Here is a 272,210-nt window from a genome sequence, read left to right on the forward strand (position 1 = left end):
ACCTTCGACACAAAATCCTCCTTGCTTGCCGCCCTGGTTTTACGGTACCGAACAAGCTACAAGTTCTTTTCCGAGACGCTGATGCAATTCGAGATCATTCATATTTTATTAAAAACCCCACCGCCACGCCACGCAAGGGGGTTGGGCGACTCATTGCTGCTACCGAAAACCTGCCGAAAACTAATTAAACATCCAAAAGGGACTTAAAAATGAGGGAGAATTTAAATGTATCATTTAGACGATTCATAAACATGCTCGCAGGCCAACCAACCAACCAACACACCCCTTTACGCTTCCAATTTACATGATGCGATAGGCACCAGTGAAAATTTTGGCCAACTTTTGCGGCTAAATCCGGCAAATGAAACACAAAACGGCGTGCTACAATATATCTGCAGAAATGTTGCTCCTGTTACAACAACAGGTTTCATATCTTTGCATTTTTTTACGGCTAATTGCCTCTAAAAGTACATTTATTTTAACAACCTTTTTGTAAGGGGGGATCTGTAAGTGTAGTACTTATATATAACTAGTAACGGCACTTAAAATAGTGTTCAGTTCATTGTACAATGCTGAAGCTGAAATGACTCGTGCTGTAAGTAAAACGCAAAAATATTACCAATTAACTATGGTGCAATTATCCGGAACCCAAAACAATAATCTAGTGGAGCGCGAATACGCAACGCAAGAAGCGGTATCAAACGAGATCATGATCATTCGCTTCCAACCCAAGAAAGGTGATCAACCCCGGTCCCCGATGCGCAAACGTAGTCCACTACGCAGCCCTTGCAAACGCGCCCGGTCAAATCATTAAGAACCAGGCGCCAATGGTTTCGGTTTCCGAATTCGTTCTGTTTACGCCTAATCCAAGATCAAACGCACGCACACACACACACAAAACTACAAAGCAAGATCGAAATGGACTTGCCTGTCGCCTTCTCACCTCTTCACCTGTCTGCCCAATCCTGCAAACATCATCTTCATCTCGGGAGATGTAAACGCAGCACCGGCCGCGTAAAAAAACGGCAGTACCCATTCGGCACGATCGGCACACGATGGCGCAAGGAGGCAGCAAAAGGGTTTGCTTTCATCTAGGAAGTAGTAACTGTAAAGCGCTCAACAAACATACAAAACCATCCACCATCTACCCGCTCGCTCGCGTTCGCCGTGTGATTACAGACAAATTGGTGTTTTTTATTCACTTATTTCACCCTTTTACTGTCATAATAAAGGAAAAAGTTCAATCACTATATGATATGCATAAATCATTCTGTGTGTTTCGCGCTTCGCGCCTTTTGTCGGCGTAACAATAGATAATAGACAATCGAAACCTCGAAAGCAGAAGACGACGGCCTTTAGTCGTTGAGAAAGGAACTCCCCCCGTACACAATACGATTGTACATACATTTCGGCGCATTAAGCGCATATAGGAAAACGTCACGCGCGCGCGGTTACTATGGCTACAGACAGGTTTGGGGGGTACATTTCGGGCTAAGGTGAACAACGGGAGAAAAGGTATGAAAAAACGGCCTAATCATTTACTGATGGATGTGTGTATACACCTTCACTCCTCGGTGCCTCTCCACGCCCCCCTTCCGCGATTGGTTGAAGATGCCGGACAAGCCGATCGGGGATAGCATAATTCTATAACGCCCGCGTCCAATAGTTGCTGAAGCCCCTTTTGTTCGTCTTTCTTTTTTAGCTTTTGTCTTTCAAAATAAATACATTTTCCGTTGTTTGCCAGCCTTCCAGCCAGCCTTCCTGCCTTCCTCGTATTATTTGTCTATTTACCTTATGAATCACACACACCCGCTAGAGCTACTAGCGGTGTGTCTCGGAGTGCCCCAAAGCAACACGGTTCATTCGATTCATTCATTCGATTTTCCACCTCCGCTCCATGCCTCCGGGCCGTCGCTAATGGTCGGAATCGGAAAAACTCACTCTGCCGGAGCAGGCATCGTGGCGTAGGGAAATGGACGCGGCCTTTTGTAGCCCCCCCTCTAATCGAGGTGTGCTCTTCGCCGTTGTCTGGTGTTTGTGTGCGTTTGTGTCGTTATGCTCCCGCTCCCGCTGTGTTAGTTGCGCCGTCAGTTAGTTCTATAGATCTCGCTAACGTTTTAAGCCGAGTCATGTACACACACACACAAGTACATGCAAGAAACCCCTTTCGGTTATAAAGCGTCTCCGCTTTTATCTCAATCGCAGCGGTACGATAAAAGGGCGCTTACTTTTAATGCATAACTAGTTTCTCGAAATTGCCGATGATGATGATCGTCAGTTCTGTTGTATTCCGATTGATTTGATTGATGTTTATTGTTGAATCAATTATATTATATCATTATTAATTCCATATGTATTTATTACGCACGCAGCGACTTGAGTGACAGAAGTATCCCTCGCACGCCGCCGCCGCCGCCCCGTAGCAACCCATAGCAACGAACGAAGGAGCCTAAGGAGAGTGAGTTGGAGGAAGGTTGTGAAGTGTGTGAAGGATGAGCTTCGCCTGGTGGCTCTTACAAGTTACGATGCTGTTAAAGCCTTTTCAGCCCAGTGTTGCTGCAGTTTAAAAATGATACAGCTATTCTCTCAACAACAACAACAACAACAACAATACAATTGAATGTATGAATTCACTTCTGTCCATACAGTTCCTCATACAGTTCGTAATGTGCCCGTAACCGTGACCGCTGATTTCGATCTTCCAGCGTATCGCATTGTTTAGGTGCATGTGTATTAGAGAGTTAGCAGCACTCTTGCGATCAATTCTTGCGATCGGCAGCATCAAAGGCAGCATGAAACAACACATTTTCAGGATGCGGATTCGATCCCGGGTGGATCGATGATTGACACCCGATTTGCCTTTGAATCGGGAGGGATAAGGGGGGACTCATACTCATAAAGTCAGGCTCTCAACTCCGTTCAGCGCCAAGGAAGCCACTGAAGATGAACTCATCTTAACCGAGGACACTGTGTCTGTCCTGTGTGTGTGTTTGTGTACAATAAAGACAGAAAAACGATAATAAAACAGTCACCACCCATGGTACCGTAAATCCAACTGCATCCGACTGCTATTGTAGGCGTAAGGTAGATAAATATGCTCTTAGCATATTGGATATTCATTTTTTATGAACGACCTAATTTAAACCACAAATTTTGGTGCTCTCTCGCACCTCGGTCCCTGCTGCCACATTACTCATGCCATTTTGAGACCTAATTCTATTGCTATTGCCTCCGAAACACATTAACCGAAACTGTTGAACACCTGACACAATAATGGAGCGACTGCTGCTAGGAACAACACACAAAAAAAACCCGCTGGAACATGGGGAGTGAGCATTAATGTAATCTCTTCAACAGGAATATTTAATTCCCACGAAAATATAAATTTAATAATTTTAGCACTTGTCACTCTCTCTCTCTCCCGTGTCTCGTGTCTCGTGTCTTCGGGGCTCTCCGCACTTCCCAAAAAATAGATACGAAACATCACCGGCTCCCTCTTAAATCCGGCTGGCGACACACAACACACACAGTGCCGCCGCCGCCCTTACTGTTGTTTTGCTTTCAGCACTTCATCGTTCTCGTTTCCTCCCCGTTTCGGGGCCGCGGGAATGTAGCTACATTTGTAATTTGATTTTCAGTACTTTCGGTACTTTCTCAACATCACAGCTACGCGTGTTTCCTTGATGTAAAAACTGGAATGGAAGCATTTATTTCAATTACCACGAACATCATGTGCAAACTGTTGCAATGACTGTTATTTCAACAACAAAAAAACCGAAGAATGATCCAAAGTTGTTCAGTTTTATGCGTCTATGGCCATTTAAAATGGTCCAAATGGTTTCGTTGGCACACTCCACACGGTGAATGGATGGCTATTTATGTTCCAAAAACTTTGCTTTGTCCACATCCCGTCTGACAATAACACTGGAAATGGTAGTCAATGTCATCATTCATAAATGCGGCCAACGTAATAAAATCACTTATCTTTTGCGCCAAGGCCTACTACTACTGCTATATGAAAACAATTGTGTCAGATGCCCCTCCCAATAATGAACGAACACCAAAAGGAAAATTCAATTGTAATTAAAGGAGTAAGACTTAATCACAATTATAAGTCCGCTCACCGCTACCTTTGTACTTCGAAGTAGGCGGCTGGAGGAACACCACGCCCGAGCGCAACACCGAAAAACCTTTGATGACGCAGAAGAAGCTCTACGCAAAGGAGGGATATTTTTCAAAGTTCATTAAACTTTTTGCGGAAGTAATTATATCTTATTTCAAGCGTAGAGCCAGCAAATGCTCACCCGGTCCCAGGGTCCTTTAACCACCCAGGAATCCCAGGGATATTGCTGGATGCTTCGTTCGTTCGTTGCCACATTTTTCCAATTCCAGCTGTTAATCAAATACATTCATTAGTATCCGCTTTCATCATTCTATTCCTTGCAAGGCAGCACGGCAAAACGACGGCGGCCCTTCTAATAGTAGTAGCGGGGGGGGGGAAGCATTTTTGCCCAATTCTTTGCAGGACTAGCCCAGCTTGGAGGAAAAACTCGTGTCAGAAGCAACAAATAAACAATGTACAGTGTTGCGCGCCGTGCTAAAACACGTTGATCGATCTTAGCTGCTTCAAGCTGCTTCAATAATGGAGGGAAATGTTTTACAAACATTGAGACTGTGTCCTCGGAAAAGGGGTCCTGTGAGTTGTTTTTTATCACTATACCCACAAGCATCAATAGTTGTACTTTGTAGGATGGAATGGGGAAGCATAAAAGGGAATGCAATCGCATACTCTGTGTATGCCCCAGGCGCCAAATATAAGAAAATAATTTCAATACATCATGCATCGCTGAGAAAACACATCCCCTTTCCTTCTACGGTTCTTGGATTTTACTTACAGTTCGGGCCAAAGTACCTTTTTTTTTGTTTTTTTTTTGTTGTTTTTCTAACATCGTAACGTCCAGCATAACGTTTGCAACGCTTGCTTGGACGGTAACTCAATTCCAACTGGATATTTCGGCTGCGCTATATGGCCCCGGAAGCGGCTACAGGGGAAACCCCTTTTGCTCCCCACGGCAGCTAATACCAGAAAATGCTCTTACAGATAGAGGCCAGGAGAGAAGAAAAAAGCCAGTCAGTCGTGTAATATGGATATGAAACTGTCCCGTTTATGATTGTTTGCACTCTTGAACCGACAGGGAAAAATCATTTCATCCCCCTTACTGTGCCGAGGGAAACTGTGTGTCCCTTACACTCTCTCGAATCAGCATACACACTGGGCTACCGCAACTCGTTTGCGGGCAAAAACGCACAAAAGGCACTGCGGGGAGATGTTGCTTGATAATAAAAATAATAAAAAAAAATATTTCCTTTATCGAGCCGTGCACACCCAACCAACCCACCCACCCGCAATGGGCATGGGATGGATGCAAAAAGAAGAAGAAGAAAAAATGCGACGCCTACTTTTATTCGACTGGCCACTTTTACCATTATGTATCTTATTATATTTCCATTATTCTTCAGCAGCGCTCATGCCCCATTCATCCTAGCAGCCCGGGAGGGGGAATTTCCTATGCAAGGAAAAATCAAATGTTTTCCACTGCGAAAGCAAAGAATTCGATACCCGATTAGTGCGCTATCGGCGTATGCAGACATCATCTCGTTCCTGCTCCCTCGAAAAGCCAAATGTAGGGCAAGTTATTGTCCGCCTCATTGAATATTTGTATTCCCAAATGGGCAAAGATTATGTTTTTTTTTTTTGTAATCCATTTGATGTAAATGTCATTGTATTCTTTCGCAAAATAGTAATAGTTTTAACGTTTTTTTATTTATTTACCTATTTCCCTGCATTGTGGAACCTCTGCACTATAATGAACAAGTGACATATAGTGCTGAGGCACCCTTTTTCCAGTTAATTGTTCAGTTCGCGTGAACACTAACGGCTACGGCTGCTCAACAAGTGTATGGAGAAACGGAACCGAGTTGTAGCTCACAAACCACTCCACTCCACACATTACACCATCGACCATCCCATTCGTCACTCTCCCACGCATTCAACGCACATCGAGTGCTGGTACCTCCCTTCCCGTAGCACAGTAAACGCCGTCCCCCTTTGCAGCAGGGACCGACAGACACAGCGCACAGGAAGAGCAGCAACATATTGGCCCGTGGGCCCCGTGCCACATCGGGCGTGGAAAAACAGGGGGGGTCGCTTTTTCGCCGAGACCAAACCGAACCGAACCGAAACCACGCCAAAAACCTTTTGCAATCAAAAAGGCAAACGAAATAAATATTGAAAGCGGAACTGACGAGGGATAAATGTTGTGTGAACTTCCTCCACCTCTCACAGCTCACTCCCCCCGCAGTGTGGATGTGTCTTTCCTCACGCACACGCACGCACACACACGCTAGAGCACTTCCGATTGAATTTTATTGCCTTTAAATTAATTGTGCGTACTTAGAGTGCGGATACAAACACGCATATTTACATATACGGACACAGGGGGTGGCGGATACCTTCCTCCTCCTCCCCCACCAGGAAAACGGACACCGGCCACCGGCCACCGGTGGCAAATTGCATGCGGAGTAGGAAAAATGGTTGCGAATTAAACGAGCTTCGGCTTTGGATTGTGTGCTGCTGCTGCTGCTCTGCTGTGTCCAGTGCTTGACATGCTTAAGCTCGCGTGAGATTGATTGCAAATCACGGACACAATACATCAAACTGCCAACCAGCCAGCCGCCCTCCGAACCCCGAACGGCTATATCTTCTTCTCCAATGCTCGATCAATCTATGTTTTTGGGCCGACCGGGTTGTGTCTATCCGATCTAAGTACGCTGTGGCGGTGCAAACACTATGCACGCACAGCCCGAAATGAACAACATCGGACATTTCGAGGGGGGGCTAAATTCTTAACAGAGAAACAAATGCAACGACAATGGCTGGCCAGCATGAAAGGCATCCGAGCTCCGACTCCGAAAATTAAAGTATGTTTTTGAATGATTTATCCAAAGAACAACCTGAAACATGCAAAATTTCGGAGCATCCACCCGAGAGCCACCAGGTTTTTGTTAAAGAACATAAATATCGCGTGTAAACATTCGGAATCGTAGCAAACCTTTGGTTGCCATGCACGCGCAGCATATAGAGCCGTGCCGCGCAGCATAGCTTTTCGCTGGCTTTCTTCTGTGATGCACAACTGCACACATTCCGGGTTGCATGACCGTCAAGCATGATTCGCGCCACGAACAAATGTTGGCAGTTGATCTTTCCACTTCTTTGAGGCCCGCTGTGGCCCGAATGTGATGTCGGAAAAATATGCGTGTGTGCTACCATCACCCTCATTCCACGACAAGGGGTGTACGTACCGGTTCCTTCCACCACCAACGGCTCACGGTTTGCCTCCCCCCCTCCCTTGTGCGAACCGGTGTTTGCTAACACGCGCGCGTCTCCCTTTCCGTTCGCGTGTGTGTGTGTTGGTGCGCCAGTTCGTTGCTGAACGCGCAAATCGAAAAAGAACACATCGATTAAAAATGCACTTATAATGCACAATATCGGCCCGGGTTGCAAGTAAGTCCCTTAAATGTTCATTTCCTACCATCAATTTGCCATATGACACCAAAAGTGCACAGCCAATCTTTATTGCACCGCCGTAAAAAGGCGTTAAATAAACGGGCAAACATCGACCATGACGACGCACACACGTACACACACGTACTGCACTCACAGTAACAACAGCAAACCACAACAGGTCCGCTAGGGGGCCGCTAGTAGCTCCCATCCCTGCTCATTTACATTTGCGCTTGTCGTAGGTGCACACACACACACACAAATGCACACAAATGCACACAACTGCTCCTTGGCCGCTTCCGAGTGCATAAGCCCTTCATAGTTCGATAGATTGAAAGCAATTATTCCCATCTGCATACTAATTGTGCAATTGCCGTGTTTGCACCCGCCAACACCCTCTACCCTTTCGGTTGTTGTGATCGGTCGGTCTTTCTTTCGGCATTTGTACCTGCATTCATGAAATTGCACCAAATGCATCGATCTAAATGCTGTGCACCGTATAAAATGAGCCCATATTGTCTAGAATTCGAATTTGCACCCCTTTTTCGAACTCTCGGTGCGATTTTGCACCATGCAGTTAGTAATGCATTATCTTCTAAGCACATGTCACATGCTGCCGAAGTTGCTGCGCTTACGCACCACCGCGTGATACGCATGTGGGGGGCACTGCTAGTAAATTTAAATTTGCTGTCTACTGGCTGACTTTATTGCACTCGTTACAAGATGTTGACATTTTTTTCTTTTTTTTTTCATTTTGTTCTCGCATGACGTGACGGATGATTAAGCTTATCGCGTAGTCGCTGAGGTCGATCTAGTACTGTGCGCGCACAAGTAGCGGAGGTTCGGGCTGCGTAGACGGAGCAGAACTCGCAGCAAGCGAGTAATTATTTTAATTGCATCCAAGCAAGCACTGCTTTCTGCATTAAATATTTATGTGTACGATCGAGTCGCACACCGATTTAACCGATTTGTTCGAAACGGAATCGATCGGCAGAGCGCACAGGATTGCTTTTGCGTTGCAAACCGGCCGCTTTGCCCGACGACAGGCCTCGGTGTAGCAGAAAAGCTATGAGTGACCAACCGTTGGCTCCTGGGTATTGTATGCTCATTATATATTCACTTTAGTTGATCATAAAAGACGTCGCTGGCATAATGTAGATTCTCAATTTTCGCAAGTAAAATGCAACACACCGTCTGACGAAAGACGAGAAGTTTCATTGATAAATTGGTTTTTTATTATAATATATAAATATAAAAAACGAAGCGGAAGGGCACCCATTCCCCATAATTATACACTTGGTCCCCCCGCTTGACTCCTACGGCTCCTGCCGACCAAGCGGATTGCAAACGTTGGGCACCTTTTAGCGTGGCAGCACCCGTCCCGTCGCATCGAACGACATCGAAACGGAGCATAAATTGTGCACAAAAACTAATTATCAACTTACCTTCCTTTTTTTCTTTCTAAACTATGCAATACTTTCATTAATTATCATTATAAATGATCGATTAAACGCCACGGCTATTTGCATTTTAAAACGTGATTTTCTTGGTTTTCTGTGTTTGCCGTTGCAATTTTGCTCGCAAACAAGCCCGATCAGCAGCCCGATCAGCAAGCTCGACCGCGCGATCGTTTGCAGTCTCAGATGTTTCGATCAAACGCACAGCTTACTGTGTTTCTTGGGCACTTTGTAATACTACGCAGTGGTGGTGGTTGAAAAATTGATACACTCCACATCCTTCGGTACGAGATCGCATGGGCAATAATGATTCCTCTAGTAGTACAGGGCCACAAATCGCCTCTCTACTGTGTACCACTGCGATCCTGGAACCTGGACCTTTGGACGTGTTTTTTGCTTCCTTCCTTTCTTCCTCAAAAGCATCGACACAAAATCAAGGCTTCAAGGTTTTGGATTGGTCCCGGAAAACCGGCCGGCAACGGCCGGTATAAATTTGTGTGCCCAGCGACCGGACCGCCGACCCCCGACACATATGTATGGATGTGCTCAACGCAATGATTATTAAAGCTGGCTGACGTTAATGTATATTACTTTTGGAAAAACAGCTCTGTTTTACGCCGCTCCACCGCGAAGGGCAATGGTAAATCAATTTTGTATCATTTTGTATTTTCGCCTCACTCGCAGAAAGCCCCTGTTTCTCTCTTCGCTTTATTACAACCTTTTGCTACTCGACCTTTTGTTACTCGATGGTGCTGCTGCTACCAACATAAAACAGGATTTCGTGGCTTTTTTGTTGTTGTTTGTTACATTGATGTGTCTATAGAGCGTGGTGGTGAGTAATGGCGTTGTGCTTTGGCGTATGCAGTTTTGTATGTTCTTTGCTGCCCAGCGTGTCGATATTCGAATGTCATTCACATGATTGAGCCCAGCCCAGAGCGGAATATGCACAACGTGCTGTATTGATAAGCACAAGTGATTACAAAAGAGATTCTAACCTCTCCTCACCATTCCATTGGTCAAAGTGAGAATAATGCATATTTGCTAGACATTTCTTCACTGCCCCTCAAAAAGCCCGTGTGTGTTTCTCCTGCGTCGTGAGATTATTATGATGAGTGACAAACCTTTCCTTCGATCAACAAAGGCGTAGTAGGCGCTCCATAGTGTGTATGCATATATAACACCAGCTGGGGGGGTGCAGATTAGTAGGAAGGAAGTGGGATGGCTTACGCTACCGGGGTAGGCTTCTAATTGAAATCCTTTGAATAGGAAATGAGCGTTTTATCGTCTGATGACACAAGATGATGAATAGCAAACAAGAAACTACACCGTACAACCGCATACATGACAAATTGAGCACCAAAGGCTGGCTTCTTGCTTCTTGCTCTTCGGCACCGGTGCTGCAGTCAGCATTCAGCCAAGGCTGTGTGATTCTTGCACCGGATTCTTGCACATTCCGTTTGATGTTTTCCAGCTTATCAGTGCAAAACAATTAATTGCAAAGCTGTATTCAAAGCGCTAGGTGACAACTGTTCACACTTACTGCAGTACTTTGTGTTTTTTTGAATGGCAGTTTGAAGCTGAACCTGAGAGTACTGCGATATTATTGCACCCACTTGCTTTGCGTTATCAATCAGCAAAGGTTATAACACCTCCTGGGGGGAAGCAGAAGGAAATGCTATCCTGTTCTTGCTTTTTATCAAAGTGATATATCATGTGGATCGTGTATATATCAGGTGGGCTTATGGTGTTCTTTCTCACCAATACAACACACAATTTGACGGTTTGTTCAATAACAAAATCTAGTATGCCTTGAAGTTTAAAAGAAATCTCACAGAAATTTTATGTGGTTTTGCTCAGGCGTAGCACGAAGAAAAAAGCCAAAAAAACTTACGTGGCAGCCAGTTCTTGGATTAAAACGAAGATTTGAAGGCTATAGATTAAATAAAAAACATTTCCTTCGCCAAATCTGATATATAGGCAACAATTATTGAATCCTTTCTGCCAGTAAGCAAGGAGCAGTGTACCAACCGAACTAAATATGATTTTATACTGAAAGTGAGTAGTTTATCAGAGCATACATTCTTTGGTTCTGTTCAACAGACCACCGATTGATCTCAAATTTCGAGTAAAATTGTGAAAGTTTTGGATAGCGTTAGGAGTGAGTCCATAGAAAAATCATCAAAGCATCCAGTTTGCTATGGATCTAACTGTCAAACTAGGTGTTCTTCCCATTTTTGTTTTTAGACGTCAAATTGCACTGGATAAGCCCACCTGATATATCAACTCACTTTACTTTTTATCTAGCGCACACACAGTAGTAGGCTTTGAGCTGAGGCAGCAGACAACGTTCGTATGAGTATTGAACATCTTCAAGGGAGAACAAACAACACCAACACATAAAACAAAACAAAAACAAAAATAAGTATCAATATTAAAACCAACATTTCACAAAACACGCTTTAGTACAAGCAAAGCAATAATTTTATTATCCTTTTTTTGCACGTCCCTTTTTCTAGACACAGTTCATAGCACACACACACACGTGAACCACAGAAAGATGGTTTCGCTGCCTTTATTCCTGTGTGAACACACTTAAGTGAAAATATTTAACCTTTTTCTACACTTTAGCTTCAGCACTTTGTGTAAAATTATTACTGAGAATAAGCGACAACTCCGGGCCGGGCCGTTCGTCTCCATCTCGATTTCGGTGTCGAAAAATGCCAACCAACGGTATGTACTCGCAAGTCGTTCTCCGTCATCTATATTTCATACCCTCTCTCTCTCCCGTCCTAGGGTTACAAAGAAAGTTGAAAATTAAAGAAAAACAGGTGGATTATATTTTGATTTCGAATGCTATACACCATCAGCCATCGGTAGCGGTGGAAGAATTCGGGGTACATACACATTAGTGATTGCGATGGGTTTTGAACATGTACATCACCACCGTATGTCTTGCCCACTGTGTGATATCTGGCCACTAAGCACCAAGTGCATCCTGCAAATTATTAGTATATTATATTTTTGGTTTCGGCAAACGCGCGGCCCAATGTGTCTCCGATGTGCCTCGGTGGCCTGCGTGGCCTTCTGTTTGTTTACCTAATGGACGGGCAGGGCCCGGGCGGGCTTCGGCAAACTTCGGCCGTATCGGCATGCGCCGAGTATAGGCGGAGTCAACGCCAATCTGCCAGATCTGCTGTGCCGTTGAGAAGTAGTAGCGCAATAGGGGGCGCTTCTTTTGGTGTACTTTTTTCTTCTTCTTCGGCTTGCTCGGTTGCTAAACATACGCCGCTAAACTTCCTTTGCAATTTTCAAAGCTCAAATAAAAGTGCATACAATATCGTCTTGCACACGCGGTTCGTGCGGAATGTGCGCGACAAAAACGCGATCGTCTCTATACATAAGCAGTCACTACGAAGCCATCGGCACACTATTGCACTTATTGCGCGAAAGTTGCTTTCTTTGGGAAGATTGCCGCAAAACGCTAGGTATATAGCATGTGCCATAAATTGCAAATTGTATTCCATTCTTGATTATTTCCTTTCCACAAATTAATCTTCTAAAGCAGCAAACGATAAAAAATTTAAGCATATGAAATGGTGCTATATCTTCCGTTGCACAGTTATTCATATGGTACTGGTTTAATCTCAAATGCCTTTATACTTGCTTTTATGTGGTTGTGTTGTGGTGGATGGAATTATTCTTCCAAATCTGCATGTCAGTGTATAATTTATTCACGCCAAATTCACATTACTTATGAAACCCTGTCTTTAGAGACACACTTGTTTTTCGGGGGGTACGATCTATTCATTACAATTTAATCTATAATCTATGATCTAACATTGAGAAAGACGTAAAACAACTGGTTTCCGCTGGAAAGCATAACCCATACACATTTTATATAAAATAACATTGTTATCTTGAACGATACAGCACACAAACTATGATCGAAACGTTGAATATTGATCGATTTATAATTTCTCTTTATACAAAAAATAGTTTTGTTAACAATTTAAAACTATAAACTATACATATTTTTATCATAAGTTCCTCTCGATCATAAGGGTATTTCCTTATTACGCCTTTTGTACGTCTTTTGACTGTGAAATCCATTTTTTTTTTAATATTTTCGTCAACTTGTGCTTCTTTGCATCACCCTGTTGTACTGTCTTTTTCGAAATGCAACCATAAACGTCAAAACTGCTGCAAGCAACTGAATCTGGACGAAAGATGGACGACATTTAACGAAGAGTAGCTGTCAAACATATCCCAAATGACGTACCAGTCGATCTAGCGTTTTCAGAAATGTTTCCCGTCTGTTGTTCAATTGTTTGCACTTGCTGTAAACAAACCATAAGCTGTTGGTTTGTGTTTTTCATTAAATTTGACTTAAATATCTATATTTGCGTTGCTCAAACCATTAAATATTGGTTCCAACTGCTACAAAACATTTATTTGACTGATAAAACAACCATTTGTATAACCTCCGAGTCTAAACGGCTCGGCACGCGATAATCACAACCAGCCTGAAAATGGACGCTATGGATGCGAAGGAAATTCTCAACCATTTGAACCATTTGGGCTATCGCAACATTACTGCAGCACAGTTGAAAGAATTTCAAAAAGGTAATCTGCAAGCAACACACTCCATTCCAGAAGCAGAATCAGTTTTTAAAAAACCTATCCTTTAAAACCGTAGATTTGAAAAAGCTTATCCGGTACGATGCGAAGCCGTACAGCCAGATGGACAGAGAAAATGTGGAAAATAATACAGAACAAGGCAGCGTATTCGAACGATTGCATGCTGAAACAACTGCAAGCTATCAGGCCAAAATGGCTAAATCTTCAAAGCATAGTCAGCGTGCTGCACCTATAGATAAGGAAAATCATTCCCCAAACCCTAGAACTGTTTCTACAGCAGTGAAGGACAACAGTGAAACTGTCTGTAAGATGTGTAAGTACCATCAACCAGTTGATTGGTTGATTTCTATATCTAACCTAATTGTTGTATTCCCCTTTCCCAGGGATAAGACCAAAAAGTTCTCATTCAACCAAGCGAAGTGACCCAGTCGAACTGTACCATTCGTACAAAAAAGAGTGGAATAAATTCAAACAGAACCTACCGGGCGAAAACGATCATTCCGAACTACGTTGGAGGATCAGGAACAAGTTACTGGGGGAGTAAACAAAACGCTTCAACTGCTGCTACATACAATACTCGACGACGAAATAAAAATGCTTTATTTTTATGATTATTAATTGCTATGCACTGGTTTGGGAGCTTTATTTGTCATACTTAAATTTGCACATTTGTGCACGCGCATCGTTGCGATTCAGGTGCTCCAGCAATTTGCTCTCAACGCTTCGAACCGCATCTTCGGTTAAGACGACGGTGTTGTGTTTCAGCATCGAGTACACGTTCAAGCCGTACGTCGGCATCAAGTTGATGTGGTCAATGTTCTCCGCACTGATTGATATATTTCGGGACAGAACATCGGTCGCGTCTACGAACAACACCGAAGGCCCCCACTGCCGTGCTGCAACCAAATCCTGCAGGTACTGTGGATCATCCGTTGGGATTTCCAAATTTTTCACTACGTGCAAATCATCCTGAGCCAGCTTTATCGACAGCGTGGAGACTAGTCCCAAGACTCGATTGAAGAAGGGCAGCATGTAGAAGTGTGTGGTCGGCGATCTTGGACCGTGTGCAATACCACCGCCCCTCCACAGCGGGGATCTGATTGAACCGTGGCGAGCCCTTCCCAGACCCTTTTGAGGCCACGGTTTCCTTCCGCCACCACGCACTTCATTTCTAGTTTTGGTGTGTGCAAAGCTAACGAATCGATACTTCCTCTGCCATTCGATGTTCTGATGCACGATATCAATTCGCGGCGATGCACCGAATACTGCATTGTCCAGTTCCACGATTCCCGAATGAGCCGGTTCTACCGTGTCCATGTTTTCCAACCACACTGCCCGGGACGGTCGCCATTCGGCTTGTGCTGCGGTGGCAACGGCCGGGTAAGAGTTGAACCGAACGAACCCATTAAGACCGGTTATTTTCAACAAATTCCCCAACTTTAACATTCCGAATGCTTTGTTTCGTAACGCGACTCCCGGAAGTAAACAAACATTTGCCCACTGACAAATGTGCGAGCTATCAAAATTTCCATGACGTTCATTCGATATGTCACAACAAAGATACGGATTTCGATATGTATTCTTTTATTTTCCGTATTTCAAACGCATTTGGCGTTTGTTTAGAGATTTGCATAGAATCTGAGAAAACAGTTTTACCAATTGCCACGTTTTTGTGCACGATTCTTTGTTTGGAAAAGGGAGAAAAGCATGATTTTTATGTTGTACTATGGGTATGCAATGCAAGACAGATGGCTATAAAAAACTATGGGTTAATACAACCAGGGCCATAATTTGATACACTCAACTCCCAACATGCGTGATAGCACATGTTTATATTTTGTTGGAAATGAATACTTACCGCTCCACGTACCTTTGCCGAATGGTTTTTATCTTTTTTATTATATTACCTCGCACAACTATGCAAATATGTAAACTAAGATAAAGTCAAGTTTTAGATCCTCATCAGTACCCAAAATTCCTGCACTACATGAAGCAAAACTAGAGTACGCACTGTATATGCTGCTGGTTCATACGATTCCGTCATGTTTGACGAAGTATGCTTCACACTCACACACCAATGCTCATACATAGATTTTGGTTGGTTGCGCGAGGTTGTGTTGCGTGTGCTCTCTCCAGATAAAGTTAATTATTTCTTGTGTGTTGACGTCGTTCGTGTGAGATTCTAGCAACTTTATACGTCCATTACGATCGTAACGAACGGAAGCCCATCGTGGTTGTATTTCATAAAATCTTGACGCCCCAACGTACGCCATTTTATGACATTAATCACTATTCACATTCCACACCCGCGAAACAATTGCTTCAATTAGAGTCGCTAGTGAAACGCGTAGAAGTTTCGTAGAAGAATAAAGCTTATTGTGAAAAAATGCATCCAACGCGGGGATCGGCAATGAATAACGTTTCGATTACAGATTCTAGTGGTCAGCCTATGTCTGATAAAAAGGATTACTGTGACAGTGCAAATACTGATTCCGGGTTTCTTTCCGGGCATAACCTCAACTCGTCTGAGGATATTGTCTCGGAGGAACAACACCGTGCGGTAGAAAATAATCAAAATATCGCTGGATCGCAAACCATTGGTGCAAGTGAAAAACAGCCCATCGAGACGGAAACCGACCTAGACTCCGGGATGATTCCAGACGAGGAGCTAGAGTCCGGCAATCTGGGCCTGATGGACATCTGCGAACGTTTCGACCGTTTGATGAAGCGCGACTGGATGAAAACGTTTCAGCAGGATGAATTTGGCGAAACGTAAGTTCGATGATGCTACCAGCAGCCCCCTAGCTTACCACATTCGTGTTCCTGGTTTCTGGAGAGTGGCGTAAACATGAATGTTTTCTTTGTTTCTGTGTGTTTTGCAGTCAACTGCACTTGGCAGTCTACGAAAGGAATGAAGACCTTATTTCCAAGCTGGTCGCAAACGTTCCACAGCAGTTTCTGAACATTCAGAACGATGCCGCGCAAACGGCACTGCATTTGGCTGTCCTCACGGAACAGCCAAAGGTGGTGCGTCGATTGCTGGTCGGTGGTATCAATCAAAGCATCCGGGATATGGATGGTAACACTGCGCTTCATTTGGCCTGTAGTTTGGGGCGCGCACAAATTGCCAAAGAACTGCTAACTCCATCGTCGTGTTCCGAGCTTTCGCAAGGCGTAACATACACAAAGCTGCCCCAGGATCTGGAACAGTGGAATTACGACGGTAAGTAGACGCACACATTTATCACCCCCAAAAAACACGGTCCCTGCACTATTCCCTTTTATGGTCAAAGCGTCGCGTTTCTTTAATAATAAACCCGGCTGCGAATCTGCTGCATCAGAGCAGGACAGCTATGAATATGGAACGAAAATAGATGGCCGCATCCAGTGGGGGCATCATGGGGTTCGGACGATCTAATTATAAAAAGAAGGGCGCTAAAAATACTAAACGTAGCGCGCGATCAAGTCATCTGCGCAAAATCGTGTTTATTTTGGTGTCTTTAAACAGTTTAAGAATGAAAATGAATCATGTAACTAGTATGCGACTCTCAGCAAAGGGGTCACAGCACACAGAAGCATCCAAGCAAGCCACCCATCCCGAAATCCAAAACCCGACATTAACGTTACCGTTTGTCAAGTCTGGTTTTGGAGCGTCTGGAAAACCCAAACTTTCTACGTCGTGTCCGTGCCCCGTGTGTGTGTTTCCCACCTTTACAGAAATCCCATCTTACCCATCCCACTGGGAAATACGGGGCTCTTGAATTGCAATAGCACAGTCGAACCACCACACACGTTATGTGTTGGGTTTTTCCCACTGTTTTGTGTGAAACGTCATGCCAGTACGGGTGTACACACCACTACCATGAAAGGGAGAGCGCGTGGACGGGCCATTGGTATTTGTGCAAGCACACACTCAAACAAATCGCAATGTTGTCCACCTGTACGACTTTTTCAAGCGTTTCTCGGTGGGGTTGGTTTTATTTGTTGCTTTTACACATATACAACACAACCCAACCGAGCGTTTGGCTCAATGATCTTGCCGTTGCCCTTCCCACACTATTCTGTTCCCAAATATATTGAAGTTAATTGATGATGTGAGGGTTTTTTCAAGCTTTTTTGCTAATAACGTTCCGTTTAATCGCCCGATTTTAGGAAGGAAAATCTGGCATGTCCGCTCTACACATCAGCATTGAAAAGGGCAACGAAGCATTGGCTAACTTTTTGCTGGATGAGTGCCCACTCTTGAGCTTAGAGGCTGTTACCTATGCTGGCATGACGGCTTATCAGCTTGCACTTATCCAAGACAAGCGGATCTTGATTGGTGACCTCACAAAACGCGGAGCAGAGCAAATTTCCCTTCCCGCGAGCGACTCCGAGTCCGACTCTGAAGATGAAATGGTAAGCTAAAATGTGTGTAGCCTATATATGGTAGTAGAACCATTGTTCAAACGCTGTAGTAGAAAGATTAGATACAATTGCTTCCAATATTTCGTACAGAGATCTAACATAATGTACACATTGTACATGTTTGTGTTACAGTGTGAGCTAAGGAGATATTATTATTATTACAGCGCGTTTGCTTAAGGAGAAATAAAACAAAAACAAAAGCGTAGTTGGTACAAAACTCGTCCCCCCGAGCAGCGGTTTGATGCTGTTCGTGGAGAGGCTAGAGGCGCCCCACAAATCCCCTTTTTTAATTTGTTTTAAATTCTATGCTTCAACAAAATTACCCACTATATGCAGAGCAATACCCATATTGCCTGTGTTATCAGTGTAGCTCTCTACTTTGATTTTAATACCTATGGTTTCACATTCCACAGATCAGTAACTACTACGGAGCGAGTGCGTTCTCGGCAACTTTCTCGGGATTATCGGCAATCAATGTGTCGTAGAGAGCCCACTGATGTTTGTCATCATTAACCCTAACGGCTGCGCTTTAACAATCATACGTACAAAGCTTTTTAGAGCGCGAATTGATAAGCACACTTGCACAGAACTTGAACGAAAGCTGTAATGTAAAATAAATGTGACGATTCTTTCCTTCTAATAAGTGCCTTATGTAAATTGAACAGGATAGATACACACCTGCAAAGGCTTGTGATGGACTTTGCATAGCTGTAACGAACTATGATTTGTTCATCTGTTATGAAACAGCAGTAGCGCAATTATTGTAATATACAGGTCACACAATATCGAATGTAAAACTGCGAGAGACAAAAAAAAACTGTAAACCTTCCTCATTCATCCCGTTGGCAGCGGCCCGTTCCTGACCAAATCGATATAAAAAAGTGACACGTGTTTAGGAATTATCACCTAAAACCTTCACACACACATACACAGAGCCATTTTAAAGCCTTCACCTAATAAAAACAAAATCTTACTGACGTAGAGAACAGCATAGACATAGACCAGTATACATATATTATTTATATGGTTTAAAATTAACTTGTAAGAAAATAATGTACATGCCATGATTAATGTGGAGCAAACGGACGGAATAAAAACAACGCTAATCAATCCCCGTGTCATCGATCTTATCGGACAATTTATTGCAGTGCTAAGGGAGCAAAATGTTCGCCGGATGTTTGTTGGATGCGATTTTAATGGTTTATTTCAAAACAATCTTCCCCGACATTCACTACCAACAACAGCATTTTATTCATAAAATAACATGTGCCGTATAACGTTCGACTGTGTGTTTTGAACATATAAGAGAAAAAGGAATAACAAAATCATCCAATTCACGTTTCTGATGCACTAAGAGCTAACTAAATCCCCATTTTGTGTGAGTGTGTGTGTATGTTAATATAATATGTGTGTTAGTGTTATGGTGTGTCGGTGGTTAGTTATATTGATGGCACCCTAGAAAAGAGTATATTGCAGGCTCAAATCGCAAAGCTAACTTATGCAACCTTCTTTAGATAGTCATTACGGGAGTATAATTCTCTATAATTCCGATCCGATGGTTGGTAGCGTGGTGCGTGAAACGGCAGTGGCGCAAACTTGGTTGACTATTTTACCGTTTTCCTTTTTAGCGCTCTACTTTGCAACGCCCGGGTTGGGCAGCTTTTCCCAGCTCGGTTCGATGCCCCAGATTTGTCGCGCATACTCGGCGATGGTGCGATCGCTCGAGAACTTGCCGCTCGTTGCAATGTTGTTGATGGACATCTCCAACCATTTCGGTTGATCCTGTCAGAAAATATGCAAGTTTTATGTTTAGTTTTGTGTAGTTTTCACCCAAATGCACACAACATGTATGGTACGCATCACTCACCTGATAGACGGCCGATACGCGATCTTGCGTTTTAATGTAGGAATCGAAATCAGCAAACAAATAGTAACGGTCATACTTCAGCAGCACATTGGCGATATCTTGGAACTCATGGGGATTACCCGGGCTGAAGAATCCGCCCTGAATCTGATCGACGCACTGCTTGATATCGGGGTTGGAATTGTAGTAGTCATAGGCGTTGTACCCACGGCACTTAAGATCCTCCACCTCCTCCACGGTCATACCGAAGATGAAGATGTTCTCATTGCCCATCTCCTCGGCCATCTCTACGTTGGCGCCATCCAGCGTGCCGATCGTAAGGGCACCATTGAGCTGGAACTTCATATTGCCCGTGCCCGATGCTTCCGTGCCAGCGGTAGAAATCTGCTCGGACAGATCGGCTGCCGGCATAATCTTTTCGGCCAACGTTACTCGATAGTTTTCGAGGAAAATGACCTTCAGCTTGTCGCCAACGATCGGATCATTGTTCACCACATTACCGACCGCGCAGATGAGCTTGATGATTTGCTTTGCAATGTAGTAGCCAGGGGCCGCCTTGCCGCCAATCATGATCGTACGCGGCGTAAAGTTGGCCGTTGGATCTCGCTTGATGCGATTGTACAGCGTGATGATGTGCAGACAGTTCAGCAACTGCCGTTTGTACTCGTGAATGCGCTTGACCTGAATATCAAACATCGAGGCCGGATTCACTTTCACACCATAGTCCCGCTCTAAAAGCTGCGCCAGCTTCAGCTTGTTCTCCTGCTTCACACGTGCTACGGCCCGCTGGAATGTAGGATCCTTGGCCCATTTCTTCAGCTGCTGCAGCTGCTCCAGATGCACCGGCCACTGGTCGCCGATCTTCTCCGCGATCAGATCCGACAGACCGGGGTTGCACAGCAGCAACCAACGGCGCGGCGTGATGCCGTTCGTTTTGTTCTGGAACTTTTCCGGCGTCATCTCGTAGAAGCTTTTGAAGATGTCCTTCTTAATAATCTCGGAATGGATCGCCGCCACACCGTTCACAGCGTGCGAACCGACAATGGACAGGTTTGCCATGTTGATACGCTTCTCGCCATCCTCCTCCACCAGCGACAGGGCCCGCATGCGCCCGAAATCGCCCGGGAACCGTTTTTCAACTTCTTGTAAATGCAAAAAGTTTATATGATAAATGATCTCCAAATGACGTGGTAGAATGGACTGCAGCATCGAAACCGGCCAGCGTTCCAGTGCCTCCGGCAGCACGGTGTGATTCGTGTAGGCGCAAGTGCGCACCACAATGTCCCACGCCTTCTCCCAGCTTAATTTTTCATCATCAATCAGAATGCGCATCAACTCCGGAATTGCCAACGAGGGATGCGTATCGTTCAATTGAATGGCCACCTTGTTAGGGAAGTCATCGAACGACGTTCGGACGGCATCGCGCGACCCAAACTTGGACGCCTTGTAGCGACGCACAATGTCCTGCAGCGTGGCAGCGCACATAAAGTATTCCTGTTTCAGGCGCAGCTCCTTGCCCTCGAAGAAGTTGTCATTGGGATACAGCACACGCGAGATGTTTTCTGCCAAGTTACGATCCAGCACCGCTTGAATATAATCACCATCGTTGACTGTAGGAAAAGAAGAAAAAGAAAAAAAGGGATTCATTCGAGTGCTCGCATATAATGGCAGCAGTTCAATCATAAACAACGATGGCAGGCTTTCAACAAACATCGAATGAAAAGGCCCCTTTGTATCTATACTTACAGAACTTCAGGTTGAAATCAATCGGCGACTTGGCAGACCACAGACGCAGAGTATTGACCACATTGTTTCCATACCCAGGCACCGGATTATCGTACGGCATAGCGAACACGGTCTGCGTGTCGACCCACTTCTTGCCCTCCGGTGTGTCGATCACGCGGCCATAGAAATGGATGGGGATCATGTACTCGGGGCGAGCCTTCTCCCACGGATTGCCATAGCGCAGCCAATCGTCGGGCTCCTCCACCTGTTCGCCGTTGCGAATCTTTTGTGCAAAAATACCATACTCATAACGAATGCCTGTAATTTGGAAATATTACAAGAAAAAAATGAATGTTACTATTATTACCATCGTACATAAATGCTGCCGTAACAATCGTCCTACCGTAGCCGTAGGCGGGCATTCCAAGCGTGGCCATGGAATCAAGGAAGCAGGCAGCCAGCCGGCCCAAACCACCGTTACCCAGGCCGGCATCTTCCTCCAGCTCCTCCAGCTCCTCAATGTCCAGCCCAAGCTGGTACATGGCTTCATCGCAGGACGTTTGAATGCCAAGATTTATCATGGTGTTTTGCAATGATCGTCCCATGTAGTATTCCAAGGACAAATAGTACACGCGCTGTTGAAGAAAAAAAAAAAAAAACAGTGGAAAAACAATACATTTTAATCGTTGTCGGTAAAAGTTGATTTAATTTACTACACGGAGGGTTTATAATCAAATACAACGCCGCGATCCGCTAGGAAACGGGTTTGTTTTAGCGATCGCGATTGTAAGACATAATAATTGGGTCATTGTTATCGCATGCACCAGTCAACTGTGCCATCGATTCCTATCACTATCACGCTAACTAGTGATAGTGGCCGCAAATAGAACAAAACAATCTCTTATCATGGTAGACACACACATATGATTCTGATTATCTTATTGGCAACCGGGCTAAAGGTTCTTGCCGAGGCGCCCCCTACGTCCTTGTGGAAGAGGAAGAGTTGTATTGCCCTATTTGTTCATTTAACGGTGGTCATTTTAATGATGATGATGGAACGATAAACAATGTTCCAACTGTAGATTAATCTTAAATATTGCACAATTAGTCATCCCGTTGTAGGAAAATTGGTAAAGCTTTGAAAAAACGATGGGTCATTGTTCACAATTAAAATGAAAAGTGGTACTAAATCAGAATAAAGTCCTCGTGATCACCACCACCACCATTCGTTATACAGGTTGCCATTGAGGCACTCGGCACACCGCCGATACCCACCCTTCTTCCTCCCCTTCACCTGTTCGCCGCCACCCCTTCTGTGTTCTATTCTATTCACTGACAACTAGAGGTCAAATATCGAGTTCATGGAGCACGACAAGATCGTTCGTGTTTGGTCGTCGTCGACTCGTAGGGCTTATCCGTACAGGAATTATGGCAACGAGAAGGAAGTGTGCAGGTACGAATTTCCTTACCTTGGGATCCTTCTCGTAATAGTACTGCTGGGTTCTGATCCATCTTGAAACCAGATGATCCTTCACCGTGTGAGCCAGCGCAAAGTAATAATCACGCACGGTGGCTACATTTCTATCCTTTACCAGCGTGTAGTGAAGATGCCGATTGAAATCCTTCTTGATCTCGTTCACATCCTCCAGCTGGGCGATGCCGCGCACACTGATTTGTTTCCTTTTATCGACGTCCGATTGTGGCTTCGACATTTTGCAGGAAGTTGGAGGATCTTGGACTTGGAAATATCTTTGCAAGCTACCGTTATGGGAAACCGAGACACTCACACACACACTCCACACGAACACGAATCACCAGAGGAATTGGAAGTCCGACCGCGGACCACTCTTCGAGATTAGTGTTCAGAAAATGGGATTCAGGCTGGTTTCGCTACATCTTCGGTCACCTTGGTGAAGGTCAAACATGCGCTGTGTTGTTTTTGTAGCTGTCAATACAAGAACCTTACAACAGCGCAAGAGAGTGTTTGCATTTGTAGTGTTCGATTCGGTGCGACAGCTGCTGTGTGTTGAAATTGATTTGATTATATCACATTTTGATTGCTAACGATCTTCAGCATGATGGTTGCTTTTGAAATTCTTAAAATGTTTGCATTTTTTATGTATTTCTACGTGCTTTCCCTTTGTAGATTATGATTTTTTTTTAAATATATAGCTGCTTTTATATACATACTAACGTAGCTGGAAAAGGGGTTACAATTATTGTAGCCTGGCTCGAGGAGACTTTCTTTCTTCTAGTGTACATTTTATATAACACTTTTCCCAAAATGAGGAACGGGAACTATTACCAAAATGAGGAACTATTATTACGTGATGGGTTAACCGATGGAGCAATCGAATAATTGGTTCTTTCATTTCCAAGCCCTTGAACACATTAACCCCCATATCCCAATGGCAACGGCTACACGGTATGAAAGGGATTGTTATTAAGATAGAAAGGTCTGTAGTTTTATTTTCTAGCTATGGCGAAACATTTACTGTAATGCAGATTATTTTATCCATATTTGAGATTTGTTATATTGATTTTTGTTTCCGATGTTTCTATACTTTAATTTAAGCATGTGCTGTAAATTCTACATGAAGTGTTGTATCGACCTCCTATAGCTTTTGCTCCTTTTTCTTCTGCAATCAAATCTGTCTGTCGTTACGGAAGGCAAGCGAAATTTTAAAAACATAATAATAAAACAACGACGATTTGTCAAAGTTTCGCGAACAACGTAATGATGGTGAGGAGTTTAACCAAAACCATGACATTAAGGCCGTGCCAATAAAGCATACGTAACGCTCAATTTCATTACAATCACACGCAATTTCAAGGTATGTTATATTTTCTTATGAGAGTAACACTATTTCTTACGCCAAGAATGCGAACCACATAATCTCAATGACGACTCTATTCGCGCACGCGACACATCCATAGACTTCTTGCCCCGACTTCCGCTTTTGTTCGTGTTCCATTTAAGAACTGCATTATTAGTGTTTTGTTCGGAAGTCTACGGTAATTTTAAATTTTGATTTTCACCTCTTGTAGTAAAACTCGTTCGATGATGGCATTACAAAGCAGATTCAAACAAAATAGGTGGCATAAAACTTCAAAAGCAAAGTACAAACAACAGCAAGTATTCGAATGCTAATAATATCTTTTTTAGCAACTTTTTCATTGATGACTCTTGTTGTGTCTGTCTGTGTGTGAGTGTGTGTGCCTTCAAACACGACGGCTACTTGGTTTTACTTAGTTTTCTCGGTTTCAGTTTTCTTGCCCAGTGGGACAGCTGCCTTCACTCTGCAAAGAAAAAACAGCAAATAATTGTTACGTATGTTCCAACTATACTATATTAAGGGTTTCATCTTACTTTTCTGTGATTTCCTGAATTTTGCTTCGAACCATCTCTAAATGGGTGTCAATGGACTGTTTGTTATTTTCGTAAACTTTTGGCAAGGTGAACAGAGCCACAAATCCTAGAATGATTATTGCAAATAGGACAATGTTAACACATTTGTTGTTTAATTAAAATCATACCGGTTTCAGGCGTTGGATGAGGAGCTCCAAGCAAATGCACTTACCGATCATAACGCATGTCATTCCATTGAACAGTGCTCCAACGTATGTCAACCAGTACAGCAAAACTCCAAATTTGATCGAATCTACGAGATCCTCTACCAAAAATAGGCGCCTTAATCCGGTCACTAAAGCGTTCACGTGAGCCACGGCAACGGTAGCCAGCTGTTGTACCTTCTCCTGCGACAAGGTAAGATCCAGTTCCAAGTAGTCCCTGTAAAAAAGGCAGTGTTTAAGCAACGCCTATTCTTATCTTACATGTGTACACATGCACTTGAACAATTGGCTTATTAATTACTTGAATGGGTGACCCTCGGAGGTTTTCTGCACGGCCTGCAGAACGTTCTTATAGATCCGGAATGAGATAGTTCCGAACAGTAGCAGCAAGGATAGGTACGAAAATACGCTGATCAGCGAGAACAGCGACATGGCCAGCAGGATGGCAAGGCCCCCTCCGAATACCACCGCCGATTTCTTTACATCACGCCAATAGATAAGAGATTCCACTGCAAAAGAAAGATAATAAAAGACAAATAATTGTGATGTCCACTGCTAACCTTCGCCAATTGCAGTAATGGTTTATGCACGGATGATTGACCAAACACACGTTTAGCTTATCAGCGCGGGCCCGGGGGCCCATATTGACACGTTGCCACTTGCTCGCTCGCTTGCTCTATCCTTTCTCGATCGACCAGCAAAAACGTCCTTTTTTACAGTTTTTAACCTGTATTTACCTGGACCGCGGGGCGGCAAATCTAGACGATTGTAATGGCCATTTCCATTGGAAACACGCGAATTTTGTCGTTTAACCATTTTGATTTCAGTTCTACTTCCACCGCGAATGTGTCGACGAATGCGAGTAACGAAAGACCAACTTCCAACTCAACACTTAATCCATCCTTCGTGCTTGATCTTCAAGCTTGGAGCAGTGTTCCCAAACTCTGCAACTGCTTTCATTTTACAGGTAGCAGGTGTCAAACGTGAAGCATACGTCTGGCATAAACCAAACAGCCAGCCTATGCTGCACCTATTCAGGTAGGCGCTGAAAGCTATTGTTGACCAAACACACACACATTTTGCCTGGCGGATTAATCTCACCAGTGGAAACGGATGCCCTTTTCCACTGGTGCAACACAAAACTATAAATAGTGTGTTTGTTTAATCGCACATTTATATTACAACCAAACGGGACACATATATCGTCTATCTAACCCTGTAATGTCTGTGGCGCGTGCTTTTACATAATTTTTTTTTAGTCTGTACTTATGGAATGAGTACCATTGCTTACATCCATCTTTGGTGAAATCAGAAGCTTCTAAAACCAGATATTCTGCTAAAACATTTTTCGCCATAGTTTCACTTTTCGGTAAGTTTGCTTTTTGTTGACAAAATATATGATTCACCACGGCGTTGTGCCGGTTGTGTGAAGCACGGCAAATTAAATTTGCGTTCAAAGAACTCTCCCTGCGGTTGTCACTTTGCGGAAAATTACTGCCCGGACCGCGTTAGAACTTTAAATGTGTTGCCGCAGGGTTCCGTTCAATGAAAGGAGAACGTTTATTTATAGCTTTACTCTTTTTAACTATATGTTAGTCACTGTTTTATTTTTACAGATCTTGGCTTTGCTGCATGATATCTGAAACGTTCGGGCGGGTAGGATCGTGTAGGCACACTTTGACAATCGGCATAATGGAAGATTTCAGCAATCTTTCGTAATACAGTGAACGCTCGATTTTCCCGCACTGTAACAATCGAATTCATTTTCATTACTTGATGTGATTCTAAGTACAGTTTTGTACTTTTTTGAATGATATTTTGAAATTCAGTCAAAAGCAATTTTTTTTACATTCGACAATTGATGTGTTAAATTAGTTCAATTAACTCGAGGAACTGTCAAATTTAGAAAACTGCGTATTCATGATTCCACCCTATAAGAGGTACTGCGTATCTCGGGGACTACCCGTAGGGTTTAAATTCACTGAATTATTAATGAACAATTGAAGCATTAAATTTGAAAAGCGGATTTTGCATCTTGACAAAATTTTTACTTGGTTAGCCTGTACGTCTCCACAGTTTTGTTGTAATATGTTAGTTAAAAGTTGTATTGACAAATAATTTAAATTGATACTTTTCGAACACCTAATTCCACAAAGCGATGGACTTAGGTTGACCCTTAGTTGCTTTCAATAAGCGTTAATTAAAAATGTCAAAAAAAGTGAATATGTACCAGGTTCTATGAACCAATATCAACAACAATCAATAGCAATCTTCAGCACATGCCCAACACTCGATTTAAAAAAATGACGTATTTATGTATTATTTGTGCATGCCCTCGGTTTAGAAAAAAGTGCTTACCTTTAGGGTGTAGTCTCGCCGGATTGAACCACGTATCTGTAACAATACAAGTAACAAAGACTGTTATTGGTTTGATTCAAATTAATTATTCGATATGTCATGATGTGATAGTTATTAACAATTTTAAGCTATCATTACGTACATGGATTCATCACACTGCAAATAAAAAGGGCTTTAGAAGATTGACTGCTTTCTTCCATTTGCTTGCTTATGCGTGAATGGCAAAATTCAATTTTACGTTTCGAAGTGCTTAATTCAGATGAGTCACACTTGATATCAAGGACAACTGCAGACACAAGTTTCGGTCAACTTAACCTAGCAAATAGTTATTTTATCACTTTTAGAGCGTGTGTCTCTCTATGCAATAATTTTAATCAAATATCGATTTTTACATTTCCCTTTGTGTGCATGCGAAATAAAACTCATCCGCCCGTTCACTGTTGCACAAATACTACTGACCGAATCTAGGATACGTTTTCCATGAATGCTTTGCAAAAGATAATGCGCAATCACCAGCACTGCGCATGCCCGAACTGTAGGCTCGAGCTTTTTCCCACGGTACCGGCATGCTAGTGTTAGAAGACGCATGATGTGTGTGGTTTTTTTTTTTTGCTAAATTTTTCTATTACTCACCCAGCCCGTAATCCTTAAACATTTGTTCAATCTTTATGCATTCCTCGGAAGATGTTGCGCAAGTAACGGTGGCTGCTACTGGCTCAGTAGTGTTGTTTTCTGTAGTACCATTCTTTTCTTCAAGTGGTGGTTTCATCTCTGGAACTGGAACTTCATCCGAAGACGGTGCAGAAGGAGCAACAGTAGCAGCTGACTCCTCGAACAAGGATGGTTTTTCTTCTATCTGCGGTCGTATGCTTGCATACGGATTCATGTAGTCACTTTCAACCTCATCCATGAGGTCAGCATTCGATGACTCATTGGCCGCCTTTCGCGGAGGTGCCGAAATTTGATCCACTACCGAAAATGGTTCGTCCTTATCATTTAACATTTCATCTTTGTATGTACTCTGGATCATAGGCATACACTCATCGAAAACATCACCATCTTTTGCTTTAACTTCTGGTTCGGTGTTACTGGAAAACATGATTTCCTCACGATTCTCTTCCATGCCAAATTTGTTGTTCAATGTACTCTCTGTGCCAAGAGTGGAACCAATATTTTCGAAGCTCAAATCTAGTAGAGAATTGTCACTCTTATCCTGGAAATTATCCATGGTTAAACTTTGCATATTTCTTGCTACCGTGTTCGATTCCAACTGTTCGTTCGTTCAGCAAGTAGCTCTGCTGGCTCAGGATACCAATTTTGCAAAGCTTCTCGGGGTGGAGGTGGAGCATGCGTATTACGATACTTTCAGGTGTTTCAGTTGTCAAATAAATGAAGGAAGCATGAAGCTTTGTCCGTTTTGAATGTTCATCATAACAAATAGCATGTAGCAAAAGAGGTGCTGAAAAATTGTAACAATTTAACTTTCTATAATAACTGCGAGTTAATTGAAAGAAAACGGTTTTTCAAGAGTTCGTGTTATCTTGAAAAAAAAACCGTTATCGATATAGGACTGCCTAATCTCTTTGCCTTGCATATGCATGGCTCGGCCCAAAACAGCTTGAAACCAGCAGCGTGGAGTCAGAATAACGTATGACTTGAAGAGTTGTTTCACACCGGACGAACATGGCAGAGTGTTCGTGTCTTTTTCATAAGATTGAGCTACAGCTGGACTGAGCTACGTTCGTCGAGCGCGTGCACTGTCAAGCTCGTCCAGTGTGAAACGGCTCGAGCGATTTTGTTGATCCAAGGAATGGTCCGACCTGACTACGCACTCTTTTTATTTGTTTGTGTGTATGTGTTTTCGGCGAACAACCAACCTGATACAGGGTTAGAAACTTAGTTGATATTATGCGATCAATCCATTATAATCACCATTTAATTGCGTTTTTCATTCATTTGCTAGTTCAGTTTATGTGTCAGTACGTTCAGTGTAACACAAATTTAAATTTACTAGAATATTATAAACCACTGTTCTACCTAGGAAAGGAATTACATACGGTTTAGTGTAGAGTAAAACATGCTTACAAACCCTGCATTACGAACCACGCACTAATACTAACACACAACGACACATTCGCAATATGAAAGAGCCGAGATTACAGAGATATTGGTCGCACCACCGTGTTTGACATTTTATAATTCAGTTCAGGTGCCGTGCGGTAAAAGTTAAGTTCGTGTTTGAAACGCGTCGTACAGGCGAATTATCGTTCTGTTATCTATTATGACTACCATAAATGGCAAACGGAACGGCGACATAATCCATCCAATGCGGACGCATGGCCATACTGGACCAAATGGAACCAGAAAACTGCATGTAAGTGTGGTATGAATCACTGTGCCGGATCCTTATCGTAACTAAAAACTTTCTATCGTCGCAGTACAATGGGCTAAACCAACAAATGACGAGCCATGAACAGCCCAAATCATCGTACGAGCAAGTTCCGCTTCATACTGCCTGTTTTACCTATCTTGGATTCTATCTGCTAATGATACTGGGTATGAACACACCTTAAATTAACCAGCCGAAATGTTGCGAAATTGCTTTGTATATAACATGCTTTCTTTTACACACGCAACACGCAGGATACATAAACCAACTGTTCTTCACACCGAAAGTAGCTACCGAAAAGCACAGGGATGTAAGTAAAGCGCTTCGACGATATTGTATTTTGTTCCATCAAAACGAAAGATTAACCAATGTTCTCTTCTTTTACGTAGGGCTACGTGCCGCTCTACGATGCGTTCGAGAAGTTCTATCTTCGCTATGTTTATAGACGTGTGAAAGATTGCTGGAATAGGCCCATTTGCAGCGTTCCCGGCTCCGAAGTCGTTCTGAAGGATAGAATTACGAAGGATTATGGCTGGTCTTTTGAGTGCGTTCTTTAGCTACTAGCCGCACCGAGTGAAGCACCGAGTGGAAAGAATGCATTTAAACGTTATGATTCACGCATTATTTCAGATTTACGGGCACGGAAACAAAATGTTTGAACCTAGGTTCATACAATTATCTAGGATTTGCCCAAAATGAAGGCCCCTGCGCTGATGATTCAGAGGAGTGCATTCGTACGTACGGTTTGGCAGCCTGTAGCCCGCGTAGAGAGCTCGGTAAGTAGTGATGATCTACAAAATTGCAATGTAATCCAAATATATACCTGTACACGTTATTGCTTTTTTTTTTTGTACAATGCAGGAACAAATCCGCTGCACACTGAACTGGAGTCTCTGACGGCAAAGTTTTTGGGCGTTGAAGACGCGATCGTTTTTGGTATGGGCTTTGCAACCAACTCGTTGAACATTCCTACATTAATTACGCCAGGCTGCTTGGTTGTTAGTGATGAGAAAAACCACGCTTCAATCATATTGGGATTACGACTATCGGGAGCCACGCCCAAGGTCTTCAAACACAACAATATGAACGATCTGGAGCGTGTACTGCGAGAATCAATTATTGCGGGGCAGCCTGGCAGCGGGAAGCCCTGGAAAAAGATTCTCATCATAGTGGAAGGTGTTTTCAGCATGGAGGGGTCCATCGTAAAGCTTCCGGAAATCATTGCTTTAAAAAAGAAGTACAAAGCCTACGTTTACCTTGATGAAGCTCACAGCATTGGAGCTACCGGACCGTCAGGCCGTGGTATTTTAGAGTATTATGGTGTAGATCCTAACGATATTGACATTTTAATGGGCACGTTTACAAAAAGCTTCGGTTCTGCGGGAGGATACATTGCGGGCAATAAGGTAAGTTCCATTCGCACAGTTGTGGCAAACGACAAATCTTCAAAACCCCTCTGTGTCAATCCCTTTCTTTTTTTCAGAAACTGATCAACTTTCTAAGAGTACACAGTCACGCTCATTGCTATGCAAGTTCCATGTCTCCTCCGGTAACGCAGCAAATATTAACTTCCATGAAAATAATTCTTGGGCTCGACGGATCATCGGAAGGCCAGAATCGCATTTCGCAATTGGCTAGAAATACGCGCTACTTCAGAAAACGCTTGGCACAAATTGGCGTCATTACCTATGGTCACGAGGATTCTCCTGTCGTCCCAATGCTTGTGTATCTGTTTTCTAAAATTGGGTAATTATGAGCACCTCACACACTCGATAATGCAAACTACTAATGCCTTATTTCTCTGTTACGTTTTGCAGAGCCGTGGTTCGAACATTGACCTCCAAGAATATTGCAGTGGTCGGCGTTGGCTTCCCTGCGACCCCAATCATGGAAGGACGAATTCGCTTTTGCCTATCGGCTGCGCACACAAAGGAACAGTTGGACTACGCACTCGCCGTCATCGATGATATCAGCAATACGCTGGGCTTAAAGTATTCCCGTAAAGCTAAGGACTTAAATCCCATTCCGTATTAACTGGACCATTTCAGAAAAAAATATGTTGTTTTTATTCATTTAATGTTCTATGCAAGTAACATATTTGCAAATAAATGCATGGTAGTAGCTTTGAATTCCTTTGAATTGCCTTCAACAACAACACCAAACTGAACAACTGGAAAGAAATTGATCAGCATTCTCAGTTAGGGCGCATGAACGAACATTCAGACGTTTTGTGGAATGTTTCATAATATAAAATGATGGGTGTTTTCATAAATAAGGAGAAAGACAAGAAATATCAAACCGATCAGAAGAATTGACACCTTTTTCTGTGTATTCGAAAACAAAACACAGTGAAAGCTCTTACGCCTTTTGCAGGATATGCTAAATAAAATGAAGAAAAGCTAGTTTTCACTGAATACACCGATTTTCTATTGTTTTTAATATGCTCTTTCTGAAATACATTAAATATATTAAAACACATTCCATTTAGCCCATATATTTTAGATGGCAAAAGTCCACGAGCATCTAAAATTTGCAAATTTTACTCCCCAAAACTGTTATACTGAATTTTCGAACCAGTACAGCTCGCGCTTTGACGTTCTGCATGTTGTCAAGAATTGCGTACGCATGCAGGTTTGAAATGCGCATGTACTTAATTTACAATCTTTTCTGATATGCATCGATTTTCTCATTCATGTTCAATAGCTACCATCTTGAGGATGTGAAAATTTTGCTCTTTCAAGTTTTCCAAGTTCCAAGTGAATGGTACTTACACTGCTGAAGTGAAAAGAACTATTTCTTTCCCGTGATAGTAGTACGATGATAGCTTAAGCGTGCAACAGTGAAAGAGTGAAGCGTTAGCAAGTAACAAACGGGCAAGTTTGAAGGTAAATTTCAGTGCAATTGGGGTTTTGTTAAGGGCTCCCCCCCTTTCCTACTGGATTAATTGTTTTAACAATGGTGGTCGTGAAAATTTGATGTTCTAGAAACTGTAAACGATATGAGCAATTCACGCGTTTTCAAACAGTGCTGTGACTAGGAGAAGCTTTTCATGAAGTGATTAATGGGTGCGTTAATTTCAGGAAAAGCTAAAAATGGCTCCCAATTCTCGTTTGTGGAAGAGAGAGGCCGAGGTGGAGTCTGATGCGGCAAAGCTTGCGGATGTAGCCAGTACACTAGCTACAAAAATATTCGGACACAAGCAAAAGCACCACACGACCACTACGGAGTCTGAGCTTGACGCTGGTAAGTTTGGGGACGTTGGGGTTTAATCTTCTGCACATTTACCAAAAGCCGTTTATTGCTGTCTTATATAACGACAACGTTTCAAAATTAATCTCAATCAAAAGTTTTCTTATGAAACGGTCGTGCATTTAAAAGCTGTGTGTCGAAATCGACATGTATATACATATGTATTACATTTTTTTCTTGTTTTGTGCGCTTAATAGTTAACATGTGATGAGTGCGAAAAGAAGCTTCATTCAATTCATGTCATTGATTTTATGTTAATATGGATCAATACTTAGTGTAGAATAATATCTTAACAAATATATGTACATGTATATACTTTTTTCCACTTAAGCAGAGAGGTTGCTGGACGGGAATCTCTTCGCTACTGTTTCTTATAATTTTCCATTTAGTATTGCACTCTGATGGGCATCTTTTATATACCTTTTTGGTTTAAATTATTATTTAGAGAGCAAATAGTGCACGCTGTACGAAGGCACGGCAAATAATTGTGCTGCTTTTTGGCATTTTTTGCCCATTTTGCGTACGCTCGTTTCAGAGGAAAATGAGGATTTCAGCACGGCAACGCCAACCAAAGGCGAGGCGGAAAAGCTGGGAGACAAGGCGGCCGAGATGACGGAGGCGTTAGCCCACGAGATGGGCATCCCGACGTGGGGGCTCGTGTCTATCATCATCGTCGTAGTACTGATAATTTTGGGCATTTGCGGTTTCTGCATCCGTCGCTGCTTCCGAAAGAGACGATCCAAAGATGGCAAGAAGGGCATGAAAGGCGTTGATTTGAAATCGGTACAATTATTAGGTTCAGCATACAAAGAAAAGGTATTCAGTAGAATCTCATTCATTTAAGTGTCAGTGTACAGGTGCATTGTAATCGTGTATTCTCACTAAAAATGTTGTATCGTTGTAAAACCCTCTTTAAGGCTGAACCAACTTTAGATGAATGTTAATGTTAGAATTGTGTTGTAATGTAGCTCATATCTGCTCAACGGCACAATGGCCCATTCTAACATGTGATTTCTTCTTTTTTCCTTTACGTTTTGCTTCCTCCCTTCTACTATTCGTGTATCCTCCACACTCCTCGTTGAACTCGTTTAAAGGTACAACCTGATATGGAAGAGCTTACCGAAAATGCCGAAGAAGGAGATGAAGGTGAAAGCAAACAGAGCGAGCAAAAGTTAGGCAAGCTGCAGTACAAGGTACACCGTGGATGCAAAAAACCCGAATGAAGCTTCCTTCCATTTGTTCCCTTCAATCTGCAATGATTATGTGTTCTAATCTTGTACACTTTCAGTTGGAATATGATTTCAACTCGAATGCTCTCACCGTAACCGTCATACAAGCGGAGGAACTTCCCGCCCTGGATATGGGAGGTACTTCTGATCCTTACGTCAAAGTGTACCTATTACCTGACAAAAAGAAGAAATTCGAAACGAAAGTTCACCGTAAAACGCTGAATCCAGTGTTTAACGAATCATTTACCTTCAAGGTAAGTAAACCACTATTGAAGTCTTCAATCAATATACTAGCCTCTCAACAAGAAGAGATGGTGGTAATATTATAATCTGTATCCTTTAAAAACCCAAAACAACTTACACCAACCCAACACATGGTGGCGCCTACTATGCCTTCCAAGAAACACAAAGTCAAAAACACTGCACGCATTCACTACTGCTGTGCGCGTGTTACGTCAAAACTATAATGTAATGTAGCAAGGCAAACATGAAGAAGTACATCAAAGTAAACTATGCAATCTAACATTTTTGTAGCTCCACTCTACTCTACTTGCTGCCAGTTACTAGTTGTATTTATTCACACAAACCATTAAACCGAATATACGTGTATCTCTCTATATGTTGTATTATTGTAGTAAGTATTCCGGTGTCCGGTAAGCAATGTAAATAATATGTTCTTTGTCTTTGTGTTCTTTCTTTCAATAGAGTCTCCCATATGCAGAAGCAATGAACAAGACGCTGGTGTTTGCCATTTTTGACTTTGATCGCTTTTCCAAACATGACCAAATAGGAGAGGTAAAGGTACCGCTTTGCCAGATTGATTTGGCACAAACGATTGAAGAATGGAGAGAATTGCAGAGCGTTGAGGGTGAAGGTGGACAGGTACGTACACGTTACCAAACAGCATTTGTTCTTTGTTAGGAAGATGCGTTGCTCAATAATACCTTTTGGACAACAGCTTTGCAAATGGCTCAGAGAGATGTTAAGGGAGAGATATCTAAAAAAAAATATCAAAAAATTGCCATTACTAACAGTGGATGTGGACTCTGACCAACGCTCCATTGTAACTATACAAATTGTTCGCGAACAGCGAAACACTACTCTTGCGGGATTATTTATGTACTGGTTTGGGGGAGAGCTTATGAGGGTTTTTTTCTTCCCCAGTCGTTCTTTGCGTATTGTCGAAAGTATGTTTTCTTTCTTTTTTCTATTTCTAAAACCTACACCCAGTTCAAATCCTACTCATTTGAAATGATCAAAAACCCTGATAAATAGACAACAATAGAAATCATATAATATTATTGATTTGAATTAATTTGAATTACATTTCTTCATTCCTCATATATTGCTTACATGTTAGCATAATTTTTCTATTTGACGTGATATGCATACTATAAAACTATGAATTATTCTTTTTCTTCATTTTTCAATCTTCAACAGCTTCATACTTAAACATTTATTGTTCTGAGAGCTGTATTCAACACTTTACACATGATTTTTTATGTCAATCGATACACACTCAATTCAATTCATTTGAACAATCCAAAGAAGCATTGAGTTATTAAAAAAAACGAATTCAAACGAAGGCAACGGACGCGGCGCTTAGTACTACTACTACTACTATTACTACTACTACTCCTACTACTACTACCACTACTTAGAAGTTGTTGAAATGAGTTGAATGAAAACACTGTTTGAGATAGTTTTAAGTTTTTCTATCGTGGTCCGATTGATTGATTTTTGAAAACTAATTTAATTGACGTAAATCGTTTTTTTCTTTTTCCTCAAATTTTCTCTGCTGTGCTTACGCCTGTGAATGGTTGTGTCTACATCAAAAAAAAAAAACAATATATCTAACATATTTTATATGCATGTAACTGCTTCAAAATATATAAACTCGATAAAAAAAACCATTACACGTAAGTATTGTTTCCATCAAGAAATATTCAATACCACCTTACCCAAAGTTAAAGTGCTGCTGTATATTGTTTGATCGTATTGGCTTTTGTATAGCTTTGTGTAATGTAAAACATGTGTGTTTAATGATGATTCCCAACCAAAATATTAAAAAAAATCCCCACCATAATGGAAGAGGAACTAATTCTCTTTTGCTTAGCGTTTGCGCATCAAGTCGGACTAATCGATTTCATGATGTTGCACTGCCTAGCATCGGTTCTGTAACATGCCACTGGTTTTTTTTTGTTGTTGTTTTGTTTTGATCTATCTAAGTGAATTGATCTGGGATCAGGCAGCAATTCTCTAACACGCATATAACACGTTTTTCCTCCCCCTCGTACTATGGCAGTCTCGTACGGCCATCAGTGGATAGTTTCGAGTTAACGAAATCTACTCAATGCCAACGAAAGCGATCATAATGTAGAGAGAAAAAAAAACCATCTACTTCTACTGTATGGTACCATACATCCTTTTCCAAATGCTTCACTAGCCACTTTCATTATGTGTATTGCATGAAGAAGATGCATTACCTAACCTCTCAAGACGCTTGTTTTTGTTTTGTGTTTGTTTTTCTTTTTAATGCTAGCCTTTTCTCTTACCTTTGAGCCATTGTAAAAAATGTGTATCCGTTTTATAACATGTAGTGGTGTTGCTTTAGCGTAGTGTTGATAATTCTCTGCCACATATGTAGTAGTGTTTTTTTTTTTTTGTTACTGTGTTTTTTTTTGTTTTGTTTTACAAGAAACTGTAGAAACCATCATAATCATCATCATTTCATGCATATTTCATAAAGTTATATATCTTCTTCCTCTTCTTCAGTCGCTCAATTGATAATACAGTAGATCTTGGTTCTATTTTTATCCAGTTTCAAGATTCAAGGATATATTATTATACCGATGGTTAAAATACGATACTCTACTCTCTTTTTTTCCTACTCTCTCATTGCATAACAACGTTGCGGAATGCTTTGTGAACTATCTAATTTAATTTATACACATACTTTAAGCTTTCATCATGCATATTGACCCCTTTCCCCCCCATCGATGCTTTTTATGTTAAAATTTCACATAATACAAATCAAAACTTAATTTAATCATTTTATTTGAGCTGGGTGTCTTCCTGAAAGTATGTTTTTTTATGTTTTATTTTTGAAGATATTTGAGTACATATTTTTGCAATACCACTTTTTCCAATACCCCAAACCCACCCCGGCCCCGCCCCGCCCCGCCCCCAGTCCGTGTTTGTCTTCTTATTATAATCGTACGATATACACTCTAAACATAGAAAACATGGAATGCAATTGAAGGCATACCGTGTATATTTTCCCCCCCCACGTCTCAGTCCCACGTTTGAGACACACGTTTGTTGGCGATATTGGCGTATCGGCTAGCTACACCGAACTCAAGAAATATCAGAATAGCAGTGCTACTAGAATCGCCCATACCAATAGATATATTCCCTTATTAGCGTAGTACATTTGTCCAATAGTTACAACAACAACAATATTATAAAAAACAAACACCATAAGATGCTGTAAAAAGCTGAATTTTATGAAGCCATCCGTAGAACATGGAGTTTTATAGCATTGTATGCCCCTTTTAACAACCATATATAAGTAAGCAGTATTTAAATCCTTTTGTTAAAATTTTCATTTTGTACATCGTCGTATAATTTGATATGCGTTTGAAAAGGGCCCAAAAGCATAATGTGTAATACATATGAGACGTCGTGTTTGTCGATATTTTTTTTTTTGTAAGGCGAAATGGCTTGAATCTGAAACCAATAGGATTTTAAAGCCAATATAAATTTCAGCATGTTGATAGTAGCGCTTTAATAATGATTGCGGGTTGATTTAGAATTATTGAAATAAAACAGAGAGAGAGAGAGAGGTACCGATGTTACTTGTTGCGAAACATGTATGTTTCGATAAACGATAAAATAGATTTTTTAAACGAATTACAATCAAATACTTCACATTAACAAACTGAAGCGAATGTGCGTTGCGTGTTTTTTGTACCGCATTTTGTACAAAGCTTCAGAAAAGATATATAAACTATAGCAGTAGATAGACATACTTTTACTCGAAAAAGTATGCAGAGGCGGTTCTGAAGGAATTTTACTTACTTGAAATTAATTTTGCTTGGTCGTCTAAGTTGTAATAAATTGCTCCGAAGAGACCGCTCATAATCATGCAATACTGCCAAAGCAAGTACAGTGAACGTGCACTTAATCAAAGATAAATAAGCAGAATAACTATAGCCATACCAACAACAACACCAACAGTACCTGAAATCAATAATATACGCTCATTTGTTTGCAACATATTGTATAGATTTGCATCCGCCTTATGATATATATATAGAGAGAGAGAAAGACTTTTTACAACGCATAAAAAAAGCCCTGATTAATATCGTTTGAGTCAAGTATTGCTGAGTGAAACATTTAAAATGTAAATGCTAAAACTTAGAAGCACGTAGTGATAAAGTATCCCAATTATTACTTAAATTTGCCGCTGGTTTTAATAGATCAAAAAAGCATGATATCCTAAAGATGTCTTTTTTGGTTGATTTTATATAACTGTGCCGCTAGAATAACGTTCGCCATATATATATATACATATATAACATTGTGCTAATACAACAATAGACCAAAATTTTTACAATCGGTTTCGTTTCGTTTATTTACTCTGTTCTTTTGCAGGAAAATAAGTTGGGAGACATTTGCTTCTCATTGCGCTATGTACCCACTGCAGGTAAATTAACTGTCGTTATCTTGGAAGCGAAAAATCTCAAAAAGATGGATGTTGGCGGTTTATCAGGTGGGCTATTCTATAACAACATATCGCAATATTTCATATATATATACATTGTGCTCTTAACAAATATAGGCTTTTTGTTTGTTTGTTGTTGAATGTGTTCCACATTCCACTGGCAAAAATGGTGCATTAGCAAGTAAATTATTAACTATTTTCTCTCTCTTCTAGATCCATACGTCAAGATAGCCCTGATGCAGAATGGAAAGCGTTTGAAAAAGAAAAAGACTAGTATCAAAAAATGTACACTAAACCCCTACTACAATGAGTCGTTCTCATTTGAAGTTCCTTTCGAACAAATACAAGTATGCGAGAATGTATTCTACTATCATATAAAATTCTGTGTTGTGTTGTATTTATATATTGTATATATCTACGCATCAAGCCAAAACCATAGAAACCTCTATCAGACCTTTTGTTTTGTTTTGTTCCGTGGACAACCACGGTATTGTGATATTGTACAGTATTCCTTGCAAACTTTGTTTTGTGTATCTAACCGCATGATCCTTATGAACCAATGTCTCTTCTTTCTTTCTACGCACCTAATACTCTTGTTAGGTGCGTATGCTTCGGTATCAGTGGCAACGTATGTGTTCTTTTGTATTACTGAGGGATAATATGATAATATGAGTGTGATAGTTGTTAGCATTTACTTTTATGCGGATGTTTTATAATACAGTATTGAAATTTTAGTAATAATACAAAATGTTTTGTTTATTTATCAATTAAATCGTATTTCATCATGTGATCTTCTGTTGTTCCACTGCATTCAAGTCCTAATTGATGTAAAGGGTTCACAAACCCCCGAATCCCACAGTGTTTGTTTGTTGGTGTGATAAAATAAAAAAAAAGATTTATCTAATTTTGGTTTAATATTTGAGGGTTTCATAATATTTTACAGTATTTTTTAATTACATTTGGAGAACAAAAACAAAGCGAAAAGTACAAAACAACACATACGTGGTAGCAATGTCCCCTTTGTCCTAAACCTTTCCTTAACCTCTGAACTATCTCTCCAGTATCCAGTAATTTGTTATTAGTATGGCAATGTTTGTGAGTAACCGATAATATATACACTAGACTTTCTGTGTGTAGAAATGAACAGTTTTATTGTTTTGAAACAATCCAAAAAAACACGATTCGGTGCTACAATTCCTAATACTGAAAACAAACAAAAAAAAAATACTTTTACAATACACTGTAACAAAACAAATATAAATACACACTTCATACATGCATAGCGAAAAAAAAGAAATAAAGGAAAACAGAACGAACTCCGCCGCAGACAATTTTAAAATCTCCTAAAGTCAAGATTCGTTTGTTCTGGGCCTTTCAGCGAAACGATTATCCCCCACCCAAATCCCCACCCCCACCCCCTAAGACACCCTTTTGATAAGAAGCTAAAATGTAGCTTAACCTGTCGTTTCGTGCTTGAATGGACGGTCTTGCAGAGGAAAGATTTTAAAGTTCGTGTGTCCTCATAAGCGTTACATTTTTTAGACACTGCTTTTGTCTGACTTCAAACAACAAAACAGATCAACATTGTCTAATAACACCTCGGGATCTATTATCATTACAACAACAACCAAAAAAATGATACACGGCACGAACAGCAGCAAAGGCATACTAAACCTCCATTTTGCTAACATTTTGACCTGTATATGCTGATCGAAAGTCTTACTGATTCTTGCGCACTACGCAGATCCATTAGGGGACTACTGATACTACTACTACCCCTTTGGTACTGCGATATTAAAGCAAACAAGCAAACAAAAGAAATGGTTGTCAGAAGATTAAATGCAACACACAATCTAATTCACCTCACATAAGCATATTGCAAACAGCAAAGAAACACAGTTTTGATCGAGTATTATACATTTCCGTGTACCAGTATTTAATATATACACACACACCTTACGAATCAAGTAGGACTTTACGTAGGCAAATATGTCTCTCTCTCTCTCAGTACAAATATACCCAACTACAGCAGAAAAAATGCGTTTGCAGCAAAACATTTAAACTTGCGTTGAACTTGAGTTGCTAATTTTGATTTTTTTAAGTTTCCCGTTCGTTTTAGGACTACTGGAAAAAAGACACCACATACTCTCTTTAGCAACACTTACACACTTATCCCTTTGTCTGATATTTAATTTTCTTATTTTTTTCTTTTTTGTTACTTTATTATGTATTGAATATCTTCTTCTTCTTCTTTGGCACAACAACCGTTGTCGGTCAAGGCCTACTTTTGTACCCACACTCTAGTGAAGTGAGCTTGGCTTTCAGTGACTTATTGTTACCATAGCAGGATAGTCAGTCCTACGTATATGGGGGCACGGTCTATTCGGAGCTTGAACCCATGACGGGCATGTTATTATTTCGTACGAGTTGACGACTGTACCCATTTTATTGAATATACATACAATAAACATATCTTACTAAACATTTGTGAGCAGTAACTACAGTAATAACCGCAATAACACCTCAGTATACTATTACTACTACTACTACCACTACTACTACTACTACTACTACTACTACTACTACAAACTATTCGCAACGCAACTCAACTTCAATTCATGCAAACATTTTTTTTCTCTACAACCGTCCCCCCCACCCCACCGACACCACCACAAAGCCTATGTAAAAAACTCTACTGTACAACTAACTAATCTATTGCATGGCAGAAAACGGTCAAATACTATGGGACAATGTCCATTACGATAGCGCAATGAACACCGCGCGCTTGCCGCCATAGTAGTTGACCATTCAATTGCAAAACTAATACTCAATTCTCTGTTCACCCTTACAAGTAATGTGTGTGTTCAGTGTGTAAATGGCCAGGACCGGGAGGGTGTTTGGCAGACCAGCTTTAATAACCATCACTTCTTATCTGATTCAACAGAAAGTAAATCTTGTCGTAACCGTAGTGGATTATGATCGCATCGGCACCTCCGAACCGATTGGAAAGGTTGTTCTAGGCTACAATGCAAGCGGCACGGAGCTACGTCACTGGTCGGACATGCTGGCCTCCCCCAGGCGTCCGATAGCGCAGTGGCACACGCTGAAAGATCCGGACGATGACAAGAAGGATTAAGCCGGCTACTAATCAACGAGCAACTAAGGATGATGATCCCGGACGAGGACGGTGCGGCGCGGTATTATTATCAGTTGGGGATTATAACACCCAAATCGGAAGGAAAGGTTGGCAACCCGGGCATGTTGCACATGTTCCATCACATGTTACAACCAGTTGCGCTGTAAAATAACCTTTCCAAAGAGTCGACAAGAGAGAGGTATTCCATTTTGCACAATTTTGGCTCTGTGTTAACTTTCGAACATAAACTATTCCTATACACATATTGCACACCCCTTTCTTTCTTGCGTTTTTGACGATACCGAGGAGCAGGGAGAGGTCATTGAGTAATGTAATGTGAGGCTATTTTACAACGGATGATTCGTAGAAAGAGTATTATATATATACATACATATATTGTGTAGTATTGTCAAACTGACTGCACACGCACCTATTTATGTATATTTTTGTTTCCCTCCGCTACTCATACTACTCATAATATCTCATCCCTACTGTCTCACCCCAAAAGCGAACTAATCAAGTAATGGATGGCGCAGCAATCAATCATTCTAGCAAGAAGTCTTTTTGATTTGCCATGATAGTAAGACGAAATGAGCATGCTGGCCCCGTGGTCAGCAGTAAAACAATAGGTAGATAAATTGCAAAGCTAAATGAAACTGGACGTCTTGTTTTAATCAATATACACTTCAACCACCAACCAACCAAAAACCTTTCATTTCAGTGATCAGAAAACCAGTTCAATTAATTTCAATACAATCTTGTGTCCCTTAAACTTAAACTAAAAAACAAATAATTTGCATAATACTTGTTATGCAGTTTAGTTTTCGCCGTTTTTTACGACTTTATCTTGTTTGATCATCATAATCTAAAATCATATACGTTTTCTGTTTAGTTAATCTATCTAACTCATTTAACGTATCTAAAAACATATGCACAGCGCAGAAGAGCAGTGCATTTATTATGAGCATTAAAAAAAATACATACGTTAACGAATATCTGAAAAGACGTAAGAAAGAAGACAATGCAAAAGTAGATTGCAAAAGCAAACTAAACAAAAAAACACAAACACACACACACACACATAGTTTCATCGCATCCAAATAAGATGGAAAACGAAATAGATTAATGTCAGTCGCGAAGACAGGGGAAGAAGGAAAGGTACCGTCTGTATTTCTTGTTGAATAATATAAAGCTATTGACCTATTTATTGTTAAATAAATAATCTAACTAAACATATATTAGGCATATATAACCATTAAAAAGTTGATAATATCTGAGCAAACATAAGCAGGCAAAGGCAAGGCAAGGCAAAGCAAAGCAAAGGGCAGTATTTGTACAAGAATAATATCAGTTCAGATTGTACGGCAGTATAGTATTTGCATAAATTAATATACCATTCCATGTAGGCGGCAGCGTAAATGTGTACGAAGAAATGCAAGTTTTATTAAACATTTCCATAGTATTTTTCCGTTTGTTTGTTTCGGTTTTATTTACTGTTGACAGTTGTTAGTTCTTCTTTTGTCTCTGCGTCACAGAGATAGAGACACGACGAAGATTTCCTATATCTGTGTAACCACCACCATCTAACTGAACGTTTTAAAAAGCATTTAAAGATTGTAGCGCGTTTCATCCCATCATCTGATGATGGTTGAAACCCGATAGGAAGCTAGAAGATTATTGCGTGTTCAATACTACGGCTATTGTAAGCGAGGGGGTGGGTGATGAAAAGAAAGAATATTTAAATGAATATTATTGGTTTTCGGCGTTCTGATTACATTACTAAGATTCGAAAGCAAGAGCAGAAGAGCAGCAGAAAACATTATTAAAAAAGGGATCCAATTTCCAACCACTAACAACACACAGCAGTTTATGAATAATAGCGAGGCTCTTATAGTGCGAGCAGAAGATAGAAAGCGGCTTTTACCAACATAAATACCGATAAAAAACAAAGAAAACAAAACAAACATCTGAAAAACACTAAACAAGTTGAACGAAAGTAAGCAGATCTTTAAAAATATAACAATAATTAGACATGTATAAGATAACCTTTACCTATCAAGAACGCATTGCGAGAGTATGTATATTAAGATATTGTAAATCAAACGCTAATAAAGTATTGAAGTGTAAATTACCAGATTAGTCCTCTAAGTGTACCGTCGTTTTCAACAATCACCATCGTATTGTTTTGCAATTTTGCTTTTTTTTGTACTTTGGAGTTATACTTTTAAAGTTATGTTATGTTTTCTACGACCTCCTGGGATACTTTTGTGGCAGATTTCGGACCAAACTCATACACCAAACTTTACACACAAGATAAAAATACGACTAACGACTGGCATAACAATTTTATTGGTATTCCATTCAAACGGCACAGAAGGGCAATTTATTTGATAAATTTACTATACTTTGTTATGGCGCTTTTCCCACCAGCTTCTAAAAAAAAGGTAAAGTTAATCATAACGTTCAGTGTATGAGCGGTGGAACGGGCATAGCTCGGGCAAAGGTATAATAATACAGACCTATGGTGCGTCTCAGCAAATAGAGAAAAAATGCTATTACAAGATTCATAATGATGGATTTGGTAGAAAACGATGCGGTAGGGTGTCTAACTTTTCGGTCCATCATTTTATCCTTGGTAATTTTATCGTCCTTCTTCATTCTGCTGCCGCTAAACGATTCGGGCGGATAATGGTTGATGATGAGTTGGAAACAGTTGGACCCTATGTGGTTTCCCAGCTTGACATTTAAGTCAAGTTTTAACAGAGAATCCTGCAAAATCCGGAAAGAGGGAGAACACAGAAACACGCACAAGAATGCAGTTAATATTCAATCACTAACGCTTAACACCAAGCTTACCACACCACTTACCACCATCGTCATGCGTTCCATCATTTTTGGCGAAGTTTGTGATCTTAGGGTTCGGTTGGTTGGTAGTGCTAGATAGTGCCACAGAAAGTTCTATGAAGGTGCGTGTGCGTGCACGCGTGATATATTACTTTTGATTCGCTGGTATGAAAGCCATGTCCCAAAAATCACCAACAAACCAAACGTTTTTGCGTCAGTTTAGATTCAGAATTCAAATAAATTGTATGACTGTTTTGTCTTTTGACAAATCATCACCAGTTTGTTGGGCAGCCGTAAAAGTACGTATAGAACATAATAACAAATGACCGTTTAAACTACATTTCTGGCTGATAGAAGCCTTCGTATACGAGATACAGTAGCAGAAGTAGAAAAATTAGGATCAAAAAGGTAGTCATCAAATTTCTAGTTTCGCTCATTGTACACAAAGTACTTGGTGTTAGGTCCCCGGGTGGTTTTGCTTTGTTCACAACTGAAAACAATGTGTGCGCAGGAGAGGGGGGAGGGTTAGATGAAGATAATAATGTTTGATTCAAACATAATTCCGTTCGCGCTGACCCGTTGAAATTATGAATACTTACGTGCGCTACGCAAACGCGCCTGTTCGGTGCGTTCCAGGCAGAGGGAAAATCAATACTGACAACAGTCGGAATGGAAAAGATAAAATTTCTAAAAATACCAGCGCGTTTTGCCTGCAGCAAATGTGTGTTTTTTTGAACATGTGTGCACAGGAAGCATCAGAGCTGGTCACGCTAAAAATACTAATATCACAATTTATTGTATTCCTATCCATCCAAACACACCCGTTATACCTCTATCGGTCACAACCGTGTCGATGTTTAAAATTGTGTAAAAGTGAACAAGAACAACAACAAAAAACAGGAATAGAAATGGGTGAGCAACATGCACATTCACATACTGAAGACGCACTTTTGATATACTGCTCTGCGAGCAGATTCAAACACTTCACGTCTTCTCACACGGCTAAGCTCATTGAACGAGGATGATGATGGTACAGCATTAGACCAATAATGTCCACAAGCAAATTTCTATAACAAATCATAAAACAACAACAGCAACAGCAACGGTAATATTGAAAGAAATAATTAATAAAGGACAGTACTCTAATAACAGCAACACAGCAACACTCACATAGTACGAAAATTGATCTCGTTTGCATTTGTTGCACCACTCTCTCTCTCTCTCTATTATGGTTTAATATGTGATCAACTATATTAACATTATTAAAATATTTAATTATATACGGCTACTGTAACTTGACCTACAGAGAACGTGGTTACATAAACGTAACGTGTCTCACCGAACAGAACGATATATCTGATGGGCTGAAAGAAGAATCGCTGTATTGATCAAGATCAGCGAGCTAATTCGGCATATCTTTCTTATTCTTTTTCAAATGAGTTATTTTTGATTATCGATCGCACAAATATTATGATCGAATGGCATACGGAAGGAAGCTAAGCTAAACGGATGTTCGATCCAATCTGTGTCTAGAAGATCATTTACACGTATCGCATTAGCTCTTTACCATTTAAGCGATCGAGAATCGTGTAACCTTGAAGTGTGGCGATTACTAATACTCCAATAGTGTATTGATACACTACACACTGCCTTTCTGCGTCACTGCGCACCGACATTAAAGCAATGTGTATAGTTTATGGAAATGTATTTCTGATACATTTTAAAACAACTAATACATGTGTTCTCGTTCTGTTTTTTTGAATGCTACTACTAGTATCTTGACTATATGTGTTTAATAACAACAAAAAAACACTGTTGATTTGTAATATGCTTAAAGCGCCAGGAGTGTCAAACTCAATTCATGTGTGGACTGAATATTTCTATTGCATACTCTAAAATTCTGCCAACAACCGAAAATTATACTCAGTTCTGTGTAAGTATCATACTTCAAAGATGTTTTAAATAAAATATCACGACAAAAAGCCAGTTTTAAATACAAAATTAAATATGTAGCTTAATTCATTACCAAACTTAACTTCCACATGCAATGTGTAGCTACTTTCCTCACTCGCATTTTATAATTAATGATCATGATAAAACGGATGTGTGTACATGATACATATGAACACTAGTGTATGATAAGATATAGTATGGTATATATGGTATGAATGAACATAGTGTTTCAATTCAAGTTCAATTGTGATAGCACCACTCAACGAAACGGTGTAAATTCAATACTCATACAAAACATGTAGAGACGATATTTTTGTTTTATTCTTCATGAAGATTATCCTTTTCCTCTACATCAACTATTCCCAGAATGTGATACATGCAGCCCTTTCTTCCCTATCAATAAATGACATGCAAATCCATAGCTTCATCCACTCGTTCTATTGAACCATCCATTTAGCTTTGTTGGAAAGGATAGAGACCCAGTGACACTATTACATTGTCAACTTATTCCAGGAAAAATGGGTTTGGTTTCTTGAGGGAGGGATATGGCGTTTACTTACTATTTTCTTCGTTACCCGTTCATTGATTCGAGCGAATCGATTTGAGAGCACCATTTGACGCATGAATCAACGTGATTCCTTTGCACCACGGCGCATGTATCATGAGGATTCTACTACGACATATGTATCATCCGGATCCCTTTTACGGTGTACGTTTCATCTGGATTGATGGTGGACGCTGATGGTTTGCTGTAACGAAAAGTAATTAAATAATTTGGTTTACTTTTCTTAGCAAAGGTTTAGAGTTCCAACTTATTCGTAAAAAATAGTCAGATAATTCGTTTGGATTTTAATCAAATATATTCAGGTGAAACACGGATTACTAACATCATGTAAATGGGATAGCCAGCCACTGTTGTACTGAATGGTGTTTACTTACCATTTACTTCGTTGGTCCGTTCATTGAGTAGAAAGCGCCATTTGACGCATGAATCATCGGAATTCCTTTGCACCATGGCGCAAGTCTCATCTGGATTCCTTTGACATCACGCTGTATGGTTCATAAGGATCTCATCCGGAACGGGCATCCTGTAACAAAAAGCAATGCAATGATTAAGATTACTTTGGCAAAACATTTTAGTGTCCTCTTTACTTCTATAAAATGGTCAGATAAATCGTTTGGATTTTAATCAAATATATTCAGGTGAAACACGGATTACTAACATCATGCAAATGGGATATTCAGCTACTGTTGGATTAGATGGTGTTTTTGCTTACCATTTTCTTCGTTGGTCCGTTCATTGAGCAGAATGAACCGATGTGAGGATAGCGCCATTTTACTTGATTCTTTCACACCATGGCGTATGTTTCAGTTTGATTCCTTCTACACCATGGCGTATGTTTCATCTGGATCGCATTAGGAACAACAGGATACTGTTGCATCCTGTAACAAAGAGCAATTCATTGATTAATTTATCTGTTCTCATCAAACGTATAGTGTACTATTTTATCCTAGGAAGTAGTCAGATAAATCGTTTGGATTTTAATCAAATATATTCAGGTGAAACACGGATTACTAACATCATGTTAATGGAATATCATATAATGTATGTTCCAATCGTGTTTACTTACCATTTTCCCGACTATTACAATGAGTAGAATTATTCATCTTTCAGGCAACCGTTTACAGCAGCCACATGTTTTATCTCCATTCAACTGAACCCTGCTGGTATTGCATTCATTTCGATGCATCCTGAAATATGACGTGAAGCGAACGATGTTAATAACTTTGTTTGCGCTTACGCAGATGTAAATCTATAAATTTCACTTTAAAACAAATGTTGGATTCTTCTGACTTTCGCCCTTACAATTATTGTGCGAATGAAAGAAATTCTTTAAATGTTCGATTTAGGTCACGTACCTTGACTATTCGCCGTCTCAAAGGAAATGGAAATGAACAAATGATGCACGTGCATTTGCCGTCAACAGCGTCAACATAGTTTGACACCTGAGATCGGTGTAATTTGACAGCGCTATCTTGAATATAAAACCCACATCAGAATTTTCGCGTATTCACAAATTGATTGGCACACTATGAACCAGCCTTATGGTTTTCTACTACATTTTAACACCAAATTTGGTTGTGTTTTGTGTAATAATTACACTCCTGATATGCTATTGAAATTTAAATACAATTTTAGGACATAGATATTTTTTTTTGTTTCTTCTTATGCTTACTAATTTCTCGGAAGTGTATTAGAAGCGTATCTCGAACACGTACTGTACGTCAAATTATTGAGAATTTGGTGCGTGTTTTGATCGATTTCCTAAAGTTTATTGTTTACTGCTCTACGAAAACCATAAATGTACCCTACAGAAAGTGAAAGTATTGCAAAAAAAAACAATAGAACATAAGAAATCAACCATTTCTTCTACGGTTCAATAGCTGGTGCTTCTGCGTCAACAAACAGTGTGTATTCGCGAAGAAGAATATAAATACCGAGTATGTGCGCGCATGTAAGAGCAGACCTACGAAAGAAAGCTTGACTGAAGCTTCGCTGTGAGTGCTGAACAAGTGGCGTCTAATATCGAAAGGTTTAATTGCTGTTAAGTGCCAGAGACTGTGTATTTGGTTGCGAAACACTACGAGTGAGCCATCGTAAAACATCACTCATTGTGCAGAATTCTGTAGCAAACGTATCAAAATCGTGAAAAATGAAATCTATTTCGGCAAATTGTGCTACGGGTGCCTCCGTCCCCGCGATTGCAAGTGGTCGTGTACGTCAACGCTATCGGGAGTGCGAAAATGATCCAGAAATACAAGTGTATCTAACAAAACTGAAGGATTTGGTACCTTTTATGGCGAAGGATCGCAAAATGTCGAAGCTTGAAGTGATCCGGAACGCTATTGATTACATATGCGAGCTTCAAAATACGCTGGCCGATGCAGACGTACAACAACAAGCGGGCAAGATGCAAGAGTCATTGATTTGAAGAAGAACATAAAACCAACTTTGAATAGGAATGAAGCTGCCGGAGTGTACCAGTACACGGTAAGGAACCTTATTTTAAACAATCTTTCTAACATTGAAGCGTTCGATGTTTCAGTTTACTAATGTTTGCATTATTACTTGTTACAGATCGCAGTCTGAATTGCTCCTTAATTGTGCAATAGAGAAACATATATGGAAGGATTAATAGATCTCAACATGAAGTCGAATTGGCCAACATGCCTACTTCAAGAAGGCAGACGGGGAGGAGTAGCAGAGTTTCGAATATTGCGTTTGATAGATGTTTGATTTAACGGAACAATTTATGTACAAAGGAATCTGTACGATGCAAGGAATGTGATTGGATCCAATTAATATTGAAGCAGCTGAAGCAGGATGAAATTATCAATGCAGCAACACATTTGTTTTAATCATCTGCATACATCTGTGATGTGATCAGTAGGAATATGTATTGTCCATTTCTTGTATTTATTACGAAAATAGTTTAAACAAAAACACCGATAATAGTAGAAAACAACCATATATATGCTATGGGATGCGTATTCAGGAAAAATAAATTAATACATTTATATTTTGCGCATAATATGTTGATAATACTACTACTTAGTACCATGATAGTGATTCCTGGCTAGAGAATACTTCTGTGAGAGGAAAGTTAATGCACCAGATGTTACTCAGATCATTGCAGCTATCTCTTATCTAATGTTTTATCATACGTCTTTCCCGTGTGCTATTTTTATCATACATAAACTATAAAGTGGAATATTAAAAGACAGGTAAAGAAACTAAGCGAAACCCTAGGAAAAGTAAGGAGTGCGAGCGTCAAAAAGTGGAAATTTATTAAGTAAAAACAGTTTTTAATTAATGAAATATAACCATTTAAGAAACAACTTCCTCATTGATTTGTAACTCATTTCTTCCTTTATGTTTACATATTACACTGCTTTACAACTGGAACGAAATAAGATCCAATTTGTGAGACGAACACTCTTTTCGTACATGGATGGTTGTAAAGTACAAAAAATAATTCTCGAGTAATAGAAATTGAGTTACATTATTCCGATAAAACTCAAATAAAAAGCGATGATTTCATAATTGATCGTCGTAAAGTTGTTTATACTACAAAAATACCTTAATTAAAAAGATATTAAAAAAACATTTAAAGTTTTGAATAATTTGTTTTGAAATAATAATCAAAGAATTAGACAAAATTTAAGTATCGTGTAATATTTATATTGTGCAGATATGAAACAAGTATTCCTGCACTGTACTCATCTTTCAGGGAGATATGCTTTAAGGCTGTATGACGTATTCCAGATGTACGGGAGTGCACTTGCTCGGTTTAAATGTAATTATCATTATTATTTGTTTTTTTGCCCCGATTTGCGACCGACAAAATGTGTCGATAAAAGCCACGCTCTATCACGGAACAGAAAAAAAAACTCCAATCAATTAATCACCGCCTAGGAGCTATAAATTTTCTTTCGCGTAGTACGGAATGTAGCACCGGGTCGACCAGGTGTGTGATACAACGCATGCTTTTTTCTGCCATCACGGAGGTCGATTTAGGATAACAATGAAATTGGTACGCGTGCACTTGAGGGTGACATAGGAAGCGCTATGGTGACATGTGTGGTTGCTTATCAGACATTATCGATGTTCGGTTCAGTGCAAGAGTACCGGTCCAACATTACCAACAATCCGTCCAATTAATACCAGTAAGCCCTCACTTGAATCTTGATTGTGGAATTGTCATGGACTCATCGGCACGTACTAAAGAATGAAGGGGCGATAACGGGCGACACCCTGCTTGATGACCTAGGCTGTGGGGACACCTGGATGCACCTGGTATAGCGAAAAATTGTCCCCGATAGATAGTGACGCGCACTGGTGATGCTTATCGGGACTCATTTCATGCGTTTGCTAGAGTTCTTATTATTTAGGATTTTTCAAATACTTTAAAGTGCGAAAAGTAACGCGTATTTACAATTTTTAAAGATATTTTATGTGTTTAACCTGTTTCAATGTTTATAAGGCCCTACATTTCGTTTAAGTTTAAGTATATATCTCGTTCCATAGGGTCGTACAGTAAAGTAGTAGAAAATCTCCACAAACGATAGCAGACTGGCCCCGACAAACAATCCTGTAGTACCACCAACAGATACTAGAGATTACGAAACAGAGATAGATGAAATGATAGCACCGTCAAACAAACCCTGCAAATGTTATCAACTGCATTACACTTACCCACTAAATCGAGCCTTCCGCGTACTACATTTCTTTTGTAGCGTTCCGTTGGTAGTGCGGAAAGCTGAATTTCAATTGTCGAGTAGCGACGATCGGAATCAAATATGCTTTCGCGTGAATCATGCACAATTCCTATGTCCACCTCTGTACATGAGGGCAAACAATCACACACAACTCCTCTTCGTCCAACCGACCATTTAGGGATAACGATCGTAAGATCTTCATAATGCTCATTGAGACAAATTAGTCCAGACATATTGCATTTCAAGTGAGGTTCTGTGTGTAAGAGAGAGAGCGAGCATTATTCTCCAATACTAAGAAATGAAAAGTGTTATAATGTTACCTGTATTGGGCATTAGATGACTTGTGCAGTTGCATATTTTGATTTGCTTGTCCTTTCGGCATTGCACAGAGCACGCACTGTAGCTGTAAAACCGGTGAACGTTGAGATTGTTTTCGTCCGGAAAGCGACACTTGCGCTGGGACACGCTCACTTGCTTCGCTTCCGGGTCATTCTCAATATCCTTGATAGAGATGTGCCTCTTGTAAGCGATGTAATGATCGACGAGCAGAACGTCCGATTTGGGAGTAATCAAATTGGGCACCTCTTCCTCACCAATCGTATAGACGTAAGCTTCGGTAAGTACGGTGATAGTTAGCTTGCCCGGCCCGGTATGCTTGTTCGAAATCATGTTCAGTTTGATCGGAACTTTTGCACTTGTTTGTAATGAATTGACCGCATAGCACAGTCCCAGTTCGGTTTCCATCGGTTGAAAGTATCGACAGCAGTCGAACGGTTTATCATTCCAGTAACAATCCTCCAGCGTCTCCATGCATGTACTGCGCACTAGTTCAGCGTATGCCGTAAAGTTGTCGAAAAAACAGTTTTCGGCCATATCTTCTCCCGCACACTCATTCACTGTGTGATACGATTCGCCACGGAAGTATCCAATCTCGTTTAAAACTTCTTCCATCGCAAAGTCATGATCTTCGCCCCACAGCCTACCGAGAAAGTTGGAGCAAAAAATCGGCTACAAATTATGATGATAAATCTCCCCTCCATACGCTTACCTATCAGCGATGGCTTGGATTCGTTCCATGTTTCGCATCTCACACACGACAATCGAGGGAAAACGAGTGTTCCAATCGCGGTAGCTCGTTTCTACCACGAATGATATGGCACTGGTTTGAAAAGCTTCGAGTGAGGCATCGATCAGAAAGGCAGAACCAACCCAGGAAATGATAACACACACTATCCAAAATATGCTTTAACGAAAAAGTAGTGCATACGTTATGCATCATTATAGTGTACGATCACATTTAAGACATGCAGCAGGTAGTAGTACCGTTCTGTTACGTGATATGAATCATCTGCAATAAATTTCACACCATGGAAAGTGGAATTAACCAAATATTCTTTTACAATTTCAGTGAATCGCATATTTGGTGCTACGTGCAGAACTAACTCGAACATGAACAACCTTAGAACTAACGCATTTTTCCACTATTCATAAAGCTACTACCGAAAGTCACACACACACACACACACACACACACACACACACACACACACACACACACACACACACACACAGTCTAATTATCCTGATCAGTATCTCTCACCTGAGCCACACGCGACTATTGTATAGATTGCAGTCAAGCAAGATACTATCGTGATTTATTGATTGTTGCATGTAGCGATAGCATAACGATGTATCGATTGGGCGGTTCAAATACACGCACTTGGTTTTTTTAAACACTACTTCAAAGATTCAACCAATTCTTCCAGCATTTCGGTCATTCTATTCCGATAGTTGGTGTCTTGCTCGAAGTATCGTAAGCAGATGTGGAGTTTTCCATTGCCACGTAAGAAATTATCAAAATTTTCCGAACAATTTAACATATCTTTGGCAGCTTGCTTCGGTAGCAGTGTAAGATGGCTGAAGAGCAAAGACTCGATAAGTCCAGCCAATGCAAAACTGTCACACGAGGCACTATATTCGTTGCGTGATATTATCTGTTCAATATTCATATTGCTATTCGATAGTAAAAGATCACCTAAAGTTTGATAATAAGAATCCAACAAAGCTGTTAAATGTTGCTGTCGAAACGCGCGCGTACTGCAAAGCATAATCAGTGTCCAAACATCCAAGACAGGAGGAGCAAATCGGGCCAACTGGAAGTCAACAAGTTTCGCCTCTACTGGAATACGCCTCCTGGATTCGTGGTTTGCTAAAATATATAGATACTAACATTAAAATAGTCGGCAGAAACCACAAATAATAATAGCGTTTAAATTGAGTATTATTTTGGCACGTTAGCACGATGCACGCACTATCCGACTTGCAGAATGTATTGATCAACCAAATCCGACAGCAGGTCCGTCATGAATGTTCGGTATTCTTCGTACTGTGACCAGGCTTCTAGACAGATGTCCCTTTTCACATTCTCGGACTGGCTGCCTACTGTTCCCGGTAATCGGTGCTCTTCGCGACATCGAGCCACCAGCTCCATCGGTAGCATCGTAACGTGCCGATAAAGGATGCTGTCGATGAGTCCAGCGAGTTGATACTGATCGCAGGAGTGCCGATATGATTGAAAGCCGTCCAAAAACACTTCCCGCACATCCCGGTGAAACCAATCTAGTTCACATTGCAATGCTTCATAGTAGATATCTAGCAGCTCTTCAAGGTACTGTTTCCGAAATTCCCGCGTCGTCGTCGATGTGAGAAACGAGAAAATATCGTACGCTGGCGGTGCGTAGCGCGCAATTTGGAAGTCGATCAGTATGCAACTCGAAGGACGAGAAGCTCCCGGTGCGGACCAGTTGCCTAAATTTAACACTTCGCAAGGATTTGGTTTTTTAATAGACGAACGCTTCCGGCCACGGCGCTCACCGTTGGTGACGAACAGAGCGCTGTTTGAAACGTCTGCGTCTTTTCCGGTTTCGGCTTGATCCTCACGGTCCGATGTCACTTTGCGTCCTTCAGGTAGGTGCCCTTATCATGCGATATGTAATGAAAAAGCAAACAAAGTGTGTGTGTGTGTAATTTAGCCTGGTCGGTAACAGGTTTACACAGTAGCGCGCGCTGTAAATTATCTCACCCTTTCCTTCCTACCTTCAGTATTGATGCAACTACTGTCCACGCTCGTTGGTATCATTTCGTATCGAAACATTACGTTGTTACACCACAGATCACCATGATTTAACACGTTGCGGAAGACTGTCGACGGCTTGGAAAAGTCATATATCTTGCGTATTACATCGGGCACTTTAAGCAATATTTCATCTAATTTCTCTGAGCTGGCGTATTTCTCAATTCGCTTGATCATCTCACACAGCACTTGTATCGCATTCTCCAGATTTATCTTGCGTACATGGTCATCATCATCTACGTATGCGTTCTCATTCAGATAGCCAACAAAAAGCTTCGGAATTGGCGTTTTGGAACGTTCTTCCAGAATGAGAGACGATGCATGTAGCTTAGCAACGGCCTGCAGCGCCACTTTCAGATGTTCGAAGTCAAGCAGATGTTTTGTATGCTCCACTATGCTGTAGCCTTCCGAAGTCAAATTTTCAAACACAATCATTCTATCACCCTTTGTGAAGTATGCGGTAGAAACAAATGGCCGTGTGCCAATCATAACGTCCTGGAGCCGCGGAATAACGTGCTTGTATAGCAATATTTCCTTCCGAAAGCAACCCATTTCCTTGATGTAATCGGCCAGCTTTGGTACGTTATCCGGGATAACTTTCACGAAGAAGCTAATATACTCTTCTTCTGCGTACTTTTCTTCCTCTTCCGGTGAATAGTGGACCATTTTTTCGCGCAAATTTACATCCAACAAATAGTGATCGCCCAAATAACCGACTGGTTCTTCACTCAGCCGTCTCACTTGGTAAGAAACAAGTCTAAATTTTCCATTTACTCGATTTCGTTTGTCCTGAATGTAACACTTCACCGATTCAGCTATATCACTCTCAACTAATCCTATCGTTTGTGGGTCCATCGTACCGGTTTCTCTTAACACAAATCACTTAAAATGACGATCTGCATAGCCTTACAGCTATTCTTTTATAGGGCACGTACGGTGTTTGAAACACAACAGAGATATAAGAGATAAGCAAAACAAATACAGTACCCCACACAAATCGCATGAATTTTACATACGTAATAACTAGATCTATGCAGTAGATCTAGGCATCTTAAGCATATCAACAGCAACTAATCATACGGTACTCTCTTCGTAAAAACTCGTACAGAAAACCTTCCTTGTGGGTTGGTCAAACTATTTTTAAAACGAGATAAAAAAAACGCTCGTATTATTGTATTTTGCTTTGTTTTTATTGTATGTTTTATCCTCTTTATTTTGGACCAGCAAACACAGACAAATGGCTGTATTGTTTTGCAACAAACCCCATATCATCTTAAGTTACTAAGCATAATTTATTCGTTCAAAAAAACAATATTCTCGTTGCAGATGAGGTTAACACCACCGGCTTCAATGTTTTCCAAAATGATGGGATTGGAATTGATTTGATAGCATATTTCATTCAATATTTCCTCGTTTACTGCTTTATCTCCGAAATCAGGTTGCAGCAAATTGCCAGTGTCTGCTGCAGTAGCTATTTTATTACCAGATTGTACTTCTTCATTTGAATGGTGTTTATTCACGTGCGTTTGAAGCCGAGATCGCGATGTGTAAGCCAAATTACAATACGCGCATCGAAAAGGTTTGCCTACGTGTTGATAAGCATGTACTTTAAGCTGCTGCTTTTGACGAAAACTTCTACCACAATCGCTACATTTGTGTGGCTTTTTGTCGCTATGAATTAGCACGTGGTCATTCAGATGACTCACTGTGGTGAACTTTTTGGAGCAAACTGTGCAGGCATACTTTCGTTTGCTATCAGGCATCTCATGCTCCTGGAGATGTTTTCGCAAAAAGCTGCCTTTTGCGAACGATTTGCTGCACAGTTTACAGCGAAATTTTTTCCCTACATGCAATGCCATATGCGTGTTTAATGAATCTTCCCTGCCGAATGTACGATTACATATCTGACAACAGTGTTGCTTCACACCAGCGTGCAGTATCAGCTTATGATCTTTCAAGGAAGATTTCCTAGTAAATCTGTTGCCACAGAGTTCACACTGGAACTGTTTTTGTTCGATAAGCGGTTCTGATTCTTCGTGGTATTTCGATTTTTTATGCGGGTCAAGTTTGGTGAGTTTTCTTTTGCTAACAGAAGATAGCGAATTTTCCCTTTTAGCATTCTTTTTTTCTTCGTTCGGTTTTAACAGCTTCCTGTGTACTCTGAGCTCATGATTATAGCAGGACACCTTTGCTGCAAACGACATTTCGCAGTACTGGCAATGGTAGTTTTTTTGCGCTGAATGAATCTCGGCGTGCCTTTTCAACAGCTTGCGTTGCTTAAATCTTTTCGAGCAAATGCTACAACCAAACATTCCATCGCCATTAATAGACGAACTTTCACAGTGCTCGATTTTCGGCACGGTTTGTGGATATTCTTCTTTGGGATAGTCAGCTGCTCCAACTGCTCCGTCGATATTAAGCTCCAAATTATTTATAATTTTGGCAATGTTTGCTTTCGTCTGCAGTTCTTCACGGGTTTTTAGTGCTGTCATCCGAAACATGTAGAATTCCTTAAGCATTCCAACACATCGCGTACAAATGTTGTCACACATTAATTGGTTCGCTCTTGATGGTATTTCTAACGTTGCAGGAAGCTGTGTAAATTGTGTGTAAAGTTCGCCCAACTCCATGGTTTTAACAGGCTGATTTATTTCACAGCATTCTTCCGCTCTAAATTCACATCTTGTTGTAATTTTGTACGTAGGGGTTGTTTCGGCTAAACAGCACAAGCAAATTATTTCCATTGCTTGCTAACTGGGTGTAGGATAGTTGTTTACTTGCAGCAGAAATTCTGTAATTTCTGTAGAATCCTTCCTGGTTTTGATGCCGTGTGTTAGTATGTTTATTTACATTACATTACAACCTTACAGTCTGTTTCCGAGTTACGCGGATTCGGAGATACGCTGTTTTCTACATTTGACAAATCAAACTTCAAATCAATATAATTGAAGAATAATTGAGAATTGTGAAATGCAGTATAAATTCCATGTTAGTAAATTTAATCGACTTAATAGCTAAAAATATCAAAATGTTTGGCCCGAATCGTATCAAAGAAGTGATAAAGTGTATAAAAGTACTAAATTAATAAAAAATTACCGAATTACGCGGATTCCTCGGGAACGCATAAACCGCATAACTCGGGAGCAGACTGTACATTAAATGTCACTTTCTGCAAAACAAAGAAGCACTGTTTACACTGTCACGTTTAAAACTCGATCGCCGTTTTTGTTTTCCAAACATTGGCCAAATTTCAATTTTAAATGCAACAAATTAAATAATCACTTATTGTGAATAATGTATTATTATCATTGATACACTAGATGGTATCTTGCATTCCCTAATTAATACTCAAGTGAACTATTTCATAAAAGAGAGCAATTTCCACAATTATTCGGTTTTGTAGGATTACAACAAATCCAAATGTATCCAAGGACTGTTTACTGATTTTTCATTTACCACTTTAATTAAGAAGTCCGATAAAATGAGGTACATTATTGTCAACCGCTTATACTCATTGCACTATGAATTATCATTGTTTACATTATTCTTTTGCTAAATTTTTGATACACATTATCAGTATTGTATTTATCAAAGAGAACCAAAAAGTTTTATCATTATTTCTATGCATACCTGCCAACCGATTATTACTTTATTTTCAACTCGCACTATAGAGCTCTATTCTAAGCATACAAAACAATTGATTGATCAAACTCATGCAGCAGCATTGATGTAAATTAACCATTTTTAACGATAACGGAAGGGAACAAAACATCTTATTGTTCTAACACATATTTGTCAACAATTTGCGTAATCATATCACTTATACGTGTGCGATACGATTCATACTTTTCAAACCCTCGTATACTGGCCCTTACAAACACGGCGGTATTTGTTTGACAATCAAAATCATCCTCCACAGTATCGTCACGTTCGTAGCAATCCGGTTCCGGTGGCCAGTGAAAGTACATACAGCTTTCAATTAATCCGGCTAGATGATAGTGTGTGCAGGATTCAAGGAAAATTGATCTCGGTAGAATGACTTCCAAATCCAATCCATTTACCGCTACATACGATGACAAGCTATCATAGTACAGATGTTTCCATTGTTCTAAAAGTGGATCTCTAAATTCGCTTAACGTTGATATCATAATGAGCGCCATCACATCATATGCTGGTGGTGCGATGCGTGAAAACTGAAAGTCCACCAATTTTGCATCAACAGGATGTGCTGCAAAGGATAAATAAGTGTATGCATTGAATTAGAAAATCGAATTATATTGAGCAAAATTTTAATTCATTTCATCATTACTCAATATTTACCTTTATTTGAACTATTGAGTTTTGTGTCATATTTAAATAAAATATTATTACACCATAAATCTCCATGGTTTAAGACGTTCCGGAACACGTTTGATGGTTTCGCCAAATCATAAATACGGCGCACTGTCAATGGAATACTTTTAAGAATGTATTCCAATTGCTCCGAATTTTTGTATTTATCAATTCGTTTGGCAACTTCACACATAACCTGGATGCAGTTTTCTAGATTTGTGGTACGCACGTACGATTCACTATTTATATACACGTTTTCCTCCAGCATACATGTGCTTTTCCCAGACAGATTTACTGATAAATCAAGTAACGATGTTTTGGTTCGTTCTTCGTATATCAACGACATCGCGTGCAATTTTGCAATCGTTTTTAGAGCCATTTCTATGTGAGCTTGGTTCAATAAACTTGTTCCTCCATCAATCATGCCGTAGCCTTGCTGTTTTAAATCATCAAAAATGATCACTTTTCCTTGTTTCGTTAGATAGGTGTTAGCTACAACGTCTCCAATGCCCTGACAACTATCAGCTAGTTCGGGAATTAGCTTACTGTATATGAATATTTCTTTATCGAAGCAGCTCATCTCTGTTATATACTCTGCCAGCTTAAGGTTTGTTTCAGGTAACATCTTGATGAAGAACGAAACATTTTGAGTGCTGCTCGTTGAAGAGGCGGAAGTGTCATCATCTTGTTGTCCTGTATCCTTTTGCGCAGGACTTTCCTCTAGCTCAACGGATAGAATAAGATGATCGGCCAAATATCCGATAGGTTCTTCGCTTATTCGTTTAAAACGGTAAGATTTCACTTTTGAAGATGCCCGTTTACTCCTTTCCACAACCAACTGCACGTCCTCCTTAGTGATGATTTGCACCGTGGGGGCATCCATTATCTCCATGTAATTGCCAGTATGGAATCTACGCTTGAAACTGTACTTCACGGACGTTGGACACGAATTAACAAATCACTCGTGCGGACTCCCTCATTGGCCTGAACCAAAGCGTTCTTTCTCGCTCTGTGACGTAATCAAGTCCACGAACTTGCTGAATCACGGGGAAAACTTTCAACCGTTCCAGTGCTTGAAATATCACGCGTATCTCGTTGTAAACTAACACACAAATTTGAGTGGTGGCAAGTGGTTCAACCATGGATTAATCGTGCCTGCACCTGCTGCACCATGCACCTAAAGAATGCACTTCAGTTTAATGCGGTGGCCGCCGATAACGATGTGTGTAATATGTAAGCCCTGTTGCACGAACTGTGCGTGCCGACACTTTAACAGTTTTCAATACACTTCTAGTTAGTTAACAATTCTAACTTTTGGAATCACAGACTTTGCTAGTTTTTTGGAAACATAATGAAAATACAACACACGAGTTCCAACTTGATTGCTGATATCAAATATCTTGTCTTTCTGAGAAATGCTTTTGACAGCTGCTATAAAGCCCTATCAGCTGATTCTGCTGTTTTGTTTCCCATGTAACAAATTATTTAGAAGGCGTATTGCAGGGTTAGCTACTTTATTTCGAGAAAACAAATCCCTGTCTCAAATACAGGTAGTGCCTAAGATACGCGGTACCTCTTCTACATGGATTTGGAGATGCACGGTTTTCTACTGTTCAGCACGTTTTGTACTGATTTGACATATCAATTATCAAATGCAAAATATTTTACAAATGTATTAAATTCTAAAAATCATTCTATAAATTACTTCTTCTTCTTCTTCTTTGGCTCAACAACCGATGTCGGTCAAGGCCTGCCTGTACCCACTTGTGGGCTTAGCTTTCAATGACTAATTGATTTCCCCCCATAGCAGGATAGTCAGTCCTACGTATGGCGGCGCGGTCTATTTGGGGATTGAACCCATGACGGGCATGTTGTTAAGTCGTACGAGTTGACGACTGTACTACGAGACCGGCCAAGTCCGGTCTATAAATTACTAGTTTTGTAAAATTTTCGTTCAAAATAACTTAATGAATGTAGTGGCTATTAACCTATTTGAAATTATTAGTTTGCAAATTATAAATTAATTGGTTTAGATGACAAATTCGATCCCTTTACTTATAAATGAAATTATCATTATATCTGGGGATTATTATTAAAGAATAACATTAATACTTAATTCTTAATTCTAACACACTTGAACATAACCGGACTTGTTCATAGAAGAAATAAAAACAAGCTCCAGTTTTGTACATGTTTTGTTAGTAAAGTTTTCGTGCTTAGGGCTGTTTGAAGAACAGAGCTAAATGCTAATGCAAATAGTTAACCATAAAATACGCATGTTATCATAACAGGATACGGTTGGCACAGTCCCAGATAATACCAGACGCTATGGATACTCGCTATATGTTCATTTTATCATTTGGTTCAAAGCAGAGTGCGAACTGATGTCTTGGTAATTGAGATAATTGAGTTAAGCAAATAAAGATCGCTAGCAGGAGATGCTAGCGAACATTCTCAATGGATTTCAGTCTTGATCGTGACATTGCCAAGGAAAAAGTTTCTTAAATCTTCTGATCAAGCTCGTTCCTCTAAAGAAAATGGATTTTTCCATTGCTGATTGTAATATGATTATCAAGAGTGATTATAAGACATGTGGCGACTTTTTTAAAGTGATCAAGTTTGAAATGGAACATATTTCAGGCCAACCCGGATATTTAGGAGAGTATTATTATTTGAACATCACGTATGAAACGGTAAGACCCATACTAGTTTTAACGCACGTAGAAACTTTTCCCCAACCTAATTGTTTCATCATTTTAAACAGCTGGATGGAGATATAAAGGCGGGCAAATATTTCATGAAATCGCTTCCATACCACGACGCAGTATTGACGGAAGCGGTGGAAAGTTGGGGCATATTTCGTAAGGAAGCTGAATTATACAGTCTTCTTTTCAATAAGTATGAAAGAGATCCGAAGAAAGTGACCAAGTGGGCTCCTGATTGTTTTGTTGCACGAAGCAACATGCTTGTAATGGAAGATCTTACAAGTACAGGATATCAAACAACTTCATTCCAAACAACGCTAAATGAACAACACATGAAAGCAGTGTTCGACCGTTTAGCCCAAATGCATGCCTCTTCTATCCATTTTGAGATTAACCAGCTGGGCGGAAAATCGATTGGAGCTATCTATAATGAAGATGTTTTGTTTGAAACCACATTCACTTCAACAAGCGGATGGTTTGTGGCTGGATTAAAGGTAATATCAACTTACAGTGCATTATTGTGTTTCAAAATATGTAACTATTTGTTTGTTTCTTCCTTTCAGGGAATTCAAAAGATCGCTTCAGAGAGGAATCGTTACTCACATGATCCACGAAAAAAATCAATCATTGAAAGTCAGTTGTGGAGCAGTTTGGAACGAATTTATACACTCGCCGAAGATACGGAAGAATTTTGTTCAGTCGTAGTTCATCGTGACCTATGGATCAACAATATCATGTTCAAGTACGATCAAACAGACGATTTGCGCGAAAAACCGACCGACTGCTTACTGATCGATTTTCAGTTGGCGCGATATTTGCCACCATGTGTGGATTTTGTATGCGCTTTATATCTTTTAACTAATGCTGAACATCGGTCACAGTACGCTGACCGGTACGTTGAGTATTATTACAATTCATTACAAAACAAACTAGCAATTCTAGGCCTGAATGGCCCATCTATTCTCTCAAGAGAACAATTCGAAAAAAGCCTTGATCATTATCGGCTTCTTGGTCTCGTTTGGACGGGCGTACTGCACGGATTTGTGAACTTTCCCAAAGGTATGTTGGCTCAATTGCACCAAGAAGACCCTGAAACATATACAAGAATGTCGATGGAGAATCGAGACGATTTTATCTTGAAGTATTATGATAGTGATAGTTTCTTTCACGATCGGTTAGATGACATTGTTACCGAGCTGTTAGAGCACTTGTTTGATTTTAAATAGCTCTATGAGAATAATTAAGATTCACTTCATAATATGTGGGCGCTGTAGTTAAGTCACAAAAAACAAACAAAATTAAACAAAGTTTAATGTTTAAAAAAAAGTGTGCAAGCGGAAAATGAGCAATATTTTAAGCAATTAAATTGCTAAAAACAAGAATGGAACGAAAAGAAAAATAAATAATATCAAGTCAAATTCTACGAAAAAAAGGATATTTAGTAAACGCTTTGATTGGCCAGGTGACGATTTTTTAAAGCTTTTGGTAATAGTTTACATTTATATTATTTCTATATATTCATCCGCTATGAGCGTTTCGGATACTATGTAAACAATAATTACATCGCAACACGGTTGTTCTTAATACATAATAAAGGTTATTGTCACATAAGCTATGATATTATCGAGCGTTCATCAACTGCTGAACTGGAATGATTGCTGATTTTCACAAAACTTCTACAATATCTTTTATAATTCCCGTCATTCTTTCGCGATAATTCACATTATTCTGGAACACTTCCAAACACAGTTTAATCTTTTCCGCTCCGCTAAACCGTCCAAAACACTCGGGGGAAGAAAATATATCATCGATGTAGCTACGTGGCAATAGTGTAACATGATTCATTAGGAAGTTTTCAATCAGTCCAGATGTTTTGTACACCTCACAAGACGCTAAGAACGTTTCCTGTGGGTATAACGTCTCGGGGTTTGCACACAGTTTTGAATGCGTTTCCAGTTCTGCTTTTAAGCATTGATAGTAGAAGTGTGTTAGCTTAACATAATGCTGACGCCGAAATTCCCCAGTGGTATTGAGCGTGATTAGCATGTTTACATCGTACGCTGGTGGCGCATAACGCATAAACTGGAAGTCAACTAACAGGCACTCTAGTGGCGTTCGGGGTTCATTATTTTGATAGCGAAACATCATATTGCTAGCCCAGAGATCACCATGGCATGCGACGTTTTTAAACTTGCTGGAAGGCTTAACAAGCTCGTAGATCTGCATTACAAACGAGGGTAGTTTTTGCAGTATCGTTATCAACCGTGGGTTGTCATTTTCGATGATTCGCACAAATGCGAGCAAAATATCGACGGCAATGTTGAGTTCCTCTATTCTTGGATTATTATCCCTTCTAATCCAAGCATTTTCTTCCAACAACCCCGGAAATTGCAGCGGTACACTTGTTCCCGTCTCTTTTTCCAACAGAATGGTTGCCGAATGGAATCTTGCCAAGGCAGCAAGTGCGCACTTTATATGCTCTTCATCAAACGTTCTTGTAGCGTCACTGGGAATAGTTTCGAATCCTTGTGTTTTTAAGTTTTCCAGCACCAACACAATACCCTTGCCTCTATCGGAAAAGTAACAATTCGGTGCAAAGCGCGAATAGATTCTGAGCTTCGGGAATAGTTCGCCATACACTCTTGACTCCTTGCGAGATGTGCCTATTGCTTGCAAGTAACGAGTAAGGGCCGGTATAGACGATGGTGCAGCTTTTAAAAACAATGCTAAACGAGTATCGCATTGTTCAGTTGACAATTCGAGTATGAAATGGTCTCCAAGATATCCGGCCCGATTTGTTGTGAATTGTCGTAGTTGGGCCGTAACTTTAGCAACTGGGAACACATGTTCGGCTTGTGCTTTTTTGTTGCTTTCAAACGACCAGTAATTGTTCCAAATTACGCTTAAATCATCTTGCGAAAAGCACAATTTCTCAGATTCCAGACGTAATTCACTTTCTCCGACCATACTGATACAGATACACTTTCGAACTGAAAGCCAATCATCGCAGACCATCAATTCCATCAACAAGCTCCCTCTTCCTATCGGTGAAGCTGGAGCCCTTACGTCACCTAGCAACATTTCAATGTATTTGTGTTGTTGCGTACTATGTGTGCGTACAGAAGCCTCCAGTCGTCCAGGCGGAACAGATAAGAGCAATAGCGACAAGGCGAAGGAAGAATAGCAACGTTTTGCATTCAAAACAAAATTACAAGCAATATAAGATTTAGTAAAGAAGCAGCTTTTAAAGTCTAGATTACTTAAATTTGCATTGCATTTGTATAAAAAAAAAGAAATTTTAACTCAATAATTGAAGGCCTCTGCATGAAAGGAATCATTTTAGCGTGATCAAATCAACGGCGCAAATATGTGATAACGTTTATCGTCAGATTGTAAAATAAAAGCAATTATTATTGTACCATGACCGTTGTACACTCTCTCTCTTTCTCTCTTTGTTGCAGATTTTCGCCACATTTTTATTGATTATTGTTTTAGAAATATAACATCATTTATATGTATAAAAGCAAACATCGCCGCTAAGTGACGTAGAAACATATTACAAAAAGGCCATATCCAATGATTCATTCAGTAATTTTCTAAGCTTTGTTTCTTCCGCTCCTGCGATGTCAGTTTGTTTCTTGCTGTCCATCATCCGATTAATAACCGTATGAGCAACATTGCGAGAGGACTTACTGGCTTTCCGCCGAACACTATTGTCGTCTTCATTCATCGTGTTTTCCTCATCGCTTTCATGCCTATCATGTTTAGCATCTGCAATCGAATCGCTGTCATTATCAGTTACCGCTGTTGTTGTACCTGCCACAACCAGCGTCCTTTGATTCGTCGACTGAGTGGCGGTCGGCTGAGTACGGCGCTCTTCCGCGATAAGCAACGAACGGAGAAAGTCCTTGCACAATAGGCTTATTGGTGCCATGGTGTGAGAAGATGACGAAATGATCTATATAAAAATTGTACAATTATAGAATCGTTAGCATTATTTGTGTACATCTAAACAAAACAAAAATACCCACAAAATACTAAATTTTAGATATGACACAATAGTGACGCTACAGTCACCGTAAAATTTGTAGTTCAACTAAGTTAAATAATTTTTAGGATTTAAAAATATTTCTGTTTACGGCCATTTTTATCACTATAGCATCTAATGCGTTAATGCGTAAAGCATGCATCCCTTAAACAACATTTACATTTATGGTATAGAATTGAGCAGAGATTGGTGAAATGCATGCAATGGACAGCTGGCAACGGATCATGCACAGCAGTAGTTCCATTTATTGTATATCTCTTTCTGCACGTTTATCGTTTCGCTGAGCACTGAGATTTATCCCTGAGATAGATAGGACTATATAAGCCAAATTGAATTACAATAAGGTATCAATTTGCAACAAACAGTCTAGCAGTGTGCACAACACCCATTCAATATTGCTGCAGTTTATTCAAGCTATATTTTGCAGCGTATAAATCGCTCATTAAAATTTCGAATTCGTTACCCAAATAGATGTTCAGTACGACTGTGGTGCTTGTGGTGTAAAATAATCTCACGTAAATAAACGTGAAAACGTATACGAATTGTGGTAATATCAAAAATATTCCCTTCTTTTTGTGGAATATGAGACTGTGCGGGTTTATCGCTTCTGTACTGATTATGATCTGCGCATTCAGGGCATGTACGGTAACAGGTTGGCCTGTTACCAATCCAGAGGTGGTGGACAGTCTGATTTTTGCTGATCCGGAAGAGGTACGTAATTTGAACACGGTTAAAAACTTATTCTCTATCTATTTCAGCATAGAGATGAGTTTGTTTAAGGACTGTTTGCACAGTCAGTCATATCAATTTTCCTCCATCCTTTCACTCCAATTCACAGGCTGCACTATCAATGAAGGAGATACCTCAATGGCATTGCTTGCGATACTTTAAGCATGACATTCATCTCATGCGTCGTTGTAGAAACTATAGAATGCACATGTTGCGAAGACCTACTGATATGATGTAAAGTAATACGGAACGAACCATGAACCATCTATATTAGTTTATCAATTCCCTAAGCGACGCACATATGTACGCACAATAATGCCTATATATATAGTTTCAAAACCTTCAATCAGTTTCAAACATCAGTTTGAATTGTTAATAACTGATGCACGCTAACAACACTAAACAACATCTTAGATGGAATTTTAAATTACTAATAACGAAAGAAACAGTAAGGGATATGTGTTTTGTGTATATTATCAAATCATCAAAGATGGTAGTGAAATATAAGATTTTTAAATAGAAAAGTAGGAACATACGATAGCAGAACCCTGTAGGTTATTACAATATTAAATCTGATTTTTCGTGATACACAAGTCCCAGTGAGGTTTAGTTTTCTTAACGACGTGCCTGGCAGTATTTCAACTTCCAATCAATACTATGAGCTTGCAGTAAATTCATTGAACTATTATAGTGCCACAATGTGTACATTACAATCCAACAGCGTTACAACCAATAAAAACAAAGCCAAATGTATTTTAGAAAGAAACGAAGAAAAATCTATCGCTCGAACCAGTACATGCATTCCCTTATTTGATGTTTCTACATGTTTGCTTTTTTGTATACAGAGCGATCAAGAGAAGAGCACACTAAGTTGAATTTTTGAACAATATACGTGTACCACTCACAACACATTAGTACAACAATTATTAAGGCGGCAAGAGTTTTCGGCATCGGTTCTATCGGTTAATGATACAGTAACATCATCAATTGTTCCCTCAGTTTCTAATTTATGCATTCTTCTAATCTTTCTCCTTATGCATTTCTTTGGCAACATGTATCTTTGTGGATACCCACGCACCAGACTATCTTTGTATATTATCGAATTATCGAATGTATATTAATGTCTCAGGGGTAATAGAAACATTACTACCCATGTAAAACCGACTCCCTAATCTGATTTTGGTCATTTTTGACCTAAAAGGGGGTCGTTATACACGCAAAAATACTGTATGCCATCACATTGTTCACATTGCCATCACAAAATAAATAAATAAATATCTTTTAAGAATACTTACATCCTTTACAGCAGATTTGGTTGTCAAATCAAACAATGTTCCTGGCTGTGGTAGGTCGGTGTATGGTAGCGCATTATTTCCACTCGAGTGTTTATTCAGCATTGCAGCAAAAGGGGTATTTGCACTGATTGGAGACTCGTTCATGCATACCACGGGACCTAGTGACTCCTCGTCGCTATCTGAGACCAGTTGAAGCAGTTCCTACATTGAAACGCACAATAAACAAGACAATAGAACATGGAATTAGACTATTGAACCTTCCTTTCGAAAGCATTCCCAGCATTGCATTTTACGTACTTGTTTTTCATTCAAGAAAAATAGTTGCGAAGTTGCCTGCCAGTCTACATTGAACGACTGTGATCGAGGGTAACGACGAGGGATCCATGCTGCGCCAAATACTTTTGGCATATTGGTCCGATGATAGAGCGGCATAGGAATATTAGGAAGAAACACGTACACTGAAAATAATGAAGCGCAACATTAGAAAAATAAATAAGTGATGGGAATTGCTTCAATTCCAAAACTGATTCTGATTCAGGAGCCAATTCTGATTCCAATTCCGGCATCTGAACCCGCAAATAGGCAGCTGAATCGATTCACCACTACAGGAATTCCAACAACTGTTAATGCCCATGGACATCATTCGGCAGCAACTCACCTTCATTGGTTTTTGTAAATGTTGCGATCAAATTAGTGAAGGGATCCAGTGCTAGTTGGTCGATGGTAAGCAGTACAGATACTTGAATTTTTAACGAAAGTAGATTCCAAATGATCAACCGATTCTCGGTACAAATAAGCAGAAGGTGCGAAAACTGCCCATAGCAGAAATGCACATTCTTAATTTGCGCAAAACTTTTCACTGGACCGTCTTTGTTTTTAATGCCCGATGTAATAGCGTTTTCAGAGGTTCCGTTTGTGTTAGTCATGCTTTTTCGGTCTGGATTCACGGCGGTCATAAACACATTTTCAATATCTTTATCATTGATTGAAGGCATTTTACGACGCTCAAAATTGCGCATCCTCCGATAGCTTTTGAACAAAGTCTGTTTATCCATGTTTTCAACTATCTTCTCTAAAGATTTGTTAATTTTTCGAGAAGATCGTCGGGAGGTTAGGATTTTTTGTTGAATGATCTTTCGAGAATCATCAGTTGTTCGACAAGTGATTGCTAGCGTGTGAAACATTTCAGCTCTCTGTGCCATGTTCAGTTGTACGTTGCCTGCAGATTTTTGTACAATCATTTTTTTTAGTTCCTGAGATAGGCTGTTGATGTTATCGCTTGCAGTGTTTTTCCTGGTGCGAATAATTCTTTGGCACTTGTTGCGATTGGTGTTCATTTTTTCCAACACAACACTTCTTTCTTTTCCATTCATTAGAGCAATCATTTCGGTGGTGATCTCTTCGCGCATATCGTCATATGTCTTTTCCATTGTACTATTCTTTGCCGATTTCTTTACGTTTGCTGTTGCTGGTATCATAATTAGCGCCCGGTTGACGCAACCATCATAGCTGCTCGGCGTAGAAAGGGCACATTTCAATTGCAAAGTTTCGGTGTTCCACGTACACAATATGTTTCCGAACCCTCCAGCCAGAAGGGAGGCGTCTTGCGAAAATGATATCGACTTCACGGGAAGGTTGCGGTGCTGTACGCTTCCAACGCAGGTCCATACAAGCTTCTCAGTTCCATCACTCAATTCTACCGAGTCTAACGCCCACACTTTTATGCGCCGGTCTTCTCCAGCGGTAGCGCACTGTAAATCGCGCTCTCTAGTGCTGCTGGAAAAGGCGATATCATTCACTCCACCGTGGTGAACGTTTTCTAGATTAGTGTTCAGTGAATATGTTTGGTGCGATTCATCATACTTCCAGAATTTTAGACGCGTTTCCATTGAATATTGATTATCGCTCCAGTTTTCTACGGTGGCCAACCAATAGGCATTAATAGCGATGTTTGTCACCACTGTGTTGTGAATAACCACTTTTTCCTCCATGGTGTTGTAATTGCGATTTGTTATATCCAGCGTGTAAAGCAAATTTTTGGAGTAGGTTGAAAAAAATTGAATACATCCTACTCTTCCGTTAAGAACAATCGCTTGAGTTCTGGGGTTTACACGCAATCCGGCAGGGAACAGCTGCTTCTCCGTAATGACGCTGGAAGTCTTTGAAAAGCTCTGCACTATTGCTGTTTGTTTGTGGAGTGCGTTCAATATTTGGATACCGTTATCAGCGGTACATAGCACCAGTTTCAGATTTTCTGGCCCCACAACGATGTGTAGAATCGTATCGGACAGTCGGGGAATGAGCGATCCTTTATCGTGCTGTCCCACATTCCATTTGACCACGACACGTTCCTGACCTCCTGAGTAAAAATGTGTACCGCTGCTGCCGAACGCCAATGTTTTCACTGGTAGCGAATGCCAATGGTATGTCTCAGGAATAGGACGACCTTGGTCAAGAAAGTTGCGATACAGTACCACGCGTCCTATACTGTCGCCTACAGCAACGATCGGTTCCGTAGGATGGCAAACAATCACACGCGGCATCACACCACTGCAGTGAGGACGACTGTTCACGTACACTGAAGGCTTTAGGCGGCACCAGTACCACCTTTCTAGAGCAATGTACGCGAAATAATTCAGCCCATCACCGCCTGGCGCTGCCAACATGTGAGTATTTTTGGCGTGGTTATGATCAAGGTCTCCTTCCTTGGTCTGCAACTTCGCATTTACCACTTGCAATATTTTCTTTTTCTGCGGACAGTATTGAATAAACATTTTTTTAGATGATGTACCGGCTATTAGAAACGAACCAACGCCATTTTCATCATACATCATATGCAATGACTCGACCAAAAGTTTGGTATTTTTCAGCACTTCCATCTTTCCACTCAATGTACCGGAATCGATTTTCCACGAGATGATTAGCCCATCATTGGTACAGCCGTATATATACTTGCTGTTCGTTCGGTCGATCACCATACCAATCAGAAAGCTACCATTTACCGAATTCTCATAATTATGAACCAGCTCTCCCGTTGTTATACTAAATGCTTGAATGCAATTTTCGTAGATAATAAACAGTAAGCTGTAAGGACACGAAACGTTACACCGGCTATCTAATTTAGTGATTTTCAAATGATCGTTTCTTACTTTCCGTCCGGAGAGAACAGCGGTGGGTATTGCACCAAACATCCGCCGGCAACCCGTCTTATACGAAGGTCCTCTTCGACCTCCGATGAAACAGCTGGTTCTTCAAACTTTTCTCTCGACTGTTGACCCCGCTCTTTGGACGGCATTTTGGATTGAAACATCGTGTCTATGCACATTATGAATATATTTCACAAGACACAATATTAACAATTTTCCTCTTCGATACCAACTGGCGGATGGTGTGTGTTATTCCGAGCACATCACAATGCAGATGTAAACAGTGCAGGTTTTAGGTTATCTGTCATTAGCACATGGATTTTGACATCGCTCTAGCCCTTCACACTGTAGTTTTGTGGACAACTCGCATGACAGTCATCTAAGCATATTTTTAAATTAGATTAGACACATTTTTTTAGATCTATTTGACCGTTATGATAAAAAAGCCGAGGCTCTACAATGGATGGAATAGTATGAATGCATCAACTCGTGCATTATGAAAATCCGTGAAACAAAATCCGAAAAACATTATTCATCTGCATATTTTATCAAACCTACAGTGGTAAGCACCGAAATGCACAAGATTGATGGCAAAGATCGTCTTCAACCACACGCATGTAGTTACAGCTCATTTGAGTTCTTAAAATGAGTGTCTTATTCATAGTAAATCAATGTGCACATAATCTTTCATCAAACAACGTGTTTGTTTGTGCACAGCACGTGATCAAGAGCAGTTGTGTTGACTGCTTGTTTGCGTGGAAAGTAAAAGATCTATTCATGTGCATTTCATAGTTTGCACTCGATGCGGAGTTTGCACTACACGTGGTTTGTGATTGTTCACAGCCACAGTCCCAGTTCGCGGAAATACGTGGTTTTCTAAATTTAACAGTTCAGGTGTGAAACCAGTACCCATTAATTATCTATAAATTTTGGCTGATAATTGCAATATTCGACATACGCGCAAATTTCTTCTCGGTCCGCATTAATAGCATATCTCGGGGACAACCTGTAGAGTAGTAATAACAATGGCTATTCGGCAAGGACTGACTATCCAGTTGCGTGGCTGCGTACGCACAAGAAGTATGTAAAGACAAGCATGACCACGTAGGTCGTTACGCCAAAGAAGAAGAATAACAGGGATTAAAAACAACTAATGTATCGAGAGAATAACAACGAAAGCAACAACGAAAAACAACAGTTATCCGCTACGGACTGTTCCAACCGGTTATTGAGGTTCGTTCCTGTTACTTTGCACAAATCATTTGTTCTATTGGCTGCGTTTGGTTTGCTCTGATATGGAAATTCATTCTAGGACATAGTAATCTGCAATATTGTTAAATTTGTTATGTGATGTAAGTTGTTTAGTGCTCCTGAAAAAAAATGTAAGTATAAGTGCCACTAAAAGAATGTAGGAGGTATAGGATATTTTATTTAAAATAACGCGATAGCGTGACTAGAGATGAATTGTGCATGTTTTCAAGTTCAAGGTGACGACCGTAAATTCGATGTAAATGCAAATTGCAATACCGCTTAGCCGTTCTAACTAGTTAACTATATATGCTCTCATTATGTAGCACAACTATCCCAAGCTTTATTTATTTATTTATTAATGTTTTATTCAGTAGTGACGGCCCAACCGTATTATTTATCCTAAACTATATTTGCAGTTACATAAGATACATATGTTTTATACCAGGTTTTATACGGGTTGATATAGAACTTTTTAAAATGCTTGAAAATATTACATCATCATTCATTGTCCTTATTGTCCTTATAACATCAAGAATCCTGAAAGAAACATTATAAAATTGTATACTTTTGCAGATTGACGCTGTCTGTTTGGCGGATTTTGCAATACTTATCTGTGAAACTATTAATGAGGTGGTATACGACGTTTAGAATGCAGACACGCTGTGCAAAAATGATACATTTTATGGTGGTCGTACTGGTGATAATTATCTGTGATGTAAAAAATGCATCGACTGCCACAATTCGGGTTTCCGAAAGGATGAACAATGAAAGGGAATCTTTATCTGAATCCATAACTGGCATAGACAACAAACCACAGCCATCACTAACGGCGTACGATCAGCGCCAAAGTGGGAAGTACAATCTACGTGTTCACATAAAGGATGTAAAAATAATAGCTGTAAATGGAGATGGATTGGAAGACAGTTTGGATGACGACACCATCTACGATTATGGTGATTATGATTACGATCCTGCTCATCTCACTGTAAGCCCTCTTCCCTTGTTTGGAATAGGATCGGTGTCTATAACCTCCAGCAAACCACCTAAATTGACGACAAATAGCAAACCGCAATCATCTACAAGCCCTTCCACGGTATCTGCCCCATTTCAATCCACAACGGAATTGAATGCACTTCCCCAGGAAGTGTCCTCGGTGTCATTGCCTTCAGAACCAACTGTTTCGACAACTGCTAAGACTACCACAACATTTAAACCTTCCCACATTAGTAGTAATGCTGTGTTAAAACCAATCCAAGCACCTGGACAATATGACTATCAGGAAATACCAGTGCAAGTTATAGTCGAACGCAAACACTAAATTTGCTAAATACTCTTCGTTTACTTTTGTGATTGAGCAAAACGGCCACTTTTTCCATAAAACAAACTAGCACCGAATTGCTTGTCAATACTGAACTATGTAACTAGTAGTACAACGACTCGAGGAAATCCTTTAGGCTAATCTTAAAATAACTGATCATTAATCGAGTCATTTCGATTGAATTGAAATATACAATTTTACTTTGAAATTTAACGACTTTTTCCCTCGTCAATAATGTAAACTATTTCCAGAATAGTTGGTGTAAGCAGTGGCGGATTTAGAGTTTACAGGGGGTAGACAAGTGTAGAGCGGAGGGAGGGTACTGGGCTGTCCCAAATCGACGGGCGGTCGCCCTGCCTGTTTACCGTAAAGCCCGCCATTGTGTGTAAGTGTTATTTATTTGTTTACGTTACATGGCTGTGTGGTAGAAGTCTTTTAGATTGGCAGGATGCACATTAAGTAAGGAAAAACTTATATTACCTACCATCAAACAATGGAAGCCTTTCTTTCAGAAATACACTCTCAGCTGTAATGTATTTTTAATGTATTGGAGAGTGTCTTTACTTAAGTTTGTGCTATAATAGTGAACCTTACATGCGCTTTGCATGACAATTTACGACCTTTTAAACAATTCCCCTAAACCGCACAAAATTTGTTAATAACTAAACGTTTAATTTACCCTTTTAAAGCTATTCAACTGCTTTGCCTAACGTATTGCAGTAAGTACCAAGGTTGAGGAACCGAAAAAAAATAAAATAAAATAAAATACCACACAGAAACTTTAAAGAAAGCGTAGGAACAAAAGTCTGTCCCCATTTACAACCTAACAAATCACAGCCTACACAAGCAAAATAACAAAGGTATAAAAGCACCGATAGCAATGAACACAGGTAACATTATGGAGGAATCGTCCAGCGAATACGGATTCGGTTGCTTTGGACCGCTTGTTTTTCGCTGCTTTGACGAGGTTTTTGCTGTATCTTCTGAGGATGTGCTAAAAAAGTCGTCCATTATGTTATCCTCCCCTCCTTCCAGCATATGACCATCATCGTCAGATAGGAAATCTGAATGGGGATGGAGTTGCTCGATGCTATTGTCCATATTTGTAGCTCCTGCTGTTTGATGTTGATTCGCCAGGGGCGGCAAACGGGGTAGAAGGGATGCATCGTAATCCTTAATCAGTAGAATTGCATTAATCTTCGGGTTGTCTTTGTAACCCTTCACGAACTCCAACTTTAGTTTACTTCCCCGGATTTCCGACTGTTTGTCTTTCAAATACAGCCGGCCCCGAGATACGGAAAAGAATACAAGCTCGTCGTGCGCTGTACCCTTGCCCACCAGCGAATATATATCCAAGTCCGATATGATTAGATGATGATCCAGAAGCACATCGAACACCTTCATGTTTGGGCCATTGAAATACACTTCGCAGAATTTAAGTATGAGCACGTACTGACCATCACCCGAGACAGGCAGGTCGTAGGCGAAGGTATCGTGATGATAGCGCTCAGTTTGATACAGAATTTCGTCCTGCTTGCTGACTCTATTGATTGAAAGTAGCTGTCTTCCGTAGTCCGACTCTGTTCCAACCTTCCCCTTCAGCGGATCACGAGAATAGTGTATTCCATTCGAATCAGTAACTTCATCGCCGCCAGCATTGATCGCATAGATTACATTGTGTGCACTACTCCCCGTCGACGCTTTAACAGCGTAAAATAATAACGCCAATATGCTGAATATCCTGATTCTGCCGAGCCGATGCTTGAACATTGTTTATAGATGCGCGGATGTTGGACTACGACGGCTTACCCAATGTGGATTAATTCGGTCTAAAAATTGTGCAAAAGAACGAATAGCATCACAATTAAAGGGATGTAAGAAAAATCAATAATCTGCATCAACAGCAAATTACCTAACAAATAAGTGCATAGTGAGTGACATTTACCGTTGCGTTATCCGCTACCATGTATTTTGGCCAAAGGCTTGTTTTTGTACGGGCTAATCCAGTAGCTCACGGCAGCCGAATTGGTTTGCTAAACACGCTAAAATTATCTCAATCGCCGGCAACATTACGTGGCATTTCACGATTGACTAGTGCAGCTGCATTATTCAGGCGAGTGTTTAGCATCCCTTCTTTTAGGTTTCCGAATGGCACCGCCGTACTTTGCCGTCAGTAGTTAAAACGAAAGCTCGCACAAAGTGTATAATTACAGCACAACAAATGTTTCGTTTTCGCTAACTTTGAACACAATGAATCTCCTTAGAAAATCGCATAGCACACTTCTCCAAACAAGTTATGTTGACGTTTCCTGTTGACATATTATTTTGTTTTTTTTTTCACATTACGTTTACTTCTTCGAGTTGAGAGTTTACTCTTGTGATCGCGAAACAAATGATCCGTTGACTGCATTGCATACAAAAATTACACAATTTTAAAAATATTCAGATTCAGGATGTGAGGAAACGTTTTTCATGTTACCCCATAACGACCTACGCGGTGTCATTTGGCCAGTAACTGTATATAGCCTCCACAGAGTAAGACGGTGTTTTGGTACTAGGCTACCGCCCAGATTGGAATAGAACACCGTCTGTCTTTGTTGCAGCTGAAGCGTTTATTCAAAAGACATCCGCGTTCTTAATGATTATAGATATATTTTACATGCCTGGTCAGCGAAGTTCCTTTGGTGTTACGTTTCATTTAACTGAACAAGAAACAAGAATTACAATTTCGACATATTTATCCAGCGCTTACACACTGAATTAAGACAAAATGTTCTGTTAATTAAGACACATCTCTGTCGACAGCACACCATTTGCATTCGAGAATAGATCATTGAATCCAAATGTGGATTCCATGTTTAATGTTTGAAAGTTCGTACTTTCATGTTTTGAATACCCTCCTCCCTGCTCGCCCCGGCATAAAAAAATGTAAATATTTAAAATCAATTTACATATCTAATCAGAAGATTCCACACTGTTCTCGTAACGTACATTTGTTCTACTTAGTTTAAAATCACATTCCGTTCAGCTAACATGTGCAAAACAAGTCGTTTGCTTTGGATCCTAACTGCATTTGTGCTAATTCTTGGTGTTAAACAGTGTGCAAATACACAGCTAAATAGTGCAACTCAAGGAAATAATAGAAAATCATCACAATCTATTCATCATGAGGAATACAGCGCGGATCTACATCTAGAGATGTTGTTGTTGGAATTAGCTGCAAAAATGGACTATGGCCACTGTTATGTTGTGCTGTTTGATGAGGTGTATGAAAGCGTGTTGAATGCAGCATTCTTTCGCCAAATCCATCGTGCTGCTCGGTACATCGTAAAAATCGAACAAGACGAAGACACCTTCAATCCCCGGCCATCCTTGAAATGCATTCTAGAGAGCACTAAAAAAGCTGGCTGCGGGGGTTACATATTACTAATGGCGAATGGAATTCAAATGGCCCGTCTGCTAAGGTTTGGCGATGATACGCGCATCATTGATACGCGCGCCCGATACATCATGATGCACAACTATCGACTATTTGTACCGCAGCTGCACTACATTTGGAAGCGCATTGTAAATGTCCTGTTTGTACGCCAGCTAAGGGACAGGCGAGCTCGTTTGTACAAATCGGGCAATGACAAGTTTGCGCCAGTTTACGAACTAAGCACCGTCCCGTTTCCTATGCAAATCAAGGGAGTTTTTTACTCGAAAATTTTAAACTTTTGGCAAGGAGGGAAATTTCGACTAGCAAACAGTACGTTTTTTGATGATAAAACCAAAGATCTTCGTCGCCAAGAAATGCGCGTGGTTGTGTTGGAACATACGCCAGCGGTTTTCAAATCAGCCACGACGTCCGTTGCCATACCAAGTTCGCATACAAATGATTCCGACTTTTCAAACAATGCTTCTGCGCATCAGCTAACCCTATCCCGCACTCAATCGAGAAGTAACTACTATGGTCTTGAAATAGAACTCTTGAAAGCAATATCAAATGCTATGCACTTTCAAATGGTTTTTTACGAAACGTCCGATGCTGACACGGAGCGCTGGGGCAGACTCGGTGGAAATGGAACACTTACGGGAATCATTAAGGAGATGCAAGAGGGTAAAGCAGATTTTGCCCTTGCGGATTTGCATCATACGGAGTATAACCTCGGTTTTATGGATCTCAGCGTTCCCTACAACACAGAATGTCTAACGTTTCTTACGCCCGAAGCTTTGAGCGACAACTCTTGGAAAACACTCATACTTCCGTTCAATGGAGAAATGTGGGCCGGTGTGCTGCTGTCCTTGTTCGCAGTCGGGTTTGTGTTTTATGCATTTTCGAACACATTGATGTACATTCATCAGCATGAGAGAGGTTATCGGCCCGAGCACGATTTACTTCAACGGCACCGAAACCGAAAGGGGAAAGAAAAACGGAACTTTTGGACAAGATTTCGCAAGAATCGTGATAGAACCAACACGCCACGTAAATCAAAACTGATAGGTAGGTTAAAATGGTTGAGGCATAAAAAACCAAAGACCAACATGAGTAAGTCGTCGGCTTATGATCGAAATAAACTGAAGAAATTACGAATGATTCCATTCAAGCGACAGCCAGAGCCATGGCATGATCCTCTACCCGCAAATGATATGTTTGACACGTTTTCGGATTGCATCATTTACACGTACAGTATGTTATTGCTGGTATCTCTACCCCGCATTCCAGAAAAGTGGCCACTTCGTATGTTGACTGGCTGGTATTGGGTGTATTGTGTGCTGGTGGTAGTCGCCTACCGGGCCTCATTCACAGCTATACTTGCCAACCCTATACCTCGGGTGACGATTGATACGCTGCAGGATTTGGCCGAAAGCTCCGTCCGATGTGGAGCTTGGGGCGAACAAAATAGACTATTCTTTCAAATGGCACAGGACCAATATTCACAAACTATAGGGGCTAAGCTAGAGCATGCACCCAACCACAATGAAGCCGTCGAAAAGGTTAGCGAGGGCCTGTACGCTTACTACGAAAACATATACTCGTTGCGGCAGCTTCGATCGACTAGGAAATCCGAAAAAGCTCGCCAAACCCTACACATTATGCAGGAATGCGCAGTGCACATGCCTATATCGATCGGATTGGGTAAAAATTCGCCCTTAAAGCATCAAGTTGATCTATATGTACGAGCACTAATTGAGGGTGGGCTCACCAGAAAGTGGCTCTCGGATGCGATCGAACAGTTTCAATCGAACGTGGAAATACCTCCACAAGAAGCTATAATAGATTTGAAGAAAATGTATGCCGGCATTGTGGCTCTTTGCTTTGGTTACGTGATAGCTTTGTTTGCCTTTGTCGTAGAAAAAATATACTGGAGATATTACATTGAAAACAACCCAGCTTTCGATAAATATTTGCATGGCATTGTATTCCGTGGCCGACGATGAATTTTATAATTTATTCCAATATACTTTAGGACAAATGTTTATCCTAAGACGGTTTAGGATACTCTTATATTTCAGAATAGCATGTTTAGGATACACTTATATTTCATGTTTTATTATTTGCAGATTTCATGTTTTATCACCCTCTAAACGACCTTATTAAAATTACATTAGTTTGTAAAATTCATGAAGTCATTTAATTGTTAAGTTTTAGTAACATGCAACTTTCTCATTTGTCCAGCCTTTATTCAACCACTCGGTAGTGTAAGCCAAGGTCCGACGTATGAACCATGGTGGTTTTACTCTTTCCGTCTATTTAATATCAACTCGACTATGACCTGTAATGACTCAATTTTTCGAATGAATGCATTGAATCAATATCGAACTGCTTACTGTTAATGTGCATTACAGAGCGCCCAGCTGTAGCCCTGGATGGACCTTGGATGGAAATAAAATCTAGCTTTTCACTCTCATTAACGAAATAAAACAAAAATGATTTAAATAACCATCCGAATACTGTATATTCTAGTTGGTTTGTTGATAATTGATTCACTCATCAGACAAACTTTGCAATCACAGAAAGCTGCACTGACAATTACTAGCCGTGAGAGAAGATAGTATACAACTAGTAAAAACTAGCACGCTTCGTTCAAAGCCCTAAATTTGAGGCATTCTTCATGCAAGTACAAATTGATGTTCAGAGACTGTGATGTTTATCTCCAATTAATACACAAATTGGCTTTATTCTATATCATTCTGATTTATACATTGAAGCATTACAAAATCCTGGTTTCCTTTTCCCAGCATTTTAAAAGGCAACTCATCTGAACGCAAAAAAAAACTGTTCATGTTGATGTTGCCACCACTATCTGGAAAAATAATAAGTGTTGGTCAAAGCTTGTTTTTTTGCAAGTTATACGTAACGTTTCTTTATGTTAGACGACAATACTTTCCGACTACGAGTTAAACCATAAATATCGGATAAGCAGACAGTGTAGGACTCCTATCAAATCAAAAGCAATAATGATACAGTAGAAAGACATAGTAAAAAGAAAAAAATAGTATTACAACCTCACTTTCTGCACTGATCTGCACATTATCAAAATAAAACGTTTTCTCAATTCGTACGGCTCACACAACCAGTGTTGCGAACGGTGACGTTCATCGACATAAAATTGTAAACATTCATTCGATTTGAAGCTTCCCATTCCCATCTCTCTCTGTCATTTGACATTCCCGTCAAAAAATGTCATTTGACATGAAGACATTTTCAAGATACATTCATTTGACATTCGCCAATCTGTATGAATCGTGAACTGTGTCGTATTGCAAACGGCCGTATTCATGTCAAACTACAACAGAGCGTGCGGTGCAAAGGCTTTCATTTCACTAGTTTTTGCTATTTCACTAGAATTCAGCGACGATACACTTCATAATCCTCCGATCGTATCGATTTGTGTTGTTCAAAAAATGTCAAATGACATTCAGACTACATTGTTTACATTTCATGTCATTGCATCAGCCCTGACGGTAGCGACACGAATGAATTTCGTTTAATGACAGTCGTGTCGTGGAAGCATTGAATGTCATCAGCCAAAAATTATTTTGACCGGCTGTTTACGGTGACTGTCATGAAAAATGTCAACAGTTAACAACACTGCACACAACAATTGTAATGGTAATTTGTTTTTCCTAGCGTCAGTACGTTAAAAATTTAGAAACTCTGTAAACAAAGAAAATTAAGATAAGCATGAGGACATAATGATTTACATACCATACAGGAATATACGATACAGGGAAGAGCCTGCGTAAAGACTAAACAAAAGAATAACAATATAATTATCGACATACCAGAAAGAATATATTTAGAATTCTTTAATTGATCTTCTAATGAGATCGAGTCCGCTACTTCATCTCAGTCATAACGTACTAAATCATTGCTAGGATTATATTGGGGTTCCCTGCCTTATGCTTATTTTCGGAAGCATGTTTGCTCTCTTATTTAAAGGTAGGTTCTAAACTGCGTCTGCGTTTAGTTTACTTCATTCTATGGTATCCCTAACGACTATCTTAATATAAACGAATGAAATAGTTTCAGAAAGCTGGTCTCTTCCACTGAAGAATACTCATACAAAACTCATAAGTATAAATTGATTTTATGATGGCAAACACCTGTACTGATTATACTTTATTGCGTAGAATATGTTTGAGATGTCCCTATACTCATGGAAAGAACAAAACGGAATCTATGTTTTTGTATTCATTCCTCATGAGCATTTTTTATTTCTCTGTACTGACATAGAGGGTGAGGGGGGGGGGAAGGGAGGGGGAGGATCCTTTCGTTAATTATTTGCTAGTTATCAGCAGCTTTACTTACTTTAATTAGGAATCGTAGCTATTGACCGGTGTTCTTTTAATCTTGTTTTACTACTTTCGCAAATAAAATTTAGCATTTTAAGTCATGATGTTCAATTTCGGTTCATTTTGATTGAATGCAGAAGAGCTGTAATTTCACTCATGCTGAATTTTGTCCAAAGCTGATAGAAAACTAATTTGCTGAAAACTTGTTCAATAATGCAAAAACTAAGTTGTTAAAAGAAGTGGTTGAAATGAATGTAATTTTGTTGAAAATACTTTTGAATTTATAGGATGCTTGCCAAACCGGGTTGTAAGTTAAATGTATTTGCACGATCTTATTTAATTCCACTGATGCGTTGTGACGACGTCGTGGAATCATCAAAATTCAGCAGTGATAGCGTTGGGGGAGTTTGAGAACATCATTCATTTCTTACCGAACGCAGCCAATAATCTCATTGCACTGCAAACCGCCAATGCACCGTCAATTTTTATTGTTGATTAATGAGTCAGCCTATTATGTGTGTGTTTGCTTTGCGAAGTACATTGTAGAGTTGATTTTGTCGTTACGGATAGATTCATAAATTAGTATCAATTGCGCATAAAACCTACACACAAATCCGAAATGAAATCACGTAGCGTATCTGAAAATTATATGCAAATCATTAGTGAAAATCCACAACGCTGGTATAAATGTTTTTGAACATTTTCCTATCATAAACATACTGCATCTTTCTACCCTTTTTTTCTCTGACTTATGTATAACTGAATCAATGTTTCTTCATACTTTTGGACAACGATACGAACAGTAAATATCAATCAATTATCAATTAATCTCAGAAATCATAAAAGGCATGCATTCGACTCTATACAGGTATTCACATTATAGGCCAGACGTTAAGATCTACACCTAGCACGTAGACGGTTGAACTACTCCTACTAAACGGGGACATTTTTCTTCTTCTATTTGGCGTAACGTCCTACGCGGACATGCCGGCCTTTACAGGCTTTCAAGATTCAACAGGAAACGAGGATATTATATAGAACTAATATCCATCGGTATGATGCTTGCTGTTGTTACAATAATTACACATAGTTCTAACAGTTTCAAAAAAAAAGGTCACTTACCGCTTTGTCCACAAGCGAGCGATTCTGTCGTGCTCTTCTCTGTTTTGCAAATATTGAGTTGCAATACTTCCCACAAGTGGATCAGCTACATTGAAAAAGCATAAAGTTTTAATCACTGTCATTAGTATCTCCTAACAATGATTGTTTTTTTTTACTTACCTGGATTACAGTCTGTTAGGAGGGAGCAAATGGATAGTAAAACTTTCGATATAGTCAATGCAGGTGACCAATTGTCTTTCAATATATCCAAACAGATCACTCCTTGACTGTTAATGTTGCAATGATATATCCTGGTCCGGAAGGTTACCTACAGAAAGTGTGATTAATCAGTGTTTGCTGCACATTCACTGTACGTATTCAATGCATACAATGCGCACTTACCTTCGGTGGTTTGAACGGATATTCGGGTGAAAAATGTATATCCAAAAAGAATACACCCCCTTCATACACGGAACCGGGAGGACCGAGAATAGTTGAAACCCATTCGTAAAGGTTATCACCCTTTGGTCCAGCGCTGCAATTTGGTGGAGGGTCAAGGGTAATTTCTGCCAGCTCTTTTTGGATTCGCTTAGCCGAAGTTCCTAGGGCTTTCGATATTTTTGGGTTGGATTTTGATTCCTTTGTTTCAGGCTTCGGCACCGTGGTTTCGGACCCAGTAGCTGCTCCGCTGCCATTCCCATTACGACGCCCACCAGCACTGTTGTTTCCATCACTATTGCTGCTGCTGCCACCACTTCCACCGCCACCGTTACCAGTGCTGCTCGAACCGGCACTTGTAGACATTTCGTAGGTATTCCTCAGATTATACTAAAAGAAAAAAGCTGCCAAACAAATACCCTTTTATGAATATCTAGAAAGATTGAGTTTAGCTTTTAAGGTAATTTTTCATATTTTCCGAAGTTTTTTTTCCATCGATCCCCATGCTAATTATTGCACAGGTAAAGAGGACCTTCACGATGTAACTGATCGGGCATATCGAAATACAGATAAATTCCTTGAAAGCACACTTTATAGGCTCCACGCTCAATAACAACTCAATAACAAAATGTAACTCTTCTTTGATGTGCATTTATAGAAACAAACGTTCTTGTTACTGTCTCGTAGGAGCGGCCATTTTGGCTATATTACGGAGCTTGTGACTTTTTTCTCTTTTCAATTGATGCTAAAACCCCACGGCTTGGTTATTAACTGCCATATTTACACATCAGGCAAGCAAAATGTACACTTCTAGTAAATAACAGTACTTAATATAATCCAATTCACGAAACAAGCACAGCACGAACGCGTCTTTTTTACACTGTGCCGGATCGATCGAGGAAACCCATGAACCGGGCAATGTCATTTACTCTTTAGCTTCTTTGCTATTACACCACGAACACCACGGAACCAAAGTTCTTCTACCATGTTACGATTTGTGCGGCGCACTACCGTTCCTTCTATGTTCTCTTACGACGTCCAATGTGAGAAAAGGCTCTTTTTCATTTAACATCCAATTGATCAAATGATAGCCCAACTCTTTTCAATGCTGTTTTATCACAGATATAGCTTAATTTTCATGGAGGCTAACCATTTGGATTTCTTCCCCGGTAGTCGACCTTTCTACACCGATTCTTCCTCCTTTATGACCAGACACAAAGCGGTCATTGCTATTTGGCACACCACATTAAACACTCCTTTTTGCAGATTAAGAACCCCCGCGGTAATATCTGTTCCAAACGAATTATTTCTTGGTTTATGTATGAAATTAACCACCATCAAGATTTACCTTTTTGACCTTTTCTAACTCAGAAAATGCGATGGCTTTGTTCACCACCGCTTGCTTAATGTGGTGCCATGGCCAAACGTATCAAAAGTCGTACAAGACCAAGATTAATACATTGTCATGTTAAATTCGATGTGACGTTTTTACGATTGAATTTCGATACAATTTTTGGAAGATAAAAACTCACATGATCAGGATATAGTTCAAACCAGTTTTTATTATTAAATCAATTGCTATCTGAAGAGAAAGTTCGGAAAGATTTTAAAGAATGCTGTGAGAGCAAAAGCCCCAGGAAAGCCGTTATGAAAAAACATGAAAATGTAGCGATAGTTATGAGATAAGACTAGTTTGTGCTAATTTGTGTAATCGATTATTAATTTCTTAGAAAGTAGGTTAGACTGGCAATAAACAAATTTTGTTTCATGGGTTTGCAACGAAATCTTCATAGCTCTAAGTATCTTGATTCTTCATCTGGCCTTGGCTTACGCTGATGTCAGTTTTGACATTTTTGTTAAGTTTATACTATCGCATTCAACATCGGCTGCTTCATGTTTTATTTTCTTTTGTTCTTTTTATTTTTAATATGAAGCTGGATGTAGAATGATTGTTTTATTGAAAGTGAAATAATGGGCGCAAGATACACGCATCAATAGTTCAATATAAACGATTTAATCTGGAAGTACATCGTTTAACGGTCTGTGCCTGTGACAAATGTGACAAATCTTAGTCCTTCTTTGGCTTAGAATTCCAATTTTCAGATCGACACTTAAGAAAAATCTTCATTTGTGTAACCGCTGAACCAAATCAAATCCGTATCCTAGGTAAAGGATGCATATTCTCTTGAAATGGAACTTTCATTTTGCGCATTAACACACCCCCCCCCATTCCGCTTAACACTTCTTTCGTTTTTACTTCTTTTAAGTTACGAGTTTTAACCTACCGAAAACTACCGAAAAATGTTGATGCGCCTACCGAAAACCGCCAAAATAATCTGGCCACACTGCAGATGATCACAATTGCTGTGGCATTTTGAGATGTCATAATATTTCTATTGTTGATCCCAAAGTCTGCCAGAGGCGTGGAAAATGGCATCCAAAGGAAAAATTAGCGTGAAAATCGAGGAAGACATCAGAATATCAATCCACAGACAAATAGACTTGTTTCTCCAGGACGAAACGCAAGTTGAGTTTGATTTCCCGGTACATTTAACAAATCAACATCGCGCATACATTCACGAGTATGTGAGGAACAAACGCCTGAAGTCCAGGTCTCATGGAAAAGGTAAGCAGCTTCCGGGTTACGCTTTGTTATCATTTTGGTTATTTTATGTTATGTTTGTTATTTTTACAGGCACCAACAGATACTTAACGATATACAAAACAAGTTTATCGGATATTACCCATGGCGATGCTGTGCTAGACTTAACACCCGAGTCGAATGATATTCTAAACGAAATACAGAAGGAATGCGGCATGTTTTGCAAACCCGGCACAAGTTCGACAAAAAGCCACCCTATTCGATTGCATTCCATCAATGTTACTTCATTTCCGCCTTCAGTACCTCCATTTCCGACCAGCTCTGGGGAAATACTGGCAGTGCGTAAAAGTTTACCTATTGCCCAGTTCCACGAGATCATTTTAAAATGCATGCAGCATAATCAAGTGATTATAATATCGGGAAACACAGGATCCGGCAAAACAACGCAAGTTCCTCAGTTTATCTTGGAAGAAGCTGCGCAACAAAATCTACCTTGCCGAATTATCTGCACACAGCCTAGACGCATCAGTGCTGTGACCGTGTCGGAACGAGTTTGCGTTGAGCGGAACGAGCAGTTGGGAGACACGGTGGGCTATCAAATACGTTTGGAAAGTCGTGTTAAATCAACCACCAATGCATTATTCTGCACCAACGGTGTATTGCTTCGCTGCTTGATGGGAAAGCATAGTTCTAAATTTCTGAAGAACGTCACACACATAATCATCGATGAAGTTCACGAGAGAGATCAATATTCGGATTTTCTACTGATAGCGTTGAAAGATAAATTGTCCAAAAATGCCCACCTGAAAATTATCCTAATGTCTGCCACCATAGAGTCGGACACGTTTTCGAAATATTTTAACAACTGTCCAGTCATTGAGATACCGGGCAGATTGTTTCCCATAGAAACGTTTTTCCTTGAGGATATTTTGATAAACGTCGACACATCCAACCACAATGTTAAAGATATTCGAAAAAAGATGATGAAAAGTTTCGAAGCGCAAGCCGTAGAGAGGACAAAACCGATAACTGTAAATATGGACGATGAAACCATATTACTGATGAATGATATACTGGAAGTTTGCTGGATCGAAAACAATCCCGACGATTTTCGTAACTTTTTTACGCTAATCGAAGAAGAAAACATTTCCATAGACTTTCAACACACGGAAACCAAAATGACTGCATTGATGATCGCAGCGGCGAAAGGTAATGGGTACATTTATCTGTTTATGTGACATGTATCGGTGTGGGCTAAACTTTTCTTTTCATTGTTTACAGGTTACATTGCAATCGTGCAAAAGCTGTTGGAGATGGGAGCTGACCCTAGCATACAGGAGAAGCATAATTACAACGCATTCGACTGGGCTTGCTTCGTGCATGGTAGCAGCACGTGTTCCGATATTCTTAAACAAGCCATTAACAAATCGGGTTTATCAGTTCCACGCACTATGCCATTGACGCCGCACAGCACAAAACAAATACTGGACGCATATCATACCTCAGTCGGAGACGATAGGATCGACCATAACTTGATTATTGATGTAATTCTACATATATGCAGGAAACATCCGGAAGGAGGCATACTAGTGTTTCTGCCCGGCTTCGAAGATATACAAGAACAATACGGGCTGTTAAACAGCAAAGTATCGAACCTCCATTGCATAAGAATGTTCATGTTGCACAGTAAAATGCAAACAGCAGACCAGCATTCCGTGTTCAAGCCTGTGCCTTCGGGGGTGCGCAAAATAATCCTTTCTACAAATATTGCCGAAACATCAATCACGATGGATGATGTGGTATACGTGATAGATAGTGGAAAGGTGAAACAGAAATACTACGACTCGCTTACATCTACCAGTTCGCTAGCTGCCACGTGGATCTCGCAAGCGTGCGCCACACAACGCGCCGGTCGGGCAGGACGCACCAGACCCGGCACTTGCTTCCGATTGTATAGTCGAATGCGACACAGTGAAATGGATCAGTACACACTGCCGGAAATAATGCGAGTCCCGCTTACGGAAATATGTCTGCAAACTGCTTTGATTATAAAAGACGAGTCAATACAGGAGTTTCTAAACAAAGCAATAACAGCACCGTCAACAACCAGTATCAAACAAAGCATAAAATACCTTCAAAAGGTGGGCGCTTTGGATGATGAGGAGAGCGTAACGGACCTTGGTTACACGCTAGCAGAGCTACCGGTAGATGCGAGGCTGGGGAAAATGCTGCTTTACGGGATACTGCTGAAATGCTACGAGCCCGTCCTGCTGGTTGTTTGTATATTGAGCATCAACGATCTCTTCGTGATACCTCCCTTTCCAGGCGATAAAGAAAGGGCAAAAAAAGTGCGGCAAGATTTGGCGGAGAATTCGTACAGCGATTGCTACTGTTTGCTTCGTGCTTACCAACGATGGTTAGACGCTCGGTCTGTTCAAAAGCGCAAAGAATTGTGCAATCGACTGTTCTTAAACCACGGCAAGCTAACGATGGTAAGTGAGTTGCGCAACAAGCTTCATGCACATTTATGTTCCATCGGAGTCGTGAAATCGTACGGACCGGGAAGTGTGAAAGACTTGAACGAGTTTGCCAACAACTGGAGCCTCGTAAAAGGGATATTGCTTGTGGGGCTGTATCCTAACGTGAGTTATCTGGAAAAGTATTCCAAAACAATGAAAACACGGTTCGAAAAGAAGATTTTTATCCATCCGTCTTCGGTGGTCGGTGGCAAAGCTTCCAAAAAACAAAAAACTACGGACAATGCCCTTTGCTTGCCGAGTGAATGGATAACGTTTGAGGAAAAATGTAAATCGGGTAGAGGGTCCATGATACGATGCAATACAGTGATATCACCAATAACGATCGCTATCTTTGCCGGACCTTTGTCGTTGGATGATACGGAATGTATAACTAAGAGTGACGCTATGGAGCAAGATCACTGCCGTATAGCAGTAGATGATTGGATAAATTTAATGGCAAAAGAATCTGTGGCTAAATCAGTGCTGCACACCCGCAGGATGGTGCACGGGTTGTTTCTTAAGTTTATCGAAAATCCTAGAATCCATCAATCCGACTCGAACGAACGCAAGCTGTTGGATGCGTTGGGCAAAGTTCTAGCAATAGAGGATCATACAATTGATGTAACGAACCAGTTAGAGTATTTCACAAAAAATGATAAGCAAAAAGAACAACAACACCATCGACATTACAGAAGAAGAGAACATTACAACAGGTTTTAAACCCAATTTACATCATGTTACTTTACATTTATCCAATAAAATTCATTTCAGCCAGTGCTTGATAGTTTATAATCGATTGAGTTTTGAAAATAGAAACATATTGAAACTAACTAGCTTGATTGATCCATTTTTTGCTTACAGGGTTTCGAATCATATAATGGACTACTTGATCCACTCGGTGGAATGTTTGATATGGTAAGGGGATGTTTGCAACGTTGCTATGGAGGTTTGCATGCATATAGGGGAATCTGTCAAACACTTAGGAGAAGTGTGCAAAACAGCTATGGAGTGTTGCATCCAGCTATGGAGCGCTCGGTTGTAACGCTGTAGAAATTTATTCAAAAAAAAATTTAAAAGCACCGCGTGATGATTTAAATGTTTGGGTGATTAAACACATGTTTTAGGATCATCAGAACAAAATAGTGGTTAATCCGTAATAATATTTATTCGGACTAATTTTTTACTACGTCCTATTCGATTCAACACCCAATTCTACTATTTTTTTACATCATCAACATTTTCATACGTATTTAACAATGATGATTCTTGAGGGTACTATCAAAGTTTTGCAAGAAATCGTTTGACATAGTCTTTACTATTTTCTGGAATTTCATGCTGGTTCTTAGTGGGTTCTAAATTTAACGCGGGTGATTAAAGAATGGGGGTAATTTGATTACTAGGTAGGAGAACTATGATGCACATTATTGAAATATTGAAACATCATGTTTAACTATGAGGAAAAATGTTGCCGCAAAGAAGAAATAGTAGAGTAGAGAATGTAACAAAGAATATTGTTTAAATAGCAAATTCAATTTTCAATTTAATTATTATATTGCATGACAATACCAGAAACATATGTTTAATCACCCCAAACATTTAAATCATCACGCAGTGCTTTTAAAAATTTTTTTGGATGAATTTCTACAGCGCTACAACCGAGCGCTCCATAGCTGGATGCAAAACTCCATAGCTGTTTTGTACACTTCTCCTAAGCATTTGACATATTCCCCTATATGCTTGCAAACCTCCATAGCAACGTTGCAAACATCCCCTTACCATTTCAAACATTCCACCGAGTGGATCAAGTAGTCCATTATATGATTCGAAACCCTGTATATTATCGGTTTCTGAACCGGGATAGGTTAACGTTCCGTTGCGGATTCGGAACAGGACCAGGAACAGTTTCCTAGTTTTAGAAGGAATATATTCAAGGACCGATGTGAGTTCCTTATCAACTCCAAAGCGGGTATTTGTTCATGATTGGTTACAGGACCGGTATTGGTTCACTGCCAGTTCCAAAACCGGTATGGGTTTGCGATCGTGTTGCGGACAGATATAGGTTTAGTGTTAGTTCCAGGATCGGTATGGGTTCGTGTTCGGTTCGTGAACCTGTTTGGGTTCAGTGTCAGTCCTAGGACCGTTGTAAGTCCAGTATCAGTTATAGGTAAGTTAATGGCTCGTTATAAGTTCTTGATTTGAATTCGGTGTTCCGGAGCTGTTTCTTTGGCATACGCCTCAAATTAAAGGAGATCCATTGCTAGCCCTGCAACCGGGCCAAATCAACGGGCAAATCAAAATGTGTTAAAATAGTGCCAACACCATGTTCGAAACCCCTTCATTTTCGAACGTTCTGTCAGAATGCGTTTAGATTGCACCGGGTTGAGTTTGGTACTTCACATTTTTCGTCGCCATTTTTGTCGTGGCGGTGCTCGTGCTGTTGTGAAAAGTTTTCAGCAAATTTTACCCACCACCTGTCGTTCTACACCCATCGGTGGCTTTAGTAGATATTTCGGCATTCGTGTTTCCAAATTTGCATTCTCTCCGTGCCGTCTGCCCTCCCGAAAAGTGCCCTTGGCTCTGTGAGCTCTTGCCATACCACCCGACACTATCGCTGCGTATATTCGTGTTCGTGCGAAAGGAAGATAAAAAGAACAAGCAGCAACGAGACCCCCGGGCGGTCGAAAAAGTCACGGAAATCGACGTAAGCGTACAATCGCCGTATAAAAAGCCACATACACAGACACACCCGTGCCTCCAAAGCGCATCTCTTGCGAGAGCTGCTTTGCCTCTTCGCTGTACAGCGTCAGCTGTTTGCTTGCATTTCCGTCGTTTTCTCCCACCGACCAGAAGAAGAAGTATTTCTTCCAGATTTTTTTGAGGGGTGACCAACATGGCCTATTAGAAGAAAAAACAATGATGCCGCAACGTAAGGAACTAGTTTCACTTCCCGTCGCCGCCGCCGCCGCAGCCGTCGTCGTCGCTAGCGCCAGCACCCACCGTCGCAGCTGTTGCGCTGCCACCACCACCACCGCTACCCATACCCCCGTTCAGGTCCCTCGAGAAGCGAAGGGCTTAGTGTGCGTAAACGAAGAAGCTTTCGAATTGTCCTACTTGCAAGCTGTAGAGTCAGCCACTTTCCTCCATGGAGAAGAATCGCTACACCAGTCAGAATCTGTCCAAGGGGCAGATTTCTGAGACGAAGAAAGGTCAAGGTCAGTGTGGTTGTTGTTGTTGCGATGCCATATGGGTTGGACGGGTTTATTTACACTTCTTTCCGTTTCCGTTTTAGATGTTTCTGTTAAGTGGCCCCGACAGTCTAAGCGTCGTGGCGAACAGTCGGATAGTGCAAATAATCATCGCAACGGTGCAAGCACCGGTAAAGTACCCAACTCAAACAAGAACCGTAATCAAAGCAACTACAACTACGATGCTAGGCAACGGTCGCAGCGTGTTGGCCGGCCGGCAGATCAGCTTGCGCTCAGCGCTGACGGCGGCGACATCGGGACCGGTGCCCTGGCCGAAGAGCAACCGGCCGCTAGCGGAACCGCCGGACTAGTGCCACCGGCACGGCCGAACACGACGCCCACCGGCGCTCGTGGTGAACTACACTCAGTTTTTACACCAGGCTCGAAAAAGCAAAGCCTGAACCACTTGCTGAACTATCATTACGCACCGCGCGAACGCGACCAGCCGGTACGTTTCACGCGCACGGGCAACTTGCGCAAGCTGACGAACCAATCGCACGGCAGCTATAACAAGGAGCAGTTCCTGCAGGCCAACTGTCAGTTTGTGGTGCGCGCCGGGGAAGACTACGAACCGTTACTGTCCGCACCGGATCAGCTGGTGGACTGGGGCAAGGTGGAACAGATCCACGTGCTCAGCTCGGAGGAACCCCAGTGTCCGATCTGTCTGTACCCGCCGGTGGCGGCTAAGATGACCAAATGTGGCCACGTGTACTGCTGGCCGTGCATCCTGCACTATCTGGCACTGTCGGACAAGAGCTGGCGCAAGTGCCCCATCTGCTACGAAGCGATCCATCTGCCGGACCTAAGGTCGGCCGTTTCGAAACCGTTCCACGCGTACGGTACGGGAGAGTACGTAACGCTGCAGCTGATGCGTCGCGAGAAGGGCACCATGAAGGTGGTGGAGGTCAGCGATGAGCTGCCGATGGTGGCGGCCAATCACCGGGTGTTGATTCCGCACTTCGACGCGACCGCAGGGAACAGCATCCTGACGAAGCTGCTGCTAACCGACACCGAGCAGATGTTGAAAATTATGGAGCGCGAGCAGACGGAGCTACAGAATCAGCTCGTAACGGACGGTGCCGATGAGCCGGAGAATATGTTCGTCCAGCAGGCGCTGGAGTTGCTCGCGGAAAAGCGCACCAATTTAAAAGCGGCAAAAGCGATCGTTTTTCCCGTGGCGATGGAAAAGATCGTCCGTGGGACGTCCGTCTCGTCGAGTGGATCGGAAGAGGTCGGCGAGCAGCAACCGCAAGAAAGCGAGGAAGATAAGGAAGGATCCGTTGAAGGGTCGGCCTCCGCTGCACCGGGTAGTGGAGAAGGTTCACCGGACTTTGTGATTGACGAGGAAAGTAATTTCACCGTCGGGGATATCGACATCGTCCCGACGGCTCAGTGTGCGGGCGAGCATTTTTACTTCTACCAGTCCGTGGACGGGCAGCCACTGTTTCTGCACTCCATCAACAGCCGCATGCTGCAGACCATGTACGGCAGTCTGGACCGTAGCCCGCACCGCATCACGGGCCGCGTGGTGCAGAAGGATTCCTGCTCGATGGATGAGAATTTGCGCCGCCGGTTGAAGTACCTGGAGCATTTGCCCGTCTGCACGCAGTTCGATGTGGTTGAGCTGGACTTCGGGCCGGCTTCGGGTGGACTCGTGTCGGAGGAGGTACTGGGTCTGTTCCACGACGAGCTGTCCATGCGCCAACGCACCCGACAGAAGCGTGCCAAGGCGGAGCAGAAGCGTGAGAAGCAAATTTTTGAATTTAACGAACGTCAGCTCGGCAAGGCGATGGCACGATCCGCGCGCATATCGATTGATTCGACCAAACAGTTTCCTTCGGTAAGAGTGGATGGTAATTGATTGATTTGGACTGCTTTTTTAATGCTATCTTTGCTTGATCGTAGTGTGGATTTTCCGACTCTTACCTGGACGATCCATCACCGTTCGGTAGCAGCCCAGTTGCAAGCGATATCTCGAGCTCTCCTGGCTCCAGCGGGTCCGCGATGTCATCCTGGTCAAAAGTAAGTCAACAAGAAGCTGTCCTGAACCTTCTACAGCTTATACAATTTTTACCTTAACTCTCCTCTCTTTTAGATGGTGTCCACCCAACCCTCCTCCGGCCAACGTTGGCCCACCCTTGGTGGAGGAGGAGGAGGAGCAGGAGCGACGTCGTCAAACGCTCCGCCACCGAAGCTGGTACAGGTCACGGGGAGTCGCATGACCGCCTCAACCAGTAGCGCTTTCCGCACCGGTTGGCGCAACCCAGCAGCATCGTCCGACATCGAGGAAGATGAAACGGACGAAGAGCTCATTGCTGCCCGTGCACCACGATTCAACAACAATCTTGGCCGCGCGATCGAAGCAGCACTGGAGAAGAAAATTTCCCATCCAAACCAATCTAACGCCGGCGCTGCTGCTGCCGCTGCCGGTGCTTCGGGTTCGGGTGCTGCGGGAAAGCGTAAGAAAAATAAGAAAACTCTTCTCTTCGCCTCGGGCATGAATCTTAACTGATTTGTTTGCCCTCCCTCCCGCTCAGTTGGGTTTAGGTTGTTGCTATGGCAGTCAATGTTTCGCTTGTACGCGCGCATCGTTTTATTTGTTTTCCCTTTGTTTGTGTGTGTGTACAGCCTCTTGTGTTAAGTTTTCTTCAATTCCACACATATAAAGAATTATTTCTTGATAATTGGTTATCACTCCTGTATGTTATTTTTCGGTAAAACTTTCGGTAAACGTTCTAAATATTTTTTCTCTTTACAAAAAATATGTAATGTGTTAATGTATCGTCCTAATTCGTTTCAATAATAAGAGCGAGAGAGAAAGGGAGAGAGATAAAAAATGTTAATGGACGACAGTTTAATGCAAAACACTAATATTTAAATAACCGCCGCATGGTGTACGTTCGGAATAAAATTCCACTACACGCCCGTATAGGAATTTAGAAGTAACGCAAATATACCTTTCACGAATAGCAAACAAACAATAAAGAACGGATGTGAACAAAAAAAAACAAACAAAAGTTAACTTTCTTTCGGCACCGAATTCATACATATATCACACAAACGAATTTCCGTCATTTTCCACTGATAATTCCATTTAAAACAATGAATCGCGTTTATTTTTAATAATTTCATTAATCGTGCGAGTGACAGAGAGTGGAGGGGACGAGATACATTGCACTACGAGTTCGTCTTCAGTCGCTCCCTCATTTCCGTTTCCGTCCTTATCCAGTGCCTAAGTGCAGATGATTATTCAATGTGTGTGTTTTTTCTTCATTAAATCGATCTTTCGTTTTGGCAAACATCCGGCGGCCCTTAACCCTTAAATTGGCTGTCGCCATTGCAAAGCCTGCCTGCAAACGCGCGTGTCATGATGTTGTCGGGAAGGGAACTACTATAAAGTACTAAATTACGAAAGTTCATGCTCAAGAAGTTCAGTCAAGTGTGTACCTACTATTACTACTACAGTACGCACGTGGTACACTGCCGCGGGGGCATCCATAAACATTAACATTTAAAATGTGTGAAGATTTACACGAGTATCCGTCGCCTTACTATCTTACTTTGCTAGCGTGTAAGTGTGTGCAAGTATTGTTCGTTTTTTTTTCAATAGAATACGTGTTGACACTTTTTTTTTTCTTAATACAATTACATGCTAACAGGATTGTATGTTCGGTCGAATTCGGCCCTCTTTCCTTCTGCCTGGCTGCCGAGAACATTCGTGCCGAAGGAAGAAGATACAATTCGTCTCAAATCTCATGCCTCAGTCGTCAGAGACGGAGCTGCAGCAGCGTACGAGGAAATCACGTACGAAATAATATAAATTAGTATATGCTGTGTGTCACACGTGTCCTTTTCTGGTGGGGAAGGCGGCTGTTATTAGCACCCGGGTATTCCCCTACTTCTTATGCCGAATCCCCTCCCCCACCAGCCGAATCTCATTCTTCCTGCGAAGGAATTTCACTTCCTTCTTCTTCCTCGTCCGCTTCGTCGTACTCTTCCTCCTCCTGGTCGTTCGCCTCGTCACGCTCATCCGTATCCTCTCCCGTGCTGCGATTGGTCTTCTTGCCGCCGGCATCCGATCGCGAACGATTCCTACCGCCGTTCGATCGATCACTGCCCTGGCTCGAATCGCTCGACTTGCCATACTGCTCCATGTACTTCTGGTACTCTTCCTTCGCCCTGATCTCGGTCGCTTCCACATCGATGATCTGTACGCGCAACTGTTTCGTCTGTTCGATGCAGCGCACCTTCACCTCCATATACTCATCGGCCCGTTTATCCTCCCAGCAGGAATACTGTTGTGGAGAGAGAGATACAAGCGTGTTAACAATATAGATCAGGGGTCTCCAAACTACGGCCCGCGGGCCGCATGCGGCCCTCAAGAGCTTATAATGCGGCCCACGATGACTTTGCCAGAGTTAATATAAATATTACGTTATTATGACTTATTCAAATAAAAATGTATTTTTTTACTTTTCTTAGACAAAAATCAATCTTTAGTAACACGAAACTGTATTAGTATCGTTAGTATTTTGTTGTAAAAACGAGATTTAAACGTTCACTCATCATTTAAAGGAAGCTTCAAATGGCCCTCAATATAGTTATTTTTGAAGCAATGCGGCCCGCGAGCTGAAAAGTTTGGAGGCCCCTGATATAGATTACTAAGTCACACCCAAAAACACACTCTTACCACCATCGAGGAGGTGAACTGTGGCGTGTTTGCGTCGACCGATTTATCTCGAAAGTATTTCTGCAGCAAGCTGGAACCGTCCCGACGCCACAGACACACCTTCAGATTGTCCCGTATGCCTTCCTCCAGGTCCGCCCGGCTAACGAACAGCTTCAGGTAGCCGCTCTTGTCCGGAAAACTGCTCGCCGTATTGACGACCTTGCGCTGGATCGGTCTTACCGACTGCTCCGAGCTGGGACTCTGCTTCATCCGTCCCATCGAGCCCCCCTTCGATGTGGACGGTGATGTCTTGCTGCTGCTTTTGCCTTTGCGCCCGTACACACGCTGCGGTGTGGCGCCGGACTTTCGACCCCGTTTCGGTACCGGTGGAGTGGAGCTGCCACTACCCTCACTATCGAACCGACTATCATCATCATCGTCATCGTCATCATCGTCATCGTCGTCGTCGTCATCATCGTAGTCTTCGGAGTTGCGTTTTCTTCCAGCGCCACGGCCCTTGGCGGCGGGTTTGCGGCCCCGCTTGCTACTATTACTGCGACCGCCACGCTTTCCACTGACCATGCCGGTCAGTATGTCGCGCGTTTTGCGCTTCATCGCTTTCGGATCACCCTTTTCCGGTCGCCAGTCTTCCTCGGAGTCTTCGAAATCCGTCTCCTCGTCAAAATCGGAACCCTCCAGGGTTGTGGTCACCATTTCCGTTCTGCTACGCATCTTGGCTCGGTATTACGGAAGCACACAGTGAGAAGTTTCTTTTCTACAAAGTTTAAAAATTGAATTAAACACTGCATTAAAACACTTGCCAAACCGGTTAGCAATCTGTACCCGTAACCCGTACCCAAGGGGACAGTGGAGGAATGCAAGCAAATTCCTGTATTCCCGTTCTGGATTACGCTGCCCTATTTCTGTCGCACCGATGCTGCCGTGAGAACCGTCGAACAGCAGTTCAGATGAATGATGGACGGCACAAATATTCTTACTTTACAAGGAAGAATTGTTTAACAACCAGCTTTACATTGAGATTGTTCTCATACGCTCGGTTCGGGAAGCAATATTGCACAAAGATATACAAATACGGGAGCGTTTTCACGGATTTTTTTGTTTCATGTTTTTCAACGCAATTTTTTTATATTTATGGCATTTTGATGCCGTTTTTTTCAGTTTGACAGTTGATTAGCCCGTTCGAACCGGTTCGATTACAAGTTCAACCGGTAGAATAGAAATGAAATTGAAATACGATAAGAATAAGATTTAAATAAGGTTTTGTATTGATTTTGTTGCTGATATATGAATTGCGCACAATATTATCAATAACATGAACTTGTTTTAATGAAATAAAAGCAAAGTTGTTGGTTTAACAATGAACCGGTTTGAATGTATGCGTATCTCGGGTACTGACTGTATAGCGTAAATAGCTGACAGGTCAAAGACGCTCGTTTGTTTACATACCAACAAACTACAGTATTGTTGTTGTTCCGCTCGCTTTCCCACAAAGCCTTAACTAATCCTTTTCAACATAAACCTCCATGGAATCGTTCGAAATTTGCCGAGTTTGCATGGAAGAAGTTAAACACGTTTGGCCATTGTTTGAGCACTGCGGCAAGATCCCACCGGAGCTAACGCCAGCGACGCTAATCAGCGAATGCGCGGGTATTGCAATCGACCCAAACGATGGACTGCCCGACTTGGTGTGCGATAGTTGTCTTGAAGCGATGGCGATAGCTTACACTATCAGGCAGAAATGTATTTCCTCGGACAGAAAGCTCCGGAAAATACTGCTCCGCAGTAACGCTTGCAGTGTGCCACAAGAGGTGAAACAGCAGGAACATTCGACAGACGAAACCGTGGAAAGTGATCGAGAGACCGAATCATGCGAGGCAAACGCAGTCAGTGAAAGTTTGGCGAATGAAAAGGAGTCTAGTGGGGCGGACGAGGACTCAACATCAGAAAACGCTATCGAAATTGCGTTAAAGGAAGAATTATCTCCTGCGTACTTTGACGAGGAATACCTAATCGAAGCTACTTACACAGAGCAGCCCGAAGATGGTGACGGTGCAGAGCAACAAATCGCGGAAGATGAATCTAATGATGAGAAGCTTGAATTAGCAGATCTCGAACAATATCCACAGCACGGTGTGGAGAAACTGTTTACCTGCGAAGTTTGCGAGAAGCGTTTCACGACCAAGGGCAATATGAAAGCTCATGCGCTGCTGCACAGCAACCACAAACCGTTTAGCTGTGAGCTGTGCGGGGCAACGTTTGCCAAAAAGCATAACTACAACATGCACACGATGCGTCACGCCGGCAATCGAACCCACCCGTGTCCGGTGTGTGAAAAGTCGTTCGTGTGTGCGGTGAATTTGAAGAACCACATGCGCATACACTGGAGCGTAAAGCCGTTTCAGTGTGATTACTGTAGCAGAGAGTTTTGTCACCGAACGGATAAGGCACGCCATGAAGTTTCGCACACCGGCGAATATCCTTATGGGTGTGAGAAATGCCAGCGCAAGTTTTCCCGAAATACGAGCCTTACCAAACATCTGGTAAAATGCAACGGATCGAAATCGAAACATCCCAATTGGAAAAGAAAGTCAAAAATAGAACAACATACCGAATAATAAAAAGAAAACAAATACGTTTAGTATCGTATCATGAACGATCATCAATTAATTTTGAAGGGAAAATATCACAAGCAACAGAAAAATCGCTGTTAATTCTTCAACAATTGAGGGGCTAATTGAACGCAAATGCTGCAGTCTGCGCACTATCCAAGCTGTCACTATCGATTCGATGAATTTTCCATGCGATGTTTTTTCCCCCACCTCCTGTCAAACGCATAATACGGTCTGCGCCGTCCAACCGTTTTACCGAGCCGAAGGGAAAATAATAACATTCAAACCGTTAAGCTGAAAGGACGTGTCTGTTCGTTCGGTGCACTCATTGTGTTTTTATTGTGTGTCTATTGTTATTAAACGTTATCATTTTTAACTAAACCTGTGTGTTAGGTACGCACCACCCAGAAGAAAAAAAAAAGTTGACTGCACAAAGTGTATGCAAGATTTCCGTAAAGTTGAGTTCATTGTTCTCCATTTGCCGAAAGCTGCTCAGCGTAGCATGCGGTGTACGGTAGAGAAGTGAAAAGCAAACAACACGAAACATCTGCATCAGCTGGGTCATCATTTTGCAAACAGACACGCGTAACCAAACGCTTAGAGCACGTTTCTTGTGGAATGTAACCAAAGATTCGGTTGGAGATTGGTGAATTTTAAGTTATCGTTGCTAATTGTTTAAACAAATTATAAATCGCTGTCGTAGATTTGCGTGCGTGAGTGAGTGCGTGAGTGTGATAGATTTCCTGCAGTACGCTTTACGTAGCGCTGTTTCTATTTTTACTTTTCGTGAAGTAAAGAAAAGGGCTAGAAGAAAACCATTCAACACCTTTCGAACCGGTACCGAGAACGGGCGACGCAACGCGACGCTAGTGACGTCTTGGCTGAGCGGATTTTTATTTGAAACACACACACACATACCCGCGTCGGTGGGCCTGGTGCTGCGCTGTTACCACCGAATCGAAATCTCGCATCCCGTTATCAGCGAGGTTGGACGGCATCGACCGAAAGGCGCGCGCGCGCAAGACCGGCCAGTACCCACAAAGTCCAAAAATCATCCCCCACGTCCAGAGGGGTGCCTGCTTATCAGCGTGCGCCAGAAAGGTACCGAATCACCCATCCGAACATCCGAACTTCGGGCTTAGTGGTGTGACATTTTTGGTGCACATACGGTGATTAGTAGCTCATCCGGCACGCAGTGAAAGATTCTACGCGAAGCAGCAGCACAGCAGAGATATAGCAGCAACATGAATAACCTGATTGCGAAGGTAAGTGATGTGTAGTTTGGAGTGCCATTTTGATTCTCTCCCTCTCAACAGGTAGGCCATGATAGAAGAGCAGGAGTGTGTGTGCGTATGGTGGTGGCGTGATCGTGACAACCGATCGATTACGGCTACATGAGAGAGAAAGCCCTCTAAAAACGGCCCGCGGCTGTGTGGGACACTTTCTGGTGGTCCACACGATGGAACACTCATTATACTTGTGGTTAACCAGATGTTCATGATTTCATGGCACGACACGAAGTAATGCGTCTCGACGCTTTGCGTGCGTCATACCATCTGAATATCATTAAAAACATGCGTTTTTTTAAAGAAGGACAGACATTTAATTTTAGGGGCCTGTGAATCATGACGTAGATAGGTTTTCCACAACAACTTCAAAAACAAACACAGAATTCCTCAGACAGGGGATTAGCAACGAAAACAAATGAGTCACTCACGAGACGCGCAAGAAAAACAAATCTGAACGATAGCTTCGGTGGCTCGCCGCCAATGCGGGGAATGCGTTTTGCAGACTTTCTATCAACGGATGGTGTGTGTTGGGGTTAAATACGGCGTAGATCGACACAACAAATCGGCTCCCCCCCACACTACAGTCTGTCCTTCGAGCTATGGCCCCGTCGCGCAGCTGATGACCTCTCTGGAAGAAGAAGACAAACCAGCGGTTACGTGCGCCACCGTGTGCCACGCGTCTCTTGGTTCGCCTTTTATCGATCGTATCGTGTCCGTGAAGATCACAGAATAATGTAAAAAAGGGGAATGAGCGCTGTAGAATCATCTCGAAATGATTAATCAATGCATTCGCTAGTTGTTTGTCGCTCTGTGCAATGGTCCTAGTTCGATGACATTACGACAAGACATGAAATTGGTGCAAAGCGACTTTACAGAACCGGCTCCCGTACCGATCGATCCACTCGTGCGCGGTTGCAAAATGTCACGACGCATGACTAATCAGATCGGTTGATATGGCTTTGTTAGCAGTTTGTTGTTCCATTTCACACTCACCGGCACCGTGAAAGGAAACGGCTGAGCAGGTGCTAGGGAAGTTATTTCACTCCGCCGTTGTCTCCCATGGCTCCGGAAGTGTTTCCCTTGTTGGAACGGGGCAACGTCGGTCGATCGGTCAATGTTTGTGGCTCTTTTTTTCGGGGAGCTCTCTTCTGAGCTTATCAACGCTTCTTAATCGCTTACTAACCCCTTTTCGCTGGTGAACGATTCAACTAAGTGGAATGCAATTTTTAAACAGTAGGTAACGCATTCACAATCATTCCATTTGCAATTCCTTCCCGATCAAGGCCGGCAGGAAATGACGCGTAAGGAAAGTCAAGTTTAAGCAAACAATTGCCTTCGAGATTATGCATGTGTTTCCTCTTACCAGTCTGTTGCCCTCTTCGCCTAAAGTGCGACCGGGGGACGGTGGTGGGTGGGTCTCGGCCGGCTCTTATCAGTAGAATAGTTGCGGCGTAAATATTAGAAATACAAGTGCCCGATGCGTTTCTTCATAAAACAATTCGTGGAGCGAGCGGCCGTGGTTTGCTTAGCGGTTCCCCGACAAAGGGCAAGGGATCGACGCCGTAATGAAAAATTCGTCTTGATATGAATGTCGTTTTTACTGTGCAACAAAGTGTAGGTACACACTTATCTTTCTGCTTTGTGTTTGACCAATTTAGTACTCCGCCCCTTCAATCATTTGTATCGAGCGAAGCGGTAACTTTCCTCCGGCTTTCGTATGGAGCTGTTGGCTATGGTTTCACTCTCTCAGTATTCCCCATCCCACCGTCCAAAACGTGTACTGCATTAATGACATTTAGAAGATTTTTATTCCACGTGGAAAGATTTACGCCGTGACGGATTGTGCGAACAGTCATCATCAGACATCATTTCACGGTCACGTTCCAGACATACCGTGCCGTGTGACTTTGGCTATCGTTACGCAGCCCCCTCGTATACCTCGTGATCCGGCATCTAATTACAATCGAATGTGTTTTGTGTGGATTACAATAGTTTTGGTTTCTTTTTTCTCTATCTCACCTCTCTCTCCTCGCCCCTCCCGTTCTAGCAGAAGCGTCCCGATCCCGTGGCGGAATCACTGAAGCAGTTATTGAAGGTGAAGTGTGACGGTCGCTAAAAAAAATGTCAACCTTTCTTTATTTGCGCATTTCCCCGCACGTCGGATTTTTTTCCCTCAGCTCCTCTACACTTTTGCTTGCACACACAACAAATTATTCGGCACCGCTTGCTTGGTTGGGGTATTGCGTTTGAGCAGTAGACGGCACACTAGAGCTCTACACATCAGCTGCCTTTGGCTCTACGCCAGAGATCACGTTGCACATTGCACTTTGGGCAGATTGAGATCTTTTTTATGATGCAAATTGTACGAAAACCCCATTTTGGCGCGAATCGCATTAATAATTGCATTCATTACCACGCTTGTGTACCTGCTTTTTTGCGGTAATCACTTACTTACTCATATGCGCGCACAGGCAAGCTGCTTGGCAGCTATTTTTACTACTATTTGCATGACACTAAACCGCGCCATTCAATTGCTATAGGTGTGCAAAAATCCCGCGAGAGACACAAAACACGACATTGTGGTTGGGATCGACACAGATAGTTCCCACATTTTCATCTTCTTTTGAATGTTTCGTTTTAGAGAACAAAAAACGCTATACAATACAGGCTAAATTTCGCCCCCACTTCCCTATCGTAAGGGTTTACCCCGGCCCGGTTTGCCTTCTATCTATGCATATGACGGTCAATGACGGTTGGATCAATAATGGACAAAACGAATGCACCGGTACGGAGGATACAAAAAAAAAAACACACAAACGGCCGGAGAGTACCGGAGCCATGTTTTAGCGATTCACCAAGGCACAGCTGAAGGTTAGCGCGCCTCTACACGGACGAATCTAGTGTGCAGTGCTTAATGCATATCGGTCCATGCTGCCACTGTTGGAGTGTGCTGTACACGTCGATATACAGACGGTGGCGCTTATACATTTGCACGTGTAGATCGGGCGGCCGGTGTAATGGGTCCGTTATAACGGTCATAATGGTACATAATTTTAGCTTATCCTACAGCAAAAATTGTTGGTAGCCGTGTACGTACACTCGGGGCGGGCGGGGTGGCAAATTGCTGCCAGCATGTCGCATGTCGAACCCTTTGCCCGCGAGGTGTGTTAAATGTGCTCAGTTCCCTTGTATGACGATGAGCAAGTGGAACAGTAGGAGTAAAAGAAAATCAATAGTAGAATAATTTAAAGCAGAAAATTGTAGCCAGTTTGATGGGTCCAGCGCAGTTGATTTGCAATCAAAAGAGACAGGGAACAGATAGTTCATTGTAAATTAGACAGCTTTTATTTTGAATTTACATTTCAAAAAGATTAAAGGAAAAGTGAGATAAATATTGATATAATTTGAAATCATCCCGCTTTTCATTGTGTGCCGTAAAGGCACCCTATAATGGTTGCATTCAACATTGTTAGGACCATACGCCGAATCGCATCTTAATGATATTGAACAAAAGCAAACCCGCCATGCCTACTTTGTTTGTTTGCACCCTTTGATTGAATCAATAAACATCCCAAAAAAGCCCATTGCCGTGGCGAATCTTGCAGTCATTTTATTGATCCGCTTTCGCTGGGTGCCACGTGTTTTTGTTTACTTTCCTCACTTGGCCACCTGTCGGGTGACGGCGCGCGCTACGCTCCTATTCCGGCTTCGTTGCAGGCCCAGAAACGCTACGTCATGTATTACGATACGCCGCGAATCCTTTTGCTGCTGCCATGGCTGTGTTAGTATGTGTGTGTGTGTGTGTTAGTCTGTTGTTCCACCAGCGGACTGCGGAGAGGATCGCAGTTTCAGACAGCTGTTGTTTACACGGACTCCGAGCCCTTTAAGCGACCTGGTGGCGATGATGAAACCGGACGGCACGGAATGGCCAACAACAACCAAACACACACACACTCGGCTGCCTGCCAGCCCGCACGCAACGCAACCTTTTTGGCAGGCAAAACGCAAAGGAACAACAGCGCAAGCAGGTTGATCGGCTCGACCGACCGATACCCGACGGCGGTGCTCGTCTACCCGAACCTGCCTTGCCACGAACGGGCACGCATGCGTCGACGGGGTTTCTTCGGGGTCGAATGGCAATAGTGTGTTTGCGGTGCATCGTAACCTATCCACCCCGGAGGTGTCTCGGTTGAAAGGTGTCTAGAATCCATGTTTGTTTTCCGAACACACACAGTCAGGCCTGATAAAGTGTAAAGTGACTTGCAGTTGTTAGGATTAGCATAGAAATATGTCAAGGAGATACACGATTGATTAGGTGTTCAGGAGCGGCTCAGTTTCCGGATACTTTGCCAAAGCAATCATCACCATCTGAAGGATTTATAAAGTGTGTTTGAGCTTTTACTTATCTCTGCTAGCGCTACTCTCAACAACAACTAATCCACGACAGCGTCAGCGCAATACTTTTCCGCATGGCCGCCGTTTGCCAAAGATAGAGCCTTGCGATCGATTTTTGCCAAATATTCACCTTTTTGCTGCGACAGACAGAGGTACTGCGGTGTATGTGACACGCTCGGCAGTTCTTTCTACACCATTGGATCGAATATATCGTAACTGCGTTCACTGTTTAATCAAGGAGGAAACAAATCATTAGCGTTTCACTATACCAGCCAATATACTGATACTGAAGGACACCCCGGACACCCACTGCTGTAACCTTAGAAAAAAAACACCTACGTGACCGTGTGTGAATCCCCACCGAGACACCAACACACGGCAATTACACACACGCGTAGTACAAAGCTTTTGCAAATTGCGGATTGGGTGTGACTCGCCAGCAGCAAACCACACACACTGATTCCTTCGCTAAACCTTAAGCTTAGCTTCCTCTTAAGTTGTCTCATTTGTAGTACGGCTACGGTAGGTTTCATAATAGCAGCCGCCATCGGTATTCCCCTCGCTCGCTCCGTATATTTTTCCCCACAAAACCACTCAAACGTTCCATACTAATGATAGTTGTCTGTGTGTCTGTGTGTATGTTCTCTTTCCCTTCACCATCGCAGGCCAACTCTCCCACGGAGATGCGGGACATTGCGGCTCGTATCTGTCGGGACTATCTGACCGGTGCCTGGAAGACGATATCGGCCGACGAGCTGCAGCTGAAGCGCATCAGCGGTGGACTCTCCAACTTCCTCTACTACGTCAGCCTGCCGGAGCATCATTATTACGGCAACAACAACAACAACAATGGTGGCAAGAAATCGCATCCAAACTCACGGCGAGGCTCGTTCGCAACGGATCACCATACCGTGACAAAGACGGCAACAAAGGCACGAAATGGAAGCAAGCGGGCACGAAAGGATAGTGGCGCCAGTTTGCTAGAACCGAAGGAGGTAAGCCACGAGACACGATGAGCGAAAGGATACGCCGGGTACAGTTGCAGGCACCGCAGAGGGGAAGGATGCACAACAGCCTCGCGTATTAGAAATTCCTTTTCTTTTCTGGCTCCTTCCATCATGTGCCTAGGAAGTTACGTATTAATTATTATCTTTACTACTGTCGCGCCATTGTGTCGGCGGGGGCAGGCATTGGCCGATCTTTATCGATGATCAAATTACTGACGATGCTGCAGGAGGGCGCGAATCAGAATTATCATGCGACACACAGGCCTTTAACTCTGGCCATTGTACTGACAACGGTGTGTCTTCGCAACAGTGTGTCTGCTCGTTACGAAGCAGCAGTTCAGGGCTGTGGTAATGCCAATTTACAGCCGATTACCAACGAATAGATAAGATAGGGCAAATATCTATTACGTTTCGCATCGGTGGCAAAACGGTTCCCAAGGTCTTCATTTGCAAAGGAGTGGAAAAGAATTTTTAAAATCTTGATATAATTTCGATTTAATTTGATGAAATGAACGCATTCTTTAACGTGCCCTTTTTCAACCTCACGTGTTGTAGGTGCTGCTAAGAATTTACGGTCAAACGCACGGGGAACATGCGCTGGAAACGATGCTCACCGAATCGGTCGTGTTTACGCTGCTGAGCGAGCGCAAGCTTGGCCCGAAACTGCACGGCATCTTTCCGGGCGGCCGCATCGAACAGTACATACCGGCCCGGGCCCTGCTGACGGCGGAGCTGAGCGATGCAAAGATATCGCTAAAGGTAGCGGAAAAGATGGCCGCCATCCACAGTATGGACATACCGGTGTCGAAGGAACCGGACTGGATCTGGAACACGATGGCCCGGTGGCTGAAGGGCATTGCCGGAACGCTGGAAACGATGGAGCGCGATCGGGCGAACGGCAACGTGAAGAAGGCCGGTGGTATCGGGGATCAGTCGGGGGAAGAAGCAAACATCATTACCACGATGGATCTGGCGGGTGAGGTCGAGTGGTTGCGATCGGTAATTGAGAGCGAAGACTTTCCGGTCGTCTTTTGTCACAACGATTTGCAGGAGGGCAACATACTGCTGCGACAGGATTATCCCACAGTGAGCGAACCTAGCTTCCGCGAATGGTAAGCTAAGCTAAAGGATGTGCTGGATTTCCGCGACACAAACATTGATGTATCTGTTCTGTTTGGCTTTCCTTTAGCACAACTTTGGACAATTTCGATGAATCGGCCCAGCTCGATTCACACTTCAGCAGCATCCTAATATCGAACGGCGGTGTGGTTTCTAGCAATGAATCGGTATCTCCATCCGATGGCAACATTGGTCTCAATCGCAGCTCGAGGTATGCAGGGGAAAGTCTTTTGTTTCCATCGCATCCATTCTTAAAGAACCTTGCCTTACATCGCTCTATTCCATTTCAGAAAGCGATCGCTGGATCACGATTCGATGGAGAACGATCTGGACAATACGCGCGATTCGGTGCTAAGTGGCAACTCGCAAGCCCTGTCGGACGCAAACTCTTCCACGGACGGCGAGCCGGAACTGATGATCATTGACTTCGAGTACTGTGCCTACAACTATCGCGGGTTCGATCTGGCCAACCACTTCCTCGAGTGGACGTTCGACTACACCAACACGCAGTCGCCCTACTTCTACCACAAGCTGGACCAGTACCCTACCGCCGAACAGCAGGTAAGGAACGGCCTCCAGCCTCGGAGACACCACAATAGGCGGCGCAAGCCCACCATCATCAGCGCACTCGAGCTCGGCTCGGCAGGTGGTCAGGTAACCGGCCGAATCGTGCTGCGCGCCCTCCGTGCTTTTTGCTCTCTTTTTTGCGTTCTTCTATTGTTTTTCTCTTCAGTTCTCGTTCTCGTCCACCACACTGGTGCGTGGTGCGTGTGCGGGTTGAGTGAAGGCCTACCGGGCACTTCCACCATGCCGCCACACGAGCACAAATGCCTAGAGAGCGCCAAGTCGCGTACCGGAACCAAAAGAAACTCAAAACTCATTAAAACAGGATAAAGTATTTCTCTGGTCCAGCAGCAGCAGCGCGTCATCTCGTCCTCGTCGTCGCGCGGTACCTCTCTCTAGTCGTACCGCCATCGAGCATCAGTAATGGTTTCTTTCGTTTTAGAAAGGGGCCCGGAATGCCGGAGCCGATTTCTGCGTGCGCGCGCTCTCTCTCTCTCTGTAAATGTGCGAGCGCGTGCGGCGGGTGTGTGTTTTGCATCTGCGGTGTACCAGTGACTAGGAAGTAGGGTTCTGGGCAGCGGCAGCAAACCAAGCAAAAACACACAGACACACACTCACACCGCGAGCAGCTGAGCCCGGCTGATCGTCCGTCCGCTCATCCTTCACCGATTTGTACCAAAAGCGAATCTACCAAAGTAGAGTTTGTGTGTCAAACCCATTTATCATTTTTCATGTTTTCCCCCCCGTTTCATTCATCCGCGCACCTCTTGTGTGTTGTGAGTGTTGTAATTGTACTTTCTCGTGGCGTTTATAGTCGTTCTTACGGCCCCCCCCATATTGTATTTCAATCCTATGTTCACTCACAAATCTTCATCCCCACGATGTTGTTCACAAATAATTTAAAGAAATAGAAACACACACACTCACACAATGAAAAGTCGAATGAATGAAAAACTTGTTGTGCAACTTTTATAAACTGTAGCCTCTACTTCTCAAGCCTTTGGTTTTTGTGTTACCCTCTTGTGACGATCACTAACGTATTTGCTGTGGTTTACTTTCAATTTTTACTCTCTTCCTCTAACGAACGAACGCCAAAAACAGGAAAAGTTCATCACGCAGTACCTGAGCCACTTGTCGCCACCGATGGAGGATGGGCTGGAGATTGGCGACCGTGATGATTCGGCCGAAGAGGAGGAACGCTCCAAGTACGGTTCGCTGACGGGCAGCGTTTCGGAGGAAGAGGTCGAGCAGGTGCGCCGGGAAGTGCAGTGCTTCACCATGGCGTCCCATCTGTTCTGGAGCCTGTGGGCCATCGTGAACGTGTATCAAGAGATCGAGTTTGGCTACATGGTAAGCGGTTCGTCGCTGTTCAACGTTGACACACACCTTTCTAAAAATGGTTTGTTCTGTCGCTTTCCCCTCCACAGGAGTACGCCGTTTGCCGACTAAAGCAGTACCAACAGGCCAAACAGTGCTACATCGAAACGACGATGCCCAACGGCGGGAACGGTTGTCCGGGCGAGCAGACACCACCGGTCGATCCGGAGAAATGAGCTGCTGGTCCAAACCCTGCGTAGCCTGGTACATATGCCGGAAGGGTGATGTGGTGGGGTCTCCGTTTTGAAACTGAGACTGAAACTGAATCTCATACCCCGGTCAGTTACTGCAACCGTTTGTGAAGAGGCTGCAAAATCAAAGAATGTCGGAACAACTTTCCCTTCCACGGGGGAGGTGGTTGTGTGTCTGTCGGAACTCATTGGCTGTACAAGACTCTCTCGGATCCTATTAACCAGTAAGCGGGCGTGCGATCGAAGCCGTGCGCACACATACAAGAAACCCAATCTGATCCAGTCTATAAATTATGAATGGGCGAACTTTATATCGTTCCGGCTCCGTTTTCCGCTTTTTGTGTCAAACGACATTTCTAACCGCGTCAAATACCAAGCACACACACACACCCACACAGCCTAACTTGCTGCTGCTCATTAACGGTAACGGGCGCGGAACAGAGAGTTAAACGTGATTTCGATTTTAAGCAACGCACGCGTGACCAGTTGTTATAGGAAGTAGAGTTAGAGGAAGCGTTTGTTGCCAACCATTTTGTGGAAAGGGTTTTGCGCGGGTTGTGCAGTAGGCTAGGTTAAGGAGCGTCCAGAGAATGCCCAGTCCAGTTGCGTATGATAAGGTCGTCATTTTAGGTGAAAACAGTATTAGTTGCCCATAGCGCGCGATGCTAACGAGCTGTGGTGGTGTATTGTTGCTAGACAGACGTGTGTACGACGTACGTGTACGGTGTTATCCTGTAGGGTATATTGATTCACTCCACAACGAAGCTGTTTCTATTATGACTATTTATTTGAGGTTGTTTTGTCTTACGTATACTTTAGAGTCGGATGTGTACAAACGACACTCTCCCTGTCTGGCGCGCTGGCCCCACCGTTTTCAATGGCGCAAAATGGCGTCGTTTGTGACGTTCGGTTTTGCGCAAAGAGTGAGAGAGAGACATATTCTATCTTTACTACTACTACTACTACTACTATTCCTTCACTCACATCCTTTTGGAATGGGACGAACAGAAAAGACTAGGAAAGAAGGTGTGATATGACGAATTTATACCGATAGTAGTAACTTGTCTAACTTAGAGCTGCTGTGTAATGTCGTTCTTAAAGAAACCGGGGGGAGATTTTTTATAAGTTTTATTTTCTTTCGCAATAAATGTGTAACATTTTGAGTTTTATGTTTTTTACTATTTTCTTATTTTGGGACACACTATAGTTGACCATATATAGTAGATCCTAGCGAAACCCGTGTGATGTGTATAAATGTACTCGCGTGTAGTGATGTATGATGTCTGAAAGGAATGTAGTAGAACCGACCTAACGACTGAGATGTTTTTGGGTAGAGACCGATGGCAAAGGTTTGATGAAACATAGAGAAAACGGTATGTTAAAAGCGTAGCAAAAGGCAGCGGAATGTTCCGGAGGAAAAAGAAAACTCACTTTAAAAAAGCGCCTAAAAATGCACACACCACGTTGTGTAGAAATTCCCAAGCATAATCGAAACCCATACACGAGCTATACTGAATGTCACATACAAAATCAAACTTCTTTTCGTTATTCAAAGCTATACGTAATTACATATATGCTGTTTAGGTGGAGTGTGAGAAATAGGAAGAGAGCAAGTTGAACGTGTTTGGCCAAGTGTATTCGACGAACCGGTAAAACAGACAAATGAAATTCAAATTCAAATGCAATGTTATCGTATGCTCGCATCCTGTTAAGATCACACCGCATACAAAACAGGGCCTAATGTGTAGCACGTTCAGCGATCGTTCAAATTTAGGGCCGTTTATTACGTAGCTAGCGCTAGAATTAAACTTTTTGCACCATATTTAGGAGACCGCGCCATGTTTTAACTGGTAACGATCGTCTTAAAACGCCAAGTGAGAAGAAACACCCTTATGCATCGCGTCGTAATGTAAACGGATTTTAGTAATGTAATTAGAGAGAATCTACTCACGCTCCTTTATCGCTATATACAAATAAAATCACCTTTTCAGTACACCTTACACACCGATGGATTTGGAGGAAAGATTTTCGACTTTTATCGCGCTTGTTGCGGCTTCTATCGTTCCCCCGCATGGGGAGGAGGGTCTTTATCGCTTCCACAGTGTCGTGTGTTCCCTTCCCACATCGGTGTTGTGAATCGCCGATGAATCTTTGACCCGTCATACTGGGGCGGGTTAGCTGGGGGTATAAGCATTCATTAAAAGCTCTACACCATTCAGTGTTCTTTCTTAATTCGTGGTGACAGCACGCTTCTAACGTTCTGGAAGTTCGCTTAAAGTACAACACCGTTTTGTACACCGTTTCTAGTAAGATTGAGTTTGAAGAAATCCGTATAAGAAAAGGGTAGGGCAATATTCATATTTTTCTTATTGGTTGAGGCTTGTTCTTTCTGTCTGATTAGAACTTGTTTGCAAGTTCTTACAATTCGCGCACTTGTTCAGAAAAAAACAGGAAAATTCCAAAGTTGTGAAATAGTTATCAGAGGGCAATAACAAACTTTACAACGATCGTGCACAGAGTTCGAAGTGCATCAACTCTACGCACCGAGTTTAAAGTCATGCTTTTAGCGCGCACACACACACTGACACAATCATCAACACTGCACGCTAGTGACGTACTGCGCTAGTAGTGGTGATGATGTAAAATTGCGTTCGCGTTTTACATCTCAGTGGCCTGCCTCGGCCCACTTTGCTTTCATTCATTGCGTAGCGAGGTTGTTGCGCCGAGTGGTCCGCTGGTGCGCCCGCAATCTTTTTGCCAGGGTTTACACTGTGTGTGTTTGTGTTTGTTTGTGTGTTCCGTTTAGTGTAGTAGTATGGTTACAGCGCATTTCGTCTACCGATGATTTGCAAAAGATTATCACCTATTGCTGCCAGCTATCGGGCCGTATTTTTGGATGGTGGGGTTGATAAGAGCATCGCACGCAACCAAAGCATCAACAGCAACAAAAGTGTGCTGCCATTGTTTTACATTCGTCGTGAACTATGTTTTTCTTCTGTGTGTGTTTCACCAGCTGTCAAAGTCGCACGTAAACAAACGGCACAGCGAGACTACTGCCAACTGGTACAACCGGCAAGTGGCAACGAAAAGCCGGCAAATATGAGCGAATTCAACACAATTGCACGGTAAGTGTTTCATTTTGTTATTTAATGCAAAACGAGCTTTGGAAATATGTGCTTACTTGAGCAAGAAATTCTAAATATCCAACGGAAACAATGACCAGCAGCCTAAAATATCGCACAATTGGTCTATGCGATGTTTTAAGGGTGCTTTCTATTCGGACGGGTTGTTTCAAATTCAAATTTTAATAGCACGTGCACGTGTACTCAAACTGACCGTTATGTATTCTTCCAGTCCTTCGGCGCACGGACAACTGTTGGACAATAAAACCCTGTTTCCTGATCCACCTGCACGTGGCCCACTGACCCGGTACCGGAAGCAAGCTTCCATCGATTGGCGCAAACTCAAGCTTTCCTTTCACGATGAACCGTCCCTCAAGCTGCAGCACCGGGTGTGGGAGTTTGCCAGCAAGCACCCACTGTTCGCGCACCCGACCGGCACGCTAACGATGGACGAGGAACGCCACCTAGCCACCAAGCGCATGTACGTGGTACAGAATGAGAAAATGTTCACCATGGTCGACTATCTCGAGCGACCCGATCTGGCCACCATTTACCACCAGGCGTGGATTGCGTACGAACCGAGCATGGCCGTGAAGTACTCGCTCGGGTTCGGCATGTTCCCGTCCGTCATACGCACGCTCGATGTGGGCCGGCTGGACGAGATCGTGGAGGGCAACGAAACGGGCAAATATTTGGGTGCGTTCGGATTGACCGAAATAGCGCACGGTACCAACGCGAAGGGTATGCGCACGACCGCTACGTACGATCCGACGGCCGGGGAGTACGTACTGAACACGCCCGACTTCGAGGCGGCTAAATGTTGGATCGGAAATCTAGGCAAAACCTGCACGCATGTGATCGTGTACGCTCAGCTGTACACTGCCGACGGTAAGCACCACGGGCTGAACGCATTCGTCGTACCGGTGCGAGATCCGACCACACTACAAGCCTACCCGGGCGTAACGGTCGGTGATCTAGGAGCGAAGGCGGGACTTCAGGGCGTGGACAATGGATTCGTAATGTTCCGCCAGTACCGTATTCCGCGGGATAATCTGCTCGCGCGCACGGGAGACGTGAACGAGCAGGGCGAGTTCGTATCGCCGTTTAAAGATCCGGCCAAACGGTTCGGCGCTTCGCTGGGTGCCCTCTCCGGCGGGCGCATCGGCATCTGTGGCATTGCGAACGTTTACCTCACGAAAGCGATCACGATCGCACTGCGCTACTCGGCCAGCCGCAAACAGTTCGGACCGGACGACAGCGAGGAAGAGTGGCCGGTGCTCGAGTATCAGTCGCAACAGTTCCGACTGTTCCCGCACCTTGCCAGCAACACTGTGATACGCGTGTTTAACCTTTGGTTCGCGAAGGCGTACGGGGACATGCAGCTGAAGATGTTGGGGGGAGAGAACATTGGCGCGACCGGGATGGAGGTGCACGCGCTTTCATCCGCTGCCAAGCCGGTGTGCACGTGGGCCGCCCGGGACGGTGTGCAGGAGTGTCGGGAAGCGTGCGGTGGCCACGGATACCTGAAGCTGTCGACGATTGGCGATTTGCGCGGCAATAACGATCCCAACTGTACGTACGAGGGTGAAAACAATGTGCTGATCCAGCAAGCATCGAACTGGTTGCTAAGCGTCCGGGCGAAGGGTTGGGACAAGTTTGCCGAAGTATCCCCGCTCGGTTCGGCCCAGTTTCTTGCGCAGTATGCTGTGCTCAGCAGTAAAAGGGCCACCTGGGCTGGTCCGTCGGATGCGGCATCGATTGCAAGTAAGTGATTGGGAAAGATGTTGGGCAAAGAGCTTGGAGAGAATAAGAGATATGATTCAATATGTTGCAACAGATCAACTTGAGGCACTCGACTGGCTAGTGGGCTACCTGTTGGAGGAATCCTTCCAGAAGATGTCAGCGCTGAAGCGGCACGGAAAATCCACCTTCGAGGCTCGTAACGATGTACAGTCGTTCTTTGCGCGAACGCTTTCGATCGCTTACGGAGAGGTAAGACGTAGAACCGTTTGAAGTCGTTCAGTTAGAACCCTACACATTTGTGCTCTCTTTTTAGCGTATGTTACTGAACGTGTATGCAAAGTTCCTGGCCAACCTTGAGGCCGGTCCGGAACGATCCGCACTGGAGCGGCTCGGCTCACTGTACGGTGCCGGAGCGATCCTGCGCCACGTAGGCGTCTTCTACCAGGGTGGATACTTTGCATCCCAACCAAACGCAATGGCACTGTTGCAGCAAGCTGTGCTCGACCTGCTGCCAACGATCAAGCAGGACGCGATCGCAATAGTGGATGCTATCGCACCGCCCGACTTCATCGTCAACTCACCGCTCGGTATGAGCGATGGTGACGTGTACCGGCACATGGAATCGGCGGTCATGCAAGCGCCGGAAGCGCTGGAACGCCCCAAATGGTGGCGTGACGTGGTGCATCGAGATTACATCAAATCGAAGCTATAACACAATCCTAAGACAAGATATTGCTGCTGCATGCTGCTGGGAGCTTCCAGATTTTATGGAATTACTCACCATATGGTTAGCTGGGAGGGTGACAATTACAGCAAACTAATTTTTATTTTTATTTTACTACGGACACATACCTTTTTTAGCTTCCATTGTATTAGCAAAGCTCCCATCGAAAGGGAAACCAATAAAAAAGAGAACAAACGCACAGGAGGGTACATGGGCGGGCTGCGGGTTTTACTACTGTAACAATACGCGTCATGATCAGTGTTTTTGTGCGAATTTTATATCACCGCAAACGCGCTAACAAAACAAAAAAGGTAATAAATTTTTTGCAACACTCTTACCGATAAAAAGAAAGCCATAAGAAATGTAAAAAGCGCACGCGTTTCGACTACCCCACGATTGTGCGCCTGAAGGCAGAAGAGGATGATGGGACCCGATGGTTGCGCCCACTTTCGCATAGACTTTTACTAACGCATTCCGTAAACAAACCATAAAACACCGATTGCTTTGATCGTTTCCCGGCCAACCCAGGCCGGTGTCCTTTTTTGTGTTTACGATTCATCTTTTTACCGTCCTTTGTTTTTGGAGGCTGTTGGTTTGGAAAATGGGCCCACGGTAGGGTACCCGTGTGTGACAAAACCAGAAGAACCAACCGACCGGGGGTAGCTTCTCAGCCGTTCTCGCTACCTTCTCGCCGTAAAGGACGCGCAGCTTCTGCAAAAGGAACCGCGCCGGTGGGTGGAGATTGTTTACGAAAACTATCAACCAAGTGGAAAAGGTAATGGGAATCGATGGTCGGTAGCCAAGGTAACAGGATCGGTAAGCGGGAGATGCTCGAATACAGCACAACAAGAGCACTGTTACTGCACATAGTAGGGTAAGAACAGTTGATACAAAAACAAAAAACGACCCGATGTCCCTGCACCATCACCAGCAATATAACATTGACGGAGCATTTGAAACAATTTTATTCGCAGCTTCCACCGAATGGTGAAAATTAGATTTACTGCACGCTCCGACGGGACACGCCCAGGTACCGACTTGGAAACCCTGAGACAGGTCAATATAATGAGATTTCAACTGGGGCAAGTGGCCGTCTTCTGCTGCTCTGTTTGCATACGACGTCAGGCATGCGACAATCGGCCGCCCGAAGTCGTCCAAAACAAAGCATGTCCAGCTCCTGCTCCTGCCGGGATGGCCGAATTGGTTTTATGGTTTTACGATCTGTTTACGTTCGAAACGACAAACCCACCGCGTGACGCCCGCCCCAGGGGGAAAATTATAGTGCAAAAGGCAAACCCGTGATGCCTCTATTACCGTGCGCGCCTGTCGTCACCTTTTGGCGAAATGAAGAACAGAGCCTGCCACCAGCAACATAAACCTTTGACCGCCGCTCGGTGATCAGCTCAATTAGCTGACCCTGGATGATGATGGTAATCCTGGGACGGGAATTTGCGACCGATGCGAAACCTTGACCAACCAACCTTACCCTAATTCCCAAGGGATAAGAGTCGGTTAAGGGACACCGTTTACCTGTTGACTTTGGGCGAAGGGGAAACCTCCGACTGCGTGCGAATTTGGGTATAATTTTTATAATCCTATTACCGTTTCCAGACCCCAATTTGGCACAACACAAACAACTAGCAGCAATAGCAGAGCTGCGGAACACGCGGAACTCTGCCTTTATACAGGGCCAGACTCTCTGAGCGTCGGCAAATCCAGAGCCCTTTTCCAGCCGGTGTCACAGCGCGGTGCAATTAAAAATGTTAGGCAATCGTAAGGACGTAAGTTGACGTAACTTCGGCGCGTCCTACTGTTTTCGCGATCGATTGTGATCGTTGGGCAATAAAGTGCTACGAGCAGGTGCCGGCCCCTCAGACGGAAGTTTGAAGTCCTATTACGTAAGCAGTCTAGAATTGCTGACGGACGTCTGATCGGCAATGTCCAGTCGGAGCAAATTCAGCCAGATTCAATGAATGGACATTAAAACCGGAGACAGTGAGATGACAGTGATTTGCATCAAAAAGAAGATAACAATTAAATCAGGATTTTCAGCCGCGACTCCGATCAAGAATTTAATACGCAAGATTTTGAAACTCCACTCTGTTTTCAATACGGAGATACCGAGAGTGGCTTTTATATTATTGTACACTTCAGAAAAAATCGTTTAATGTAATTTCCAACAGAATAATGAATGAGTAACCTGCAGGGAAAACCCTCATTCAACCCACAGGAACGGAAGTTTTTATAGGATCATTGTTTATTGAGGAAGTTTGTGAATGACACACGAGCCACTTCCTGCAGTAATGTTGTAAAAACATATAACTTTTGAATCCATTGGAAGTAAAAAAAAGTGTCATAGGATACGATGAAATTTGCTGGAATTTCTGGCTGACAAGGCATTCAAAACTATCCAACAAATCGTGTAAACGTTAATCCTTCTATTGGATTGTGGCTGCGCCCTGCTGGCGACCAGCAAGCTTAGGAAATGGATTAATGCGCTATCCTCTTTTCCTACAAGTCCTGCCCACCTCAACTGTACCTCAACACAGGGAACATGGAAAATCCCACCCGTCGCCTGAGCCCCGTCGCAGAGGGTTTTTACGTGGACAATTATGAATTAACTGCTTAGCCAAGCGCTCCAGGATAGGGCCCAGTTTGCCAAATGACTTGCAAACGTAACACGATATCCAGAGGCTGACTACCCTACGCTCAACATTACCCCAATGGGAATATGGTGCCCTGTGGCTCTGTTTAAACAGGAGGTCAACTTTTACTACCCTCCGGAGGCAGACAATCTGATGCGATCTGCGAGACTGACCGATCGCTCTGGCGACTGGACTGGGTGCATTGGCAGGTAGGGACATCGCCGGCACTACCCACGCATATACCTGCCAAGACATGGGAATAACCCTTTGACCAGTCTACCAGTCTGCTGTCTCGACGCAATTCAAGATCGGGGACTGCTAATCTTAGGGATGTGTAATTAAGTTACCTTTAGCTTACTACCTTTGTTTAAAAGCGAGATGTCCTGCACTCTGTTCAATCATTCCACCGTGAACGTTCCGAAGCGTTACAAGTACTCTCCGTCCAGCTCCGTCCGTAAAGTTCAATATTTTGGTAAACCATCATGGCAAACATATCGCTGCAAGGACACCAGCAAACTACAACTGCAAGTGCTTGTACAAATGAAGCGTATTATGGAGCAACCACAACTTACCAGCAACAACAACAGCAACAGCAGCAGTACAGTGGGACCAGCTACTACAACAATTGTGCATCTTCAACATCCCAGCAGACGGGCACGTGTACTGGAGTGTACTGGAACGGCCAATCCAACGGATACACCACGAACAATCAGTCTGCTGGATACTACAACACCGGTTCTTCTGCATCTACATATCAAAGATCGCACTGGAACAACACGCACCAACGTCAATCGAACAGCGAGTACTATGGCCAGCAGCATGAAATGGCTGTTGCTAGTGGCAACCGAAGCACCGCGAAACGAGCCTATCCTGCCTCGGCTGCACCTCTGCATGACATTACGAACAATCAATATCCGGTAGCAGAGCAGCAGGCCAAGCGAAGGAGAATTGCAACGATCAACGCACACTCGGGAGGAACCTCTCATAACGGTGTCTGCCGGAAGCCATCGATCAGTGCGTCCGTGCCATATTCCACCGATCCTACGCGAAAAGTGCGAATCGAATCGATTTTCCGCCACGTTGAGCTTCTAGCGCAGAGTTACTGGCAAACGAGTGGGCCAACGACAGCGTCCACCCTCAAACCGGCGACCGTAGAGGCGCTCGAGTGTACCGTATAGAAGTTTTCGTGTGAACGGAATGTCCGCCAAGAATCGCTTGTTCCTTAATAATGACGCAATGCCTCGATGGGACCATTGCAGTTGAGTAGAAATTAACTGTATTTAGTACTTAGACCAGATTAATTTAAGGAAAAAGATGCAATATCTAAATCAATAATAAAATGATAGGGTTTATATAATTAAAATTCTTACTGTTGTTGGGTCCATATGTTCGACTTCTTGCAACCACACGCACTTTCACCCCAGTAATGGTAAGGATAAGCTAATCCTTCACATCCGCCCGGATCCGATTCAACTTGGAAGTGGAACTATTTTTCTGCGAATCGTTATAACGAGCCGATCCTTTATTTTCCACTCGATCGATCGTAGCGCCATCCTACGCTTCCGAGAATATTATTTTCGCACCGTTCCGTCTCTACCCGCTGGCAACACAGCAATCTGCCTAGGTCAGTCACCGGCGCTGCTTCCACTGCTGCTGTCCTTTTGTTATCGCGCACGATATTGAATTGTACAAAATTCTATTCATTTCCCCGGTAACCGTGCATTGGCTGCTCTCTTCACTCTCTCAAGGAGCAATGGCTGCACTGCTTGCTTGTGTAGGTGCTGCTGGGATCGAATAACCGCGCGTTTGCTAAACTCGTTCAGTCTTGTACGCGCATCGTTCGGAAGCACTCACAACGCGCCAAAATGCGAACCAAAGCAAACGTACGCTTCCTTGCCAAAGTGGTGGACTTGACGCAACAGGATCAGCTCCTGCCAACCGTGATAGTAGAACCATCGACAGTGACGCAAATTATCGAAAGGATCAACAGCACTAACGCAAAACACGCGAAGGATGTGATGACTAATGCGACAGGGAAGGTTCACAAAGTGTACACCAAAAAGCACCAAAGCAGCGCTGGAAAGACGCCATCGTTGAAGCGCACCAAGCGGACAGTGACCGGGCGTCCGGATGGCGATCCGATTCAGCCGCCACCGCTGGCGCCAATTGGCCCGCCAGGTGGGTTGTATCGGATGGACCTGACACAGTTAATTACCCAAAAGCTGAGGGCGATGCAAGCGATACAGCGGATGAGGCACGATATTCACGGCAGTAATAGCAACAGCGGCGGTAACAACTTTGTCTCATACAATCATCATCTTCAAAACAGTTGGCCAAACCGTCAGCAGAACACGATGATGGCGCACAGTTCGTCGAACGTCTTGGGCGGCCCGTGGATGGCGCATGTTGGTGATGGCGGTGGTGCTATGCCGAACTGTTGCAGTGTTCCTGGATGCCAGCAAGCTGCCGTTTCGATCCCTACCAGTGTCCGTACCGAACTTCGAACGCCCGTAACCCACCAACCAGCGGCTGGTAGACAATTCTCAATATTCCACAGCGTGGAACTGCTGGCACAGAGCTCCTGTAGGTCAAATTATCACTAGACTTACACCTAGCGTCGTGACACAGGAATGGTGATCTCTAAAAGAGAATTCGAAAATGCGAAGTAAAAAAAAACATTCGATATTGATTTAACTTAAGACAATTCTCAATATTCCACAGCGTGGAACTGCTGGCACAGAGCTCCTGTAGGGCAAATTATCACTAGACTTACACATAGCGTCGTAGCACAGGAATGGTGATCTCTAAAAGAGAATTCAAAAATGCGAAGTAAAAAAAAAACATTCGATATTGATTTAACTTATACGATAATTACCGTACACGAAATGAATAATAAAGGAACTTTGCGAACGATTGGATAAAGTTCAATAATCTCTGCGCTTTAGATCCCATCTGGCAAATGATCATACGGTTGAAGAACAAAACAAAATCGGTTGCTAAGCTACCGCACACAATCACGACAAGTGTCCTTCGAGCAGCAAAGGGCAGAGGATACAGGCTACTGAGCGCACTTTCGGTGGTTTAAATCGGCCTATCCCCACCGTACGGTGCCGTTGTGTGAGCATTTATCTATCCCTTTCTGCATGATCTCCCTTCTATTGTTCTATTTGTTTAGTGTGTCCGAGCCCGTGGGCTACCTTTGCCACGGCGAGAGGCGACGACAACCTTTGCAACTATTCCGAAACAAAAGGGGGCAGTGAAATCAGAATTGACTTTTTCTTTGTTTCGGTCCGAGCCGAAACAACGAGGCAATATAATTTCTCCCGTGGCCCGGCCCGGAGGCACCGGCTAAAAAGATGAGTTTTGCTAATGTGTCTAAATGTTTGAGCGGTGCAAATATCGTGAAGGTCCTTGTCTCTCTCTCCTTTTCTCGCTCCCGCTATAACTATATGCCTGATGCACAGGTAGTGCCCCGGCCGCTCAGATTGCCCCTGTCCCTGCGCGTTTGGGTGCCCTTGTGTGGCCAATGTTTACATGAAAAATTAACTCTTTAAACCAAAAGGATAACACAGTGCCGTATTGCTTTGGCAAGGGGGAGGAGCAGCTGACCGGGGCTGTACAAGGGTACTGCTGTGCGGGCCGATCATGGGTATCGCAAGGGGACGTTCGATCCGCCCAACCACGGCCCAGGGCATGTAGTGTACGAACGAGCCTAGGTACAGGGGGGGTACTATTTATACGTCCATGAGGATGATAACCCACCAGTAAACCCTCTCCTGTTCTACCTGTTTCCATATGTGGTCCGGCAGTTTTCGCGCTTTTAAAGCAGCTGCCGTGGAAGAAGAACGCCTCCAAAAATGTCTCAGGTTGTGCGCTGCTGGCGTGTCCTTTTATGGTTTAACGGAAAAAAGGAGACGATTCGATCGATACCTAGTTGCGCCCTGTGGGAGGCAAAAACGGAGGGCGTTGCGAGTAAATTGAAAGACAAAGGCATCCGAAACTCGACAGGATATTGTGAGCGGACAGAAACTAAAGGTAAAATTAAATTAAAAAAATTAACACTAAATTTGCTTTAATACATATACCAAATATAATTTTTTTTTCTAAACTTTTCGCTAAGTTTTGCTCATTTTAATGACTAATTCCAACTGATCTTTCATTTAATGTATGACGATCGAGCATCAACGTCAAGTAGATTGCTGGACAAGGGGTGCTAATAATCCTTACATTTTTATTGTTTTATTAGGATTTTTTGCAACGCGTAACGTCTTTTATTGCAATTTGAATTTGAACAGTTTGAATTAGAAGCGAAACAGCGATGGTAAAATGCTAATACTGTGCTGATAAACACAGGTACAGTGGTAAAAGACAAATGGAAAACACAAGGTAGCAAAAAAAACGCCAAACGTTTACCTATCTCCGTTTTCCGAAAGGAACGCTATGGGTAGAGGGTATTCCTTCTCCTTTTTGCGCCCGTTACAAACGTGTGTCCTTCAAACAAATGTACTTACCTGTAGCTTTGGTATAAAGTTCCTGGACGGCATACCGGTTCCTCACAGTTCTGCTCGATCATTCGACGATACAACAAGTCACCATTAAGCAGCGTTTTATCCTGTGATATTCGAGCGAATTCCTTTTTTTCTCTCTCTGCGAGTCATATACAAAGTATACGATAATGTATAACCAAGCATTAAACGGCAGTGCGACGTACGGTGTCGGTTATGGTACGGAATACCACCAGCAGCAGCAACAGTACTACTATCAACAACAGCAGCAACAGGCGCAACAGGCGCAAAAACAACAGCAAATGATCGCCGGTATCATGGGCTACTATCCTGCGGAAGCCGCCGCAATGTTCTACAACCCATACCCCTACGGGCACGGACCGACGGCGCAGCAGCAGTTTGCCCAACAGCAGCAACAAGCACATCTGGACTATCAGCTTACACCGGCCCTTTATCTGCTGAACCAGCAGGCCGAGCTGCTCCAAAAGTCATTGATGAAGGGACACTCGAAGAAGTCCCCGGCCGAAGCTAGCAAGCCACAGCGAAAACAGCGCGGCCCGTACAAGCGGCGCACCAACAAGACCCTCTCGCCGACCGTCTCACCCGCCCCGGAGTTTGCGATGGATGCGGCGGAGCGCCTATCATCGTCCGATCTGTCCAGCAGCAACAGCCACAACAACCGATCGGCCGGCTCTATTCACGTCGATTTAACCAGCAACAACACCGGTACTAGCGTGGATAGTACCAGCTTCCAGGAGCTGCAACAAGAACAGCGGAAGCGTAAAAGTGACTCCTTCCTCGAGATCGATCAGCAGACCAACAAGCACAGCCGAACAATGCTCAGCCAGAAGCAGTCCATCTTCCGCAATGTGGCCCTGATGGCCGTCAGTTCCTGCACCCACACTGATCAGCGTGTACCGTTGTCGTGTTAAAGAATGTCACCAGTCGGAAGTCAAACTTACCAACAAGTGCAGTCAGTGTGTCAGTGTGTTCCTTACGTCTCCAAATGTCCGAGCTCTGGTGTGTTTGTGATGTTGATCAAACGAGATAGATCGTTGCAAGCAAAACGATCAACTTAAAATATTTAACAACTATTTACCAAACAAAAAATATATTACATAGAAATTATAACTGAAAACAAAACAACAACCCGGCGTTCTTATTTATCGGCTTGATATTATTATGTAGATCACATTTTTTATTTCTTGTTTAATTATTAATCGATTATTGATGATCGTTATGTCTCGTTATTGTAATGTCTTGGTTTTGTGGGGGGAGGAGGCTACATGCACCAGATACGCGAGTAGTGTAATTCGCTATCCTCATTAAACAGGATATTAGAGAAGCCATATCGATGGGTACGTCGCAGGAACTGTAATGTCCCTTCGAGAGGGGAAAATGGTATCGAAAGCACGGTTCAATAGAGCCATACCATACTTTGAATATCATGTCCATTAATAGCAGCAGTTGGGGTGGGTGTTTCAGCAAACCGTATGTTTTGAAGACAACATACCAATTTAGACTAGATCACGGTTACGGGCTGCACATGGTTGCGAGCAAAAAAAAAAAAACAAAGCATAACACAGAGGGATAGTTATAGTTGAGCAGACGTTGAGATAAACACGATAAACAAAGAGTAAAGATTCCGCGCAACACAGCGACGGACCTGTTTTGGTTCGTTGGATGAAAAAGAGTACGTCAAATATCAAATCCCTACGTGGAAAGTTTAAATGCGTTCTAATCCTGAACCGGTGCACATACGTGCCACGCGGCAACGGGTTTGTATAGCTAGGAAGCTATAAAAAAGCAACAATAGTTAGACATTAGATTGTACCACACATTCCACAAAACGCATCACCGGCACGGGCAATGTTTGTGTCTTTCCCAAGCCCTTGCGCTCCCTGCTCTAGCACCTTGCACTTACACTTACACTTCATTTATCTCTACTAGAGTCCTTGTCGTCCGATGTGCCATTATCCTTTACCATCAGAAGCAGCTGCAGCATCAGCAGCGCTTCCACCTTATCGAGCGGATCCATGAAGCCACGCTGAAGCCACTTGGGAATCGTGGTGCGCGCGTGGCTAAATCCAAGCTTGTTCAGAATGTAGTCGATGCCGTACGGTTCGATCGATTTGCCAGCCCATGAAAGGAGTCTGTAATGTTGAAAATAAGTCGAAATTAGCCACCCGCCTTCCAGTAGATGGTCCGTGTGTATGTCTACTCACCGTACAGTCGGTTCCAGATGCCATGTTTTGCAGTTAAAGTGTCGCCAATCGGTCCGCATGAACGATTCAAGGTCCGATTTTTCTACCACAATATTTACCTGCTTACCCCCTACCCCACCCATGGATGTGGCAGGGCTGGACACGGTACTTCCAGGTCCTTTCTTCGTGTCGTCTGTCGCGCGTGGCACGCTCTTAGTACCGGATAGCGTTGAAGCCGTTCCACCGGAAGTAATTCCGGAGCTGCCTGCATCATTCAACTCTAGCGCACTGCCACCATTAGCGATCGATTGGCTGGAGGTCGAGTCCTGCGTACCGAGCGACGACATGGAGGGAGCCGCGGCAGACATCAGATTGGAGGTGCTGGACTTGAGCGCGTGAGCAGACTTTAGCACCGACAGGCCGGCTGGTGTTCCGCTGCCAGGTGGTGGTGGCGTTACATTGACGGGATTAGGCGACGACGACCGGTTGGTGGTAATGGTGCCGAGCTATTACAATCCGAACAATAAGAACGGTCAGTAAGTGTGTTTCTTGAATGATGTGTTATCGATAACATACCACTTTTTCTTTCTCGCTGAGGTAAGAAGTAATGAGATCATGTAAGAAGAAAAATGCATCCGCATCAACGGTGACAAAGATGTGATCTTCGAACGCCGTTATGAAGCTGCACTCCACCATTGGTTTGTCCTCTGTGACAGAAGATAAGAAATAGGAGACCATTACATGGTAGGGAATCTCACACGAGGTTTGTTGAGGGCAAACTTACGCGCTGTGTCCGGTGTAGAGATGCCCTGCAGATGCTCCGTCTTGAAGTGTAACTGCAAACTGGGTAGAGCAAAGATCACCTCGCGATTGTGGTTCGGATCCTGCAGCTTCTGATGCGGCGCAGAGCCTGAACCAGATCCACGGGCCCGTTCGATCGAATTGGTGTTGTGTTCCTTGTCGCGTTCAATCACCGGAAAACGATCCACTGCTGCAAAGAAGTTTGCAAGACAAAGTGTCACACACAACTTTTTCTCGGCCTGCTATCTTCGGCCTCGTAACTTACCATCGATTTCACTGTTCGCGAACGCGTAGTGGAACCACTCGTGCAGCGTTTTGAACTGTGGCGGAAAGATCACGTTCCGCGACATCCGCACGACGGTCGCGTTCGAGTGATGCTGCGGTGGCTGTTGCGTGTTCATGCCCAGCCCGAACGTGAGCGTTTGGATGATGTGCACCTCCTCGGTCGATTCGACGTGTTGCGCTTCGGTCGCGAAATCAATGCACGGTTCCTTCAGACTGAACAGGGCCCACGATTTGGCCTTGAAGTTTATGCCATGGAAGCAGGCCAGCGAGATGTTCTGCCCGTGCAGCTCCATCGTGCCACCCAGCACGGTGCCGATGTTGGACAGCGGCACACCGAGCGTCGACAGCCACAGACCCTTCGTCTGCTTGAGCGGTCGCTGCCAGTGTCGGTGGTGCCGCGCGTCATGGATCGACGCTTCTGCGCCGAGCGATTTTTTCTCCTCGCGGCGCCGCACACTAGCCCTCAGCGAAGGATTGGCCAGCCGGGGTTCCAGGCTGGAGAACACGCGCTTGGACGATTTGAACTGCTGCGAGAAGAACTCCTCCAGCTTGTAGAACATCTTCAAGATGTCGGCGGTGGTCGATTTGGAAATCATCATTTGCAGCTGGTCCCAGGACAGGTCGCCATGGATGAGAATGATCGCCGGGTAGTTGGTGGGGAGCTTGTTGCCGAAATCGTGATCCTTGGAGAACTTCCACTCGTCTCGCAGCTGCGCATTCAGCGAGCTGACGCGCGTCATCAGCACGCTCGTGCCCATGTAGTCAAACTTCAGCTCCAGTGCCATCAGCTTGATGCCGACCTTGTGATCCGGCTCGGAGCCCGGATCCTCGCGGATGTGAATGTACGTGTCAATTCGGTTCAGATCGATCGTACCTCCGACGATACCGCCCTTCGCATCCAGTGACGATCCACCGAGGCCGACACCGATGTACATGTTTTTGTGACCCGTGCTGCCAATGCTTAGCCGCCCATCGCTGCGGAAAGCCTTCGTTAGCCAGACGATATTGCCCATCACGTTGCCCATGTTCATCTGCACGTTAAGCTTGGTGAAGTTGATCGCGAACAGCACCAACGTTTCCCAGGACGTTACCTGATTCACGTCCGACGGTGACGAGGTGGAGTCAAGGCTGGACGACTTTTGATCCTTTATTCTGGCCGTCGACGAGGCACTGCTCGCCCCACTACCACCACCCGCCGTCCCCATGCCGATATTTTCCAGGCTCAATCGTAAACGATCGCGATTCAGCGCCTCGCCTACTCGACTGCTCATTCTGCCTTCCACATCCATGGACGGGTCTCGATCGCTCGTCCTCGAGATACCACTGCCATCTGTGCTTCCCTCTGGTATGATTGGTATCTCCAGATCGCACATGCTAGGCTGCTGCATGCCCAGATCGCCCAGGAACATGCGTCGCACAATGCTGCGTCTATACCAAGCCTTCGGGAAGGCAAGAATCTCCGTCAAACGACGCATGTCGTACTTGAACGATGCCGACCCAATATCTACAATTGTGGAAAAGCGAATGGTCGCTTTCGACGTCTGGTCAGAGTGTTTGCGAGACGTCAGGTTCGTTTCGATGATGTTTATCTTTTTTGAGCGCGTTATGTGGAACTTCACAAACTCAACGTTAATGCTGAGCGAATCCTTCCGTTCACTGTCAGCAAGCGGCGAGAATTGGTGCGCCTCTTTCAAGTTGCTCTTCTTACCACCGTACGGGTGGAAAATGTACACGTTAAAGTCTGCCAGACACCCGGTCACACTTAGCCCGCCTGCTACCTTGCCGTCCGCGCCAGGAATTGTCGTCGGTTCACCCATCTGAGAAGAAGTGTTACCTCCGGCCGAATCGTCGTCCTGTCGATTGGAACTGAAGATGATGTCCAAGCTGGGTAGTTGCAGCATACACTCAACGCGCGATACCGGAAGACATGAAAACCGGAACGTCGACGGTTGCATGTGGAAGTAAACCACCACATCTACGGGGAAGCTAGCGTACACGGCGGCGTAATTGTGTTCCAGCATTTGCAGATTCACTGGATTTGAAGGTCCTCCGCCGGCCGCGGTCACACCACCTCCATTAACAGCGCTAGCACCGCCGACACTGCTACCTCCTCCCATTCCGGACGATCCTCCCGCTCCCTTGTTTGAAGGTATCGGCTCCAACGTTTGCTCCAGAAATTCTAGAATGTGTGGAGAAATGATGGTCTCCTCGGGGATGCTTTGCAGCGTCATCCAAGCAAACAGGGTGGCTCGCTTTGACGCTAGCTTGCGTGGGATACCGAACGGATCCGCGGTGCTTAGTCGCGGAGAAGCATCGTCTCCTCCCACCGTCTTCGATTGATACTGCAGCTTTACGTCCAGACCAGGAATGTGAAATATAGTCAAATCCACCAACGCCGTGTAGGGTGTAGTGTTGTACTTCAGACGCGATTTATCCTTATTGCGACGCGGCGGCACAGGACTACCCCAGTCCGTTGCTCCACCGGTGCTTCTCTCGCGCTTGTGATGTTTGCCGGCCATGGAGCTGTTGTTATTGCCCGCCATTGCAGCGTTAGTACTTGCGTTATTGCTATTGCCGCCTCCCATTGTCGATGAGAGCCGTTCGTCGTGGATATCTTTGGTATGCAGAACGCATTTGCCCGAATTGACCAGTACCTTAATGTCTAGCTCGAAATCTATGTTAGGTTCCTGCTGCTTCTGCGGATGGCTGGGACTCTTCTTGCGCAGCTCAACATGCTCTCCATCGATCTCGAGCATGTGGGGCACGTCCGACGTGACCGAACTTGAATCGTAACGCGGCCAATCAAGCCCAGAATCGGAATAGCCAGCCACATCCGAGTCGGCGCTCGGCAATGAAGACTGACGCATCGTTTCGCTGAACGTTACCCGCGAGGAGTTGGGTGGAATCTTTACCCTGAGCGAAGCGGTTCGCGATGGGCCTGAGTTGGGTGATTCTTGCAGGCTGCTCATGTCTTCGCTGCCGGTGAAAGCATCCATTACGCTGCTCGTTCCACAGCCACCACCTGTACCCGCATGCCCACCCGGTCCATCGATGCAGCCTGCATCGATCAGATCCTCTCTGGTTGGCGAAGGAGCCACGAAAGAGCGGGAACGGTTAGCAGCCTTCAACATGGGCTTTCGCATGGCAGGGCGCTTCCATTTCTGCAAGAAACAAAGATAAGTCAGTTGCATTTGAGTTCTCTATTACAGGTCTAGCGACTCTGCTCCTGGAAATGAAATGTACAACAAGAAAATAAGATTAAATGCAACAATTGAAAAAATGTTTTATTCTATTCCTCTTCTTCTTTTGTGGTACAAGAACCATCGTTTGGACATGGTTCTATAGAATATGCCCGATGTTCTGGACAGGTTTGCAAGGAGTATTTCGCATCGCTTTCATTGCTCAAGATACCCATCCGAATTGTCGAAGTATCGGTATCTTCGCGTGTACTTTTCGGATATTCACTTTCGGACGACATGATGTGCTCGCGAGCGACAGCAGTTGAACGACGATCCGCTCTGCCTGCCGACTCAGTAGGGGTGCCATGCTTATACGCCAACGAGTACGAGCCAATAATCGAAGATAGTGGCAGGCTCGTATCGATGTTGCCCTCTGGAGCATCTTCCTTCGCCAGAACGTACTGCACGAATGGACAGTTGGTTTTCTCTGTGGCGTTAATTTCCTTCAGACCTTCGCTAAGCCTTCGCACTACCGAATTTGTAAACCATTTGTCCTTTTCAACAACTGGCGGTTCTTCGTCAACCAATGAGCCGGATGCACTGCCTTTGGCCATCAATTTTTCCTTCACTTCTAACAACATAGCTTTTATTTCTTTTAATTCCTCTTGCGACCGACTTTTTTTTACGCCACCATCTTTGACGCTTGATTTGCGAACTCTTATGGTGGTCGATCTGCGCCCATCGTCATCGAACCTTCTTGAACCTCTCCCGTCGTAGCCGTAAGCTTCTCTCTCGCCCATTAGAGCAACCTTCGACATGACGGGCAGACTAAGCTGAGCCTGTTGGTGCATTGGAAGCATCGAGGATGATTGCAAATCTTGTGGCTGATGGATACGTTTCAGCTTTACGATCGCTTGTAAGGGCAGCTTAATTTCTTCAATTTCCGAGTCAATTTCGTAAATTGAACGCCGAAGATTCACCTGACACTGGTGCCCACTGTCGACATTTTGACAAAGCAATTTCAACACGATTTTTACAGCCGGCATTGCACTTGAATGTGTTTGCTCTTGACCGAATTTTCGTATGTTAATTTGATTGAAAACGTTTTAAATTTAGATTCTTTGCCGAAAGTACTAGGATTCCTGGACCAACCAACCAACAAGCTATTTAAAATATTTGTGCGAATTTTGCTAAAAATCTTTGCACTCTTTGATTAGCTTATGGTACAGGATGAAAACGCAAAGAGTCCTTTGATTGTTTGTAACACGTACAAATAAGAAATATCCACTAAAGCTGAACATAACCTCACTATACTTTCACTTCATAAAACAACACCACATCACCTTTAGATGCCACAATAATGATGTACAGTTAAATACAAAATTACATATTCCCTACTCACCTGAATCATATCTCGACGGAAGTATTTGTAGTACACGGCTTGCAGCTCCTGCAGTCGGCGTTCTTCATTCTCGATTGTTTTCACCGACGCGCCAAGGGTACGGAAATCATTAACAATCTTCGTTTGCTCATTGATTTCGTTCTCCATCAGCAGTGATCGCTTCTTTGGATCCAGCGTAGTGTCAAACAGGAAGGACGGTAGCGAATCGACCGATTTGCGTGACTTGGAATCCTTTCCACCGGGATGGCCGGAAGCATCAATATCGTCACTGTCCGGCGTATCGGACGAGATCGGTTCGTCATCCTCCGAGCCGGTAAGCATCGTTAGCGTGTGCCCAAGGGCCGACAGTTGCTTGCCAATGTTAACGTCGAGATGTATATCTACGCCTTCCATCTGCCACTTTACGTTCAGGAACCATTTCGCATTGTCTGGATGTTTTGCGGCAACTGTTCGCGAGCACACCTCATACGTTCCTTCGGACACGACGCAAAGATTCATAATGCTTGCATCGTTCATGTTGGGCTTCCACTCATCGAGCGACGAATCGAAATCTTCTGCAAACCGTAAGCACAAACCAGCAAAGCGTCCCTTCGAAACGAGCGAACCGGAACTGCACGCTGAAATGATGGTGTTCTCGAGCGTTATCACTACCGCTCCCTTCTGCTCGAAATCCTGTACCGAACGGTTGCCCCAGATTTGTGGAGGCTGGTTCAGCGGCAAGCAGATTCCCATGTCTTCAACCGTCAGCTGTAGGAATAGGGTGGACAGGTTCGCGGTGGTTGCCAAATGGTGGCTGATCTGCCCGAACGGCACCTTCTCCAGCACCTGCTGCGTTGCCATGAGGACCTCCTTGTTAAGGTTTGCTCGCTTTTCCGTCCAATACTCATACGCGTTTTTGTAGTTCAGCCATACCAGTATCGCCTTATCGACGGCTATCGGCTGTACATAAATCAACGGTCTCTTCAGTGTGATCAGCACCAGCTCTTTATCGTCGTTGAGCATCTCGTTCTGGAACGCATTCCTCAACCCGATGGTGGTGTTGAAAAACGCATGCTGCTGGAACTCTGGTTCCGCCTCGTCGAAGATGATGTTTTTGATAATCTGGCCCAGGGAAAGGTTGAGATCGATCTGCGCCCTACCGAACAGCTTTGTGTTGGAAGCATCTGCGATGTTTTTAACGCGATTCGAAAGATGCAACTCCAGCTGACCCGTTTCAAAGCGTACCGCAGACGAGCACGGTGTCGTTGCGGTGAGTTGAATGCGCTTCACACGTATGTTTAGCGAAAACAGAATGCGCTTGATCGTCGATCCATTGTCTTCCGAATCCTCCAGCCACAGCGGTACCGGCTTTTCGCCCCCGTACACCTTCTGCACCACCTCATTGACCTCCTTCATGAACACTTTCTGCACAAACACCAGATGGTTCAGCAGATCAGTCGTGAGACAGCGCTCGAATACGCCAATTTCAGCCGATGCAGCAAGATATCCACCTTGTCGCAGTACGATTTTTTCTCCTTCGATTTTTTCTTCATCGATTTTTTCTCCATCGATTGGGTGCTCCTCGGTGGTGCTTTCCGGCACGTACTCGGCACTAACGTGCACCGGCGGCAGTGCAATGCACGCTTCCGACGGAAGGTTTGTTTCCGTCGTTTGAATTTTGGTCGTAAAGCTGAGCGAATGGTTCGGCAGATCGATGGTAAACTTCGCCTTGCCACCCGTTACGCCCGTCGATGTGACGTGGTCCATTTTGTACTGCGCCTGTAGCGACGGCAACAGCGCCGCACTGATCGATAAGCTTTGCAGTATGATGTTAAACTGCATAACCAGTGGTTGCAGCAGTCCGCTCGGATTGCTGCCGGCAGCTGCCGTCGCACCGGTCATCGTTCGTATCGTGGCGGTACTGTGCTTGCGCTGGCTGGTCGTAGCCGAGGGCGTTGCCTTGTCGCGTGTATCGCGCTGATGGTTATGGTGATGCAGCGGCGATTCTGGTTCCTCGTTCTGACGCGTGAGACGGGCGGATGTACGTGTCACTCGTAGCTCCTGGAGCGTTGACGAGATCTGTTTCGAGCTTCTCGTCATCATACCGTGCAGAGCGACCGGATGCTGTGGAATGTCCACGTTTACAATACCAATCGAAAGCAACCCATTGTTTTTGTCCTTTCCACGACGTGTTATGCTGGAGTACAGGGTTTGACTTTTGCCAATCGACACTTTCACCACAGTCCTGAAAGTATGGGAAAAATGAGACAAATCGTGTTACAATCGATGAATATCGATAAAATAGATTCGAAAGCTTACTGCTGATTTGGTTGCGCTCCTTCCAGCAACACTATCATCGCTCTGCCGACTTGTCCCGTCAGCGAACACTCGAGCGATGCTGGACGTGATTTTTTGCGCCAAGTCGTACTGCTGTGCAGAGCCGTTATTTCCGCTTCCAGCTTTAAGCCGCTCAACGACGCCAGTAGTCTGGTGCGGTGTATCTTCGCTACACCGAACACAACCAGCCGGGTTCGCTCCTGCGTTATTACACCGACGTCCTTCACAGCTCCAGCCCCGCCAGCGCCATGTCCACCAATGAACTCCTCCTCGTCGCGCATGGTTTTACTTTCGTGCAGCAAGTTATACTTTCGCGCCTTAATCTGCTCAACCGCATCGGGAGAAATAGAAACACTGCAGAGGGAAAGAATAATAAATGACTTTCGACTGAAATTGTAACGCAAGAAAGGCGTTTTACTTACCGATGAGCAATCGTTTTCGTTTCCGGCATAGCGGAGTACAGATCCAGTAAATGGTAAACCGTTTTCCAGCACTTCGGCGTGTCCAGGATGCTGTGTATCGGTCCCGTGAAAGTTGATCGATCAAACGGTGCGGTGAAATCTGTAGAGATAAAGATTATCAGAAACACTAAAGCCCATTAAACACTGCGCATCACCTCTCATTACCTCCGAAGGTGCTCGATAGACCTCCAGTGAGCGAATTTTTGGCTTCAAGCGACTGCTTCGAGTGCGCCTCGGCAAAGGAATATCCGGCCGTCGTGGGACTCATCTTGATCGGTGTGTTGATCGTTTCATTCAGATTCGTGTAGCCAAGCTTTCCCTTCACCGTTTTGCTCGTGCTGCGCAGCTTCTGGGCAAAGCTATGCGGCCGATTGCGAGAGTTCGGAGACGGTGTCAGCGGAATCAACGGTCCAAGTGTTGGCATTTTGCTACGACTAATCGAATGGCGCAGCTCGTGGCGCATCGTGGAGATATCTTCGTTGAATTTGTCGTACCGCTCATCGGTGTAGTCGAAAATGCCGGACGTCTCGATATGTGCCATGAGCGGCTCGTTGAGCGATCCCATCAGCGTCGGATCGTTGATCTCCGACGCAAGGCTGGACTCGTCCTTGAGCGGTGCGCTTCGTTTGCCCCCATTTTCTGGATGCGACTCACGCAACTCATTCTGAGCGTCTTTCACGTTTTGGTACATGTTCGTGATTTGATGTAGCAAACGCAACAGCGGCATGTTGACTTGCTGCGAGATGTAGCGCACGTTCAGGCTGAAGTTGATCACTGTGCTGGTGTGCTTTTTCAGCTGACCACGAGAAACGTACAGCATGGCCGGCTTGGTGTCGTCCGGGAACCCGTCCGTCATCTTCAACACTTCCAGCTCAACGCCAACTTGCTCGCACAGGAAGGCCGGCTGCTCGCCCGGCATGATAATCGTGAACTTGCCGTTTCCACGCTTTTTGGGATCCTTCTGCTTCGGCGGCTTTTTGCTATCGCCTGCCTCACTCACAACAATGTCGATGCGAATCGTATCGAACGAGCACACGAGCGAAAGGTTCGTTCCCAAACTTTCCAACGAAGAAACGTCCTTGCTCGACACATTGTTGATCATCTGCTGAGGCATCACGCCAAGGCAGGTCAGCATCGGCTCGAAGATAAGATGTGCATCGAGAATCCGATTGTTATCCTGCATGTACTTCACCGAATGGATTGCCGGCCGGTTCTGCGATGCTGGTCGATTGTTTTGCTGCAGGATAGGAAGAGAAGCGGTCGTTTAGTTTCGGCAAATGTCCGACAAATCAACGGGCAACCACCTAACACTTACAGTCGATTTATCCTTCTCCCGCTGTTTCGTACTTTCGCTCTGCTGCTTTGCCATCCACGAGTACAGATCTTCCTTGTGGTTCGCTGGCGGCGTCCATGGCTTGTCCATCGAGTCGGACGAGCTGCACACGGACGGGGCAGAGCCTTCGCGCAGTGCGCCGTACTCCACCCCGACGGGGTCCTGCTTGTCGAAGATGATCGGGAACATCTGTATGCTAGCACGCGACGGTGGCGCTGCCGGTGGAATGAAACTTTTTACCGACGATTTCTTCCGCAGCTTGTTGTGCGAGTTGTTAGTGGTACTGGGAGAGGTATTAAGGGAATCGCCCAGCTTGGCAGCGGCCATGTGCACTGCCGCCGCGGACGGGATCGGCGGTTCATCGGGCATTTTGATTACTGCGCGCAAGCGCGGGTAGTAATATTATGGCGTAGTAGCGCGAGTACGGGTTGCGGATTGGTACGGTTGTACGGTGTTTTTTTGTTTAAATTATTGTTATATTTTTTAGGTTGCATTTTTTGTGGTGGAGAGCATTAAAGGAATCGAAATAAGAAATTGGAGGAGAAAAGGAGAAGCAAAATTTCAGCTACGGTTTTGTTTTTGTAAAATACCAAAGTGACTACACTGCTAGTTTCATTCATGTGTGTTGTTGTGTGTTTAGTTAGTGTTTATCTGTTCTTTTCGCGTATTAGTGGTTAGTTAACAAATGAGCACGAGTACAAAGGTGTTTTCATTAATACAAACACTCACACACACGCACAAATACAAGAGGCTAGAGCTAAAAATCAACTAATAAAGCACACATGCACTGGAAAGCAACACAAACACTCGTTAAGTGGGGGAAAGGAAAGGGAAGGAAATTAAGTACACCACAATAAAACCAGTTCTCTGTGCAGGATGAAATTAGATAAGATGCCAAAGAGAGTACCCACGGGGAAGGAAAAGCGTAATCGGGGATACAAGGATGCCAGGCGTGTGGGTAGATGCGTTAACCCACAAGAGGGAAAGAGAGAGAGAGAGGGATAGAGGATTGGGCGAATACGTCTGGACACTGTTAGGAAGAGATTGGATTTACCATGATGCGTTGAATGCTGCTGCTGCTGACCGCCGCCGGTATGTTGGGTGGGCGCCGTGGACGTCGCCGAGGCGGCTGACTGCTGACGCTGCTGGTGCTGCGGTTGAATGCACTGGCCGAGCAGCATCGTGTGTTCGTTTTCCTCGCCGAGCAGCGGATGGTTTTCGCGCACCCCAACGGGGTAGTTATCCGTATCGATATCATCCGTATCCTCGGCGTCCTACGATGAAAAACGTGGTGTTCAAAAACAAACGTCCAACCGTTCCGATTGGGTATGAAAACGTGTTTGATTCACTTAAGAAGATTCAAAGGGAACTTTCGTTAAGGGATTCATTGTCTCGGGATCGATAGGCGTTCATTAGCAACATTAACCAACTGCCCTTCTTTGATGATATGACATGGATTAGTGATACGAATAACACGTTTTACAATTAAGTATATACGAAACCACACCACAGATCCGAAACATACACACTGGTTTTGTGAAAACACTTCCTTTTCAACAAAACTAATCCGCCGATGTATAAAGCTTCCACAGCGTTTCTATTGTTGCATAGCGAAATCACCTGTACATCTTTCTGTACCCAAAAAGCGCACACATAAAACGATATCCGCATAAGCACAGTTAAACCCTATGAAACAATCACCGGACAGGGTCAACGGGGTAAGTAAAATGCGATTCCCTATACGTTGTTTGAAAACAAATCTATACAGAGAAACCTTCTATTACCACACAACACAAATCTGTATCTGTTTTTGTTTTGGTATATAGTAGTGTGAGTTATTATGTCTGTGTTGGTTTCTGTTTGCGTTGCACAAATCATGTATGCCACTGCTCGTAATTCTCTATCACTTACCCCAAATAGGTTTGTAACGCTGCAAAAGGAAAGCATTTAGTGTATGAAGTAGTGCTAGTGGTTGTAGACGGTTTACAAAATTGTTGATTAAGCGAACCAATTTAATGTTGGTTACACTGCTTAGAAAACTATCTGCCAAGTGCAGGATGAACCAGGATGCATGATTGCGTGAATGCTCCCAATGAATATGACAGTGGAATGCTGTTGGTGTGCTTGTTGCTTGAACAGAGAGGGGTGGTCGGGAGGTGGTCGGGGAAAACAGGTGGTAGTGTCAAGGGACAAAAAAGTGATATCGAACCCCAGTTTGAACTCTGTTTGATGTCTAAGAAACGTATGATTGACAATAGTGTCCACGTATCGACAATATGACGAATCTTTGCAAATGAATCCTTTCGTACTGTACAAGAAGAACGTCGGCGATCACACCAATAATCGCACGATCTAAGATGCGACCAACATAGAATGAAGTGCACACTTTAACATACCTCGTCTTGCGGAAGAGCAAACGTTACGTTGACCGGCTTGGCTAGTTTCCCCTTGTACTGATGCTCAAACAGCATCGGATTGTACAGGACGTTTTTCCATTGCCGACTCAAAACGATGACAGCCTGGAAAGCGATATTAACCTTTTAGTTACAAACGTTCTTTCGTATTAACGGTAGTGCATTCTAACCTGTCGCATCGTGCTTAACAGTGGAAGATACTGCTGCTTGAGTATGCACTCAATCTTGGCCGCCGTTTCGTCGAGCACGAATTTCTGCAGAACCGTACACAGCTGGCAGCTTGGATCTTCCTGGAGCGTTTTAGCGAGGGGCGTAAATTTGCCACCGTAGCGGCTCTTCACTGGCCGATGAAGCGATGGCCGTTCCCATGCATCGGCCATAAGCGCCACCGTTACTGCGGTCCGCCGGATGTACATCGCTTTCATGAGGGCAACCACCTTAATGGCGAATCGATTGCACGGATTCATCCACGCCGTGATAGCCGGGGAAGCCGTACTTAGCAAATTCCAATCCAGCCGTGTGTAGTCAATCTTCCGGGTGATGGGCGCCCGTGGCGGTGCGGCGAAGTTGAACCATACCGTTTTGAAGTCGATCACACACGAAGACGTTTTGCCGTTATCGTTACTGCATGGGGCAACGGTACCGGCAGAAGTGTTACAGCCACTATTCGCACCTCCTTTTGTAGCCGATGCATCTGCTTTTGACCCAGAGTCGTTCGTGCTAGCGGTTGCGTATGGCTGGCCCGCATTAGAAGCTCCAACGCTGGGTGTACCCTGTGCTCCTTGCATGGAAGTGCCTGTCGTCGTGGGAATCTGGGCCGAATGAGCTGATGCAGGTTGCGCAACATCATTAACGAAAGATCCGCGCATTGTTGCAGCATCTAGCTCGTCGGGCACAATGTTCGTTTTGAACGATTTTCCACCATCGCCGATGATTGTGGTAGTGGTAGTAGTGGTGGTGGTCGTGGTGGTTGTAACCTTATCCTTCGATTTGATGTCAAACAACGACGAACGTTCCTTGCCACTGCCTCCGGCTGATTTTGGTGTGCCGGGCTTTTTCATTCCAAACTTTGCCAGCGCCTCCGCTGCCATGTTACCGCCAGCTTCGTTCAGCAAAGTGACCAAGTTGAGTGGATTGTTCAGCGTGACGCTGCTTTGGTTTGCTTCCGAGTGTACGGTCGCGGTGGGCATGGACTCAGGCTCGGGTTTAAGCGATTCTTCCGCATTTTCGGACTTTTCAAACTGCGATCGTTTCACGATTTTAACGCTAACGCCTTCTAATCCGCCCTCAAACATGATGTAACCCAGCCCTCCGGACGTAGTTGCTTCCATGGTGGCTGCTGACGATTCGTCCGGCATTCGTGTGCAGTCAAACATCGCGCGGCTACGATGGGCCGGTATCGCCGTAATAACGATCTGCGATTCGGGCAGATTGGCCGATTCATTCTTCAGCCGGCGCAGTTGCGCATGGGCCTTCCCAATGTCGAGTGTAATGATCAGCTCCTCTAGCTGCTTTTCCGAGGTTTCTAACAGGATAGGTTCACCGGGCACATTATCCGGACGGGTCTGGGACGAAAGATGGGCCAACAGTGCCCGAGTGCCTCGAATAAGACCACTTTTCTTCAGTCCACCTGAACGGACAGTCGGCTGCGTGTAGACTGTGTGCATAGATGCTTTCGTTGTTTTGCCCAGATGGAACCGGGTCGATACTCCCTCGAAACATACGGCCAACAGGGACGCGCAGCTCAGCTCCTGTACGTTGTCTAGTGCAGCGAACGAGATCACTTCCTCAACCACCGAGCTCTGAATGAGGGTAACATTGATCTTCGGCAATACGATCAACCCTTGCACCTGAGTCGATATGCTTTCCTCGTACACGTCCGTCAGGACGGGTCCGCCGGGGCCTTGGAGATTGCGCTCGGCAGTTGATCGTTTCGAGTTCGAGTGCACCTGCGACCAGTAGCTTAGCGATTGATCGCGCTTCAATATGTTGACGGCTTCGACCTTCCGCACGCATGACGCATGAATGTCGTTCACCACCGTCAGCGGGTGTAATGTCGACAGAGTGGGAGTCAGTGATTCGATCATTCTAGAAGAGAGATCAGTGGTAAAGGAAATCGTCAGTAAGATCAGAGTGATTTAAGAGAGTATCAGGGCAACAGAAAGCTGTTTTCAAATCAAAGTATCCAATGCTCAGTTTGAATCCACACAGACGCTATTCTCGTAATCGTAACGATGAAATTTTGCAAATATTTGGTTATTTTATTTGCAATCTTTATCAACCAAGGCAGCTATTCAAAGAAAGCGAATTTCCCGAAGGAAACATCAGAAAAGGAAGTCATAGAATTTGTGGAAAAGCTGAAAACCATCGCCGATGAACAAAGTTCTCAATCCTTGTGGGAACGGCTACACAACTTCAATGCTGATCTTTTGCCGGGCAAAATTGCAACAGAACAAAACAATCAAAATAGCCATTCCTTTCCCCGATCGCCACTTGTCGATCGCAGATATGGAAGAGAAGGTGAGCTCGTAGGACAAACAACCCACCCTCCAATGCAAGAAAATACCGATCCCTTCAGTTATCCTGATCATCCAGAGCGCACTTTCGACGATGAACGTCCAGGGCCAGCATTATCGTCCGAAGAAACAGACACCAAATCGCATGTCTTGAAGCGGATACGTTTTCTAAGGGCAAAGTATCGTCAGAACAAGACGTTTCCTCAATATGCGCAAATGTTAGGACGTATGTCACTCTCCAGTATTCGGCAAAATAATTCACAAGAAGTGAATCAATACTACAACAACCTTCCACACGATCCTTCTCAAACATCCGATAGTACTGATGCCGCTTCGCTCGATGAAAGTTTTCCTCGTTTGGAACCGTTTCACACATCCACCTTCTCCTTCCGTCCATTGGTGCGCCGTAAACGCCCAACAGATACAATTTAGGAAATAAAGATTACCATTGACCGGCTTACCTTTGCAATCCTTCCAGTAGAAGCGGTGTCAGCATAACATCCACCTGTCCCTTGAAACGAACCACGATTGAGTTGCGTGTCGCTATCTCCCCTTGCGAGCTGAGGAACTCGTTTTCGCCTTCCTTGCTCTCCTGCTTGTCGAAGCTGCTGCGCACCAGTACGCTCGGGTCCCATGGATGAGGTTTGGGCAGGGTTGAGAATCCGGCCGCACCCGAGAGACCGCCACTGGTGCCACTTCCCGCCGACGGAACATCGTACCGCGAAACGATCTTCACCTCGCGGCAGTTGGTGTACGTGTCAAAGTGCGGTATAAGCTTGCCACCGATGTACACCAGACCGCCGTCCTCGTTTTGCTGGAACAGTGGCATGGAGAATGAGTCAGCACCCATCGGCATGGAGCAGTGGGACCAGTTGGAGCAGCGCAACTGTGTCAGATGCGTCACGTAGCTAGCCATCAGTAAGGGTGAGTCGACGATCGGTCGATTGATTTGCATGTGCAAGTTCACCAGCGTGATGTCCTCCTGTGACGAGAGCGCCGATATGAACGAACTTGAAGAGAGCGAATGTGATTCCGACGAGTCTTGTGGATCAACCTGTTGAAGTTGGATCGAAATATGGAAACGAAATTAGCCTAATACGGCATCAATGAGCCAACGTATACTTCTGTAAAAATGAATAAAATAGATTCGTAAGATTGTTGCTACGAAAAGTGCGACGAAAGTTACCTTCACATTCACTATAGCAAATAGGCAATCATAATTAGTGCTATTACTATGATGCCAAACAGCACACAAAGGGCACACGGAACAAGTGGTTTAGTTGCAAAAGGTCAGTCAGTGTATAATAAAATAATGCAATTTAAAACTATTGTATAAATAACATGAAATATAAATGTAACAAATGAATAAAATGAATCAATTAAAACCAACAATGCATACATATTAAGCGACAGGGTTTTGGCACTACGGCATATTTACCATCGAATCAACACGGCAGGTTTGGCCACAGCAAGACCGACGCAAAATTCATTCCAAAATCATACAAACATAAACAAAACTAGCCAAAAGCTATACCATTGAACTGGCACAAGTAGCACTAAAGCACAGAGGAAAAATACATAAATTGGAACGGAAAATGGGGTTCGAAATTAGCAACAACTCAAAATCAAATCAACAGCCCTTACTTAAAGCGGAAAGAGAAAAACAAACTGAGCAAAATGGGCGATAGGATAGGCAGGAAAGATAACAAAGATAGTGACTGATGGAGTCAAAAGCAAAACAACGATGCTTAATAAAAAAATATCGATTAGAATACAAATTCAATAAGTGAATGCTTGGCAGTGAACATCTCTGCTCCGAAAAAGGAATGATTCAAGAAAATATAATTCTTCTTTTAAGTTAATGTTTGACACTTCCTTTTTCATCGCATACCATCTACGTGCCTCGCATCCGTGCTTTCCTCTCACGAAGAGTTAACAAAAAAACAACAACAAAACAATCAAATACAAAAACTGTGTCACGCTAGAAATCCTGATTGAAATTTTACTCACATCATAAACCGGCTTAAAATGACGGAACTCGGGCCGGGGCGAAATGTTGCTAAACTTACGCATCGGTGTCGCTAGACCGTGGAGCCGCCGTTCCTCTTCGTTCTGTTTTCGGAGGAGCGCAGGATTGATTGTGGCCACAGGCAGACACGCACACACACACACATACACATCATGGCACACCAACCAACCCACATCGTACATACACACATACCACATACAAACGCACATCATGGATCATGGTTGCATCGTTGTGGACGGAAGGGGCCAAAACATACGCCAATACACGCGCGCCAATGTGAGGAGTGGAGGGGGGTTCGGTGCAGTGAGGAACCACAGCCAAGAGTGTCCGGTTTGCCGTTTTGCCCGATTACATGTAGGTATGAAGGAAGGATGCGAATGGGTGGTATTTGTGTTTATGCGTACGTGTGCGTATGTGTGCGCCGATCATGAGAGGTGGCCAAGTGAGGTTTTTGGTTTTCGTATGGGTGGTGACAAAATCGTACGGGGTGATTAATTTAATTGCAGAATACGCAGCGATAAAAGAGCAACAGCATTTCATCATGTTTCATCGTTCCGTCCACGGCGCACAGTAGAAGATCGTTTGGTTAAACACATCCACAACAATTGTTATGCAGGTGCGGAACATTGAATGTTGCGCACGTGGATAACGATTTTTGGTTCATACAGAGTCATTCAATTAATAGTGGCGGTAGAAGGAGCACATGAGAAGAGAAAGATAAGAACATGACAATTGGCTGCTTCTAGGTTGCCAGCTTACACTGTGAGAGAAGCAACACGATCGCGATCGCATTGAAAGGATCAATGATCCACTGTACACAGTCAGGGCGATCCGTGTGCTTTTATCACAGTGAAATTTCATTCTATTATTCTACAGTTTCTACGGGATGAAGGCTAGGGGTAACAAAACGATACTCAATGTTCTATTCTACATACTGCTTGCGCTTTACTACATAAGCGTAATGCTTTTCGATAAAGGCTAGATGAATGTTCTTCGAAGAAAATGTATAGAAGCCATAACAAAACATAACAAACTTCAATTAGAACTCAAACTGTTAACACGAACGCATGTGGAACTGCGCCGTGGTCTGTTAAATTTGCGTTGCAACGCTTGAGTGGCATAGTTTGGTACTCTTTCTTAAACAATATCCTAACCTGCAGACACTCAACTCGATCGGCAGAGGTTGGATGGTGCGCGCGAAAGACCCAACCAACAAAATAACTCAACGAAATAAAGAAGGGGATCTACCAGCTAGGTACAAGCTACCGCAACACTTACCAGCTCCGCCGTCGACTGGGGTCTCATCGGAAGACTTCTGTGTTCGGGCGTGTGGATTTCGTAGTCGCTTCGATGCGTCGACAGCCGCCCCTCGAGCTCATTCGGCCCCACGATGCTCAGATCCGATGCGAAGCGCTTCTTCTGTATCGCCACCGGATGAGGATGGTGATCGACACCGCCCGCCTTGAGGCTGGAGCTGCGGGACGCGTGCAGATCCTCGTCCGCCGAAAAGAATGCTTCGGAAGGATTCTCCGACGTTAGTGACACCGTCCGCTGCACGTCGCGCATTATGACATCATCCGAAGGCATCGGGCGTATGCCGGCACCCATGGGAAGACCCATACCGCCCAGCGATTGTTCCGAGTCGGAGGCCAATGGATGACCGGGAGAAGGAGCAGAGTGAGACATTTCCAACATCATCTGATGGTGGTGATGTTGCTGCTGCTGCTGCTGATTATGATACTGTGCATGATGTTGTCCCTGGTAGTGCTGATGATGCTGATGATGGTGATGCAAATGGGCGGACGTCTGCTGTGAATGCGAATGATGATCGTCTACCTCCATTTCGCCCTGCAAATAGTCGCCAGTCACTGTCAGTCGCGAGTCGGATGCGTACGTGTTAGTAACTACAGATTTCAGCACCTTGAATCCTTTCGGGGTGAGCAAACGGGACTCAGTTCCATCCATGCGGCTAGGCGTTGGGGTGGATACCTTCGAACTGTTGGCGGAGGTTTTGGGGCTAGAGTCCAGCAGCCGGCAGTACGGCACATCGTGTGGTATGGTGCTTTGTCTACGGTTAAAGACAGGAAACAATTAATGCATCGTTGACGCTGCTAATGCGAAGAATAAGACGTGCTTCGCAAAGCGAATGTAGGTAGTTTTATACAAAGTCTTTCAATAGCTTGCGGTAAGACTTCACCTGGAACGTACCACTATCGGTTCATCCGTTCTATAGGTTCCTTTTCTTACAAAGAAACAAAGAAAATTCCACAATGCGCAAAGCTTAACACATTCTAGACAAAATTCAAGGAACCGGACACCAAAAACAAACGCCACACGTGGCCCACTTCATATTCTTACCTTCCACTGGTGTAGGAAAATCGTCGTCCACGGGCACGGTCCGAACCGTGTGGTGAGCCGGTGTCTTTTTCCTTCACTCGTTCCAGCGATGATTTGCCGGAACGCTCGCCAGGGCCTGTTCCCGGGAGTGATGAGCCTCCCGTGGGCCCGGACGCACCTCCACTGCCACCACGAATAAGTGTGTTGTTGGGAGAGATTTCCGCCGAAGCGTTTTTCTGCGACAGCATCGTGTCATGCTTTTGCGGCAGATGCGGTGACTTGCTGTCCAATCCTACACCGGTACCACAACAGGCCGAAGGTACCCCTCCGCCATGTGCCGGAGGATGCCGATGGCCTGAGCGGTGAAGGTTCGGCTTTCCAATGTACTCGTAGCATTCCTGCAACGAGACCGGCTGCAAGCTATACGGTGGCGTGTGGAACACGAGTTGACCCTCGTGCAGCAAACTTTGTCCGAACCCGTACTCCCGCGTGTTCGGGTGGATGTGGTAGCGGGCGATGTTGATAAACTCCTGGATGTCTTGGGCACTTGGTTTGAAGAATCGCGGTCCGTTGCGATTCGTACCGAAAAAGGCACAACCACCGACGCAGCCGCATCGCACCGGATCCGTACTACTCGACCAGAGGAACCACAGCTTCTTGTTCTTTTCATCGTGCACTTTCAAGTAGCTGAAATGGGAAGCGATATTGGTAAGAGACCTATTCCCGTACGAAATGCAACCTAGTTTCAACTCACCTGTGTTGTACCAGATGCAAGCAATGCTCTGGAATGGGGAGAGCTGAGGCTGCTTCTATGATAATTGGTCCCAGCGATACACAGCCCACCTCCAGCCACGGTTCGTTCGAATCAATATCACGTCCACTATTTCTTGCTGAGTGTATCGATGCATATGGGTCTTCCTTATCTCGGCGATAGTGTATGGATGTATCGTCCGTCCGATCACGGCCCTTTCTGCTCGACATTGAACCATACGGATCGTCCCGGTGTTCTTTCGAATCCTTTCGATGCTGCGGATACGGAGGATCCACTGCATTATCTCGCCTTCCCGACTTCAGCACACCGCCCGAAGACCCGGACCCGGTGGACGTGATCATCGGTCCGCCATCGTCCATCGCAGTTCGTCGATAGATCGGGCCGGTTTCATCCGACGACTTACGGTAGCCATCGTCCGGCACGTGCTTCGTGGAGTTCTGATGATGTAGCTTGGCTGAACGGCTGCTTCCGGTAGTGTTGGTGTTACTGTGCGAGTTGCCACTACTGTACTGACTGAAGTGTCCACCGGTAGAGACAAACTGACGCAGCAGTATGGTAGGCACCAGGCCCGTTATGCCGGATTTGACCTGCTGCCCATGCAAGTTGCACGTGGCCAATCGGATCGGTGATATCCACGTGTGCATGGCGGTCCCGTTTTCGATCAGATACAGATCGACCGCATCGACGGCTACTCGAGTCATCCGATACTTGATGTCCTCCGTGGAGGGACATCGGTACTTGGCATCCTCTTTCGTATGGGGGCACGTACTAGACGGAACACCGTGATGGCAGTAGCGTACAGTTTTCGGAGATTTCAACTCATTCTCCGAATCCATCGTGAGAAAGGCAAGCGTTTCCAGACCCGTCACAACGTTGGCCAGCTGCGAAAGCGTCATCTTGCCGGAAAGTTTTCCAAGCTGTACCTCTAGCAACCAAGCGTACTCGAGCGTTTCCTCTTCCAGCTGCCTTCCTTCGTTGCTGAACATCGCATGGCCTCGAACTTGCACGGCGGACAGCAGCAGATGGCCCTGGCGCAAATGTTTGTCCTTTGCCGGACGAATCGCATTATCGGACGATATCAAAAACGACGGGCTTACTAGCACCTGGAGCTCCGTTTCGTAAAACCGCTTCTTCATTTCGAACCCGAGCCGTTCGATCAGTACAATCGGACAGGGTGGGTCGTTTTCGTTGCAATTCTTCATAACGTGGGCTTGCAGGTCGTGGATCGTAACGCTCACAATAACCTCCAGCGGACGGTAGAGCCTCGGATCGAAGCGCTTCGGTTTCTCGTCCGGGTTGAGACTCGTTTCCGACAGTGACTTCGATGGATCATCCTTTGAAAACCCGGACGATTTGCCATGCCCACTGGCCAGCGGGCTGCTTCGGGACGCATTTTTGCTGTTCGAATTTTCCATATCCGTAAACGATTGATCTTCCCCGAAAATGTTCTCCTTCAAGTGGATGAAGTTGCGCAGAATTGCACCATAAGCGAGCATTACCGATGAACCAATTTCCAGCTCCACCGACACTTGGTCCGGGGGTAGGCTGGTTGGATCGAATCGTGGCGCACCACCGTCACCGACCGTAGTCCAGGCAATAGCGGGCGATTTACGCATCTTTGGTATGCGCATTGGGCTTAGCAATATTTCCTCCTTTTCCGGCGTCGTTATGTCGGCCTGCGGATCGGGTCCCAGCGGTGGCATCGGATGGTAGATGTACTTGATCGAAAGTGCCACTATCGGCACGGTCCAGCAGTCAATCCATCCGACCGCTCGTTGACAAACCCGCCGCCACTTTTTGTTGATCAGCTCGGAACGCTTCTTGACGCTACCGTCACGCGTCAGAATGCGTGCATTTTCATCCAGCGCCAACAGAATAGGGCGACTGCTCGATATTTCCGGAATGTACATGCTCAGGTCTAGCCCTTCGCCGTGGATCCAAAACACAATCGGCAGTTTCACTGGCAGAAAATCGTCGAACGGTAAGGAAAAGCTCAGATCGAACAGATCGCCACAGAATGCTAGGTGGTGATTTTCCTGATTGGTGCTGGAGCAATCGATCCAGTTGAACTCATTGCTTAACGTTAGAATCTCAAACTCCTTCAGGATCACTCCGAACTTCCAAGTGTACGGAACGAAGCTGAGAATGTCCGGTCGTGCCTTCGATGCCCAATCTTCGATTAAATCCTGGAAGAACTCCTTGTGGGAGAACACGATGTATGCTGTCGCCTTGCTGCCCGTTAAATTAATCGTCCACTCTTGATGATCGTTCCATTTCAAAGGATAATGCACTCTGGAAAGAAGCGCAATATTGTAAATTTAGTAAAGGAAAGTTATCTTGCAAACCCCGCTACAAGAGATTGAACGGACTTAATTGCTTTGGATCGATACCCTCATCAACATGTCAACAAGCCCTTGCAAAAAGTACACTACTATCTTCGGTTGAATCTAATCGCGTCGAGCGCGATAATACTTACTTCACATTAAATTGCAGCGTTTCACACTCGGCCAGACTGCGATACTGCAAGCTAGTGGTTGCTTCTACGTGGAGCAGCTGTCCAGTCACCTTGGTCGCCATTCCGTCCTGCAGTATAATCCACGGCAGCGTCACCTCCAGATACGAGCCCGCACCAATATTCACATGCACTGCGTTCGTTTCTTTGTTCTTCGAAAACAACACATCGATCGTTGCTTCGTTCAGCGTGCACAGGCTAATGTCGAACGATCGCACTTCACGCCGATCGCCCGGTTTCGGCGGTTTCGTCACCGGCATCGGCTGATAGTCGGGCGGGAAGAAGAACTTGAACAGGTGGTCACGCTGCCGATCGGCCCACGGACCGTAGCTGAAGTCCGTACCCTTGCCGCATTTGATGTCGATGCCCCAGACGGGCGGTGCCGCTTCCACAACGTCTCCGTTGGCGAGCGTCAGTGTCACCGGCTCTTCGGGCACTACGCCCGCCTCGTCCATGTAGAAGTACAGCTCCGTCAAATTGGACATCATGACCACGAACCCCTCGCCCATGTATCGCGGTGGCTCATCCACCATCCCGGTAAACTTGGGGCTCGGTGCAAGCAGCACCTTCGCGTTCTCGACCTTTGCCTTCACGAAGTGCATAAAGTGGTCCAGCTTGGAGACTGCCGGTTTCGTGCTGTAAACACAGTGTGCCTCTTCCACACACAGCGACAGGGTCGTCGGTGTGAGCCGATTGCCGAACGCGAAACGCCCAGAGCAGATGTCGATCTTGATGACCGGAATAAGATCACGCCACGTGGTCGCGGTCATCGCCTCGGGCCGAGGCTTTTTAATCTTTGCCGATGCTTCGCTGATGTGCCGTTGATTTTCATCGTTCATGACCTGTTCCTTGAACTTGGCTATCTCCTCCGCATTCATGTCTTCCGTCGGCACCAGCACCGACGGCTTCAGGCCGAACGTTTTCTCCAACCGGGCGTACAGATCGGAACGGTTGTAGATGTGCACCTCGAACCCGTTCAGCATCACTGACAGGCGCGTATCGGAGTGGGACAAATCTTCCGACACATCCTTGGGAACGTACGAACGCCACCAGCGGAATATAAAGTATCCGTCCTGCACGCGCACCGTATAGTCGAAACACACGTACACCACGTCACGGAACATGATTTTGCCGGCCAACGGATTCACGTTCAGCGAACCGATCTTGAAGTATGCACCACGCACGTAAAGCCGATTGGCCAGCTTGGTGATGATGCAGCCGAACAGCCGCGAGTTGTAGAACGTAATGTAGACCATCCACACGATCGAGGAGAGCAGCGACACCAACAGCCAGACCATGTTCTTGTCCAGCTTCATGTCCTCGAGCGGCTGGGTCATGTTGAACTGACCCATGCTCATCAGATCGTCGCCGTTGAAGGCCGGCTCTTCCGTCACTTCGTAACTCATTTTGCTTTAGTGTTGGTTGGTTGGTTCCTTTTTCGTTGCGTTAAGCACCCGAACCCGGGGCACAAATTAGTTGATTAAAATCTCGGCACAAAAAATATCCTGTAAGTAACCACAAAAAGAATAAAGTATTTAGAAAGAGCAGATAAACATGTTAAACGATACCAGCAGAAGCAATAAACTTTATTATGATGTTTGTCCCAACAGACGATAAAGCTGTTCAGTTGACCAACAAAAACGCCGAACTCTAGCTTAACGCTCATTGCGGTGGTATAGGTCAAAGCTGTCAACATATTCCTCCCCACTATCGCGAGTGAAGAAACACAACAACTATTTCATTACCGACTCTTTAATTCATCGCGCTCGTTCGCGCAATAAAAAAGCAACACTCGAAACAGCAAAAGCGCAACACACAAATCGATCAACACAACACGTCTAGACTACGTACAACGTCAGACGCATAGCGTGGAAAAAAATGTAAACAAACCACGCTTGCTACGAAACGATTCTCGATCAGCTGATGGTGAAATTCCTGCAGGCAAGCGCACGCAGGCATTTCCCGGCAACCGAAAGGAGGAGAAAGTTACCCCCTCCCACCGTTTGTTATGTCTTGGAGGTGGTGGTGTAAGACGGATCTGTATGTCGAGAATGGCCGTAGCACAACAAACGGGAAGAAAAATTCGCGCTGACGCAGTACGCACCACTCCCGGTGTTTACAGAAATCGTTCCCGAACGCCGTCACTGCTACGACGCCAACCGGGCGAAGAAGAAACCCGTCAAGTGAAAAATCGATACCCACACCGAGAATGCGATTCGATCGATGAAATTCACTCAGTGTGTGTGTGTTACCACAAATCATCACCGATGAATCAGCCCGTTTCTTCCAATCACCAACACGCTGATTACGCTTATCAGCAGCGAGGTATGCGCGAGATATTACGCATTTGCTGCAGCTGTGGTAGAAAAGTGACCAATAATCGACACACTTTGCCCTCAAGGTGGTGGCAGCACCAGAGACACTGAACTTCCGCACTGGGAGGGGTCGGTGTAGTAACTTTTCCACTGATTTTTCGCCCACTTCCCGACACATTCCACCGTGCACTCCAGCTTTCTGCGATTGCCTACCTTTGGTGCTGCCTTTTGCGTACAGCTGAGCAACATAATGAACTTAAATTTAATCACAATTTCTATCGAAAACTAATAGCATCACAGTCCGAACTAGCACACCCTGCCACCATCTTGGATTTTGATAAAACCTGACATAAACAAAGGCTGCTGACAGCTGCTATAGTTTTCGCGTAACGCTATTTCAGCGTTATGTTTAGGTGCGACTCCACGATTACCAACGGAACCTTATAAAGGTTTGTGCGCGCGACACATGCGACAATTGTGGTCTGTATCGATGCTAGTAGAATTGGAAGGAAAGTCATCATTTATTCTGCATCGAAACACTTCTGAACTACATATATGATCTTTAAAAGAAGATACTTTCATTTGGTTTCATATGTTTAGCGCATTCTTCAAATTCTTGGGGGTCTTGTTGGTATATTATCACAATATAAGCCAGACCTATAATGCCTCCCCTCGATACTGCTTTCTAATTCTAAAACATCGAAAACTACCATTGTGTGTTGTAGTCAGGCCCTCAATCACATCAAACACACTCAGCAACCGTACATCAATCATACAACACACCACACAAAGATTGCTTGTCGCCCGATAGTAACGCGTTGTAACCTGCGTAACGTTCTCTTGTCAGCGCTGGTCAAACAACAACAGCCGGTTTTTGACGGCGGGTTTGTTTACTGCCTGTTTTTTCGTCCCAAAACTATCCCAACCGGAACATTTTCCTATCTCACTGCAAAATCCATTCTAATTAGGTTTTAAATACCACCTACAACGTACTTTGGGTGCAATTACTCGTACATTTAGTGTCAATAGAAATAATGATCAGTGAGCTGATAGCAACCGAACAGAAATTGTGATCAGACATAATCAAAACAAACATTAGCTCAATACGTAAAATGTTCTGCGTGATTCGACGGCGATTTCTTCTCCAGCTTACAGTTAACCAAATATGCCTGTGACATTCAGGCAATCGTACACAGAAACATCACATCACAGCTGCTGCAAGTTCAATTAATCTGCGATTGCAGCGAACCATACATCCGTCCAACTTTACCTTGGCATCGCGTACAACCGGTTTTGTAACACCAGTTCACCCTACAGATCCATTGCCGGCCCTGTTTCGCGATGGATTACTACTACGATGATTATTATGATGAGTATTACGACCATCCGGATCAGGCTGCGGCACGATTATTCCATCGCGACCTGAGTATCGAAGAAACGATCAAGAATTGCGTGCATCCATCGCTTAGATTTGCCACACAGTACATCACCAATTTCATCGCCATTAACTTGCTGTTCAGCGTGCTAGTCCTGATCGTGCGGAAATTATTTCCAACCGCTCAACGTTCGCTGCACTTACTAAGCTGTGTCTGCGGTGCCGCTCTGGTGTACCGTGTGATTGACCATGGGTTCTACCACTTCCTACAGCTGGCTGTCTCGCTGTACGCGGTGCAATGGACGCTTCATCGATGGTTGACCGGCACGGGTCGCTATATCAAAACACCATTCATCGTTATAGCGTACGGCATTGGTAATCTGCTCGTCAGTGAACTGCTGGAACCATCGCCAGAAACGTGGAACCGCATTCGCGGAACACAGATGATCCTACTGATGAAGGCACTGTCCTTAGCCTTCGATACGGACGACAACCATTCTCTGCGCAGTCAGCTGACCGTGCTGTCTTACTCCGGCTACATACTGTGCCCAGCTAACATCGTCCTTGGACCGTGGATCTCGTTTAACGATTACTTAACCATCTGGAAGCCACCGGCTGGAATCGAGCCGAAGCAGTGCCGATCATCATCCGGTCGCCGAATGCTAATACACGTCTTCCGGATCGTAACCAGCGCACTGATGGCAGTCGGGTTTTTGCTTACCTCCAACTGCATGATCGATTACCTGCTCGCTCCAATCAACAGCTGGAAGTGGGTCCGAGCGTACGGCCGAGCGCTTTCCTTCCGTACCAGTCACTACTTCATCGGGTACCTCTCGCAGTGTTCCATGATGGCTGCTGCCGCCGATTGGCACAGAGCGGAAGATGAAAGATCGATAATGCTGCCAGTGAGCTCGCTGTACCGCATAACTTCCCCGATGGCGGTTGAGTTTCCCCGTTCGCTGGTACAGGTGGTAACGGCATGGAACATTCCGATGCACCTTTGGCTGAAGCGTTACATCTTCCGCACGACGAAGCGTCCATTCGGTACCGGTACTGCGATAGCGCTCACGTACATCATATCTTCGCTGCTGCACGGTTTGCATTACCGGCTCTGGATAACGCTGCTAACCATCGGCTCGTGGACGTTTGTGGAACACGAGGTACGGAAAAAGCTCGCCACCATCTATTCGGCGTGCGTTCTCGTTGGCAAGTGCCCCAGTTCGTGCACGGTACACCAGCACAAAAGCAACAGCGTGTTCTGCGTCGTGATTAACATGCTCTTTTTCGCGCTAAACATCTTCAATCTCATTTATCTGGGATGTATTTTCGAATCCAGCGAAGGACCACCGGATGAAGTGCAGCAGGATAAATCGATGTTTGGCCCTTGGACGGAGCTCAACTATGCTTCCCATTGGTTATTAGTCTTCGCTTACCTGTTCTATTTCGTTATCTGATAAAGCGTCATACGTGTTGTTGTAGGGTTTGGAGTGGTCTACTTAGCTTATCATATTTCTTCCTCCTTAATGAACAGCAAAACAGTATTCCGCGATCAATTACTAATATGCAAACGATTCCATCTACTAAATCAGTCAATTTAGGGCATTCTAGAGAAGCACAACTACTAATATTGTGATATGTTTTGAAAGTCATTTTGAATTGTCATTTTAAAATGGTTGTCAAAAATCAATTACTCTGCTAGCTACTAACAAATTTACCGATAAGTATTTGCAAACGCTCTCTTAAACAAATAAATTACAGTATTGTAGCAGTAAATTGTGTTGCGTGCAATTAACAAAATGTAATATCACACTATTTTCTTTCTTACTGTATCAAATGCGTACGAGCATTAATAAAGAAGCCATTAAGCAGGTTCACAAAGACCGATTTGCACATCAAAATGTATGAAGTTGTATGCAAACAACAGCAACAACAAACCCTTGCTTTGTATTGCGAATCGTAAAATTCGACTGCGAAACCGCAAAAATCAAAATACTACCAAATACCAATGGCAGATGACATGGCACATCCCTCTCCCACCTGTGCAATGCTCCCGCAGGTCATTTACGATCGTTTACGATCACAGGCAAAGGAAACCGCTTTATAATTACAACAACCGTACCGAATGCGAACAAGAACAAAATAAAACAACCTCGAAACATAGTAACGCTATTGCTAGGCAACAGAAAGTGTCAAAGATTATTTTTGACCGCAGCGCGTACCACGCTCGCTAGCGGAAATTCTTGCCACGAAGAGACCCGGTGAGACAGTGGAAAGAGGATGAGAAATATAGAAAACATTTTTTTTCGGTTTTGTTTGCTTCTTTTGCTTGGTTTCAGACAATTCGAGGAACAGATCACCCAATACCACCGCCTTGCGTACGATACGGTATATTAAACCGGCAAGCATATAAAACACTGACATTCGACCGTTTCCCTGTACGGCGGCTGGTTCCGCAGCCGTTCACTTAGTTTGTGAGGATCGTCCCTCACGCTCCCTCTTTTTCAGTACGCTCGTAGTAATTTTTACAGCTTTTCTATCCGAGGAATCCTAGCACCGTTGCTTGCATTGCCGGGTGCTACAATAAAACCAAAAATATGTCATTTTTACTACGATCGAGTGATTTGTAGAGCTACATATTGGACTGCAGATCATCGCACGATCGTACGGTACCGGTATTTCGTATGTTTAGATTTCTAGTTGACGTCTAGGCTAAGAAACAAAGGATAAAAGGAAAATATTGGGATGTTGGGTGGGAGGCAGGCAAGCAGTGACTGAGTAGAAAAGCAGGGCAAAACGTAGTGGGACTACCTCAAGCCTAATAGATCAATCGAATGGCTGCTGAAAGGAAAAGTGTACGGAAGTGCGCAGATGCAGGATCTACCGGCGCATGTCAACGATTTTCGGCGGCCACGCGATCAGGCGACCATGTGTGCCACGTCACAGCACGTATCCGATCTTCATGAACGTATTAATCCTCTCTGCAATATATGAAGTCTTCTGTTTCTTCGTTATTGAATCTTGAAATACTTTAAATGTTACCCATCGCAAAGATACAACCATTTTTTTAGTGAAATGTATCTGTAACGGACAACCTTAATAACATTGCATCAGCACCAACAACCCTTTGCAAGGAGATAGTTGTTTGCTGCGTTGTAAGAAATAAATGATTGAAATTCATTTCACCAGAGGCCTGCAAGCCAAATTCAACTACGTTCCGAGGCCATTACTAAAGGGACGGGTTTGATTAACATCCTGCATGCGAGTCCCCGTCTCGTACTGCGTCACCCATGACCCATTGCGAAACACCCGGGAAAAAGACCTGCCAACAAACGAGGCAATTGCCTCGGGGACAACACAACACTATGAAATCGCTAAAACCATCCCACTAGCATTAGAACGAAAGGCGGTAGCGGTAAAGAAAACCCACCGCGTACTATCTTTTAAAATTAATCAGTCCTTGTGTCCACCCCATTCTGTTGCAATATGGGGTTGGGACGCACGCTTTCGCGCTATTTCCGCAAATCTTTCGCTCCGTACTAAGTACCGAATTGTTGAACGCGAACGTCGCGAACACCATCGGCCGAGGGAGAGAGTGTGAGAGAGAGAGAGAGAGAGGAAAGACGATAAATAAGACAGAGGCAAGAGCACATACGCCCAGCCACGTGTGAGCATGCAAAAATAAATGCTAACAACTCTTGAATTTGGCTTTGTGTCTCGGTGAATTCTGCTGCTCCTCGTAGAACGATGAACCTAGTAAGTTAGTTTGATGTAAAAGAAACCCTTCCGTGCGGGAGCAAATTCTACTGCTGCACTTGCTACCAACAATGGCAGGGCAGAGGATTATTTTTCTATGACTTTTCGTTTAATCATAACAATCTCCGATGCAAGACACATACACACCTGTCGTCGGTTGTTCGCGCACCGTAGATAAGAGTGGACGGACGGATGGACACACTGACAATGAACATGACACCAACTGACAGCAGTGTTGGCACATACGGATCGACCGACAGGATATTTTGTAACGGCCACATTAATTGCCCTGTGCTAACTACTATCCTTTTATGGCGTAGAATCTACCAAAACCTAGCAAATCTAAAATACAGCGAGTTCAGTATTTCTTTACTGCCAGGCCCGATCGGAAAGGATCATCGTTAGCTCATAAGTGAAGTTCCTTTTCAAAGGTTATTAGTAAGGTCATTTACTCCAGGCTGTTATAAGATTTATAGAGGCTTTGAAACTTGCGGAAACTCTTTAATGAATATTGAAATGCTACAGGAGATAAGGTGATCATTACCTCTAGGCCCTGTACATGGTGTATAATGATCGCACTGTTCACCAAACTTATAATTAGTCAAGTGATAATGTTAGCTTCGATGTAATCAAATGCTTGATAAGGGAGAAATTTGATTAGAATTATACCGAACAACCACATAGCTGGTGTCTCCGAATGGCTGGTCATGCAATTCCAACTGGGCGATCCTGCTCGGAAACCCATTTTAGGCTGGTAAGCCCAGAAGATTCCTTCGGCGGTAGTTGATAAAATTACGCCCACTTACCGTTGAATACCCAACGAGAATCTTTTCCAAATAACAAGAATTATGACTAAACTACGATTCATTATTTCATATTACACGGGTGAAATTTCAATCGAGTGTTTTGATTTGATGCTAATGATTTGACGTTAAATTCCTGGTTGTAGACTGTAAACTGTATACTGTAGCCAAAATAACATAAGCCAATCGTGTGAATTGAGCCGGTCTTGCGGTACAGTCGTCAACTCGTACGACATAACAACATGCCCGTCATGGGTTCAAGCCCCCTAATGGACCCTTACGGGTAAATTGTTATGTCGTCTATCTGACTATATCCTGCTACGGTAATCAATAAGTCACTGAAAGTCTAGCCCACTAGTGGGTTTGACCGATCTTCCAAAAGAAAGCGAAAGATAGAAACCATGGTCCAAGATGAGCAACTATTTGCTCATTCGTTGTGAATCCCTTCAAAATAACAAAGTAAAGGACGCATTATAAAGGGCTTGTTTGCAGCACTATTCTTGATAATCTTATATAATTTGCTTATCGCAAACAATCGATAACCTCTGCCCTGTCTCAGATTATTGCCTCACAAGATTGCATGTCTCTATTTGTAAAGTCCTATGGTTTTGATTCGCAAAGCCAACATAGCGCAGCGAGTCAACATCCAGTGCGTACCAGATAATTTTCACCCCTGGGAGTAAAATTAGACACTTCGTACACTTCATCAGACGGCACGCAGAACGCCGTGCCACACCCGCCTGGGGGTCGGTTGAAGTCGGTTGGGTCTCGAGGTTCCGATGCTATCCATCTCACCGGTCCGAACCCAACGCCTTGCGTGTTGCACCACACTCTAGGCTCCCTTCCAAATCCACTCTGTGTGGTATAATAGTGAACAAAAGTACAATGAAGCACCAGGCAGAAGCGCCATCAGTGCTGAAAAATCAGCACTGCTGAAGGTAATTTCGCCCGTACTTCTTTCAATTCATGTTCTCTTTGTCTTGTTGAAAAGAGATTAATTTACGCAATGTTCTTCGCACCGAGCGACGAGAGCCCGCTGTTTCCCTTCCTCTCACTTCCCTCACAATGCCGGACGACCACCGCACGGTCACACACCAATGATATATTTATTTCGGTGTATATATGCTTCCTGTAGCGAAGTCTTTTTTGTATCACTTTTAGCTTCGCAGACGCGTCGGTCCTCGCGTTCTAGTAGCGAGCTATGCCGGCACAGCATGACCCGACCGGGAACAGGAAGAACCCAGAGAAATGTTGCTTCCCGGGAATGCCGATATCAGAATCAGACAATTAGCTCCGAAGCCGTGCCAAGCAATGCGAAGACATTAGCTAGGACTTCCTGGTTTCTTTACTCCGAAAATGACTGTCCGCTAAATTCCTTTCCCGTCTCGTCTCGACTCGACTCGACCATGATGAATCATCCACTAGCAACTGTACTCGCCTTTAGCACACACTATTTAATTAATTTAAATAGAAATGAGTCGATCGTATTATAACTCCCCGGCTATTGGAGTTTAATCTCTTAGCGCTAATGGCAGCCACAGCCCCTTTCCTAGCGGTGATTATCACACGATCATGGCCGATTGTGATAAACTGTGACACTTCATCCCACCGACAACACCGGCAACATGAGTGTTTTGTCTTGTTTTGTGACACATACACCTTCGCGCACGTCCACTCCCACGTGCGGGTACGACGATCGGTCCCACCACCGCACGCCGATACAACGACAATGTCACTTCCCACGCTTTTCACGTCGTGGACATAAAATGTGATGAAAATGACGGAAAGCGACGTCGCTACTTTTTAGTACACCGGCCTCGGAGCGGAGAATTCAAACTATCGCCATTTATTTACACCTTTCCGCGAGGAAACATAAACTTCCTTTCACAGCGTAATGAGTGACAAGCGACAGGAGGGGTGAGAGTAGCACGCGGGTGGACGTAAAAGGTTACCCTCAAATATAGGGCACATACGATAAGATCATAATTATGGTTTAATGCTGCCCTGTTCATCCCAAATATGAAAACAATAAAAATAGAAAACAATGCATAAACAGTTGAAACATAAACAACAACAAATGGAACAACATTTCACGGAGGCGGCGTGTGCCAAGAGGCGCGTGCACCTTGGGCAAAAAACCAACTGAAACATTGAACTGATACGAATAAATACTTTTTGCACGCGATTGACCGCCAGTGAAGCACGATCATCTTATGCGATCGTGCCAGCGAGGTATCTGAACCGTCCCATCTTCCACGGCTGCAGGACAGACTCTCCCCTCGTATGCGAGGTGGTGCTGGTTTCTTGTGTTTTTTTCTACTTCCCCGGCTTAAATTGTGCCCGTGCCAATTCGCACTTAATTATTTAATTCACGGTTAACTGCACATCGTTGTTGTTTTTTTATTATTAAATCCTCAGGCTCATTATATTTTCCCTTTGAGCACAAATATTACACTTTCGGTTTGAGGTACGCGGTGGCGATCACTCTTCTTTGTGCTATGTTCGTTGGTGTTATTGTTCGTGTAAGATTTTGTTGCTCTTGCTCAATCTGTTGCTTGTTGCAGATCGTGTTGATTTGCTTTTTTTGTGAAGCTGTTTTTGGGGACGATCATTGTTGGTGTACGCGATCTGTGTGTTGTCGTTGTTGTTGGACGCACAAGGAAACATTCTCGCGCTTTCCCTTTTCGACGTTCTGCTGGCGGCACATCAACCTCAAGCTGGGCCCCCTGGGGTCGATCCCCAGGATCAGCCGATCTTGTTGCAAGGGTGTTTGTACGGGTGTTTCGCACGCAACACGTTTTCCCGATGTTGCAAGGGAGCTAAACGGATCCCCAGCCCATTTCACCGATCGATGCGCAGGCGCTAACTAATTGTTTGAAGCCAGCGGAATGATCTTTCTTAAAAAGGGACACAAGAAAAATAGGTACCAACGATCGAAATAAGATCTATCAGCAACTATAAAATAAATATATTACAGCCTTGGTAATATGATATTAAATAGAAATAATGATTTAAATATATTTTATGATATTACTTTTGCGCTTGATTGGTTTTATCTTTTAAGACTTTCTTAATTAAGCGCTGGTACGGAGGTCGATAATAATAAAATTCGAGAACGTATGCGATGATGCAGAAGCCCATTACACTAACGACTCCTTTCAAAGCGTAATCGTAACTTGGTCTTGGTTTTATAAAAGCTTCATTCTAAGAAAATAAATGTTTTAAATTGCAGATAACATAATAAACATTTAGACACCATAATCTCTGATCAAAAAAACATTAAAAATGCTAAAATAAGGGATGGGATATTATTAAGCAGATATTGGCATAAACTAAATTCAACAATCAACAAAATCATCTTCGATCTCTTATCGCGGAATATTGGTTGTCTTCGTGCAAACTAAAAGTAACATTAAAACATAAATCAATGAGTACAGACCCCCTATTTCGGGCCAACGGTAACATGAAAGGCATGATTATCGGGACGCTTTTGGCGCCAAAAAAGCCTCCCAAAGTATGGCGACGGGGCAGGCGGAAGGGGATGATCCCACTTGCTTCCCCCACCCCCTCTTCATCCATAAGCGAACATCGCTCGACCGACCGGATGCCGAGCGTCACTGCGCCGACTCGGCAATATCCGGGCTAAGGTGTCGCGCAACACGCTTTTATCAGCGTGCAACATGGGGCCGGGAGTTTTTAATAAAGGGGACCACCTCACGGTACCGGTTAAGATTGTTTTAGTCTTCGACGGAAGTTGATTTAGACAAGTAATAGTCCACACTCACTTTCCCTTATTTGTTCTAGCCTACGCGTTTAGCCTATCATAGCGTAGCAGTTTACTGTTTGGTGTGGTTTGTTTGCTAAGCTTGTGTGGTTTTAAGTGTACCTTTCCTTTGCGAAGCAATAGTGCGCATTCTGTGTTGTTTAATCTAAGTGTTCAAAATCTAAAGATCGCAAAAAAAAACCATCAGAAACGGAACTGAGCAAGCGATCGAAAAAAAAACAATTCAAACTGCCACTAGCCTTGTGAGAGTTTGTACCAAGGCACGGCAAACCGATCCTGTTGGGACCTCAGGCGGATCCCGTTGCGCCGTATCTGTTCTGTGTGCACTCTTTGTGTGTGTTTGGGTGTTTGTGTCTCTGTGTGTGTCTGTGTGCTTGTACGTGTGTGTGTGTGTAGGTGGTCGATCCGTGTGCTCCGTACTTCACAGAACTCTGGTTCAACACTGTGTGCGGAAAGGGGATTCGGAAAGAACAAAATCACACACTTACACACACACCCGCAGCAGGGAAAAGCAATCCAACATAGTGGAAAATTCCGTGCTTTCTGCCATCCTTTCGCCTGTACAAGCACACGCGCTTCCTTCCTTTCCTCGTACCCTCATTCCGCTATTGCTCATCTGGTGGTGCCTTCGTTGAGGAGTAATCTCTTCGAAAGACCACATATCCAAGTAACAATGGGGGGCCAGTGGATATAGAGGAAGGGATATCAATTATTTACCTAAGTGCTAATGATCCTAATAAACCCATAATACTTCCAAAATTTCTAACCGCGTGCCAAGGGCAGGAAAGGTTCCTTTGTTCGGTGAAAAAGTATAATTAATGATCAGCCAAGTATCTTGAAGAGCGATTCCCAAAACGGTTCCATCGCTGAAAGGGGCTTTAGCACGCATGAACGACCAGAGAGAAAATGGGAACAATTAGTGTTCATGTACATCACTTTACAGCGTGAGCATGTGTAACAACAACACTCTTCTTGCAATGTGTGCATGATTATGAATGTGAAAATGGTAGATTTAGGGTTATGATTCCTCTTTCCGACTGTACCTGTGGGTGTGTGTGTATATCTTAACTCCATGCATCTAATCCATTTCCTCTTTGTCTCTAACGTACGTGATTGATATTACGCTTTCTCTCTGCTTGTCTAATAATAAGCTTTTTGCTAATATGTTTCTTCCTACGATCAAGCACTGTAAGGTCTAACAAATTCGATTTTTTTTATCTTCTCTTCAACTCTTTCCCTTCGTCGGTATGTCGTCTATATGTAGTTAGTTTCAGATTAGGATCTAAATTCCAAACACAAAACCAAAATCAAAATGAGCTACTCGTGGGATCAGCGCGTCGAATTCATCGTCCGTCACATGTATGGTAAGTGTCTAGACCCCAAAAATATCATTCGTAAAGCTTTTTTATTGTACAAATTGTAAATGGCTCAATATTTATGGCAGTATTTTTTGGTATTCACCCTTCTGGGAAAGCTCCATTTGCTCGGCATGCGCTCGGCAAAGCGTCAGCCACAACCCCGTGCAAACCGATACGATCGTCATCTTCTCTGTTGGGGGAGGAGGATTATTCTTGCAGATTATTAATTATTCTTTCAACATAAAAAAATCCGTCCGGTGTCCGGTGCGATATGCGTTATAATTAGGAGCATAATAGCGCGGATCACGGGCCATTTTACGGCGACACAGAAAAAAAGAAAGATAAAAGAGCTCTTTGCGACTTACTTCGTTTTTTTTATTTCGCACAAGATGGTACTTAAAAAGACCTCTTTTGCTATTGTGTGCACATTCCGTAAAATGGCCGTCCCCGCGCACTCCGAACGGGGACCAGAATTTGTTCTAAAATTAAAATATTAAATTGTGTACATTTCGAAACACCAACCCTCGCTCTGCTGCTGCTACTGCTGCTTCTTGGGTGTAACATTCTACTCAAGAACGCAAATATAAGCCGTTCGCCAAAAACGGGCAGAGCTCGGATGAGAGATAGTAAGAAGATTAGAACAAGATTAATTTAATACAATGAGGAAACAAAAGGAAAAAATGTGCACGAAAAAGTGAACATTTCCCAGCTATCCTCAGTCAGGGTCCGAGCATCATGTTGGGGGGAGTGGGAGAGGAACAATGGGGAGGCAGAGAGAGACTAAAACGTTGCCGGGTGAAAAGTGAACAAAATGTTGCTAATTTTAATTTTGCCGGGCAACCAATTATTTTTATAATCGCAGCCACAGCGACATACCTGGGCGTGCTTACTATTGAGGCCCCCGGCGGCACGCCTCGAACGTGTTAGACCTGCAAATCCTAGGAAAAGCTTTCTCCCTCTCTAACTTTGCTGGCACTTCCCGGTCTGCAATTGTTGTGCACGGGACCCACAATTACAGGGTTTCCCACGATTTATTGGTTGGTTCCCATCAATTTTTGGTGGGTTCCCATGTTTGTTTGGTGCGTTCCCACGGTTTTTTGGTCGTTTCCCAGAATTTTTTGGTGCAATTGTATTGATATCCAATCGGAAAATACCAATAAATTATGGGAACGAACCAAAAATCTATGGGATACGACCAAAAAATCGTGGGAACGCACCAAAAAATCATGGGAACTGACCAATAAATCGTGGGAAACCCTGTAATACCCGACCGGCACACACACACGCACGCACGGGGGTAGATGAGTCTCTTTCGCCTTCTAACGTTAAATCATCCGATTCGGCTTCATTCCCCCTCCCCGCCCTCCCCTCTCATCCTCTTCTTTTTTGCTTTGTTTGTGCCAATCCAACAGGAATTACAACGCAATGAACTCCCCCCTCCCCCTCTCTCTCTCTCGGGGGTATGTCGTACTCCGCTGGGCGGACTATTTTTAGCAGCATCTTAATTCTAGTCTTTATGGCAAGGCCACTCACAATTGCCATCGAATGCGTTGGATTGCGAGCGGGCCGCAACCTACATCGTCGACCGGGCCCCGCATACATTTGGGCGTACCTTCTTTTTTTTTTCAACCGTACTTTCGGTTAGACCACACACAAACATGCCCCCTCGCACGGCTAAATAAAACGGTTTATTACATGCCATTTCGCTGAGGTACTAAACCGATTATTCATCGTGACATATTTGCAGAATCGAACGGGCGCACTTTGAAGTCGTGCGAGAGTGCTTTGTTTGTGATATTTTGCTAAATGATGTTGTTATTTGTACACCCAACGCTCAATTCCAAACAATTTGGGCTAATTTTTGTGACGAAACACTTGCTTCGTTCGACTAAAACCTTACCTCATTGCCGAAGTCTGGATGCACGATGATGCACAGCTGATATGCTACGTGATGTGTTATTCATGAGGGTGGAAGGTTAGCTGCAGGTTTTTTGCTCAGGTTGTTGGCTCCCTTATTCTTGCAATCGTGATCGCTTGTGCACGAACATGTTCGATTAGCTAATTTTCGCTGAAAAAAAAGAAGATGTTGATTAGTTTAGTCCCAATCAAAAAGGGTCATTTGCCTTGCATTTCAAAACGTATCGGACAGATTGTGTAATGCTAATTTATACTAACCTTGCCGACGCACGCAACCAAACCATCAGCCACCAGGCGGCTCCATGAGATGCAAGCAGTAACGGGTTCGCGTTCACGCCGCAACCTATGTTCAATGTGTTTTTTTTTTAATTTAATTAGCACATTTCCTCTGCTAGTCACCGAAAGCGAAATCTTACCGCAGCAACCACACCAATTACAATGCCATTTGTTTTTTGGGGACTTTCTCACCGCCCGACGTCCCATTTGCCGAAGGTGAGATCGTTTTGAAGGGTAAGCAGCAGCGCTCGAGAAGCACAAATGTTGCACAAACTCTCGTTACATCCTGCGCTGAGTTTTCTAAACACCTGTTGAGTGTCCGAAAGTACTTTTTCCTTCACTTTCTGCGCGCGTGTGTATGTGTGTTTGTATTCAACTCGGTCTGCAACATGTCGCCCGAGAAGAAAAAGGTCCCCGACGAGTATCGTTACGTGCGGTACGACCTTCGGCATTTAGGCACGTACCAGCAACAGTAGCAACAGCAGAACCGGCACGTGCGAACTAGTACAAGTGCTCCGACATCATACGCAAGCAGTAATGAAAGCATATCTGCAATTGTTTCCTAATCTTTCTAATGGCATAAGGATTAGCCGTTTCATTTTTCGAACCAGCACACAAAGCACACAGCAGTGGATCAGCAAAAGCCTCCGCGCTGGAAAAGAACGAAACGTTTTCTTTGAGCTGCAAAAGAGCCATCACTCAAATCGATCCCTTTTGAAAATCAAAGAGCGCTTCATTTTCCCCCGGTCTGGCCCCGAAGCATACCTTCGTGCATGATTGGCATGACGTTTTGTTGCCCGAAGACGGGACAATGTTAAGCCTGCCGGATATTAACCACGCTACACGATGCGGTCAGCAAGCAGCAGCCGCTCAAAACTGACAAGGTAAACGGCACCACCAGCAGCACCATTTGCCATACATCCGGTCGAATAAGAAGGGCCCGAGCGGTGGGCGGGCTATTGACTGAGGGCAGCAAACCCGCTAGTTTGCCACTTGGATGCCTCGAATCCCTTGCGCCTTAACAAGTCGCACCCGTTGCTTGTCGTCTTCGCTTTTCGACCTTTGACTTTTAACCGATTCCGAGAGCCACTTTACCCTCCCCTAGCTCTCTGTCTCTCTCCCTCCTGTGTACCGCGAGAGTACCCAGGGATGAGGGAAAAACTGTTTGCACGCGAAAAGCCCGCAGGATTCGTTCCACCGCTACGAGCATTTCGGAGGCTTTTTGCTATTTCTGTTTCTTTGGGGAGCCCTCTCTGTGTTTAACCCCCGATGGCAAGGTTTCGGGTTTTGTACGGGCTGTACCGAACTACCGCGAAGGTACGAGAGCGAACGGCGGACGGGTGGTACGAAGAATTTTTCGCTTCTATGACATCGCGAGATACTGGGCCTTTTTGGGGAGGCCACGATTGGGCGCTGGTTGTTTTAGGATAAATCGTTCATCGCGGTGAAGCCGGGACTTGAAAGCTGCCTGGGACGGAAAGGTAGACACCGCTGCACGGTGTGCTCTTTCTCTCTCTCTCTCTCTCTGGTCCCATTCTAAGAAGTGAAAATTTTCAACTGCTTGAAGTTAATCACGGTAGCATACTTTTGCAGCAGAAGAAATGAGCTTATTTCGGACCAGTCACAGACAAACTTCCTTCTTCGTGGGATGCTGCTCTGTTACTATACGGCTGGTCACTCGAGAATGCCGGAGGCACGCAGATCCTCAGAATACAAGGGATTTTGCTTGAACCGTGCATGTTCACGTCTTCCCACGAATAGAGGACACGGTTTCCTGTCATTCCTGTCGCAAACCGCAATGCTACAATGAAACAAAAGTGTGTGGTGAGAGATACAGTACAATAATCTTCAATTTACCGCCTCTTGACCATGGGGAATGGAACCATAGCGATACCCAATTATCTTACTCGCCTCGGAAGCAGTGAAGCACAACCGTTTCAACCTTCCCGGTCAGCCATTGACCAGTCCATTCGGTCCATTTCCGCACCTCCACACCCGAGAACTCTTTGATCGTCCACGGTACACGGAGCGTCGGTAGATTATTTACGACTACAGTACCACTTCTTACGCGAAAACAACACCAATTGGAAAACCGTCCCATTCCTCCTCTTTGTCGATGAAGTATCTTTTCTTTGATATCTGAAACCGACCAAGAAACGTAGACGGGGGGGCTATGGACACGCGTCAATGCAACGGCACGAGCTTCAGAAACGGAGAGTGAGAAAGAGGGCGTGCGGCTTGATTTAATTCCCTGCTTCTCTTCTGCTCTGCCTCGCAATCACGACGCCCCGTCGGAAAGATAAGAAAAAGCCGTGACTAATGCGTAGCTTAATCGCGGTTTACGTACAATTTCCGACAGCAATTTCCTTCGCTACGACGCGGTGTGAATGTGTACGTGCGAACAGCGGAGTTGGCTTAATCCAACTAATTAAATACGTGCGCAGCATAAGGCTACCCAGCGGAGCAATCCTTTTTCGCATCAAGGAATGCAGAAAAATGGACCTTCTTATCTCCCCAAACTCCAAGACATGCGGCACACACAGCCCGGATAAGGTTTATGCATACAGTTTTCAGCGGTTTCATCTGCTCCAGAACGGTCGTTGTTTTTTTTTGTGTGCAATGGGTAATTAAATTCTGGCAAGTACAAAATGGTTTTAAACACTTTCGGAACAAACACTGTGGCAACTGTTCCGTACCCGAACCATCATGATGTGATAAGTTGTCGAACCTCGTTTTTGGCCGGGGCTCTTCACCTCAACCTCTGTGTCTTCCGAGCAAGTAATTTAGCGGAAAAGGAAAAACCATTTACCGGTTTGACTGCTGAAATTGAACTAACCAAAAAAAGGACACAAAAAATTATTCAGATAGTTCCGGAGGCCATTTCCAGAAAGCTGGTGCTCACTTTGACTGGCTTCCCACTGGCACAGAGAGTGTTGGCAGTGCACAAAATTTGTACAAAATTCAATTAAAAAAGTTTTACCCATAACGGGTCAGCATTGGGCCAGAGAGAGAGAGAGAGAAACAGACGGACAGAGTTCGACGACAGCTTGTCGAAAGAGTTCCCACTTCAACAGAGTCTTCAGTGGATTGTAATTCGTAATCTAATGAAAACCTCAGCGTGCCACACAAAAACCGGACAGCGATGGTTCCGATAATTGGTTCAAAGATATTTGTTCTACCACTGTTTTGAATATCGCCAGGAACGTATGAACGAAAATAAAAAAAAAATGTCTGAAACTACAACAAACCGGCACAGGAACGAACCTCAAACAATACTTTCCCGGGAACTCCAACGACCGAACTCAAATGATGCCGCCGACTTGCGAATGGACTTCAAAGTGTTCGATAGAAGCCCTTTTTCACGCATACACACGCACGGGCACAGACACATTTTTGACAGTTTGAATAAATTGAATCAAATTATCGCTTGCTGCGATGGAAGCAAAAGTGCTGAACCGAAGCGTGTTAATAACGATTCCACCATCTTTTTTCCGCATGACGACATCACCATCAGTTCAGAGGGCGCCGTCGTCTGTGTAGCCTTGGAGCGGACTGAATTTGATCAGTCTTCGAGTATTTGATCGCTTGCGAATATTTTGCGCCGCTTCCGAAATGGCCGGGGCATCAAAAACTCGTTAAATAAGCTCTTGTTTACGCATAAAACTGCGACAAAATGGCTACCCTATCTCTTCGGGTGCCTCATTACGGAGAAAGGCTGTTAAGAAGCTATCGCGAAGTTTGGCCTGCGATGTGTCGTCTCTTCGGCGGATGGCATATTATCGAACAACGAACATTCCGAACAACACAAAACTCGCAGCACGCTTTCCTCCGGCAAGCTATCCGTCATTTTATTACGAGCTCGTTAAGAGAGTTCGGGGAAGAATTTAAAGCAAAACGAAGAATCGAATTTCAGCGACATTTTATTGCGTTCAAGCGCCGAAAGAAGAGCGATGTACGAAGAAACGGCGAAATGATGCAATCGCTATCGCTCCTAATCGAACGATTCGCGAATCACTGTTTAATAGCCTACCGATAAGACGCCTACAGATTGAAACGAGTCAATTTGTACCGAAGTTCTCCACTGTAAGCTCATTCTCCCATTACCTTTCCCTCTTTACAGACATTGACAACAATGGCTTCCTGGACAACAACGATTTCCAGTGCATGGCCCTCCGTGCCACCGTCATCGAAGGCAAGGGCGAAATCAACCCGGCCCGTCTGAACGAATACAAGTTCATCATGAAGTCGCTCTGGGATGAGATCTCCGCCCTTGCCGATTTCGATAAGGTAAGTTTCGGCAGCAGTTTGAACAGACAGGCAAACAAACAAACACGCAGCAAGCAAACCGTTCACACCTCATCCGTGCACCCGGCCGTTGCAGCCATTCGCAGCTCATTATATCATTCCCGTTCCGGCAACCTGTTGCGTTCAGGAAAAACTGTGTGCGTTTCGTGGGGTGTTTTGTCCCCCCATCCCCTTCTTACACTCACGCCACACCATAGTGAAGGAAAAAAAACCTCGAAGAAACCCGCCCGAACCGCAAATAAAAACCATATCTTAATAGAAAGTTTGCCAAGCATGAACATGAACCATCCGGTTGTCATGCAAACGTGCTTTCCGGTTGAACACGCTCCACACCGGCCGATGGCTGCTAATGCTGCCGCCGGGTGGTGGTGGCGATCGGTTCGGAAAAACAGGCACCCCATCCCGTCCAGTGGAAACTATAGTTTGTTATATTTCTTTGCCTCCCTCGGGGGAACTCACCCACGGAGTGAGTGGACGACAGTGCGCGCCTGCCATTGTTTCCCTTGTGTTGTTGTGTTGCTGCTTCTTGCGTTGCGTGCGTTGTTGCTCGTCGCTTGCTGTGTTCGTGCAATGTTTAACCATTTTTTTGTTTGGTACCGGTGCGCTCGAAGGCGTGGAAAAAGTCATCTTTAACTTTCCATAAGCCTCACGAAACAACGAGCAACAGCAACAGCAAAAAGCGCGACTCGACTTTCACTGAATCCGATGGTTCTTCCATTCGATTGTGTTCGCTCGACCTCTCGACCTCCACATCCCACAGCACTCCCCTTCCTTCAAGCTCCTACGTGCTCTGTCTGTACCGGTGTTTATTTAACCTGTACTATATCCCTCTCCCGGTACATACCTCCTACCTTTTCACCTTCAGCGACCAATGTACAACTCGCAAGATACTTTAAATAACCTCGACAGGCAGGCCGCCGCGCGCCGAACAACATTCTCCCCGTTTAAGCGCACCATTGCCGGATCGGTAATTGATCTTGGCGAATGTTTTACGGGTACGAGAAATAATTATCGAACCATTGGCAAATAGGTACATGCCGTCGCCATCCTTGCGGCTCCGCGGCTCGAGGGCGCGCACACTAGCGATTGCTGCGTACGGCGCCGTAATCGCAGGTTCTCGTGCGTTTCGCTGTGTTGCGGTGCTGCAGGTATTGCGATTTTTCTTACGCTCTTCTTTGGTGCAGACTTCTCTTTTCCACCCCCTCCTGGGGCAAACCCACTCTCGATCTGTTCTATTCTTGTTTGCTTCCAATTAACCCGCCAGGCTGCAAGACCTCCCTCTAATTGTGGACCCTTTTTAAGGTTAATTATTTATAATTACCATGTAATGGGATCGAAATTCGTATCCGATTCTTACTTGAAATTAAATTAAATTGAAGCAAAATTATTGTACATTATGTCAATAATAATTAGAAGCTACCAGTTAACAAATACTGTAGATCATATATTAAAAACAGAATATTTCATGCCAAATTCCTTTTCTTCCGACGTCCCTGTAATGCCTCGTAGGTGATCATTCTGACCAGTGTTTATTTATTTTGTATCGCTGAATGAGTACACAACATAAAACAAAATTACCCATCAAACGTACATCGAGGGTAGTAAAGCGCCTAGACTTCTTGGCACGCATCCACTGGACTTGCCTCCCCAAAAACGGTTCTCGTGGCATTCTCATTTACATTCTACGAAATTTAATTGTCTCAGTTAGTTGAGAAGCTAAGCAGCTGAAGCGAAGCATTTTAGCAAAACCTTCGTTCCGATTTGCTGCAACTGCTGAATGCACCACACCCTAAACCTCGGAATAAGCTTAAGCGCTAAAACCACTTATCACAGTGCGTCTGACAGCGCTGTTATGCATCTTTTAGCCTGTACCTGTACATGTCCACGTTCGCTGGGACGACACACCACAAGTCGAGTCGGAAACGGTGGTCTGACCCATCTGCCGCTGGAGTTGTTTGCAGACAACGTCCAACGACCCATTACAGCCACTATGCCAAAACCATCACCACCAACACCAGACCTCATTGCAAGACACACACACACAGTCACCGTCCCAATAAACAACCCCATCTCCAACAAACGACCGATCTATCTACGTGTGCGTGTGTGTGCTATAAACCGATAGCTGCTGTTCGCTGCGAACCGTGTCTTTTGCACAGTAATTTAACTCTACTTTTCTGCTCTTCCCTCTTCCTCCCATTACAGGATGGCAAAATCACCACCGACGAATTCAAACAGGCCGTCAAGCAGACCTGCGTTGGCAAGCCCTACTCCGAATTCCCGAAGGTAAGTGTAACTTTGGAAAGGAAAGAAATATCCTTCCCACACACAAAAAAAGTGCGCTGGAGCTGCTTCGCAAAGATGGATGAATGTTTGATAACCGTAACTGATAGGCCGGCAATATATAGGCACACCTCGGAAGCGTAGTTCTTTATGTCCTTTTTTTTGTTTTCCATCTTTCGTTATTTTTTTCTTCCTTCACCGGAAACTTTGAGCAAAAGGCATCGCCTTGTCTCGAGAGGGGAGCTTCACGTTAAAAACAAAACCCAAAATATTTCGTTGTGCCATTTTGTGTAGAGAGAGAGAGAGAGAGATCTTTTCCATCTTGTTTTTTTTTGTTTCATTTCTCAAGCGACAAATGTTTGAGTTTAATTTGTGCCCCTTGCCACTGGTGTTTCGCATTCGACTGTGCGTCGCTTGCGAGCGGAAATCGGGACATTAGGGTACGGCAAACACACATTTCAACAACAGAGATGTTGCTTCCTTGGGTTCACATTGCTCTCTCCTCCTCTAGCTCCCCCCTGGCAACTGTTTTTCTCCCTTTTCTGTTTCCATCTATCAAGTACGAAGCGAAGCGAAGAAAACGCCATAAATATTTGATCGACTTTGACTCGACTGTCACAAAACCAGTCTGATGATCCTCCCGCCGTCGGTGCGCGCACATCCGTTCGTTCATTCCCACATTACCTTTCGCTTCAATTTTAATGAATAGCTTCAGCTTTTAGCCCGGACCGACTGGGTGGTGGGAATGATAGCCTGAACCCGGCCATTAAAGCGACTCACTCACGGTCACCTACAACTCCGAGCCAACGGGACGGCGACCATGATTTCTCTGGCAAATGGATTCCGCATGGCAATGGTTTTATTTTGCACAAGCAAATTTGCATAGAACTATCGCCGTTTTGAGTACTTTTCTGAGGTCCCCACCGAGTCAAACTAGCGCTACTTTCACCTTTTGTGCGCCATCGTACAGGTGCGCAAAGGCTATTGTTTTACTATTCCAACACAATCCAGTGGGGAGCAGTAGTTTGATTAAACAATGCTCACACTACCCCATGGCCTTTGGCGTTTGCGCTGAAATACGCACACACACACACAGGGAAATGGTACATTTTTGACAAATTGCTTTCTAACAGAAACTTTCACCGCTAGTCAGTATGTAATCCACACACGCTCGTCCGTTTTGGTTGTGGCTAATTTGGAAGCGTGGTTGAAACGGCAATTCGACACTCGCTAACAGTGTAACCATCGGGTTCCATCAGCTCGAATCGATGCATCCATCCATCAACTTGACATCCCGTCTAATTGGGATAAGTTACTTCACTACACACACGCGCCATGACAATTGCACAAATTACAGACCATTTGCTCTCTCTTCCCGCTGCGGGCAGGATACGAACAACGGTGGTTGAATTTCGAAACGCCTAATCCAGCAAACCAGCTGGGGTCGTCCGTCTTTGGGCGTATTGGCGGCATGAGTGTTCAACCACCGCTTTCCGCAATGATTTCGTTCCGAGTTGGGAGCTGGATATGGGATCGAATGCCTAACCGCCACAGTTGGTCGGGAATGGAGCCGGAGATGGATGAATGTACCAACATTGTACCAGAGCAGGAGGGGGAGAAAGAAACGCCCCGGACAAACCGATACGACGGCACACATAAAGTCTGGCCCAGAGTGCAGACAAACCGCACCCGGCAAAGTTTAAAATAACACGCTTCCAATAACAGGCTCAAACTCACGCGTTTACCTTTAGCTGCCATCTGCCTACAGCACATGCACAAAGTTTTCCTCACGCAAACAGAGAGAGCGAGAAAGAGAGAGAAAGACGGCGGAGGATGCTCTTACCGGAAGTTTGGTTTTTGGTTAGTGTGCGAATGGAAGCACACGAGAAGAAGAGCACACAGAGCGGAAGAGCGGCAAAGAGATACCGGGGCTGTATCGATACAAGAACTAGTAAATCAGCGTGTTTTGTCATTTAGCTGCCGCTCAGTGCCGCTCGCAAATGTGTCCCGCGAAGTGGCAGATGGAAATTAATTCCAGCACGACGACCACGACGACGGGACCAGACCCGGGAGCGATTTGTTGTTTTATGCAAATGCACTCGTGTATTTGATTGCTGAGTGATTAAATTGCTATATTATGGACAGTATTTAGTGCAACGGGCAAGGCCACCGCGGACCCAAGACCGTCGGTTTAGATGGTCGTTTGGCCGGTTGTTATCATTCAACCACACACACAGCTAAACTTTTATTTCCACACGGCGAATTCTCCTACACTAAACCGATTCCGTTTTACCCGGCGGTGGGATTTACTGCGATATTCGGTTTCACATTTCGATCGGTTTGTTTACCCGGATCAGACTCATTCAAAGCTATAACCGTTCGTCACGCGAGTCGAGTCGGACTTCGACAGGGCCCGGGGGGAAGGGGGAGGGGAGGAAACCAGCAAAAGACGGCGGATGCCGTCCTTAACCATTTGGCTTCGACATAAAGGGGGCACCGTAAAATTTGATATTTTATTAAACTGTTTGTATAACCGACTTCACGGCGGGTATGGGGCAGCGGTGGTAGACCCGGAATAGAGTCATGTTTTTTTTGTTTGCCTCCAAACCGGCCTCCATTTGTCGTCGAAAGGAAAATCCAGATGGAGACGCATGGTGGTTTTCGGTTTTGGTTGAACGTTTTTGTTTTTTTTTTTTTCATTGTTCTACGACCTTAATGGCCATGCCTTAACATGAAAAGCAGAGCCGAAAGAAGAGTTCTTTGGATTGGATTGTTTGTGAATAGTGGATTACAACAGGATTCGACTCCTCAATCCAATAAGAGATTCAGAGTAATCTTTTACCACGGAAGAAGCGAAACAACTCGTAGGCGACCCCTACTGCTGTTAATCAATCATTTTGTGGCAAGTTGTCGGGAGTGAAGCATATGTTAACTCGTCCACCCACCACACACACACACACAGTTCCCCCAGTTTGTCACCATTTGCTCTGGCGGTGCTCATTCTTCGACTAATTAACGATCAAAATGTAAACGATTCGTTCTTCTCTGCACAATCCACACAACAACAACAACAACACCATGAATAACAAAAAATGATCACCCGAGGAAGAATGCTACACTCGATTTTCCTCCCCGGTCGGCCCAGAGAGTTCGTGTAAGGGTGGCTTTTTTAATGAAGGTGAGCTAAAAATATGTCGACGCGTTTTGTCACACACGCACGCACGCACGCGACGCGATCGACGCTCCCAGTACTCGGAAATTTGGGTGAATTCTTCCGTGTTCTCAAAAGCCAAAAACAACAACAGCAAACCGAAATCAAAAACACGACATCATGCCCATGCCATGCCACCCTGTGGGCCACCGCATCAGGTGCGTACGTTATGTCAGTTGATTTTCGAAAGAGCCTTTTAAATTTAAACACAAACGACACAGAAGCGAAACCGAAGCCGCCGGGCCGGGCCTCCTCAGTTGACGCCGCCCCGCCAAACAACAAACAGTGGGAAACATCTTACTCATAATAGAATGTCTCCGGTATTAAGGTTCATCACTCGCTTGAAGATTGAGCAAGATGAAGAGTAGGAGGAGGAGGAGAAGGAGGAAGAGCTTGATGAAAAAGGAGGAGGGCACCCGGAAAGCGAAAGTGTAGAATGCATTATTATTATGTGCCTGTGGGTGGAAACGAAGAAAGAAACGCGAAGGAAACGCAAAGGTTTGTCGACACCAACGCCACCACCACCGCACAGCAGCAACAAACATTCGGGGCCGGCGTCAGTAGATAAATTAAAATTTATGATGCTTCGCGTGCTTCCCTCCCCACCCACCGAGTGTCAGATGAAATGATGAAAACGACATTAACACGACCGATCGTCGCATTTAACATCATTTCACAATAGAGCTGTTCGGAGGTGAAAGAAATAGTATCACGACCGCAGAAGAGCATGGAGTACACATGGGCGCGATAAAGCTGGCAACACAAATTGCACTTTTTGTTCTAGTTTTCTGCTCAAATTCCGCCAATTCGATGTACGGCATGGCAAGGCTAATTTCTCGCAAGGTCGCTAAAATTAATCGCCTCACCCTGATCACTTCTAACGCGATCACAGACCACTGGTAAAGAGCACAGGAAAGGGTCGCATCTACGCTACTAAAATACGTATAAATAACCAACCAAGACAAAAACACGCTCCTCCACTGCCCCTGCGTGTTTTTGGCGTCCGACACAGTCCGGCACACAAACAACAGTGGAGGGATCATAAATCAGTGGAACGAACACGCTCAGCGTTCTTAGCGCGCTGTTGTTTAGCGAACTCTAGTGTGCCCGGGGACCATAGCCGGTGACGCTTTGCAATGTGAAGAATGAAAACATAAGCAGGACGTACTGGTTTTGCGGGGCGCCGCCAGAAGGGTCCAGAAGCAGACACAGCTACAGTACGACACCAACCCGATGGAGCAGATCGGTCGGTTGAGGATCTCTTGTAGGGCCTGTAGGGAACGGAACGGAATTTTAATTTGTTCTACCGGGCAAGTGACTCTTTTGTCGTCGTCGTTCTCGTTCCAAAAAGCAAAGCTTGTGTAGGTTCAAAAAACGGCCCAAGGCTGCTTAAGCGCCACACTGTCCGTGTCCAGCGGAGAGCAGGAGCAGCAGGTCCAATTGCATTCGACCATAAATTCAATGGACAATGAATGATGCCAGCTACAAGCCCAATGAGGGCGCTGTATAGCGCTACCATACCCCGTGGGGCAGCTTCGTCGGGGCAGCCGTTGAACGGGCTTTCTTTGGAACGGTCGCCCACAAGGGTCACCGGCGCCGCAGACGGAGAAGTGAATCGTAATTTTGGTTTAAAACCTGAAACAAACTCCGTTTCCATTAGCCCAGTTTTCTTATAGTATTCCGGCCAACGCTCACACACCGCCAGCGCTATTAGCAAAAGGGTCGGCTTTAAAAACACATGCACACAAATCGCACAGCGAATGCATAGCGAGACGAAGAAGTTCGATGTCTCATGCGCCATGGGACACACATTAAATGGTGCAAAATTCCTTTCTTGGCCCAAGAACGAACGCAATGCGGAAGCGCACCGTTTAGAATGGCAAATTGATTGCATTGCAATTGGAATGTTGCTGGCTCCGATGCGATGCATGCTTTGTGGGGCGGATTAGGATTTTGTGCAAGCTTGTCTTGTTATTCCCCCCTTCTAGCCATGCTCATCTTTGATGTCTCTCTATCGAGGAAAAAAAACACTCGAATGTCCACACATTATTCCGCAGTTCCGAGTATGCATCTGACAGGAATGGGAGGCGACTTTGGCAAAGGTTGCGGCCAATAATGTGAGGAATGATGTTTTTCTAAATCCCATCCATTTGTAGAGCAATGGTTCTCTACATGAGGCTCAGCGCAATTGGAACGTGAACAAACCAGACATTGGAAATGTAAATATGGGCACATTTTACGCATCGAAAGTGATACCATCCACCAGTTCATACGATGGTTTCTTATGCCTCAATGGAATCACAGGGCTCAAATTAATAAGCTCCTATTTTTACGGTTATTAAACAACATCCTCTCTCTTTTTGAGCGTACGCAACATATCGCGAAACTTATCGCAATCACCCATGCACCAAAATTCCGTTCACGTTAACTAATTTATCATATTATTTTTTTTGCTTTCCCCTTCTAGGTAAGTGATCGTTTTGCAACAATGTGTTAGATGTACTGGTGGAGTACAAAGGGGAGAAAGAGATAGAGAGATAGACCAACGAAGCATGAAGGTAAGGTGGCGAAAGTACCCAATGCTCGTGCTCTGCATCGAGGCATACATTCGGAGGGTTGAGTTTATTTTACAAACGTTTGGCCTCCACTCCACCCTTTTCCCACCGAATGGATCGTTCAAGTGTGAGGAATCGTGCGAAACATCTTCATACGCTCATGCTTGGTGCCCCAGGGACCCGCCGTACCGCGTCCCGTGCGCTCTGTGTGGTGGTATTAAATGTAAAGTAAATATAGCAAACGCAGCAATTTTATTGTTCCACGCATTCGCTCGCTCTCGGTAGAACTTAACCCAGCCCCCAACAACATGGATGGCTGTCACGGCAGATGATGAGGAATGTGCAAGTGTGTGTGGGAGGTGGGGAATTTACTTCACAAAACTCAACCGCCAGAGCCATGCATGCACTTTGATGATGCTGCCACGGTTAATAATGAAAGTGTTCCATGAACTTATCATGATTCTAGGGGAAAAAGTACATTTACCTTACTGATACACCGATGGTGCAATTAAGTGAAACTTCCTTTGCACCGTTTTCCCAAGCAATAAATGCATTCAGCATGGAAGTGTGTACCAAATGTGGTACTGTCATTGGTATTCACAATTGATCCAAGCATATTCGTTTCCATTATTCCTGCTGAAGGATTTTAATAGCTATAAATTAATTCAAAAATAGTTAAACAATTATTCAAAATATCAATTATCGTAAAAGTAACCGCTTTTGAGTACTACTTCCGTAGCTGAGTCAGAGAAAGAGTAGTAAATCAATATAGACATTTTATGAGTTTTCCAATGCATCCAACCAAACACGAAAACAGTTACATATTAAATCGCATCGCTCTTCATCGATCGGCATTTTTATCCCTCTTTCGCAAAACCATACTTCAAAGCTTGTTTGTTCGATTGTCGTTTCGATTTGGCCCGATTTTGTCTGTCGATGTTTGCAGATGTAGTTTATGAGTATTTGTTAACCGATACCCATATCATACGTACGTAGAGCGAAACATGGCGCTTTTGGTTTAGGAACACATGTAGCTAAACAGCCCCAAAAGCCCTAATATAAACTGGTTATAGCTTTTATTTTATATCTACTTTGCGGTTCGCAATGAATACCGACCCTGTCCACATTATTGTGTCAGAAAATGGAGACGAAAAGACATTTACACTCACTCTAGTTTTTCGCTGGGCTGTCGCGCCGCCGATGGGATTTATTCACACACTTTCACTGCAATCAACGGCGGGGATATCTGCGCGCTCATCAATCCGGGGGTGATTTTGTGGCCGCTTATCGGTTCGATAGCACGATAGACCGCCGACGCCATGAGGCTTCTCGACGAAAGGCCTCAAAACCACGCCACGTCGAGTAGCGGTGGCTTTTCTCGTCACCTCGTAGCCTGCCTGCCTGCCGACGAACCACTCACTCAAATTGGTTTGACCATAAACGTTAATGCCGAGGCTTCACCCGTGTGACACAACGGGGCGGCCGAGCTGCTGCTGCTGTTGTGGCACATAATTAAAAGTGGCTGCGGCAGTGTAGCGCAGCGATCGATGAATAGCAAAGCGGCCACACGGAGGAAATGTGAATTTAGCCAAGTTTGTAGATATTAAAGGCTTTGACAAATTTATTTTACCACCTAAAATGCTCTCATTATTTCGGTCAACGGTCGTATCTGCATTTTCATTTCACGTGCAAGCACAGTCAGCTCATTGAATATTCTGTCGGGCAGGATATTTCAGTGTAAAGAATGCATAAAAAGTAAATAAATCGTCTAAGACTTTCATAACTCGCTGCTAAATAACTCACTTACGTTAGACGGCCATGACTGCGTAATGTTAATTAGTAAGAAATGTCTGCTCTATTGCAAAGCGTAATAAGAGTAATGGAAAAGATGTCACTTTAAAGTGTAGAATGCAAAGTCCTGATAACCTAGTAAAGTAATTCAAATTTTACAAAATGTCACAGTTAGGTACAGTTCGTGAGCGCTTAGAAATTTAGTTCTTTTTCAAAATAGATGTGCACGTCATAGGTCAATGGATTTGCCATTCGTTATCTATCTCTCTATGAGTTCTCTTAATAAAAAAAAAACTACAATACTACGGCTGCTACTTATCTTTTACACCTGAATGTGTTCACTGTATCGCCCTTTTTCCGTTATACATCGTTCTGTAGGCGATGAAGGCCTTCATTGATGCCCACTACAAGATGATGGACATCAACAACGACGGTCTGGTCAGCATAGAGGAGTACCGTTACAACTGCATCACCCGTCTGGCTGTTGATGACATCAAGCTGGTCGATGATTCCTACAACAACCTGGTCAGCGTAAGTATCCTTGTCAGCTGGAATATATGAACGAATTGGGATATGCTGCAATGAATCAAGAAAAAGCACTAGAAGTATTTATCTACCATTTTCCACTAAATGTAATGTGTTTGTTTCGTTTCGATTTGCCAACAACAGGAGGAGGACAACAAGAAGGGTGGCATCACCCTGGAGAGATACCAGGAGCTGTACGCGCAGTTCATGGGCAACGAGAACGCCAAGTGCCCGGCCATCTACCTGTACGGCCCAATTCCGGAATAAATTTTTGTTCCACCAACAACTAATACCCATCATCAGCTCAAAAGATCAACATCAGCATCTTCGGCACATCCACCCATAGAGTAGAGGCAAGAGACCACCACCACCACCATTTTAGACATTTATGCTTAGATAAGCTAAGACGTTGTGTGTACCCCCGTCAGGATGCACCGTTGCTCGATCCTACCATCCTGCGAGCGGCTGTGTATCCTGGACGACAGCACACTATTACAATACAATATGAACGGCAATGAACAACTGAAACACATCCAGGAATATAGCAACGGAAAATGGTAGCGAAGGTACACGCAGCACCAAAACAATAACAATAGCAAAGCCAAAAAAAGCACCATCCATTTTAAGAGGAAACCTCAAATCGCGCCGTGTCTAAATCAACTTCTATCCATCTACGTTCCATCTGGTAGATTCGAATACTAAAACATCTCACCATCGGACGGCAGGGGTTTACAGCTACGCGATTTTCTCTTGATTGGGAGTGTGTGCCCAAAACTGGTTTGTTTAAGCATAGATGGAGCAGAGATCTGTAGAATCCCCGCGCGAAACACGCGTTCCTTGCACCAGTTGCCATCGAACGCCGTCGTTTGGCCGGAAGGTTAGGCATGTGAAGACTTCAAGTTATATATGACGGTTAATGCATATAGACCAAAGAAAAACCAAATACCAACAAAAACATCCACTATGAGAGAGAGAGAGAGAGATAAGGAAGAAATCAAAATCAGCTTTTTTCCCCCGTTTACATGGAAAAGAAACAAAACGGAATGGATTTTTCATAATAAAACAATTCATCTACCAACCAAGATCACGCGGATATATGAAGCCTCAACTAAATTCTCGTAAAAGAAACTACTCTATTGCCTTCAGATTCGAATGAGCCCCACCACCACCACCACCATCCGTTTAATTCAGTGGTCGAACTATCAACACACTTGCAACAAACAAATAAATAACACAACAGCCTAACAAAACGCTACCGGATAAACTCAACACAGGCCAGTTTCTCTCAAATATTATAACCCAATAACAGAACGCTCTTTTCTTACCATCGATTCAGCAGCAACAGGAAACCCCCGTGGAGCCAATGGATGTTTTCTACCAGTTGAGACGTTAGGGCAGAGGGAAGAGCCCTTCTCTTAACGTCTACCTAAAGCACTGTTGTTCGTGTCTGCCAGGATACTTGCACGGTGAGGACTCTTCTCTCTGCCCAATTTCGCGTTTTCGTCTTCAACTGAGTTCGAGGCAGCTGTTGGATATCAGGGGGATTGTGCTGTTGCCGCCACGTTCTAAGTACTTGAGAGCTACTACGTCCATTTTACTTTTGATCGAAATGGGCGATAAATCAGCCTGATCAAGATAGAATAGCATCCAAAATACAACATCCTTAGCCGTTCAGTAGAATGGGATGAACACCAACATCCAATTCCTTCCACATTCCATTCTGCTTGGATGCTACAATGGAAGGACCAACTACTTTTTACCCAAACTATCCCCAAAGACATCTTTCCCCTGGGGAGTTCTGTCGCAAAACAACAGGGACAAAATGAGAGCTATCATATTTTACTATTATTTCGTTTTTGGTTTGATCCAGTGTGATCGAGCTTCTAGAGATCACACTTGTGTGTACATAGTACAGCCAACTTTCCTTACTCTGCGTGTAGCGTGTAGTGGATGGGAGGGTTTTTCCCATACAACCTACCAGAAAAACGGTCACATATTTTTTGTGTGTTCCCTTTTCTTCTGGAGCTGGTAGCTTGCGGGGGAAAAACAACACACACCCATGCGACTTGCAAACCACGCTATACGCTACATTTAATTTTTTCTCTTTGCATAAACTATATTAACCACACAACTAGTTTGTTTATCAAACCGAGAAATTCAGCATAAGAAAAGCTTTTACGTTGTACTACTATACTCTGTGTAACACTGTTTACTACTTAACGCGATTCTGCTACTAACCTCCATATTAGCACGTAGATGGTTTTTAGTGTTTACGGTGTTTTCAGTGTTGATTCTTACTCATTCACACGTTCAAACAAACCCAACCAACAAGTATACGGGGATGTTGTGAATGATAATAGTCCAGGTAAAAAGCAAAAAATACAAAAAAAAGAAAATCAAACACATACACTACTACACACGACAAACAGCAACAAAATGCCCACAACAACGTACTAATGTATACAGTACGCGATATCGTTTTACTCTTTAATGTTTATAGTTAATCTTGTTTGGTTTGAACCTTACTCGTTTTTTGCTACTCTTACATATTGTTATATTATTCACTCACTAGGTTATAGACAAGCAAAACAGAAAAAAACATATTATACTATAATCTAAGCATTGAAATAGCTAAGTGTGTTAGAAAACTGTTATAGATGATACGTTTTTTTCGCCCTTAAGAAATATTTCTCGCCTCCTTCTTTGAAAGTTTGACAACTATGAAACAGTAATGGGGCGGTTACACCTCGCACAACACCAGAGGTTGTTCCGCGGCCGCCCAAAATACCATCCAGAATCTCACCCAACATCGAGATTGACTACTAAAAAAAAACAAGAAACATCTTTTTTCTATGAGGTTATGTCATAATGTTCGTTTGTAATACCATTCAATTATACCATCTTTGAGGAATAGAATAGAAAAGCAGTAACATCAACGACAGCAGGAAGAATATATTGAAATAAACATAATAATACCATGCTTTTACCATTAACATCGGTAGGCGTAAAAGCACATCGAGATAGGGATATATAGATTGAGAGACAGAGACAGAAAGAGTGAGCAGAAGCAGATCCAAAGGCAGATAGCACACGCGCAAAACGCGTGAAAACTTTAACACCATCATTACTAACTAAACTGCAAAGTCGCGATTGGAAATGCAAAAGCCCCCAGAAACAATCCGTCAATAAACAGCTGATAACGGAAACCAAAAACCCAACATCTCAACAGCAGCACTCCATCTGTGTGCCCTTCAATGGCAGTATCCCCCTGCTGCACTTCTTCCTAGTACTACTATTTTAAGGCCAAGAAAGAGGATAAGCCGGCAGATATCCTTCCATGGAGTACATCTTCGATGTTTTACGTATGAAAAGGCTCGCAGAGAATCCTTCCACTATTACGAAGAGTGATTTTTTGTTTGTATTGCTGATATAGATGTTATCCCGTTACTTCGTATACTCTGAGTAGTTTAGCTTCTTTTATGCTGTTTGCATTTCCCCTTCCATGGACCATGGTTCCAATCAAAGTTGATGATTGAAAACCTAGCGAAAGAAATCTAGTGCTTAGTTCCATGTTTGATGCATCTCATTACCAGCAGCATAGGGAGTACATTTCCCACAAAACCTTGAAAACCTTGTTTGTTAACAACTTCCCTGTTTTGCTCGGCAAAAATTCGTTTAAATATTATCATCATTTTGCATTGTGCGACGGAACGGCTAACGGAGTGAGACTCTTTGAAACATGCATGATTTTGTTTTTCACACGCGACATTCACACATACCCGGCACATTTTGTGGTAAAAGATCGTCCAATTGATGTCAAAGATGAAGCTTTAAAAATTCGACAAAAAGTCATTTAAATTAAATAGAGGAAACAGAGGAAAAATATGATGAAGCATGCCAAAGCAACACAACCAACAGCACAGATGTCTGTTTTATTTCAAGATCGATGCTAACCGAACCTAGGGAAGAGTAGATGCAAATGTCGTTTAGGGTCAAAGTTCAAAGAAGAAGGACGAGGATCATTGAAATTTGGAAATTCAACATCGAAGAGCACATAACAACCAAACAACAACTGTTAAACCATTACACGGCCATTCATCTACAAAGGAATAGAGTGAGATCAGGCGCCATCAAACTCGCCCATGACTTTAGACACGATCTTACCAACATCAATATTCCCAAACATCGCGATCTCACTAACACTTTGTTTGCATCTACTCTCACCTAAATGACCTTAAATCCAGCCGCTCCTAAGTGCAGTGTAAGTATTACTACGTCAAAAGGAAAGAAATTATCTCAAAATATGCACTCACCAGGACAGTTTAACAGCTCACTGATGACTTTCGACACCGTTTTGATGTGTGGTGTTGTTTTCTTTTTGATTCTGCTTTTTCTCCTGTGCCGAAACGACCTTTATGCCAAACATTTGCACCATCTGTTCGCAGGTATTGCGAGTAATACGCTCCACAATACCATTCTTTTGCACGTGGGGTATGCGGGAATACAGTTCCTCATAATCGAAACCTCGCGCCAGTGCGTTGCGTATCTCTTCCATCACAGGGAAATGGCCCTCTTCTATGCAAAAGAAGCTGTAAATGCAACAAGTACGGCTTAGAACGGCTTGATCAACTGCAAACAAGTAACTTCCTCTTACCTTGGATACCTTTCGTTGTAGGTATACTTCTTCTTGCGATACTCATCCTTCTGAGGGTGTGCAATATGCATTTTAAAACAAGAAGAAAACACACTTTTTCATTACTACTTCTCGACCGAACATGACTTCAAGTCATACTTACGCTCTTTGAGAGATAGGTACTGCCGGTCCACTGGGCAGATACTATTGAAGCAAACTTTTCATTCAGCCAGGCTCCGTTAAACTGTTTCAAAATAATGTCCAAAATATTGAGCTGCAAAGAAAGGAGCGTTAAATCCGTAGTATATCTTCGACTCTCAAGGGTTCCCTCAGCTATCACACCTTATTGTTGATGCACATTATATAGGCAGGTTGTTGCGAAACGAAATTAATAAGCCTCGTTAGCCTGTCAGACTCTGCCCTCGTCCACACGCCTCCTTTCGGGATTAAACAGGCCAAGGAGGCTCGAACTGCCTGCGCCGGTACAGTGCCGAACGAGGTGGCCAAAAACTTCAAATGTCTATAATCCACCAGCTCCGTCAAGCCCGTATCGATGAAGTGCACCTTCACGCGGCACCCGATCAGTGGTCCCACGATTCTTCCCCGCTGCCAGACTTCCTCATACAGCACGGCACAGTACAGCCCGTGCTGCACCTTACTCGTCTCCAGGCGCCATCGATCGGATCCGATATGGTTATAGCATTCGTTCAGCTCGTCGTACAACTTTTCGACCAACGGCTCCTGGGCGGCGCTACGCAACCACAGCCGGTTGGGATTGAGCATGTGCAGGACCCGTACGTTGGTGATCTCTCGCTCCACGAAGTAACTGAGCACGTCGACTTTGGGAATGGTTCGCGATAGACCCATTACTTCCGAGGGCATGTCCAGCATGTTGATCCAATCCCACACGCTGCTGCACGGTTTCGTTGAAGCAATGCTGCCATCGACATGTTCACAGGATTCCTCCATAACCGCCGTGACGGGTTCTGCTTTTTTCACAGTAGGTTCTTTTGGCGCAGTGGGTTCTTCTTTCGCAATAGTTCCTTTTGTCGCAGTAAGTTCTTTTGTCGCAGTAGGTTCTTCTTTCGCACTAGATCCTTTTGTCGCAGCTGAAACTGGTTTCGCAGGAGTTACTTTCACCTTCTCTACAGGAGCTATCTTCAGCGTAGACTGCGAAGGCTGTTTAGGAGACCGATTATCGTGACCGCTGTGTCCGTTCAAATTTTTAGCTCCCATTGGCAGTGCAACATGTGCTTTACTGTGATTTTGTACCCATCCTGCACCACCAGATGAACTAGGTCTCGGTTTTTGCGCACTATTATAGTTATTGTTCTTAACGTCTTGTATTTCTGGCACCCGAAAGGTGGCTGAGCAGTGTTTTTGTATGTTTTCTTTGAAACTCACATGCAACTGGCGCCCCTTTCGTTGGCCAGACCTTCGGGTGTTCTGCAGCAACTGTTCCACGTGGGCCACGGCCGGAGTGGAAACGTACTTAACCATTGTGCGGCCGTTGGCACTGTAAACCTAATTAACAGGGACGAATTAGGCATATTGAACAGTAAGTTTCTGGTAGAGGATAACATGCGCCACGTACCTGCACCGTATCCGTTAAGCAGCACAACAGATGATAAACGCTCGAGTAACCGAGCCGGTCGAAGGGGATTCGGTAGCCTTCCGTGTTCCGAAAGTCTCGTTCCAGCTCGGTCAACGTCAAGCAATGATTTGGATGCGACATTACCAGACATCGTATAACCGGCTTTAGCTTTGCTAACTCTTGGCTTTGGTCCATCGTGCCTTTGCTTAGAACTTCAGGCATCGCTGTGTTATTTACCACTGATCGATTGAATGTGCTTTGTTGTAAATTCAAGATGGCCTCCTGTTTTGTTTACTCGCGTGTCGATCGCACACGATGACGGACTGCTGCAGCTGAAGATTTGGTGCTGTGCACACAACACGTTTCGGCTTCAATAAAAATTGAACACAATATTTGTTTTAGCTTTTGCAATGTCTTTGGAGTTGCTAAAGTACGAAAAAACTATTATATAGGCACATGCCTTTTCAAATCTCTCCTTACCGTTGCTATAAATTCGACGCGATGAAATAATAAACCTAAACTAGCAGACATTGAAACGGAGTTTACCCGTCTGCAGCACCCCAAAGCTGTCAAATTTGCTGCTACCACTACAACAGCACTCAAATTCAGCACTTTTTATCCGGAACGGAGCAGGACGCGCACTGACTGCTGTATGCTGACTGAAACGTTCGTAGGCTGGCGCAGTTGGAAGTTGCGTCTGGAATTGCCTCTGAATCCCACAGAAGAGCATTCAGAGCTGGTTAAAACTAACTGAAATTAGTGAACAGTGGCTGTGGTATTACCGTCTGCATCGAAATGAAGGAATTAAAGGCAATCCTACGCTCGCTGGTCATCTCCAACGCCGAGCGGGGCATGAGCGAGTATCAGCTCGATCGAGACTTCAAAAGCCTTGAAGGACGCAACATACCGTTCCGTGAACACGGATTCCAATCCCTGGATGCTATGCTGCGTACCATGACCGATGTCGTAAAGGTAAGTTTGTGCATTTAATGTGCTTGTTGTATTTGTCAAATTGCTCTCGTTTGCTTCTGAAACAGGTGATGGGCATCGGAACTGGTGCCACGGTGTATCCGGTCACGTCGGAGAAAACCCAACACATCCTCGAGATGGTAGAAAAAAGTAAGAAGAACAAAAAGAAGAAACCGAAATACACTGCTCCTTACGTTCGTAAAACAGCGTCGAACCCTCTGCCCAAGCCCAAACCAGTAGTTGCGGCAAGGAGCAACAGTTACGGCAAAAACAATAACTACAACTACAACAACTACAACAACACCAACTACAACACTAACAACAACTACCAGCACAATGGTACAGGACGGGCCGCGAATGCTGGTCAGAAAAGGCCTGCAACGGCATCGTCGTCCAAGAAAAAGCGAGAAAATTTAACCATCACTATCCCCAACGATGTAAACGAACAGTTCAACATGTTTTGGAATGCGATACAACCGGTGCTTAATACCTCGTACGGTCAGAACACACAGCAGCAGCAGCAGCAGCAGCAGTGGCAGTCGTGGGGCAATCAGTATGGTTACTACCAGAACGCACAACAGTACCAGAACAATTGCAACGGTAATCAGCAACGTCACGCCAATAACCAGAAGCCCGGACGTAAAGGACAGAATGAGTGGAGCAACAAGCGAGCCTCAACGCCGTTCTACGGGAATGGCAACGATTTTACTAGCGACTGCTGGAACAGTTACTACTCGCAGTTCTATGGGAATGAGCATTTCGGGGGCAACTTTTCCACTGGAGGTGGTTGTTATCCGAGCCTGCAGAATTACTATTCGAGCTACGGCTACGGTAACTTCCAGACCAACATGTACACCGATGGCGCCTGGGAGTGTAATTACAATGCCTCGTACGGCTACGATCAGTACGGGTACTTCCTCCAAGGTATGGGAAATAATTACTACTAAATTTTAGGTGCTATGGATTGTCGGAAAGTTGAAATGAAATGTTTAAAATTGTCCTATTACAAAGGGAAGGGAACCTGTTGTTTATGAAACTTGGTACAATTTGAATTTGAGGGCAGTTTAGGAGGGTATAATAACACATCTGTGGGAGTGCATGTAGCCCCTGCAGATCTTCCAATAGCACCACTCGTATGAAGTGGTTAAAATGAAATGGAAAAATCTGAACTCCTAATGTCTTAGCTCCGCTCAGCTACCCTACAGTTCGGCCAGTGCCTACTAGGAAAAACATTCCATCTTTGTTTTATTTGCTGAACAACAGTAGTGTCTCCAGCTGGTTTGGGGTAAACAATGTTTCATAGTAATTTCCATGCTTTTAATGGATTATTTCTTTTTCAATCCTTAAAATTCAAATCGGTCCGTTTCCTTATTTTTATTTTTATCATTTTCATATTTTTTATTAATTTATAATACAAACAGGTTTTTGTTCTTTAGAATATTTGCGAATATCATTTATTTGAACTTTCGCATTCGTACCAGCTCGTTTGATACTGTCAAATGTAAAGCTAAGTGCCAGAATTGCGACCTATCGAATCAATACCAAAACACCAGAAAGCGTGCGAAGTAATATCAGAAATATGTAATTTTCCCAGCGCGGGAAAAGTTACGAACGATAGTATTGGTAGGTAGATCTTCCTTCGTAGTTTTTGTTTGAGAAAAACGTTGAATGGAATGATACAGCCAGATAGATAGAGTTGGTAAGGCGCAGTAAATGTGTTAACATTCTGTTTGTTAAATGTTTCTTCTCTAGAAATACAGATGAGTTTAATAAAAACATTTAAATGTTATTACACCAAACAATGCTTCTTCAAAAGTCGAAAGAAAACACCCAAGTGTACGCTTCATTGCTTGTCATTTTATTCAATTTCTGAACGAACGGGCCTGGCCCGTATCACCTTGTCGCTTTGTTCATATTCTAAAAAATAAGTCCACTTATGATAACATCGGTTCGGTTGCATTACTCTGCCAACGACCAGGCGGTATCACTACGCAGCGCAAGCTGTCTGTTCAGCGTACTCTCGTCCGGATTGCGTATCAGCGAATCGATTGGACTGTTTAGCGAACACGTAAGTATCACATCCACCGTGCAATCCTGCAATAATTCGTAAAGAACGGGGTGAAATTAGGTTTTTTGTTAAAAACGAATCGAAACCAGCACACGTGTACTACTTACCTCCTGGTTCCTGCTGACAATGACCATATCCAGCACTTTACGATGAACCAATGTAGCCAGCTGGTCACAGCACGCGTCACTCCACGTGCCGTGTGCTGGTTTCACATATTCCAACGAAACCTGGAGCGCTTGTGGCGGTATCGATGCCAGTTCTCGTGCCAGGAATCTCACATCGCACAATCGCACGTACCGCAGGTATCCGTAGTCGATGTACAGCAACAGCACGCGCTGGTGATTGATTCCACCCATAATCTTTGCTCGATACCACTGGTTGTAGTATTTGGCTGCACAGTACAGACCAGCCTTTGCCATCGCTTCCGGCACGAGCCATTCGTCGCTGGACGCCTTCGTGCGGTAGATGGAGTCAATGTAAGGCGCAAAGCTCTGTAACTTTTCCGTTTGTTCCACCAAGTGTACGTGCAAATGCTTGGGATTGAGGGCTGCCGTCACAACCGCCTTATGGACGGTTTTCGGTTTCAAATGAGCTGGCAGAATCGTTTCCGCAACCGCTTCCCTTGCAGTCATAGCATCAACGGGCATCTGAATGACGCTTTCGTCCTTCTGTTTCGGTGCAGTGCTACCGCTCACGGGAACTTTCACACCATTCGTCATCATACTTTCCACTTTTGGGGAGGGTACAGCGATGGTTTCCCTGCTTGTCGCATTGCTTTGGACATTCTTGTTATGAGACGGGGTCAGCTTGTGACCACCAATAGGTACGGGTTTCCGTTGTTCTACTTGGCCGTTCAATTGCGTTTGCCTCTGTGTTCCATCCACGTTTGGGATCGCTTTCAGAGCGTTACTCTGCCTCTCTGCCCTTCGCATCTCTTCCCGTATGTCCTCTTGGAACTTTTGCATGTCAATACTCGGCGGAGGCCGCTGTAAGCCATTGTTCGACGTGAATTGTGTAAATTGGGTTCCTTGGGGCTTGTCGTGGTAACTGTTATTCCCTTTCACTGGGGTAGCCGTGTACGATGGCGGTTGGTAGCTGTAGATTGGTTTTTTGCTAGTGTTTTTACTTCTTTTCACCATTTCTCGTACATGTTGGGATTTCTCATTGGTGAGCGGTTGTACTATCGCGGTCAATCCAAAGCCATTGACCTTGAGCGAATGGAATGCATGAAATTAAAGGAACAATCATACAGAGAGAGGCTGCAATGCATTGTCCACTCACCTGTACGGCATCGGTCATTGTACGCAGCATCGCATCTAACGAATGGAATCCAAACTTCGTGTATGGGATGGAATATCCTTCGAGATTTTTAAAATCCTTATTTAGTTGTGCCACAGTGATGCCATTACCAGCGTTTGATATGGCCAGTGCTCGTATGATTGTTATTATTTCATCCATTGTTTCTGAAAGCCGATGAGAAAGGGATGCCGTATTTACAAAAGAACGTAATGACGCAGCAACAAACGGTCCTTAAAATACTCATGCTTTTTTACCTTTAAGTTTGTTTTAATGCAGATTGGCACAAATAGAAATGGCACCTCAACGAAACAGGCACATAAAATAACAAGTTAGAGCGATTAAAAACGTTTGTAAAATATATACACAATACGTCCGCATCAGCCGCGGCCGCCCTGGTGGAATGTTTTGTTTGCGACCGAGCACGATGTTTGCCGGTTGACAGATTCACTTGCGTGCTGGCAACACTGCCTGCTGGTGGGTCTTTTGTTATCATTTTTGGCGAACACTTTTTCTCAAATAATATTCCAAATCAAACGAATTGCGCAAATTGCACAATGAAACTATCCTTTGAGCAGTATTATATACACATATCCTAACGAAATGCATAGAAATGTATGCGAAATACAGTCAAACCAGTTTGAAGTATTTCACCTCATTGCATAAACAAACACACACACACACTCATAGGAAAACACATTTTGCATTCGATCGAGCCTGGCAACGCTGCTGACAATCGCGGATTGTACGACATCTTTTGACACCCGTAGAATCGGATGAGAAAATTCTGATCCGCTTTTGCACCGAACGACCGAAAAAGGCCACCTTTATTCGTCGACTTTCCTGTTGAAATCGCCAATAGCGCAGGTGAGCATAATCAGCGACCGCGGCCGGCGGTGAAAATACGCCCAGCAAAGTGTATTTTTGCATGTTAAAAATCTTACATAACACCTACACTGTTACACACCGTTCCCGGTGGTGTTGTGGGCATTTGGTTCAGCGGCATATCGGCTGCAGGACAGCAATGGCCACACCACCACAACCCCTCTGGCCGTGCACGGGATAAAGTGTTGTGTAATCGGAGCGGCTTATCGTAAATGATCGCTGTAATGTACCATCCGGGCATTTCCGGTTTTCTTTCCAGCAGCCATGTTCAAGTCCGTCGTGCCCGTGCTGTCGCAGGTGCCAGCTGAGCTATGCCTTGGTCAGCAGAACCGTGGCATGGCCACGCTGAAGGCCATTTCGATCCGTCTGAAGTCGGTCAAGAACATCCAGAAGATCACCCAATCCATGAAGATGGTGTCCGCCGCCAAGTACGTATAACCGAGCAGCAGATTGGGATTGGGGGAGGGGGAAAGTGTACGTAGTTTCGAGTGTACGAATGTTAGAATGCCCCGTCTTGCCGCCCCAACAGGTATTCCCGTGCTGAGCGTGATCTGAAGCAGGCCAGACCGTACGGTGTCGGTGCGCAGCAGTTCTACGAGAAGGCCGAAGTCGCGCCGAAGGAGGAAGACTCCAAGAAGCTGTACATTGCCATCACGTCGGACCGTGGTCTGTGCGGTGCGGTGCATACCGGCGTTGCCCGTTACATTCGCGGTGAGCTCGCCACCGACCCGAACATCAAGGTGATCTGCGTCGGCGACAAGTCGCGCGCCATCCTGTCGCGTCTGTACGGCAAGAACATCGAGATGGTTGCGAACGAGATCGGCCGTCTGCCGCCGACCTTCCTGGATGCGGCCAAGCTGTGCAATGCCATCCTGAACCTCGGCTACGAGTACACCGATGGCAAGATCATCTACAACAAGTTCAAGTCGGTCGTGTCGTACCAGGTGGCGGACATTCCGATCTTCTCGCTCAAGTCGGTCGAGTCGGCGGAGAAGCTGCCGGTGTACGATTCGCTCGACTCGGAAGTGATCCAGAGCTACCTGGAGTTCTCGCTCGCCTCGCTGCTGTTCTACACGATGAAGGAGGGCGCCTGCTCCGAACAGTCCTCCCGTATGACGGCCATGGACAACGCGTCCAAGAACGCCGGCGAGATGATTGACAAGCTGACGCTGACCTTCAACCGTACCAGACAGGCGGTCATTACCCGTGAGCTGATTGAAATTATTTCCGGTGCTTCCGCTCTGGAGAGCAAGGATTAAGCGCCCGAAGTTGCCGTTGGTGATGATGGTGGAGGCGTGTATTGTTGATTCCGTGCTGGCCGGTTTTCTGCCATCCTCGCTGCGTGCCGTCACTCCCGATGGGAATCGCTGCCCCAACCGGCCGGATCGTCTTTTTTCGAGCAAGAACGAATATTTCGCCGTGTAAGAAGACGAGATATGTGCGCATGGTGCTTTCGGAAAATCGTTATCTCTTCACGAACGCAAGCAGAAAAGAAATAGTAATATAAAAGTAAACAAAATCCCAAGACTTTACGGTAGTTATTGATTTCATGCGAATACATTCGAAACATAGATGAGAAATTATCTTCTTTTTGGAAAATGTCTCTCTTCGATGCTTCTGAATTTAGTAAGAAGTCATCGTTTTCAGTAGCAAATTATCCATTCGCAAGGTGTTGTTGTGTTTGATTTTTGTTTTATTTATGCGATATTCATTGGATTAAATCTAAGGGCAATGCTAATAATAAATGTTTCCTTTTCTTCATACTCTTTCTATCTCTCGATTTTCCTGGCTTTATAAAAATGTTCACGTGGCTTTACGTAAAAACAAAACAGAGGACATATCGTAAAATGTATGTACGAACGTACACTATGGTACAGATCATGTTCCCTTCCTTCTCGCACTTGGCATCTTCATCGGTTCCATAACTCAGTCGTCCACCCCTCGAGCCATTTTCATGTTTGTATCACCACTTCGTCAATCCTAGAGTTCATTTTGCTGCAAAAGTAGTTTCGTTTGTAACTCAAGAAAAATGTGTGCAACCTAACTTCGCCATTTCTGCCGGTTGCTCTAGCAACGAGCATCGATCAGAAAGTGTATTTTGTGAGTTCGCGCGTATTAGCGGAGTAGTAGTCCGTCGAAAGTGCAATGTACGTACGTATATGTGTTAACAGGCAAATGAATTATGATAAGCTAAGAGCCAATTAAAAAGAGGAAAGAAACGAAATCCAACACACTCCCTTAATCCTTTGCCGGCACCTCAATCACTCGCGGTTTGTCTATGATGCGGGCCGTGCGGCTGCCCTTCTCCACGATACCGATGATCCAGGCCTGGCATCCCTCCTGCTTTTCAATGTCCTTACAGTAGGCCGCGGCTTGCTCACGCGGCAAACAGATCAGCAGCCCGCCGGACGTCTCGGCCGAATGGCCCTGCAGCAGCTGGAACATGTTGCCGCAGGCCTTCGCAACCGCAGCCATCTTGGCGATCACCGGCAGGTTGTGGATGACGAACGATACCTCATTCTTTTGATGCGAGGCCAGCGTCTGGGCATGGCCGAGCAGCCCGAAGCCGGTCACGTCGGTAGCGCCGTGCGCGTTGTACTTGTGCATGAGACGGGCGGCGACCCGGTTCAGCCGGGACATCGAGTCCATCGCCCGGTGGTACGCCTTCCGGACGTCCTCCTCCGAGACGACCAGCTTGATGCGGTTCCACCGTTCCGACTGGTCCAACCATTGGTGCGCATTTACGGCCACCTGCGTTCCGAGCGCTTTCGTCAGCACCAGCACATCACCGACGACAGCATTATCCGGCACGATGAATTCGTTCTGCTGGCAAATCGTGGTCGCTACTCCCCCGATAGTGCACCACGGGTTAACGACACTATGGCCACCGGTCACACTGGTTCCCGCTTCCAGGGCGGAATCCTAAAACGAAACGAAAAGCCCGCCATTAACGATCGCTCAAACACGAAGCGTAGCTCCACTCGAAATTACCTTAAATCCACGCATAATCAATGGAATGACTACGTCCCGCTCTTTCTCGATCATCTTCGTGCTGACGGCGAGCAGCATCAGCATGTTGTCCACCTCCGTCACTCCCATCGCGTACAGATCGCTCAGCACGTTGGCGCACGCAATCTTGCCCATCATATACGGATCGTCCACGATTGGGTAGAAGAAGTCGGTCGTCTGCACCATGCACAGTCCGCCGTGGCGCAGCGGAATCACCGAACAGTCGAGCCCGATGCCGATCCGGGGCGAAGACATCGGCATGAACGGCTGGTCGGGATCCTGCATGTAGTCCTGCTGCAAGGACGAAACCAGCTTCTCCAGCACCTCCTTCGGCACTTTGCAGCAGCGGCCCTTCAGGTCGGCAAAGCGGGTCAGCCGGAACGATGCATCTAGATCGTGTGCGGTCGGATCGAACGGACGCCGCAGTACCATGCCGGTGTTACCGGTCAGCTCCAGATGGACCATCGGATCTTGTTGGTAGTCTCCCATGATGATGTTGCTTCACGACGCGTTTGAGCTACGGCGATGAGAGCACAACAGCACACACATGAGGGTGAAAACAGTGGCCAACGAATAATTTATGTTACATTCGCGAAAAATGGCCTCGCCTTCCAGTACTACTTACCTACAAACGGGTTGCCTTTCTCTGACGAAGCACGTATCGTATCTGTGTTCTGTATCTCAACAGCCGGCTTGTCGGGCAGCTTTGGCAGAGGTAGCGAAGCGGTGTGGCGTCGCCAACTAGATGAAGATTTTCACACACTGAACGCACAGCACAGCAACAACGCGGGCCAGAACTTGCGGGGCCCAACTGGTACGTCCCGCGTGGCTTCTTCGCTTGGTGCAAACGTTTTATTGAAATTAAATGTTGCTAACAACAACTCGCTTCACAGACCCTGCCGCCGAGGTGATGAGTGGACGCAAAAGTTCCTAGGGCAAAATTTAAGGTTAATACCTATTATTGTTCCACCGTCGCTAGTGATGGCCAACGCTGTAAAATGCACGCGCACTGGCGATGGTCGATGCTGCTGCGCGAGTGAGAGGGCAAGATTCTAGAAGCTTCTTTTGGATTACCCGCTTGTGGCGGTGCACAGTGGGCTCGCGTCATCGAGGGGTTCATTGGCGTTGGTTTATTGCTGCGTTGGCAGGATGCGGTACGTATTGAAAACTACGATACAGGAATGTTTAAAACGACAAAATTAACATTGAACAGTGTATTAAAATTAATTGGATCATGTTTGAACAACCACACCGATTAATTCTTACTAAAATGCATTGTTTTTAACATTTTTTGTTTGGTGTACCGTTTTGACCATTGAAAATAGTCCATAGTGCCAATAGGTGGTGGTCTCGGACGTCGGTACCGAACGTTGAGAATGAAATTTACAATTCAAAATACAGTTTTCTGTCACTTTTAAAAAGCTTTCAAAGATTCCAAGACACTTCAGGGAGCAGAAATGCTTCTTTCGAAGCAAATAAGGCATCTTTGTATGATGAATTGGACTAAAAAAAAAGTTTTTGCAATGTAAATAAAAGCGGCACAGGGAGTGCTTTTACAGCGGCACGCAACGCAGTGTAGACGAGCCTTTCGCAGAATGCGCGAACCAAGGTACACGTCAGTTCAACAAAACAAAACCCCGGCATCGAGCCCTCCTCCACCCTGCCCGAGGCGCAGAGAAAAGGGATTTTGTGTGTTTCTTCCGTGCTGTCGACCCAACTACTGGTGAGTATTTGGAACGACAAATTTTCCTATTTTCTGTACTTTACTACCCCAACCGGAGGGTGAAAAACGTTGCTCTTAAGCGACCATCAGCTTGAGAGTTTAGGAAATATACATTTCCGGGCATTATGAGCAAATTTTCATACAACATTCCACCTGCGGGTTCATGTACCTGAAATCCGATATTTATCGATTTTTCGTTACCACAGATCTGTGTTCGTCTTTCGTGCCTAAAGCTACCCAGGCAGGGTGTGTGGTCGGCTGACTGTGTGCTGTGCGTTATCACCGTCCCGTAGCGAATCCAGAACCATCGACAAAGAAGGCAACGTGGAAGAATCGTTTCTCGTACACCTCCAAAGAAAGAATACACGTGTCCGTGATGCGACATTCGAGAGCGATTGTGGCCAGCCTGCTGCTCGTGGCCCTGCTTCCAACGCTATCCCTCGGGGACATACCGAAACCACCCTCGCTGTCCGCCGGAGGAGGCACCAAGAAGGACAAACTTAAGACTGAAAAACTGCCCCCCTGCAAGGCGTGCACCGTGCTGGTGAATTCGTTCCGCGACGGCATCAAGCGAACGGAACGGGCCAAGCACGATGGTGGCGATGCGGCCTGGGAAGAGGAACGGTTGGGCAGCTACAAAACCAGTGAACTGCGGCTGGTCGAGATCCAGGAGCGGCTCTGCACGGACATAGTGCGGGGTGAGGACCAGTGCCATCAGCTGGCGGAAGACTACGAAACGCAGATAGAGGAGTGGTGGAAAAACCATCAAATCACGCAGCCCGATCTGCACCGGTGGCTGTGTGTGGAGCAGGCCGCCGTCTGCTGTCCGGACGGATTCTACGGCCCGAACTGTGAACCGTGCCCGACCTGCTTCGGCAACGGGAAATGTAAGGGCAACGGCACCCGCAAGGGCAATGGGAAGTGTGCCTGCGACGAGGGATACACGGGCGACAACTGTGATAGCTGCAGCGAGGAGCACTATCAGGCATTCCGGGACGAGACGAAGCTACTGTGCAGCCGGTGCCATAAGGCGTGTGCGGCCGGCGGCTGTACCGGGGCCGGGCCCAACTCGTGCCGGGTTTGTCGCAGCGGCTGGGTGATGGACAGTGCCCGCGGTGGCTGTGTGGATGTGGACGAATGCATTAAGGAGGCTCCATGCACGAAGCAGCAGTTTTGCGTGAACAATGAAGGCTCGTACAGCTGTTTGGGTAAGTCTGAGGGCTTTTCCCTCGGTGCTCGACTTTTACTGATAAGATTGGCTAATGATTAATTACATTCGTTTCTCGCTCCAGAGTGTGATAAGTCGTGCGAAGGCTGTAATGGCGATGGTCCAGATTTGTGTGAAAAATGTGCCGAAGGATACGAGCTGCGGGACGGAATGTGTACAGGTAAGCTTCGAGGCATGTTTTAAACCGTTTCCTTCCATCTCTGCATGCATTAGTGTTGATCCGCTTGAAAGTTGCTCTTGTGTTCACGTTGCTTTGTATGATTATCATTGTACCTTTTCTGTTGGTTTGAGCTATGAGTTGAATTTTGTTTGCAACGTTCCATTTTTTCCCCATTTTGTTGTGATTTATTTCTCTGGAATGTATGCCTTTTGGCCGTGGCCGATGCGTGACTAACGCCCTTTGTTCGTCCGCAACACCAAACAGATACGTCCAACGAGAAGCGCAACCAGTACGCCACCTTTACGCGCTACCTCACCTACCTCGGTCTGTGCATTGCCACGTGCATCGTGCTACAGAACTCGACCTGGCTGGCGGCGCTGGTCGGTCTGGCCGTCGCGGTTTACATTTCCGTTTCGGAGTACTGGCTCAACACGGCCCCGCAGCAACCGGCGGCACCTTCGCCGCGGATTTTAGACGAGATTCTACAGCAGCATTAAAAATAGAACAACTTCCACTCGGCGTGTGCTTGTACAGAGCGCACCCATGCATGATTCGCCGAGGTACACGTGGGACGGGAAGACGGGCTCAATTTTATCTTCGACACTTTTATGAAAGAAGGTTGTGCGGTTATTTTTGGTGCTGTCCTAGGACGACCATTTTTAGTTTTGAGATACGCAAAGCAAAGTGTTGGTGTTGATTGGACAAATCAGACTTATGGAATCGGCTCTCTTCCACACGTATTAAACTTTTAAGAGCAAGCGAATCCTTTCTCTACGACTAAGTAATCAGAACAAAAGATCCCATGGCACGGCATCGATCGCCATTAAGTCTGAAATGATGAGTGAATGAGTGAAACAAAGTGCATAGGGGTGACATTTTAGGTAAAACGAATAAAATAAACTCGTAACAAACAGTAACAGAAACTCTCCCATACTTTGGTAACGTCCTCACACTCCTGTGTTTGCGTTCGAGTGTTTGTGTGTGATGTATGCTCTTTCGTTCCACTACTGCAGCGTCATCGGATGATACGGGCGTGCCGGAACAACAGTTGGATCCGCCTAGCTTCTCTTCAACTCGGGAAGGCGAGCCCCATCCCACTGAGCTAAGCGACGGAGAAGATCCTGCCGCGCCAAAGGATGAACTGTAGCAAGAGCATTGGGAGCAGCGCCAAAGCAGTATCTTGACAATGTGATCAACCTAACTTATATGAGAGTGTAAATAGTGAATGCCGACGCGATTGCAAAATAAACCAAACTACAAATCATAACTTAGAATGCTCGATCTACCTGCGATCACGATGGACACACATGCTCAAGTGAGGACCGTTCGGAACAGAACTAGCACATCGTTTCCTGTTTTCAATATCGTTTTTAATGGGTATACAAGAAAGAACAGATTCTAGGTTCAATACAATAAATATTTCCTCCGCTCGTTCCCAATCACGCGTCAATCCCTCCTCCCCACGTTCCCAATTCCCGCAGAGTGAAGTTACGTTTCGATGTTTTGCTTTTTCTCCTTAATAGTTTTTGTGTGTTTTTTTTTTGTGTTTATATCGAAAGGCATAGAGTAACGGCAATGAAACTACAACGCAAAAAAGGGGGGATACTATCCTAGCCTTCTTCAGTCCTTCTTGGGCGTGGGACGCGAATGTTCCACAGTTTTTTCGTAGGTTGCGAATGGAACAAGTTGTAAACGGTACACGGTACACATACGTATATATCTGTGCGTAACTATAAATAATACAATTATAAGACATTGTAAGCGCTTACAAATCAAGCTGTGTCTTTTCACAGCAACGGAGCGAGCAGTGAATGTGATGCGATCATGTTAAAGTTCGTCGTCATGTGTGTTGCGGATTGAAGAGGGTTAGTAAAAGTCTTGGTCAGGTCGTGTAAAGCTCTGAGAGGGCTGATGATGGCACAGTGAAGTTAGTAAGTCGAACACAGTTTGACCGAACACAGATACGCTTCCGCCTGCGGTCGTCGTGTTTTGCACAAACAAACAAAAAACTATAACCAAATGTGTGAATGCAAAAAGTTCCATTTTTACCTATCTATTCAACTTGTTCATTCGAATGTTGTCTTCTCTATCGCTCCGCTCTCTATCCGTTTCCATCAAATTACCCTACTCCATGGTCCTACTTTTAATTCACCGTCCTTTTTTCTTTTGTTTTTAAACGCTACACACATGCTTAAAAGCTAACGCTAAACCAATCAACGTTACAGAAGAGCGCGAGCGCGCGCCGCAACACGTGATTCTAAATAATCAGAAACGATTGTTAAACGGTAATACAATGACAAACCAACAGTGTGTAAAAAGGCCTAGTTTTACGTCGGATGTGTTCTGATTGGACATAATAATACCGAAGAAGAACGTGGCACGCGTGATTATGCACGATTGTTTTCTTGCTTATTTAACACGACTAATTGATTGCTTGCTGTTGTTGTTGTTGTTGCTTGGGGGTGTTTTGGCCAGACGTGATTATTCATTGTATCTTCTGATTCTGATTAGCGATTCGCGAAGAGCCCCCGTTCGATTGGGTGAAAGGGGTTTTAACTTAATTAGTAATAAAACACACATTGTCATTACGTTTTGATGTGATGAAAGGGCACTAAAACATCCTCCCTCTTGCTGGCTTAATACATCTGTTTGTGTGTGAGTTAAGGGACGCATGTAAGCGTTTTTTTTTTTGTTGCAATTAAACCTTCGCTTTAGTGTACGCTGCTCTGAATTATCTTGGATAACATGTTGAATTTTGGTATATCTTTTCCTGTTCACTGCAGCCACTGCAGCTGTACGGGTGTGTGTGTCTGTTAACCTATAAATGTGGCTTATCTTCATATATATTTTTTAAATTCAATTATTCATTGATAAGCATTGTATGCTGCGATAGAACGAAACAAAAAATTACTTTGGGCTTAATGATTAAAACAAAAAACAGACAAATTAAAAACAAAACACCAGACAAACGCGAATCTCTTCTCTAAAGCACAGCTGCGTCGCATTCGCGCGGCTCCTAGAATAATGTATTAACTGTTATTAAAACTCCCGTCCAGGTGTTTTGCTTTATCAGCCTTTTTGCTTAAGAAAGTTGTTTTAAGAACAACGCTATAACGCGCGCGCGCACGCACGCACGCACGCACGCAAGCTAGAGCTTTCCCTTTGAACCGTTTTGCATTTCACTTTGCTGTCGTAAAATAAAACGCAACTGCGAACGCCCATTCTTAATCGTTTACCATTCCCCCATCGAGTCTTGTCTGCCTTCCTACTGCTGGTGTTATAAACACGTGAGCGCTTGTAGCGCGTGGCTTCTCATGATCGTTGCATGCATTACGTACATTAAGAACTTCCTAGCGTTCCTTTCCCACCCCTTCAACATGGCTCAACTTTTAGTGGGTTTTGCTGCAGGTTTTGTTGGCTAGATTGATTAGAGCTTACCGTTTTCGATACTGTTTTTAACATTGTTGATGCTGCTGCTGCTGCTGAGATCTCGCTGGTTCGTTGTTGCCGCAGTGGCGTTGGCCTCTCCATCATTTGGCGTGGTTGTCGTTGTACGATAGGTGTACAAGCTTTGCAGCGGAACGTGCAGCAACTCGATCACTTGTGTGAAGTTTGATTCTAAAAACCAAAAAGAAACAGATCACCGGGTTAGAGATCACGCAATTGTGCATTACTGGTGTGCGTGTGTGTACATTACCATTTTCCGGCGTAATAATACCATGGCGGATGAGAAAATCGATCACCACCGGGCAGCTGGTGGTTTTGAAGTCGGGCATAAACACACGCTCGAGACATTCGTGGGCCGGCAGCAGCTGAAAGTTCTGCACCTCGCCGTCCGAATTGTCAGGCACAAAGTCTTCGGGCAGCTCGAGATCGTACACGAACTCGGTGTTGGGGAACAGGCCCCGTTCGCTTTCGAAGAAGAACGACACGCACCCGGCGGATACGAGATTTTTTATCAGATGCCCCGGTATGGAGGCCTCCTCGGCCGCCTCCTTGATCGCCGTCTCGAGCACACCGAACCCGACCGCCAGCCCGCCGCTCACCATGTTGTCCCACTTGCCGGGCCACGTCTGCTTGGTGTCGGAGCGCTGCTGCAGCCAGATGCAGAGGCCCTTGGTCGGGTGGCGCACGTACCCGTTAATCTCCACGCCGTAGTTGCGCACCCCGAACAGGCACGTGGCCGACCGGTCCATCTTTAGCAGCGAGCCGGTGGACGACTTGACGTCGTAGCACTCATCGCGCCATCCTTTCAGCGCAACAAACATGCCCTGCTCCCGGAACTCGCGCAGTATCCTTTCCACCTGCTCCGAGCGCGTGTTGTAATCCCGAAACGCTGGATTCAATTCGACAATGTTCTGCAAGGGGCGGAAAAAACAAATTCACATTAGAACTGTGAAGTGCTGGGACTGCCTCGTACAGTAAAGAAACTCTCCCCCGCTTCCTCGCCCAACACTATCGCACAAAAACGATTGTCGAACGCTGGTGCAAATTCATCCGTATCATGCTGAGAATGCGCGATTTAGCTTATCGCGCATAGACAACCCCAAAAGCCCTTGATAGGGTGTGTATATTATCGTATCGTTCCCTCCCAGCCCCGCCCGAATAGCTGTCCCTTGTTCCGCGCGTACCTGCTTGCCATGCTCCGGTGCACGGACGTGAAATACTTCGGGATACTTGAGCAACTGCTCGATCACATTCTGGCTGACCAGTCCAACCTGGTGGCCGTCGACGACGAACGGGCGGCAGTCGCCTTTCATGAAACCTGCAAAAGTCAATGCTCATTAGCGGGATTGGTAGAGAAAAGGGGGGCAGGAAGTGGTGAAAAGGGCCGAGAACGAAGCGGCATGATTAGAATGGGTACGTAACAGATGGCAAAGCGATTAGCGGCGTTGCGTTGCGTGTTCTAAAGCGCCACGTTGGAATGCCATGCTTCTCTAACACCACCACCACGCTGTGTGGCGGCAACACTAGCGGAGAAAAGTAAACAGTTGTTTATCGTTTTTGTCAAACAGCTGATAAACGCAAAACGAACTTTTCATAGCTGAACTTAACGAACGCGAAGGGACGTCGGTCGCTTGGGTGTGTGGATGGCGCTGGCGCCTCCTCGTTCTGGTGTACGCACCGATCCGCGCGCGAGGTGTTCAACCGCGAGGGTCGCACACACACACACAGCGCACGAGGTGGGATGTTTTGGGGACGAAAATGTCGTGGCAGTAGAGCGTGACGTGACGCAGTGTTTAATTAGCTTGTTTTCACTCCTGCTAGCCTGCGCTTGGGGCCGTGCCGAGTCCGCGGCATATTTGTTAGGGCATAGGTTTATTTTAAAATTTCTTCTGCCAATTCGCATTCGCCGCAGCGGGATAGGCGACGATGGGATGGTCGTGCGGTTTTGCAGGTGGGACGGAGCGACCCCCGCTTGCTCGTTGCAATTTTGTGTTTGTGTACACACAGAGCCGTGTTTCTCTTTCCAACACACAAGCATGACGGCGGCTGGTATTGATCTTGGGTCCCGTTTTTTTTTTAGGGTTTAGGTGCGATTTTTACACACGTTCACACTTTTTGGAGCCCACACGAGGTCGCGCATTTCGTCACACACCCAGTCTTCACGCCCTTTATCTTGCTACGCTGAGTCCCCCGGTGCTGCCGCTGTCGGTTTTATGCAATCGTTCCTTCACACCGATTGTGACGACGACGACAGAAGCGAATTTTATTGGCCTTTGTTCGCGAAAAAGGAAAGCTAAAGCACACCGACCGACGTCACCGGCTCTCCGGGGATCTGCAATAGACACACAGGAAGACGCCAATAATCACCAACCATCGCCAAACTAGCGCTTACCGTTCAGATAGAAGCAGTTGAACTTGTGGGCAAGCTTCAGCAACCGTGACATCTTTGGATCTGACTGCTGCTGCTGTTGCTGCTGCTGTTGCTGCTGCCCATCACTTGCCGTTGTCATTGTTGATGTTTTGAACGGTTGAGATGCGCCTTGATGTGTGGTGTGTCGTTGTCTTCGTCGTTGTCGTTGTGTCGTGGTCGTCGTTGTCGTTGTGTCGTGGTCGTCGTGGTCGTTTCGGATGTTGGCTGGCAAAACACTACACCACCACTGCGGCGCTGCGCTGCCCGTTTGCTTGTGTACGTAGTAGGTACGTCCGCACGCCGTCAGCCACCGCAAGCCGCACTCACATACACACAAGCACACACACACACACACACACACCCAAATGTTCGCTCTTTCGCTTCAGCAGCAGCGCGGTTTGACACACACGGGCGCCGCACGGATGGGAAGAAGAATACCGCGAACTTTATCGACGGAAATGCACCAAAGTGATCCTTTCCTGGCCAGCTGCTTTACGTCGTCTTACGATTATCCTTCGCTGTGGCGCGTTTGTGGTGCCCGCAGATGGGCAGCTAACCGTGACACACACAATCCTATTAACGCCCTCCTTCGTCAAATGGCGACACTGCTGTGTGCTGCTTTGTTGGTACGTTTTGCATACCGCTTTTTTCCTTCTGCTACCTCTCGACGAGTCCAACGAGCAAAGCAACCCCTGCCGAAACACGTTTTCACACGAACGGTGTTGTGTAGGGCGCGCCAGGGAAAAGCGATTTTCCCGTACAACCCCTTTTCCAACCGTAATGCGATATTGTGAGCCACTTTATGTCCACACCTAACCGCCCGTGCTCGATCGGCGCCTCCCACGGGCTGGTTTCGAGTTTTCCGTGAAAAACCTTAACACACACGCGCACACTTTTGCTTCTGAAAAGCAGGAACGCCTATCAGCCTACTGTGGGCCGTAGGAAAAATAGGTTTTCAAACCCACAAGTGTCGTCAGAAGTCGGGGCCGCGCGCGCGTCCGTAAGAAGACCGAAGACCGATTTTCCACTGCAAATCCCGCAATGGAATCCCGACCTCAGCCGGCTTTTGTTGCTTGCTACTGCTGCTGCTGCTGCTGCTGCTTCACGAATTCACGGTTTGCTCTCTCGCACGGGTCTCTCGCGAGTTGGGGGTTTGAAATTGTTCTTTCGAGCGCCACGGCCGCTGCTTGCCATATGCGTGTCTCTGTGTGTTTCACCCCTGCAACGATAAAAATCGTTCAGCACAGGTGTGTGCAACTGTGGCGAACGTGTTTCCCACACGGTTTCGATGAGACACTTTTTTATCAGGAACAGCACTTACTAAGCGTTGTTGAGGTAAGGTACGCAGAAAAGGAAAATTTCTGCTGGAAAATTACGAAGTGTGGCCAAGGAAAAATATGTTTTTTTTTGTTGCTGCAAAACGAGTCTGACGCCTCTGGTTGTATGGGAATATAGTTCGGTTTATAAGCTGCGGTTGATCGTTTGACTTGAGTTAGAAGCAAAGTGCGATTCAACTCGAATGTCCGTTGCTCATTCCAATAGGAATATCCAATTGGAAAATGCTGTATCGTTTGTGAGTTTTATTCTACTGGAATTTCTATTTAGCTTTTGAATTCTGTCGACGTTTATCGCAAGTAATATTAGTATTAATTTAATAATAGTAACAAAAAGTTGTACAAAATGTTTAAGAAATAAATAAATAAATTATTCAAAAGGTAGTTGAAAATCCCTACCACTTTCTGCGTTTGCAGAGCGCCCATAGAGACACCTTTTTTATGTTTAAACTCTCACTCTCTCTCGGCTCTCAAATTTCGGATTTAAAAAAACAACATATTAAACGATATTTGCCATATCGATTTTTTCCAGATGACCCGTTTATGAGTTTCTTTGTTATGCTCCGCTTCCTTCCACAGCATATACCCACACACCACAACATGGGCTGGTGGTGTGAAATTCAGTCACGACGCAAAAGAGGGGGGGCAGCTGGAATATATGGTGAGGCGCATTATCTTTCGCTCAGTTTATGTTGCGAGGCGCGATATCGCCGAATTTCGTCATATTTCGTAGTTTTCGTTAGGTTTATCAGGGGTTAGTCGTCTGGTTGAAGATACACAAGGGCTGACGGAGTAAACAACGCGATGCAATTCGAGCTACACACACACACGCACACAATCTCATTTCTAACCAGCATTTGACCAGCGTGTGGTGGTGGTGGTAGTAGGATCGATACAACAAAGGCTCTCTTGTTTATGTGCGCGGGCGTGCGCGCGCGCTCCTGCTCTGGGGCTGCAAACCATTGGTTGCTGGGATCGGAAAAGCTCCCAGCGTACCCAGTCTGAAAGGAAAATTGGTTTCGAACGGAATCTTCGCATCCGCGCCCTCGTCGACGAATCGAAATACTACTTTTTTTTCTGCCTCCATCCCACAGCTCGACCACTTTGGGACACTTTTGAACCCCTGTTTGTACAAACCGCGTTGTGCAAATTCGTGTGTTTGTGGTGTACAGAAACTCTGGCCTGCCATCTAGCTTGCCAGTGGAAAAAGAACAGCTCGCAGCCAGCACAACGACCAGAAGTAGCACCGCTTGGACATTTCCTGGATTTTCCTGGAAGTAGAAAACAGACTTTGTGCGTGCGTGAGTGAGTGTGTGTTTGGCTTCTGAAGCTCCATCGAGAAGTTTTGCTCGTGCAGTGTGTGTATGTCCTTTTGACTTCGCAGCAAAGGACGTTCGTTTGTCGGGTTTTCGATCGATTGCGAGACGCGTTGTGTGACGATTCGACGGTTTTCGCGGAACATTTTTCCTTCAGACTCACCCCCACCCGCCAACAAGGAACTCTAACGGCTTTGAGGAGCTTGGAAAGCTTGGAAAATCTCCCCGAGAGTGGCAGAACACTTTTTCACACTTCTTCGCAGGCGCGTTTTGGTGAAGTGTTGTTGTGTTTTATTTTATCGAAAGGTGTTTTCATCCCCCTGAAAGTACAAAACTTTTGAAGCCCCCGTTGTATAATCCCTGCCACTTCAAAAAATTTGAATATTGAAAATTCGGTAATTGTGTATTATTTTGTGCACCATCGGGAAGAAAGGCTCTATAAAGTGCAATCGTACCTAACGGAGGGAGGAAAATAGAAACCGTTCGGTTGTGGGTGCATCCAACGAACAAAAAAAAGGGAAGCAAAACAAATCTCTGGTGCCCTCTGGTGCTTTTGTGTGTTTGCTGCGAGAAAAAAAGGGAAAAAGGCAAAAACTCGAAAAACCCCTGCGCGAGTGTGCGTGTGTATGTGCAGAGCGAGCGCACGCGAGTGTGTGTGTTAGTGCTGCCACAGAAAGAGAGAGACAGGGAGCGCGCCCGCGCGTGTTGAGCTAGAGAGAGCGAGAGCGAGGCGTGAAAACAAAAACATCTCGAAGGAACGCGCGAGTCCGACTATAAACAAACCAACAACAAACAGGTCGATTCAGTCAGTGAGAAAACAAGCCAGCGCAGTCAGCAGCGTGCAGCAACACAGGAACGAAGCGACGAGCGAGCGCGAGCGTACACTACACTGAAGCGAAGCGTACGCATCACGTCCTCCCCGACACTAGCGCAGCAGCAGCAAAGCGAGCCAAACAAAAGCAACCACGCACGCCAGTCGTCCAGTGCTTAGTTTTTTTTTGGGCTTCTACGTAATCCTGCTTGGTTGTGCGTCGTGTGACGTTTGTTATCGTGCGTGCTAAAGGACATCTTCCCAGACCTCGTTGCGTGTGCGTGTGTATAGAACGGTATAGAAAACAGTGCAGAAGCAGATAATAACGCACACACCACGCAACTAGCAACAGCAACACAGCAAGCGAGCAAAACAAAGGACACAAACTTCTACACAGCCATACATATATAGTCCTCGAGTGCATTTGCGTGTGTGCGTCGTTTGAGTGTGTGAAGAAGCAGCAGCAGCAGCAGCAGCCAGCCCTTCACGCCACTTTCGGAGCCGTCGTTGCGTCCAATCGTTTAAATGAGTGATATAAGTCAGAAATGTTTCGGCAAAAATGGTGGATTCTCTATAAGCTTTAATCAAGACTATACGTAAGTACAGCCAAACGGCTATTTGCTTTGTTTCCCATTTAGTGCTGTGTCGATTCGGTGTGATGTCATACTCAGTGAGTGTGTATATGTGTGTGAGCGTGTGTGTACGAAATGATTTCTATTCTATTTCCGTTTGTTTTTTGAGAGGGAAAGAAACCAAAGTGATTTAGTGTTGTCCATTATTTCGAATGTATTTTGTGTCGTTGCTATGCGTTGATTAAATGCGCGAGTCATTGATTTTTCCTTAATTGTGCGCCGTCCTTTCATTTTCGATGCGTTCGAATGTAATGCATCCCACACGCATATTACATACGCTACAGCACAAACACACAGCAACAGATCGAAGGGGTGGGGAGGAGGATCGTATGTGTGCAGTGAGTTGAAGATTCCAACGCCTTCTATTCATTTGTTGCTGGCAGCAGGCACTACCTGTTGTGTTGTGTCCTTGGCATGTGTTTGTTGCTGCCTTTATTTGTGTGTGTGTTTTTGTATGCAAACTTTTCAACAAAATTAAGCATTAATTTTTGGTTTGGAGACTTTTCTAACCCTAATTGCGTTCCTTGCCTTAGTATTGCAACGCAATACAATGAACATACGTTTTTTTTGTTAGTTATAAAAATACCCTTTGGAAAACTCAACCAGCCAGCAGGAGGGGGGGGGGGGGTTTGTTGATGGGAGGGGAGGGTCATTTAATCGTTTTGTAGTGTTTCCTTTTTTGCGTGATATTTTTGGCATTGCTTCAAGTGGAAGTGAGGTAGAGGAGGGGTGTGGTAGAGAGGGAGGGGGGGGGTTGGAAAAGAAGATACCATCAGTGGTGGTGGTGGTGGTGTTGTGTAGTATTGGTGGTAGTAGTAGTAACGATGAGCATTTTTAAATTGGATGATGAAATATTGCTGCAAAGTGATACAAGGGTTTGGAAAGTTTAACATATTTTTTTTTGTTTGGAAACCTTTTGTAAAATATTAATTTGAAAAAAATAATTCAAACCTAATCTTAGCATTACTTTTAAAAATGTTTATGTAATATTTAATGATCATAACTTACTTATGATTTAAACACTTTTGCTTCCGATTCCACCTCCACTCGTCCTCTCGTCCTCCCTCGTTGACAGTGACCTTCTATTGCCCTTGCAATTGTTTCGCTGTGTTTATCACGGAACGCGTTCTGGGTGCTGGGCAGAGGGGTGTAGTGGAACAGGAGGAGTAGGAGAAGGAGGATGTCGAGTATTGTTGTTGTGCATGAGCACAGCGGGAGAGACGGGAGAGGCGTCGGAGAAGCTTGTAAGAAGCCTGTGAAAACATCAACCACAATCATCATCATCATCATCATCTTGGGGGGAGGTTTGGTCGAGATGATGCCACCTTATATGGCAATTTATGCATGTATGTGTTTGTGTGTGTGTGTGTACTTTTTGTTGTTTCTGTCCATCGAAAAACATCATCAATTTTGCATCAGGTGATGTGCGATTTGTTGCACTGTTGGAGCATGATTTTACGTGATGGAAATTAAGAAAAGCCATAACAAGCCCCTCCCCCCCCACCCCATTGACTCAACCTTTGTGCTTTATGACACACACAGGGGGAATGTGTTTGAGTGGTGCGATAGGACAGCCTGCTAAAAGTGTGTTTTTATTTTGAAAGCCGTTTATCGCCATCGAAAGGGCAATAAAGCTGCATCGATTGTGGAGTTTGTTTTTTTTCCTTCCAAACCTTCCCTTATTTAATCTTGACCTACTTCAATTCCCTCTTTTAGCTAAATGCATCGTCATCGGAAGGTGAACTGCATCATGATGCATTGCGAGTTGTTTTTAATGACTGTCTGAGACTTATTTCACTTTTCTGAAGAAAAAAACCTACTGCGCTCAGATTCAGTAGGCTGAGCTTTCGTTGTTTTGTTGTGGTCCAGCAACAACACATCCCACACAACAAACACAGCAACATTTGGCTTGTGTATGTGTGTGTGTGCGTGTGTGTGACTAACTTTTATGTTTCCTCCTCTCCCTCCCCCAAAACCAAGCAACCCATGGTGAAATACAAAAGGGGAAGTAATTGTTAGTCAACCATCGCACCAATACCATCGCATGCTGATGGCCCGTCTGTACGCAAAACCCCCGTCATCATCATCGTCATCATCATCATGTGTTGGTATGGGTGAACCGAGTGTGGCATAAACAACATTTTCTCTTTGTTTACATTTGGCTTGGGCCCCCGTTGATGATGATGGGGTGGTGTGGGGTGTTGTTGAACAGGGCTTGTGGCAAGGGAAGGGCAGGGAAACGGAACGGAAGCTGCGGGACGGGGAAGGTGGAATGCTTCTTGCTCTGTCCGTTGCTCTGTGTGTGTCATCAGCTGAGCGCGCGGGGCCAATTTGTGGTTGTGGCCTCCTTTTTTCGGCTGGTGCCGTTGCTCTGTGTGTAGTTCTTGTTGGAGTGGAAGCAGGAAAACAACACACACAAACTGTTGTGAGCCTGTGTGTTTGTGTGCAGCATGAACTCTCCCCAGACCCCGCTCTCTCTCTCTCCCTCTGACCATCAGTTCGATTTTCTTTATGTTGCAATTGAGCACTGTTCTTCGGTGAGCAGCACATCAAACGCTAAATGCATTAAACGTAAACAAATCTCTAAGTTAAGTTTAAAACGAACCATTTGTAGGATTTCCAGAGACGATAAGTGGAGACAGAGAGAGGTCTCATTATCGTTACGGTTGTTTATCTTGTGGTTGTGGTTAGAAGCAATAGCTTAAATTTAGGAACGTTGTTTCAAACTTTTTGTCATCGAACATTACAGTAAATTTACCTACTAAAGTAACCTAACGAACATTAAGGCGGTTACATTTGTTTGGCCACTCCTAAGACGTTGTTGAAGCTCATTTGCCGACCGCAGCGCGAAGAGTTGCGATATTGAGAAACCGAGCGTTTAGGTAAACATGCGTAATGCAACATTTGCTACGCATATTACCCCTGCGCATAGACACACACGCGTTAAACAAACTCTCTCTCTCTCTCTCTCGTTCTCTAGTGGCCTCTAATGTTGGCCAATGTTATGTCCTCTGTGTCGATACGACAACACCTACGCAGGGCAGTTACATTTTCCAATGACTTTTTTGTTCGCTTCTACAAACGCTATTCGAGCTGGCGCGGCGTCGTTGACAACATATCATCTCTCGTTTTGTTTGTTTGATTTTTGGGCGGGCTTTGTGGGTGCTTTAAACTCCCACCCCTCTCCTGAAAAACATTACCACCATCTTCACCACCATGGCCGAGACTAGAGATGGGTCAAGTTGCTAAAGATCCGGAGTCGACTAGGATCCGACACGAGAAGGAAGGTCCGGAAGGTCAGCACTATTCGGAGTCGCCAAAAGTTGGCTGAAGTCGTCTGAAGTCGTTCGGAGTGATTCGGAGTCGTCCGGAGTCGGCCTCGAAACAAAGGCAAACACAACGAAATGAAATGCCTGATCACAAGCACATTTCATCGGAAGGCTCTAGTTGACTATTATCGACTCCGATCGACTCTGGACGACTCAGATTGACTCTGACTCCGAACGACTCCGGCTAACTCTGGACGACTCCGGACAAATCCGGACGACTCCGGACAACTCCGGACGACTCCGTACAACTTCGGACGACCCAGACGACTAAGACTCCGGACGGCTCCGAACGACTCTGAACGACTCTGAACGACTCCGGACGACTTCAGACGACTTCAGACAACTCCGGACGACTCTGACCCAGACTACTACGACTCCGGACGACTTCCCGACTCCGGGCTGATCTAGTGGTTCCCATTTTGCTGGAGTCAAAATCGGACTAACAACAGTCGGATCGCAGCCGTGGGTGCGCTCCATAGAGCACATCACTAGTCGAGACGAAAAACGGTAGTCAAAACTTAGACGCATCGCGTGTAGTGTGGTTCGCAGTTGGGGAGGGAGGCGAGCTGTGGAGGATGACGATGATGATGACATACATTTGCGCGTCATCGTACCGTGCGCGCCGTTTGCGCTTCCAAGGCCTTTGTTCGAGTGCTTTGCCTTAGAAGCGTTTGCGGGTGAGGACGGGAGAGAGCGAGAGAGTAGTTGAGGAGGGGGTGCGAAGCGAAGCGAAATCAGCTGCGTCAAATGGGCACGTTTTGTGCGCACTTTTATGGACATGGAGCTGAGAGGGCAGGGGGTGCATGTGGAGGAGCAGTTTAGTTTGGACTGCGTTTGTGTGTGTGTGTGTGTGTGTGGTTTTTTTTTGTAAGAGAAACCTGTGTGGTGTGGATACGACGACGACGACGAGTGACGGGTAACGCTGACCGAGCCAAATAGAAAAAAATGTATCTCGTGCACAGACAAATGCACACACACGCACACACAAACCACGCCAATAGTGGCCAGAGTGCTCACCAGTGCCATGCATACATTATGGCGCACATAGGCCTAGAGACCTGTCTGCCCCACCCGTGGCCCACAGTTGCAGCGCGCGTACAGTGCAATGAGATTCTGTTTGATAAGTGTTTGGAAGGAAGTCTGTGTGGCTCATCGACAGCGATAACCATGTTAAACAAAATCTTCTTTACTATGGTTTATAATAAATTATTCGCATTTTTTTGTTAATTTATATATATTTTTTTAATAATCGGAACTATTCAATCCACCCGCAGTGTTACGGCACGCGAATCTCGGCACAAAAAAGTGACGCTTCCTTCGAGTATTAATTACAGGGTTTCACGAACGTGTGTGTGTGTGTGTGTTTGTTCGGTGGGGGAGAGGGAGCATTCAATCTGGCAGCTAGCGATATCTCTTCATGCCGATTTCCCGTGACATAGTTCGGAAATGCATGCTAATAAAGTGGCTGTTTTGTGTGGCGTGCGCGCCCCCTTCGGCCCTCGCAAAAGCGATCATTTTGCATGATCATCGCGCCTTTGTTTAGCCCGGATGCAGCATTGTACACTGCATTGTTCAGCACTCTTCTCCCCTTCATATACGCGATACGGAGTAGTAGTTTTACTCCTTTGTCATTAAATGGTTTTCCGCTTGAATCATGGAAAATGGACGGGGGATGACGTTGGTCCCCGTTAAACTTCATGCAAGGTGGTGACCTTTTCCAGCGCCCTTATTGGTGGTTGATTTTCGTGATCTCGATTTCGTTTGATCGGTCCCCTCCTCCTCCTCAAAATGGATGTTTGTTTTTTTTCTAATGTAAAACCTCCAACCCTCCAAATGCAGGCAAAAGGCCAGACACTGCGTCACTTCCAAAGACAAAGCCCAGCAAAGCGCTATCGCGCACCGAATGGGTAGGCAATTAAAAGGTACATCGATAATTGAAGAAACACTAGACATCGTTGCCGCCACTAACGGATGCTCGTGATATGTACATTGCTCCCCCCATTTACACACACACATACTTATTCACCGTTCTAAGAAAAGGGTTCGAGCTCGTCGTCGTCTTGCGTGTGTTGGCTTGGGTTTCTTCAGTTCGCTAGAAACACTGCAACGGTATTGCGGACCAGCGGAATCCAACAGTTGAAGGGGGGGAGGGGAGGCTATAGAGCGGCCCTAGGTATCGTGAAATCGTATCGGAAACATGACCACTTTAGCTCGCGCGAACACAAAGCGAAGGCGAAAAATCGTTGAACTCTCTGCGTCATGGCAGGCAGGCAACATAACACAGTAGCAGCAACAACATGGTCATGCTGCTTCTGCTGCTACTGCTGCTGCCACTGCTAGTCACCCTCTATATGCTCGAATCGTAAAGGAAGTAAAAGCACGCAAAAAAAGCATCAACCAGCACCCACAAACGCTCACCATCAACCCGTCTATTGCGTATGTATTGGAGCTAGCAGCAGCTAGCGGACGTGCGCATCTAAACAAAGCAAAAGCATAAAACGGCAGTGATGGCAATGGCGATCATGATGATAATGATGATGATGATGGTGGAGAGTGAAGAGTGGCCGCTTGACGCTGACCACCACATCACTCCTGAGCCTGAGATTGTGTAGAAAGTAATACGTAAAAGAGAGTGAATGAATCAGCAACCGATCGCGTACAAACTCTCATCTAAATAGAGAAGAGTCACCCATACACTGACCAACAGGGCTACTAGATTAGCACACAAAACTGTAAACATAATTAAAACGTGACGCCGTTTTTTTTGTTTACTCCGTTGCCTAAAGCGTGCGATTTCTTCTGCGCAGAACGCGGGCCCAGCGCGCGCGTCATAAAGGTGATCACTCCACTCCTCTTGCTGCTTTCGTACTGCGGAGTGTCATTCTTGCGTAGTAGTACAGCAAATCGAGTACAGCAACTCGATCGTAAAACTGTTAATTTCTACCGTGGCCTTAAGCAGGGTATGTGGTATGTGTGTATTGATTGCTGAGCTTGTTGCTGAGGATCGTAAAATGAAATTGAATTTGGTGGCACTAAGAGTAATCACACACAGCGAAGTGGCGAGAGGTACTCGGTCGGTGAAAACCTTTCCGAGTTGGAAGCCAAGTGCACTTTACACGAGCCCTAGAGGGAGAAGGAGGTTCAGTTTACTTTATTTATCGATCTTGTATGTTTGTGTGTATCAGTTGCGCATGTTCTACTGGGTTTGTTTAGTTTTTCGTCGGCAAAGGTGGGTTTGATGTACAGGCGAACCTAGATCTCCTTAGTAGTGGAGCTTGCTAGAACAGTTTTGAAGTATCCGCTCAGCTACAAGCTCTCGATCGCGGATCGAATCTCATCGACCCGGGCGAGCGAGCAAATGAATCGCGAAACGCTCCCAGTCTCCAGAACCTTCGCCAGCGATTGTAGATATTGCATTACACACGAATCAGAAGAAACTAGTTTTTCAAAAGAAGTGTGTCTTCAAGGCTAGAATAATAATGGGGCTCCCAAGACGCCACGACGGCTGACGACGGGGAGAAGGGGACTTGCGTTCCGTCGGTCATTCATTCCGTTCCTTTTCCGTTTGATCGATGGAACGTCCAAGACCATCATCATCATCCGCTTTGTGATTGTGTTTTTGGAAAAGGGAGTGGGGGGGTGCACTTTAATTTTTGCCACTGACTGCACTGTTACCTGCGTGAATGCACCACCAGCACTGCTTCATTGTATGCAACGAACGCGCGACATCTATGACCGGGGGACGAGACGGACACACGGACACATTTGCGGAAGGAGCAGTGGGATAATGGATTTGCGTCACGGCACAACGAAGAGATGGAGCGACTAACTTGGACGTGATATGCGGGTTTTGGAGGGACGCGTCTCCATCGATCGTTGGGTTGAAATAGATCCTAATATGGGTTGGTTGGTTGCATTCCTCCCCAGACTTTTGTTTTGCTGAGTTGGATGAGCGAGATATATAGGGGCGGATGATAAACTGATTGCGAAAAGGAAGCATTTTTCATGCCCCCAACCAGCGCGGTAATCAGTCAAGTTGCGTTTTCCCGCTTTCCCGCTCTATGTCAGTTGGCCAATCATGGTATGAATCCTGCGGGGCAGTAGTCCCCACTTTTCTGCGCACGTGATGGAAATTGGATTCGTCTGTCACGGGATCATAATACTCTGTGTGTGTGTGCACGAGTCCGTGTCCACAGTGCACAGTGCGCTCTTGATTATGAAATCATGATGAGCAGTAGAATTTAAATTGGACAACCGCGACCGCCAAGCCACAGTAGAACCAGGGAACGATACGACGGAGCAGCAGCAGCCCAAACCGTGTTCCCTTCCACCCTTTTGCCATAGAGATACTTGACCACTTGGTGGTAGATAAATGTGAAGGGACCGAGGAGGAGGAGGGATGGTAATTCTAGATCTTGGCCGGCGCGAGGCCCAGAATGACCGATGCGCTGGCGTGTGCAAAAGCTGCACTCTCCCCGCCCGAATGTTCTGCCATCTGCTGGCCCTTTTGCCGTGCCGTACCCTTCAAAGGGCATTCCGAATGGCTCGTGCAAACGGTGAGTGAAAGAGATAGCATTTCCTTTTGCATTTTTGGTGCCGCGGGTCGCCGGGTGGTGGAGGATGGTACTGCTGCTGTAACAAGTGCCGCTGGTCGGGGTCCATCCCATCATCTGGTTTCATGTGAGTTACATCACGCGAGTCAATTGCACTGTGTGTGTGTGTGTGCCATTCGAGTGTGTTTGTGCACACATTTCATCATCACTCTCTCCTGCTGTGAAAACTTGTGTCCACCCGTAAGGGGGGTTAGTTCGGGTGTGTGATATGACAAACTCTGTGTTTGCATCGCGCGAAAAGGGGGAGGACCTGCTTAGAGAGAAGATCAGCTCAGCTGTTGCAACGGCTGTATGATCCCCGCTTAGCGCTTGGCAGAATCTAAGAATAAAGCGCGGATTTTGCAGTTTGTACCTTTACCCTTCCCTTCGCTCCTCTTGCCACCTCACGATCATCAAGATCCTACCGCGATCGTGCTCTGCGAACGAACGAACGAACGAACGGTCGTCGTTTGGTGGTTGTGATCCTCGCAGTTGGCTTTCGCTTGGCCGCGGCCACAGCTGATGAGACGCGAGAGTGTGGCTGTACGCTGGGAACAGGTTTTTAAATGGCACATAACCTCCTCCCGCTCTCTGTCACTCTGTCCCTTCCCTCCTCCCATCAGCTGCGCCTCCTCCCATCTGACAGGTCGCGCGAGATCGACAGACAAAGAACTCTGGGTTGGAGGAGAAGGACTGCAGGTCGGCTGCCGATCGATGCAGGGCGATAAAGAGCGGCGGGGGGGGGGGGTTGGCCGAGACCCATGACGTGAGTGCAGCAGCATATGTAGGATTGAAATCGTCAGTGCACGATGCAAAGATACTAATAATTTATGAAGTACAAGCTATTCGACACAGCTGCCTCGCGCGATCATCTGTGCTGTGGACGACGTCGTTTGGCTGTTGTGTTGATGGTTCTGGATGTGTTTGAGCGTATATTGCAGTATTCCACCCTCTTCCTAATTGAAGCTTGTCGACACACACACACACATACGTAGAGAAGAAGAGAGAGAGAGAGCGCCTGTCCGGGGTGTGGATCACCTTGTACGACAAAGATTTACATAACGAATGTGCGCGCGCACGCGTCATCGCAGTGCCATAATGTCCAGTTCGTGTGGGGTGGTTGGTGCAGGGAGTGACGGCTGATGCATCCAGGATCCCAGCTGACTGCACTTTAGATAACAAAACGGGTATGTGTTGTGAGCTTGAGCACAAGTGCACAAAGGCCTGCAATCAGCTGATGCGAGAGCATTGGAGCGCGCGTAGTTGGATATTGCAATGAAAGGGGGAAAAGTGTTTCACAGTTGTTCGCGAAGCTTCTCGCTCCCTTCCGTGCCTTCAGATTGCTTTGGAGCTACCCGAGGCGCGGGGGTTGGAAATCGGCAAAAAGGTGGTATAATACCCCTGCTGAAAAGTGCATTGCCATGGCCCGTTTCCGATTGCCGGTGTGCCGTCGGTTTTTATTGGCGATTCTTTGTGCCAGTTCCAGTTTTGAAGTGGCAAACAGTGCCTACCACACACACAGACCCACCCGCTTCCAAAGTTTATTGTCGCGGAGGGCTCGAATTTTGCTGCCAGACCTCCGTAAGCTCACGGTCTTAAGTTCAAGAGCTCAGCCAGGAGGCTCTCACCACTCCCCTTTGGGCATGCAAACTATCGGGCTGTAAGTGGTTGGCCAGTGGTTGGTTTGTTGCTATCTGTTGCACATTTACCTGCATATACATACGTCCTGTCCCTTCCCCCGAACTCCACACAGGTTGTGGGCCCTGTTTCAGGTCGTTCGGCAGGCTTTCTGCTTGCTAGCCTCCTGCTAACCACTATCAACCAGCAGCAGCAGCAGTAGTTGGGTTGGCGGTAGTTCCTGTTTTTGTTCAGTATGTGTCAGCAGCCATACTGCTGATATGCGTACCTCACCCACCCGGCAGCCCGTGGCCGCCCCGAGCACGATCGACTGATTGCAGCAGCGTTGCTTTCGACGCGCCACGAACCGCCCGAACGAAATGGACAAAGAAATGGTACGACCGTCAAGCCCTCGCACTCGCCGAATGGCCTAGTTTTAGTGTGGCCCCGGAAACATAAGCGGTCGTCGTAGCGGTCACGATAAGCCAAATCTTTGGTGAGAGAGAGAGGGAGGGGGGGGGTTACACTGCGCTGGTGTGCAATAACAGGGAACTCTGGCGTGTTGGGCGAGAGTTGGCGGGCGGCAAGTGGTCGTCGTCTATCGATTCGCTGCTGATAGGCTGTTGTTTTTGCTCTTTCCCTTTGTCGCAAAATGACGCAAAGTGAGCAAAAGAGAGAGGCAGATAGGAAGAAAGAGAGTTGGGAAGAGAGTGGCGTACCACGATAAGGTCACTGACTGACACGGGCGGCTGTGTTGGATTAGCCAGCTCGGCCAGTGCCGTCCCTTTAATGGAAAAGAATATTTTTGTACAACTTTTGCTGTCTGAACTGTTTTTTTTTGAAGAATTATTGAATAAATCAATGTTCGGACTGTCAAAACTGATCTAGAGTTAAAGTAAGCTATTAATAATGGTTGCTGGAACCTCGAAATATGAGTCTTGGGGGTGGTGCAGTTCATTAGCGATAATAAACGCGTCAAACACACACACGCACACGGACACACCGAGGAAAGCGGAAGCAAACACACATTGCATGAGGCCGTGGAGGCCAACCGATGGCGCGCGAGCGACAGGCGTAAAATCGTTCTTATTTAATCACGCGACTAACATGCGACACTATTCCATCGTAAAGGCGCCTTGCCTTAGGCCTTATCAAGACAAGAAGTAGCGCACTTGCAAACACTTCGCGCTTCGCGAGACAGCGACGATCGCGCTCATTATCAAACAATCCCGCCCTGGCTGGGCCGGGGAGATGTGTTTGTTTTGATGGATTTTTGCACGTTCAAGTGCACGGATTCCGTTCCGGCATTCGCATTCCACTGATTGGTTGGGGAGGGAAGACAGCGAAGAATGTTAGTTGAAAGAACAAGATTTGTGGGTGATCGTTCTCTCTCTCTCTCTGAGGTACAACCAAGAGGTTATTGGCATCATTTCGTGATTGTACAAAAAACCATGACCTAAGCAATTTTATTCGTTGCAATTCGTGTGTTCCGCTCACCTACACAAACTCCAACAGCCTCGTTATCTTATCACAACACGCTGCAGGTGATGCCACAACAGTGCATTCAACTTGGGGTTGTTGGGTGCATCGATTTGTAACATTTTTTTTTGGGGGGATTGGGGGGACAAAAACATCTGCAGCACTGCAGTTGTGTCAAGAAATGTGCACCCTCGTTCGTTAACGGAAAGTGCAAACACAGCACTTCTACGTCACAAACGCACCTTATGTAGACATCCGATCAATTTGATTCCACCTGATAATAGAAAGGAATCACATCCCTTTTGCACAAATGCAAGCAGAAACCGCGTACAGTCTAATGCGTCGGACGATGACGCTTTTTTTTGCATCAAAAATCGTGTCCGTAACGAAGCTTTTTTGCGGGTTTTGCAAGGGCGATAAGAAGCAGCTCGTCCAGAGATAGCACAGTGCTGCACAATTAACTTTTCCCCCGTTATTGATGGACAAGACAAGAGAATGATGGGGGGGAACTACGGAGCAGAGGAACAGAGAGGAGGCGGATAGACAACGGAATCGGTTACGGGAAGTGGCCGGCTGGAGCCATTGGGTTGGGGGTGGAAAATATCAGCTGATGATGTTCGAGCTGTCGGTAAACTATGCAGTTGTTACGTCGTTCGAGGAAATGGATGAGACTACCGTCTAACACCCCTCCCCCACCCCCGCATTACCAACAACAAAACAAAATTAAATAGACGATGAACAACACAAGAAGCATTTGCCCCGTGGGGGATGGGTTGTGTTGCGAAGGGCCTGGTAGATTTGAGTGTTTGAAAATAAAAGAATACACACAGCAGGCCACCCTGGTGGCGGCGTGGTGATGATGATTATAGTTAGAAAATAGGTCGAAAAGACCCTGCCATGGGGGGGAGGAGGAGCATGGCATGCATGGACTGAACCTGGAGCCTGAGTTGTTTAGCTCTAGAAAAGCAATCATTTACTATCGATTGGGCTTTTCAAATCATTGATGGTGCGGGGTAAACATGCATGATGCAACCCGTTGCTACCGATTTTTGTGCAAATGATGAGTTCTTTGTTATCCAGGGAATTTAAATAATTAAATCTATAAAATCGATTGACATGCTTTCATTACTTATACTGCTGCGAGAGTGTGATAGAGTTAACAGAGAAACAGCTTGAAATTAATTTGAAAACTGAAAACGCTTCTACCTTGTCTGTGTTTTTTTGTGTCGTGTTCCGGTTACTTTGTACCACTTTGTATGCTAAGTCACGTATGCTTCATTTAGAGTAGAAGAAATAAGCACGAGTACGCACACATTCACTTTCCTTTCCCAGACCCAGCGCAGCCCCAGAACGGAAGTCACATAAAGACATTTTAAAAGCAAAAAACCCTCCTAAAAGGAAGTAAATATGACGAATGCACCAGATTTCTGCTTGCCACAGCAGCATACCTACCATACCCAGGCCCAACCAATGCCCGGAATGCACACCTTATCATCAACGGGCAAAAGCTAGCGAACGAACAGGGAACAAAAATATTTAAAAAAAATGCACTTCGATGCACATTTTATGTTCGCAGGGGTTGGTGGTTCGTTCGGTTCGTTCCTTTTCCCGATCGATAAGCTGTGCCTGAAAACAATGAACACAAGTGAAGGTGTACGAATTGCTGTACGAGGCGTTGTTGTTCTTGCCTGTGTGCGCAATGCTCGCTGAAACACGCTGGAGAATGTCGTTATCCTTTTATCCCAAGGATGTTGTTGGCTGCTGCTACTTTCCCATGTTGGGGGAAGTTAATTGCATGTTGCTGTGGCGGCTGCCCCACTGCATTGCTGTGTGTGTGTGTGTGTGTGTGCAAGTGTGCGTTGTGGGGAGAGTTTTGCGAACGCTCGATGTAAAATCTTGCAGATGCGCACACGGATGCAACCCCGCCGTTTGGTGGAGTGGAGGTTTGTTTTAAGGTTGTGCCTTCTTTGTTCGTGCGCGCCTAGCAGCGCCTAGGTTTTGCATTTGCCTTGCACACTAAAGTGTACTGTGTCGGCTGTTGGTTCAGAACCACAACATTTACAAAGGACATGCAGCTACACTGTGCAAGGTGGGTAGGTGGGCAGGTATGCAGCGCGCGCGTGTGTGATATCACTATTTATGAGGCCAATTTAGAAGCCTCGGCTAGAGCAAACGCGCTACTGCTGCTGCTGCTGCTACGACTACTTCACGGTCTGCAGCGAACGAATTCATTTTCGGAAAGCACGTCACGGAATGAATAACGAGTTCTGCTGGTGGTTGGGAAGAAGAAGGGTGGCTTTTCGCGTGCAGCACTAAAACAGAAACACACTATTTGGATCAGCCAGCAATCGATCGCTCGTTCGCTCGCCCGCCAGAGGGCCCTGGGAGAATGATGTTGATGGAGCTGCTCATCGCTTCGGCCTGTGTTTGTTGATTGAGTTTTAAGGGCTTCCCTTCGGCTCGGTGTTGTGTCCTTCCGGGCGGGTTTTTTTTTCGGTGCACGCGTTTGGCATTGACATTGAAAATAAAATCGATCAACCGACAAACCAACCCCCCACTTCCACCCGTTGTCGGTTTCATTTTGGTGCACGACGACGGTACACGAAGTGCATCGGTTTGCGCACAGTTTCTGTGTGTTGTTTTGTGGCATGCTTCAAGGTTTTTGGCAGCCAAATATTGTTGGCGTTTTGCTGTTTTCTACTGCACTTTTACATCCACCTGCTGCACGGGACGGGGGTTTAGCGGCCGTTCTTTTAACTGTTTTTATTTGTTTTAAGTAAAAGACGAGAAAAAAAACGACACGAGCGCAAACTTGTTGCCAACGCTAGAACACTCTCTGAAAAGACATTTTTGGGATGGATTATTTCATTTTTCAATTGCAGTTTAATTCCTACTCACACTTTTGCAAGCTTTTCCACTGCGACCGTGTGTGTCACATTATCATTCTATTCGTGTGTGTTAGACGACATCGAATGCGAAAATGAGCAGCTGGTCAAGCACTGGCAGAACACTACACAGGGGGCGGTTTGAGGGTTGAAACACAGCTTTACGGTGGTGCACGTCCACCATCACCCTGTGTCGTTAGTGCTCCATCCTCCCTGTCCCTCCATACCCCCCCAGTGCCATTCGACTTCCATCTCCGCGCACTGTTCAAGGTTAAATCGCTTCACGGACGACAAGTCGAGCGCCGCCGTACACCTGAACGCGCCGCTGCTGTGGCCAGCACACAGCTGTGTGTGTGTGTTGTTTTTGTTGTGGTTGATAGCAAGTGGTGGGGCTCCCACACACTAATCGTTAGGTTTGATATTGTTCTTCGTTTGAGTTCACCCTGCGGTCACGTTCGTGGTGCGGCCCCAAAGGGCTGCGGGTGTGTGGATCCAATTCCTGTCCACACAGACACACGGTTTGGACACTTGGTGTTAAAGCAGACCCTACCTCACACGCCAGTAGAACCACTTCCAAGCTACTTGGATGCATCCCACACAAGCACACAGTCCTCATCTCTTTGGCAACGAGATACATTCTACCCAAGTAGCAGCAGCAGCAGAAGGTGTCTTTTGTTCTTGGGAATGCCTACTTCGTTGGTTGGGCTGGGGGAGAATCGAAACGGGGAAGTTCACTACCAAGGTCGAGGGCACACACGGTCGGTCAGGGCCCACCGTCATCCCTCTTACCTGTGTTTACCCCGTTACCCCGCTGAGGAGGAGATTGTGACGAGTCGCTTGTGTGCTTTGGCATTATTAGAGCGAAAGGGGCAGCCTCGTGCCGCTCCAATCATCGATTGTTCGCTGCGAGGAATGAGTTTCCCCTGGCCACCGTGGGCCAAAAGCTGTGGAAGTCGAGAGGAAACGCGGTTGCGTGAGTGAGAAACCCGCTGTGGGGCGCGAGATGACGACGGCCAACTACATGATGCAACGTTGTGTTCGGTGTGCAATTTACTCTTCCCCCTGGTGCGGTTGCAAGTTGTTCTCTCTCTGCCTACCTCCCCTCGAGAGTGCCGATCGGTTCTTTGTTTCGAGTTTTTGACGCACGTAAGATGCATCGCGTTTGAGCTGTGCGCTGTGGTGGTTGAAACCAGCTTGGGTCGTAAAACGATAATTTATGGTGCCCGAAAGCAAAACCTACCAGACGATATCTTTCGGCGTTTTCGTTGATATAGGACGGTTTTTCGATTTGAATGTTGTCTGCTTTTCGAATTCAATAATAAAAATGTTCAATAAAGTGTTTGAAATGAAACGGAGGATGAGGTGCATTGAACGCAACCACACTGAGCGCTATCTCTCGCGCCAATTCAACAGATGCATCCACAGCCTACTCCGTTGTTTGCTTCGAAGATGGCGAAAGACGATGAAAGATCAAGGCCACTACTGGAAGCGGTAGATTTCCATCACTCTCGTGGAGCGTTTCCGCGAAAAAAAGCAAGGGCAACAGTAAAACATAATTCCCACAACAGTTTTACAACCGTTTTTTCGATGCCATTGCTCTCCTCCTGCGTGCTGTTGTTGCCTTTAGGGCGCACAAGTGGACGACCGAGAGAGTGAGAGAGAGACGGGAGCACTTCAATCATTATAGAAGCGATCAAGTGTTGCAATTAGCTAATGTTACGAATGCAACGACCAGCCCTTCCTCCGTGTCTATCCCCCACCCGCGTCCTAAGGCGGGAAGATGCGATCGTGTTTGTTGCCACCACCATCATCACAACTACATATCCCGCGCTTTGCAAACGGAATTGACGGAATTGCACCCGGGGTTTGGTGGCGCGTGTTGCTAGGTCCGTTAGATTTCTCCCGTAATTGAGCTGGCAATTTGTTTGGTGGTGCATCTGTATGCGAAGCAATAAACATGATGCACAACCAACAACCGCCAACCCGCCCCAGAGCAGTAGCGAGGAATGGCAATTCTGTGTCAATCGTCTCTCGGAATAGAAAGAGTGGTCCACAAACCGTTTGACGAATCCGGATCTGGATTAGCCAGCTGTAGTGGAGTTGTGTGGAGTTGGGGAGTCGCGCAACCACCTGGACCTGGTTAGCTGGACCATAGAGGAGGGCTGCAAGTCGGAGACGAATCTGTCTCCCTGACGTTTGTTGGTGCCTTCGGGTGACTTCCAGCTGTCTGCTACTCCGCGCCACAAGACAAGCCCCAAAGGGAGGAACAACTGTCTGTTTGCTACTTCTGCTGACGGATAATTAAAAGCGCAGTTCTTGGACAAGACATCCCCATCCCCTGCGTGGTGTGATCCGTTTGCAAATGAGAGCGTTGATCAATAAAACCCAATGATACATCCTTTTGGTTGGCTGGTGGGGCTGTTTTTTCCAGTCCCGCCTGGAAATCGGGTTCGTCATTGGGGAAATCTTGTCCACTCTTGTTCCCCTTGTTGGAAGAAGCACGGGTCATGGGGAAAGTTCCAGCAACCTGCAACCTGCCCCGATCGACGGACCAGCGTGACGGAAATGGAAAACGGTGCAAACAGTAAAAAGTAATGGACTTAACGACTGACGACCGATCGTGGTGCGCTAATTGTTCGCTAATGGTAGGGCTTTAGGTGTCTCCGGGAGGGTCACGAAGGGGTGGTCACGGGTCATCGGGTGTGTAACATCGTGCTACGCATCGGAATTTTAATGAGCTCTAAGCGTAGTGTGTAGTGTGCTGGCCTATTAGAAGGTTATCGGCGATGAACCACTCTGGCGATGTTAGATGATCTGGCGAGATCATTTGTTGATCATCTGTTTATCAGCTCTGTATGTGTATGTGTCTGAACACATTTCAAACGTTCATTGAGCAACGCAGCTGCATTTCTCATCAACCGTTTTGAAAATGTTAATCCACACAACGGTTACATTATTCAAACCGTTTGCGCGCTGGGCTCGTCTCGTCTAGACACGCTGGCTACTCGTTTGTGATTTAATTTACGACGATCGCGTCCGCCTGAAATGCTCAAAGTCGATAAGCACGCCTGTATCGATTGTAGATATAAAACGTTGGAGGAGTTGGGGTGGAATAGAGTCTCGATTTTTCAGAACACAAAGCATTAGTCGGCACAAAAGGGCCGTCCGTTGGATGAGTCGTTGTTCAGGTCCACCTAACCTGTCCATAAATGTTCCCTTGGTGTGCCCCCCCCCCCCCCCCCCCAAATCACTGGGTGCGATGATGCGAGACCTGAAATTGTGTATGCCCTTCGAGTGTTTCGTTCTGTTTGTGTCTGTCTGTGTATAGAGAGTAGGTGTCAATGTCCAGTGACTCTGAAGGGTTCAAGGTGTCGCGCTGGGTGTTTATTTCCCCCTCGTTCTGTACGAAAAAAAAAACAACCAACCAACAACAACAACACCTCGATTGTGTCACGGCCCTTAAACGGCATGGTGTTTGGTCATGTGTGTAACAGCAGCTTGAAGGGTTTTTTGTAACGAACGGATCAGATGTTTTTGGGGGAGGAAAACACATCATTTTTGGCGTTGTTTGCCTGTGTTGGTTGGTTGGTGGTGGTGGTGGAGGAGGAGGTCACATTTCCACGGAAAATTACCAACCGCTGGGCTGGTGCTTGGTTGCCATTTTTAATTGCGTCACACACATAAAAGCACGGCTGCAACACAACCACACGTTTGCTTGTTATAATTAGAACAGTAGGTTTTGCGATCATCTGATCTTTTGCTGATCTTTCATGCCTTCATACAACCCCGGTCATGACCTTGCCGCACTGGGCAGATGGGGGAGGAATGGAGGGGAGGAGTGTGTGTATTTTTTACACCTTCTTCCCGTTCCGGCACGCGCAGAAAACAGCGGTAGTGGCCATGGAAAATTTTTGTTCCTCGTCGGGTTGGAATGGAAAATTATGGTGCTCTGGCCCCTAAAAATAGCTCCACACACACACACACGGACACTGGGCAAAAGGGATATTTCCACGCACAAGTGCCATCAATCACCCTTTGGGGTGGAGGCGGCATGAGTGTCGAGAATAAAACACTGTGCAGGTTGGCAAAGTTGGGCGAAATGGCAACACACACACGGACGCGGAGTGATTGAATATCGCTGCGCCAAAGATCGCCAAGCATTTGTTTGTAAACTGCATCCAACGCATGGGGTGTATATGTATTTTTAGGCTGTTTTATTTACATTTTCTTCCTCACCCAACACCTCTCGCAGGCGGGGACAGGTTGCGCACCACCCCGCCAGGGACTTTGTTCGCGTTGTGCAGCGAAGAAGCAGGTCATGTTTAATTTGAAACAGCAGTACTCACACACACACACATGATTTATCGTTGCGTTGTGTGCAACGCTGCGAAATGCATTTTCTGTTTTTTCGGACATGCGTGTTGCTTGTGCTGCACTCACGGCAGAGGCTCGGCATTGGTTCGGCATTGGTTTGTGCGCGAGAGAGAGAGACAGAGTGGGAGAGAGCTGCAAAAGCAAGAAGATGTTGCCTTGTAGTTACAACATTTTAATCAATATTAAAGGGGCATACACGTACGTGTACATTGCGGGTAAAAAGAGTTATATGGTAACAAATAATGCTTTAGATAAGAATTGATGCTCTTCAGTTTGTGGTCCTTTGCAAGAAATGCTCCCATGTAATTGCTGTCGCACCGATAACTCATTTGAATTTTATTTTTATCGGGTTTTTTTGTTATTTTGTGTACAATGATCACGTTACAATAAGAACGAAGAAGCAAAACCCCGCACTCTGTTGCAAAGTTCAAATACTTGCTTTCTTTCCAACGGACGGCGCGGGGTCGGGCGGTGATGACATCTCGGGATCTCGGCAACCTCGGATCTTACATTGTTAAAACAGATGACAAAGTGTCCTCGGCCAAGGAGTGTGGGGTGGTGATTCCCCCTTCATACCACAGATCCATTGTGCAACAGGTCGTTCCTCTCTCGGTTGGTCTGGTCTGTGTGTTGAGCGTTGTGTCCCGACAGAGCCAACGACAGCGATCGTTTGTTTACGCGATCGTTAATTCCGTTGTCAGCTCAAAAACCCATTACAAAGTTGAATTATTTCACTTACCCATTCTCAAGCAACGTGTTTTTTTGTGCTAACGTATCCTCTTTCTTCCCCTGTCTTGTCTTCCAGATCGCTCTCCGTGGTATCCAGGACGGGATATCGATTGTTTTCGTTAACATCCGTTGATCGTGTCGATGAAATCTTCTGCAGCCATGACGAGGATACAAAGATTGCCGAGCGGCTGTTCAGCAGCAGCCTCGTTGCGGTCGTTACCGCAAGTGAACCGAACAAGCTTAAGGTATAAGCCATCTGGGCTGGAACCCCCCGGCTCTGTTTAGAGAGTTGCTTCTAACAGGCGCCTTCCTTTTTTCCTCCCCACACACAGGTCTGTCACTTCAAGAAGGGGGCGGAGATCTGCAACTACGGCTACCCGTCGGAGATCCTGTCGGTGAAACTGAACCGCTCCCGGCTGGTCGTCTGCCTCGTGGACAGTATTTACATTCACAACATCCGTGATATGAGACTGCTACATTCCATCAAGAACATGGCGCCGAACCCGAGCGGCCTGTGCACGCTCTCGCTGCTGTCCCACCTGGCCTACCCGGTGGCGACCGACTGCGGCGAGCTGCAGATCTTCGACGCGGCCAACCAGCTGCGCCGGCTGAAGCTGAAGGCGCACGATTCGCCGCTGTCCGCACTGAACTTCTCCTACAACGGGCTGCTGCTGGCGACCGCCTCGGAGAAGGGCACCGTGATTCGCGTGTTCTGCGTGAAGAACGGCCAGCGGGTGCACGAGTTCCGGCGGGGCGTCAAGCGGCACGTCAGCATCGGCTCGCTGTACTTCAGCACCTGCGCGAGCTTTGTCGTCGCGAGCTCGAACACCGAAACCGTACATATCTTCCGGATCGATCCGAAAGCGATCGAGCAGGCGGAACGGCGCCAGAGCGTGGCGATCGATGCGGCCGCAGCGGCGGCCACCAGTACGGGCAGCTCGAGCGATGACGATGAGACGCAGGGTGGCAATGATCCAGCGGGGGCGGCCGCCGGCGCCGGCGGTTGGGGTATGGGCTTTCTGGCGAAGGCCGTCACCAGCTACCTGCCGACGAACGTGGTGACGGATGTGTTCACGCAGGACCGGGCATACGCGACGATACAGCTGGCGGAGCCGGGGTTGCGGTACGAGTGCGTGATGGCGAAGCTGGAGAAGGAGACGCGCCTGCTGCTGGCCTGCGAGGACGGCTTTCTGTACATTTACAGCTTCGAGGACTCGAAGGGTGGCGAATGTAAGCTCATCCGTGCGCACGATCTCCGTACGCCACTGCACGGCATTACTGGTAAGTGGGGTAGGGGGAAAGCGAGCGAAAGGCGGGGGAAAACATAGGGAAAGCGGACTGGAATCGGAATGTTAACATCCTGCTTCTTCTTCTACTTCTTGTGCTCCTTCTCCATACACTCCGTACTCACCTCAACCGAACCGTCCGCCCGCAGAAGTTGACATCGTCGGCAATGAGAACGATGAAAACACAAACAGCCTGAACGTGAACATGACGAAGTCGATGCTGCCGGCGCCGGGCACGTACGCTGGCGTTCTGAAGGGACGTCCGGCCGACCGGATGTCAGGTTAGTGCATTTTGACTAAAATCCAAAATCGCGTGTAAAGTAAAAGCCCTAACAATTTGGAGAAAAAGAGCGACATCCGTGTGTCCGCATCGTGTCCTGTGTCCTGTTGCGAACTGAACCGTTTCTAAAGATGAATCTCTTTCTTTCTTTTCTCTCTTTTTTATCCCCATTTTTCCCCGACAAAATAATCCTTGATCGTGCTTGATTTTGTACATAACGATAACGATTCTGACTGTACACACAACCACACTGCTCATCTTTTGATTGTTTTGGCCCACCATACGGTTCTCTTGCCCATTCCTTTTGCTCTGCCACACTCCTTCCTTGTCCCCTTCTAACCGATTCACCTTACCTCACGCACCGATTCCGGTTCCGGCTTTTGATTTTGTTTTATTTATGCTTATTGTTTCTCTAAACCTTTTATTTTTTTAAAATGCGCGCATAATCTCTATCCGTTTTTCCTGTTTCTGTTGCACAATACACACACTGTTGGTTCCATGCGTTTCCGTTCGTTTCCTTTCCAACCCACCGCCGGTTTCATTTCAGCAGACTCCGACTGGTGCCACGATTTGCGCGAGGCGGTCGAGTATCCGGTCAAGGTGACGGTGCCGATCTACGACGAGATGCAGTTCCCCCCGGTGACGCCGATCACCGTCGAGTGACTAGGCAAGGGCACGGCAGCGCAGCAGCACCCCCGGGAAGGAGGTGATCATCAACAGCACCACCACCACCACCACCACCATCCGCCCACGAAGATGCGACCCACTGGCAAATCGTTCCCCTCGAAGGCAGCAGCCGGCGTTGGCTGCAAGGGTTGAAGGTGTGGGGAAAATGAAGCTTATGGTAGGAAAGCCAGTACACAGTGTACGAGGGGGTTGGGGGGAGCAATGCAAGAAAGCGCACTATATTTTGTCCTTACCTGATAGTAGTGAATATAACGAAAATGCGAAGATGCGAAGAAGCAAATGATGATATGGTGGGGCTGACTTTGTCACACAAAAAGCAAAACGCTGCAAATGTTGCGTGAGCGTGTGTGTGTACCGTTGATGTTTTTATTTTCTTTAATTTATTATTATACACACCAACTCTCTTCTCTTAAGCAGTTAGTGGAGTTAGGATGGCATGTGACCCACGCTGCTCGGGGGGGGCGTCTCTTTCATCCCGTTGTTGCGTGTGCTTACGTTTAATTTTCGCTTTCACGACTGTTCGTGCAACTGTTTGTCGTCTATGACTATGTTTTTTTGCTTCTTCTTAACATTTACACACGCTATCTGTTGCTGCTAACTAACAAACACACACACAGAGACCATGATAAGACAAATTTCTTTCTTCTTGCATCAGAAAACGTCCACACGCCCTTTGTAGTAGGGAATCATTTTAATCCTGCGCTCTTTCAGCAAAGCAATGGTTTTATTCGACTGGCATCGAGATCGAGATCGAACACACAAAACCGATCGGTTCAAAAATCAATCGAATTGTCATGGGGAAGCCATGCGCCGCGCCGTGCACGTGCAAATGTGTGTTTATAATTATTAAAACTATACTACGGCCCCCTTCCCTGTTTAATATATACGAGATAGGCGAGAGAGATACAGGAAACAGAGGAGGGGACGGGCACGTGCGTTTCTTTAGGTCAGTAATCAAGCAATACACACAGCAACAAAAGCAAGTTCAATTTCACAAAGTAACTTTACCATTATTAGAACGACGACGAATGTCGGCGACAGTGGGCGATGGGTGGCTGGCGTTGGCTGCCATTTAGAGTACTTTCTATCGATTTTGTATCGCTCCCGTTCATTCGCCCGTGTTCCCCCTTTTGTGGTCGTTTCAATCGGTGGATCGAGGCAGAACTAGTTGTTGATTGAATTCGAAAAGAACAAAGAAAACGTAGTAAAAGAAACAAAAAACAAAGTAGAACTAGTAAGCAAGCAGCAGCAACAGATGGTAGATGGTGAATTAAAGTGTCTATTTAATGTAAGATCGTTGCTCCGTTAGATATGTTGATCGTTTATTCTTAAACAAACAAAAAAAGATCGGTACATCTTTAACACACACACACGAGCAAGGGGAGATACATATATACATAGAAAAAAGCGAAACAAACGATCGTGTAAGAGGAGCGCATAAGAAGATGAAAAACTTCCGCAGGAGAAGATATAACAACAAAAAAATGTTAAAAGCTAAAGAACACAACACAAAAAAAACATTAAATCATATATTTGATTAATGATAACACATGAAATGAATGATACCCACATGTATCTTGGATAAAAGTTGGAGGAATAAAATGTAAAAAAAAACAAACAAACTTCTGCATGATACCAAAAACAATAAAAAAAAAACAATGTAAAAAGGAAAAAGCGTAAAAAAATACTCAAAGTTAAGTTAGCATTTTAAGTTGCGGTAGAACAAGAAACAAACAACAAATAAGGCAGAAAGAACCCCGCCCGCGGCAATACGCGACCCGATGTGGTGGTGATCGAGAAGACGAAGAAGATCACCCGACGGAGGGGGTGGGTGAAGGGGAAATACTGCTCTTTTTTTAATTTATTACACAAAAAACCCATCATTGCTCGGGAGGGTATCATGAGTTGAAGGAGTTGGTGGGTGGAAGCTTGAGAAGGAGGAGAAGAAAAGGGTCTAGGATGATTTTTCTAGCTGTACATACTACTACCTATACACACACACACACGTTTTATATTACACCCATTCATGTTTACCTTTGTTAATTAAATGCGCTTATCTTTAGTTTTTGTGTGTGTGTGTGTCTCTATTTGTGTCGTATCGATCGTTGGTTTGTCTGTAGTTTTAATTTAACTTTTGAAAAGTATTGGATCGATGCTAAACAAACTGAAAAAATGTAAGCATTACCGCGTTAAAGTTTATTCGGAAAAGATGGGGAGAAGGCGTTTAGCAGCTGCTTCTGGTAATATGTTTAATTCAAAATTTAATTCGAATTACGGTCTTTTTTCTTCTATAAATCAAAAAAGTACCTTCTTTCTATGCTTTTCTGTTTGTATGTTTACTAACAAATTACACACACACACACACACGCATACACAAAATACATGCAAAACACCCAAACAAATGTTGCACAATGTCTCATTTAGTAGCTATACACCACCACCCCGTGTGCAAGAGAGTAGCGAAATTCGCGCGTCGGCATAAAAACGCAAACGGAGCAAATCCGCAACACTTTTTGGAATGCTCGTTACGAGTGAGCATCACGCAGAAAAGCGCATGCGATCTAACAAAAAACGTTGCAAAATGTACTAGGTTTGTCCTGTGTGTCTGATCGTATATTTTATGTAAAAGGGAGCGGAAACTGAAAAAAAAACACTAACCATTATATTTCGAAGGAAAGAGGTCCTCCCCCCCTATATAGAAATCCACCTTCCTTTTGCGAGCACCATGATTGCGCTTTACTAATGTGAAGTGAAACGTTAAAGAGAACGAGAGAGAGAAAGGAAGAGACAATGAAGAAGTAAGGAAAGGGGGACGGAAAAGAACAGAGAAAGAAAAGCATAAAGTAGAAACTAAATGTACACGCGAGTATATGAAACAAGTTCTGTAAAGAGCGAGCTACAAAGCAAAACAAAACAAAAAAGTGAAACAAACAAACAAACAAAAAAACAACAAACTGAAAATAAATACAAAAAAAAATTACAAATATAAGATATTAAACCAGAAGCAAAAGAAAGAGAGAGAGCATACAAATAACACTCTACTACCAAGTGCGACGTTGTTGTCTTTTTGTTGTATTTTCGTTCATTGGTTGATACATTGTGGGAAATTCTGAGCACGAGAAAACTAAGTGGCTGCCGTTTACCGTACTCTGGTCACTCTTCTGAATCCATACTTCCGTTTCCGCTCGCTGTTTGGTTGGTGCGCCGCTTTTAAATGCTTTCTAACCGAGTTCTTTTGACGAAACATGGCGGGACATAGAGGGCATTTCTCGGCTAGTTCACCCGTGTGGCTGCGCATATGCTCGATAAGGGCTTTTTGGCACGGGAACGACTTATCGCAATTCCCGCAGGTGTGCAGACGATTGTGTACCGCCATATGACTCGTCAGGTACGCCTTGATCTGGAACCGAGCGTCGCACAGGTTGCAGGCGTACGGGCGTTCCCCAGAATGCACTACCAACGTATGCTTTCTAAGCGACACCTTCGCAAGCAACTCCTTGCCGCATACATCGCAAACGTACTTCTTTCTTGCGCTTTTATCAAGGTGCTTGGCTTCCCGATGGTTACGGAGTTGCATCTCGTGCACGAATTCCTTACCACAGTCGGCACAGCTGTAGGAAGGTTCGCTATGGGTCCGCTCGTGATGCATTAGATGTTTCAGTGTGCAGCAAAGCTGACCACAAATTATGCACAGAAAGCGCGGAAAACTGTACATAATTTGGTGGGCTTTGACTCCTCTGAGTTGGCTAAAGCCAGAGTAGCATATGTTGCACTTGTACGGTTTGCCCTTGGTGTGGATGGCTGCAAACGGGGCATGCATCCGGTCGGAATGTTCCTCGAGCTCTTCCTTTGTATCGAACACATCTTTACAGCCGCAGCACCGATAGTATTCCGGATTTTCGATAACAAACAAACTCTTTGCTCTTCTCTCGGGTCGAATTTCTGTTTCATCCTCTTCGTCTTCCACATCCTCGTCAGTGGAATCGAACAGAGAGGTTTCACTGATTCCGAAGCTATGCCAACCGTAGATAGCATTGGCATGCTTCGATTTGTAGTGCTGCCTCAACCGTTCGCTGTTGTGGAAATCTATACAACACTCGTAGCAGCGATAGAGTGAACCGCTTTTCCCCGCTGCAGCAGCGTGCTCGTCCTCGGAGGAAACATTGGATTCGTCATCGATCTGTACTTCGCATAGCTCTTCCGCGTTTCTGTGAAATAGTGAAGTGGAACATTAGCTTCGAAGTACATACGAAGCTACTGACGTCCACTACCGTTACCGAGATAAGAAAGAAAAAAACGAACACTTACACGAGGCTGGATTCAATGTAAGTTCTAATGAGTTTGTCTGACTCGATACACTTTCGTCTCACTGATGCTGCCTTCACTAGCTCGGTGTAGCACTCTATACAGCAGTGTTGCGGTAACCCATCATCATCGCGCACCTGAAGGAAAAGCAAATGCCAATGGTAGTAGTATCTTGGCTTTTGGTGGTAACTGGTTTCCGTGACTTACCTCAAGGCCAGCTAGTTCGCATAGCAGATCTGCGACCGACGGCTGGTTGCACTGTTTATCAAAATTGTCCACCAAAACACACGCCGTTTCCGTCGTTGCACAAACACGACACAGAATGTTCTGATACATGGTGTGATTTGTTGATGGATAATATTGCAGAGAAAAGCTATTTTACAGTATTATTTTATTCTTAAGTCAGTTCCTGAATGTGGCTGCAAATGTTCTTGCTATGCGCGATGCACCGATACGTTCGTTATTGTTGATGTTTCCCTTTGTGGAATGTTTGACAGTTCGAATGTAATCTAAACGCGATATGCTCTAAAAAGTACTGAAAGGAACGGAATCGTTTAAACATGAAAAGACGGCAGTTGAAGCTGGACCTCTTTCTTTCTTTAGCCCTTCCTGATTTTTTACAATTACATTGCTTGTCATCAAACGACAGTTACTTTTTATTTGATTGTGTTTTACTCGCTTCGGTCCCTTCTTCTAGTTGATCGGCCGTGCTTCCGCCTCAAATGTTTTTTGAGGGATTCTTTGTACCGATATTTGGAGCAACATATAGAGCAACTATATTGTTGAATTCCAGTATGACTAGCCATATGATTACTCAGGCTGGATGCGCTCTTGACGCGCAACCCACACTGCTTACACGTGTACACACCTCTATGCCATTTCATGTGCCGATTGAGATACAAGAGCAGCTTGAAACGATGTTCACATAAGCTGCAGGCGTAGGGCTTGCAGCCACAGCAGCGGTGAGGTATGCCTTTATCTTCATATGGTACACTATCCTTCGATGGAGTATCCTCAACTTCATCGTCTGTGCTATCGTAAAGGGAGATTTCACTGATGCCAAAGCTCTCCCAACCGTGGACCGCATTGGCATGCATTGACTCGTAATGATTCTGCAGTGTATCGGAATCGAAGAAATCCGTGCCACACTCACAGCAATGGTAGAATGGACTTTTCCCTAACGTTGAATCCTCTCGATCAGAGGAAGCAACTGACAAATTATCGAATTGATTATCGTCGTATTGTTCATTGCTGTAATCAAAGGAAAATGTTAAATTCCCTACAAATTCGTTAGTCTGCTTAGGTTTGAACAAAATGTATACTTACGAGTAGCCAGATTCAATGCATATCCTTAGTAATTTTTCTGATTCAATACATTTCCGTCTTACTGTTACAGCTTGAACGAGATCTTGGTGGCATTGTGTGCAGCAATGATGAGGGAATTGATCATCTTCAGCGGCCTGGGGAGGAGATGCGAATGTTAATTTTGGATTTCAATTTAACGTTTAACGTTGGCACTCACCGTAACATCCGCTAGTTCCAAAAGCATGTCAGCAACACTTTCATGTTGGCCGTGTTTATCGAAAATGTTCACCAAGATGCACCCGACATCGGAGGTGGCACAAACACGGCATTGGATGGCTGGATGCATGCTGGACGAGTTTGTTAACACAAAAATGTTCAATTAAGCTGATGAGCAGTGGTATCCATGCTGGTAGAATTGATGCTCGAAAAGAAATCGGTCTGATTTCGTAGGGAACTGCACGCGAATGTGGAAAAACGTTCGCCGCGAGTATGTTTATTTACATTGCCAGTGACAGATCCCAAGCAGCAAACTTTAGATTAAAATGAAATGCATCTAAATAGAGGTTTATGTCTGTGCTGCATCGGATGCGATTTAATCGGACATGCTGTGAAACGGAATTTCGATTTACATGGCGTTTATTTGGAGATCCCACGGAATTTTATGTGATCGAAACATGATCAATTCGGGAAATTACCGTTGTACTCTGCATTTATCTATAATTTGGTATACGTTGTTTCCTATGAGAATTGGACGCCAATTTCAGCAAACACCAATCGTAAAAGCCTCTCAAGTAATGATTTTTGTTAGCTGTATTGTAGTTTATTCAATTACTTGCCAATTGTTAGTACTGTATGGAGTAGGTGTGCTGCATATACAGTGTGTAGTTAGGAAAGTTAGCCGTTACATTCTTCTTCCCAACAGAAACCGTATCCGCGGTAAAAAGAAAACTACTTTCGCTTTCGTTTATGAACATTTCTTAAATGTTTCTCAAGGGCTTGTTTCAACCGAAACGCTGATGGACATATAGTGCAACTATACTTCCTGGCTTCACCGTGGCTGTTCATATGTTCGTTCAGCTCAGAGGGCCCTTTGCAAGTTAGGCCGCACTGCTGGCACGTGTAGATACCTTTATGTCTAGTCATGTGCCAGTTTAGGTAGGCCACTATTTTGAACCGGGCCCCACACAAGTCACAGGAATACGGATGATCTTCAGAGTGTAGCTTCATGTGCACTTTAAGGTACGAAGTCGAAACCACCTTTGCACCACATATACTACATATGTATCGCTTCCGTGCGGCCTGATCGCCGTGCATCTTATTCTTGTGTATCTCATAGTACTTCATATTGGCGAATAGCTTCCCGCAAACATCGCACTTAAGTTTATGGTCTATATGCGTACTTTCATGTGCAAGACATTTGTGTTGTCTGGTGAACATCATGCCACAAGTTACGCACATATAGTTTAAGATGCTTCTAGCCTTTTGATGCTCCTTTAACACACATGCGGTGGTAAATGTTTGATAACATACGTTGCACCGATTAGGGGTTGGTTCGTTGATTTCGATGGCATTAGGGGCGTGTACCTGTTTAGCATGGTAAAACAGATCAGTCTCAGTTCTGAATCGTGCTTTACAGGCGCAACATTCAAGTGTAGGATTGTTTTGATTGGCTTTGGTTTGCACATCCGATGGACAATTTAAGATGTCGTCTTTCGGCTCTGGTTCATCGTCAGTGCTATCGAATGGAGAGATTTCACTTAAGCCAATCGTCTCCCATCCATAGATCACATTAGCATGCTTTGTGTCGTAGTGTTCCTGCAGAGCATCTGAATCCAGCAACTCCAACGAACACTCACGGCATTGGTAGATTTGGTTATTCGAATCGGACAAGTTTTCGTATTGGCTACCTGAAACCATTGCTACTGTTGAACTATAGATCACATTAGCATGCATTGCTTCGTAGTGTTTCTGCAGTGCATCTGAATCGAAGAAAACTAAGAAACACTCTCGGCAATGGTACATCGGATGCTTTTCCGAAACGAGATTTGAAGAATCAATGGACAAGTTATCGGATTGATTATCGAATGGATCATCGGCAAAACTGAAAGGGCTATCAACAATAATTAACTTATACTTGTAAATTCTTCAGTAGTGCTTTAATTGTGTGCTTACCAAGAATCTGGTTCAATCTTGATTCGAAAAAGTTTCTCTGATTCCAAGCATTTACGACGCAATGATACAGCCTGAACGACCTCTGTATGGCATCGCAAACAGCACTGTTGGGGAAATCCATCGTCGACCGTCACCTGAAATAGGAAATGATTAGATGTTGCTATTCATGCATTTATGCACACAACGCCTTTACCTTAATATCCGCTAGTTCCAAAAGAATATCGGCAACGCTGTCTTGTGCTCCATGTTTTTCAAAGATGTTCACCAACACACTTGTAGTTTCGGTGCACGCACAAACGCGGCATAGATAGTTTCGATACATGGTGAAATGGGATGAGAGCCGTTTAAATAAACTTGTCTACAATCAATCTTAAAACTACACTCATCCTACATCAGAACGTTTTTTTCGGATCCTGTAAATGCATGCACACTGCGTTTGCCAAGAAGGTTTGTTTGTTTACATCGAGATTGACAGATCGTGCATGTGTTGTTTAGATGAGATTAAAATGTGCGCCCAGACATACCGATACAATTTCACGACGTGAAGCGCGAAAATCACCATGGCTGTAATATTTCACACCCAAATGTATGTATCCTTCATGGTGAGAGGCATTCGATGGAATGCCAAGTTTTCCACGCGACCACACTTGGTGTGAAAATATTTGTCGTAAAATGAATGACTTTTTTACCAACTTCTCATCGTATATATTAAATTCTGGTTTCACGTTTCACGGCGCGACGCTATTTGGCGGTATGTATGGGCGCATGGTAATGACAATAAATATGACCTAATTACCGCCATACAGCGAAACAGATCGAAACGTTTAAAAACCGGAATGTAATCGTTATTGGAATTCTTAAGTGCTGCTTACCATGTGATGCGCTGATTGTATGGAAGAAATTGTGAATGAATTCAATAGAGTTTTATCCAGATGCCACGATAGAAATACATACTCCACTATTGCATTTATTTTCACTTTCGCTCATTCGCTTTTGTGCACTTTGTTTAAGTGATTTATTAGGCCTGGCTTCTGGCAGAAAAACTTCGGACAGAAAGTGCAGCTATACTTTCTGCCTACGAAATGGCTTTTCATATGATCCTGAAGAAGGGAATAGCTCTGGCATGATAGACCGCATTGCTTGCACGGGTATAATTCTTTATGCTTTCTCAAGTGCCATTTGAGGTATCTCGCTACCTTGAAGCGTGCGCCACACAAGTTGCACGAATACGGATTCTCTTTAGAATGTAGCCGCATGTGAACCTTTAGGTACGATGACGAAAGTACCCTCGCACCGCATACATTGCAAATATACTTTTTCCTTGAGTTTGGATCTACGTGGACAATTTGCTCATGTCTGTATAAATTCTTGCTATTGTTAAATTCTTTCCCACAAGCGACACAATTTACTTTTCGGGCTGTGTGGTTTCTTTCGTGAGCATTGCATTGATTCAGTCTACCAAACATCACGCCACAAACTGCACACTGATAGCGTTCAAACCATCTACCCATTTGGTGTTCCCTCACCCTGAGTTTGCTGACAAATGCACGATAACATACGTCGCATTGATATGGTTTATCTTCGTCGAATTCTTCTGCATTACGCGCATGTACTGTCGAATGTTGATGCAACTGATCCACGGTTACGAACACAGCTTTACACCCACAGCATTTATATGGCGGATTGTTTTGTGGTGGAACGTTCAAGGGACGATACAAGATTTCACCTTTGGTCTCTTGTTCATCGTCAGTGCTATCGAATAGGGAGATTTCACTGATACCAAAGCTCTGCCAACCATAGATCGTATTGGCATGCTTTGACTCGTAATGCTCCCGCAGTGTATCGGAATCGGAGAAGTCCGTGGCACACTCACAGCAATGATAGAACGGATTTTTATCGTTAGAATCATCCTCATCATCAGAAGGGGCAATTGAAGCATTATCAGCCTGATTGACATCATATGCATCATCCGCGTGACTGTAATGGAGATCAACATTAATAAATGGTCATTTGTCATTGTGCTGCTACAGCAAAATGCATACTTACCAAGCATTTGGTTCAATCTTGATTCGAAAAAGCTGCTCCGTCTCAATGCATTTACGTCTCACTGATACAGCTTGAACGAGATCTGCATGGCATTGCATACAGCACTGTTGGGGAAATCCATCATCGACCGTCACCTGAAATAGGAAAAGATTCGATTAAAGTTCATATACATTTGTTGTTTAACATTACTTACCACAACGCTCGCTAGCTCGAGTAGGATATCGGCAACACTATGTTCAGCACCATGTTTCTCAAAGATGTCCATCAAAACACACGCAGCATCGGAGGTGGCACAAACACGACAGAGAAATTGTTGGAGCATATTTGAGTTAAGATGGTTTAATGAGGATGAAATATGATTAGGAAATTGGATATGTGGATGGATCCATTATTATACACTGCTTTAAACTAGATTGATTTTGTGTGAGCTCCGGACAAATGCAGAGACGCGCGTTCACAAGGATTGTTTGTTTACATCGAGATTGACAGATTTCCTTGGGTGGCGATTTAGATGAGTTTGAAATGTGTCAAAAATTAAACTGATTTAAATGCGGTCACACGGCGGTTGAGTTTGTAATTCTTTCCTGAGACTAATCGAGATTTCTGTTTTACATAATGTACTGGAGTTTATTCTTTCTTTTTACTTACGTAATGAGAATGGACCATACGCAAGTGTTTGTTAAGATTCTTTTTGTTGTGAAATCCATTTCCACACAAAAAGCAGCAAAATGCCCTTGTACCGGTATGACGATTCATATGCTCCTGCAGTTCGGATGGACTCTTGTACGACGAATCGCATTGCTTGCACTTGTACAGTCCCTTGTGCATTGCCATGTGCCATTTCAAGTAGCGGACCAGCTTGAACCGGGCTCCACATAAGGTGCATGTAAACGGTAGCTCCTTCGAGTGTAGCCTCATGTGGGATACGAGATACGCAGCGGAATGCACAGCTTTGCCGCACTCGCTGCAAATGTGCTTTTCCTGCGTTCGCAATGTGCGCGGTTTGTCATGAAACCGTTGCATGTGTCTCCTCATCGATTGGGGGTTGGAGAAAATCTTCTCACAAGGTTCGCAGGTGAACTTGCCACGCATATGCTTAAATTCGTGCCGCGACAAATGAGCTTGCGTTCCGAAAAGCAGCCCACAGGTGTAACATTGGTATCGCAGAAAATATACAGTATTTTGATGATTTTCTAGGGCAGCTGCGCATGTAAACAATTTATAGCATACATTGCATTGCCACGCGTTGTCACCGTCCACTTGCAAAGCGTTGGAGGCATGTACGGTTTCCGAATGCTGTTGAAGGTCTGCGTCAGTATCGAATATCAGCATGCATCCGCAGCATCGGTATAGCTCCAGCAACTTGTTTGTCTGTGACGGCTCGGGCGCTTGTGGATAAGCGCCTGCATCTTCCTCTACTTCTTCGTCAGTGGTGTCGAACAGAGAGATTTCACTGAGTCCAAAGCTCTCCCAACCGTGAATTACTTTGGCATGCTTTGATTCGTAGTGTATTTTCAGGGCTTCGGAATCGCCGAAATCTATAGAGCATTCGCAGCAGCGGTAAGTGAAATTCTCTTCGAGAGTAATATGCTCGTGCTTTGGCGATGCGATGGACAAGCTGTCCGATTGATCATCGTACGGCTCGTCAATTACACTGCAACGGGGAAGGATATGAATTGAAAAGTACTCGTTCGTTGTAGATTTTGCACCCAAAATATGCTTACCTATAGCAAGATTCAACCGTAGCATGGAAAAATTTCTCTGATTCAATACATTTCCGTCTCACGGTCACAGCTCGAACGAGATCGGTGTGACATTGTTTACAGCAGCTTTGAGGGAACCCATCATCAACCGTCACCTGATGAAGGGATAAGAATCGTAAAGTATTTGTACTGAAATGCTCACAGACAGGACTTACCTTGACTTCTGCCACCTCTAGCAGCATATCCGCAACGCACTCTGATGCATCTTCTTTCTCAAAAATGTCCAACAAGTCGAGCGCAGTTTCAGTAGTGGCACAAACACGACAAAAGATGTTTGGTAACATCTTTCCAAGAGAAGGAACGAATTTTCAATCGTTTTGAGGCACTGTTTGTATATGAATATGTTTGAAATACTTTTGTAAATGCAAATCAAATGTATAGCGACTATTTTGTTGTACGATTGCAACGCCCTGGTAAGTTTGTTTACATACAATTTTGACGGAAATCAGCTGGGGTTCGAATAGCATCTAAATTCGTTCCGCATTGAAACGTATCTAAAGGTCGGCTACAATCACAGGGTTGTTCAGAAGAAATCGTAGTAGTCTTTGCGTTTGTGACCTTATAAATTTGTTTTGTACCAAGTTAGCATACGGAGCAAATGTTTTAAAAGAAACAAAAGCTGTTTAAATCGTTTGAATATTAATCAGAAATCAAAAGAACAGTGGAGTTATCGTACTATGATCCTACTGACGTGAAGCGAATCAAGCTGGACCGGTTTAATTCCTCTTTATAATTCAAGAACATTGGCGTAATTAGTACGTACCTTGCATATGTAATGTATTAGCGGATGGCGGCGCCACATATGTATCCACAATATGTATCCGAACGACCGGTTCCGGATAATTCTGCTGTAGATCAAGACCGCGAAACGTTTGTACATGTGGTAAGATGGTAAGTACCTTTTTATTGCATTAGAATTAGGACAAATGCTCAATGAATAATTATAAAAAAAGCAATAATCAGAATAATCCGGAAGATACTGCTGCTATAACACTGTTTTGGGGCGACTTTGGGCTTTTGTTACATGCTGGTGATAGTTTTTCTTAGAGCGGCAGCTGGTCCCGCCTCGTGACCGGCTCGTTTCCACTACAAAACCCTCTTTGCGGGTGTTAGTTTTTCTTGATTTGATACCAATCTCGGACGATTCATTAAAGGGTCCTAAGATGCTGTATCTGACACCCGCATTTTGTACGCCCTGTTAGTTTTCTCCGTATTTTTCTTCGGTTCTTCCTAACTCCCTTTCTGAGGACAAGCTGCGAACACACACACATGTACATACTGACCCATCCGTCCATGATACGGGAGGCCAGGATGCACCATGCTGATTAAGCAATCTTTCCATTCGAATGCCTTACACTGTCGTGCCCGTTTGCTTGCATGGAAGCTGGCAAGAATCGCAGTTGCTCCCCGATGATGCAGGGATGACAAGATGCTGGCCCCTTGCGGTGACAGAACCTTCCGGAACAGATGGTTTAATTTATGCGCCACCTAAGAGCAGAATTGAGCTCTCTGCCAATACCCCTGTAGGCTGTGGGCGTTCGTATCCTGCAGGATGTGTTTGGGCTCGTGCTGCGTTTGTTTGTCTCGCATACAACCTGCCCCGGGAGGCTTGGCTGTGGGCTTCGCTGGTGGTTTTGGTATTTGTATTTTTTTTGCTAGCCTTATTTGCAACGATGACTTAATTCTGAGAAATATCCTTTTTATTCCAGGACCTGAATGAGGGCACACATTTTGTAATGATGTGCCCTTAGCTATTCTAATGGGTGATCGAACCACAAGCGTGTAAACATTGAGCGCGGTGCAACAATTACACCACCCATAAACCTGGCAGTCTGGGCAGTTTTCCTTTGAGTTCCAGAGAAGGAGTGATCGTGGACGTGGGACAGATGCGCCTTTCATTATCATCTTCAATTACAACAGATCTTAGATCTATGGAGGGAGAATGATGTTTAGAATAATGCTAAGATGGTCAGTCTGGAAGGGCGATGTTGTTTCTAAATGATGTCAAGATGCACGTGTCCATGCAGGTGGGCCTGTTGCTAGAGGATAGTGTGATTTCTGCAAAACAGATGTTCTTGATGCTTATTATCCAAATTTAAAGATACCTGGAAAAGGCAGACATGTTACTGTATAGAAATGGCACGTGGTACAGACGAACTGCCGATCTTACTCTGTAAGGGTGTCTGTTAATGACGCTTGATAGATTTAAATCAATATTGTTAATTACTTAACTATTTGTTATATTTAAATCGATTATTGGTATATTAAAAAGCTATACAAAGTTTATGTTGCTTCACAGCATAACTCTTAGTAAAAGTCATGGACATTTATAGGCCATAAACAGGACTTTGGCTGAATTTGATCGGCTTAAACGTTTCTTCATTCGGCTACAACTTTGAATGGGTATGCTGAAGTAGTCAGGGTCTTTGTACTCAGAAACAGAATCCTGCAATATGTTCGTTTGATGAGGTCTGAAGTCTCTGAAGGAGCGGTTTAATTTGAAAAATTTCGAAAACTTCGTGAAGCTGCAAATCTCTTCTACCATTATTATGTCATCAATTTATTGCAAAGGTATTAAACACAATCCACCGATAGCGTCAGTAAACATCCCATCCCGCAGCTTATTATCGGTGTGTTTTCTAAAATTTATTAACCATCGCAAAACAGACAAAAGGAACGATTTTCTTTCGGAGTTTCTATGCTGCCGGCATGTTGTCCGGTGTTGTTTGCGAACCTCTACGATTGTTCTTTTTTTTCTGCCATACACGAGTGGAGTTTGCACGGTGCTTTCTGTCCCATTGAGAGAATGAAGCACACAAAAGAGCCTGTTTAGTTGGGCGACACTGTTGCTTTCACTGCGCACGCCAGCAAACCCCGGTGCGTGTCCATGCGCGTCCTGGGTGCGTCATGTTCATGTTTCGAATGGAGATATGAAGGGTAATTAAGATTGATGGGTTTATAAGAGACTTCCATTTGGACGAGAACGATGTTTTGTGCAAGAAGACCCAAGACGAGGCGATAGAATCGTCACTTCTTAGAACGATCTCACACACACACACACGGCTAGCTACCGGCTTGAGGTCCGTCGTGCCCGTTGTCTTCTAGCTACAATGATTATTTGTGTCTTTTATTTTGATTTTTCTCCTTGTGTGGTTCTGCACAAACACAGCAGGTGGTAACTACAACAAGGGTGACCTATGGTGGTTTTGGTACGATATTGGACTCTAAGGAACCCCGGGTTAAGATTGTGAGGTCACCTGGGTTTGTATCCTTCCCGTGCTTGGGTGTAGCCCTCAGTAGAGCTGAATTGAGCTGATGTAGAGTAATAAACCATGATTGGAATCATGCCTGGAGACGGTTTTGCTATTTGCAGGGATGTTATTGCCTAATAATTTATCCAACCGCTCGACCCAAACCGATGAGCCAGAGTAGATAATGTAATGCATTTTCGGTAAGGATTTCTGGAAGCCTTTTGTGCGTTATCTTGTACGGAGCATTAGAAATAGGAAAAAGAATAAATTAATCAAAAAATGAAGTGGATGGCTTTGTGAAGCTCTTGAATTGATGGCACAATAATTCGAAAGAGTTTCTGTGAGTGTTTTTTCTTTATACAGCACGGTTTCAGTAGAGTTATTGGTAGGAGGTAAAGTCAGAACCAGCATACGGTATTAAGCCATCATCTGGTGTAGGTAAAGTGGTAGGAGGTAAAATGAGAATCAACATACGGGATTAAGCCATCATATGTTGCATAATGGCGTACAACAAGTAAAGAAAAAGCAAAGCCTAATAAAATACAAACTATATCACACGAACGAATGCCCCGTAAGGGTAACGAAACGAAAGCCATCCCTACCGGCCCTGGTTCGATGTTTAGCCGGTGCGGTTTGAACAAAAGGTGGAAATTAATTTGTTGCTGGGCGGATAATTTTCAGTCCCAGTTTTACGACTCGTCAAACAACAAAGGCGAATGATGCGGTTGCCTTGCGAGTGAACATCTCACCCGGTCCATTGGACAAACTGGAGAAGTGGTGAAGAAAAATTAGTTCGCTCCGGTTTGGTGCTCGCTCCGTGCAACTGGAACAGATGCTGCAACTGTCCAACAAAAGCTAACAAAAGCAGCATGCCAACGCCTCCACCGCCGCCGACGTTGTTTAGCCAAGCCAAATACAAAGCGTTTGCGGGATGGTTGGGATGATGAGACGGGGAACTTGCTGTAGGCAAACGTAGGAAATCCTTGCTGTAGCTGTCCGGTGGTTGTCCGACTTTTTGATCGGCTCAGGTGCAGGCTCATCTTCTCAGAACGCGCGCCCGATTGCGCTTGGCACGAATAAAGAAGCGAAATTTATGACATCTCCTGCATGCTCTCGATCAAGTGTAGCCCGGGAGCAACAAAGAGCTGTGTTGCCGATCGGCATATCCCTTGTCCGCTTGAACAAAGCAAAGGGAGCGAAAAGCCCCGCGCATCGGCGGGCGTAAGCGCGTGGTGAGTGTTTTATTGCTTTCACACCATGCGGTAGTAGTGGATGGATGTGTGCTGGGGCATTTGGATTTGGAAGGAATCGGTGTCCTCCACGGCAAGCACCGAATCCCGACCCATTTGTTTTACAAGCTGCTAATCAACCCTCCGAAACAAGCGCGTGAACCTTTTGTACTACGGCTGTAGAAAACACCTTCCAGCGTCAGCGTTGAGAAGTGATTTCACCTGCCTGTTCGGTCGTTATTTAACAGTCTGCGCTGTGAAGAATGTCCTTTTCTATTTCCCGCATTTTCTAGCAGCTTGTAAAAATGTTTTAATATATAAAATTGTACTCCAATTAATTCCAGAACCCGGAGGGTTAGGAATAATTAATTTAGCCATTTGTTTCGGAGAAAATACCTTCTCTCCGCGTGATGCCATAATACGCCAGTCAATTTTCGGCTTTATCACCATCATTTCGCGATTATGAACACAGCTTCATGGAGGAGAAAAACCCGCGCTGATCTTATCTTCATGGCACACAGTAAACGAGGCAGTTAGCATAAGCTTGAGGTAGTCGCAGCAACAGTGCGTTTTGCATAGTAATGAAAACGAGGGACGGTTGGCCGATTTTCTACCCCTTTTTAAGGAAGGGAATGATAGAAATGAGTTTATGACAAAGATGGTCTTTACTGATGATGTCTTACTTCCTGAAAAAGTTCCATGAGATTTTTGATAGCAAAATATGGTAACAAATCTCGGGAAAAGAACCATTGCCCAGGCACACTGACAGAATTCTAGGTGGCTGCGATGAGGAGCTATGTACATAATCTGTCACCCCAAAGTGCGGCACCGCTCGCTTTTGGGTGGGTTTCGACAATTCAATTTGCATGTTGGGCGTAATAGCATTTACCCAAGCATTTATTTTCGCAGCAAGCACAGTCCAAGAGCCGCGGAACTTAACGGCGCGGACGGTGCCAGGTTGCCCGCGGGTAGGAAGGACGGTGCTTTGATTTACTGAAATTTGCAACTCATTTAGGCGGGGATACGCTTGACTTCAAAGAGCTTGTCAGTGATGATAGGCATCGCTTATAAAGCGCCCGAAATTGCTGCTGAAGGGAGCGTGGCCACTGCCTTCTATACCACCCCAAGGGGTTGAAGGGATATCGTTCGCGAAAGGCCACACAAGTCAATTGAGTTTGAGAATCAAGTTTGTATAAATGTGTGTGTCTGTGTGTGTGTGAGAGGGGTTTTTCTTTGCTCGTTTGCCAGCGGGCAAGTATTCGGTAGAATAACGGGAGTGGTCTTGATCGGTATCCGGTACCACCGGAAAGGAAAGGCTACCAAGCCATGCGCCAGCGACGTTCTGTTGCCCCGTCGAAGGAAGTGGTGTCGCGTGAGCGGTTGGTTTACTTCCTTCGCCTTTTATCGCACGGTTCGGTTGGACGTGTGCGGGGCGGATAAGCGCTGTAAAAGAACCTTCCGGTGGATGTGGCTGGAGCTGGTTGCTGGACATTTGCATTTTCAATGTTTCGGCCCGTGTGCTTCTTGCTGCAAGCGAGTGAGATCAAACCATGCTGTACGGAGCACTGGTGTACGCGCTGGTAAGTTTATTGGAGAGGCAAACGGATGGTTTATTGTGCCGCTCGACAGTAAACAATTGTAAAAACCCATTTATTATAGCATCGATTGCTAGGATCCCGTCCGTGTACCGTTCGGCTGAGTCCACCCGCTCGGACCGGGGCCGTAATCTGGAATTTCTCTCAATCCTAAACTATAATGACTTTCCACGGGTGAACCTCGGGACCCACGGTCGAGGGTCGGGTTCGGGTTTTACTGGAGCTGGCGTACGACAGGGCCAATAAAACACGAATCTATCATAACTTCTGCATTTGTAATATCGCTCTGCTGCAGGAAAGGAAAGCTTCTTGCAATCGAACATTGTTTCTATTTTTTATTTCAACTGCGCTCGGAACCTACGGCCTCCGCCTCCGGAATTCGGTAAAGTCGGTAGTTTCGGCTCTAAAACGATAAAAATTCCCAATGCGACGAGTGCTGCACGTCCTTTGCGAGCCACACTTTGAGCAGTCGGAGAAAGGAAACCGTTTCTGAAAGGTTTTTGGGTAATCGAGCTCCAGAATAGAGGTGATAGAATGTCGGTGAACGGAAAAATGACTTCAATGTTTAGTTTAGCTCCCGAGCGATCACACTAAGGGAGGTTGAATATTGAATTCGGTGTGTGATTTTTTTTCCCTCACTGCTGTACGAAACTTTTTTTTTTACCTTTGTTGGTGCTGGTTGGTACTTTTTCCATCCTTTTTTTTCGGTATGCCGTATTTTGGGCTAGAGCAGGCTTGTAATTTTTAATTGGCTGTTTCTTAAAAGGCAAGTGAATTGGTCCTATAAAAACTCCGAATGTGAACCGTCGGTTCGGCACAGTGATGCTTAGCTGCAGGCCGGTAATAAATGGATAGCAGTTTTTTTTATTGGAGCTACTGGAAAAAGACAATTCCGATACGCCCATACCTAGAGGCCTGTTCGACTGGGTGCATTTTTTGTTCTCCTGTTTAACTCTTTTAGTGTTATGTTTAAGAATTGATTTTTAAGGACATCTAGTTTAGTTTTGTAGAAAGGGGACCAAGCAACAAGATGCAATAAAAAGATCCAATTAGCTTGTTTTTAATGGTATGTGATGTTATAGAATTCAACAGAACGATATTTGAGCTCAAAGAACCTCAAAACATACCGATGTGTTTCTATATTATTAGAAGTTAAATAGAAACAAAATTATAAAGTGAATGGGATCATTCATTCATTTACACTCTTAAGCTCAATGGTTAAAACATTGAACAAAATAGATAACAAAAGAAGGTAAACCATTACACCACGATCGCCTACCAGCGATTGCACCATGCCGGGCAGACCAAAAGTGTCACTCGATGGCGTCGCAAAGGCAAGGTAGTTGTGCAAAAAAATTGATTTCTCCGAACACTACGGTGTACGGATCGGTACGAACGACAGGAACCAGCACAGAAACTACCTGTCGCTTAAACTTCGCTGAACTCATCCCAACGAATAAGGGTGTTGCAGGAATGTTGATTTGCAATCGTTGCTACCCAATAGGCTGCTTTAGGTGGAAAACAAACCGGAAAATGAGACTGAAACAATGCAAACCACTGACGATCAACCTGAGGTAAACCAAAAGTTTCACTATTCCTGAACCTTTCGGAGACCACAGGCGTAGTCCCTGGGTGGGTGTATTCTGCTTCTCGGCACGCACTGTCCCGGGTGCCCATAAGTAGTCTAAAAACACGTCACAAACGCTACCAGTATGAGAGCTCCCGCTATGATTCTACGAAATTATCTTAAAAAACTCCAACAAATATCCTTACCGAATGCAGAAAGAATGCAGAAGAAAGAGTCTGGGTCTGGGGAACGGGAGTGCAACAAAACGGAGCAGCGGGATGCTGTAAGCAGCAGGGAGAGCAACAGTGCGACGACCACCAGGTTTGGTTAGCAACGCCATGCAGGATATCAGGGACCTTATCAGGGGTCAGTCCTCTGGTTGGCGATAGTCGAGCTGTCACAACAATGGCGTCACGGTGTGTTGCTTACTGCTGAGCTGCCCGCAGCCTCCGCAGCACTGTCCAGTAGTGACGCGCCGTGAAATGAGGCTCGTCCTCTCTGTTACCCCTGGTAACCGGACAACCAGGGTCATTGTTGGCAAGAGTGATTTGAAAGCGATTTTCCAAAATTAGGAACGAAATTGATCGTTCGTGCTACGGGCCTGCGGAGCGTTTGTTTGGTATCTCTATCAATGTTTCAGTAATTATTCGGATCGCGCTTCTACTGGCTCGTTAGCAGGAAGGTCAAGACCACACACACATAACTGACATTCAACCACCCGAGGTGGTTGAGTCTGCTCGTTCGAGGCCATGCGTATCCTGGAAGTTAGTCAAACTGTTTTGTGACCTTGTCCAGTGATGATCATTTTTTGTGTGTGTGACATTGGACACGGATATGCAGCAGATATGTTGCTAATGTGTCAAACTTTCTGAGGATACACTCTTTGAGGAATCTGCGGAATCTGTCTGGCTGAAAGTTGATAGAGATACCAGATCTGCTAAACGACACTTAACGTTGGGCGGCGCATAACGGCCGTTTTGGACTGGGATCTGGGAAGAGGTCACCCATACAAATGACCCGAACAGCCCGGTAAAGAACTGGTAAGGGAAACATTTTAATTTAATGTAGTCGTAAAATTAAATCCTTTCTTTCTTCTTCTGTACCGGAGCCGGCGCAAAACAAAAACGAATCTAAAACGGACATAAATTCTCGCCACACCAAACATGATACTTACCACCGACATCGGTCTGGATTTGGGTGTTTGCTTGCCCGTGCGCCGTTGCCCGTTAGGTCGCTTGTTTTATTAGGTTTCTGTCGACACCTTCTTCAACCTGGGACATCACATTTGCATCATCGCACCACTCCCGGAGGCTGACGGTTGAAGAAAAGCTACGCTGTAGGTCTGCGGCGGAACCGCCGCGGCACACAATAAAAGTCTTAATTTGTCGAGCTCTGCCGGTCGGTGTGGATCGTTTCGGGAGGCTGTGTGTTCGTTCTGGAGTTCCTGGAAAATCCGGAGCATAACGTTTGCGTAATGCAAATGTGGTTAACCTGACCAAGCGGTGTCCACATTGGTGGTCGAACAGTGTTAAGCGGCTCACGTGAAAACGTTCTAAAGCAGCGCAAAGCAACCATTAGCAATTTAGGGTCATTTTTTTGGGACAGTAGGATTAAGCAGTCAAGTGTGAATGTCTTCTTAGAGAGGATACATGAGATAAAAACTAAATTATTAAAAACTAAATATTGCCATGATCTTTGATTTTTCCTACGATTGATGCGTTGTTGCTCGATTTATATGCAATGGCTTCTCGAATACAGCTACCATTAGTTAGAATTTATTCTATTGCAATAGCTTCCACATGTTTCCTGGATGTATTCGGTAGTTTTTCGAAAGGTAATTTACGATACCGATGGCGTGCTCCGTACATTTGTGTCGTTCGATAGAATATCGGATGATTGGAACCGAATGCAGGAGGGCTTTACGGGTATGTGCCGAGCGATTTAATAATCCCACAATCGAACCATCGGCTCAATCTCGAAAGAGCAGCCTCACTAAAACCTACAATAGTTAAACCAAGGCCATAGGTCACACGACCAGAGAAAATTTGTGTAATTAAAGCTAATTGCTTCGACGAACGAAAGCACCTAATCCTGAACGTGTCTTCGCCGGCACGGAGTACGTGAGGGAGAGGCCGTTCGTCCCCGATGATGCCTAAATTGCCATCTCGTAAACGTCGAGCCTTCGTGCGGCCGTCGTACGCACCACCGCTTCGATTGCACGCTTTGGGGTGGAAATACGAAAACATCATAATCATCAAAACATAAAACAATCTGCATACCATTGGTGTGTCGTGCGTATTGTGGCCTTTCACTTCTGACTCTTTCTACTTTCACACAGAGGTGTGTAGCACACACACAAGTACACGCATGTACATAAACAAATGCACATAGTTTTGATGCGCTGTGTAGGTGGAACATAAGAGCACACACATTTTCAGCACGTTTTGGGAGTGCTTACTCTTCCCAAGCTTGCAGAGCTCTGGATATCATCCACTGAATATCGGTTCAGCGCGTCCTTGTGAGCAAGAGATTGTGTGTATGTCCTCACCTTCGAGGTGGAAAAGAGTAAGTGCGCTTAATATTTTGATGGATTAGTCGAACGCTCAAGGACGAGGACGAGTCCGATGCTCTGCTCGGGGCCTGATCGTACGCTAGGCACTTAGAGCGCGCTGGGGAACATGTCCTTTGGTCGCACGCCAGGGGCCATTTCGAACTCTGACGTGTCGAGCTTAATCGACGTCCTCGGAAAGTTTGGCTGGAGTGTCGTTGGCATGGCAAGGAAATAACGTACGCGCGTGGGTGGTAGGCACATAGGAAATGGTTAAACCATAACCCCCGGGCCACTCGGCTCAGGGACGTACGTGTCACTCTGGAGAACCGGGGTCACCTTGATCAGAGGGGCTCTCAGGGGCTATTGGTCCATCGAAGCGTTTGACATTAAACGTGGTAATAAAATATTTTCGTTCATTAGACGCAGACGAACGTGCATGAATGAACGATAAATCCTTCGATTTGGGATATAAATCCTTCATCTTCTCTGGTACCGATGAACGGACGTCCCGCATTTCAGGCGGATCCAGTGGGCGTACGGGGCCAGATCGGTGGATTGGATCATCCAAATCTATAGATTGAGAGTCTTTCCAGCGGAGGAAAACATCGGTCGGACATGGAATTAAAAAAAAATCTTCTATTTAACACACACTCGCACGCGGATAAGAGGCGCACTAACAAGCGCGGATAGATTTCGTTTTTCAATTTTCTCACACTAATGCCACACTCGTCGTTGACGGTTGGTGGATGGGGTAGAGCAGGCTTTGTCTTCGGACCCGGTTCCGATTGAAGGCATATCAAGCTACATACCGGGCAAGAGGAGGGGAAGCGTTGGGCATAGGGGGAGGGTGCTTTCAACAGCCGTCATCCATCCGATAGGGACATAAATTTCCATTCTCATTCGAATTAGCAACAGCATGTAGGCCTGCGATCCCGCGGGAGGCTTGTCGTGGGGCCCCGAAGTAGCTGGCAACACAAAAGCTGTGGCCGCTTGAATGAAGAGGTAGAAGAGAGTTTTATGAATGGAAGTGGAATACGAGTTCGTTCAACACCATGCCTAAATCTCAACACGATCAACAACCCGGCGGGGGATGATCTCATTGACTGGTGTGTGTGTTGCCCTAATCCTGTGGATCCCCGGGCAGGAGGGTTGGCAGGATGGGAGCGAAGAGAGATTATGCTGGGAGGTAGACGACGTCTCCAGACCCACGGATCTGTCTTGTTTCGCGCTCGTCAATCGGTTTCATCGGATCCTTTTCCGAATCCCTCGTCGCCCTCGTCATAAAGATCGAGTGGTTTTACAACGAGACCCATTCAACGACGCTTGACGACATGGCGCGTTGATCAATCGATTATGGTTTAGTAATTGAATTTATCTAAATCCCCATCGGACACCATCACCCTCCGCAACTTCGTCCGTGGCCGTTTTCGCGATCTTTCCGCGATCGATTGTCAATCGAAGAATGAAGCGGGAAAAGGGGGGATGAAAAAACAAATCGTGTAGGTTCTCTTTTTTTCGGGCACAACACGCGATCGAGGTCCGATACCTGACATAAATCAGCCCCATTTAGGGAGGGCTTAGTTGATTGATTGATATATTGATTATCCCGCGCGCGCACGAACATATTTCGCCCGGTTCGGGTGTGTTTGTGTGTTTTGAGGGCGCGGGATAGGGGCTGGTGTGTTGGGAGCGAAAAAAGGGGACCGTTTGGCAAACCCACCAGACCCGACCTTGTTCTCGTGGGCTTCCTTGTGGTTCTTCACCTGCGGTGACGATTGCGACCTGGTTGGTGCACTTTAGACGGTGCCGTTCGGACCTCACATCGATCTTTTCCGATCCGATCGGAATGCCCATTCATCACCCGGGTCAGCACGGTTGGCTGAGTTTTCGTGCTGGACTGGAGAAGGTTTGAAAAAAAAAAGACGTAACAAACAAACGTTAGTGATGCCTTTCTTCCCCAGTTTTACCCCATCGTCTCGGTGGATAAAAGTTTGGATGGGTCGTATGAATGAAATAAATCTTTCGCGATGAAGCCTTAAATCAAACTCAAACGGCACACTTCTGGTTTCACTGTGAAGGCTGTCTACGACAAGGGAAGACGTGCGCACGGACCCTGCTGAATGTGGTTATAATTTTAAATGAGATCTCGATGGAACCTGAATTTCTGGAATGAATTTTACGTTAATTGGAAATAAATTTTGAATATTTAAATGTATCATTTCGGGAAAAAACAAACTTACCGATGATTAATACACAACTTCAAACCCTAAGCTGCGTGTAAACGAGGACAGCTATCTGCAACGTTATCTTACAACAGCGCATTGCATAACTCCACTTATGGGGCCAGTAAGTGATGCGTTTAGATGTGCTACCGACTAATAGTATTTGTTTTGCTCGTGAGCTGATAAGATTGTGCGAGGATTTCGCACTACATCGGACAGTAGTCGGTCATCTGTGAACGAGATGACAAATGCATGCGATACTAATGCGATCTACGCTGAATCGTCTTGCGGTTGCCTGCGCTTATCGAATGAGGAATCGCGTCACGTTTATGCTCTTGGCGAGTTTCGTTCTGATAGGGATTACTTGTAGCTGGTGTAACATCAGCCCTTCAGCAGAAGAGCAACTAACTTCCGCCAACATGTTGCAACAACTCTGTTATCACGGTCGGTACGGCAACGGTAGCCGGACATGTGGCTCGCTACTTGTACCTTCTTAAATTAAGCTTTTTCTTGTTCCGATCCCGCACACAGCACAGCACCCTATCTCGGTTTCGGATTGATCGATGGTCATCGTTTCAGTAACGACGGGCGGGAAAAGGGGTGAAAAGGGTCAGTACACCTCACCCTCTCGACGCAACAAGGTGCTTGATAATGGAAATCAAATAAATTGAAGTACCGAAGCGCGCGAAGCTATCAACTGGAGGCCATGTTCGATCTCACGCGAGCGGTTACGGTTGGGGACTCGGTAGTTTTCCTGGGACTGGGGGAATATTTGTCAGAGGGCTACCGTATTCACAGCTCCACACAGACCCTGTCAGCGGCTTTCTCGAGTGTCTCGGGCAAACGCTACTCGTCGGGGCGCTGCGGAACATCAAAAAAGGGTGGTCTAGCAAGAACGAAACAGCCCGCGCCCCTAGGCCAAGGCGAATGGGTTGCAATTCGTCTTTAGGATTTATAGAGCACAGTCGGACGGGGGTTTTAGTAGATCGTGAATCGACGATTACGGCGTTCCGATCCGTGGTGTCTAATCGATCCCGCTTGCCACCAACACCAATCGTCGGCTCGATAAGGGCGCGAATGGAATTTATGAGCTTCGGGCGGCTTTAGTCCATCGGTAAACATATTGGGGGCAATTGGGTGGGTTTGATTGGTTTCCAGCGCTTTGCGAAGAAGCTGAACGAACACGATCGGCTTATCGATTACTGTGTTCACCCGTTTGTGAGGCACCGTGCACCCAATTTATTTTGCTTTGCTGTAGCTCCAAACGCCAAACGAACTGGGGGAGCTCTTGACATGCTCTGTACATCGATGCCGACTGTGGGCAGCGGGGAGGGCCAACACCGGTCGTGACAAGCACGCACACGCCGGTAAGCTCAAAGCTAACGAAACCGCTACGCCTAGAGTAAATATTACAGAATCGTAGCTGTCAGAACTGTTTGCTCAAACGGTTTGCTTCCTGTGTGTACCTATCGGCTTACGGTTGACAAGGCTGTTGTCATTGGATCAGATAGGAGGGTACTCATATTTGAAGCGGTAGAGTCGAAGAAAGAAAGATGCAAAAACGTCTTCCTTTAGCGAATGTACAATGATCGAGTTGTTTATGTGTTTTTGCAAATAATGCTCATTATTACTAAAACTAAGAGTTGTTAGGAAAAGTAATAATACCCTCAGCACGTAGAGTCCGTCCGTTTGTTTGCCAAAATTAGGATCGTTGTCACCTTCACCTCATCTCCGATTCGGTACTTTCGGTAAACCGCGACACAAAGACAACACGGACAGATCCATCAGAACCATTTCGTGTACCAAAAGGAACATACAATGTTCTCCCGGGGGGCTCATCTCGAGGATCTCTAGGTAAACCGTCCACTAATCGACCCAAAAATCCCACATCACTAATCGTCCCACCGGGCTGGAAGAAAGTATCGCCATTCTCCCATCGCCCTGTTCCCGTCGCGAAGGTAGACTAGGAAGATAAACCTGAAGCTGTGCGAGAGTGCTTTGCGACAAGAATGAGTTCCACCTGTGATTTAATGAACCTGCTTAATTCTTTCCACCTTTTGGGCTTTAATTGCTAGGATCACTGAAAGAGAGAGAGAGAGACAAAGAGAGAGATAGAGCGAATGTTTGGGTGCGTCCGGAGTATCCCAAACACTGTTCGGCTTCGTCCATGACACGGAGGACGTGTGACCATGTCCCGTAAAACGGCATTGTGCTGCTGCCTGCCACCTACCGGGCTTTTAATTTCTATTTTGCATCCTCTCAAAGCGACCTATAATGACTGCAGCTCTAAAGCGTCGCGTAGCAAAGGACAGAACAGAGTACGACAGGACCTAAGGCATGGAGTAAATGCAAGCAGAGCCGAGGAGTGCCGCCCGGCGGAATGGTAATAATCATTCTCGACGGTCGTCTCGGCCTTGGCCCAGTCGGGACCCAGTCGTTGGAGAAGAACGGGGCCTAGGGAACCGGGTTCTGGGCCCGTTCGTCAGCATCTTTACTGGTATCGTAAAAAAGACGTTTGCCATCAGGCTCGTAAAATTGTTTATATCATTACGACTTTCTTTCTTGGGCCTTCGAGAACCTTTCCAGCGTATGATCCGGGAACGTCGAAGATGTAGGCTAATTTTGGATGGGTTTTGCAAAGCGAGCAAAGAAGCATTGGCATTGTGAACGACGATTCATGAACTCGGAGTCGAAATACCCTTGGAATTCCGGCTCTGTTTGCTGGCATAAAGGCAAAAGACCATGATGCTCGCACCCGATCACTATGTGTGTCGACATGCCCTGCGACGGCACGGCTCGAGAAGAAGTCGGTCTAGAAAGGTTCGTTGCTGTTTATATTGACATTAATAAAAGTTTACGATCCGTGTGTGCTGTGGATGAGGCTGTCGCTTGGTGTGAGGGCGATAGAAAGGAAGATATAGTTCTGGCTTGGACGACAACGGTTCGATCCTGCTACGGAAATGATCGATTGATTTTCGCGGAACGTGTATCGCCACGTTTTATTCTCCGTGCTTAACGGTAGATGAGCAATTATTTTTTATTTCCCCATGAGTCAAAAGATTCATTCCTACTAGCAACGGTGTGTATTGTTTCTGTGAGCGCAGCATAGCAACGAAGAATGCCACGGTTAGCTACTTTGGATGCTGGTGCTGGTGCTTCTGCGTACGAGATGTTATCGTCTTCCTTTTTTTTGGGATCGTAAACATTGCTGTGTGGGTGGAACATAAAATAGCTGCCATATTGATTTTTTAGAAACATGCGCGTGGCAGACATTTCTCGCAAAGGATGCAAACTGGGAGGGCAATCTTTGAGTAAGCATTCTTCCGTATCGGGAGCTCTGCCATTGTTAAATTACATTCTTCTTGGTTCGATTAGCTAGAAAATGTACTATTTACTACGAAATAGACGGGAAAAAACGGAAGAAATTCATATCATGTACAAATGTGTTTCGCTCATAATTAAAATATACAAAAACAACAGAAGTCACGCATGTCTAAAGAAGCAATCAATTGAGTCCTTCCTATCATTGCATCACATTTCCCAGGAATCATCAGCGATTCCAGTAGCCATCCGGTATCGATACGATGTAGCAGCACGAGTAATTATTCATTAATTAGTTCCGGCAGCAAGGAAACAGCCAAATATCGTTCCTCATTACCATCTCGAAAGGTAGTGCAGTGTTGTGTACTGGGGAGTTGTAAAATTGAATGTTTTATTTTTCCTTTTGTGTAGTCACTTCACACACAAGTCGCGCGTGTCGAGTAGCTGCTGCCTGAGTACATGCTGCTACAAAGAGCGCCGCAGAGTAGAATGGGACGGATTGCATTAACAAATTGGCCACTGTGTAGTCCGACGGCGGTAGTAACATGTGTTCCATTATCGCGCATCTTACAGCGCTTCTTGGCGCTTGCAAAATCGTTGACCAGAAAAGAAAAAAAATGTAGCGCCGTCCCATCAGATCTGATTTGAACGTTTTGTGATCGTCCATTAGGAAACGAAGGCATTGGCGTGGCGGTAAAGTGGTGGGAACCGATGTTAAACATGGTCCAACATATTTGATTGAATTCGATCGCCGAAATCGAAATCGTGTGGCGCAGTGTGGAAAGCACGCCCGACGCCGCAGCCGCCGACGATGCACCGGGCCTTTGCTGCAGCCCCGTGGTCGTGACATCGCATGCCGTGCGTTGGCTTATTAAATCGAACATTAATTCAATCACAGCGGGCAGAGATCGTTGGTTAAGGGACAAGCTGCAACAACCAGCACCAGCAGCAATAGCACGAGATGTAGCTTTCGCGTTCAGTGGCAACGTGTATCCCAGGACAGGCCTGTTCGGTCCCTCGTGCTGCTGCCCAATGGTCGACGCTGGACGCTTTTCACTCGGTCAGGGGCTACCAAGTGCCGGTTGCCGATAGAAGCGGCACGAAATCGCGTGCCGATTATCATTATCGACTGCCGCCGCCTATCCGCATCGCGCGTATGGAGAGGTTTTAATCTGTTTGCAGACCTCGTGGAACACCATGGAAATTAGGGATTTGTGCAAATATTTTGACAATTCCGTACGCACCCACCCTCCCGGCAGGCCCCGCGGACGTCGACGATGTGGTTACTGGGGCTTTCGCGTGCGCACATGTGCACTGACCAACAACATGACGTGGAGTGGAATATTTAGTGACATTGCACATGCAACTGTACAATAAATCATACCACCAACGGGTTGGGTAACGGTTGCGTGATTGGCTGTTTGCTTTACAAGTGACTTACCGGGTCATGCTAGGGAGACATTTCTTGAGGGCAATGAACATTCCCTCAAGATTGATGTACAACAATATTTGTTAGGCAAAAAAGAAAATGATTTTAAATTCATTTAATTTTTCTTTAGCATTTTAAATTTCACAGAAGCAACCAAATTAAAAGCATTATATGAATGTTTACAAAATAATAAGCTCCATTAGGCATTCCTTTCGGCACCTCTAATTATGCACGCCTAATAACAATACACTTGTTGATCACTCTTTTCCTGCTGTGATTCATTTCTATGTCAGTTTTGTTTTTATTTACATACAGTTTTTGGAGAAAATCGAACAAGCTTGATGGTTGAAAATAGGATGACGACATGTAAAAATGTGACAATAATTAGGTCAGTCGGTATTTCCCAGAAGGATCCATCCGATGTTGATAAATGGTAGAACCAGCGAGGAGGTTGCCTTCCTGCACCATCGGGACTGGAGACAGTGTATGAAAAAGTCACCAAAGCCACTTTGAAAGTGTGAAAGACGAATTGGACGAAGAGTCTTGTTCTAAGGAGAAGACAGAATTGGGATAAGATAAAGGACGAAGGACAAAATCGCTGGCGTCCTGCCTATCTATCAGGTTCTAGGCTGAAGAGCCTTGTGCTGTACGGCGTGTGAAGAACGAGTTGTCGTTTTCAAGCAGCGAAAAGAAAGCGCGGGATAAGAAAAATTGAAACACACAGGTTTTGTGTGTACATCTAAAAGGGCGCTAGAAGCTAAGAAGCTATCGAAATGTTGAGCGATGAAACCAAAGAAAGATATTTGTTATTTTGCTTCCGCTTCGTGCATTTCTTTCTTCTTTTCTTCTGTGAGTAATTACAGCCTCTTCTGTGCGCACTTTGAGTTATATATTGCGCAAGTACGGCAACAAGTGGTTTGTTGATGTATTAAAACCCATAATTTATGGCGTTGCGTACCAGACGCGGTGTAGTTTGGAGGTCTGGCGAGGACAAGTGCTATGGGACAACATTTATCCTCCAGGGTTTAGAATGATTGAAATAAGACTATTTTGATGATTTCGTCAAATCTGGCACATGCCTGTCAACGATGCAGTACTATTAGAAAACGGAGCCTTTATGTGTGTTTCAGTATGGCGTCATCTTCAACTTTTCAATCATAATTCATTACATCTAGCCGTCAAATCATTATTTCATTGGTCTGGGAATGCGTGAAAGAAGTCATTGTTTGGACGGTTGCTGAACTAACCGAAATTTGCTTTTCGATCTCATGGACTGCTTCTGAAGTATACAAATAAAGCGATAGGACCGTTGAGTCAAACTACGGCTAGATGAGCGATAGAGGAGTTGCGTCGTAGTAAAAATCCGCTATTGAGTTGTGGGCCACATTGTTTGTTCAGCAAAACGATCTTACCAAAAATGTGTTGGCTTTTCCAGAATGATTCAAACATCAGCCAGATTTTATTAGTCTTCAGGGTAGAAACGCTGGTAGTAAAGTAAAGGCAATTTACGGTTTGCATATTTTCGATGCTGGCCAGCCTTACATGGGGCATGGTTTTTCATGGTGATCATATACCGAAAGATGTTGTGTTTTTAGCGAGTTTTATTTTTCATTTTTATACCCATCATGTTCTTCAAAACCCTTTGCCAATTCTCCAAACGCTCTCTGTAGTCATATATCAGTAATGTAGTTTTGCGAATATCTACTATCTTTTTTTTGCCACCATTTATTGGAAACCCTTCCTCTCACAATCTGGCTGCAATGGCTGCAATTCAAGCGAGCTCGTACAATTTTAGCAATACGTTTTGGCAATAATTTGACAAACTCACACAGACCCGGTTCATTTATTGTTCAGACCGGCGAGTCCTTGTTTTTCCTCTGCCGCTTTAACCCGTCTCCCCACTGAAAACGTTTTTAAAATGGTGCCCTTCGGCATGCATTGAAGTGTACCGGGCAACAATGGGAAAAAGGTGAAATAATTTTCCCCGCCCGGTTGTTGTACCCCGTTTGCCGGTGTTTTACCCTTTTCTATCGCCCGGCACATCGAAAGGAGTGGGGAAAGGATTTATCATTATTGCAAATGCAAACAGCTTTATTGTTTGCTATTTACAATATTTTGCCAATAAAATCAACAACCCACCGGGCGGGTACGAAGCGGGCATACTACGCATTCTGCGTGTGTGCGGCGAGAGGCGAGAGGATGAGGGAGCAATCTGTGGTGGGCCGTAAAAAGGATTAACCCGATAGGTAGAGGAATAATGGCCGAAAGGATACGGAAAGGGGTTGACAGTGTGCGGAGTGTAATAAAAAAAAATGCCCACAAATTCCTCCAATCTCCAATGGTAGTTTTTGCAAGAGTGCCGAAATTTACCCCGTTTGAAGGTCCCGTTCGCTGGTTTGGTGTTCCGTTTTATTGTTATTGTATTATCAACGTTAACGGAGAAAGGTGGCCAGCATCCACCAAGTGCAAAGGGTGTAGCGAAAAGCATAATTACCCTTTTTTCGCATGCATCGTTGTCTCCACACCATGGATTGTAATGGCCGAAACCCGTTCGAGCGGTCGTGCGTTTGCGCAGGCGGCAAATTTGCCTTCGACGATGTTTTATGACATTCCGAGGTACAGGCGGCTCGATGGCACCCCTTTGCCGAGGGAGCCAAAATAGAAGAGCAAATAATCGGAAGGTGTTCAGAGTTTTACCTAATATTTACAAAATATTACACCTACTTCGAGGCAGTAAGCAGCAATGGTTGCGGGAACTGTGTTTCGTACCGTTGGTGGAGGTAGTAGGTATCCGTTTTTGCATAAGGGAGGGACTTAATTCTTCTTTCAACAATTACTGCGAGCCAGAATGTTCAACTGTACGAATGTCTCCGTTGGCTTAAATGTCAGCACAACGGGTTAACGGGTTACAGGAAAACGATTGCTAGCAAAATGTACCGCAAAAAAGGGTTTTAGGCCGTTATTGTTTGTTTGTTTTGTGAAAAAGCTTAATAATTCATAACGGAGCGGGATTACTTGGCTTGTGCAGTGGGATGATTTCCCGTTTTCAATACGCTTTGGCATAAAATGTGCAGTTTTTCACCTGCCAGCATGCAGTAAAAGAGCAAGTTAAAAAACAGAAGCAATCGTCGACTCCCGGATGGTTCCTCCTTCATTTGTCTCTTTTCGGTCGAACAGTACAGAAATGGGAGCAATTTATTTGCGACCTGTAGGTAACTCACTACCCTTGAACAGCCTGTTCCATGGCCCTTTTGGTGTACCGTAACCTAAAGAAGGAAGCGTGTCGGGTTTGGAGATATTTACAAAGTGTCTCGGTTTGAGGTTTACCCTTTACAAACTGTAAATGAAAGGGTACATCGCATACCAATTACTGGACATCCCGCAATCGATGCTGGGTGTGGTATGTTTGTTTTTCTAAACCATGGCCATTTTTCAAAGGGTCAATGTGGGCCAATAAAATTGGTCATTGAGGTGATCGATCGGAGCAGGCAGTGCGAATGGTCCAAGGGTCATATAAAATTCAAGTGAAATGAGAATCTGCTTGGGAACGTTCGTAGCGAAATATGGACCATTTTGTACTGAGAGGTGAACATTTGCTTACGACATTGACTGCAATTGTGTTCTGAAACTACACCCAAAGTTTGTCTTCTACCTTTTTGTCTCTAAATATGTAAAATAGGTTCTTGCTTTGGTGCCTCACTATAACATCAGCCTCTATTGAAGAATTTATGTCTTTTGGCAATACATTTTTGATAGTAAAAACTTAAGATATTGCTTGACACATGTTCGACGCTGTACCCAAAGCATAAATATAAGTTATGGCCAATGCTATCATATTTGCTCTCAATATTTCCCAAAGCAGTGCAAAAAAGTAGAACTAGATCTGGGGCTAGGAGGCAAGGTCACTTTTTTACGATCAGAGTGTCGATCTGGGATATAAAAAGTTTAAAAAAATGAGTGCATAAGTCAATTGTAAAAATAGTCTTCCAACTACAGGTACGATATATACAGTTATGTGTTTCAAAAAATGGCTCACAGTGATGGTGTTTTTACAATGTTCGTATTTCGCCCTCATTGCAGTGGTATAATAACACATACCGCTATTGATATTGTTGCCATAAAAAAATGCCTGTAAATGATCTACAAAAAACCAAAACTCTGTCAAAAATGTAGATCCTGGTCCTGTTTGGACAAAAAATAGAACATTCCATCATAAAAAACGATTTTGCATGCCAATACCGCCAACTCAAGGACGTTCTAGGAAAAAGATGAGGGTATTGGAGGCACAGTTTTTAAAAAGCTTCCTCAAAATGTTTACCTACTGCTTGTTGGAGTGATTTTTTTATTGAGGATGATAAAAAATCGGCCTATTTTCCTTCAAATATAGAACTGGATCTAGATGTGTCTTTATCCAGTGTTTTGAATGTAAAATAATAAACCATGAAATGTGCTATATTTGGTTGGTTTATAGATTCAAAAAGTTGTATCAGTTGTATACGTTGAACGAGCTTCGATAATATATTCGGGTAGGTGACCTACTGGTAGCAGCAATGAAACCTGCAATGGCTGAATATGGGTCCATTTCTTGCTAGACCGTTCATCCTTAGCAAAAAATTAGATATATGTTTACATGAACGTATAAAATCAAATGTACAGCTATAAAAATAAGTTCTAAAAAGCAAAAAAAAAAAATGCCAAAAGTCCATTATTAACTCAAATTTTGAAATTCAAAGTACATATTATTAAAGTCGCATTGCGTCAAACATCAGTATCGAAACAATCGGACGCTCGAGAAACGGTGTGGGAGTGTAATGAAGACGTCAAACCACACTCGAAACATGTGCAACAACATCAAAGGGTCGAACTGCCGCCAAGCGGAAAGGTTCATAAAAATTATCAATAACAAAGATGTTTCTGTGGTGAAGCATCATTGTGCCGCGGTGTGCGTGTGCGCTTGTTTCCTTTTAATGTGTGTCTGATATGTTTGTTTCGCGGGCTTTGTTCGATTTCTACAAACACCTTTTCATTCCATTCCATCGTTTGTTGTAGTGTTATGTATGTAGAACTTTTGTGGAACTACTTCTGCCAGTGTCATTGTCCGAATGCCAAATTTTGACATATACACAAAAGAATGTTTGAAAAGTTTTGTGTAGCCAAAAGAGAACATTTCACTGATCTGCTTCAATAGTATTGTAATGCTTTTTATGTGATAAACCATCCTGACATTTCCTCTTTTGTGGTGCATCCAACCTTTTTTAATATTTCCATTTATCATCTTCCACGATCACGGTTCTAGCGACGAAAAAGTGGGCCGTACGAAAGGAAAACAAATCTTTCAATTATCAGGTGGCGGCTTTCCGAGCTAAAACCATTATAATTTTCCATGACGGTGGTCACCGAGGGCAGCGTTCCCACCCAGAAACACATGCTCCGCTCTGCACCTTGTCAGGCCGGGATACAGCCGTACAGCCAAGGGCTCGTGATCCTCGCCCGATCTTATCAAAAGCCCACAACGATCGATCGATCGATGGAAAGGGAAGGAAGAAATGGAACTCCACATTTTCGTGTTGCCTTTTGCGAAACAGCTCGCCGGCCTGTTGTGTGGAATCGCAGGTCAGGGTGCGGTCCAACCTGCTGATAATCTATTGCGAGAAGGTGTCAATCGATCGTTAGCTGTGGCTTTGTTGCTGTGGCTCGTAAAGTCCGCAAAACGGTGCTCGGGGTCCACACGGACAGATCGTCCCTTGTATGAAGTTATTGATTTTTACGCTCGGGGCACATCACAGAGAGGGTACCGCCGAAAAAACAAAACGCAGCAAACACGGACACGAGGAACAAAAGAGAAAAGCGGTCCGCTTTGATGTTTTGCCGACCGAGAAACAATGCGTCCGGCGCTATCGGGATATGGGCGTGGGTGACAAGTTACCGGGTTGTGTTGCTTTATTTTGGAACTGTGTGTTCCTTCCCTTCTCCAACCTGGGCCTCAATGTCCAATAACCGAAGGGTCATACCTTTAATGGTTACTTAAAGCGACAGGTTGTTGGGTGGTATCGTTACTAATCACCGCACATGGGAACCGGATCGCCAAGGGGTGAGGGTTCACCTTATAGTGCGGATCGCGTCCTTTGGTCGAGCAATAGATAACAAGTGTGTGAACAGCTATTTTTATGTGGTTCATAGATTTCGGGATGCGATACAAGGGTGTGCATTAAGTTTGTTGTGTTGTGGAGCTAACAGATACTACGTCACCGATAAGAGATGTTTCTCATTGCAGGGATTTTAAGTTGATGAGTCATTCATATTGAAATTTGATTTCAATTTGGCATTGGTTTAGTTGATTTAAATCGAATACTTCCAGCAGCCTAGAAAAATTGCGTAAAAAACCGTCACCTTAGTATCAGGAATCGAATGACTGCGATAATATATTTATTGATCACACTATCAGCAGCGTTGGGACGTGTATCATTAAGTAATTGAGAATGCATCACAAATAATTCATTGGAATTGCTGATGAGTTCACCTGAACAGAAGCACAAACCTTCCGAGCTTCGAGTAGTAGGGCTGTGTAATCAAGTTGATGATGTCGTTCGCACACCTTCAAATCAACGCCCGCTGTCGTCACTGGCTGGTGTGCTTGAGTCAGTTGAGCGAGCGGAACTACAAATGCCTAACCAGCACCAGACTAGTCAACAATTCGCGGAATTTCCTCACCACTCGATCAAACTCAGACCCCGGGGGTGGTGTCGTTCTTCACTTCGTTTAAAGTGGCCTTAAATGTCGTTATCATTGTCACCCCATGGGTTGCGTGTGGCCTGGCTGGGCGGTGATGAGTGCGAGAATGTAAAAACAGAAACAACCGTCACTTATCCATTACATGGAACCGGTAGTTACGGTAACCGCGTGGAGGTTTGTGTGTGTGGTACGACGGCGGCAAACATCGGCATAGTTTCCCTTTGGTTGGTGGTATCTCTACATCAGCCGCATGGTTTGACAATGTTCCTGAGGATGGCAAAGGAGGAAGTGTGGGGCGAGGGGTCGATGCTACAAAAGACAGTTTGCCGCCATTCGACCACGACCGCGTGTCGTTGGAGTCAGCCATTTTGGGGAGGGTTTTGTGAACATGGGGACCTGATAACAGAGGGCACTGGATTTAGGAAGTCCCCCCAAAAGGGTGAGAGATAGCACAAGGGGGGATGATGTGGTCTGTTTTATCATAAACGGTTACGGTAGGCTAACAGAAACAGGCACCCTGTAAGCAGCCTGTATGTAAACGGGAGAAAATGTCCCGCCACAAGGAAATAGAGTTGCAAGCTGGAGTGTAAAGTCCACACCAGCCAGCGGCCAGAAGGCTTGGCAACCCTTGCGAGGCGTGTTTTGTCACCTTCTTTTCTGCGAAAAATGTACAGCGCGAAGTACAAACAGTGACATGCTCAAACAAACCAAGCCATAAGGCCATCAACGACAAGACACCAGACTCTCCTCGTGCATGTGTGACTCGAGGTGTAGTCGAAAATAATAACGCTCTTTCCTGTGCTGTGTTTGATGCTTGCCGCGCCAGACAACCCCGTACCGTATGGCTTCCAAAAACGGTATGCGCCTGGCAGGGTAGGGAAGGCGATAGCGCATGTGATTGCGCCGTTCGATGGCGGGGTTTTGTGCCGCGCTCCGGTATCTGCTATCTCCTACTGAATTTTGTAATTATCAATGCCATCAATCGCTCCATCGGGTTCGTGCGGCGTTGAAATCGTGTCAGAAAGGGCGCGGGAAAAAACGCAAAACGGTACAAATCAAGCCGTAGTGCGCAATGCATGGTGGTGAACCCTTTGCATTGGCAGGAGGGTACAGCGAGTACGGTAGTTGTTATCGGGAAGACATCGGTTTTCTGTTTAAAAGTTCCCATTTAGGGTTAGGGGAAGCTTTAAAGTAGGGAAACACTTGGTGATGGTGCTGATAAGGAGAGTTAAATGAAAGGTTAAGCAAAAACGAGCTGCTAATGTTGGGCAGATTGCAGCAGAACGTTTAGAATGTTGGGTTTAAATTTTCAGGTTCTAAATGCTATGAATAACTTCACAATTTGCAAGCACAACTTATATTGTGTTTCCAAACATCTATTTTCTCAATCTTTCTTATCACTATACGTCACGCGTGAGAGCAAATTGAGTAGATTTCCTAAGCACTTCGTGTGAAAGGGGAAATCCATTGCTGGAAGTCAATAAATTGAACACTTTATTTTCCAGACAAGCCACCAAATAGCTGTGTAGGGACTAATTCGGCTTCTGTTTTTTCAAAGCAACTGTGGGCAGATGCGCTGATAGTTTATCTCAAGGAAATGGAAAAGAGGTTCTTGTTGGGTCTCAGCAATTTTCCCAGCAGCAATCGGAGGGTTTTTTTTGTCTGTTCTCGCGATCCCCGCACAATGAGATGGTACAGCTGGTGACGATAATTACAGTAGCAGCAGAACGATGATAGGGAATATGTATTGCGTAGGTTCATCCAGCGAGTGGGACTGGCTGCGTAGCATGAAAGTGCGATATGAAGTACAGCAGCAGTAAAGATAAGCACGCCGATTCACTGCGGGGAATCTCGAGCATGTAATGGGTTAGGTCGTGGAAAACTATTGATTTTCCCAGCGTGTAGTTGTTGCTGAAGTGTGGCTTGAACTTTAAAGCAGGCAAAACTGGACTGGCAATATTAGTATGCGTGACGTTGTACTTCGGTTGCAGCCGAAACCGAAAGGAGAAGAAAAATGGTCCGAAAAATCGATGTGTGCGATGTGTGAAATCGGAGCCGTGCCTGTAACTGGAGGCTCCTTCCTGCGTGGTCCGGTAGCCGGTATCGGTTGCAAGTACCAGGAAAAGTACAGCGGGAAAGTGATGTTCTATTCCCACATGTACAGCATGTATACGCGGACAGTGTGTCTCCTTTTTCTTTGGTTGGTGATGCTGGCCGCACTTGTTCATCTTTCGGCAGTGGCGTTTTGGGCGTTTTTGGGTAGTGTGAACGGAAACGGTACGATTTGCTCTCGTACGACTGCACTATTCCGGGGCACTTGAAGGCATGAAAAGATTATAAATCGATTTGTTGATCCTCCTAGAGGGGTTTCGGAACAGCAGATTGTTCTGCAAATTGCTTTCTGTTTGAAAAATAGGTTTTAATAGGTTCTGCTGGCTTATAGTCTTCTTCGGAAATAATTGCATTATCTTAAATTTCAAACATATTTCATAAGCATTATTTTGATAATAAAATTCCATGACTTTTCTTCACACCGAAGAAAAAGGCAATGTCTCCAATTTTAGAAAAAAAGGACCTGCGAGAAAAAATAGAAAACTTTTAGAGTTTCACTGAATTTTCGAATACCGCCACGGTCCGTAAGATGAGGCGCACAAAGGGACATGCATTGTGCTACCCTGAAGCGCCGCTTTGCAATCCTCTCGTAGCATCGTTTTGTACCGTATTTGCAGCGGGATCGGATGAAAAATCGACCGGCAGTGTCGGTGCATGTTCGCATAAATCACTTGATGCAACATGATCGATCCGTACGTGGCACCCGGTTTGGTGTAAGAACATGCGGGTGTTTTTTTTTGTTACTGTTTGCACTAGACTTGCAAAGGAAAGAGAGAACCATCATCTCGCAATTCGTAGCACTGTAGCCTAGCGTTAGGTTCACTTTCCTTTTCGTCCTTTTTTACTCGTGTTCTAGACTCGCCTGCCAGACAACGAGGCAGGACCGCTGGCGCCAGTACGCTTCATTTGAATGTAGTAAAGTTCGGAGGGAATGTGATGTGTGCCGAGCACGCCGACACTTTACCATGTCCTGAACGATGATTAGGTGTGAAATTTTTCAGCCACTTGCCGGGTGTGGCCACCTTTTTGGTGTGGGTGTCCTCTCACCGGGATGCATGGCGGTTCAAGGGTGGCCTGACCGAACAATGCAATAAATGCACCAAAGTACGCTTACCGGCGTTCGGCAAGTGTTCGCAGTGTTCATTGGATTGTGCTTTGCCGGTGTAATTAATTGCAATCTGCACCACCGCCAAACATGGTCCTCCATGTTGTAGGGGCGTTCGGTTTGTTCAAAGAGGGCAAATAGGTCTGCACTCCCTTCCTCCCAGGCGTTTCCCAATTTCTAATGCTAACAAATCGAAATTAATTCAAACCGGGCCGTTGTTTGCGAACACCATTTATGGAGTCAAATGATGCCGTGAAGAGGAAAGGTGTGTGTGTGTGTTGGCGTGTTATTGGGACAATGCTAGCCAATTTCAGATTTACTGCATGCTCCGTGCGTCTATTGTCGCAACAGTGTATACTGCACCAGTTAGTCCGTTCCCTCCGTTGGCTGTCAATTTGATGAAGTGAGTTGTGGCCATATCCTATCGTTCGCAGTTGTGGTGGGAATGTGATTTTGAAGCCTAAAATGGGATAACTAATTACGGTGGTTCTGTGTCAAAGATGGTGTTTGGCTGGAAGTGATCGCGCAACGTGCAGTAAGGAGGGGCATGATGTGGTAAGCAGTGATTATTTTAGGCGAATGGTTTGAGATTGAAAACGGGAAATTAAATTAGTCGAACGTGCCTGTCGCTTTTGCGCTTGTTTGGATAAGGTGGAATGGGTTTCATTTTGATTGCTTGCTAATGATCTCAACTAGTCGGTGACACAGTACGGTGCAATTGCTATGACGTAAATGGAACTGAATATTAATGAATTTTAGACGAACATGTATAAAGTTAAAATACTAATAGAAGCTAAAGAGCAATTTCGAATCCTTGTAATATTATACCAATTGTTGACCAGGTTCATTACTGTTTTTTTTAAATATCAGGCTTAACTGTCTCATTTTCTTTTACCACACTGTAGGTAGAATATCCGTTAGGACACAACCCTTGAACTGTACGTCCATTATCGATAGACATGATTTAATTGATTGCTGCTCACTTCCTTTCGATTGACCCTCTAGAATTACGTACCGCAGTCTGGCTCATGGCTATGGCGGTATGATGTTGTCTATAACTTGCTTAAAGTCACGTCCACTTCTGTTCTAGCTGCGACAGCAGGGCATGCAGTTCGTGATATGTGGCTTCTAGAACGTGACTTGTCTATGACGACTAAATAGCATCATGGCAAATGTAGCGAAGCTTCCTGTAATCTACGGCATCGGTCGTGCGTACGTTTGGCGCAGAACTATTCCTATGTATGAACGATGTGGTATAAATTATAAGATTATTTGATCATAACTGGAAGAGGTTCTGACTAGTGTTGGAATGGGGAAAAGATTAATCGAATATTTTATAATTAGCAGTTTATAGCAGGTTCATAGCGCAGCTTATAGGAGGAGTGTTTTGTGCTGCGTATAAGTAATGGAGGGAAAGTAACATAATTTACAGGCATTTCATTGTGGTTACGTTCTCTGTTTACGTCAAATCTCTCACAACAGACGGCCAAAAATGAGCCACACATGAGGCTGTGTTTATCTTCGACCGGGAGATTCCGCTCTGAAACACCAAAAAGTCTGGTAAAAGTCAGGATCGGATCAAGCCTAAAGCGACTACAGAACGTGGGCGCAGCGTTGACTAAAAGCAAAACATAAACAATCACTCCAACCGGTGGAAACTCCCGGTGTCGTCTGAAAGGTAGCAAAACGCTCGGTTTGTCACGGTGAGCGCTCTCCTGATGCTTCTCCGTGTGTGGGACATGGTTCGTAACGATGCTGGGAAATACCATTACCATAATGATGAACGACAACAGTCAGTGTGGCAGCCGGAAGGCGTTATAGCTTCTCTTCGGTCAAGCAAAACGATCCAACTACCTTCCATTTGTTCGGTGCAGGATTTGCCACCCCAGACACGATCGGGTTGAAGTGGTCCGTCCCAAAACTGCAGATAGGCGGGCCGGGAGAGCACCCGGTTCCACTAATTCCGGCTCAGTTAACGCCTCACGTGGAAAGGATTTTGTACCTTTCTGTATTGCGCCTTTCGGTAATCCGATCGGTTCACCGGGTGAAAGTACCTCACACATTTCATGTGCGCGTACTGTTATGGTTGAAGCTTCGGTGTGTGAGGTTTTGTTTAAACAGATGCGACAGTTTGCTATTCTTGCAAAGGAATTTCCATCGTGGTTTGTTAGCAAAGGTTGACTTTCTTTCTGCGTTCGCCAAGACGATGCGTGTCCGTGTTGTTTGTAATGTCCTCCAAAAGCGCAGACTTGCTGGGGACGGCCATCACAACAACACACACACCGACCATTGATGGTTGCTAATAGGCTGCAGAAGTTGTTTGCGATAAGAAGAAAAACGATGATGGCGGAAAAGGTGACCAAATTAATCCATATACGACTACCTTATTCGGTTCGCACTGATAAGGCGCGTTTGTCGGCATGCGGAACATGAAACACGGTACCGCCCCGTTTCATCGAAGCCGCAATCTTTCGGGACCACCCGATCGGCCGGTGTGAACGATGATATCATTGAGCTGCGTGCTATTCATTACCGAAGGAAGCAACGAGAAACATTTGAGGTTGATAAGTTTTGCAATATTTTCCATTGCCCGAATGTTCTGACGATGAGAAATGAAGGTGTTAATGACGATAAAGTGAACGGTCGTGAACGTATTCCCACTAATTAGGACCTACATATTTAAACAACATACTTTTCTAAAGTAAGTACTCTCTTTGGGTCGTTAATCGAGCTCAAAAGGCCTCACGATAGTATCGTAATCAGAAGCACCGACTGGATTCCCGTGACCGAGAATGAATAAAAGGATACGATCCTGCCGAAAATGGTCGGTTCCAACGAGCTTGTGGGTGGGTCGTAAATCGACTCCCAGGCTCACAAATGGCCGTACGCTGGGTCGGATATATAACAGCCAGATTTTTTTTACTGTGCACGGACGAACATAAAGTGAACCTGTATGCTCGAAATAGAAGCAGCAGCAGCAGCCGAAGAAGCCTTCAGAGGAAGCAGCATCAGTTTGCTCTCGTCGTTGTCGTTGTCCTCGCTAGAGCCAACGTTTGGTCGTGCGAGTTTTTATAGCTTTATTAATTAATGGCCAGGGAGCAAGGGAATGTCATCGTTGGGGAGGCTGGCTGGTATGGCTCTGTGCAAGTGCGATGTGCGGGTGAGCGTGACGGCCGGCCACGAGAGGGATACTAATTATGTTGACAAAAACCGACGACCCAGCGTTCCTTCGGGGCAACGAAGCGAGTGCCAGTATGTAGAGGTTTTGTGCCATTTTATGGTGATTGCAATTGCAGCATTGACGTGCGTAGGTGCAGGAAAGGGCAAACGGAAGAGGGGCGAAATTGAGCGGCAAAATGGGAAGCAATTGAGAAAAAGGGAATTCAATAAAGCCTCACATCCTTGCGAGTGGTGTGTGTGCGTGTGTGAGACAGTGGAGAGATAAAACATAACATGAGCGGTACGGAAAGGCAAACAATTGGCAATGTTACTGTCAACAAGCGGAGAAACAATGCCCCGGGAGATGGCGTGTGCAAGGACAATCAAATTGGATGGATGGTATAGAAGGTAGGAAAAGGGAAGGGAAGGAGGCAGGAGTAAAAAATGGAATGGAACGGAAGGCAAACATCGGCAGCACCAGCAGCAGCATAGTCGGCAGCAGCAGAAGCACGCAGGAGCAGTACCACCGAGCTCCGAACTGGTCGTGCAAACGTTATCCCTGCGCACGGGATGAAGGGAGAACGAGCATGGTGCACACCAACCCAGCCGAAGGGTGGAAGGGTGGAAAAACACCCCTGTTACTAGCTCTAGCAGTGCCTAGCGTAGATGCAAGGATAGGAAAACAGGGCTCACTTTTACTGCAGCGCGATAAAACGAGAGCACAAGCCCTTGCACGGTGAATGTCTCGCTTGCGCAAACGGCAAAACATGGCCGGCCGTAGAGATGCGCACGCTCGCACCGCAGCCAATCCGGATTGAAGCTCCGCTTGAGTGCGGTCGAAGTAGGCGGGTGTTGTACTTCACCAGAGCAAAGGTGCGAAAGAGATGGAGCGAAGGGTTGTTCTACTGGCAACGGTTTGCACAAGCGAGAAGCAATCCATTTCTCTCAAATTTGGAATCCGCTCGCCCGCTCGCTCTCTTTCTCTCTCTCTATCTCTTTGGTTCGACGCACACGGGCCAGGGGTGGCTTTCTGGGAAGTTTCGTTCATGTGGATGTTTAGTAGCAATTCATTTTGCACCGAAAACTTGTTGTCTAAACATCTAGCTCCACGAGGCAGGGTGTTTTTGTTGTTGTTGTTGTGTTCTCTCCACACGCGTTCCACTGCTCGTGTATGTGTGGGTGTGTGCGTGTGTATGGAAGCTCCTGACATGACATTCTACCTGCTCCCGGACAGGCCTACCGTGTGTGTGTGCGCATTATGTGTGTATGTGTTTATGTGAGGGAGTAAATAGAGAAGAAGAGCCGAATGCGAAGGAGAGATAGAGAGGACCAAAAAAGGATCAGGATCAGGAGAGGAAGGATAATAGCAGCAGACAGGACCTGCCCGTGTCAAAAGGATAACCACCGTACGGTTGCCAGATCGGTAGTTCAGTTAAGCGATAGCAGCGGAACAGTGAACACACAGCGCTTCCGTGCTCCGAAGCAAACAGTGCACCCGCTTCTTGATCAAAGCACTTTGTGTGAGTGTTCGGTGTAGCATTACAAAGACAGTTTCGTGTTGTGACACAAGTGCGACATTGCAGTGAAGTCAGTGAAGACACAAACATTGAGCAACACAGTGCAGCGGGAAGAGCGATTGAAGCGATAGAAGAAAGACTCAACAAACAATCACGCTGAATGCGACAGTGCGCAGTACTACTGCAGTGACGAGTTGAAGAAGCAGCGGTTTGTTTTACCAGCGACCACTAGCGCACACAGCCGTGTCCACCGTCGTGTAAAATGTCTGTAAAATCGGTCCCATCATCAGCAGCATCGTCAGCGTCGTCTTCGTTGTCGTCGTGCAGTGAGATAAGCATCGAGGAGCTGCACGCCCGTTCATCACCAGGTACGTTTGCGTGTGAATGGGAATTTGGAGTTTTCCTTTTTAGTGGTGAAATGATTTGAAAATTGAACGGAATTAATCGTAAATCACTTCCCGCACACAACCGCGATGGTAAACAATCCGGTTTGTGATTTGAACTGCCCTTGGTGTCGGGTTCACTAGTAGCAAGTGATAAGAAGGCCTGCAAAGCGCGGTGCACAGCAGAACGGTTTTGTTAATGGTTTTGGTTTGGATTTTCTCTTCTTCTCTCGTTAGATTTTTCTGCCGAATTCACACTCGCCAACATTAAGCAGGAGCCGCGTGCCGGAACAGTGTCCCCGATACTGACACCACCACACACACCCACCGAGGACAGTATTGGTGGGCTGAACGGTTCGCAAACGATCATCAGAACGACACCACCACCACACCATCACCAGCATCAGCATCATCATCATCATCATCACCCGTCGGCCCAGCACTCGACACCGCCGCGACACATTCCACTGAACCACTATCATCCGTATCAGTACGAGATGGAGCGTTCGCGGACAGTCACCATGCGTCAACAACAGCAGCAGCAACAGCAACAACAGCAGTTTCTTCAACAGCAGCATCCAGCCGGTCAAGATCTGGTGGGAGCGTTCGTGCCACAGCAAGCCCCGCAGACAATCGTGACCGCCCCCTCCACAAACCCGATCGAGGCCGCATTCCTGTACCAGCAACAACAGCAGCAGCAGCAACAGCAACAGCAACAACAGCAGCATCAGCAACAGCAGCGTCTCTGGCAGCAACATCTCCAGCAAACCGGTTATCATCCAGCGGCGGCAGCAGCGGCCGCCGCAGCCGCCGCAACCCTGCCCGGTGCCTATGCCCATCCGCACGCCGCCCTCATGCAGCACTGGATTCGCAATGCCGCCCTGTACCAGCAGCGCTTGCATCCGCATGCCCACGCCCACCCGCACGCACCGGCCGTCGGACACCATGGGCACCATCCCTACCCGATGCTGGCCGGTGGTCGTCCCGGCTTGAAGCTGCCCGGGCACCACCACGGTGGACCGGGAAGTGGAGGTGGCAGCTCACGCCCGAAGAAACAGTTCATCTGCAAGTACTGCAACCGACAGTTCACCAAGTCGTACAATCTGCTGATCCACGAGCGCACGCACACGGACGAGCGGCCGTACTCGTGCGACATCTGCGGCAAGGCGTTCCGGCGCCAGGACCATCTGCGCGACCATCGGTACATCCACTCGAAGGAGAAACCCTTCAAGTGTTCGGATTGCGGTAAAGGCTTCTGCCAATCGCGTACCCTTGCCGTGCACAAGGTGACCCATCTGGAGGAGGCGCCGCACAAGTGCACGATCTGCAACCGCACGTTCAACCAGCGGGCGAACCTGAAGACGCACATGCAAAGCCACAGCCAACCGCAGGGCTCGGCAGGTCTTCCACTGGGCGGATCGATCGAACCGGTACTGAATGGGCCTGCGCTCGATCTGTCCCAGAAGTCGTCCTCTTCGTCAGCCGAGGAGAAGGACATCATCGTGGACGAAGACTTTGACGACGAGGAAGAAGAGCTGGAAGAGGAGGAAGAGGTGGAGGAGGGTGAGATGGAGGGCGAAGAGGAGGAACAGCTCGACCTGGAAGGTGATGGCGATGGAATGGGGGTGGATGTGCGGCAGATGCTGCTGCTGGAGCATGCCAACAGTGCTGCAGCGAATTTGCATACACCCAGGCGCAACGCAACGACTTCGGCCACTGCGACGAGTGCACCGGCCGGTCCAACAACGGTGACCCCAAAGCGATCGCTCGGCTTCTCCATCGACGAGATCATGCAGCGATAGAGCGATGGGGGGGAGGGAAAGCATAAAGAGGCTAACCAGAGGGAGAGAGAAAGAGGGAGAGAGGTGTTGATGTTCCTTACCGTCGTAGTCCGCGTGCGCAAAGCTTAGGTTATGTTTAGGGTTTTATTAGAGGTCGCCAACAGAGAAAAGCTGATACCGAGAAACGGTCCGAGGTTTTGTGTTGCAGGATATTAACGCATACCATAGCCATACAGAGTTAAGCCAAACGTAATCCCAGCACCAAGAGCACACGTAAAGGTGTGCCGAAGAAAAGGCACAGATAATTGGGCTCGAAAGTACACACAAGGAAAGAGGGAACGGATGAACCATGTACATACAACCAAAGAGAGACGGGAAAGAAGATGATGATGATGATCGATAGGGAAAGGGCGATGACGATCACCAGCACACAGATAGCAAGAGAGCAAACGAGTGAGCGAGAGCGCATAGGACGAGCTTGAAGGGATCTTTCGAATCCATTCCAATTCAATTCCAATTCCCAGGGTGTATGCAACAGTTAGAGCAATTTAACAGGTTTTAGCAGCACAGGCAAGCCGGAATGGGGAAAAGGGAAGGTATCTATTATTTTACAATCGATACCACACACACAAAACACATTGTATGTGTGCCCGTTGTACGGTGCAGCGGTTTTTTTGCGTTTTCCCCATTTTGCCGGCAATCTGGGACAATGTTTACAAAGACTGATATTTGTTTTTATTACTTACTAATTATTGCTGAGACGCAAGGAGGCTCGTTCGAGAAGAGGGCAGGCAGGCAGCAGAGCAATAATAGTATGCCAGGGATAGTGTGTCTCACCCGCTGTACCCGCTGTATCCCTTTGGGCAGAGTAATTGATAGGAGGGGTGCAGGTACCAAAGTGTTGAGACCCGTTGCCGATGGGTCGCCCCGGGATCGATAGTATCGCCCGGGCGCGGCGTGAAGGAAGCGTTAGGCCAAAGCCAAAAACAATCGATTAGGGTATAATGCAGCGGACACGCACGCCGTTGCGTCGTACACGTCGTACACAAGTATTCTTTTTTACTGAT

General features: G+C 44.9%; 40 protein-coding genes and 5 long non-coding RNA genes across 83 annotated transcripts in view; 21 read left to right on the top strand and 24 right to left on the bottom strand.

Annotated features, from left to right (window-relative positions):
* Positions 1 to 11,464: 11,464 nt before the first annotated feature.
* Positions 11,465 to 12,204, bottom strand: LOC120901560. Of its 2 annotated transcripts, XR_005739304.1 has the most exons (3): positions 12,118 to 12,204; positions 11,924 to 12,016; positions 11,465 to 11,810 (listed from the first exon to the last, which is right to left on the bottom strand). It is a non-coding gene; the product is annotated as an uncharacterized LOC120901560 (long non-coding RNA). The 2 variants fall into 2 exon arrangements; XR_005739303.1 differs by lacking the exon at positions 12,118 to 12,204 and having other exon boundaries at positions 11,924 to 12,040.
* A 1,104-nt stretch (positions 12,205 to 13,308) lies between these two features.
* LOC120903858 lies at positions 13,309 to 14,277 on the top strand. The gene is made up of 3 exons (XM_040313515.1): positions 13,309 to 13,644; positions 13,718 to 13,972; positions 14,043 to 14,277. The coding sequence occupies exons 1-3, from the start codon at positions 13,551 to 13,553 to the stop codon at positions 14,201 to 14,203; spliced, it is 510 nt and encodes a 169-aa protein (XP_040169449.1). The 5' UTR covers positions 13,309 to 13,550; the 3' UTR covers positions 14,204 to 14,277.
* On the bottom strand, positions 14,229 to 15,326 carry LOC120903857 (39S ribosomal protein L4, mitochondrial). The gene has a single exon (XM_040313514.1). It carries the CDS (start codon positions 15,103 to 15,105, stop codon positions 14,302 to 14,304), a length of 804 nt encoding a protein of 267 aa, XP_040169448.1. The 5' UTR covers positions 15,106 to 15,326; the 3' UTR covers positions 14,229 to 14,301.
* A 389-nt stretch (positions 15,327 to 15,715) lies between these two features.
* On the top strand, positions 15,716 to 19,176 carry LOC120905010 (NF-kappa-B inhibitor cactus). The gene is made up of 5 exons (XM_040315625.1): positions 15,716 to 16,431; positions 16,542 to 16,882; positions 17,001 to 17,062; positions 17,812 to 18,057; positions 18,480 to 19,176. The coding sequence occupies exons 1-5, from the start codon at positions 16,046 to 16,048 to the stop codon at positions 18,549 to 18,551; spliced, it is 1,107 nt and encodes a 368-aa protein (XP_040171559.1). The 5' UTR covers positions 15,716 to 16,045; the 3' UTR covers positions 18,552 to 19,176.
* A 116-nt stretch (positions 19,177 to 19,292) lies between these two features.
* Positions 19,293 to 23,535, bottom strand: LOC120903853 (glycogen phosphorylase). The gene is made up of 5 exons (XM_040313507.1): positions 23,125 to 23,535; positions 22,059 to 22,290; positions 21,677 to 21,973; positions 19,934 to 21,540; positions 19,293 to 19,848 (listed from the first exon to the last, which is right to left on the bottom strand). The coding sequence occupies exons 1-5, from the start codon at positions 23,365 to 23,367 to the stop codon at positions 19,699 to 19,701; spliced, it is 2,529 nt and encodes an 842-aa protein (XP_040169441.1). The 5' UTR covers positions 23,368 to 23,535; the 3' UTR covers positions 19,293 to 19,698.
* Positions 23,536 to 24,092: 557 nt separating this feature from the next.
* Positions 24,093 to 28,876, bottom strand: LOC120903855 (reticulon-3-A). Of its 5 annotated transcripts, none has more exons than XM_040313509.1 (6): positions 28,220 to 28,876; positions 27,587 to 27,622; positions 25,530 to 25,737; positions 25,237 to 25,445; positions 25,026 to 25,131; positions 24,093 to 24,955 (listed from the first exon to the last, which is right to left on the bottom strand). In XM_040313509.1, exons 1-6 carry the CDS (start codon positions 28,827 to 28,829, stop codon positions 24,901 to 24,903), a joined length of 1,224 nt encoding a protein of 407 aa, XP_040169443.1. In that variant the 5' UTR covers positions 28,830 to 28,876; the 3' UTR covers positions 24,093 to 24,900. The 5 variants fall into 5 exon arrangements, with proteins under 5 accessions (XP_040169443.1, XP_040169444.1, XP_040169446.1 ...); XM_040313510.1 differs by lacking the exon at positions 28,220 to 28,876 and adding an exon at positions 27,729 to 28,033; XM_040313512.1 differs by lacking the exons at positions 27,587 to 27,622; positions 28,220 to 28,876 and adding an exon at positions 26,520 to 26,861.
* Positions 28,877 to 29,620: 744 nt separating this feature from the next.
* On the top strand, positions 29,621 to 32,104 carry LOC120903854 (serine palmitoyltransferase 2). The gene is made up of 8 exons (XM_040313508.1): positions 29,621 to 29,960; positions 30,025 to 30,142; positions 30,230 to 30,285; positions 30,365 to 30,519; positions 30,606 to 30,751; positions 30,837 to 31,381; positions 31,459 to 31,721; positions 31,793 to 32,104. Exons 1-8 carry the CDS (start codon positions 29,868 to 29,870, stop codon positions 32,007 to 32,009), a joined length of 1,593 nt encoding a protein of 530 aa, XP_040169442.1. The 5' UTR covers positions 29,621 to 29,867; the 3' UTR covers positions 32,010 to 32,104.
* A 553-nt stretch (positions 32,105 to 32,657) lies between these two features.
* Positions 32,658 to 44,454, top strand: LOC120903624 (synaptotagmin 1). Of its 3 annotated transcripts, none has more exons than XM_040313161.1 (9): positions 32,658 to 32,860; positions 33,056 to 33,218; positions 33,760 to 34,040; positions 34,319 to 34,417; positions 34,513 to 34,707; positions 35,159 to 35,335; positions 39,110 to 39,227; positions 39,393 to 39,526; positions 42,124 to 44,454. In XM_040313161.1, exons 2-9 carry the CDS (start codon positions 33,068 to 33,070, stop codon positions 42,313 to 42,315), a joined length of 1,347 nt encoding a protein of 448 aa, XP_040169095.1. In that variant the 5' UTR covers positions 32,658 to 32,860; positions 33,056 to 33,067; the 3' UTR covers positions 42,316 to 44,454. The 3 variants fall into 3 exon arrangements, with proteins under 3 accessions (XP_040169095.1, XP_040169096.1, XP_040169097.1); XM_040313162.1 differs by having other exon boundaries at positions 39,119 to 39,227; XM_040313163.1 differs by having other exon boundaries at positions 33,760 to 34,007.
* Positions 44,455 to 44,629: 175 nt separating this feature from the next.
* Positions 44,630 to 49,126, bottom strand: LOC120903622. Of its 3 annotated transcripts, XR_005739625.1 has the most exons (5): positions 45,990 to 46,101; positions 45,759 to 45,938; positions 45,184 to 45,649; positions 44,835 to 45,084; positions 44,630 to 44,748 (listed from the first exon to the last, which is right to left on the bottom strand). It is a non-coding gene; the product is annotated as an uncharacterized LOC120903622 (long non-coding RNA). The 3 variants fall into 3 exon arrangements; XR_005739626.1 differs by lacking the exon at positions 45,184 to 45,649 and having other exon boundaries at positions 45,759 to 46,101; XR_005739627.1 differs by lacking the exons at positions 44,630 to 44,748; positions 44,835 to 45,084; positions 45,184 to 45,649; positions 45,759 to 45,938; positions 45,990 to 46,101 and adding exons at positions 48,747 to 48,864; positions 49,033 to 49,126.
* Positions 49,127 to 49,294: 168 nt separating this feature from the next.
* On the top strand, positions 49,295 to 53,902 carry LOC120903625. The gene is made up of 3 exons (XR_005739628.1): positions 49,295 to 50,164; positions 50,252 to 53,705; positions 53,801 to 53,902. It is a non-coding gene; the product is annotated as an uncharacterized LOC120903625 (long non-coding RNA).
* Positions 53,768 to 56,436, bottom strand: LOC120903620. Of its 2 annotated transcripts, XM_040313157.1 has the most exons (3): positions 55,489 to 56,431; positions 55,267 to 55,368; positions 53,768 to 54,601 (listed from the first exon to the last, which is right to left on the bottom strand). In XM_040313157.1, exons 1-3 carry the CDS (start codon positions 56,378 to 56,380, stop codon positions 54,129 to 54,131), a joined length of 1,467 nt encoding a protein of 488 aa, XP_040169091.1. In that variant the 5' UTR covers positions 56,381 to 56,431; the 3' UTR covers positions 53,768 to 54,128. The 2 variants fall into 2 exon arrangements, with proteins under 2 accessions (XP_040169091.1, XP_040169090.1); XM_040313156.1 differs by lacking the exon at positions 53,768 to 54,601 and having other exon boundaries at positions 54,656 to 55,368; positions 55,489 to 56,436.
* Positions 56,437 to 56,530: 94 nt separating this feature from the next.
* On the bottom strand, positions 56,531 to 58,390 carry LOC120903621 (zinc finger protein OZF-like). The gene has a single exon (XM_040313159.1). The coding sequence runs from the start codon at positions 58,267 to 58,269 to the stop codon at positions 56,818 to 56,820; it is 1,452 nt and encodes a 483-aa protein (XP_040169093.1). The 5' UTR covers positions 58,270 to 58,390; the 3' UTR covers positions 56,531 to 56,817.
* Positions 58,391 to 58,724: 334 nt separating this feature from the next.
* LOC120903623 lies at positions 58,725 to 61,294 on the bottom strand. The gene is made up of 2 exons (XM_040313160.1): positions 59,846 to 61,294; positions 58,725 to 59,753 (listed from the first exon to the last, which is right to left on the bottom strand). Exons 1-2 carry the CDS (start codon positions 60,747 to 60,749, stop codon positions 59,299 to 59,301), a joined length of 1,359 nt encoding a protein of 452 aa, XP_040169094.1. The 5' UTR covers positions 60,750 to 61,294; the 3' UTR covers positions 58,725 to 59,298.
* A 911-nt stretch (positions 61,295 to 62,205) lies between these two features.
* LOC120900907 lies at positions 62,206 to 64,173 on the top strand. Its single transcript, XM_040308502.1, has 3 exons — positions 62,206 to 62,550; positions 62,622 to 63,056; positions 63,126 to 64,173. The coding sequence occupies exons 1-3, from the start codon at positions 62,395 to 62,397 to the stop codon at positions 63,786 to 63,788; spliced, it is 1,254 nt and encodes a 417-aa protein (XP_040164436.1). The 5' UTR covers positions 62,206 to 62,394; the 3' UTR covers positions 63,789 to 64,173.
* Positions 64,140 to 65,661, bottom strand: LOC120900906. Its single transcript, XM_040308501.1, has one exon. It carries the CDS (start codon positions 65,641 to 65,643, stop codon positions 64,228 to 64,230), a length of 1,416 nt encoding a protein of 471 aa, XP_040164435.1. The 5' UTR covers positions 65,644 to 65,661; the 3' UTR covers positions 64,140 to 64,227.
* A 344-nt stretch (positions 65,662 to 66,005) lies between these two features.
* Positions 66,006 to 72,074, bottom strand: LOC120900905. Its single transcript, XM_040308500.1, has 5 exons — positions 71,784 to 72,074; positions 69,293 to 71,718; positions 68,932 to 69,092; positions 68,635 to 68,835; positions 66,006 to 66,520 (listed from the first exon to the last, which is right to left on the bottom strand). Exons 1-5 carry the CDS (start codon positions 71,957 to 71,959, stop codon positions 66,119 to 66,121), a joined length of 3,366 nt encoding a protein of 1,121 aa, XP_040164434.1. The 5' UTR covers positions 71,960 to 72,074; the 3' UTR covers positions 66,006 to 66,118.
* Positions 66,961 to 68,633, top strand: LOC120900908. Its single transcript, XM_040308503.1, has 2 exons — positions 66,961 to 67,321; positions 67,449 to 68,633. The coding sequence occupies exons 1-2, from the start codon at positions 67,193 to 67,195 to the stop codon at positions 67,575 to 67,577; spliced, it is 258 nt and encodes an 85-aa protein (XP_040164437.1). The 5' UTR covers positions 66,961 to 67,192; the 3' UTR covers positions 67,578 to 68,633.
* Positions 72,075 to 74,881: 2,807 nt separating the features above from the next.
* LOC120901098 (malectin-A) lies at positions 74,882 to 76,667 on the bottom strand. 2 transcript variants are annotated; one of them, XM_040308804.1, is made up of 2 exons: positions 76,262 to 76,667; positions 74,882 to 76,178 (listed from the first exon to the last, which is right to left on the bottom strand). In XM_040308804.1, the coding sequence occupies exon 2, from the start codon at positions 76,117 to 76,119 to the stop codon at positions 75,181 to 75,183; it is 939 nt and encodes a 312-aa protein (XP_040164738.1). In that variant the 5' UTR covers positions 76,120 to 76,178; positions 76,262 to 76,667; the 3' UTR covers positions 74,882 to 75,180. The 2 variants fall into 2 exon arrangements, with proteins under 2 accessions (XP_040164738.1, XP_040164737.1); XM_040308803.1 differs by having other exon boundaries at positions 76,295 to 76,666.
* Positions 76,668 to 77,416: 749 nt separating this feature from the next.
* LOC120905011 lies at positions 77,417 to 79,175 on the top strand. Its single transcript, XM_040315626.1, has 2 exons — positions 77,417 to 78,647; positions 79,055 to 79,175. The coding sequence occupies exons 1-2, from the start codon at positions 77,548 to 77,550 to the stop codon at positions 79,173 to 79,175; spliced, it is 1,221 nt and encodes a 406-aa protein (XP_040171560.1). The 5' UTR covers positions 77,417 to 77,547.
* Positions 79,176 to 81,606: 2,431 nt separating this feature from the next.
* On the bottom strand, positions 81,607 to 85,110 carry LOC120901099 (ubiquitin-conjugating enzyme E2-24 kDa). 3 transcript variants are annotated; one of them, XM_040308805.1, is made up of 5 exons: positions 85,016 to 85,110; positions 83,632 to 84,071; positions 83,410 to 83,557; positions 83,251 to 83,335; positions 81,607 to 82,766 (listed from the first exon to the last, which is right to left on the bottom strand). In XM_040308805.1, the coding sequence occupies exons 2-5, from the start codon at positions 84,031 to 84,033 to the stop codon at positions 82,754 to 82,756; spliced, it is 648 nt and encodes a 215-aa protein (XP_040164739.1). In that variant the 5' UTR covers positions 84,034 to 84,071; positions 85,016 to 85,110; the 3' UTR covers positions 81,607 to 82,753. The 3 variants fall into 3 exon arrangements, with proteins under 3 accessions (XP_040164739.1, XP_040164740.1, XP_040164741.1); XM_040308806.1 differs by lacking the exon at positions 85,016 to 85,110 and adding an exon at positions 84,818 to 84,999; XM_040308807.1 differs by lacking the exon at positions 85,016 to 85,110 and adding an exon at positions 84,495 to 84,602.
* Positions 85,111 to 85,943: 833 nt separating this feature from the next.
* LOC120902958 (3'-5' RNA helicase YTHDC2-like) lies at positions 85,944 to 89,580 on the top strand. The gene is made up of 3 exons (XM_040312063.1): positions 85,944 to 86,293; positions 86,363 to 87,478; positions 87,551 to 89,580. The coding sequence occupies exons 1-3, from the start codon at positions 86,098 to 86,100 to the stop codon at positions 89,506 to 89,508; spliced, it is 3,270 nt and encodes a 1,089-aa protein (XP_040167997.1). The 5' UTR covers positions 85,944 to 86,097; the 3' UTR covers positions 89,509 to 89,580.
* A 1,586-nt stretch (positions 89,581 to 91,166) lies between these two features.
* LOC120903366 (RING finger protein 10) lies at positions 91,167 to 95,031 on the top strand. Its single transcript, XM_040312769.1, has 4 exons — positions 91,167 to 92,000; positions 92,078 to 93,873; positions 93,939 to 94,055; positions 94,129 to 95,031. The coding sequence occupies exons 1-4, from the start codon at positions 91,931 to 91,933 to the stop codon at positions 94,543 to 94,545; spliced, it is 2,400 nt and encodes a 799-aa protein (XP_040168703.1). The 5' UTR covers positions 91,167 to 91,930; the 3' UTR covers positions 94,546 to 95,031.
* A 67-nt stretch (positions 95,032 to 95,098) lies between these two features.
* LOC120903371 (nucleolin) lies at positions 95,099 to 119,219 on the bottom strand. Of its 3 annotated transcripts, none has more exons than XM_040312783.1 (3): positions 118,879 to 119,219; positions 96,724 to 97,477; positions 95,099 to 96,328 (listed from the first exon to the last, which is right to left on the bottom strand). In XM_040312783.1, the coding sequence occupies exons 2-3, from the start codon at positions 97,432 to 97,434 to the stop codon at positions 95,969 to 95,971; spliced, it is 1,071 nt and encodes a 356-aa protein (XP_040168717.1). In that variant the 5' UTR covers positions 97,435 to 97,477; positions 118,879 to 119,219; the 3' UTR covers positions 95,099 to 95,968. The 3 variants fall into 3 exon arrangements, with proteins under 3 accessions (XP_040168717.1, XP_040168714.1, XP_040168716.1); XM_040312780.1 differs by lacking the exon at positions 118,879 to 119,219 and adding an exon at positions 97,559 to 97,852; XM_040312782.1 differs by lacking the exon at positions 118,879 to 119,219 and adding an exon at positions 97,546 to 97,852.
* On the top strand, positions 98,154 to 99,369 carry LOC120903370 (zinc finger protein 271-like). Its single transcript, XM_040312779.1, has one exon. The coding sequence runs from the start codon at positions 98,247 to 98,249 to the stop codon at positions 99,336 to 99,338; it is 1,092 nt and encodes a 363-aa protein (XP_040168713.1). The 5' UTR covers positions 98,154 to 98,246; the 3' UTR covers positions 99,339 to 99,369.
* LOC120903368 (choline/ethanolamine kinase) lies at positions 99,619 to 111,274 on the top strand. 5 transcript variants are annotated; one of them, XM_040312774.1, is made up of 8 exons: positions 99,622 to 100,597; positions 102,669 to 102,716; positions 105,682 to 106,011; positions 106,579 to 107,135; positions 107,213 to 107,353; positions 107,433 to 107,703; positions 108,808 to 109,056; positions 109,134 to 111,274. In XM_040312774.1, exons 1-8 carry the CDS (start codon positions 100,577 to 100,579, stop codon positions 109,257 to 109,259), a joined length of 1,743 nt encoding a protein of 580 aa, XP_040168708.1. In that variant the 5' UTR covers positions 99,622 to 100,576; the 3' UTR covers positions 109,260 to 111,274. The 5 variants fall into 5 exon arrangements, with proteins under 5 accessions (XP_040168712.1, XP_040168708.1, XP_040168709.1 ...); XM_040312775.1 differs by having other exon boundaries at positions 99,623 to 100,597; positions 102,672 to 102,716; XM_040312778.1 differs by lacking the exons at positions 108,808 to 109,056; positions 109,134 to 111,274 and adding an exon at positions 107,876 to 108,033 and having other exon boundaries at positions 99,619 to 100,597.
* On the top strand, positions 111,485 to 115,103 carry LOC120903367 (peroxisomal acyl-coenzyme A oxidase 3). 4 transcript variants are annotated; one of them, XM_040312772.1, is made up of 5 exons: positions 111,485 to 111,617; positions 112,288 to 112,399; positions 112,629 to 114,160; positions 114,234 to 114,388; positions 114,453 to 115,103. In XM_040312772.1, the coding sequence occupies exons 2-5, from the start codon at positions 112,374 to 112,376 to the stop codon at positions 114,849 to 114,851; spliced, it is 2,112 nt and encodes a 703-aa protein (XP_040168706.1). In that variant the 5' UTR covers positions 111,485 to 111,617; positions 112,288 to 112,373; the 3' UTR covers positions 114,852 to 115,103. The 4 variants fall into 4 exon arrangements, with proteins under 4 accessions (XP_040168706.1, XP_040168707.1, XP_040168705.1 ...); XM_040312773.1 differs by having other exon boundaries at positions 111,489 to 111,580; XM_040312771.1 differs by lacking the exon at positions 111,485 to 111,617 and adding an exon at positions 111,912 to 112,173.
* Positions 119,220 to 119,310: 91 nt separating the features above from the next.
* LOC120903372 lies at positions 119,311 to 120,439 on the top strand. The gene is made up of 2 exons (XM_040312784.1): positions 119,311 to 119,762; positions 119,838 to 120,439. Exons 1-2 carry the CDS (start codon positions 119,374 to 119,376, stop codon positions 120,109 to 120,111), a joined length of 663 nt encoding a protein of 220 aa, XP_040168718.1. The 5' UTR covers positions 119,311 to 119,373; the 3' UTR covers positions 120,112 to 120,439.
* Positions 120,440 to 123,169: 2,730 nt separating this feature from the next.
* Positions 123,170 to 149,216, bottom strand: LOC120903364 (transmembrane protein KIAA1109 homolog). Of its 8 annotated transcripts, none has more exons than XM_040312766.1 (21): positions 149,103 to 149,216; positions 146,539 to 148,079; positions 144,045 to 146,354; positions 143,312 to 143,977; positions 142,874 to 143,021; positions 142,232 to 142,504; positions 140,935 to 141,036; positions 139,386 to 139,978; positions 136,579 to 138,496; positions 136,391 to 136,513; positions 135,049 to 135,268; positions 133,977 to 134,371; positions 132,827 to 133,898; positions 132,623 to 132,761; positions 132,183 to 132,554; positions 129,885 to 132,108; positions 125,284 to 128,464; positions 125,002 to 125,208; positions 124,794 to 124,924; positions 124,239 to 124,723; positions 123,170 to 124,166 (listed from the first exon to the last, which is right to left on the bottom strand). In XM_040312766.1, the coding sequence occupies exons 2-21, from the start codon at positions 147,978 to 147,980 to the stop codon at positions 123,947 to 123,949; spliced, it is 16,221 nt and encodes a 5,406-aa protein (XP_040168700.1). In that variant the 5' UTR covers positions 147,981 to 148,079; positions 149,103 to 149,216; the 3' UTR covers positions 123,170 to 123,946. The 8 variants fall into 8 exon arrangements, with proteins under 8 accessions (XP_040168700.1, XP_040168696.1, XP_040168701.1 ...); XM_040312762.1 differs by having other exon boundaries at positions 142,232 to 142,801; XM_040312767.1 differs by lacking the exon at positions 135,049 to 135,268 and adding an exon at positions 135,906 to 135,924 and having other exon boundaries at positions 133,977 to 134,209; positions 142,232 to 142,801.
* Positions 149,217 to 149,644: 428 nt separating this feature from the next.
* Positions 149,645 to 152,041, top strand: LOC120904138 (protein-serine O-palmitoleoyltransferase porcupine). The gene has a single exon (XM_040313932.1). The coding sequence runs from the start codon at positions 150,231 to 150,233 to the stop codon at positions 151,716 to 151,718; it is 1,488 nt and encodes a 495-aa protein (XP_040169866.1). The 5' UTR covers positions 149,645 to 150,230; the 3' UTR covers positions 151,719 to 152,041.
* A 6,452-nt stretch (positions 152,042 to 158,493) lies between these two features.
* LOC120904226 (sarcoplasmic calcium-binding protein 1) lies at positions 158,494 to 180,279 on the top strand. The gene is made up of 6 exons (XM_040314055.1): positions 158,494 to 158,587; positions 159,869 to 159,968; positions 166,276 to 166,442; positions 168,666 to 168,746; positions 176,679 to 176,831; positions 176,970 to 180,279. The coding sequence occupies exons 2-6, from the start codon at positions 159,917 to 159,919 to the stop codon at positions 177,090 to 177,092; spliced, it is 576 nt and encodes a 191-aa protein (XP_040169989.1). The 5' UTR covers positions 158,494 to 158,587; positions 159,869 to 159,916; the 3' UTR covers positions 177,093 to 180,279.
* Positions 161,935 to 162,838, bottom strand: LOC120904227. Its single transcript, XR_005739722.1, has 3 exons — positions 162,296 to 162,838; positions 162,138 to 162,222; positions 161,935 to 162,030 (listed from the first exon to the last, which is right to left on the bottom strand). It is a non-coding gene; the product is annotated as an uncharacterized LOC120904227 (long non-coding RNA).
* Positions 176,103 to 183,464, bottom strand: LOC120904221. The gene is made up of 6 exons (XM_040314048.1): positions 183,053 to 183,464; positions 181,801 to 182,982; positions 181,622 to 181,732; positions 181,480 to 181,529; positions 181,139 to 181,414; positions 176,103 to 176,876 (listed from the first exon to the last, which is right to left on the bottom strand). Exons 1-5 carry the CDS (start codon positions 183,272 to 183,274, stop codon positions 181,156 to 181,158), a joined length of 1,824 nt encoding a protein of 607 aa, XP_040169982.1. The 5' UTR covers positions 183,275 to 183,464; the 3' UTR covers positions 176,103 to 176,876; positions 181,139 to 181,155.
* Positions 183,465 to 183,579: 115 nt separating this feature from the next.
* On the top strand, positions 183,580 to 185,815 carry LOC120904224 (putative uncharacterized protein DDB_G0267716). The gene is made up of 2 exons (XM_040314051.1): positions 183,580 to 184,024; positions 184,090 to 185,815. Exons 1-2 carry the CDS (start codon positions 183,848 to 183,850, stop codon positions 184,966 to 184,968), a joined length of 1,056 nt encoding a protein of 351 aa, XP_040169985.1. The 5' UTR covers positions 183,580 to 183,847; the 3' UTR covers positions 184,969 to 185,815.
* A 41-nt stretch (positions 185,816 to 185,856) lies between these two features.
* On the bottom strand, positions 185,857 to 187,837 carry LOC120904222. Its single transcript, XM_040314049.1, has 4 exons — positions 187,643 to 187,837; positions 187,371 to 187,552; positions 186,197 to 187,297; positions 185,857 to 186,115 (listed from the first exon to the last, which is right to left on the bottom strand). Exons 2-4 carry the CDS (start codon positions 187,545 to 187,547, stop codon positions 185,981 to 185,983), a joined length of 1,413 nt encoding a protein of 470 aa, XP_040169983.1. The 5' UTR covers positions 187,548 to 187,552; positions 187,643 to 187,837; the 3' UTR covers positions 185,857 to 185,980.
* A 266-nt stretch (positions 187,838 to 188,103) lies between these two features.
* LOC120904225 (ATP synthase subunit gamma, mitochondrial) lies at positions 188,104 to 189,797 on the top strand. 2 transcript variants are annotated; one of them, XM_040314053.1, is made up of 3 exons: positions 188,104 to 188,252; positions 188,530 to 188,698; positions 188,800 to 189,797. In XM_040314053.1, the coding sequence occupies exons 2-3, from the start codon at positions 188,535 to 188,537 to the stop codon at positions 189,527 to 189,529; spliced, it is 894 nt and encodes a 297-aa protein (XP_040169987.1). In that variant the 5' UTR covers positions 188,104 to 188,252; positions 188,530 to 188,534; the 3' UTR covers positions 189,530 to 189,797. The 2 variants fall into 2 exon arrangements, with proteins under 2 accessions (XP_040169987.1, XP_040169986.1); XM_040314052.1 differs by having other exon boundaries at positions 188,105 to 188,252; positions 188,533 to 188,698.
* A 145-nt stretch (positions 189,798 to 189,942) lies between these two features.
* On the bottom strand, positions 189,943 to 192,327 carry LOC120904223 (inactive selenide, water dikinase-like protein). The gene is made up of 3 exons (XM_040314050.1): positions 191,905 to 192,327; positions 191,262 to 191,796; positions 189,943 to 191,192 (listed from the first exon to the last, which is right to left on the bottom strand). Exons 2-3 carry the CDS (start codon positions 191,766 to 191,768, stop codon positions 190,509 to 190,511), a joined length of 1,191 nt encoding a protein of 396 aa, XP_040169984.1. The 5' UTR covers positions 191,769 to 191,796; positions 191,905 to 192,327; the 3' UTR covers positions 189,943 to 190,508.
* A 542-nt stretch (positions 192,328 to 192,869) lies between these two features.
* Positions 192,870 to 195,657, top strand: LOC120901283 (cysteine-rich with EGF-like domain protein 2). Of its 2 annotated transcripts, none has more exons than XM_040309016.1 (4): positions 192,870 to 193,002; positions 193,209 to 194,210; positions 194,295 to 194,390; positions 195,404 to 195,657. In XM_040309016.1, exons 2-4 carry the CDS (start codon positions 193,379 to 193,381, stop codon positions 195,535 to 195,537), a joined length of 1,062 nt encoding a protein of 353 aa, XP_040164950.1. In that variant the 5' UTR covers positions 192,870 to 193,002; positions 193,209 to 193,378; the 3' UTR covers positions 195,538 to 195,657. The 2 variants fall into 2 exon arrangements, with proteins under 2 accessions (XP_040164950.1, XP_040164949.1); XM_040309015.1 differs by lacking the exon at positions 195,404 to 195,657 and adding an exon at positions 194,655 to 195,307.
* An 81-nt stretch (positions 195,658 to 195,738) lies between these two features.
* LOC120901284 (uncharacterized protein YJR142W) lies at positions 195,739 to 201,468 on the bottom strand. 2 transcript variants are annotated; one of them, XM_040309017.1, is made up of 4 exons: positions 200,230 to 201,468; positions 199,022 to 199,155; positions 198,088 to 198,748; positions 195,739 to 198,008 (listed from the first exon to the last, which is right to left on the bottom strand). In XM_040309017.1, exons 1-4 carry the CDS (start codon positions 200,345 to 200,347, stop codon positions 197,818 to 197,820), a joined length of 1,104 nt encoding a protein of 367 aa, XP_040164951.1. In that variant the 5' UTR covers positions 200,348 to 201,468; the 3' UTR covers positions 195,739 to 197,817. The 2 variants fall into 2 exon arrangements, with proteins under 2 accessions (XP_040164951.1, XP_040164952.1); XM_040309018.1 differs by lacking the exon at positions 200,230 to 201,468 and adding an exon at positions 199,260 to 199,983.
* A 1,097-nt stretch (positions 201,469 to 202,565) lies between these two features.
* On the top strand, positions 202,566 to 227,660 carry LOC120904525 (WD repeat domain phosphoinositide-interacting protein 2-like). Of its 4 annotated transcripts, none has more exons than XM_040314595.1 (5): positions 202,567 to 204,304; positions 223,422 to 223,590; positions 223,678 to 224,626; positions 224,781 to 224,912; positions 225,459 to 227,660. In XM_040314595.1, exons 1-5 carry the CDS (start codon positions 204,234 to 204,236, stop codon positions 225,572 to 225,574), a joined length of 1,437 nt encoding a protein of 478 aa, XP_040170529.1. In that variant the 5' UTR covers positions 202,567 to 204,233; the 3' UTR covers positions 225,575 to 227,660. The 4 variants fall into 4 exon arrangements, with proteins under 4 accessions (XP_040170531.1, XP_040170532.1, XP_040170529.1 ...); XM_040314596.1 differs by having other exon boundaries at positions 202,568 to 204,304; positions 225,462 to 227,660; XM_040314597.1 differs by lacking the exon at positions 224,781 to 224,912 and having other exon boundaries at positions 202,566 to 204,304.
* Positions 218,095 to 219,635, bottom strand: LOC120904530. Its single transcript, XR_005739783.1, has 4 exons — positions 219,483 to 219,635; positions 219,032 to 219,416; positions 218,256 to 218,947; positions 218,095 to 218,193 (listed from the first exon to the last, which is right to left on the bottom strand). It is a non-coding gene; the product is annotated as an uncharacterized LOC120904530 (long non-coding RNA).
* A 963-nt stretch (positions 227,661 to 228,623) lies between the features above and the next one.
* Positions 228,624 to 230,419, bottom strand: LOC120904527 (zinc finger protein 567-like). The gene is made up of 3 exons (XM_040314602.1): positions 230,111 to 230,419; positions 229,907 to 230,040; positions 228,624 to 229,806 (listed from the first exon to the last, which is right to left on the bottom strand). The coding sequence occupies exons 1-3, from the start codon at positions 230,237 to 230,239 to the stop codon at positions 228,738 to 228,740; spliced, it is 1,332 nt and encodes a 443-aa protein (XP_040170536.1). The 5' UTR covers positions 230,240 to 230,419; the 3' UTR covers positions 228,624 to 228,737.
* A 107-nt stretch (positions 230,420 to 230,526) lies between these two features.
* LOC120904529 (zinc finger protein 69 homolog) lies at positions 230,527 to 231,578 on the bottom strand. Its single transcript, XM_040314606.1, has 3 exons — positions 231,426 to 231,578; positions 231,230 to 231,363; positions 230,527 to 231,154 (listed from the first exon to the last, which is right to left on the bottom strand). The coding sequence occupies exons 1-3, from the start codon at positions 231,552 to 231,554 to the stop codon at positions 230,575 to 230,577; spliced, it is 843 nt and encodes a 280-aa protein (XP_040170540.1). The 5' UTR covers positions 231,555 to 231,578; the 3' UTR covers positions 230,527 to 230,574.
* A 422-nt stretch (positions 231,579 to 232,000) lies between these two features.
* On the bottom strand, positions 232,001 to 234,338 carry LOC120904526 (zinc finger protein 585B-like). 3 transcript variants are annotated; one of them, XM_040314600.1, is made up of 4 exons: positions 234,253 to 234,338; positions 233,574 to 233,810; positions 233,381 to 233,514; positions 232,001 to 233,318 (listed from the first exon to the last, which is right to left on the bottom strand). In XM_040314600.1, the coding sequence occupies exons 2-4, from the start codon at positions 233,700 to 233,702 to the stop codon at positions 232,157 to 232,159; spliced, it is 1,425 nt and encodes a 474-aa protein (XP_040170534.1). In that variant the 5' UTR covers positions 233,703 to 233,810; positions 234,253 to 234,338; the 3' UTR covers positions 232,001 to 232,156. The 3 variants fall into 3 exon arrangements, with proteins under 3 accessions (XP_040170534.1, XP_040170535.1, XP_040170533.1); XM_040314601.1 differs by lacking the exon at positions 234,253 to 234,338 and having other exon boundaries at positions 232,001 to 233,309; positions 233,574 to 233,939; XM_040314599.1 differs by lacking the exon at positions 234,253 to 234,338 and having other exon boundaries at positions 233,574 to 233,933.
* Positions 234,314 to 237,623, bottom strand: LOC120904528 (zinc finger protein OZF-like). Of its 2 annotated transcripts, XM_040314604.1 has the most exons (4): positions 237,345 to 237,623; positions 237,151 to 237,284; positions 235,620 to 237,080; positions 235,444 to 235,560 (listed from the first exon to the last, which is right to left on the bottom strand). In XM_040314604.1, the coding sequence occupies exons 1-3, from the start codon at positions 237,471 to 237,473 to the stop codon at positions 236,054 to 236,056; spliced, it is 1,290 nt and encodes a 429-aa protein (XP_040170538.1). In that variant the 5' UTR covers positions 237,474 to 237,623; the 3' UTR covers positions 235,444 to 235,560; positions 235,620 to 236,053. The 2 variants fall into 2 exon arrangements, with proteins under 2 accessions (XP_040170539.1, XP_040170538.1); XM_040314605.1 differs by lacking the exons at positions 237,151 to 237,284; positions 237,345 to 237,623 and adding an exon at positions 234,314 to 235,357 and having other exon boundaries at positions 235,427 to 235,560; positions 235,620 to 236,020.
* A 30,910-nt stretch (positions 237,624 to 268,533) lies between these two features.
* Positions 268,534 to 272,210, top strand: part of LOC120901653 (protein odd-skipped) — a 4,005-nt gene continuing 328 nt past the window's right edge. Inside the window, exons 1-2 of the mRNA XM_040309774.1 lie at positions 268,534 to 269,347; positions 269,600 to 272,210. The exon at positions 269,600 to 272,210 is cut by the window's right edge and continues 328 nt beyond it. Of these exons, the coding sequence (XP_040165708.1) occupies positions 269,242 to 269,347; positions 269,600 to 271,164 (1,671 nt within the window). The 5' untranslated portion in view covers positions 268,534 to 269,241 and the 3' untranslated portion in view covers positions 271,165 to 272,210. The remainder of the gene's footprint in view (positions 269,348 to 269,599) is intronic.

The sequence above is a fragment of the Anopheles arabiensis genome, chromosome 3 (assembly GCF_016920715.1).
Source record: "Anopheles arabiensis isolate DONGOLA chromosome 3, AaraD3, whole genome shotgun sequence".
Lineage (NCBI taxonomy): Eukaryota > Metazoa > Arthropoda > Insecta > Diptera > Culicidae > Anopheles > Anopheles arabiensis.

Bases quoted from the DNA above. Each gene is read 5' to 3' on its own strand.
- LOC120903620 (XM_040313156.1), bottom strand. From the start codon at position 56,380: ATGGACCCACAAACGATAGGATTAGTTGAGAGTGATATAGCTGAATCG. The intron at 55,369-55,488 runs GTAGGAAGGAAA...TCGCATGATAAG, and splicing joins TAGTTGCATCAATACTGAAG to GGCACCTACCTGAAGGACGC.
- LOC120903370 (XM_040312779.1), top strand. From the start codon at position 98,247: ATGGAATCGTTCGAAATTTGCCGAGTTTGCATGGAAGAAGTTAAACAC.
- LOC120901283 (XM_040309015.1), top strand. From the start codon at position 193,379: ATGCGACATTCGAGAGCGATTGTGGCCAGCCTGCTGCTCGTGGCCCTG. The intron at 194,211-194,294 runs GTAAGTCTGAGG...TTCTCGCTCCAG, and splicing joins AGGCTCGTACAGCTGTTTGG to AGTGTGATAAGTCGTGCGAA. The intron at 194,391-194,654 runs GTAAGCTTCGAG...AACACCAAACAG, and splicing joins GCGGGACGGAATGTGTACAG to ATACGTCCAACGAGAAGCGC.
- LOC120904225 (XM_040314053.1), top strand. From the start codon at position 188,535: ATGTTCAAGTCCGTCGTGCCCGTGCTGTCGCAGGTGCCAGCTGAGCTA. The intron at 188,699-188,799 runs GTACGTATAACC...CCGCCCCAACAG, and splicing joins AAGATGGTGTCCGCCGCCAA to GTATTCCCGTGCTGAGCGTG.
- LOC120901284 (XM_040309017.1), bottom strand. From the start codon at position 200,347: ATGACAACGGCAAGTGATGGGCAGCAGCAACAGCAGCAGCAACAGCAG. The intron at 199,156-200,229 runs GTAAGCGCTAGT...TGACTTTTGCAG, and splicing joins CAACTGCTTCTATCTGAACG to GTTTCATGAAAGGCGACTGC. The intron at 198,749-199,021 runs GTACGCGCGGAA...CGCCCCTTGCAG, and splicing joins CACCGGAGCATGGCAAGCAG to AACATTGTCGAATTGAATCC.
- LOC120903854 (XM_040313508.1), top strand. From the start codon at position 29,868: ATGACTACCATAAATGGCAAACGGAACGGCGACATAATCCATCCAATG. The intron at 30,286-30,364 runs GTAAGTAAAGCG...TCTTTTACGTAG, and splicing joins CTACCGAAAAGCACAGGGAT to GGCTACGTGCCGCTCTACGA. The intron at 30,752-30,836 runs GTAAGTAGTGAT...TGTACAATGCAG, and splicing joins TAGCCCGCGTAGAGAGCTCG to GAACAAATCCGCTGCACACT.
- LOC120904525 (XM_040314595.1), top strand. From the start codon at position 204,234: ATGAGTGATATAAGTCAGAAATGTTTCGGCAAAAATGGTGGATTCTCT. The intron at 204,305-223,421 runs GTAAGTACAGCC...CTTGTCTTCCAG, and splicing joins AGCTTTAATCAAGACTATAC to ATCGCTCTCCGTGGTATCCA. The intron at 223,591-223,677 runs GTATAAGCCATC...CCCCACACACAG, and splicing joins GTGAACCGAACAAGCTTAAG to GTCTGTCACTTCAAGAAGGG.
- LOC120904224 (XM_040314051.1), top strand. From the start codon at position 183,848: ATGAAGGAATTAAAGGCAATCCTACGCTCGCTGGTCATCTCCAACGCC. The intron at 184,025-184,089 runs GTAAGTTTGTGC...CTTCTGAAACAG, and splicing joins CCATGACCGATGTCGTAAAG to GTGATGGGCATCGGAACTGG.
- LOC120900908 (XM_040308503.1), top strand. From the start codon at position 67,193: ATGAGACTGTGCGGGTTTATCGCTTCTGTACTGATTATGATCTGCGCA. The intron at 67,322-67,448 runs GTACGTAATTTG...TCCAATTCACAG, and splicing joins TTTTTGCTGATCCGGAAGAG to GCTGCACTATCAATGAAGGA.
- LOC120903853 (XM_040313507.1), bottom strand. From the start codon at position 23,367: ATGTCGAAGCCACAATCGGACGTCGATAAAAGGAAACAAATCAGTGTG. The intron at 21,541-21,676 runs GTAAGTATAGAT...CTTTTCCTACAG, and splicing joins TGATTTCAACCTGAAGTTCT to TCAACGATGGTGATTATATT. The intron at 19,849-19,933 runs GTGAGTGATGCG...ATTTTCTGACAG, and splicing joins GCGTATCGGCCGTCTATCAG to GATCAACCGAAATGGTTGGA.
- LOC120903372 (XM_040312784.1), top strand. From the start codon at position 119,374: ATGCGAACCAAAGCAAACGTACGCTTCCTTGCCAAAGTGGTGGACTTG. The intron at 119,763-119,837 runs GCACGATATTCA...TCTTCAAAACAG, and splicing joins CAAGCGATACAGCGGATGAG to TTGGCCAAACCGTCAGCAGA.
- LOC120903855 (XM_040313509.1), bottom strand. From the start codon at position 28,829: ATGCAAAGTTTAACCATGGATAATTTCCAGGATAAGAGTGACAATTCT. The intron at 25,738-27,586 runs GTAAGCACTTTT...TTTCTTTTGCAG, and splicing joins GGCGAGACTACACCCTAAAG to TGGAATCTCTTATCTATTGG. The intron at 25,446-25,529 runs GTAATTAATAAG...CCTTTTTTACAG, and splicing joins TCCGAGGGTCACCCATTCAA to GGACTACTTGGAACTGGATC.
- LOC120900906 (XM_040308501.1), bottom strand. From the start codon at position 65,643: ATGTTGCTAGGTGACGTAAGGGCTCCAGCTTCACCGATAGGAAGAGGG.
- LOC120904527 (XM_040314602.1), bottom strand. From the start codon at position 230,239: ATGTATCAGAACATTCTGTGTCGTGTTTGTGCAACGACGGAAACGGCG. The intron at 230,041-230,110 runs GTAAGTCACGGA...CTTTTCCTTCAG, and splicing joins GCGAACTAGCTGGCCTTGAG to GTGCGCGATGATGATGGGTT. The intron at 229,807-229,906 runs GTAAGTGTTCGT...ACTATTTCACAG, and splicing joins TACATTGAATCCAGCCTCGT to AAACGCGGAAGAGCTATGCG.
- LOC120905011 (XM_040315626.1), top strand. From the start codon at position 77,548: ATGTTGTTGTTGGAATTAGCTGCAAAAATGGACTATGGCCACTGTTAT. The intron at 78,648-79,054 runs GTTTGTGTTTTA...CCCGCATTCCAG, and splicing joins CTGTCCTTGTTCGCAGTCGG to AAAAGTGGCCACTTCGTATG.
- LOC120903624 (XM_040313161.1), top strand. From the start codon at position 33,068: ATGGCTCCCAATTCTCGTTTGTGGAAGAGAGAGGCCGAGGTGGAGTCT. The intron at 35,336-39,109 runs GTACGTACACGT...GTTCTTTTGCAG, and splicing joins TTGAGGGTGAAGGTGGACAG to GAAAATAAGTTGGGAGACAT. The intron at 39,228-39,392 runs GTGGGCTATTCT...TCTCTCTTCTAG, and splicing joins GGATGTTGGCGGTTTATCAG to ATCCATACGTCAAGATAGCC.
- LOC120903623 (XM_040313160.1), bottom strand. From the start codon at position 60,749: ATGGAGATAATGGATGCCCCCACGGTGCAAATCATCACTAAGGAGGAC. The intron at 59,754-59,845 runs GTAAATATTGAG...TATCCTTTGCAG, and splicing joins ACTCAATAGTTCAAATAAAG to CACATCCTGTTGATGCAAAA.
- LOC120900907 (XM_040308502.1), top strand. From the start codon at position 62,395: ATGGATTTTTCCATTGCTGATTGTAATATGATTATCAAGAGTGATTAT. The intron at 62,551-62,621 runs GTAAGACCCATA...CATTTTAAACAG, and splicing joins TGAACATCACGTATGAAACG to CTGGATGGAGATATAAAGGC. The intron at 63,057-63,125 runs GTAATATCAACT...TCTTCCTTTCAG, and splicing joins GGTTTGTGGCTGGATTAAAG to GGAATTCAAAAGATCGCTTC.
- LOC120901098 (XM_040308804.1), bottom strand. From the start codon at position 76,119: ATGTTCAAGCATCGGCTCGGCAGAATCAGGATATTCAGCATATTGGCG.
- LOC120904528 (XM_040314604.1), bottom strand. From the start codon at position 237,473: ATGTTACCAAACATCTTTTGTCGTGTTTGTGCCACTACTGAAACTGCG. The intron at 237,285-237,344 runs GTAAGTCCTGTC...TCCCTTCATCAG, and splicing joins TAGAGGTGGCAGAAGTCAAG to GTGACGGTTGATGATGGGTT. The intron at 237,081-237,150 runs GTAAGCATATTT...TCCCCGTTGCAG, and splicing joins ACGGTTGAATCTTGCTATAG to TGTAATTGACGAGCCGTACG.
- LOC120904138 (XM_040313932.1), top strand. From the start codon at position 150,231: ATGGATTACTACTACGATGATTATTATGATGAGTATTACGACCATCCG.
- LOC120900905 (XM_040308500.1), bottom strand. From the start codon at position 71,959: ATGTGCATAGACACGATGTTTCAATCCAAAATGCCGTCCAAAGAGCGG. The intron at 71,719-71,783 runs GTAAGAAACGAT...GTGTCCTTACAG, and splicing joins CTGTTCTCTCCGGACGGAAA to CTTACTGTTTATTATCTACG. The intron at 69,093-69,292 runs GTGAGTTGCTGC...CATTATTTTCAG, and splicing joins ATTTACAAAAACCAATGAAG to TGTACGTGTTTCTTCCTAAT.
- LOC120903366 (XM_040312769.1), top strand. From the start codon at position 91,931: ATGGAGAAGAATCGCTACACCAGTCAGAATCTGTCCAAGGGGCAGATT. The intron at 92,001-92,077 runs GTCAGTGTGGTT...TTTCCGTTTTAG, and splicing joins TGAGACGAAGAAAGGTCAAG to ATGTTTCTGTTAAGTGGCCC. The intron at 93,874-93,938 runs GTAAGAGTGGAT...GCTTGATCGTAG, and splicing joins CGACCAAACAGTTTCCTTCG to TGTGGATTTTCCGACTCTTA.
- LOC120904223 (XM_040314050.1), bottom strand. From the start codon at position 191,768: ATGGGAGACTACCAACAAGATCCGATGGTCCATCTGGAGCTGACCGGT. The intron at 191,193-191,261 runs GTAATTTCGAGT...GTTTCGTTTTAG, and splicing joins TGATTATGCGTGGATTTAAG to GATTCCGCCCTGGAAGCGGG.
- LOC120904226 (XM_040314055.1), top strand. From the start codon at position 159,917: ATGAGCTACTCGTGGGATCAGCGCGTCGAATTCATCGTCCGTCACATG. The intron at 159,969-166,275 runs GTAAGTGTCTAG...CCCTCTTTACAG, and splicing joins CATCGTCCGTCACATGTATG to ACATTGACAACAATGGCTTC. The intron at 168,747-176,678 runs GTAAGTGTAACT...ATCGTTCTGTAG, and splicing joins CCTACTCCGAATTCCCGAAG to GCGATGAAGGCCTTCATTGA.
- LOC120903858 (XM_040313515.1), top strand. From the start codon at position 13,551: ATGGACGCTATGGATGCGAAGGAAATTCTCAACCATTTGAACCATTTG. The intron at 13,645-13,717 runs GTAATCTGCAAG...TTAAAACCGTAG, and splicing joins GTTGAAAGAATTTCAAAAAG to ATTTGAAAAAGCTTATCCGG. The intron at 13,973-14,042 runs GTAAGTACCATC...CCCCTTTCCCAG, and splicing joins TGAAACTGTCTGTAAGATGT to GGATAAGACCAAAAAGTTCT.
- LOC120905010 (XM_040315625.1), top strand. From the start codon at position 16,046: ATGCATCCAACGCGGGGATCGGCAATGAATAACGTTTCGATTACAGAT. The intron at 16,883-17,000 runs GTAAGTAGACGC...CTGCTGCATCAG, and splicing joins GGAACAGTGGAATTACGACG to AGCAGGACAGCTATGAATAT. The intron at 17,063-17,811 runs GTTCGGACGATC...GCCCGATTTTAG, and splicing joins TCCAGTGGGGGCATCATGGG to GAAGGAAAATCTGGCATGTC.
- LOC120904221 (XM_040314048.1), bottom strand. From the start codon at position 183,274: ATGCCTGAAGTTCTAAGCAAAGGCACGATGGACCAAAGCCAAGAGTTA. The intron at 182,983-183,052 runs GTACGTGGCGCA...CCTGTTAATTAG, and splicing joins GCTTAACGGATACGGTGCAG to GTTTACAGTGCCAACGGCCG. The intron at 181,415-181,479 runs GTAAGAGGAAGT...TTGCATTTACAG, and splicing joins TACAACGAAAGGTATCCAAG to CTTCTTTTGCATAGAAGAGG.
- LOC120904222 (XM_040314049.1), bottom strand. From the start codon at position 187,547: ATGGATGAAATAATAACAATCATACGAGCACTGGCCATATCAAACGCT. The intron at 187,298-187,370 runs GTGAGTGGACAA...CATTCGCTCAAG, and splicing joins CAATGACCGATGCCGTACAG to GTCAATGGCTTTGGATTGAC. The intron at 186,116-186,196 runs GTAAGTAGTACA...GAATTATTGCAG, and splicing joins TTGTCAGCAGGAACCAGGAG to GATTGCACGGTGGATGTGAT.
- LOC120903621 (XM_040313159.1), bottom strand. From the start codon at position 58,269: ATGGAAATAATTTGCTTGTGCTGTTTAGCCGAAACAACCCCTACGTAC.
- LOC120903368 (XM_040312774.1), top strand. From the start codon at position 100,577: ATGAATAACCTGATTGCGAAG. The intron at 100,598-102,668 runs GTAAGTGATGTG...CTCCCGTTCTAG, and splicing joins TGAATAACCTGATTGCGAAG to CAGAAGCGTCCCGATCCCGT. The intron at 107,704-108,807 runs GTAAGGAACGGC...CGCCAAAAACAG, and splicing joins ACCCTACCGCCGAACAGCAG to GAAAAGTTCATCACGCAGTA.
- LOC120902958 (XM_040312063.1), top strand. From the start codon at position 86,098: ATGGCATCCAAAGGAAAAATTAGCGTGAAAATCGAGGAAGACATCAGA. The intron at 86,294-86,362 runs GTAAGCAGCTTC...TTATTTTTACAG, and splicing joins GTCCAGGTCTCATGGAAAAG to GCACCAACAGATACTTAACG. The intron at 87,479-87,550 runs GTAATGGGTACA...CATTGTTTACAG, and splicing joins GATGATCGCAGCGGCGAAAG to GTTACATTGCAATCGTGCAA.
- LOC120904526 (XM_040314600.1), bottom strand. From the start codon at position 233,702: ATGTATCGAAACTATCTATGCCGCGTTTGTGCGTGCACCGAAACTACA. The intron at 233,515-233,573 runs GTAAAGGCGTTG...TTCCTATTTCAG, and splicing joins TGGAACTAGCGGATATTAAG to GTGACGGTCGACGATGGATT. The intron at 233,319-233,380 runs GTAAGCACACAA...TATTGTTGATAG, and splicing joins AAGATTGAACCAGATTCTTG to CCCTTTCAGTTTTGCCGATG.
- LOC120901099 (XM_040308805.1), bottom strand. From the start codon at position 84,033: ATGTCTACAAGTGCCGGTTCGAGCAGCACTGGTAACGGTGGCGGTGGA. The intron at 83,558-83,631 runs GTAAGTGCGCAT...CACTTTCTGTAG, and splicing joins ATCCGTTCAAACCACCGAAG to GTAACCTTCCGGACCAGGAT. The intron at 83,336-83,409 runs GTAAGTAAAAAA...TTTTCAATGTAG, and splicing joins CCTAACAGACTGTAATCCAG to CTGATCCACTTGTGGGAAGT.
- LOC120903371 (XM_040312783.1), bottom strand. From the start codon at position 97,434: ATGCGTAGCAGAACGGAAATGGTGACCACAACCCTGGAGGGTTCCGAT. The intron at 96,329-96,723 runs GTAAGAGTGTGT...TCTCCACAACAG, and splicing joins AGTTCACCTCCTCGATGGTG to TATTCCTGCTGGGAGGATAA.
- LOC120903857 (XM_040313514.1), bottom strand. From the start codon at position 15,105: ATGTTAAAGTTGGGGAATTTGTTGAAAATAACCGGTCTTAATGGGTTC.
- LOC120903364 (XM_040312761.1), bottom strand. From the start codon at position 147,980: ATGAGTTACGAAGTGACGGAAGAGCCGGCCTTCAACGGCGACGATCTG. The intron at 138,497-139,385 runs GTAAGCCGGTCA...TCTCTCTTCTAG, and splicing joins CTACTGGAAGGATTGCAAAG to AATGATCGAATCACTGACTC. The intron at 124,724-124,793 runs GTATGTTATCGA...GGATTGTAATAG, and splicing joins TCAGCGAGAAAGAAAAAGTG to CTCGGCACCATTACCACCAA.
- LOC120904529 (XM_040314606.1), bottom strand. From the start codon at position 231,554: ATGCATCCAGCCATCCAATGCCGTGTTTGTGCCACCTCCGATGTCGGG. The intron at 231,364-231,425 runs GTGAGTGCCAAC...TCTCCTCCCCAG, and splicing joins TGGAACTAGCGGATGTTACG to GCCGCTGAAGATGATCAATT. The intron at 231,155-231,229 runs GTAAGTATACAT...CTTTGATTACAG, and splicing joins TGCATTGAATCTGGCTACTC to CAATGAACAATACGACGATA.
- LOC120903367 (XM_040312770.1), top strand. From the start codon at position 112,116: ATGATTTGCAAAAGATTATCACCTATTGCTGCCAGCTATCGGGCCGTA. The intron at 112,400-112,628 runs GTAAGTGTTTCA...GTATTCTTCCAG, and splicing joins GAATTCAACACAATTGCACG to TCCTTCGGCGCACGGACAAC. The intron at 114,161-114,233 runs GTAAGTGATTGG...ATGTTGCAACAG, and splicing joins GGATGCGGCATCGATTGCAA to ATCAACTTGAGGCACTCGAC.